The sequence below is a fragment of the Talpa occidentalis genome, unplaced genomic scaffold (genome assembly GCF_014898055.3).
Source record: "Talpa occidentalis isolate TD23 unplaced genomic scaffold, MPIMG_talOcc4v2.1 talOcc4.13, whole genome shotgun sequence".
Taxonomy (NCBI): domain Eukaryota; kingdom Metazoa; phylum Chordata; class Mammalia; order Eulipotyphla; family Talpidae; genus Talpa; species Talpa occidentalis.
Genome location: NW_023601322.1, coordinates 86744966 through 87033323, shown reverse-complemented (window position 1 = coordinate 87033323; position 288358 = coordinate 86744966). Strand labels below are relative to the sequence as shown.

The 288358-nt window shown below is 45.7% G+C and overlaps 1 protein-coding gene and 1 long non-coding RNA gene across 5 annotated transcripts in view; both read right to left on the bottom strand.

Annotated features, from left to right (window-relative positions):
- Window positions 1–4422, bottom strand: part of LOC119243568 (uncharacterized) — a 12556-nt gene extending 8134 nt beyond the window's left edge. Inside the window, exons 1-2 of the long non-coding RNA XR_005124759.2 lie at window positions 3576–4422; window positions 3284–3354 (exon numbers count right to left, since the gene is read on the bottom strand). This is a non-coding gene — a long non-coding RNA (uncharacterized LOC119243568). The remainder of the gene's footprint in view (window positions 1–3283; window positions 3355–3575) is intronic.
- Window positions 4423–88112: 83690 nt separating this feature from the next.
- On the bottom strand, window positions 88113–215002 carry SEMA6A (semaphorin 6A). Of its 4 annotated transcripts, XM_037509480.2 has the most exons (21): window positions 214577–215002; window positions 206448–206532; window positions 152373–152510; window positions 149806–149923; window positions 145102–145162; window positions 144002–144064; window positions 143193–143294; window positions 137380–137470; window positions 134140–134259; window positions 133363–133451; window positions 132314–132531; window positions 128182–128313; window positions 125857–126012; window positions 124296–124472; window positions 123507–123647; window positions 123340–123420; window positions 121060–121118; window positions 117867–117887; window positions 117678–117728; window positions 112317–112481; window positions 88113–92383 (listed from the first exon to the last, which is right to left on the bottom strand). In XM_037509480.2, the coding sequence occupies exons 3-21, from the start codon at window positions 152470–152472 to the stop codon at window positions 91185–91187; spliced, it is 3144 nt and encodes a 1047-aa protein (XP_037365377.1). In that variant the 5' UTR covers window positions 152473–152510; window positions 206448–206532; window positions 214577–215002; the 3' UTR covers window positions 88113–91184. The 4 variants fall into 4 exon arrangements, with proteins under 4 accessions (XP_037365377.1, XP_037365376.1, XP_037365378.1 ...); XM_037509479.2 differs by lacking the exon at window positions 206448–206532; XM_037509481.2 differs by lacking the exons at window positions 117678–117728; window positions 206448–206532.
- Between the last annotated feature and the right edge of the window lie 73356 nt (window positions 215003–288358).

Genomic DNA, 288358 nt, shown 5'->3' with positions numbered 1-288358 from the left:
AATTAAATTTAAATTTCATAAAAGCATCAAAGTGTTGTGACAACAGTTCTGTATGCATTACTGATGACACTGTGAGTTGGGATGATCTTTCTCAAAAGCAGTTTGGTAATACCTGCTCTTTAAGATGGCATTTACACATTTTAGTATCTATGCTGAGAAAATAAGCAGAGATGAAAACAAAGAGTTACATGAAAGTTGTTCGTTGTGGTGGTATTTATAACAGTGAAAAATTAGAAACAGCCTAGATCTCCAGTGAGATGGAAATAGTTGAATAAACTTGGTTCATACATGCAATAGATTAATTAGATACCCACTGACAATAAAATTTTGAAAAAAATTTAGCATGCTGAAAATACTGTAAATGGAGGAGGTGCAAAGTTTTACATGCTAAGTATGACCATAATTCTGCTACAAAGTTTTATTCACACTCACATACTTACATACACACACAGGAACATGCATGTAATTGTGTAGCACATGAGTGCATGAGTGTGTAACCTCAGTGACACATAGTCTGAGGACTGTCCCAACACCCTCTTCCCCAAGGCAAGAAATCCCTTCTGACCCCTTCCTTCTTGACCACCCCACCCCCCAACAGCAGGGACACCTTCCTCCTGGCCATAGGCATATCAGAAGGGGAGGTACAGAAAGTACTTGCACTCAGCAAACACCTTGCATTTGTGTTTCTGGTGGGGCAAATCTATCGGAGTGTGATGTTTCCATTTTCCACTATTTCCATGTCCTTTAGAAGAGGGACCTGGTGTTTTCTGTTTCCTCTGCTCAGGGCTTTCCTCTCCTTCCTCCTCCAAGGAAGTCTGCCATTTTTAGAGATGTTCTTTGAGCTTTCGAGACGCAGATTTAAAAGAAGGGAAAGGCAAGATGTAGGGGGGAATTTTGGAAGAGAAATAGTAGAAGGGGTGGGATATATAATAAAAGACTTAGAAGGAGAGAAGCGGGATTTTTAGAACAGTTCTTGTAGAATGTGTATCACCTTCATGGTATTTAAGATTGTGAGGGAGGCAGCAAAGAAGAAAGCGAGAAAGTTAATGTTACCTTGGAAATTCTGTTTTGGCTGCTAGTCTGAATTTCTTCAACCATAACATAGCTCTTAGATGGGCCATCTGAGTCCACTTCATTAATGAAACTGGTTTAAAAGCTCACACACCATAAGTAGATTGTGTGGGCTTGGAAAAAACTCTTGGGAGCCTGCCAATCATGCAGTTTCTTTGATTAGAAAGGAGAGAGGAAGTGAGCAGATTCTGGAACATAGAGGGAAAAGAATAGCAGCGCTGAAATTAGTGTCTTAGTCACTCAGGTAACTGCATCCCAATCAGAAAAGCAGAGTTAGGAAGACTGAATGGTCCTGCATCCTGAAGGAAGTTTTCTGGGTTGTGTTTTTTTTGTTTTTTGTTTTGCATATAAAAACTGGGGTTTAGGCTATGGTGCTGGGCTGGGGGCAGGGAGAGGATGCACCAGAGACAGAGTGGGGGAGCAGAACAGGCGGATCTAGTGAAATACACTGCTGAGGGGAGCAGCGGGCGAGACAGGAGAGGTCTGCTGTGCCATATGTGGGTTAGCTCCCTGGCCTGGGATTGAACTCAGGCCTTAGTGGTGTTAGCACTGAGACTTAACCACTACGCCACCAGGAAGGCTCCCAGATTTCTGTTCTGAAAAAAAAAAAAAACGTAATCCAAAAGCCAAACTTCCCACAGGACAAACTGATGAAGAGAAGGAAGAATCAAGGCAGAAGCTGAAAAGAGCAATTACACCACCTGCAGCCCAGGTAGCTCATTGGATAGTAACAGTGCAATAAACGCAGTTTGAAAAGAAATGCAAATAATTCTGAGACAGTATTTGTCAAGGCTCAGAGCATGCAAGGAAAATATTGACAAAACTCAGTGCTAGAAACTCAGTGCTAGAAAGGATGCCAGTGGATGGGCACTTTGGTAGACTGGTGAAAGGCTGGGGACTTGATAAATCTCTCTGGACAAGAGTTTGGCAATATAGTACAAAACCTCCTCTTAAATGCATATAACTGATGTGGCAATTCTCTTTGTAGGAATTTTCTCTGAGGATATAAATAACCAAGTACATAAAGATGGCAAAGATTTATAAAAGTTACTTTATATAATAGCAAAAAACAAAGCCCTTGTGAATAATTGATTTACGCATCAGTGTGAGTCTTGGTTTAATAAATTAAGAACATCCATACAGTGGAAAACGATGCACTGAAGCTTTGAAGCCAGACTGAGTTTGGAGTCACACTATATAATTGTGAGAACATTGTTTACTGTCTCTTTGCCTAAATTTCCAATCTATAAAATAGCATTATAATCTATAAAATTTATCTCATAAAGTTGTTACAAAGATTAAATTGAGTTAACCCATTGAAAGTCCATATACATAGTAAGTATTCAATAAGCGTTAGATATTATTATTATGAAAACATTATAAATTATATCTAATTGTAATAATAAGAAGAATGATACCATTGAATGAAAGTTACAGACTAGCTAGTAATATAGGTTTATACTTACTTAGAATAATTTATGTGTGAGTGTATGTATAAAAAAATTCTGAAAAGACATTACTATGATTTTCACACTAGACCTCTGATAATGGTATTTCAGATTATTATTGTTTTCTGTTTTCTTCTTTCCTGGCTGGTTATTTTTAATTAACATATAATAAGTTCTAAATGGTAAGCATACATTTAGATTTGCTTTCCTACTGAGGAAAGCCAAATTATCTAAACTATTGCAGAGGAAGACCCAAAAATAAATCAGTTTGTTAAAGAAAATACAGAGAAGATGAGAGACACAAATGGTTATTATTATTTGTAGCAAAAAGACCACAAATACTTTGAGTCTCAGAAGAACAGGGAGAGAATGAGACAGAGGCAAATATAGGAAATAATTGTTTATAATTTTCCAGAACTAAATGCAGAGTTTCAAGGAACCCATCAGGTGCCAAACAGCATAAATAAAAAGAAATCCATCCCATCACAATGAAATGACAGAAAAACAAACCAAAGAGAAAATCTTACAAGGGGAGGAAAGCTAACCATCAAAGGAACAATGACTAGACTGACAACAAACTTCTCAGTGGCCATGTGGAGGCTGGTGAGCTGCGGCTGATGAAGAGGTCAATGTTTTCAAAGAGCAGTAATCTACCCACCAGGAATTCGTACCAAAGGTAATTTTTAAGAATAAAGAAGAAATGCGAGCATCATAATATCTAGATCTCAAAATGATGGGGCAATTTTGCCACCTAGTAGACTCACCCATAGAACATTGCAAAGGATGTACTTGCTTTAGGCAGGAAGACAGCGATTCCAGATGGAAAATCTAAGACCTGAGAAGGAATAAAAAACAAAGTGGAAAATACTTGGGTAAACCCTAAAAGATCTCTGATTGTATCCACCATGATAGTTTCTTGTAGGTGTTTTATAACACAGGATTAAAATGCAACTCTGTGTGTGTGTGTGCACGCGCACAACAGACACATGAACAACTGGAAATTTAAAAACATCCCTTTCTTGAGTTCTAGGGCAATGTGGTGAGAATGCCACCTACCAGTCCAGGGAGTGGAGCAGGTGAGGTTAGGTTGATGAGGAGGGCTCTGAGCCCCAGGCAGTGGCTGATTTCAGTTGGCTGGCAGCCGGCTTCAGTCTCCTGGTGGGCTTTGTTTTGCCACCTAACTTTTCATGGGTGCAGAAAAAATAACTTCTTGGAACCTTTGGATATTACACAGAACCCTCCACAGTCAAACCACAAATTATCTGTGGATAGTTATGCAGAAGCAAGACCTGGATTTTAAAATACACGGATTCCTGAAGGATCACCGGGAAAACATAAGGACAGTTTTGTTGGTCACAGATTTATTTGTACCTGGGAATTACGAATTGCTAAAGAAGAGATGCTGGATATCCACGTTCATCACTTCGTAGAGGCTAAGATTAGCACTCACTTGTGCTATGGAGTTAGGTATATTTAGAAAATGTTGCAGGACTTGGGAGTAAGGGTGAGAAAAATCTCATTTTAGCCCATGTTCCTGGGCAGCAACTCACAGGCATATGGCCCTTGTCTGGGATTTGGTAGAGACTTTTCTTGCATGTGATTGCTGAGGCATCGTATGCATGTCTTCGCTTTGCAACATAAGTCTTGATCCCCTCGTCCTTGGTCGCTGCCCTCTGCCTCCTCCTGCCAAGTTAGAGCGGCATTATTTCTTAATTTTCAGGAACAAAGACATTCCACCTCCCCCAGTCCGGGAGAATGTCCTTGGAACATGCTGCTCAAATACATCTTGTCAAACACGTGTCCTACCTCAGGAAGGGGCAGGAACCCCAGATCGTGCGCGTTCAACAGAGAACAGAAGCAGCCAGGGTGCAGGGCCAGCTGGGGAAGTGGCTGTACACCTGCAATCAGGAAGGGGGCCGTGGCTTCTGGCCGGGGCTCAGCTTTTCCTGGCTCAGGCGCAGTGACCCAGAGCCCACTCTCTCTCCAGGTGGGCTGGGAGGTCCAGGGGGTTGCCACCAGGGGAGCTTTGAAGCAGCAGGTGGCTGTGCTTTGTTGTTAGCAGCTGGGAAGGATCTGAAATAGGCGGGCTGATAACTAATTCTGCTGGAAATTCCAAATTTGGGGGTCATCCCTTCCTTTTTTTTCTTTATGCTTGAAAAGAATCTAAAACACATTGTCTGAGAGCATGGCTATTTATTTTTGTTTTTCTAAAACCATCAAGTGTTTCTCCTTTCATGTAGGGCTTTCAAGTACTTGTCCTTATCTGAGGAAGTGAACACTGGTAGTCCTGCTTTCCTCTCCCCGCCCGCCTTGCTGCTTACCAGCACCATCACTCCCTCCTGCACGCAGCTCTGCCCTGGGTTTGAAGCCCCCGGTTGAGAGCGTCCACCACTGACAGCTCTTCTGTCAGAACCACCTGATGTGCAAACCTACGCGTTAAATCTCACACCAGGGCTGAGCACCTACTAAGTGCACGACACAGGGGCAGATACTGGACACATTCTGGATGACGCCCCACCATCAGGGAAATTGTCTGCATCAGCTGTTGTTCTGAAACAGGCCTGGCTTCATGAGAGGTGGGGCCAGTTCTGCTTTGACTCCCAGAGTAACTTAAAGATTTTGCAAGAAACGTACCAGTCCCGAGCACAAGGGTGACTGCTGTGTCCAGTCACTTCGGGTGAGTGACCAGTGTCACAGTCCAGAAGGGTCTCTGACCTGAAAGCCCAGGACACCTTTCTCCTCTGGAGGTGGGGCTGCCCTACAGCCTTGGAAAAGACTTGCAAAATAGAAAACTAGTCAGATGGAGCCTCTGGGTTATTCATCAGAGAAGCCAATTACATTTCCTTACAAATTTCTCCTCTTGGTGTTTCTTTCCCATTGACCCCAGCTCACTCTGCTAGCTGTGAAGTCCAGGGTGGGTCCCAGAGCAGTTTGGTGCTCTAGGTCTCCTGAAAAAATGCACACCCTGTTCCTTTATTCTACCCTGTCCAGTTTGCTCTGCCCGGAGGGTGTCTATTTTTTTATTATTGGGGAACATTGGCTTTCAGCACTGTATATGACTTTGAGGTATAAGATTACCCCTTCCAAGGGCCTCCCTGGTAGCGCAACGGGATGTCTCAGTACTATGAAGCTGTCTGCAGCCACTGCAGCACAAATTCAATCCCCGGCCAGGGAGGTGATCCACGTGGTGCAGCAGACCTCTCCTGACTCACCCATTGCTCCCCCAGCAGTGTATTTCAGTCACTCTGTCTGTTCTGCTCCCCACTCTGTCCCTGATGAGTCCTCTCACCCCCTGCACTTTGGCCTGCACCCCAGCTCTCATATGCATAAAAAAATCTTTTAAAAAAAAATAAGATCACCCCCTCCAGGTGTATGTTACCACAGCCACCACCCCGACTCCCACAGCCTTGCATAGTCCCGCCCCCTGCCCTAGTAACCTCAGTTCCACAGTCAGGTTTCGAGGGTTTGTCGTTGGTTTGGTTTTATCTGACCCTTTGTTTGGTTTCTCCATCTACATAGAAGTGACACCATCCAGTGTTTGTCTTTCTTGCTGGTCTCTGGCCGCTGGTTTGTATGAGCCCACGTCCTGCTGTCCTGGGACAGCACGCGTGTCCTGAGCGGTCATTCCCTCGCCTGGGCATCCTGTCGGGCCGCATGGATGCATCGGTGACTGGCGACGTACATGTCCGGGTACATGTCCTAAGGGCACAAAGCCACACCTCAGAAGACTTGACTGTGAGTGGGAAACAGATTTCAGAAAGAGGGGAGAACCAGAAATTAAAGGGGGGAGTAGGGGCACTTTGAATTTGATTTGCAATATCAATCCGGGCACAAATACTCAGAGATGGGATGAAGGGAGGAGGAGCAAGGCTGAGCTCTCGCCGCCTTTGCTCACACAGCTCAGCTCTACTCTCACCCTTGGGATCAAAAGCTCCACCAGAGCCTCCGGCCCCGCCTAGGTGCAGCGTCCTCACAGAAGGGACTGGGAGAATTATGAGCCAATTTAGAACCAGGTGGATTGGCCTGGCCTGGCCTCCTGAGAGATGGTGACATATCAGTCATGTCACTGCTGAGGCCTGCGAACCTCCACCTTCCAGTGTTGTTCCTCAAGCCCGTGAGGGCCCAGGGCCTCCATGCTGTGAGCTGGGTCTCCCCGACCCCATTCACCACAGCCCTTTGTCCCAAGTAAAGGTTCCAGACAGGTTTGGAGACAGGGTAATTTATTGAGCATTTACTTTGCCTATGTTCTCCTTCATTTAACTCCCCCACCCCCTTGTTAGTAGGGATTAGGGCCTTAAGATTCTGTGTCTCAGAGGCTTTTGCAGGCGGAAAGCAAAAGCACAGATTTAAAAACACTGCCCTTCCCCAGTTTGATGTCATAGAGGAAAGCCTACTAAGGGCTTTAGTAACAAAATACTATCAACTGGTTGACTTAAGATACCAGGAAAGTGTTTTCTCACGCTTCTGTCTTACCCAAGTCCCGCTCAAGCGGTGGGCAAAGTTGCTTCCTCCCAGAGGCTCCATGCCTGCTCGTAGCTCCGGGGCCGGGGCAGGCCTGGCCTTGCTGGGCTTTGGCGTGACGCGGCCTCTGTGCTGTCTGTCTCCTCTGAGGACACTGGGCATGGAATTCAGGGCCTTCTCTTACTCGGGGTGATCTCCACTCCCAATCACAGCAGCAAAGACCCTTATTCCAAATAAGGCCACTTTCTCGGACCCTAAGAAGACATATCTTTTGTGGCGGGCAGCAATTAACACACACTAGGACCCATGTGGGCAGTGAGTGAGGAGAAGGGAAGATTTTTCTCTTGACCTAAAGATGTTGGTGCTCTGGGGAAAGAGAGCGTGGCCCTCACTCCCCGTTGCAGCCACTTCTCTAGAAAGAGTGAAATCCAGAGGGGAGTGAAATCCATCCCAGGCAGTTGGAGGCGCTTCCTAAAATAAGCCTCCCTGTTTCCAGTCCAGCCTGGAAGGAGGGCCTGACAGTGGCTGGATGGACTCTGACTAGTGGCAACTCAGAGTTGGATTTTAAGTTTAAGAAAACACAGCTAGAATCCCCAGAGGTGCTTCTTACTACACTGTTGAGTTAAATCCGCAGGTACAGGCTCCATGGAGGGGTTCCCTGGGTCTGGTTTACCTGGGTGTCAGCCACGTGACTCCCCCTCCAGTGACCCTGCGAGGCCTGGGGCCACAGCTCTGCGGTCCTCGGATGCTGACCACAGTCAGGGGCACGGGGTATCACAATTACACAGAGGCTGTGACCTCTGGCCCCACCTCAGAGGTCAGCCCGCTCCTGGGACTGAGTCCTGAAACCCAGCTTGAGCCTCCAGTGGGGCCTTGGGGCACTTTCCTTTCCGAATGGAATCCTGCTTCCCTCTGGCATCATTTCCTTATGGAGAAGGAGTCTAGAATGAGGAAGGCCTCCCTCTGGGGGACAGGTAGGGAAAGGCGCAGGGAGCCGGCTTAGGAGAAGCAAGAGAAGTCTGGGGCTGTCATTTCGGGCGTAGAAGCTGCGCGGGGCATGTGGGCTGGAGCCGGTTTGGTGTCTACATTAGAACATTTCCCCTGCAACAAGCCAGCAGCACTCCCTTCCTCTTCTCACTAGAGGGTGCGGATGGGAGCTCTTGCCACACTTTGCTGTGTTTTTCCCAACTGAAGCTCTTTCATCTCCTCACACCTCTCAGCTGCAGATTTTTCCTCTGTAGTCACTCCTCTGTCCCACCTCCTTTTTTCTCTGAGTGTGCTGGTCCTTCTAATAAGCTCAGCGCAGATCTGCCATTTCTTGAGCGCCACCGGTGTGCCAGGTATGTGTTCAGTCCCGTACACCCCCTGGCTTACTGCTTTAGGTGTGCTAGCGCCACATGACACAAGAAAAAGCAAGCCCAGAGAGGTTCAGTAACTTGCCCAAGGTTGCACAGCTTGTAAGTGGTGGAACTGGGATTTGAGGTTGTGTCAGTCTGATCCTAGGGACGGTGCTTCCCGGCCTGAACTGCCCTGTGAGGGAAGAGGCAGCCCTTCCACGTCACTTTAGTATCCGTGATGCTGGTGGAGGCTGAAAGAATCTTGCCTCTCAGCTGCTATTCCCAGGGACTGGCAGGGGTGCACCAGGTGTTTGCCCTTGGCCAGAGCTCCTCCAGGCCTGCCTGATGCTCCCAGCAGGCGTCAGGGACTGCCCCCCCACTCCTCCACCATGACCACCACCCACACCCAGGGAGGCAGCTGTTCTTTGCAGCTCATTGATGTGAGCAGGCCTCCCAGAGAAAGAGTTACTGCAGACCTGGCCCTTACTCCTGCCTTTCCCTGTGTTTGCAACTCCTGGCTCTGGCTGGAGGTCGAGCCTGCAAGATAAGGAAGGAGCTGTGCCAACTTTCTGGTCGCTTCTTGGCACTGAGCTCTCGTGTTTTGACAGCAGCCACAGGTCCTGCATCCTTCCTGGAGACCCTAGGGTGGAACACAAGCAAACTTAGCTCCCTCTTCCCCAGCCCCTGCGTGCGGCTGTCTTGATTTGCTGTGCCTGCGCCTGCCTTTGCTGGGGGAGGCGGGGAGTGGGGGGCTCCCATCTGGCCCCTGTGAGAAGGGGATAGTTTTCCGAGGGGCTCCTGGAAATGTGTTGCAGGTGGGCTCCTGGACACCGGCCGGCCTACTGCCTCTCCAGCTCTGTTTGCTTTGCCTAATTGTGTTTTCTCTACTGATTTGTCTGAGTAGTTTTTCTTCCCCCCTTTGTCCAAGGTCTGTGCTGTGCATCTGGTACCCATTTGGCTGGAAAGGGCCAGTAGCAGGGTGGGTAATTGAGTGCTTGGCACAGGGCTGTAAGAAGCGAATTGGGGAGAAAGCAGGGACTAGGAGTGCTAGAGAGGGGGGCGGGGCCTTTGCACAGCACCCAGACACCACCACCTCCGTCCTGCACTGCCTTTCTGTATAGAAGCAGGGCCTCGAGAAGGTCACCGAAGGGCTTTGATGTGATTCTGAAACCAGATTGCAACCCCTGCTTCCGTGAAGCCCTGCGGTGCCCTGTCTTCCTTTCACAGGGCCAGGGCTTCCTGACAGGTGGACCTGGAGCCAGGAGGCCCTGACTGTGGACAGGGGAGAAAGGAAGGCCTGGGGAGGATCGCGTGTCTCTAGTCTTGTGTTCGTCTGGTTTGGACTCGGGCCTCTCATTCTGCAGCAGGAATTTTGGCTCCAGACCCTGGTCTGCTTCCAGAATGCCGAGAACAAGTAAAAGTGAAGCAGCACTAGTTGGAATCCCCACATCTGACCGGGCCCCAGGGCCGGACCCTCCTCATCTGGGATGCCCTCTGCCTGTTTAACCGTCTGTCTGTCCATCTGCTTTCTGTGCCTCTGACTTTGCAGACCAAAAAGAGCACAAAAAGGGTCATAAGGTTTGGGTTTCACATCTCAGTTCCTGCTACCTGCTTGTTATCTGGTCAGTGCTGCGGACTCTGGAGCTGGAGGCCCCTTCTGTAAAATGTCCCAGTGTGCCGAAGAGTAAGTGAAATAACTCAGAACACACAGCAGGGCTGCACCTCTCCAAGGACGCCACACACCTGCCACTCCATTCATTGCACACAGCCCTAGGAGGAGGGCACGCGCAGTGGCAGGCTATAGGCAACACCTGGTTTATGGAGGAGGAAACTGAGGCAGAGAAATGCTCAGTGTTGTGTCCACAGTCTGACAGCCCAGAAGTGGCAGAGCCGAGTCACCAGGCTGGGGACTGGCTGGACCCTGCACATGAAGGCCCTGCTCTCCTGCAGTGGAAGTTCCTGGCACCCATGGTGCTGGCGGAGAGGGGGTGCGATGACCACTGAGCAGCCTAGCCCGGGGGTTATTGTGGCTGCCATCTAGAAAGACAACCGCACAAGGACCCGCCAACAGCACAAAAATGAGATGTGAGGAGAGAAGGCTTTGGTCACATAGGCAAGGTCCGCAGGCACCCCCAGGTAGAGGAGGGGACACCCCCAAACAGGAATCCCTGGCCCGTCTGCCCCAGGCTTGCTCCTGCTCAGACTTCCCTCCATGGAACCCTTGAAATCCACATGGTCTTTTCCACCCCCGCTCCGAGGACCTCACGGCAGACCTGATAGCTCGCCCAGCAGTGTGCTGCTATCTTCCATAAATATATCTCCAGATTTAGGGTTCCTCCCTCCCCCATTGTACTTCTTTTAGCTGCCTGGTCCTTTTAAGTGGGACAGACATGCTCCCAGGACTTGGTGGCCAGCCTCTGCCTCTCCTTGATGGGAGTTGGTTTCTAATTTGCCTTCTGCCGCTTCCCTGCCCGCTCCCCGTGCTGGCCTTACTGTGGTGTTGCAGCAGCCAGCCCAGGCCCAGGTCTCCTCCCAGGAGGGGGGATAGAGCTGCTGGTCAGCCCCACGGGCTACATTGAACCCTGCCAGGCTTGACCCACTGGGTGTTGCCAACGGGAGCTTGTGGGAAAAGAGTGAAGAGGGAGAAAAGTGCACTTACCAGATTGACTTGAGGAAATCCCACTGTTGTTCTGTCCAAGGGACCTCACTCCCAAAAGAACAGTGAGGAAAGAAGCAAAGAGCCACAGGGGAGCAGGCATGGAAGGCAAGAGGCCTCAGGGAGCATGCTGTCTGGCTGATGGTCGCAGTGCACGTTTTTATATATTTTACACAAATGTCAACCAGGCTGAGTCAGAAGGAGTGTCCTCACACATCACCCCCTATACGTTACGGCCCCAGAGTACAGTCCTGGGACTGACAGCAGGAGCCCGGACCCAGTCCTGAGGGTGAGCTCAAACTCTTGAGTTAGTTTCCTGCTCTCAACTTCAGCTTACAAAATTCGGATGACCATGTCATTCTCCCTCGAAACAAGTCACCTGAACACTTGGCACATAGTAGGTAGTCAGGAAAATATAGGCCCTACTTTGTGAAGTTAATGAAGAAGGCCTTGCATCCCCTCCCACTCCTTTGTAAAACATGGAACTTCAAGGTTCTTACTTTCACCCAGGTTTAGTGCATGTTCCTCTCTCACTCACTCCTCATCCCTGTGAGGGCAGGCCTGCTGCCAGCTAGCCAGGGAGGGCTGTTGGAACTCTGGGCATCCAGTACTTTCTTGTCCGGTAACTCTGGTGAATTCAGCCGCCATGACCTGAGGATGCCCCGCCACCCGCAAGACGTCAACTCTCAGTCTCTGGGGGTAAAGACCCAGAATGTGCATTTGGAAAAAATCCTCTTCCAAGCCATTTAATATACACACCCCTCACCACCGCCTCCAACCCTGTTTTCTTTCTACAGGGAATTGCTTTACCAAGAAGCTAGTCTTTCCTCTCCCAAATGCCACTGCTCAGATAATGATAGTGAGCAAGATGTAGTTTGTCAGTCAAAGCTGGGCCAGAGCATTTATCAGAGGGACCAGATGCCCTGAGCCCTAACCTTGTGGGCCGATGGCCAAAGAGTAGGCAGCACTATTTTTACAGCCCCATTCTTTGGGCATTTCTCCATTCAAATGCATAAGAATGAGACCTGAATCAGCACAGCTCAGTTTTGTTGCTGTTGTTTCTGAGTTTTGGTTTAAGGTCAGACCATGCCTAGCAGTTGACAACCTAGGCACTGGCTCCCCTGGAGGAGGGTGGCTCTGGGACAGTTGCCGGGGGAAGAAGAGAAGGCATGGGGTCGTGGTGGGGGTTAACCCAGTATACTGAGCTCAGGCCTGAGTCTGGGGGCCCCTACATCCCCGCCACCTAGATATGTGCTAGTAGGGAATCTACAAAAACTTGTTAAACTGAAATTTAAGAAAAGCAGCAGTAAGTCAAAAAGATAGCAGTTTAGGAGAATTCATTGGTTTCCACCTGCAGGAAAGAAAGTGGTTGCAGAGAACCACAGGTTTTTGCTGAGCAAACTAGGATTAAAATTGAAGAGCAAAATAAAATTACTGATATGCAAGGATTCTAAGATTGCTACCTACAGACCAACTCTGAGCAGAAACTCAAGTTTGTTGCAAGAAAAATGAGCCTGATCAACAAGTAATAAGAAATTGATAAACCGGGCCTCCCCGGTGGTGCAGCGGTTGAGCGCTGGGTTGTGAAGCTGCCCACAGCCTCTGCAGTGCCGGTTCGATCCCCGGCTGCTCCCCGGCCACCAGAGGAGGGTCCCGCATGGCGCGCAGACCTCTCCTGCCGCCCGCTGCTCCCCTCAGCAGTGTACTTCGTCAGTCTGCCTGTTCTGCTCCCCACTCTGGCTCTGGTGAATTCTCTCACCCTCCCGCGCTTCTGACTGTACCCAGTGCATGTATAAATAAATAAATAAAAATCTTAAAAAAAAAATTTTAAAAAAGAAATTGATAAACCTATAAACTTGTAGAATTAACAGCGAAGTCTGAAAAGGTGTTAAAAATATAACAAATAATTAACAGAGTTAAGCTAGAATTAAAATCCCAAATGGTATCAATATGGTGGATTTGATACAAGGAAGAAAGTAAAAGCAGACTGGTACTAGAAGTGTATCAGGTCAATAGAAAACTTTTCAGGGAAAGTAGAGAGATATTCAATAATGCCAGAGATTTATAGAAAAAAAATGATTACATGTGTTTAAATGTGAACATAATCGCCGGAAAAAATAGCAGTAAGATATATAACATCCAAAATACCACAGGAAAATAATTCAAAGAATTGAAAATCCACTAAACAAATGATCAAAAGGGGAAAACCAAGAAGATTTTTTAAAGTAGGATGCATGGAAATGATAAAATAAGAGTCTATGAATATACCCAGTCATATTAGTGATCACAATATATGTAAATTGGTAAAATTCCCCCATTAAAAGACAGATATTCTCAAATTAAATCATGTAGTTGGTGAAATTAAATCATGTAGTCAGGATGTGAAAGGTTGGAAAGCACTAGAACTAGGGCATATATCTAGGAGTAAACCTTTTGAATCAAAGAGTTTGTGCTTGTTTGGTTTTACTAGATAATGCCTCGTTGCTTTCCAATAATTGTATTCATTCACCTTTGTGTGTTAGAACTTATGTTGTCAAATCTTGATATTGTTAGACAAAGATTTTGCTCATATATCAGGTTTTGAGTTTTATCTCATTTTTATTAAAAATTTATATGTATTTATTTCATTTATTTTTTAAATATTTTCCAGAATAACTGGGGTATAGGCCAGAGGATTCACCAGAGACAGAGGGGGGAGCAGAACAGACTTATTGCCTGAAATACACTGCTGAGGGGAGCAGTGGGTGAGACAGGAGAGGTCTGCTGCCCCATACATGGGTTAGCTCCCTGGCCGGGAATCGAACTCAGGCTATAGAGGTGATAGCGCTCAGACTTAACCCCAGGCCACCAGGGAAGCCGTTATTATATTTTGTTCCTTTATTACTAATGAGGTTGAGCACCTTTGCGTGTGTGTATTGATTATTCCATTTATTATGTGAATGGCCTGTGTCTGTCATCTGTCTACCCAGTTTACATATACTGTGTTTTTATTGGTTGTAGAATTTCTTTTTTTAAAAAACAATTTATTTATTCATGCATACAAGAACCGGGGTACAGGCCAGATGCGTGGGAGGGTGAGAGGACTAACCAGAGACAGAGTGGGGAACAGAACAGGCAGACTGACTGAAATATACTGCTGAGGGAAGTAGCGGGCAAGACAGGAGAGGTCTGCTGCGCCATGTGGGATTCTCACCAATCATCCGGGATTGAACCCACGCTGCAGAGGCTGCGGACTGCTTCACAGGGCTGCGCTCAATCGCCTGTGCTACCAGGGGAGGCTCAGTTGTAGAATTTCTTTAGAAGTTTATATTACAACTTTTTGTCAGCCATATGCAGTACAATACCTTCTTTGATTTGTCTTTTCAGTTGGTTTACAATTTTTTTTGACCTATGGACATTTTAAGTTTAATGCATTCGAATTTTAAGGATTATATTTATTGTGATTTCCTTAAGCCATATTATTCTTTATTTTTTAATTTTTTTTAAGATTTATTTATTAATACATACGAGAGCTGGGCTACAGGCCAGAGATGCAGGGGGTGAGAGGATTCACCAGAGACAGTGGGGAACAGAACAGGCAGACTGACTGAAATACACTGCTGAGGGGAGCAGCAGGCAAGTCAGGAGAGGTCTGCAGCGCCATGTGGGTTGCTCCCTGGCTGGCCGGAGATCGAAATCATGCTGCAGAGGCTGCAGATTGCTTCATAGTGCAGTGCTTAACCCCTTGCACCCCCAGGGAGGCCCAGGCCACAATATTCTTTACATCAAAACCAGATTCTCCTCAGCAGCAAATAGCCCAAACATCTCTTCCTTGAGAAAACCTTATCCTCAAAATCATGTCTTGTTATGGGCTCTTGTGGTCTCTCCCTTACTGTATTTATCCTCCTGTAATTATACATTTATTTGTGTGATTATTTGACCAAAAGTCTAGTTCCTGTGATGAAATGAAAGCTCGCTGAGGCCTCAGATCATGTGTTACATCCCTCTTTCATCACTACATGTACGTACCTACTAATAGAATCTCTGGTTTGTAGGGTAGGAGTATGTTTAATTTTGTTAGAAAGTGCCAAAAACGATCACTGTTTTTCAAAGTGATTGTGCCATTTTATACTAACGTAAGCAATGTGCAGGGGATTTTGCCCCACTTTCTCACCAACATTTGTTATTTACCTCTTTAAAACCGCACCCCTTTGGTAGACAGCCAGTGCTCTCTGCATTTCACTGATGACACTAATATTGAATACCTTTTCACATGTTTGTCCTTCAGATACCTTCTTTTATCAATTACCCATTCAAACTTTTGCCCTTTTTTCAGTGGGTTGTTTTTTCATTATTGAGTGATAGGAGTTCTTCTAGACACATCTACCAAGATATTTTTACACATCCTTTTACATAACTGTTTATTCATACGTGGAATATAGAGAAACAAAACAAAGGAACTTGCAAAACTAAACCAAAACAAACCCTAGAAATCTGGCTGCAGGATTGAGGCTGCTGTAGGGAGAGGGAGGGGTGCAGGTGGTAACAGAGCAAGGACAGTGGTCTAGGGGGAAGGACTCTGGGTGCTTTGGTGATGGGTGTGGTGTGGTGTCATTCATCTGAGGAGGAATGAACTTATTCCCCTAAATCATGTACAGTTTTATAAACCAATATTTCCTCAATTAAAAAAAATTAAAAATTACTCCTGAGTTCAAAAGCTCTTACTGAAGTTACAAACAAGTTGGGAATACATAAAAGTACGATCTTAATATTAGAACAAAAAGCTTGTGGAATGCATGCAAAATGGCACTAAGAGGACATTTTATAACCTTATTATTTTTTTTTTAAGATTTATTTATTTTTGCATACAAGTACGGGGGTGCAGGCCAGAGGTGGGGGGGTGAGAGGATTCACCAAAGACAGAGTGGGGAGCAGAACAGGCAGATCGACTGAAATATACTGCTGAGGGGAGCAGTGGGCAAGGCAGGAGAGGTCTGCCACACCATGTGGGTAGCTTCCTGGCCAGGGATTGAACTTGTGCTGTGGTCAGCTTCATAGGTTGTGTCCCAACCAGAGAGGCCCCATTTTATAACTTTAAATGACACAATGAGAGAGTTTTGTAAAAATGAACTATACTTATGAGTCAAGAACTTGTACAATGAATTATTAGGTAAACCCCTAAAAATGTAGAAGAATTAATAAACATGTAAAAATACTGGGAGTTATGGAATAAAAGCATGATAATAATCATCATCATCATCAAGTATTTGCAAGTTCAACTATGAACAAGGAGGAAATTAATAAAACAATAGAAATAAGAAAAGATAGATATTGTTAGGACATCTAAAACAAAAGAAAACATGCTCAACTTCATTAAATAAATTTTTAAAATCTGTATTAAAAAATGGGTGATTTACGGGTACATATAGTTTATAAACTTGCCTGAAGACATAAACAGTTACAGAAACATGTAAGTTCATCAAAGTCATAAAGCTCTGATCACCAAGGGACAGATAATGTTGAGGTTATATCACTTCTTTCAGAACTTGGAAGCTTTTCAACTCATCTTTGAGGCTTGTATAACCATGTACTGAGACTAAACAAAGAGACACCGTGGGAAAAGAAAACTATAGATTAGTCATATCTATGAACAAAGATACAGAAATCCCAAGGAAAACATTAGCAAATTAAATCCATTTGTATACTGATATTGTAATACATCTTAACTAAGTAGAGAGCTTATTCCTGGAACACCAGGGTATTTCAGCAATAGGAGATCCACTCATGGAATTCATTTCATCAAAAATTAAGAGGGGGGAAATCATAACATCACCTTGATAGATTTAGAATAAATATTTACTGAATTCAACAAAGACCTATTTATGATTTAAAAAAAAAACACATAGAAAGAAAGAAAAAAAGCCTCATTTTAAGAAAGGGCAGAAACCTTAGATAAACATCTTCGGCAATGGTGAGTCACTGGCTTGAGATCAGAAAGGCAGGCAAGACACCAATACTATTATTATTCCAACAGTTATTACAATAAAGTGATCAGAGGAAATAAAACTTAAACGTCTTTGCTTGCAGATAATATAATTGCTCATGTAGCAAATGCATGCCAATCGACTAAAAAGTGATTTGAACGGCTCAGAGAATTTAGGAAGTTAGTCAGATTATTATACACCCCACTAATAAAGAATTGAAAACATGTCATGAGAAAAAAAAAAGATGACATTTATAAAACTCTCAGCTATTCAGGAATAAACTAAATAAAAAAATGTGTGAGATCTACACGGGAAAAAAATGTGAAACAATTTCCTAAAGTGTTAAGGAAACTGGATTTACTAGGTATCAGCCTCGAGGAGCCATGAGGGATGTGTCTGGGTGAGATGGGTTAATATTTCATCAAGATCATGGATTTTCTTTTTTTCATTAAAGTTTTCTGAAATTTTAAGTAACACTCCCCCCCTGTAGTCCGTATGGGGGCTTTGGTGGTGGGTGTCATGTGGCCACATATACCTAAGGAGGTGTGAAGCTGTGCCCCTGAATCACATACAGTGTTGTAAACCAATGTGATCCCAATTTAAAAAGTACCTAAAAATTGGGCCTCCCCGGTGGTGCAGCGGTTGAGCGCTGGGTTGCGAGACTGCCCGCAGCCTCTGCAGCACCGGTTCAATCCCCGGCCACTGGGCAAGGTTCCCACATGGCATGACAGACCTCCTGCCACCCGCTGCTCCCCTCAGCAGTGTACTTCGTCGGTCTGCCTGTTCTGTTCTCCGCTCTGGCTCTGGTGAATTCTCTCACCCTCCCGCGCTTCTGACTGTACCCAGTGCTTGTATAAATAAATAAATAAATAAATCTTTTTTTTAAAAAAAAAAACTTTATTTAAAAAAATAAATAAAAATAAAAAGTACCTAAAAATAAAGTAACTATTCCATCCACCTGTCAAAATTAGATCTTTATTTTTTTAGCCTCTTACCTCGATGACTCCAAACTATATATATAAAATCAAGGCAGCTGAGTAATTCATTTATACCAAATTATTTAGTTATGCTGAGGCATTTTCTCAGCCTCCTGAGGGCTGAGCTCAGGTGGGTTTTTCCTCAATGCAGAGGCAGCTTGGTGACAGAATGGATGGTTCTCGTGGGTCTCTATGTGAGTGCCTCCCTTTTTTTAAAAAAAAATTTATTTATTTATGCATACAAGAACTGGGGTACTGACCAGAGATATGGGGGGGTGAGAGAATTCGCCAGAGACAGAGTGGGGAACAGAACAGGCAGACTGACTGAAATACACTGCTGAGAGGAGCAGCAGGCGAGTCAGGAGAGGTCTGCTGCGCCATGTGGGTATCTCCCGGGCTGGGGATCAAACTCGTGCTGCAGTGGTTGTGGAGAGCTTCATAGGCTGGATCTTAACCTCTTGCACCACCAAGGAGGCCCGAGTGCCTCCCTTTGACACTAGCCTGGTAGCCGCATCAAGGCCTAACCTTCATGCACAAGCTGGGAACCCTGAGACATGAGGACCTGCCCTGGGAATCAGTTTTCAAGAGGGCTTTGAAGTTTCGGGAGAGAATGAGAGAGAATTTGATGGGGAAGTTTCTGGGGACACTAAGGATCAAGCAGCCTGAAGACAGAGAAGAGATGAATGCCAGCCCCAGCTTGGAGTTATAGGTATTAGGAAAGAGCCCTTCCCAGGAAGTCAGTAGCTTGTCTTGAGGTTAGAGGGAGTCATAAAAATGATACCTTTCCAGGGCTGGAGTTGACCTAAAAAAATTCCACTACATAAAGTGTTTTAACAATTGAATTACAGATTCTGGGAGAGCCACAGGCATGTTCTTGCATGAACCCTCTTGGATGCTCGTTGCAGCATTGTTGGTTTGTCCAGTGGATGTTAACATCAGGCCTCTCAGCTTCCCGTGCCAGGAGTACCTATCAGTGTAGAAATCAGGTACCTCTTTAGGTTTTGCCTCTTTATGCTAAGCACCTTTCTGGACATGAACCATGGACACTGTAGCTAACGTGATTTCCAGATAGTAGCTGGAGCTAGAAGAGCACAGCTAGTCTCTCAACTCTACTTCTGCTTCTGAGGGCAAAATAGGAAATAACCTGTCCATTTGCGCCCAGTTTGGACACCTGGCAGATGACACCGACAACAGTGACAGCAGCAACAGTGACAGCAGCAACAGCGTAGGTAGTTTTCTGGTTTGAGAGCAAAGTAAAGCAGAATATCCTGTGTGACTAAGCTTGAGTGTGGTGACAGCTCTGGATCCAGTAGGCTGCTCATTTATCTCCTGGACATGCAGGGTCTGAGTTTTGTGTCCTGCAAATCCCACATCTCCTGGCTGCTCAGGTGTCACCCGCAACCCTGTCTGACACCCAGGCCGGGTTGTCTGGGGACACCAGCAGCCAGGCAGGATTTCTGCTCCACATCAGGTTTTGCATCTATCTCGAGTTCTTTGCTCACCTTTTTCTTCAGTCAAATTAGAATAATGACTTGCATTGTCTTTGCTTAAAGGTACCTTGTATCCTGTGGCTGAATTAGTTTCGAAATGTGAGCCCAGCAACAGGAGGATGAGCTTCTCAGTCAACTGTCCAGATTCCTTTAGGTGAAAGGGACAGATACAGATACAGCTGCTCCAGTGGAGAATTTAAAGCAAGTAATTCAGGCAGGGTTTTGAAAGCCCCCATTTGAAATTATAATTGTATTTTTAAACCAACAGGTTTGGCAGTAATGAGACTTCCCCCCAGAAATCTTGTTTTGCATATGACCCTTAAAGTGCCTGCTTCACCTTCTCCTTGGAATTTCAATTGATTGTCACAGTGTCTTAGGGGGTTGCCCTAAAGTTCTTTTGACTGCAGCCACTCTGGAAAAGGAAGTTTGTTTCTTTACCTGTTGAAGTTCTACATTTTCTCTGGGGCATTTGGAAAGAGAGCTTGAGTAGAATTCAGTATATTTAGAAGTCTTTTAAAAAATCAAATATCATAGGATGAAAAGAAGGCCACAAAAAGGAAATATTGTTTGCATAAAACTGGCGTTCCCTGACTTTGCCAGATTTTGTTCCAGAGGTTAGTAACCTTCTGTTTCAAAACAGGAAAGAAGCTGAATCACAGGGAGTCACCTACACATGAGCTTTGCTGGAGAATTATTGAGCTGACAGTTCAGAGAACTTAACCAACCCTGCGCCGTGGTCTCTGAAGACTGAATTCATTATGTGTTGAACAAGAGAAAAAAATCCCATTGGGATTTTCAGATCTTAGTGCTTTCTTTAAATATGTGTTTACCTGTTTAAGGACTTGGCAAAGAAGGAAAAAATACCTTTCTCAACAGTTACATCTCAGGCTTTAATTATTCCTATTTTTGATCTCCTAGCTGTAGATCTAGAATTAAACCGTTTCCTTTAATGTGGGTAGCTGCCTTTAAAAAACAAGCCTTTTTCAACTTGTAGACTTTAAAATATCTTCCTCAGTATGAACAGCTTGGGGTGGAGAGAGAAAAGAAAGTTCCAGTAATGGCTTTTTGTATTGCTGGGAAGGTGATGAGCAAGTGTTTGGAAATGTCTGGAGAATCTTGGGTCTTGCCCACCAAAAGAAGCCCGGAGGATGAAGCTGGATTTCTTCACCCAGGTCTTTCTCTGGCTCTTTGCTTGAGGAGGAAGTGATCTCATGGGCTGGGGGGTCTGGGGGGGGGGGTCTAGATAGGGTTAGGGTGTTGGAGGTCTTAGGAACATTATTTCTTTTGTGTTTGCCTAAGTGGCAAAGAAAGATTTACCTTAAAGACTTCTTTTTAAATTCTATTCCTCTGTTGTCATATTTTTAAAAAAGAGATAATTGTTGGGGGGGGGAGGCATATATTAGGAAAAATCAAAGCGTTGTCTGATATCTCCCACGTTAGGGAGAGTGAGGGGCATAGCTTAATTGCCCCCTTTTCTCCCATCTGTAGCCATGGCATGGGGTGAGCAAGGTGGTGGTGGTGATGAGGTTGACTCTTTGGGTTTTTTGAATATTTTTTTTAACTGAGTGTATATCTGTGTGTGAAATATAGCTCTATAGATCTCTCTGTGTAAGTGGGGAAGCGTGGACGTACAGAAATACAAGTAAACAGGTTGTTCCGGAAACAGAGGAACTGTCCCAAGAACAGGAAGGACAGAGCTGACTGGGATCACAGTAAACAGGCAGAGATAGTCCAGCTTTGTGTTGCAAGATGATGGATGATCAACACAGTGTCCTGCGGGAGAGCTGACTGGGCAGTCCCAGGCCCTCTCTCAGGAGAGGAGACACCTGTGAAGATCCCTGCTCATTATGGGGTGTCACTGAGGCCTGAGGAAGCAATAGCACAGCCCCCAGCAGTAATATGGTGTGCACTATCTTCCCGCCACGAATCTGAGAGCTTGACATGGGTGAACCCATTTAATCCTCACATCAACCTTGCGAAGGAGGAACTGTTACTGTCCCCTGCTTTACAGTTACAGGAATGGACACACAGACATTAAGTAACTAAAATTATTTATTTTTAAAATTTATTTATTTATACAAGCACAGGGTACAGTCAGAAGCATGGGAGGGTGAGAGAATTCACCAGAGCCAGAGCAGGGAGCAGAACAGGCAGACTGATGAAATACTCTGCTGAGGGGAGAAGCGGCCGCAGCAGGAGAGGTCTGCGTGCCATGTAGGCCCCTCGAACGGCGGCTGGGGATCGAACCGGCGCTGCAGAGACTGCGATCAGCTTCACAGCCCAGCGCTCAGCCGCTGCGCCACCTGGGAGGCCCAACATTAAGTAACTTGACTAAAATCATAGGAAGTTTAAGCAGCACTTAAACTCAGGTACTCCGGGACCAGAGTCCCTGCTATTAGTGACTAAGAGTTGATAGTAAGAAATAATAGTATAATAAGAAATAATAAAATAATACTGACAGCGAGGCAAGGTGGGCAACCTGTCACCCAGACTTGAAGGAGCTGAGTTGGGGCTGGAAGTCCCACTGGAGGAACTGGAGGTGCTCCTGGGAAGGAAAGAAGAGGAGGGTTTCCTGTGTACCCCATGGGAGCCATGACCCCCCAGAATCACCAAGTCCCCACCACCTTCCACCACGATGTGGATGCTCTGGGGGCAGGAGATTGCTAGAGGGAATCAGTGCCCGTGGCCCTGTTCTGTTCCCTCCTGCGTGTTCCCAGGATGAGTACCCATGTGTGACTGGACCTTGCTCTCGGCTGGTTGAGCTTGGAGTCTCCCGGGCCCTTCCTGTCTGTGGTCTCAGGGGAGGAGCTGCCTGCTATGCTATTGCTGGGGAGACACCAGATGGTTAACAGAACTGCCTACTCGCCCCTGGTGGATCTTAAACTCCGTGGACTTGGCAGCAGCAAACGTTTAACTCAGAGCACGGTCTCCAGCATGACCCTGGAAGGGTTATTAGTCAGCTTTGGCCTTCCCCTCAGAAAGGAGGAAGCATGGCTTCGGAAAATTTCGGCAACTTGCCCACAGCTGTGCAGCTGGCAAACTGCAGGGTCGGAACGAGTGGCGGTGTCCTTGACCCCACTGCTTCAGCCGCACGTGCCACATGAAGCCCCCCGCCCCCCGCCATTCCTCTTGTGTGCAATTAGACAAGCTCTTCTCTGATGAAGCTTGGGTCACCTGAATGCCCAAACCGTGACCGAAAGTTCCCTTCTGTTTCACGTGGAACACTAATGAGCATAGGTGTGATCGGAGTTCTCGGGCTTGGGAGGAGGGCGGCAAGAATGACTCATTCCTCACCTCTGTCTGCGAACGGCAGAGGTGCTGCTTTGGACCTGGGCGCTATGAAGTCACAAGCACCAAAATCAGAGCTGCTGGCTCGTGGCCAGTGATTGCTTCACGCCTACCCCAAACCCGAAGGTTCTGCAGTCCCTGCCCCTTCACCCAGGAGAGGCATGCATAGCAGATCAAACGTAGGGCCTGTGATGCCCTGTCCTTGCGGGAGACTTCTGGGGAACACAGAGGGAGTTTGGGCATCCTGGGCACTTGGTGTGAATGGTCTCACTGAATCAGCACGTCAACCTTACGAGGTGGGGACTGTTTCTAAACCCACCTTACAGGTGAGGTTTAGGTGACTAAGGCTGAAGCAGATGGAGTCACTTCTGTTCTCCAGGAAGCAGGGAATGGGAGCCCGAGAGGGTGGCCGCTCGGAGCAGTGTCTCGCCGCTGTGATTACGCGCATTGTGCACATCGGTTGCAGTGGATGGAGTTTGGAATCTGATCTGCTGTCTGAGGCCTAAAGAGAAACCGATTCTGCCTATTTCTCAGTGCCCTGACCCTCTGAGGCCGTGGGAGTCCCGAAAAGGGAGGTCACCCACCTCCCAGAGGAAGGAAGTGCCTCATCATTCCCCCAGATGAAGCCTCCCATTTCCTCACCTGCCAGGGATTTGGAAGGAGTCCTGGGTTTCATCTGGGATTAAGGATCTAGGATTCAGAAAGCTACGAAATTTCAGATCTGGTCCGGGGTCCTCAGTAGGGGAAGAAAATATCTTTAACTGCCAAATCTGAATGTGATTGGCTGGAACCTTCAAGATCTTTCTGAACCGAGAAAATGAGTTTGTGAGCTGGAACCAGTTAGATGAGCAGGATTATAGTCCAAGGTGGAGTTTCCCTGCAAGAGTAAAACTGTAGTACAAAGCATGGGCTCAGTCAAAGTGTCTGCCTCTATAACTTGCCTGGAGTTCAGGGCTGGGGGTGATGTTTTCTCTGCAAGTTGTGGTATATAGATTTTGGCAGTGAGATGGTCTTTGGAGATAGATCATTTTTTACATTAATAAAATCTCTTCCTTTTGCTGCTGAGGGAAATGAGACCCAGACTTTCCCCAGGTCATTCCTGACAGGGAGGCCTAAGTCTTGGATCTCTGTTGCTTGACCTCTGGCCCACATCCCAAGACTTGCTCATGTCCATTCTCAGGCTTCGAATGCTCAACTCCTGGCCTAACTCAGGGGCATTTGGATAGATCTTTCCTCTTCTCCAAAGAGAACGCACTATTCTGGCTAATACAGGATAGTTTTCAAGAATGATGTCTAGGATCTCATGAGCGTGCATTTAGAAACCCAGTTCCCTGCTTCCTTGAGAACAAAGTGGAAAGCTCTCCTGTTGCACACCTCTTCAAAATACTTCTGCTTTACTCAGGAAAGTTTAATGAGTGTAATAAACATTTTCACATGATTCCAAATGCTGCAGTGTCTTAAGGTCATCACCCTCGAGAGCTCTCTGTGGGTAGTTCCTACGACACAATCCAGTTTGACATTTTCTGGAGGGTTTTTTTTTTTTTTTGGTCATTTGACCTTTTATGTTTATCAAAATAGAAGTGTGACAGCTGATTAACTAAGATGGCTCAGTGAGATGGATTCTGGGTAGACGAGGTCTTGGTTAATGCTCCATGACCTGCTCAACCTATGTCCTCCTAACTTCCTCAAACAAATCTTTAAGAGTCTTTAATGGCATAGAAATTTCTTGATAGCTATAAAAATACTGTGTTCCCTAGCCAACAGCATGTTCATTGTAAATCCAACAGAAAAAAAGATAAAAGATCTAAGTGATTGACACCCAGCCTAGAACACCAATCTACCCAACCCACCCGCGGCCTCTCAGCTGTAGTTATGTTCTCAGAGGCCGAAGCAGGCAGAGCAGGGTTTTGACCTCTCCTCAGGCCAAGCCTGCTGCGGTCCTGCCTAGAGGAAGGTCTGCAGGCGCCTGGCATCACTTCAATCTCTCAAGTCTCCACAGGGACAACCTCCCAGAGGGAGGATCAGACATCCTCTCTCTTCCTCCGAGGCCATCAGGTTACCCAGTCTGTACAGAAGGCACTGCCTTGACTGCCCACATCATCCTCTCTAGCCTGCGGATTGCCTCATAAGTCAGGGCCTTTGTCTTCCTTCCTTTAATCAGTTGAATAATAACAACTAATTGTATTCTTAATTGAATCACCCTTTTCTTGTGGGGCCCTGGGAAACAAGTGTCCCCAAGATGTTTGTTGTTTTTAAGGGAGGCATAGAGACTTCTGGAAACTAGTCCAAGTAAAGGGGATTAGTGTGAAGGTATCTGTGGAACAGTGAGGAGGGCCAGAAACCAAAGTGTCTCGGGGTTACCTGACGATGGAGGATCAATCCAGGTGGGCCTCTTTCTCACTCCAAGCTGGAGCTCACCCATGGCCCCAGGTAACCCTAAAATATGACCTTATAGTTCAAAGATTGTCTTCAGAAGTAAATTCTCCTGCCAATAGGAAACCCTTCTGTGACTCACAGAGAGAGAGATTTACTAATTGGTTCATTCTTCCTCCTCTTTGTGTTTTAAACATTGGAAAGGTAGCAGTTGGTTCTGGTTGTGGGTTAGGTCTCCAATGCCCGGTCCAGTAAACTACATGGGAAAGGGGTGGGTGGTGAGGAATGGTCCAAGAGTAGGCCTCTAAGCTGCCAGGGTTTTACATGGGCCAGTTTCCCTCTAACTTGTGGGTCATTGGTCATTGGTTGGAGCAGACATGGAGTACCCCCAATATAGCCAGCGTATCTGTGTGTTTGAGTATGTTTTCATTGGGCTCTTAAACTGTCCATACGCAATCACCTCTCTGGAGGCCTTGGTTCCAGAGGAGACTAGATAAAGCTGAGAGTAGGTGAGATGTGTGTCTTAAGCTTAATAGTCCAACACACTTTTTTCAATTTATGGAATCAAACACTAAGACATGTGTGCATACGTGTGTATGTGTGGTGTGTGTGTGTGTGTGTGTGTGTGTGTGTGTGTGTGGCACACTCAGGGGCAGGAATACAGGGACTGCTGGGGAGGATGTGAAACTGCCCTGCAGCCTCAATGGGAAGTCTCTGATGCCCCTCTCTGCTTAGCTTGAATTGAGAAGCCTGCGACAGCGCCTGCCCTTTCCAAAAGAAATGCCTACAGAGCTGCTATTGTTTCCCTCAGGTAACAAATGCCACCGGCCTGGGCTGGCCAAGGCATCCTGGAGCCCAGCTGCTTCCGCGCCATCAAATGAGAAGGGCGCTTTGTTTTAATTGTCATATTTGTTGTTTGGAAGGATGCTCTTTGACCGCAGCGTTTTCTGGGTGACCTTTTCATAAGAATTGCATGCAAATGTTCCAGCGAAAGTTGGGATTGGTCTGGAAAGGTTATCTTCATTCATCTAGACTGTTGTCTTCACAAAAGGAACAAGTTCAGGCCAGAGTCTCAGGGATGGAAACAACTGTGGAGAAAGGTCATCTGGTCTACCTACTCTGCTCACTGGGCCCCACCTGCAGGGGGCGCTTTACTCGCGTCTCAGCTTGGCCTGGAATAACCCTGCTGGCTGACAAGTGTCCAGAGTGTCCATCCGTGGCCTGTTTTCTCAGAACAGTCTCTCTGAGCATATCTAATACGTCCCCTCATTGCCCTGAGATAAGCCGGGCAGAGGAACCACCCATCTGAATAACCAAGGCTCTGTTAATATGTCGACATATTAATGGTTCACCCTCCTAACAACTCTATTTGAATAACTGGCCTTTCTGAACAACAGTTAAAAAAAAAAAAAATGAATCTCTCTGGAAACTCAGCTCAGATTAATGTGTTCCTTATTACCACGGAGCAGGCTGATAACCCTTTTTCCCCAGTCTCAGCCTGGCAGTGGGTGAGAGATGGATTTTAAATGAGACATACTCAGATTTAAGGTGCTGAAGCCAAAGGCCTGCACTATGATTTATGTTGGGGGTAGGGATGGATTTCTCACCCCCTGCCTAGTCCTTTTCAGAGAAATCAGACTATTTATTTTCCTTCTGGGTGGAAGCCTGGAGGTGGCCTAATTAACCTTGGAGGTCGCTGGGAGTGAGGCTGAGGGGAAGCAAGGCCGGGGCCCTGGGGCAGGAACACAGGGCCTGGGGCTGTAGGGCTGTGGGTGGGGGTCTGCAGAGGAGGGGCAGGAGGCCTGAGGGGACCGCATGGGAGGAGTGTGAAGACCTAATGAATCCTGTCAGCTGTTGACCCGGGATTCACAACAAACAGCTGCATGTGCAAGTCGCAGCCCAGTCCTCGGGGAAGCAGGTGGCGGTGACGCAGCGGCAGCCTGCCCCAACCTGCCTCCATTAGCTGTAATTATGCTTCTGACTTCTGCTGGAGGGAGGGGAGATGGGCAGCAAGGACCCACCAAGCCTGGGCGGACTACCAGAGGCCCGCACTTTTAGCTGGTGGTCAGTCAGCTGTAAAATGGGTCACAGTTGGCACCATCAGGAGCCTGAGGTCTGAAGCAATTTTTCTTTGAAATCAGCTTCTAAATGGCAGGGAGTGCAAATAAATGGACACATTTCCTAGCTGGAGTCCCTTTGCCATTCCTGCTCTGTGGCCTCAGCTGGGCCTCTCCGTGCTGAAGCGGTGCTGGGGGTGGGGCGCGGGAGGGGCTCTCTGCAGCACAGGAAGGGGTGCTCAGCTGTTTGCAGGGCAGTCACAGGAGGATGCTCAGGGGAGGGTTTGTCTGAGCCGCATGTCATTACCGGCGTGACTGAGTGCATTGCAGCCTCACAAACTGAAAACATTTTTCACAAAAGAAACCTATAATTTACAGGGAAACCCCCATAAAATGAAAAACCAAGGGGCACCTAGTGCTCATTCCAAGATAAATACACCTTGCACCCCAAGTCGTAGGCTTGCTCCCCAGCCCACCCTCCTGGGCAGAGGAAGCCACCTTCCAAGGTAACAGGATTCCCTGATGATTTCGCTGGTTTAGATTCTGGAGTGACTTCTTCCCTAATCAGAACTGAAATAAATGACTGAAGAGACCCCCATGAGGCCTTTAACATTTGACTGGTTGCTTAGCACTTACAGGCGGCAGTGACTCTTCACCTGGATTGTGCAGTTGAGCTGGGGGCTGTCCTCAGGGGACTTAGGGGGGACAGTGTCCTTAGGGGGACTTAGGGGGCACAGGGGACTTAGTGGCAGTAGACAAGTCTCTGCGCAGGTGGCGAGTTCAGGGACAGAGCCGCAGGCCAGCCATGATCGCGGTGGGGCCACTGACTGGCTGGGTGACCTTGAGCAAAGAACTTCATCTTTCCATGGAGCTCAATCTCCCTCCATAAGTGGGTGTGCAATTACCGCACACTATTGGGGTGTCAGAAAAGTCATGACATATTTTTTCTGTTTTCTATGCAAAAAATCGTCATGACTTTTCCAAAAACCCAGTGGCTTCTGTGGGGTGACGTGCTCTGAGCATCCTATTCTAAGTCTCCCACGGTGGCTCTGCTCCCATGTTCAAACCCGCCTGCCCCAGTGTGTCCAGCACATGGCATTTGTGGAGACTCACTATGTGCAGGTAATGTGTTCACACCTTATCAAATGGCTTCACATGCAAAAAATAAGGTGGCGACCTTTCAAGTCACATTTCTTCACAAGGGGCAGAGGTGCCCACCAGTCCCTGTCTGGCCTGGGTTGTTCAGGTTGGAGTCGGGGTCGATGTGGCAGTGGTAGGATTTTGCCCCTGACCACGACTACAGGGACCACTGGTTCTTCGCGAAATCTACCCAGTGGAGATGCCCACACCGCGTCAGCTTGCCTGGCTGGAAGTGAGCGTTGCAGTGGCTTGTTCTCAGACCAGCTGATACTCCCCGCCTGGCTTCTGTGAGCTGGCAATGGGAGGAGACACAAGGGAGCCCCATTTTCCAGATTCAAGGGAATGCATTTGCCATTAAAGGGCAGCCTCAGCTGCTCTGTGACTTTCGAGACCCAGGGACTGGCGGTACAATGGTTTCCATGGGAGTGGAAGATGTGGCTAGACACTTACATCCCTCAGATGCCTGCTCACTGTACCGAGCAGTGTGTCTGCGTGGGTCCCGGGCAGATGAGATGAGAGAAAAACATCCAAAACTGAAGCAAAATATGCAACAATGTATGTATTCATGGGAGGAAAACATGGAGATGAGGAGAAAGACAAGGAAGGTAGACGGGCCTCCCGAGGCGGCCTTTTATAGAAAGAGGGAATGAAACCTCAGTGTCTATCTCCAGAGTGCCATATTTTGTCATCCTTCCCACGCAGTGCTGTGCTATTTTGGGTTCTGCTATTTTTTCCCCTTCTCTCACCTCACTAGGCCCAAGATGTCTGACAAATGAACGTGTAAGAAAATGCTTTCTTTTCCCAGCTCGGAGGGAGAATTTATTACGGAAAGTGCATCTCCAAGCGTGCTCTCTGCCTCCTCCGTGTCGTCATGCTCAAGATTTTGGCTGAGAGCAGAAGCCCAATTAATTCGTCAGATAAGGTCTTGTGTGCCCCGGAACTGACACCCTAGTGCTGTCCCCTGGTACAATCCCGTTCCTCGGCCGCAGAGCCAAGCAGAATGCCAGCTGCCCCGCGGAAAAGACAGCCCACCCCCCCTCACCCTGAACGCAGGCTGTGCCAGAGAGTTCTGTGTTCTGCTTTGTCTCATTTCCCTTGTTAAGAAACAAAACAACACAAAACCAAAAAAAAAAAAAAACCCCACAAAACTTGGAACTCTTTTGAGGACAAGGAAGGAGAAGCCAGAGGAAGTGGAGGCATTTGATGTTATCTCATTGCCATCTGTTACTTAAGTTAGCCTGAATCAAATGAACAATCTGGAGCCTGCATAGACCAGGAGACTGACAGCCCCGCATGCTCCCCACTCCTTCCTGGCTGCCCTTTTGTCAGGCCTGCTCGAGGCCAGGCTACACCTTCCTGCTTTGTGTGCATTTCCCTCTGAGGACCCGACCAGAGCGGCCCCTGGCTCTTCCTCCCCTCTCCAAGGGGCTGTCCCTGAGGCTGTGTGTCTATACCTAGGAGGCTGGGACTGCCCTTAACAGAGTATAGGAGTCCACTTCTTTTTTTTTTTTTTTAAGATTGATTTATTTATACAAGAACTGGGTGTAGGCCAGATGTGCAGGAAGGTGAGAAGATTCACCAGAGCCAGAGCAGGGTGCAGAACAGGCAGACTGACGAAATACACTGCTGAGGGGAGCAGCGGGCAACACAGGAGAGGTCTGCCGCGCCATGTGGGTATCTCACTGGCCGGCCGGGATCAAATTCATGCTGCAGAGGCTGAGGACAGCTTCACAGCTAGGAGGCTACCTCTTTCTGACAGTGGTGATTCCAGCTAGGGGAGCAGTCCATAAACTTAAGAAGCTTTGCATTTTTTTCCAGCAGGGGAGGAGGAGGGAGAGGGATCAGAGGGAGGGAGGGAGGAGCACAGGGGACTGAGGTGATGGTGCACGGGTGCCTTGGGGAAGGAAACTCTATGGGGACTAAAGGAGGGGGGAGCGAACATTGTTTAAAAACGAACAATGTAAAATAATTAATTAATTATTTTAAAAAGGAAGCTGCCCTCCAAGGGGCTCATGTTCCCTGAGCCCCGGAGCCTGGACCACACTGTGGGCTGGTCCCCACCCAGCTAGAACAGCCATCTGCTAAGATCAAGTCATTTCTCTGGAACTTAATGACACGTCGCCCTAGAAAGAGAACTGAGCTGGTGGGAGGCATCTGCTTGGGTCTGTTCTGACTCCGAGTCATGTGATGTTTCCCGAGGAGAGTTTGCAACGCAAGTGGAGGGCCAGAAGGGCGGCTGCCTAGGTTTCATTCTTCATGGTCAGGGGCCCTTCCTAGTCTTCCCAGACAAACGGTCCTCCATCTTGCTGTTTTTCTGCTTCTCCTGGAGGGAATCAGACCTGAACAAGCCCTGTGCTGCTTGGGAGGTTTATGTTATGATATAAAATGCATGACCTCCTCTCCCCAAGCCATTTTCACCCTTTCCTCCCGTGATTTCCCTGTAAGTTTGTAGCTGCAAGATTTGCTGTTTCCCTGCAAGCTGTGTGTTTCTCCTGTGCTTCTACAGTCATGTCATTTCTACCTGGAAAGCTTCTCCCATGGGTCTGGTTATCCAAATCCATCTGTCCTTAAGGTTTCACACCCATGCCGCACCCTCCGTGAAAACTTGGCTGAGCTCCTGGCATTCCTGTGTTCCCCACCCAGAGATGATCGCCTTTTCCTTTGGAGGCACATTTATTGTAGCCACTTTTAGGGACCCCATTCATGCCTGCATCACTTGATGGTTATCTTGCTTCATCGTAGTGGTTGAGTCTGTGGCATCTGGAGGTAGAGTTTGGGGGGAAAAAACCCAACCTTAGGCATTTATTGTGTGAACTTGGGCAAATTATTTAGCTCTCTGTGTCTCACTTTTCTCATCTGTAAGATGGGGATAAGAGCTAATTACTACACAGGACTCTTCTGCATATCAAATGAGCAAATGTCCCAAGATGCTGGGAATGCTCGGCCATCTTTATCGTGTTACTACTAATAACATTATCATTATTATATCTTATCTTTAAACTTCCTGATAGTAGAAGTCCTTTTTTTTCCTGCTCCACCACCTGATGCTCTGCCTATCGACACGTTTATTTACTTTGCAGACTGATGCGTGCTTATAAAATAAATGAGTAGATGCCAAAGAAAAAATAAGACTTCGATTGCCTACAAATGGTTCCAATTTTCATCCATTAGTTTTGAGCTACAGGGGACTTGATAAACCGATATAGACTTTAGATGACACTATTAACACATTTTCCTAAATATAATACATCAGATGATCTCAGCGTGGCCTCCAATGCTGTCCTTGCCTGGAGGCAATATCAGGGCTCACTGGGTGGCATTGTGTGTGGAGAGGGCAGAAAGCCAGTCCTGGCCCTCAAAGATCCACAGCCCAAACCAAGCCTTCTAGCAAGAGGCCAATAATGAACACTTCAGTGCTGGGCTTAGACCTGTCTAGTCGTGCCTGGCACCTGGCAGAGATTTTCACTCCTGCCTGGAGAGGTTAGCCCCATAAGACTAGAGGAGTCCTAAGTTGCTTACAGGACTAGGCAGGAAAGACCTGGCAACCTTGGGGATTGGGGTTGTCTTGGCTAACTGGGAGGGGATGGCGTCACGTGATTCAGACCCCCCCTGAGATCTGGGAAGCACTTTACAGGAGTCATGGAATTTTGTCATAGACATAGCGTGACCCCTTTATATTGTGGGCTCTGTCCCCACACAGGTGCCGCTGCTGCTGTCCTGAGGATCATTTCCTATAAGGACCTGGTTGTTTTTCTGAACCTGGGCCCTCCTGGACCCACCTGCTGGTTCCTGTCCTACATGTCTTTGTAATTTTAGACAAGAGAGAGGGGGAAGAATTGGGGGTAGGGAGATGGGGGATGGGGGAGGGAGAGAGAGGGGTATCGGACATGAATAACCACAGTGAAAATTAAGGGAGAAAAAGGAGAGGTTTCAGTCTTGACATCTTTTTTCCATTGTTGTTAACATGAGCGAAACAATCGGACCTGTCTGAAATATTGATCAGCTGAAGGCTGAGCAGCGGTCTTGCGGGTGCGGGCCTGGGCAGGCCAGCCCCAGGGTGCAGAAAAGGTGCCCTGAGTTATAATGAAGCACTCAGAAATCTTCTTTTCTCTCTTGATGACAAATTTGCAATTTTTACACTGTGACAGTAAATGTAACTGTGACTTATGATTCCCAATTTATGTCGTTTGACACTGGGTCCTGCTTCTGATCTGCGCGGGGCTTTATTGTTCTCACCTCCATACCGAGAAGCTTCAGAGTTGAGGGGGGCACCGGGCCCACTCCACGCTCAAGGCATGTTCATGGCAGAGGTTGGTTTATTTGTTTAAATCCATTCGCTCGACCAACTGGGCAGGAGTCCTGAGTTGCTTACAGGACGAGACAGGAAAGACCCGGCACACTTGGGGTTGGGGTTATCTTGGCTAACTTAGAGGTGATGGCGTCATAGTGTATAGTTTCTGTACTTTGTGACGTCTTCAACCTCAGTCACAAGCACTAGAAAATGGGGTGCTGCCCCCCTCCCCAGCTGAGATGACTACCTCCAGAAGGGGATCCAGAGGGAGCCCATAGCAGCAACGAGTCACCCGGGGGGGGGGCTTCATTGAGTCCCCTTTCAAGCTCGTGATTTCTGTTGAAAGCAAAGGTGATTACATTGATTTCAGCAATTTAAGGACCAAATGAAACCTTAGCAGAGCAGGCCAAGGTGTTAAGAAGAAATCTCACATGCTTAATGCTGGCAATTGATTTTGACCCACCTTGAAGTGAGGGGACGGACTGCCCAGAAGTGGTGCGTGTGAGGCAGAGACAGCTTCTCTCGGTTTCTGGGGAAGGTGAGGCCACTGCAGCTTGCGCTTGACTTCCCTTCCTGAAGGATGAGGTGAGGGAATTGTGTCAGGAGCTGAACTGTGTGCAGCGTGAATACTTGAAGAAATAACAGCCCTGGCCAGGTCCTTTACTCCCAGGCTAGAACATCAAGGTCAGGTTGTATGCACTTTGTACCAGTAGCTGCCCTCAGACTAGTTGGAGGCTCCAGATTTTGGGGGATGGTCTCCCTTCCTCTACCATGGCCTGAGTTCATCCCCAGTTCTGTTCCCTCTCATGGTCTACAGTCCTTCACCCAAGATGCAGTGTCCCCATCTTGCCTGAGGTGCCATCACAAAGGACCCTCGCTCTGCTCGGCCAGGACACCCACCCTTTGCCAGGGCTGGAGACACCCTGGTCATGGCAGAACCCAGCAAAGACCTCAGGCCCCCGATGATGTCCTTGCCCCCAGCTCAGTCACAAGTAACATGACCCTTGGGGGTATCAGACCAAGCCATCTAAAGAGTAGCTGAACTGGGCCTCCCCGGTGGCGCAGCGGTTGAGCTCTGGGTTGTGAAGCTGCCCGCAGCCTCTGCAGCGCTGGTTCGATCCCCGGCTGCTCCCCGGCCACCGGAGGAGGGTCCCACAAGGCACCGCAGACCTCTCCTGCCATGCCCGCTGCTCCCCTCAGCAGTGTACTTCATTAGTCTGCCTGTTCTGTTCCCTGCTCTGGCTCTGGTGAATTCTCTCACCCTCCCACACTTCTGACTGTACCCAGTGCTTGTATAAATAAATAAATAAAAATCTTAAAAATAAAAAAGAGTAGCTGAACTGCTGCTTAGGAGATAACAAACTCATTTGGGAGAACAAAATGGAGCAGTAGCTGGCAATGTCTGTGTGTACTTCAAAGGAATTTACCCCTGAACCTGGGATCTCCACTTTGGGTCATCTGTATTCAAGGTAGGCAAATACTCCCTGTCAGGTGATGAGAGTCAAAGATTAGACTCAACTCAAGTAATTATTAATAGGGAACAAATACATATATACATCTACAAAGTGGAATACTACTACCTGATAAAAAATGAGATAGATCTGTAAGAATTGATTTGGAAAGCTGTCTTCGAGGAGGTGGAAAAAATGCAGAGAGCAGAATATGTATTTTGTAGACTGTTTTCTGTAATATTGTTTCTCAACTTTTTCATTAGCATACCCCTAAGAAACCTTTTAAAGATATTTTTCCCTAATTGCCACCCACCATGAAATTTTAATCCCATGTATAGCTTGTTTAAGTGCTTTATGTATAATGTATGTCTGTGGCTCATACATAAGACGAGGGAGAATTTTTCACATCTGTCCATAAAGCAATTTTCACCCTGTTGGGGGTGATATCACACTTGCTGAGAATGCCTGTTCCATAAGAAAGAGAGAAAATAAGTATATCACGTAATAGACTGGAAGGATACCTAAGAAACTGCTAAAACTGGTTACCTATCAGGAAGGGAAGTGAGAGCAAATAGGAGCAAGATTTCCACACAGATTGCTCTTGATATTATTTTTGTTTCTGGATTATGCAAATGCCTGTTGAAAAAATTAATTGAAAGGTTTATAAATACACTTTTTCTGACATCAAATAGTCAGACAGAGGACATCTGAGAAACTGCCAGACAAAACAAATAAGCAACAAAACCTGCAGCTCTGTTATCGCCCACCTCAGAACCTGGCAGGCCCTGTCCTGGCAGGAGGTACCCCACGTTGTTCCCTGGCCCCTCTGCTCCTCAGCAACTGTATTTTGTCCTCCCAGGCTTATGTTTCAGCACAAAGGAGACAGAGTATGTGCTGCACCCCTAGAAGGGTCTTTTGGGCATCAGTTAGTTTGAGGCACTGTTTGTGTGTTTGGGGTTTTTTGTTTTTTTTTTTGGTATCATTTTTTATTGAGCTAATGTTGGTTTACAACACTATATCTGATTTAGGGGTACAGGTTCACACCTCTTCAGATGTGTGTGACCACACTGAGTCCACCACCAAGGCATCAGGATCTACCATCACAGTTCAGTGGACCCACTTCCTCTCTAGAAGCTTCAATTGTACTGTCAGATTTCTAGGCTTTCTCTTGCCTGTCCCTTTTATTCCACATATGAGACCCTCAGGTATTTTCTTTTTCCTTCTGACATTTTTTTTAAGATTTATTTATGTATGCATACCAGATCTGGGGTATAGGCCAGACATGTGTGGGGATGAGAGGATTCACCAGAGACAGAGTTGGGAGCAGAACAGGCAGATCTACTGAAATACACTGCTGAGGGGAGCAGCGGGTGAGACAGGAGAGGTCTGCTGCACCATGTGGGTAGCTCCCTGGCTGGCAATTGAACTTGTGCTGCAGAGGTTACAGATAGCTTCACAGTGCTGTGCTTAACGCCTTGCGCCACCAGGGAGACCCCACTTCTGACTTATTTAGCTTAGCATCACCCCTCTAGCTCCATCCATGTAGCTGCAGATGGCTGAGTTGCATTCCATCATGTGTGTGCACCACGTCTTCTCCATCCACTCATCTGTCTTTGGGCACTTAGCTGCAGCCGTAGTTTGGCTGTTGTTTATAGTGCTGCAGTGAACTTGTAGCTCCTGTTTTCAAAACCTCCATGGATTGGAATGCCAGAGAAGGCTGTGAGGAGGCTCAGCCAGCCTTTCTTTCTGAGAGACTGTGACACGGAGGAAATTACTCTTACCCTCTCTTCCTCCCAAGGTACACACAGGCCCTGTCAGGAAGGGACCAGGATGGGGCACTATAGCCCAGCTTGTGAGAGGTCAAGGGCTGGAGAGCTGGGTCTGCTTAGCTTTCTGGTCTGTGGGGCAACCAGGTCGGCTTCCCCCAACAAACTGTTTCCTCCTTCCAGAGAGTGGGCTCCGGAGGAAAGGCCTTGCTAAAGGTTGATTAGTAGACCAGAAATTCCACAGTGGGATTAACAAAAGAAAAAATTGGGCTTATATTCATTGTCTCAGCAACTTTAATTTGATTGTGTAATGAGGCAAGATGATAAATAAGATTTGCATGATTATGCCCTTTGCTTGATAGCAAACATTGCGATGCATATTTGGAATAAATGGCTGCCTTTGAATGAGTTTTGTTTTCTAAACGCTCCAGTGAGTTACCTAGGAAAGAGAGAGTCAGCACATTGAAGTCAAGTCTTGCCTGTTCCCCTAAGCCTCGGTTTTCCCCTCTGTGGAACTGGTCTATCTACATGATAAAGCTGTTGTGATGAGTGAATGATTCGTACAGGGAAATGTTTCATAAGAGTAAGATATTGTCATTGTTGACATTGTTATTACTAGAAGAGGGAGCGGGTCTTGCTTTTGTATTTTAAATTTGGGGGATGTCTTGCTTTTAGAATTCAGTAGATCACTCTCAACAAACATGTTAAACTGAATTATGGCATTGAATTGAAATGTCTCCTCCACTGAGGACAAGGTAGACAAACATCGCCCTTCTGTAATATGGGTTCATTTGTCAACCCTTTCAGAAACATGGAAGCCACTTATGAGTGGGTGATTTAGAGATCCAGGTGGAGGGAGGGTGCAAAATGGAGCTCTGTTGCTGGGTAGATGCCTTCTTGCTACTATCATCCTGTAGGACCTCAGTGGTGTCACTTAATTTTCTGTCTTTTCATCTATTTGCATCTATCAGTGCTGTTCTTTGAAGTACACATTGGGGAATGTTTTAGGAAGCAGGAGTTTTAGGAAGCAGGAGTAAATGAGCAACATGTACTCCTGCTCATTCACCCAGTGCTGAGTTCCAGACTGAACATTAGCTCGCTCTCTGAATTGCTGTCCTCAGCATCATTTTATAGCACAACAAATTGCTATTATTGTCCACCCTACTAACATAGGTTCCTGGTAAAATAATCAGAGCTTTTTTGCTTTAGATTAAAGGAAAAGGGCCTCCCTGGTGGTGCAAGGGGTTAAGATGCAACTTATGAAACTATCTGCAGCCGCTGCAGCACGAGTTTGATCCCCAGCCAGGGAGCTACCCACATGGCGCAGCAGACCTCTTCTGACTCACCCGCTGCCCCCCTCAGCAGTGTGTTTCAGTCACTCTGCTGTTCTGTTCCCCACTCTGTCTCTGGTGAATCCTCTCACCCCCCACACCTTGTCCTGTACCTCAGTTCTTATATGCATAAATAAATAAATTAAAAAAAAAAAAAAGGAGGGCCTCCCCTGGTGGCACAGCGGTTGAGTGCTGGGTTGCGCAGTCTCTGCAGCGCCGGTTTGATCCCCGGCCACCGGCAAGGGTCCCACATGGCACAACAGACCTCTCCTGCTGTGCCCGCTGCTCCCCTCAGCAGTGTACTTCATCACTCTGCCTGTTCTGTTCCCTGCTCTGGCTCTGGTGAATCCTCTCACCCTCCCGTGTTTCTGACTGTGCCCAGTGCATGTATAAATAAATAAATAAATATTTAAAAAAAAAAAAAAAAAGGAAAAAAGATAGAGATGCTTATTGTAGAAAAATTTATAAAATAAACATAAAATGTATGCAGAAAAAGGAAATAGACATTAATCATAATTCCAATATTTAAGAAATATGGAAGATCGACGCCTGTGTGTAGACAGACATCTATATGATTATTTATTAATGCCCAGTATGTGTTTACATATTCACTTATATGTCCACATATTAACATTTATATAGTTTTATTTGTTCATTTTACTTTTTATACTCAAGTGGGATCTGTTCTATATCCTTGTAAAAATTTGACAATATATAAAATGACCTAATAACCTTCAGTAATACCTTACAAACAACCGTCTATATTTCAGTTTTTAGCATGATAAGTTTGCATAAGTTCTTTGCTCAGAATCTCATTTATTTCTTTAAGATAAGTTTTAAAATCTGCACTTCCTTGCACGTGTTACAAATACGGAGGGTGGATGGATCTGTATTTGCACCAGCCGTACTTGACAGAGCCCTTCGCTAATTAGCATTGACTTTTAGCTTTTTATTTAATCTTGCCAGTTGTTCTTTCTAGTTCAGAGTGTCTTTCCCCCTATACCTGTCATGTCATGAATTCAGAGGGAGTGGGGCCCCAGCTGCTCAGCTCCTTCCCCTGGGTTCTCACCATGTCCTTCTGTGTATCCAAGTACTTTTCTCTTTGGCTTCCCTTTTTTTAATGATAGTTTTCTTTCATGTTTCAGGATGCTCTCTCAGCTCTTGAGTGTGCTGATATGTTCAAAATAAATATTAATTCTCTTGGCCAGAATCTGGCCCTTTACTGGTTTGTTTACAGCAATGTCAACTGCAGACTGGGGAACATTGTAGATGCTGGGGGCCTCCCTTGTGGCACAAGGGGTTAAGCATCAGCACTAGTGAAGCTATCTGCAGCCATTGCAGCATGAATTTGATCCCGGCCAGGGAGCTACCCACATGGCACAGCAGACCTCTCCTGACTCACCCGCTCAGCAGTGTATTTCAGTAGATCTGCCTGTTCTGTTCTCCACTTTGTCTCTGGTGAATCCTCTTACCCCCCCCCCCCACACCTCTGGCCTGTACCCCAGTTCTTGTATGCATAAATAAATAAATCTTAAAAAAAAAAACAACATTGTAGGTGCTTCTGGTTTTGCCATGGTAGCTTGTGTGGGGCGTTCCTTTTCAAAGAATATCCGTCCCTTTCATGTCTCTTTTCTTGTAATTTCGCATGGTTGTGGCCAGAGGGACAACTCTATGTTTTCTACAGGCCTAGACAACATACATAGCAGGGACCTCCCCTCTTCCCTTTGGATGGTCGTGTTGGCAACTTATTGGAAGGTGGGGGGTTCCAGCTGAAAGGCGCCAATTATATTTTGAAATATTTTCCTTGTGAAGTTGTATGTTTTCTCATGTCTTTCTTCTTTTGCAACATTCTTCTTCTTGTCTTTTGCCCATTTTTTTCAAAGAAAGTATTTATTACCTTCTAATTTAGAATATTTGCTTATTCTTATTAAACAGTCACTCAACCTAATAGGTAGCATTGGCTGCCCCAGCCCAGCCTACATTCAGTCTAAGTAGCACCTCCAGACCAACCTTCCTAAGCTCTATTCAAAAAGAAGCTGAACTAAAAGCCAATTATTTCCCCAGCACATATTCCAAAGTTTTGTCCATGTTGTTTATTGCTTCCCTATCCCAACAAAATGAGAAACTTCAGTTCCCCCACCATCTAAAGAAAGGTCATTCCTCATCCCAAAGCCTCCAACTAGGTGATTCCTATTTCTCAAGTTCTGGTTCAAATATGACCTATTCCAGTGAATCTCCTTGATTTCTCCAAATTCTCCAGCTTTTCTTCACCCTTTCTCTCAATCTTGGAGAACTTGGTGTCTGTATCACAGATTTTACCACTTTTTTTTTAAGATTTATTTATGCATACAATAACTGGGGTACAGGTCAGAGATGCAGGGGGTGAGAGGAGTTACTAGAGGCAGAATGGGGAACAAAACAGGCAGACTGAGCGAAGTACACCGCTGAGGGGAGCAGCAGGCAAAGCAGGAGAGGTCTGCTGTGCCATGTGGGTTGCTCCCTGGCCGGCCAGGGATCGAACTGCTGCTGCAGAGGCTTCAGACCACTTATAGTGTGGTTCTTACCCCTTGTGCCACCAGGGAGGCCCTGATTTTAGCACTTTTATATAGTCTTTCATATTCCATTGGTCCTTGAAGGACTCAGGGATTTCTAGTACTCCTTCAAAATGTCCTTTAGACACTAGGTCAGAAGTGGTCAGTTGTTCATTGATTGGCTACCTGACTACTTAAGAAAGAAAGTGTTTCTGTGCTCTCAAGCAAAGCTGGAATAATAAGACTACAGAAGGTAACGACCAGTGATAGATCCCCCTCTGTATGTTCTCTCTGAACCAAATATAATACCCACCCCAGTCAACTAGTGAGCAGTAAGCTTACAGGGGAGGTTGAATGGACTTTCCAGTAGCTCTCTGCTTTGGCTCTGCAGCATGCATGCTTCTCAGGAAATCAGGTGAAAATGGGTGACTCTGTTTTTTTCTTTAATACTTGAGAGTAGACATGGGCGCCGTCCATTGCCAAAAATAAAGTCTGTCTCTTCACCAATGACAAGTACTCATGGGGCCCTAAGAGTTGTAGAGGGTGTGGGGGCAAACATCCACGTGCCCCTTCAGGCCTGAGTGTGTCGGAACGGGATTTGGGCTGAGCTTATTCAGAGTAACTAAGCTGCAGTACCCCAACCCTCTCTCTGACTGGGTTGAAGGATGATGGGGTCTGGTTTCCAAGGTCAGAAATGCCCCCTGAGAAGTGCAGCTGGCAGCAGAGTGCATTGTTGGAAAGAGGCTGGGAACTGGCAGGAGATTGTCTTCACACTTCCCTGGCCCCGCTCCTCGGAAGAGGCAGAGCGCGGTGAGGACGAGCTGAACTGGGAAGAGGAGAGGACCCGGGAGAAATAGGCTTTCCCATGACATGCGAGCACCTTGGGGGTGACCTGGGCGCTCCGTCCTTGCAGCTTTAATTGAGGTGACGTTACTTTAGCATGCTGTGTAAATGCCAAGCTTACATTCTCTCGTCATGCCCACCCCTCTGCCCCTGCTAGCCATTCTGCACCCTCCTCCTCCCCTCCGGTAACCATTCTGTGGTCCAAGCCTCAGAGTTTGTTTTTGTCTTCTTTGATTCCCAGAAATGAGCGCTCTCATCCTGTGTTTGTCGCTTGGGACTTCCCTTAACGGTTGAGCCTCCCCAGGCCTGTGTTCTCCAGTGGAGCCACTCACAGCGGATGCTGCAGGCTGCTGGCCTCTGGCTTTCCTTGCAGTGAGGAGCCTGGTCCTCCTGCTGGATGTCAGAGCCCCTCAGCAAGGCTCATCCCAAGACCGGAGGTGGAAGGGGCTCTCCAGGGCCTTTGGGTTCCCATTGTCTGCATCCCCCTGAAATCCGCTTGTTGGGGTGTTCACTGGAAACGCTGCCTGTGAGCACACCCAGTTGCCACCAGCTCTGTGCCCCTGTGCCTCAGCTGGGCTGCAGCTTCTGATCATGCTTGTCCACCTCTAGGGGGATCTTTCTGTGAAGACAGGGTTTTATAGCACACTCAACTGTGTGCAAGCTGTGACGGCCTTGTCTCGGGGCTGGCCAGAGGCAGATGCAGAGGGCATGCGAGGTGCCCAGCAGCCGTGGGGTGGCACCGACACCAGGAGGTCTGGGTGTTTCCGTTTCTTAGAATTCTGCTCTACAAGGGAGAAGCACCAAGAAGGAACATCCCCATAAATACCTGGGAGAAAATGCTGCCAGTCTCTGAAAGCCGAAGTCCAACCTCCAGCCTGTGTGCAGCTTAGGCTCCAGGCAGGCAGAAACGGCTCATGGAAATCTGGGAGCAAAGGGCCCTGCCTCAGTTACAGAGGGAGGACATGGAAGTTTAGCTCCTGCAGCAACCCTTCTTAACTGTTTTTGGATCCTAGACACCACCCCCCCAAGAATTAAGAAAACTCCAGAGCCTGTAGATACCGATAGGGGACCATTAAGGACCCTCATGACTGGGAAAGATTCAGACAAGTTGAGGCGGTTCACCCACTGTCACTCAGTCAAAGGCAGACACGAGGCAGAGGCCGTTTCCTGGACCAGTTCTGTAGAATTGCTCCCTCCCCTCCTGCTACATTTCTTTACACTTGGAATTCAGCCCAAAAGTTGGTGGATGGCTAGGAAAGCGCTCCCTTCTCTGCTGGCCCCACACTCTTGGTCTGCAGATAGAGGCAAAGACTGAGGCCCGGCACTGCTCTGCTCGAGAGGGCTCAGCAAATTGGAGAGGACAGGCTCCCCTCAACAGGATTTATGAACTTGAAAGTAAATCCTGCAGCTCTGACTCTGAGTTTGGCCTGTGCTAACAGGGCCCCCTTTTATGGCCTCGAAGCTGGTGTCTTTGAACTGATTTATCGAGCAGACTGTGGGGGAGCTGGAGACACCCCTCTCAGAGCTGGCAGGGAAAGGAGGGCTTTCTGGCATTGTTTTGGATTCATCTCTCTCTGTCTCTGGTGCTAGGACAACTTCATGGACCCTAAGTGGACCCCTCAGCTGTGTTTCTTGTGACCCTGGGACTCAGCTGTCTGTCAGTACAGCACCTGGGCGGAGGCCTGAGACAGGGCAGAGAGAGGGACACTGGACAGGCTGTGAGGGGAAGCACCAGTGAGGGAGCGGGTGCTGCAGACCTTGGCCTTAATTTCTAGTTACACTCAATGCCTGAGGACTGAGCAAAGGCCAGCTCAGGGGAGCTTCCGATCCTATGGCCCAGAGGAGGCCTGGGGCGAGACTGAGAGCCTGAGGAGTTGGTCCTTAACTGCTCCAGTGCCCTTCAGGGGCGGCCCCTTATATGCATCCTTCCCTGAAAGGCCCAGCTGTGCCAGTTCCACTGTTTTATTCATTGCTGGTGCTCCCCCACCCCATCATCAAAGCACACCCATTACTGAAGCCCTCACTTCAGAGTTGCCAAGGTCCTTCTGCATTGGCCCTGCAGAGTGAGCAGACGTGCTAGGACGGGCTGGCCTGACCTCCTCTTGTCTCCCTGATTTACCGACAAGGGGCCCAGGTCTGGGGAGCTGGGGAGCTGACCTCTGTTAGGCAAAGGTGTGACTTCCTCAGAGCCCTGGAATTGAAGTCAAAAAGATCACGATTCAAATTGAGGCCCTGCCATCGTCTTGCCAGGTTGCCTCTTTTAGGTTTTTTTTTTTTTTTTTGACTGTTCTGAGCTTTTATTTCCTTACATATAAAATGGAAATAAATAAAACGCATGTGGTTGATAGGAAAATTGAGTGAGAATTGAGGCAGATGTTGGATCTTGGTGCAGATACAGGCCACTCCTGTGCCCGGGTATCTCATTGGTCCCTCGTGTGCCACACACATGGTGACACCTCTTCAAGGCCTTCACCGCCCCCCAGGTCTGGTCTATGTGATGTTGCCAGGATGGTTCCCAGTGTGCTTGCACTGAAATGCCCCGCCTCCTGCATGTTGTTTCTACACTACTTTAAATGCCAGCAACCCAAAGGGCACTTGCCCTCCTCATTCACTGGGCAGCATACGGGTTATTCCTTTTAACTCAGAACTCTCAGTGGAAGCTCTTAAACCCCACACCCGTGTTCCAGTTCTGTGGGTTTGCCCTAGTTGCCATGCTGCGTCTCACCTGCTGGCTACTGAGCCTCATCCTCTTCCTCTGGTCTCGGCTTGCTGGCTCCTCGTCACTCACAGCATCCAGGCTCACGGCACGCCTAGTGGGCTGTGCGTAGCTGCCTGGATGTCTGGCCACACCCTTGGGCCAACAGCGCGGCTCCCCAGACGGAATTCCCTGCACAGAACCGCTCTCTTCCCGCAGTGGGAAACCAGTGCCCTGCCTCAGAGGGCCCCAGTGCTTGTGTGTCCTCATAGAAGGCGTATCACTTTGTGCTTTGGGGGAGAGTCTTCGAGCTGACCCACGTGGCTTCGCACCTGTTCTCATAGAAGCCTCCATGAAGGCAAATCCCCTGTCCGCTTCAGAGCAACCTCAGTATATTCCATAGATTTTTTTAAGCCGCCTAGTGAATTAAATGGATAGTTTAAAATCTCTTAGGTACAGAATGAAATGCTAGAACTAGTGTGAATTATTAAAATGTTAGAAAATACATGGAGCAACGTAGTCAGACGACTTTCCAGTATTTATCTTCAGTTGGACGAACTGGCCTTCCTTCATTCCATAGCTTTAGGGAACCTAACCTAATAAATAATTAAATTATTAACATGATGTCAATTATTTATATGGACTCGGCGCTTCTGAAACACTTCTCAAGTCTTTGGAAATAGTATTTTTTTTTTCCTCTTGAATATTTACTGCTTCTACCTTGAAATCTAGTTCACATTATTGATAATTTCATGTTTCTAGATCATGCAAAGATACATTTCAGCCCGACTCCTGTCGAATGACCAAAATCCTTTCTGGGAAACACCAGTCCTAGGGCATGCTTCTTGCAAACAACATATTTTGTGGGCCACTCATTTTAGGAAGGACAGCCTCCTATATCTTCCTCTTTGGCATTCCCATTTGCTGCTTCCCTGTGGGCATGCTCTGTTGTGCAGTGGGCTTTGGCTTCAAATCTGTGACCACTAGAGCCTTTTCTGGGAGCCAGGCGTCAGGTGCAGTGCTGGGAGTACCCAGGAGACAAGACACCATCCTGCCTTGAAAACAAACTTTATTTTTTCATGCATACAAGAACTGGGGTACAGGCCAGAGGTGGGGAGGTGAGAGGATTCACCAGAGACAGAGCGGGGAGCAGAACAGGCAGATTGACCAAAATACACTGCTGAGGGGAGCAGCAGGTGAGCCAGGAGAGGTCTGCTGTGCCATGTGGGTCACCTCCCTGGCCGGGGATCAAACTTGTGCTGCAGTGGCTGTGGATTGCTTCATAGTGCTGACACTTAACCCCTTGTGCCACCAGGGAGGCCCCATTAAAAACAAACTTTAGAGGCAGGGTGACGAGGGCAACCCTGATGTGGCTCCATCCTCCCTGCAGCTCAGCTTCCCCACCCTCCAATGCCTCCTGCCACAGGCAGATTTCAGAGGATCCCACACTCCCCCTCCTGTGTTTTTTTACTAGCTAATTTTGGGTGAAACCATATGAAATAGTCCACTGCCAACAATTTCATTCCTAAAAATGGCCATTTCATATGGCTCAACTAAACATTTCTCCCTGGGCCTCATGACCTTCCATTTGGGGTTGGGGCCAAGAAGGAGTTTGCACAGGAGTTGCGCCCTATCACCTCACCTCACTAGTGTTCAGCTCCCCTCCTCTCAGTCCTCAGTGAAAATGTAGCCTGGACTTCCGAGCCAGGTCTGTTGGAGGGGAAGACGGGATGGCTGTGTCCCACCTATGAGGACCCCTGACCCCATAGCATGATGGGATGCAGGAGGATGATGGCCTGCACACCTTGCTCCTGCTGGAGACCCTCTGGGCCTGCCTCTCCTCCCTCCTGAAGGGCACTGCCCTTCCTCCAACTTCCTTCAGGTAGTTGCTGAATTGTCTCTGCAAAGATGGGAAATGGAGGGGCCTCCCCAGTGGCTCTATGGGTTGAGAGCCGTGCTGTGAAGCTGTCCGCAGCCTCTGTAGCGCTGGTTCGATTCCTGGCCGGCTGAGGAGATACCCACTTGGCGTGGTAGACCTTTCCTGTCGCTGCTCCCCTCAGCAGTGTCTCCGATCCGTCTGCCTGTTCTGCTCCCCACTCTGTCTCTGGTGAATTCTGTCACCCTCCCATGCCTCTGGCTTGTATCCCAGTTCTTGTATAAATAAATAAAATCTTGAAAAAAAGGAAAAAAAAAGATGGGAAATGGAAGCCAGCAGAAGAAAAGCAGGATGGGCTCCCCTCCCCCAAACCAGAACTCAAGAAATAGTATCAGTCTAGATGAAAAAATAAAAACAGAAAAAATGTAGAACCAGCTCTCTTATTAGTAATGGCGTAGTTACCATGTTAATGGGGTGTGGACTACATGCAATGCCATATGTGGGGTTCCCCGGGACAGGCCGTGGGGCCTCACCCACTGGAGGAGAGGAGTTCCACAACCGAGGAGAAGTCACGCTGGGCACGTCAGGGTTACGTGCTGCTACTTTCAGTGGCCAGAGACATAAACTCTTCTTATATAATGTCATGGTCACATTTCATACCATGGATGTGTATTTGAAGACCTTGCATAATTCAAGGCAAATTTTCCCATAGCAATAAATGTAAAGTCAGGGGCTTTGCGCCAGGGGAGCATAAATCTCTAATTACTGTCTTGTCTTTTTGCTCTAAAGCTGCGTTGTATTTTCCTAGCATTATCTTTAATATTTTCAGAGTCTTTTCCCACGCTAATTGCACCCACAAAGGTATGTGGCTGAGTTTCCTCATGACATTACACCCCACCTCACTGCCCAAGCAGAGATTTTACTATGGGGTTGCTTTTTTTATCGGCCCAGCATATTTTTCAGATGTGACTGCTATAAAATATTTTTAGAAGATAACCAACTATCTCAGTGACAACTAATATTAGCACAATAGTCCCCAGGACATTGGCACAAATGCACATTATCGGTGGCAGCTGTGAGGCCTGAGATCCGTGACCGCAGAGCTGCAAAAGGCTCGGTGGGTATTTCTGTGGCTTCACATGTGGGAAAAATGGAAATTATTTCTAAAGATCTCGCCTGTCTTCAAAATTTGCAACTTTCGGATGGATTTTTCAAAAACATTGGAGGATTCACAGCACCAATTTTGTGGCTAACATGAAAGCTAAGTCAATACGATTTCCTTATTGTGTGGTTCTGAGGGGTGCAGGGACAGCTGAGTGGGTCACATGTGTCTGGCAGCTTGCACTGGGGGTCCTGCAGAGGGGTTGCCCTGCGCAGATGTGAGGGCAGGTAGAGGGCCAGGCCTGGGAGACGTGACCAGGAAGCTTTAGTTCCTCCTTGCAGACTGTGGCCCTGCTGACTGGTCTCCAGGAAATGAAAGCTCCTTAGCTGCCTCCTTGGCCATCCCCCCACCCCCCTCCGCCTCTGCCTACCCCCTGCCCCAGGAAAATGCCCCAGGGGAGACTCCAGGTGTGTGGATTCCCAGACCAGTTAGGGCAGGAGTTCTCAAAGTGTGGTCCCTGAGCAATTGCAGCACCCCCAGGAGGTTTTGCTGCCATGCATTGGTAACAAGCTCCCAAGGCTGCAGATGCTGCTGGTCCAGGACCACACACTGAATAGCAAGGCTTCCAGGTGCTTTTAAGACACCCTCCCCCATCACCATACCTCTTCACCCACTAGCAAATGCCTAAACCCCACCTTTATCGCACAACCAAGAGTGAGTGTAACAAGAGTGATGGTAGCAATGACTAGTCCTTCCACAAGGTGAAATGGCTGATGAATTGCAAAGAACTCTCCCTTTTGATGGTGGAGAGAGCATGGGGGCCCCGACTTTGACCTTGAAGAGAGGATGGAGAAAGGATTGCGGGGCAGCCAGAGTCACTTTGAAGACCTGTCTGGTCTGCGCAGAGCAGGCCAAGGAGTCCTAGCCACTTCGTAGAGAGGCTCAGGTTTCAAGCAGCTTTTGTTATTTAATATGTCTGACTTCATAGAAAGGAGCTTTGTTTAGGGGTGAGCTAACGGAGGCATCAGGGTCTGAGATATAGACCTTGGCCACCAGGAATGTAAGGCAATTTTTAACTGTTTCCAGAACAAGGCGGAAGGCAACCCAACTCGGCTCCGAAACCTCAGCGATTTGTTTTCACTTTTAAGTACTTTTGCATTCCGAACAGAGAAGCTGAAAATCACGAGGGAGCACGCTGTCTTCCCCAGAAGCCACGGGTCCATTACATGTCAGGAATATTCCGTCTCTTGAGGAAATGATATGACGATGAATTTTCACATAAAACTCCCCTTGGTCTGTAACAAAGACCTCCAGGCAATAAGCAAGAGCTGTGCGTGGGATTTCTGAGATTTGTCTTTCTTCTTTAAACATTCCTTTTACTGTGGTTTTAATGATGTTTGTACAATAGAAACATTCATTTTAGAAGGCCAAATAGTCTCTCAACTGTTTCTATTGTGCATTGTATCGGTAGGCACAGAATAAGCTCATTATTCCCAGACAGTCAGGAGAGCGGAAAGTGATTAAACCTTTTGATAAGAAGATAAATGATAGGAAATCCATCTGAAAGCCTGCTCAGCCCCAGCAGAGTTTCCACACTGAGCTAGCACAAAGCTGTCCTTCTGCGCTGGGCCCCCTGGGCAGCTTCCTCCTTCCAGCTGTGGGCCCAAGCTGGCTCTGGTATTCTTAGAGACCCACACCTGGGGCAGTGGTGTTCCTAAGAGCTGGTCGGACTCTGGGCTCTGCAAAACTCACTACTCTTGGAACCGTGTGTCCAATAGCTGCTTCCCTCATGCTTTCTGCTTTCAGACTGACTGGTTGGATGGATGGATGGATGGATGGATGGATGGATAGATGGATGGATGGATGGATGGATGGATAGATGGATGGATGGAGGAAGGAAGGATGGATGGATGGATGGACAGATGGACAGACGGATGGATGTATATTTATCAAGATTTGCAGTGGCCTTCATGGAGTGTTTGTTCCTAGACCAGACCTTTGTGCAGACTGGTGACTGATGGGCTTAGCTCTAGTTCTGGGCCTGGGCTAGACTATGGATCCTGCATTAATAACTGAGCTCTAGAAGGTACATGCTCCTCCTTGGGGAAGCCCACTTTTCTCAGCAATTCTGTGTGGGCACAATAATTTATTGAGAAATGCCTTGAAAGTGATAGGCACTGACCCCTACACTCAAACTAAGCAAAACAACCTTGGTGTGTCTGCTCAGGCACCTTCACTCACATCCAGACCCTCGGAGGCCCTGGGCATAAGGCCCTCCAGCTCTTCCTACCTCTCACTCCCTTTTGGGTCCCAGCGCAGAAACATCTGGGCTTCCAATCCCAAGATTAACATCAGCAGGGAGTCAGTCAGAGCCAATGGAAATACTGTTGCCTGGATTCAGAACCACCTTCCTCTTCTCTCTACACCCTGCACCCCAGCAGAGCATGTGGTTAGCAGCAGAGCCTGCCAACCACCAGCCTGAACCCACTCATTTCATTAAAGTTTCTGAAATTTTGAGTAATAGGAATATAGATCTAAAAAATATTTAGTTGTCATTTCCCTGAGGAAAAAAGCTTTCTTTTTGTGTGTGTGCAACTAAATAAACAAAACAAAACAGAAACCCCACATGTCACATTAGACATCCTATCTGTGCTCTTGATTTTTGTCTGACAAATGAGCAACATCCTTGCCTCCACCGGCCACATGAAGCTCTCTTTAAATTAGGAATTAATCGTGATAGGTTGACAGAAGTCCACAGAGCGTTGAAGAATACATTCGACTTTTTTGCCAGCTTACTCTCAATTTTGTCTCACTCACATGAAAGCACCGACGCTTTGTAATCCTGAATCAGGAGTTTATCAAATTAGAGCTTTCTGTAGTGCCAGAGCAAATTACAGCACACACAATTTTCTTGAACAATACTAATAAAATGAGGCCAATGTTTCCATCTGCTGTCTTGTATATGAAATGATCTTGTTTACATGGGCTTATTTTTAGCAGGTCCTTGACCTAGGAGGGCAGAAGAGACTGAGGTTTAGGACTCTGAGTTTATTATAGTAATGCTGGCTGATAACATTTTTTTTTTAAAGATTTATTTATACAAGCACTGGGTACAGTCAGAAGCACGGGAGGGTGAGAGAATTCACCAGAGCCAGAGTGGGGAACAGAACAGGCAGACTGACGAAGGACACTGCTGAGGGGAGCAGCGGGTGGCAGGAGAGGTCTGCGCGCCATGTGGGACACTTGCCCGGCAGCCGGGGATTGAACTGGCACTGCAGAGGCTGCGGGCAGCTTTGCAACCCAGCACTCAACCGCTGTGCTGATAACTTTTTTTTTCAAAGATTTATTTATTTATGCATACAAGAACTGGGGTACAGGCCAGAGGTGCAGGAGGTGAGAGGATTCACCAGAGACAGATTGGGAACCAGAACAGGCAGACCGACCGAAGTACACCCCTGAGGGGAGCAGCGGGTGAGACAGGAGAGGTTTGCTGCGGCATGTAGGTTGCTCCCTGGCCGTCCGGGGATTGAACTCCTGCTGTAGTGGCTGCAGATAGCTTCATAGGTTGCCTCTTAACCCCTTGCACCAATAACATTTATATATTTTTTTTAATTTTATTTTTTATATTCCCCATACAATTAAAACCCCCTTATTTTAACCCCAAGCCCTCCTTTTCCCGCCACCCACCCCCCATAGAGTGTCTCTGGTTCATAGTTGTTCGTTGATTTTGATTTTTTCTTTCTTGTAGTTATTCTTTTTCCTGGTCCCTTATTTAAGTTTTCTAGATTCCTGCTATGAGTGAGACCATCCGGTATTTTTCTTTTTCTTTCTGGCTTATTTTGCTGAGCATGATCCCTTCCAGCTCCATCCATGTTGCTGCAAATGGCATGTGTTTATCTTTTTTGAATGCTGAGTAATATTCCATGGTGTATATGTACCATATCTTCTTGATCCAGTCATCTATTTTTGGGCCTTTGGGTTTTTTCCAAAGCTTAGCTATTGTAAACAGTGCTGCCATAAACATAGGGGTGCAGGTGCTCTTTGGAATTGATGTTTCTGTGTCCTTTGGGTAAATACCTAGGAGTGGAATTGCTGGATCCTATGGAAGCTCTATGTTTAGTAGGTCCAGAAATCTCCACACAGCTCTCCATAGTGGTTGGACCAGTTTGCACTCCCACCAGCAGTGCAGGAGAGTTCCTTTTTCTCCACACCCTCGCCAACATTTGTTGTTGCTAGTTTTTTTAATATGTGCCATTCTCACTGGTGTAAGATGGTATCTCATGGTAGTTTTGATTTGCATTTCCCTGATGACAAGTGATGTTGAACATTTTTTCATATGCCTGTTGGCCATTTGCATTTCCTCTTCAGAGAAGATTCTTTTTAGCTCTTCTGCCCATTTTTTGACTGGATTATTTTCTTTGTTTTTGTTGAGTCTCATCAGCTCTTTATAGATCTTTGTGATCAGTCCTTTATCATTATCAAAAATGTTCTCCCAGTCGGTGGGGTTTCTCTTTGTTTTGGTTATTGTCTCTTTTGCTGTGCAGAAGCTCTTTAATTTGATGTAATCCCAGCTGTTTATCTTTGCCTTCACTATCACTGCTTTGGGTGATGTGTCTGTAAAGATGTCTTTGAGGTGCATATCACGTAGTGTTTTGCCTATATTTCCTTCTATGTATTTTATGGTTTCAGGTCTTATGTCTAGTTCTTTAATCCATTTTGAGATGGTTTTTGTGCATGGTGTTAGGTAGTAGTCAAGCTTCATTCCTTTGCATATAGTGACCCAGTTTTCCCAGCACCATTTATTGAACAAACTTTCTTTGCTCCAATGCACAGTCTTTGCTCCTTTGTCAAAGATTAGTTGACCATAAATCTGTGGGTTTATTTCTGGATTTTCTATTCGATTCCATTGGTCTGTATGTCTGTTCTTGTTCCAATACCATGCAGTTTTGATGATTATGGCTTTGTAGTATAGTTTGAAGTCTGGGAGTGTGATGCCTCCATTCCCTTTCTTTTTCAGGAGAGCTTTGGCTATTCGGGGTTTTTTGTGATTCCATATGAATTTCATCAATAATTGTTCTATTTCTTTGAAGAATGACATTGAAATTTTGATTGGAATAGCATTGAATCTGTATATTGCTTTTGGTAGGATGGCCATTTTAATAATGTTTATTCTTCCAATCCATGAGCAGGGGATGTCTTTCCATTTCTTTGTGTCTTCTTCTATTTCTTTTAACAGTGTTTTATAGTTTTCTTTGTATAGGTCCTTTACCTCTTTTGTTAGATTTATTCCCAAGTATTTGATTTTTTTGTTTCGATAATAAAAGGGATTTTTTTTTGATTTCTTCTTCTTCAGATTTATTGTTTGTGTATAGGAAGGCTACTGACTTTTGCATGTTGATTTTGTATCCTGCCACTTTACTGAACTGATTGATGAGTTGAATTAGTTTTTCTGTGGAGTTTTTGAGGTTCTCTATGTATATTATCATATCATCTGCAAATAGTGATAGTTTGACTTCTTCTTTTCCTATTTGGATTCCTTGGATGTCTTTCTCTTGTCTTATTGCTCTGGCTAGGACTTCCAGTATTATATTGAAAAGCAGTGGTGAGAGTGGACATCCTTGTCTTGTTCCAGATCTTAATGGAATTGCTTTCAGCTTTTCACCATTGAGAATGATACTGGCTGTTGGCTTGTCATAGATGGCCTTTATGATGTTGAGGTATGTTCCTTGTATCCCAAGAATTTCAAAAGTTTTTATCATGAATGGGTGTTGTACTTTGTTGAAAGCTTTCTTGGCATCTATTGATATTTTTTTTTTAATTTTTTTTTGTTTTTTATATTTCTTTCTTTCTTTTTTTTTTTTGTTGATGTGCTGGATAATGTTGATTGATTTTTGGATGTTGAACCATCCTTGTGTCCCTGGAATGAATCCTACTTGGTCGTGGTGAATTATCTTATGGATATATTGTTGGATTCTGATAGCTAAAATTTTATTGAGGATTTTTGCATCAGTGTTCATTAGCGAGATTGGCCTATAGTTTTCTTTTTTTTGTTGTTGTCCTTATTCGGTTTTGGTATTAGTGTAATGTTGCGCCAATAACATTTAAAGAGACATCAGTGAAATTAGTTTGGGCCTGCAATAGTCGTTGGTTTAGGAGTCGAAATATGGACGTTCTAATCCTGGCTTTACATTTTCTTGCTGACGTTCTAGGCCCAGAGTAGACAGCTGTGGTTTCTGCCTGCCCAGTATCCATGCCCCGGTCTTCAAGTGCCAGCAGTTCTTCCAGCTTCTTGTTTTTCCTGCAGTTGCTCCCCTTCCCCCATGCCAGACCTAGGGAATGCACGTGCCAGGCCAGTACATTCAGAGCCATGGCGTTTAGGTCAGCACTGGACCTACAATTAAACCAGGTCAATGAAACTCAGTCTGTGATTTCCTGGAGCTACTGAGAAGAGTCTCTTCTCATTTTTGCTAGTGTGCCCACTTGATGGCTACAAGGCTAGAACATCTGGTTGCCATTTTTTGCTCCATCATAGAAAAACAAAAGTACTGCCAAGAAATGAAGAAGATACACTTGAGACATTGAGCACCCTGATCCAGCCATACCTGCAGTAATAATGCCAGGCTTTTCAGAAGTGTGTGCTAGTGTAAGTTCCTCTTCTTTGCCTTCCTTTCACCCATCTTTCTTCTTCCTTCCTGTTCCTGACTTGGGATTAACATTTGCAAACCAAGGAACGGTGATATAGCCAGAACCTTAACCTCTGTGAGCTTGGTTTATAGTTGATAAATGAAATGAGATTCCTTTTATCTAACGAGTATGACTCAAATATACACCCTAGAGGCGGTGAAGTCCTAATTGAACTGTATTTATTCTGGGACACCGACCAAACACTCAGGACAAGGAAGAGGCAGCACATCTCCAAACTTGGCAAAGCTTTGAACCCAGGGGGTGGCACTTCCCCGTGTCGCCGGCACTGTCGTGCGTCTGGCTAGGCTGGCACATGGACTCAGTGCTCTCTGCACATCCGACCTGACCCAGAGAGGGGTGCCTTACGCCTGGCTGTAGCATGCAGCAGTCCCCGAAGTGTGTGTAACTAGCACCCTGAATGCCGTGAACTCCAAGGGGTGTGGGAGAAAACATTTTACCCCTCCTTACTGCTGATCCTCCACATACATTCTGCAGACTGCTTTTCTTTCTTTCTTTCTTTTTTTTTTTTTAAGATTTATTTATTTATTTATTTATACAAGCACTGGGTACAGTCAGAATCGTGTGACGGTGAGAGGATTCACCAGGGCAAAAGCCGGGAGAAGAACAGGCAGACTGACAAAGCACACTGCTGAGGGGAGCAACGGGCACAGCAGGAGAGGTCTGTGCGTCATGTGGGACCCTCACCAGTGGCCAGGGATTGAACAGGTGCTGCAGAGGCTGCGGGCAGCTTCGCAGACCAGCGCTCAACCGCTGCGCCACCAGCGAGGCCCTGTGGACCACTTTTCACCCACGCACAGGATCTATTGAAAGCTCAGACAAATCCTGTGGCTTTTCAGTTGTTTTTAAACAATACAAAGTCCTCCAGGCATTTACAGTTGTAAGAATAGTTTTATTCCAATAATCAGAATATCCAGTGTGCCATAATCATTAAAACCTCCAACTTAATTAAAAAATGAAGTGTTGTCCTTCCTCCCAGCTTGCGCTGAGCAGTAGGGGAGGGGGCCTGCTTCTTGCCTGGCGCTGCTGCTCTTTCACCAGATTGTTCTGGCCGCTCCAGGGCCTGGATGGGGTGGAGGGGGTGGGGGGCAGCTAGGAAAGTCCATTTGACCAGGAGGCTTGCATGGGTGCCTCCTGGTTTGAGAGGCTCCCAGTGTGGAACATTTCTGTTAGTAATTGTGGGGGATGGTCTTTTCCTGGGGATCTTCTACTGCAGCGGGTGTGACCATTCCCCCCTTACACAGCAGCCTCCTGGCCCTGTCAGTCCCGTATTTGCGGCGGGTGGCCCATGGGGAGCAACTGCAGATGTAGGACGCTCTGTTCCTCCCCAGAGGGAGTGAGGCAACTTCCTTAAAGGCGACCCTTCTGTCTCCTCCAGGCAGATTATGGCTAAGGGACAAATCTCCACAATGCCCTGCCTAGGTGGTCTAGCACCCCACTTTGGGCTGGGGGTTTCTTGGCTTCTAGCATTTGCTCATACTTCTTTGCCTCTGTGGCTTTTGTCAAAATGAGACATAACGAAAGCCATGTGCACATCCCAGTTCATGCCTTGGGGTCAGAATTTTCTGCTTCTACTTCTAGCTGTAATGCAAACACTGCAGTGGTGGGCTCCCCCACCTCACCGGTAGGCCTGTAAGTCTGTCCAGGAACCAACAAGGTCTGGGCCCCAATAGCCCCCACCCTGCTCCCCTTCCCGCAGAAGGGGGCACACTTGCTCTGGTGCTCTTTTGAGAGAATTTTAGTCACATGTGATGGCGCTTCCAGCCACTCTCACCAGTCACCTGCATCATGATTTACACTGTAACATACACGATTGGGCTAAACACCTTTGTGAGTCACACTCTCCAGTGGAGGCCCAAGTAGCTCACCAAGGCCCCACAGCAGAACTGTGGCAAGAACTCTGGGGTGTGACCACGCATCAAGGCTTCGACCTTTAGACCTCTCTGGCCCCATCCTGAGCTCATTATCATCAGCCGACATCCCTTCTCCCATTTTGCACACAGCTGCTGAGATTTCTTCCTAGTCCTACCAGCAGAATATAAACATTTCCAGAATTCATTTCCATTGCTGTTTCCAGCACAGAGGAGGTATTTGCTTCAGAGTACTTTGCTGATTGTTTTTCCTCTAGCATTAATAATTGTTTTGAAGAACTTGCCACACATTTCACTGGGGCTCAGTGCTGCTGAGCGGGCGAGGCGCTGAATGCCAACACCCAGATTTGCATTGCACGGTGCCCAGAGAGCGCGCCGAGCACCCTGCTTCTGCTAACAATAATGATAGGTGTGTGCTAAGTGCTTCCTGGTTGCCAGAAATATATTCCATTCTTTGGGGATCTGCTCTGATCCTCGGCCCTTCTGTACTCCTAGCCTCCACAGCCTTTGCTCTGTAATTTACAAAAGATGTGTGTGGCACCTGGGTGCCTCAGAAAATTTAAAATAATTTAAAAGCATTCAACACCAGCCTTAAATTAAAGCTCCCCAAATCCCTTGCCTGATGAGTATAATTAAACTCAGAACCACACAGGTGAGACTTTTAGTACATCCCGGGGATCCTGAGGCCTGGGCTGGGTCAGAGGCAGGAGCAATTTCAAGGGGGTGGTGGGGGGGATGGATCACCCTGCAGGTGGCCTGGCAGGCTGAGGGCGGAGCACCGCTCTGCTGAGATGCTCTGTATGCTTAACCAGCATCATCTCAGTCATTTTACTCCACCTGCAAGGAGGACAGGCTCTTCCCACCCAAATCCTTGGCCAGCAAGGTCTGTCCTGGCCTGACCCCAGACTTCTCTGATGGAAGGCAAAGGGACCAGGTTTCTCCCAGGACTGGCTGTTTTTTTAAAGATTTACTTATTTATGCATATAAGAACTGGGGTGTAAGCCAGAGGTATGGGGTGGGGGGTAGTGGGCGGGGGGGTGGGGGGGCAGGTGAGAGGATTCACCAGAGACAAAGCAGGGAGCAGAACAGGCAGACTGACTGAAATCCACTGCTGAGGGGAGCAGCGGGCGAGACCAGAGAGGTCTGCTGCACCATGTGGGTTGCCCCCTGGCCGGCTGGGAATCGAACTCATGTTCTGGTGGCTGGCGATAGCTTCATAGCGCTGTCTTTATCTCCTGCACCACCAGGGAGGCCCTAAAATAAATCTTAAAAGTAAATAAATAAATGGCAGTCCTAGCAAACTAATGCAGTCCCCAACATAAATTTGCCCTGGGCCCAATTTTTCTGCCCGTACAGCCTGTCTGGGCCACAAACTTGTGTCTGATAGAGGCAGCCAACAGGACTTCAGGACAGGAAGCCACACAGTCCAGGTGTTCACTTCTCCCTGAAACCCAGACCAGAGGCACAGGCCGAGGAGGAGCCCTCCTCCGCCCCTGCTGGGGTGGCACTTGGCCCAACTGCTCCTTTCTGCTCTGTTAGCTCCTGGAGGATGAAGCCCACTTTCCACACCTGCTGTTTACTGTCTTTCCCTCCTGAGTTGGCAGCAGGAGTGCAAGGACTTGCCTTGATTCCTCAGCAGCTGAGAGGCAGCTGGTTTTTGCTTTGAAAGACACAAACCTGGGAGTGGCCGGGATGAGTATATGTTTGGTGGAACAGACCCCAAAAGTGTAGGTGGCAAGGGTGTCAGGTGCCAAGGGGAACCTTTGTCATCATCTGGGGCCTTGAAACTTTTTAAGTGACTCAGCAAAACCGTGTACACAAAACTTTATCAATTAAGCATCATAAATAAGTCATTTAAATGCACAATATACTAATTGAATATTACTTTAATTTGTCACACTATGGAGTAATTACAAACCCCACCTCATCACCTTCAAAATGCGGAGGCAAGCAGAATGGACTGCCCTTGGGAGGCCTTGCCATTGGGGGAGATGCCTGGAGTGTGTAGGGATGGGGGGCCAAGGGGGAACATGGAACACTGGGACTCTTTAGTGCATCTCTGTCCACAGCTCTTCCTGCCCTCCCATGAGCAAAGAAATCTCTGTTCAGCAGCCCCTGTCCTGCCTTTCTACTGAGGTTTTGAGCCCAAGAAAGGTCAGCTGTTTGGCTCCCAGCATCTGGCGATGCCCCTCACCAGCCCTGGCCTGGGAAGGGCATTGGACCTGTAGATGTGTCTAGCACCACTCTCCGGAGAGGCCCCACCTTCACCTCCAAACCTCCAGCTCATCCAGAACTAATAGCTTTGGATCATCTTAGAATGTTCTTTTTGGAAACCTTGCCAGGTGTCTCATTATATGGAAAGAAAACTGCTTAAAAGAGGTAAGAGCAATGAGTTATTTTGTTTTAAACAAGGGAGAATTGCCATGCTTCCAAATAGGGTTCATTCATGCTGGTCTTCGCCAAGGGGTGGGATCCTGCATCACTTTTTGTGTTCAGCTCCATTTTGGGGATCTGTATTTATTCACATACTAATCGTAATACAAACAAAAGAGACAGAGCATATACACGCCTCCTGTCTACGCTGGAGTCAGATGCTCTACACCGTGGCTGGCACACACTTTCCCTCCACTCTTAGTGGAGTCTGGTCAGCAGCCAGGCATGTGACTGACCCACCCACAGGCAGCCCCCTCATTTGGAGTCTGGTTACCAGACAGACCTGCGGGCTGGAGGGGGAGAAGAGCATGTGGAGGAAGGAAATCCAAAATGCATCCTCTGGCAAGGCAGAGGGCCTGCAGAGAGGGCTGGCTGCAGTCTCAACCCAGCTTGCTTCCCCTCACCAGGTCTTCCTCCCTGGGGCCTGCACCCTCAGGCGGGTTGGTGGGGAGGAGCCTACTGCCCTGGGGTGTGAGAAGTGTCCCCATATGTAAGGCCTGGAGGGCCAGAGGCAGGAGGGATAGAACTGCTCTTCTGTGCTGGCAAAACCACAGCTGAGATCCAGCCATGCCAGCCCCTTCCTGGCAACCACCGCCAGCTCTCCTGCCTGGCAACTTGTGCCTTTGGAGGAGGAAAGAGGAGGCACTAGGATATGAACAGTCCCTATTTGTCAGCTGTGAGCCAAGTACCCTGCATCCAATAACCTGCCTGCATCGTGACAAGAACTCAGAGAGGTCGGTGTGCTCCTGTCTCCGACTCTCAGGCTCCAAAGTGAAGACTTCAGAACTCGGTCCACTAATGTCAGGCAGCCAGGAAGTGAGAGTCAAAATCGGAATCCAGGTTTTCTGACTTTGAGATGCAGACTGGTGGCCAAATTCAGGTTTCTGGTGCCTTGTTCAGGGTTACAGCACGGCTCCAAGTCCACTATTTTCCCGAAAATTTACTACGATGGCTTGAGGGGCTCTTCTGCCTGGCTCTGTGATCAGTACAGGATCCAGAGACATCAGGGTACAGCCTCTAGAGTGTCATCCTGCCAGAGTAACTGAAAAGCTAGAGAATCGTAGCTTTTTATCCGATGGGTGGCGTGCCTTTGAAATCCCTCCCGCACCCACGGTCTGGGCCTCTGCTGTCCACCAGGCCCCTGCCCTGCTCTCCCTCCTCGGCACCCAACACTGCCATTCTGTAAATAAAAAGGTAAATAAAAAGTATCAGGCTTTTCTGCCCTCCGGCCAATAGGATAGATGACAAAACCCTGCGGTCCTGAATGCAGGCCTGATGGCGGGCACTGGGAGCAGGGTGTGGGCATAGGTAGATGGGATTCACCTGGGCTGAGACTGGGCTTTTAAGGGCGGCGTCACGGGGATGCCAGGAGAAACAGAGAAGCTGAGAGAGAAGCAGAACCACGAGAGAAGCAGAGACCAGAGCATGCCAGAGAGCCCAGAGAGTGAAGACTTGCTGGGGGCTGGGAAGCCCAGCACCCCTGCCTGCTGTGTACCGGGTAAATCCCAATAAAAGCCTGCAAAAGCCACCAAGGGCTCCAGGACACTCTCTCCTCCTTTAGTCCGTCTGCATAGAATCATAGAAAACCTGCACTGTGCCTATTCCTGCCTCTACACATTCCCTTCAGCAGAAGTGAAAAAAGTGTTGAAGTTCAGGTACATGAACTTCATATGAACCTCATTCATATGAGGTTGTGGACAGACGAGCCTTTCACCACACTCCCTACTGGGTGTCCACGTGTGAGGTGAGCGCTGGGATCGCGTCAGGCTCAGTCACCACAGCGGCCTAGTCAACAATGTGACTCGTGGCTCTTTCAGCGTAGTTTTGGGAGTTACTGTCAGTCCAGCTGCTTCACCGAATGTGGCGTTTCTGGAGTCAGCTGGGGCTGGTGAGAAGGGAAGGCAAGCTGGAGACTGAAGAAATGTGGTCCCGGGAAGCAGACCCTTTGAAGACAACTAGAGCAAGGCCCAGGGGCAGAGCTGACCATTTCTTTCCTTTCTCTGCCATCTTTATGACTTTCATCATGACCCCAGAGCACCGAGCGCTCGTTTATTTAAAATCTGAATTTAACTTGACTCACTTTTTAAGGACTTGGCCTCATCTCAAGTAATAATATCCATGAAATTGCTTACTTATGTCTTTTTTTTTTTTTTTAAGATTTATTTATTTGTTTGTTTGTTGTTTATACATGCACTGGGCACAGTCAGAAGCGCGGGAGGGTGAGAGGATTCACCAGAGCCAGAGCGGGGAGCAGAACAGGCAGAAGGACCGAAGTACACTGCTGAGGGGAGCAGCGGGCGGCAGGAGAGGTCTGCGCGCCATGTGGGACCCTCCTCCGGTGGCCGGGGAGCAGCCGGGGATCGAACCGGCGCCGCAGAGGCCGCGGGCAGCTTCGCAACCCAGCGCTCAACTGCTGCGCCACCAGGGAGGCCCGCTTACTTATGTCTTTTTCTCGAGCGCCTTTTGATTAGGACTTCGCAGCAGAAGTAAAAGGCCTTGGTGAAGCACAGATAAACCTCCCTAAGGGCAGCGTTTTGGAAATCAGGGTTCGCGGGGACCGAGAACTCTTTCGGTGTCTGTGCTTAGGGCTGTGGCTCCCACCTGCCCCGTGGGTGTCAGACAGGACAGCGCCTGCCCCTGCCCGGAGCCACGGCTCTGAGAACACAAACGCGCGTGGGTGCTGCCTTTCCATAGGCAGCTGCGCCTTCAGAATCCCAGGTCAGGATGCGCCGTCTCGGGACAGGATGTTTAGAAATGAGCCCGTCTCAGAGAATATGGGGAGGAGGTCCTCATCATGAAAGAATGTCTGAGGAGCAATTCTCCCACCCCTCTGGGCCTGCTGCTCAGAGATGAACTAGACCCACCCCAGACAGCGCCTGACTTTGGCTGCCTCCTCACTGGGGTTTTTGGGGCTGCCTTGCAGTAGCTGTACAAGAGCCAAAACTCCAGTTCTTCGTTTCCTATGACTTGACATCCTGAGACTTCCAGAAGCATGTATTGTGGTCAAAACGAACTGGGTGGGGGGTGTGGTGGAAACTCAGGAATCCCCCATCAACCTACTTTTCTCACAGAAGTCGACTAGGGGGTCTTGACAGTGTTTCCGTAGCATGAGCCAGTCACGGCGTGCTATTCTAGCCTCAGTGGCCCCAGGGAATTTTCTTTGTGTTTGTCAGTGAGGACTCCTGATTGCATGTGACAGCAGAGCCCCTCAGTTTTCTTCAGGGAAAACAGAATTGATGATTTCTGGAGGCGGCCCTGCTTGGGGCTACCGGGGGGTCTCATGCATGTCTAGACACGGACCTCTGACAATATCTTCAGGACTTATTTTCTCTTCATTCTTCAGCTCGATTTTATTTTAAGTTGGCTTCTGTCTTGATTTTACGTGATTCTCTTACAGTGGCCTGCGTTGGCTTTGTTTTCCAGGACATGCTCAGCAGTCACTCACTCCCTCGGCTTCTTGGCACATCCAGTCAGGCTGTTTCCACCTCTGAACTGCAAAGGAGGAAAACCGAAGGGCCAGGAACAGACATTGAGCTCCGCTGGATGGATCCCCGGGTGGTGTTTGCGTCTTGATGTGCTAAGTCATTTATAGATTTCCATCATTAAATTGGCACCTCAATGGCCAAATTTCTACTCAGTTTATAAAATATGCATTCAAAAGATGGGGAACTATTTTTAAAAGACCACGTACAACAGCCCTTTGCAGGAACTGGGACTTCTGGAGACATCCTCTGGGCCAGACTTCCTGCAGCGTGGGGGGCAGCTGCTGGTTCACAGGAGCAGCCTGGAGGGTTCTGCCCCGGGCTCCAGGCTGTCCCTTTCTTTGGCTCCCCTCCAGTCAACTCACCTCAATCGTTTAGCCTTTAGACTTTCTACTTTGGTCCCCTAATATATCTGACAACAGAACCCACAGATACAGGGCAAAGAGGAAACCAGAGGGACTTGGCTTCGAATTTCCTGACAGAGAATACAGAATAACTCAAACTTACTGTTAGACGCTGACATTTGTTTCCCCGTAGACCCTTTAAAATACAATCGATATTCTTCATGGATCTGTCTGGATGGGGCGTCTCAGACAGCCACCCCGGCTCACCTTAGCCTGGAGACTTGCTAAACTGCAGCATTCCGTCTCTGGCTGCTATTGCTTCATGCCAGCCGCCTTGGTCACAGACATTAACAACCAATCTCCTCTCCCTGAACAGTGGCCAGCTGCTGGCGTGGCTTGGAGAACCTTGATTTGCTGCCTGTTTACCTTGGAATAATACAAGATAAAGCTGATTTGATGGTCCTCGGGCTTACAGATAACTCACTTTTTATACCCTCTGTCTCATTAGATGGCCTGAAGATTCTCATGAGGAAGGCTGGTCTCTGAGCGTTCCTGGGCATGACAGCCAGACAGCCCACTGCAGGCACAGTCTGGAAACACCTGCTGACATTCACCTGGAGGGCAAATGGGCGCCAGCCATCTCTGGGTTACCTGGGCTTCCTCACAGAATGGTGGCTGGGACCCAGGACACAGAAAGTAAAAATCTGTAGTCTTTCAAGAACTGGATTTGCACCCCAGCATGGCAGAGTTTGTGTAAATTCCACTGGTCAAGCTGTCACAAAGCCCACACCCAAGGACAAGTCACAAAACCCATTTATGTTCATGGAAGGAGAGGGAAAGCGTTTGGGGGCTATGATTTAAAATTGCCAAGCTGACCTGAGGGAACTGAAGCTTCAAGAAATTTAGTGGCGTGCTGGAGATCACTTCAGTCGACAGCCTTTGGAGGTGCCTGTCCAATTAGGGGACACCTCCTGTGAGATTTGCTATTTTTCCCTGGGGTGCCCCTGCAGCCTTGCTCATCCTACAGAACTAGTGTGAACATAGCACTTCCAGGCTCTGTGAATGGGGCCACCTGGGGTATTGAATGCTGCCATCCAAGAGCTCCACTATCACTTGGTTCGATAAATTTGAGATTGGGGTGCAGACAGCCTGGGGTTGTACTCAGCAGGGATTTACATTCCCAGGATCCTGAGCAGGGTACACTGATGGTACTTGTCTGTTGTAGGGGAAGTTATTTCTCTCCCCGGGCCTCAGCTCCCTATTAAAACTAGAAGGTCAATGATATTAATCTACACTGTTGTGAGAGTGAGGGTGTGCACACTTGTCCCCCGAAAGCACTTTGGGCATCTTGTTCCCTGGTGTTGTGATTCCTACCTGAGCCCCACCAGGCAGGGGTCGAAGGTGGCTCATATTGTGATTGATTCAACAATGTGAAATCACAGATTCTTTGCTTCAGGGTGGAGAGAAAGGCAAAGGCAGAGACCCCAAAAGTGCCAATATGCCTGGGAGTGGGCAGTGGAGAGCCCCAGCAGGCCTGCCAGAGGTCTGCCCTGTGGACCAGAGAAGATCATGGCTGCAGAGCAACTTATCAACCACCAGACACTACATGGGCTATTTGGGGGACATTGCTACATCCCATTTCTCAACTGGGGTGAATTAGCCTCCAGAGAAAAATGGCGGTATCTGGAGATGTTTTGGTGGCCACAAGTGCAATGGGGGTGTCCTCCAGCTCCCTGGGGTACAAGCTGGAGATACTGCTAAACATCCCACAACAGACCCTTCATCCAACTCTGTGTATCACTAGTACCGAGGTTGAGACATTCTGGTGTACTCTATTATCCAAAGGAAGATTTGCATCAAGGATAATGGTCGGAGTGGCTTTTTCTTAATTAAGTAACATTGAATTATAACAGTATATAAGTTTCAGGTGTGGCTTGTTGAGAATCTGTGTGTTTAGAAGTAACAGCAGAGTCTCCACAAAGAGGAGGTTCCAGATTCCCTGCCCCACCTAATGAGGGGCAGGACTGCGCAGCCAGGTGAAGACATGGAAGACTTGGAGAGACTGGGTAGAAAGGAAACGTGGATAAGGAGACATGTGAAGAGAGGCCTGCCTGCTCCTCAGCCTTCAACATGCACCAGGGATTTGGTGGCTTTGCTGAGACATATGGAGTCAGACATGTAGAGGCTCGTGGGGAAGAGACCAGTGGGGCGGCTGACAACGGCAGCCCTTAACTTGACTTTGATGTTGCTCCTTTCCTTCCAGACTTGCCTGGCTCCTTCTGCCCCTTTTCTGTGGGTGCCGGCGTGAAGGTGCCTAAACTTGTGGCAAATATTTGGGCCTCAGTGGTCCTGCTTTGGGCCTCTGCCTTTTGGCTGGGCTCTCAGCTACGAGGGGATGGGTAACGGTGCTTCATGGGGAACCCGATGTTTCTCCCCCGTCTTTGCACAGTCATTTTATTAAAGATCTTACACACTCAGAGTCTGCTTTGTCTTTATGGGGCGGGTGGCAGGGTTCCTTTAGAGTATGCACTTTGGGGGCCCTGGGGTGCCCCAGAGTCTGCCCCCCCCAGAGTCCATTGAGTTCACCACTAAAAGTCCAGATCCCCTGGGACCCCCTGCTTATTTCAAACTGCATTACAACACTTGGCTGTTACGACAGGCTGCGGAGCGCAGCCTCCCGGCGAGCGCGTGCACCTGCGTGCACCTGCGTGCACCTGCTTTGCGGCAGCGGCTCCGCCCACAGCCCGCGCACTCCACGTGCCTCCCCAGGCTTCTGCGGCCTCTGCCAGCGCCCTATGGCTGAGGGTGATGTGGAGGAGGTGGCAGCAGCACCCCAGCACCCCATGAGCAGCGCTGCCCGTGAGGCGAATACAAGCTGCAGCCGAGCGCCAGCGTGCGAGAGCCTCGCGTGGCCGGGGGCGCCTCGAACACTGTGGCCAAGTGGGAACGAGACTGAAAGGACAGAATGGCGCGGGGCGGGCTTGCAGCTTGTCTGGGCGCCTCACAGAGGCGGGGAGGCCCGAGCGGGCAGCCCTGTCCACGCCAGGCCTGGTGTCAGCGCCGCCCCCCAGACCCTGGACCTCCTGCAGCCGCGCCCGCCGGAGGTGGCCCCGCTGGTGAGCTCCTGCCCTCGGCCTCGCCGCCCTCATCTGGTCTCCTGGCCCTCCAGGGTGCAGCCAACACCACCTCCAGCGACCCCCCTTCGGTGAGTGAAACTGCATTGATCACATGCACGCGCGCAGTAGACCCCCGGTGGGTAGCAGCTCGTGCGCTCTCACCCCGTTGGCCTTATTTTAGGTTTTATGTGTTTCTTGCTATGGTTTGGTACCTGTTTTTTTTTTTTTTTTTTTTAAACTCTGAAATGTTTAAACTTTTTCCATGGTTGCATCCTCGTTTTAAGCTGTGTTGGTGGATGAGGGGTTTCACAGCGATGCTGTGCTTTTGGCTAGCTGGGGAAGTTGTAATGGCATTTCTTTCTGATTCTAACTTGGTAATTCAGATGACAGCCGAAATCTGTATGTTGAGCTAACTTCATGAGATGAATTCAAATTCCCACATCTATTCCTCGGTACCCAAGGTTTCTGCAGACTCTGGTGTGCTGGGGGTCTTGCTCTGTTGCAGGTAGCAGCTCTGATGTGAAACTTGCCTTCAGTTTCAATTTCTGTTCAAGTGAGAGTTTGCACACCTGTTTGTGTGTGTGTGTGTGTGTGTGAGAGAGAGAGAGAGAGAGAGAGAGAGAGAGAGAGAGAGAGAGAGAGAGAGAGGTGGATTGAGTTGGAGGGGATTTATAATGTATCTCTAGTCTTAAGTTGTCCACCTGCCAGGGCTAATAGGCCACATGGAACAAAAAGAACTGCAATAGCGGGTGTGCAGAGGGCAGAGAGTGAGCAGATGCAGTAATTGGTGACGGGGTATGAGAGAACGATATTTTAAAATGGAGCATTCTCTGAATGAAAAAGTCAAGGGCAGTGTTTTTCAAACTTTCATTGACTGTGACTCTCTGGGAAAAGAAAATCGGACTTTCCAGCTCTGTACATCCATTAATACATGTAATTCAAGCAAAATGTTTGTGCAAAAAAAAAAGGTCATACCTCGGGCATTTTCTGTTTTGCTTAGTAAAAATGCGGTAGCTCGTTAAATTAACTTCATTGCTCACCGGTGATGGCTGATCTGCAGTTTAAAACCACTGCCGAAAGTGGCGCCATGGGGTAAAAGCTCTGCCCTGGAGTGGCTGGAGGTGGGGAAAATCTGGGCTGCTGGAGTTGATTGAGAGTTGGGGACTGACTCCATGACATAGATAACCAGCACTGACTTGAATAAAGTAACTTAAAAGAAAATTCCTATGTACTATACAATGCATGAACTCTTTTATCATTCATTAATATATTAGGTATTACATATTTTATTTTCTCCTCTAAACTATCTTAAATATTATTTTTGCTTGTACAATTTAATAAAACCTACATATGGAAGCAAAAAAAAAAAAAGAGTTGGGGAGTGCAAGGCATGAAAGCAATTAAAAAATATAAAAGCCTGAATTTGTTACCTTGCCTGCTGATCTCACTCAGTGGTATTCAAGTTCCTCAGAATGGGTGGGACTGGTGGATCCAGGGTGGTTGGGGGATCATCAGGGAGATGATGTTGTCTGTAAGGGGAAGGGAGACAAGGGCAGGTTGGAAAAACCTTCAGTGTTTGTGTTTTTCTCTGAATGGCAGGGGCTGGGGGTGTGTCTTTGATGAGTTAGAGGAATCCTCATCATCTATCAGGTCCACAAACCCACGACCCAATTCATACTCCAAGCCCAGGTGGAAAATCCTTATTGATGAATTCATTCTTTTAACAAATATTTATTCAGCACAGGCTATCTTCATGCTGGATCCATGCACATCTCTGTCCTGTTTTGTTCTTCCTAAGGGCAACCTGGTCAGTCTAAAACGGGATGCTCAGGGATTCGCAGCTACAGCGGGGCATTATCTGATGACATTGTCTTCTTTTGTCTGTCCTTCGTGCATTCGCACATAATAAGCCACATGCACGAAAGCGATTAAAAAATATAAAAGCCTGAATTTGTTACCTTGGATGTCAAAGTGGCTACTTTCACATGTCTTTATAATGCAGATTTTAGGGCAAGATTGTGTGATTCCTACAGTCCAAGATGAGCTGACATGGCTGCAAGAGCGCTGCGAATAAGCAAGCAGTGGATCTGCAGCCTAATGATGAGGACTCCTTATGACTTCAAGTAGAACACGCCTGCTTTGGGCTCTTTGGCAGAAGCCTGTGTTTGAAAGATCACAATTTATTTCCCTCTTTCCTGGCTCAATATCCTCCTGAAGCTCTGAAAGAGCAGGTCACAGCTCCAGAGGTTGCTCTCTCTGTCTCTGCATCCGTTGGCAGTCTGGGGTCTGTTGGACCCACGAGTGCGTCCTGGCCCAGCTGCTCGCAAGCCTTCCCATCTAGATGTCGGTTTCCCAGCTGTAACATCGGGTTCTTGTGCAGATGAAATCACATTTTGAATGTGAGGCACATAATGGAGTATGTGGTGCAAAGCAGGTCCCTAGGAATATCGTTTCTTTTGCTTCCTTACCTTCCCCCTCCCTCCTGCCGTAGATGGCATTATTGGTCTCAGTTCTTCACCCCTTTTGCCTTATAATTCTGACGTTCCTTCCACTAAAGTCAGAATATATTTTTGTGTCCCCCTAATGTTGGACTTGGCTATGAAGTTTGCTTTGGTCATTAGATATTAGCGGGTATGATATAAGGGGAAGCTTGAAATGGGCTTTTATGATTGAGCATATTCACACACACCCCAACGTCTGACCATGAGCGCAACATGCCTCAAAAACTGCTGGGCTGTGGGTCTGCTAGACTTAAGCGGCCTGTTCAGCCACCATTATGGTTACGTGCAGATCTGTATTCCTATACAAAGGTCAGAACTGCCGGGTCAAGCAATCATATGAGCCAAACCTTACAAGGTGCCCTTCGAATCAATCAAGAGCAGAGAGCTTGATCACCCAGTGAAAGATGTGCATCATGAAGCATGACCGGGAATGCCCAGGGCGCTGAGGGCAGATGCATAAACTCATTCCCGACTCATACATATGAGGTATCACTGGGAACGCCCAGGGGGTCAAGGACCAGTGTATGACAAGGGACCCCAGAAGCTGATCAGTGGCATGCCTTGTTGATAAGATTAGGACCATGGCTGGGGGCGCGGGGTCTGTCTTGGTCATCAAGCTGATACCATGGCCAGCAGACTCATGTCCCCCCAAACCCTGGATGACATTCCTGAGTTTCACCAGGAACGCACGCAGCTGATGCTCCATGATTATTCTAGCAATAAAAATGGCCGGGATCTTGCTCTCGAGCAGCATCCTGCATTATGCAGCCTGCTCCACGACTCCCATTTCTTTATCAGTGCGGTGTTGCCGACACAACACTGGGCCACTGATGAAAGTCAAGTGAAGGCTCCCTGGCCCCAGCCAGCAGCTGGCAGTCAAGTTCAGCTGTGCCCAGCTGGGATCAGCTGAGCCCCAACTGATGTTCAGATGCACAAGGGAAAAATAACTGCTTATGGTTGTATGGCTCTGAATTTATGTAGCATTATTGTAGCAGTAGCTGTCTGGTGACTCTAGTTTTCACACTCCATAATAAATGCGGCATATATTAAATAGCAGAGAAAGTAACTTACAGGCAATCAGTAGAACAAAGTGAAACACTGTTGCATAGAAGGGGCTAGAAATTTATTCTTCCAAGTCCTAAGATTATTTTGTGTTACGTACTGAAACTTGTTTCATTTTTTGGAGGGGGAATTTCATATCAAAATGAAACTATTTGGAGATGGCAGGATTTCATGACTTCCTTTAAGATAACAACATCAGGATTATTGTTTCTCTGAGAGTAGGACCAAAGTATTGTTATTAGAAACAAAAAAGTACGTTTTGTGCAAAGCCAGATGGTATTGATTTAAGTGGAAAACAAATTCTTAGTGGATAAGGTCGTTTGCTCTTAGGTCATCAAGGGTAACCTGCGCTATTAATGATGGAGAAACTAAAGTGATTTGCATGGGACAGACATGGCTCCCCCAGCCCCCACTTTGCAACCAACCAAGCGAATCAGAGAAAAAGGGGCCCCTCCTTGAGGGTCCAGCTCCAGGAGACATGATTCATGTTGGCCCTGCAGGCTTGTCTCCTGTGCAGGCGGGTTGTATCCAAGCAGAAGGGGCAGGAGACTGGAAGAAGCAGAGCATGGAGAAGTGTCCAGAAATAGAATGATGAGACCTTAGCGACCCCAGGGTAGTTTGGGCGTCAGTGAGTTGATGGGGTGAATGACAAGAACCCCGATGTTCTCCACTCACCAAACCAGAGGTCAGGCATGAGGCTGTATTGGCCTCAAGCACCACGGAGATGGGGCGGGAGGAGCTTTATTTTTTTAGTTCTCACAGGAGCACAGCATAAACTGGAAGCTTCTCTGGGCCAAAACAAGGCACTGTCTGTGGGCGTGTCCATGTGGGCATCCCCTGAAGAGCTAAACTTTGAGGTCTTGTTCTCCCACACCCAACCTTGCATGGGCCAAGGAACAATGTTAGTTAAACAAAGCCACACCTTCCGGCTCATCCACTGGCTCTGTCAGTGGTGCCTTCTTAAAGCTTTAGTTAAATGTCCTGCTGAGTTCAGAGCGGGCTCCTTCTGGAGCAGACGGGTGTGGTGCTTCTCCCAAAGAGGAAACACCTGTTTCCTGATCACCTGGCAGCCCACAGCCCTTCCCCTATGTGCTGCTGATTACAGGCCACGGACAATTCCCCAAGCTCCGGGGACATTAGGCTCATTCTCTGCTCGTCCAGCCCCCATCAGGTAGCGCAGGATGCCCCTCCCTGGGACAGAAAGGAGGGAGGGTCCTGACGCAGCATGGCTACAAATCTACTTCAAAAGTAAAACTCATGTTCAGCTTTTAATATTGTCCAGAGAACTCCCACCTCTGAGTTCCATCGTATTATTTCTCTTTCCTCTGTTTGTATTATACTTGGGGTGGATCCAAGTTTTGTGGGGACACAGGCTCTCACAATTTGGAGGGTCTGCTTTTTGAAAACCAACTATATGGACTTCAGCGAGGGATGATATTTAGCAGGAGACTGGCAGTGGCTGTGAAAGGACTGGGTTGTAAAGCTGGAATTTTATTAGCTTCATAGTATTTCTACCTCTGACCACAGTAGATTTAATTTCTCCCCTTTTTGTCGAGGAGGGTGATAACTGGGAGGCAGAGGCTTCCTAACAGAGGTGGGGGGAAAAGCCATCAGTCTGTCCTCCACTCTACTGCCAGCGTGGCCGCCCCGCCAGCATGATTGCTCCATCACTGTGGCGGCAGTGTTACCCTCGGGCTGGTGCGGTCAAGGCACGGCCTTCATGAAATGAGAGGGATCCTCTTGCAGAGATTTTGGCATGTGTCAAATGTTACCCTTGGCACTTGGATCATCCCTCAATGGAGCCTGTTGGTAGAGTAACAGGGAGATGCTGTGATGTGCTGGAAGCAGGTACTGGTATTTCCTATTTTCTCAAGGAGCACACTCAATCCTCCCCAAAGGCCAGTTGCTCTAAAATAACCTCTTCCAAGGCTTTTGTTTTTAATATCCATAGTTCATCATTCTCCTGGGTTCAGTGTCCTGAAGCCATCCCAGGCGGGCTAGGTTCATCATTGGTTCAGGCAGCTTGAAAGACAAGCTTGGAGCCTTTGGCATCATCCCCACATGTAGGGGAACAAGCCGGTAGAGAGACAACAACTTGTGCCCTGCAAATTCCTCTACACTCTTTGCTCTTAGCCGTTTTTTGCGCTCTCCACTGCGCCCCGCCACATGATCCTTTGCCTCCCCTGCTCCACTGCTGCCCTCTGTTCTCTGCTGCCACCACCCTTACATCTCCAGGCTCAGGTGCGCCCACTACGCATGCCCACACCGTGCTCCAGGTGCCACCGTCAGGCACGCGTGTAAGCCCACAGGTGTCATTGATGCTCGTGGCAGGAGGGTGGAAAAAACCCGATCACTTCCATTTACCCTACAGTTTAGAAACAGTGTGAAAACACACGTTTGTCAAGGTTTAAACCTATAACCCTCAGAGCAGATGCAATGATGTAAACCACCTTTACCTCAATTAACTAATTAATAAAAATGGTTTTAGGATTGGGGGGGCTCATTAAGGAGAGGAGAATAAAATGGAGGTGAGGCACTTTACTGGAGAGTTGTTCAGACTTTGAAAGGACTCGGTGTGCACATCTAGATTCTAATTCTATAGCCAGAATTAATGTGCAGCTTTTTCTGAAGCCTGACTTGGGGTCAGTTGGTTTCAGCTGTTGATTTCCCTCTTGTCACTTCTCTCAAGAAGAGTGATTGGCCTGGTGAGGGTCGTGTGTCTCCCCCTTACTCATGACAGACCAGGTCACCCTGAGTGATAGTCCTGTCAAGACAGCCTAAACGAGGAGGGAGGCGCTGGGGAGGGAACACGAGCACTGCCACAAAGAATGTGGACGAGGTGCAGGGTCACACACACACACTAAATGTGTTGTCTGGGAGCAAAGCATCTTCTTCAGCATCTGCCACGGAGGTGGTGGTGGGGGACGTCATAGCTGGGCCATTTCACCGTGAGATTAATTAACAGAGCGCAGGGCGTGAGGAGATGGGAAACAGGCCGCTTTGATGGAAAGTTGGACTTCGGAAAAGTCTGGAACATGGAAAGTGATAAGAGGCAAACCTGGGTGGAGGATCCAAGAGGAAGAGACGCTTCGAGCCCCACAGAGGACTAGAGTGAGCAGGAAGGTAGTGCCACACAAACGGGGCCGCTCAGAGGCAGACGATGGGCCCTCAGCAGTCAGGACGTCAAGTCACACTTGTCCCGGGAGAACTTGGACTCTGAGGCCAGAGTTTTCCCAGAAGTCAGCGCTGCTCGCATGGTAGCGGCTGTCAAAGCGCTGTCTGGGTGTCCCAGCCCACGCAGGCTCAGAGGGTAGAGGAGGCGACCTCCAGGGAAGGTTCGTCTTGACTGGCTGGGTTTGAAGCTGGAGGAAGGTCTCTTGAGGAATCCCGGGAGAGGGGAGGTGTTGGGAGATCACAGGCAACGCCGGCCCCAGAGTTTTTTGCGGGGAAGTCATAAAAGCTGTGGGAGGCTGTGAAAGATTGGTTCCCAGAGAGTGCAGAGGGAATAGCAGTCACTTCGGGGTTTTGGGGAGGCAGACACAGCGTGACGTCACGCAGCCCCAGGGACAGGCCCACGGTGTCACGCGCGGGTCACCGCCTGTGCTCAGGGGGTGATGCCGTGAGGCGGGCGGGTGCTGGCTGAGCCGCAGCCCCCTCTCCCGGTGTCATAAATCGCTTGTATGTTCAGACCCTGGAAATGGGCCTTTTGCTACCGGACAGCAAACCTTCGGCGCCGTGTTGCTGGCAAAAGACCGCGACTGCGAGAGGCAGCTGCTGAGGCTCGTTGGCGCGGAGGGCATTTGGGTATTGATGGAAGCCAGCAGGGGTGAGTGGCCCCATCTTCCTACCTGCAGGAAAAGCAGTGCTCTGGGACTTCTTACCCCTCCCAGCCTTCCCGTGCCCCCGCGCCCCCTCCGTCTAGAGCCGGTGTCTTTCCTAGCCACAACCCCCGCAGACACCGGGTCGTGCCTGGCACCACCGTGCTGGGTTCCTGTTCCATCTGGCTCCTGCCCTTCATTCAGCAGAGCCGCCCCTGCCTTTTCATCCCGCTGCAAACCTGCTGCACTAATGGGAACAGGCCCTTTTTTTTTTGTTCTTTTAGCTACACAGAGAAGCAGGCAGTACCTTGGTGTCCTTCACCAAGGAATGTATTTTTAGATGGCTCCCAAATGCGTCCTTTCTTTTTTCCTTGCCTGACCCCGAGATTTATTCTTGGAAGCAGCCCCCTGCGGCTGACTCCACTCCTCTCCCTGGTTGTGCCCAAGCGGCATTGCCCAGCCGGAGTCCCTGGTCACCTGCTCTGTGATGAGGAGGGACACACAGTGCCACTTTGGAAAAGGACACGGACCCTGTCTGGTGCGCCGTGGTTTCAGCGCTCACTTGCTCCACGGGAGGATGTGTTGACCCGTTTTAGACTCTCCACAAGCATTCTGGGAATGGCTTGGAGAATCTGCAGCAATGACACAAAACCCAGGGCCCGAGTTCCTTACTCGCTGCTTACAAGCCTCGTATGGGTCTCACGCCAAAGCCTGGTTCTTTAGCCTTACATAAAAGGCCCTCACGGTTTCACCGCAGCCAACTTTTCAAGCCTCTGCTTGTTCTGCCATGACCATGCCCTCTGCGCCCCATGCACACCACCTCACTCTTTGGCCCCCAGCCGGGCTACCCAGTTCCGCTCTTTGTTTATCACTCGTGTCCCCAGCCTGCTCCCCCACCCCCTGGCCTCCCTCCCAAGAAAGACGGGGGGGGGCTCCCTCCTGCACATTTACCGAAGTTCACTTGAATTATTTGCTCAGTTCTACCTCCTGTGACTGTGAGTTCCCTGGAGGAAGCTTCCAGGTTCTTATTCTCACTTAAAATCTTTGGTGCCTAGTCCTGCCGGATTGTGCCCAGGAAATATTTGATGAGCACGGTGATCAGTTTTGCAGGGGACATTTTGCAGTTTCCCTTGGACACTGGAAAACCACCACTTTCAAATGGACAACGGTCCCTGCGGGCGCCAGCTGTTTGGGAGGGGACCCCTATCTGTTGCCCTCCCCTCGTCTGACTCTCTGCTGGCCAGGGGGGCCTGCATTTCCCCGGGGGCTGCTAATTCCCCTCCAAATGATCTGCACCCCCTCGCTAGCCGGAGCGAGCTATGCACCCTTAAGCCCCGACCTCCCCACTTCTTACTTTCCTTTCGTCTCTCTGTCTCTGTTTTTCTCTCTTTGAATACAGACAGGCTGTTGGGAGCTGTGCCAGCACTTTCTGGTACAACTGTTCTACACACCACCCCCTCCTCCTGTTGTCTCTTCTCCTTCTTAGCTCTGCCTTCTGAGCTAAGTTTAGTTGTGGAGTGGTGTGGCTCTTTCATAGCTGTGCTTTTCATTGAAAGTTGTGTCACATCCTTTGGAAGCCGGTGTGGTATAAATAATGCATGAGAGATGAACATAGGATGTGTGCTCTTGGGGTGGTGCTTCCCAGCCCACGAGCCAAGAGGTTCCCCCGCCGTGTGTGGGATGGCTCCTGGCCCCCTCCCGATTCACGGTCACGCTAGCACGGCGATGAGGCTGCTGTCACCATTTGTACCGTCCCAGCTGGCCCCAAGGAGAGTGTCCTCTGGTTGTGTCCACCTCCAGGGCATCTCTGACAGATTTTTGAGAGGGGGCGCTGTGCATGCCATGAATTCATCCTTACCTTGGGGGTTGTGCGTTGCACCTGAGTTGCCTGCCTGGTGTTTTGAGACCCTTAGGTAAGACATTCTGCAAAGGCAGCGCAATCAGAGCAGCGTCACACCTCGGAGTGACCACCTTTCAGGCCGTCGCTGGACACACACGCTTTTTTCCATGCGCAATCAAGGGAGTCCAGTCTGAAGCCCTCTGCAGGATGCTGTTATGTGGAGGAATCCACAGGCAATAGATCCGAAAGCAGTGCGGACGCAGAAGATAGTTTTACTGTGCCTGTTTTGAAACTACTACCATCCTTGGTTCATCTCCACACTTACTCACTTTTCCAGTCCCTGGACAGCAGCACTGGATATGAGGAGCCATAAATATTTGCTGAGTGAATGAATCAGTTTCAGGTTTGCTGACAGACATTTTGGGAAAGTCATCTTTGTTTTCTGGGGCCACTAGAATTGTGCCACAATTCTTCCCAGCCTGACGCTGAGTGAGGCCCAGCCAAGGGGAGAGGCTTTATGTTATTAAAGCTCCATTACTACCCTCTGCATTCAGGCACCCCACCCCCAGCCCACTCCCATTCCTGAATATGGTGCACAAACTGAGATTTATTTCCTCCTGGTCTGACAGCTGATGCTTTGGTATAGGGGGGAATTTTTTAAATTTTAACACTACAGAATAAAAACACCAGGCACCCGTTGAGTCACCTCAGCCACATGGGATGTCATGTTTGCATAAATACCTTCAGGGCCCAGAGATTGCGCTCAGCACTGACTCAGCCTAGCACTCTGACACGCTGGCGACCAAGGCCTGCTGCCCAGCAAGCTCCGGGAATTTGCATTCATTCTGGACTGGAGCTCCTGATAAGCTAAGAAAAATCTGGTACTGCCCACATGCATGGGAAACTTCAACCACGCGACTGTTACAGGAAAGGGTCTCTGTCCTGTGACACCCCTGTCCCCACAGCTGGTGGATGCCAGCACTTTTCTTAAGTTATCTCATTTAATCCTTCTCCTCTCCGCCCCCCCCCCCAACAATAAAACAAATTTAGTGTTTCTCTTCATGCAAAAGTTGGGGCTCAGGGAGGTCAAGTAATTTTCCCTCAGCCACCCCGCTTAAAATTAGTAATGATTAAGGGCCTCCCTGGTGGCGCAAGGGGTTAAGCACCACCTGTGAAGCTGTTTGCAGCATCTGCAGCACCAGTTCGATCCCCAGCCAGGGAGCTACCCACATGGCACAGCAGACCTCTCCTGACTCGCCCGCTGCTCCCCTCAGCAGTGCTTTTGGTCCGTCTGCCTGTTCTGCTCCCCACTCTGTCTCTGGTGAATCCTCTCACCCCCCACATCTCTGGCCTGTGCCCCAGCTCTTATATGCATAAATAAATAAATCTTTATTTTTAAAAAAGTAGTAATGATTACACTCCCACAGCAGCCTCTCCTCCCCCTCCAGTCGGCAGTTGTTGCTGGAGACATTCTGGGGGGCACAGGGAGTGGAGGCAGGTGAGACCTGCTGTGCAGAGGCACCATGGAGCACAGGTGTGCTTGATTGGGGTGGGCAGGATGACTGCCAGGCCTCCATGGACATCGGCCACCCCTGTAAATAGACTCTAAATGCTGGACCCCGGTCCCCATGCCGAGGCACTCGGAATCTCCTAGAGTCTGATTAGGGATGTGGTGCTCTTTGGAAGCTGGGGTTGCCATTCTGGAGGGGCTGCTTTAAATCTGTGTGCCATAGTCAGAGAGCAGCAGTCTTGGGCTAAGATCAGAGGCCACACAGTGCACCCTGCTCCTTGCCTTTCTAGTTAGGGGTTTGGACCGTCATGAGGCCAAGTGAACTCTTACATCAGGTTCTTTGAGACACCCACATAACTCCAGCGGCCATCTCCCGTCTCACTTAATGACATTGATCTGCGTGAATGACCCTGTTTGTTAACCAGTGAGTCTTGACTATATGTTCTGTTAGTTTGGTCCCCAAGTTCTACCCTTTTCCCAGAAAACTAGGGACCCTTGACCCCTGATTTGTCAACATTGGATGTCATTAATCATCATGCCTTCCAGAAGGTCTTCCGGGTGTCTTAGCTGGGGATAGAGCCTGTGGCCGGCCTGCTCCTCCGGGAAGTCTCCTACAGTGGCTCGCACTGCCCATCTCACCTTCTGTTGGCCAACGCGTGCCTTTGCCCTCCACCTGCAGTTGCCCGCGCTGGGTGTGGTATTTTCCTGTTACATGACAGCAGCGTCCAGCTGTGCAGCCTGGGCTGTCGAGGGCACGCCCAGGGAGCGACCCTCTGTTCAGGCCCGGAAAGCCTTCTCCTTAGATCCCGGGAGGCTGCTGCGTGGGTTTCCTGCGCCCTCTTGTTTCGGCGAGGCCACGCCATCCTACGTGACCATTCTTCAGGACCCTAAGCGCCAGGGCGTGGACGCTCCACAAGGAAGCTGGCCCGCTAGTATCAAAAAAGACAGGAAGATCTCGGTCACTTCCTGAGGTTTCCTGTGCGGCCTCTGCCCCTTCTCCCTGGCTGCCTGGCTGCAGGAAGGCTCGTGAGAAGGGCTGCTTTGTACCCTCCCCGCGCAGCCCTCCGACGGCTTGTCAAAGTGGATTTCCCTCCTTCAAAGGAGGTCCCTTATAGGCATTTTAATAAACTTCAACCTGAATTAAAAATGTGGAGGATGGGTTGTAGGGTCCCTGGGGGGCTCACCCTGTCCTTGCGCTTCCCTTTGGCTTCAGGCTGACCGTGTGCCTGCAGTGAGGCCTGCTGGTCTGGCAGCTTGCAGGCCCTCACCTTAGTTTTCAGAATCTTCCTGGGGGACTCCTCCTAGTGTCCACCTGAAAGAGCAGGTTCCTTATGTTATTGTTTTTTTTTTTTTTTTAATTTATTTTATTTTATCTATTTTTTACATCATTTTTCATTTTTGCACAATGTATGCATTTTCTTCTTGGTTATAGTCCCCATACAATTCCCACCCACCTTGTTTTGATCCTACTCCCTCCCCCCCAAAACTCTCCCATAGTGTGTCTCTGGTTTATAATGGCTTGTTAATTTTGATTTTTACTTTATTATAAGTAGTCTTTTTCTTGGTACCTTAGTTAAGTTTTCTAGATTCCTGCTATAAGTGAGACCATCCAGTATTTTTCTTTTTCTTTCTGGCTTATTTTGCTGAGCATGATCCCTTCCAGCGCCATCCATGTTGCTGCAAACTGCATGAGTTTATCTTTTTTAATTGCTGAGTAATATTCCATGGTGCAGCTCCACTGCCTTCCCTGGGCTCCCCCTGGTCCTTTGCAGGGAACCGGGGAAGGGTCCCCATGGAAGCATCACATTGGAAACATCACAGGCGGCAGCAGCCCCCTCCCACCCTTGCCCCTCCCATAAACATCGCAAACTTCTTGAAACCAACTTTGTAATTTCATCTCCAATTTTTGAAGGAGTGACACTTGAAGCTTTGATGCCTTATTTATTTTAAAATCAAACTGAACTCCTTCCCACACAGTCCAGATGTTCCTTCGCGTCTCCTAGTTTGATTTTCTCTTGATGTGAGTGACAAACGATGGCAGTGAGGCCAGTGGACCCATCACGGCAGACCCCTCGTGGTCCTCGAAAGATTCCTCCTTTCTTTGTCCCCCAACTCTTCCCCAAGAGCTCCTGTGCCCGCTCCAGACCCTGGAGGATCTGCCATCTGAACTTGGGAAATGAGCGGGCCTGCATATTCGGCACCCTCTGTCAGCATGCATATGTGGCTCATCACAGACTGATGAGGAGCCAGAGTAAAAATAAACTTAAATAAGTGGTATTTGAGTACCTCGAAAAGATTAATTTAAACATGATTTGAGAAAGAGTGGGTGAACTCCCCCCCCCTTAATTTCTTAGCTGGGACTTAGGGGTATTTTTTAATGGTTGAGCAAAAAGTCCAAGTTCTGTTCCTTTAATTTCTTTTTTTTTTAATTTTTTTTTAAAGATTTATTTATTTATACAAGCTCTGGGTACAGTCAGAAGTGTGGGAGGGTGAGAGAATCCACCAGAGCCAGAGTGGAGAGCAGAACAGGCAGACTGACGAAATACACTGCTGAGGGGAGCAGCGGGCACAGCAGGAGAGGTCTGTGCACCATGTGGGACTCTTGCCCAGAGACCGGGGCTCGAACCAGCGCTGCAGAGGCTACAGGCAGCTTCGCAACCTAGTGCTCAACCACTGCGCCACCGGGGAGGCCCTCCTTTAATTTCTTACTCCAAATTGCTACAGAGAGTAATGAAGACTAAAACTTGGCTCAAATACTTTTCCTTTGTGTAGAGCAGGCACTCAGTTAATGAGAGGACACTGGGCTGCTGGGTACAAGAGAGCTTGTTCAACCATCCCAGCTCCCACTGCAGGGAGAGGGAGAGGCAGATATTAAACACCGTTAAAAAAAATTAAATCAGTAAAGAGGAGCCCTGGTCCTTGAACTAAGTCTAAGAGATATCGTATTACATTTTTTTCAGGGTTTCCTAGGAAACCAGCTCAGTGTAAAAAACGTATTCTTTGTCTTTCACTCTTGCAAATTGTTTGAACCATCATATCTCATAAAAGGTTGCTTCACAGGCAATTTGAACAGCATTTTTTAAAAAAAAGCTTAATCTGCAGTTTGCTGCACCAAGGAAGGCCATACACCTTTATCGGAGGCTTGAATGCTTCAGATTGTATTTGTTGAAAACGGATAAGATTATGCCATTATTTCTGAACGTCTGTGAAATCAAATCTTGTCTTTTTCCTCTCCAAATCATGAGTCTTTTTTTTTTTTTTTCCCTTGACACACCCAAGTTGCATTAGAAAAAAAATCTCCTAAAATAGTTTTAGGAGCTTCTAATCGGCACTTAACACAGCAGAGCATCAACAAAGAGAAATATCCTCATCCCCCACCTCTGTCTTATTCAACATGCACGAACGCTTGGTCTGCAGAGCTGATGTGCTGTGCCACCCCCATCACCAGGTCAGAATCCCACGGTGCCCACTCTGCTGGCTTGGGGCACCTCTGATTTACCTTCCACCAGCATCGCCTATGCAGTTACTATTGCAGTTTTGCAATATTGAGATATTTGAATGTGCCCTTGAGTGGATCTCATGGGACCCAGGGTTTAGGGTATTGGAACGTTGGTTTGTTTTTATCACTTGCAGTTTCAGCTACTAAGTTTTATCTCGTACATACGTGAAAGCGCTTCAGAAAGCAGGCCTAGCTGCCCCACGTGTTGATGTGGGCGCCCATGTAGGGGCTTTCTGGTGGGTGGGCTGCACATTGGGCTGTGCATTGCTGGAAGAGGGTCACTGAAGAATTATTCCGACTCCCATCCCTATGTCATTAATCACTCTGCTTCCTATGGTGGTGGCTGTCTCTCGGCTTCTCTTTATCTTGCTCAAAAAGCATTTCTTACCCCACCTCACTTAATAAGACAAAGGATATACACTGTGGATCCAGCAACTCCTGGTTCAGTGAGTATGGGAAAGTTCTTTCATGCCTCTGTGCTTCGCTTGCCTTATCTGTCCAATGGAAATAACAAAGGCTGGGATTTTTTGTGAGGATGAAATAAGCGAATTCTGGGAAACACAGCCCAGGGCCTGGTACCGGTGAGGTGTGGTCCCTGCTGCAGCTGTTATGACAGCTCTGGCGACAGCTCACAGTGACTGTTCTGCGTGGGTGTGTGCACACACCCTTACTGTGTTGTGTCTGATGACTCTGTGTAGAAAATGGCTTACCATGCTCCTGCAATTTACAGGCCCACTGTAGACAGTGGACTAAAACAAGTGAAAAGGATACAATTCCTGCCCTTGCTAGGCTTACAGACTTGTGGGCAAATCCATTTTCCAATGTGTAGCGATAGGTATTAGAAACTTTTGTGCATGGGGTGCTTTGCAGGAGGAGAGAACGTAGAAGCCCCTGGGAGTTCAGAGGTGTTGAGGCAGGGTGCCCAAGCCAGGTGTTGCTGTCGTCTGTGCAGTGGCTGATTGCATTTTATTTTTGTATATGTATGTGTATATATGTGTATACGTAGAGACAGTTCATGCACGTAATGCTATATAAAATTTACATATGTGTATGCATAGACAATTACATGTGTATCTATATATTTTCTCTCTATAGTGTGTATATGTTTGTATGCATGATGCGGTAAGATTTACATGCTCTTTGTGCACAGACTATGGCCGACTCCAGTTTCCTGCCATATCAGTCTTTCCTTCAAGTACTTCTGCCCTCCTGAGTTTGCGCCAAGCGCAGGGTCCTGCTGTCTGCATCCGCAGCCTCCCTTGCTGCGTGCCACACTCTCTCCTTTGTCCTTTCTGTTAACCTTGAAATTGGCACAATTAGAAAAGCTTCTTGGATCCGATGATGGCAATCACACAGTGAAGATTGCAGGGCTGCCTGTGGATCTTGGATACATGCTTTTGGTCTGTGACATGAGAGTGGAATAAATTTCTTTTTTCCCAACCACTGTGTTCGGTGTTACTTTATTATTATTATTATTATTTATTTTTGAGGTAACATTGGTTTACATCGCTGTATATGAGTCAGAGGATGAGGTCCAAACCTCCTTAGTTGTACATCACTACACCCCACCCACACTGGGCCCCCCACCTTCCTTTATCTGAAGTTAAGTCTGTGTTTACCGGGTGCAATGAATCAGGGATTGGGCCCCCTGCTTCTTGTCCCCAGCTTTGCCATGAACAGGTGGTACGTTATTGAGTTATTGAGCAAACTCTCCTGTCTTGATTTATTCTTCTCCACACGGAGGTATTGAGTAAGATTTTTCAGCACCGTGAGATCCATAATAATGACCATCACTTATGTTTTTGGCATAATGTTTCCTAGTAGTAATGGTGTTTCTCGTGAGAGAAATGTCAAGAACTCTTGGGATGGCACTGGTGGGTAGTGCTTCCATCCAGGCCCTCTGAGCCTGAGGCTGAGACTGGGAACCTTTGGAAACTCATGGGCCAGGGTGGCAGGTGTGCGCGGGAAAATGGCTGTGCGTATATCAGCTCAAAGAGCAAATCATCCAGGCTGACAGGCAGCCAAGGCCACCTGCAAGTTCTAAGTGAACTTAGAGTTGTCTTCCTCGCGGTGCTTTCTGGGTCTATTCTGGAGTCCAGGAAGTTCTGTCCAAAGACACCAGCTGGAGCCAGCAGGCGGGAAGAGCCCCAGGCAGCAGGGGAGGCAGAGCGAGTGGGGGTAGACCAGTTGTCCGCAGACCAGCCCCTGAGAATGGAGGGTAACAGCTGGAGAGTGATCAGAGCCTCCGGGCAGCCAGTGTCTGAGGTGGCCGCAGCAGTGAAAAAGAGCCAGGACTCGTCGGGCCAGGCAGAGCTTTTGTTTAACCAGGTCTGGCTGGTTGCTTTTGTTGGCAGATAAGGAGTATTTAGGAGAAAGGAGAAAAAAGAGACATTTTCATTATCGGCAGGATGGGGACTCAGTCATTAATTTGAAGATTTCGGGAACTGGGATCTCAATTTGAATGCCAGGTTGGAGAAGAAAGACACAGCGGGGTTTGGAGTTTTGCAAGCGCAGGTAAACGTTCACCCCGTCTGACTTGTACATGCTCCGAGGAGGCGGGCAGGGCCGCCGTCACCAAGTCTGTTTTGCAGATGGGAGAACGAGGTGCCAGGAGTTTTATGACAACCCCACAAATGACAAAGCCAGCTCACTCTCGAGCCCAGGCCCACAGACTCCCAGTGCCAGGTGCTGCCTTCTTAGTGACTTTGCCTTGTAAGAAAGGAAAACGCCACACTGCCATATTAGGAATGGCTAATCCCGAGAGCCCGGAGGTGCTGGCCTTAGTGGGGTGGTCCTCGAGCACCCTGGCCTCCTGACACCACCCCACTGTGCCCTGCTTCTCGGGCCCAGGCCCGTGGCTGCGCTAGCCAGGTAATTAGCGAGGATCTTTTTGGGTCACGCTTTCCTGAGGACAAAACAGGTCCTTTGGTTTCTCGATTAGAAAGCCCAACAGATTGAGTGACAAGGAAAAGTTTTTGATCTTGCTATTATAGTCACCTAATTAAAATGAGATGCAGATGCTCTGACACCTAGTAATTTTCACCTCACTTACTTTGGCTCCAATTACAGCCCTTCCCTACTGACTTACACTGTTTAAATTACAAAGTCAGAAGGAAATATGACTCTTTACCTGTTTCTATTCATACATATACGTCTAACACATTATCTTCTCTCCCCAAGTAAGAAATGTGATCACAGGCTTCCTCTTTACCCTGGAGACAGAAGAGAATAAATCATTAGTTCTTAAGTAAAATTAAATACCAATAAGGATTCAAATCAGCCAACACCTATGTCAACTTTTAACAGGCAGTTTTCTTTCATACACACACATTCACACACATACAAACAAACACAGCCTTCTGCCTCCTTGGAAGAGACAGATCTTGTGAACAGCTACCACACTTGGAATTGTCCTGGAATGCAGAGTTTGGCATAAAAAACTCCTTTTCAAAGTTAATCAGTTATTGACTCTGACCCTTCAAATCAGAGAAAGTAATTGGCTCAAAGGCTGTTCCCCTCATTGAGTCAGAGATAAGCAAGTCAGTGGTACCTTGCGGCAGTTGGAGTCACCAAAGTCAGTGGCAGCCAAACCTTTCACCTTCACTCAATTTGTGTACAGAGAAAAGGTTTTGTGGAGTGGAAACAGAGTTTCAAGAAACAAGCAAACAGAACAGTTCTAAGAGAAAGCCATCAGCCAGCCAAAGAGAACGCGAACTTGGGTTTCTGAGGAGAGGGGTCATGTTCCCTCTTCTCGGGGTGGAACCCGAGCTGGTCTGGCTAGGCACTGAGTGGAAGATGCTGGCTTCTCTGGGGTGCTGTGGAGCAGCTGGTTGGCGGGCACCCACTCCCAGATGGTCCTGCCTCTTCCGCCCTCACCCCGAGCAACTCATTAGTTCCCAGAGGGAGTCTGGCAGTAGCAGCATGGACCATGGCGGCGACATGCAGGAGCGAGACAGGGACCTAGGCGGAGGCCTCTACCTTTTGTCTCCTACTGGGAGTTTTTTTTTTAAGATTTATTTATTTATGCATACAAGAGCTGGGGCACAGGCCAGAGATGCGGGAGGGTAAGAGGATTCACCAGAGAGAGCGGGGAACAGAACAGGCAGACTGACTGAAATACACTGCTGAGGGGAGCAGCGGGCGAGACAGGAGAGGTCTGTTGTGCCATGTGGGTAGCTCCCTGTCTGGCCGGTGGTCAAATTCATGCTGCAGAGGCTACAGATTGCTTCATAGTGAGGTGCTTAGCCCCTTGCGCCACCAGGGAGGCTCCTACTGGGAGATTTTTTAGGCAGTCAGCCAGATCATCCAGCCACTGAATGGGAGGTGGAGTGAAATTGGTTGGTGGCCAGTGGGGGCTAACATGACAAGTGTGGCTATTGCTGACTTTCTCTTTCTTTCACACTGACTTTACCTGAGTCTTTTATGAAGACAAGGGTGGGCAAGTTTCTCTAGCCTTTGAGGCATAGGGCATCCCTTCTTCTGTGTTGCCAGTTAACCCTGGGATCTCTTTTATTTATTTATTTGTTTGTTTGTTTGTTTGTTTGTTTAAGATTTATTTATTTATTTATACATGCACTGGGTACAGTCAGAAGCGCGGGAGGGTGAGAGAATTCACCAGAGCGGGGAGCAGAGCAGGCAGAAGGACCGAAGTACACTGCTGAGGGGAGCAGCGGGCAGCAGGAGGGGTCTGCGGGCCATGTGGGACCCTCCTCCGGTGGCCGGGGAGCAGCTGGGGATCGAGACGGCCAGCTTCGCAACCCAGTGCTCAACCACTGCGCCACCGGGGAGGCCCAACCCTGGGATCTCTTAAGTCTCTTAAATTTCTCTTGTGATGATGTGGCTTGAGCAGGACGGAGGAGCTCTAAAAGCCAGGCCTTTCTTCTTTTTCTTCCACGGGGCCATCCGTGCCGCTGCCCTGAAGTGGCAGGGTGCAGCTCAAGAAGGGAGGTCACCGCTCTTGGCTTCAGCAACCTCTTTTCCTGCTTTGTTGACAGTTCCTAATAACACTACTGGCATCAGGAATTCACAGACACAGGAAGGAAGAGATGTATCTTTAATGATGGAAAAATATGAGCGCACAATGCCCTTAAAATAGAACAAGTGTGCCTCGCCTTTATTCTGGGGACTTTATTGTTGCAACCGCTTCTCCTGGGACACACCATGGGAGGCTTTTTCCCCTTTGGTGAAGCAGAGTAATTGTGTAACCTGAGGTGTCCCGCGAGAGAGCCAAGGGGATGATCTCAACATGCAGGTTTCTGAAACATTGCTGCATTTTGATGGGGATTAGGGCGCCATTAGAACCCTCCTCTCCAAACCCCCATTTCTGTAAAGTGAGCATAACCCCACCTGTGCTGCTCACCGCGTGAGGCTGTGTAAGGATCCAGGGAGAGGATGCACAAGATTATGTCTACAGATGTGCAAACACAGCAGATGAAAACGGCCATTGTTGGTGAACAGAACCTGACTGAGAGTGGAGAGCTCAGTGAAGTAGCTACCCATGTTGATTTTGAAGGGTGCTCCCGAGACCTCTATGATCTTATCATGCAGTGTTACTTCATAAATAAGAATAATGGGCCTCCCCGGTGGCGCAGCAGGTTGAGCGCAGTGCTGTGAAACTGTCGGCAGCCTCTGCAGTGCAGTTTTGATTCCTGGCCGGCCAGGGAGATACCCACATGGCGCAGCAGACCTCTCCTGTCGCGCCCACTGCTCCCCTCAGCAGTGTCTTCAGTCGTCTGCCTGTTCTGTTCCCCGCTCTGTCTCTGGTGAATTCTCTCACCCTCCCATGCCTCTGGCCTGTATCCAAGTTCTTGTATAAATAAAAATAAAATCTTTAAAAAATAAGAAGAATAAGTAAATCATCGTCGTCACTGACAACTGCAAGTTCTGGGATACCATTCCACACTTCATCTTGCATGATGTAAGCTTTTGCCCGTGTTGAGATTCATATCTCGTGGCACATCTAGACAGGGCCTAGATCTGCTCAACGTTCAGTATGCACTTTTGAGAACAGATACCAAGGTTGCTGAGATGAACCCACTTCCTCATCTCCCCCGCCTCCCACTATGGCAAAGGCAATGGTCATGATGAATAGGGGAAAGAGGAGCTTTTGGCTCTCAGATTGATTTTTTATCATCTTTCTCATTTTAGGAGCCTCCCTGCCCCCGGAGGTCCTGCTTGAGTTCCTTCTGCATTGGTTTCCTGGCGTTTGGCACTGTGTCCAGTGTCGCCTTCATTTCTTTATTTTTTTTCCTTTCTGAAAACCACCAATAAAAAAAGTACTTCTGGTTTAATGGTCACCTACTTTCCCCTTCATTACGTCCCCCTATTTGGACAGTTATTGAGCCTGGGAGCGGACCAAGACTTGCTCTGGGGATGATGATAATGATTCTCACGGGAGTCTTCTGTCTGAAGGTGATTAGGGAGAACAAAAAAGTTGCTCACCAGTCACTGTCAACAGGCTGTGAGGGACCAGTGTCCAGGCTTCTCTGCACAAGTCTTGGTTTTCATTTCTGAGACTAGTTAATGAGAGTTCACTTTTGACCAGAAAGTGCGGAGGTGCCACCCATATGTCATCAGGATCAGGGGTGAATGACTTCCCAAAGGATCAGCTTTCAGCAAACATTTGGGACATTTTGGGTGTTAGACTCGAGAGGAGCCAGCCTGGTAATAGATTTTCGTGCACATGTGTGCACCCATGTATTTGCACAGGGGGGGGGTGGGGAACCCCTCGCCACTCAGCTGCCTCCCTTGATTTGCTCAAATTTCATTCCATTTGCTAGAGGGACATCTGCACATTTTTTGCCCAGCCACATTTAATGCACATCAGTTCAGCCCTAAGCCTCTATTGAGGTCAACCGCCCCCCACCTCCAGGCATCCCAGGGGGTTAGAGCTAAGGACACACAATACTCTAAATGGAATACTGAAGATCCCCATCTGTCTGGCAGTCCCGATCAATAAATGTGAGCTGCCTTTCCTTCCCAATTCTGTACAAGAGAGACATCACCACCTGGTTTAAAGACAAGCAGGCGTGTGATGTGGGTTTCTAAGGGTTACCAAGTCCAAGCACCCAGCTGTCACAGTGCTCAGCCAGGAAGAAGATTATGCTCTTAATCATGTTATTTTGTTACTAAAGGGTTCTTTTAAATCGCCCTCACCCCTTTCCCTGAAGCAAAATCTTCCAGTGTCTGAAATTGCAGGTGCCTTTCTAATGCTATTATTTCACTGGCTGAATGACTCTTTTGGAAAGAGCTTTGTTCAGGCTCTGTGGTTCTGGGGCATCTTGCTTGGCTTCTGCCAACTTACAAGGTTGGACAGCAAGACCTGTTTATGTGTATGTGACAGAGCACTGAAGGAGGACAGGCATGCCCAAGGTGCTGCCTCTGGCCCTGGGAACCACGTAGCCTGTTGACTGATTTGGGACAGTCCATCTTCAAGACCAACAGCCTAAACATGCCCTGCAGAAGCCTCCAACCCTGTAACAAACAAGCAAACACAGCAATTAAAAAGCTGGGTTGTCTAAGCAGGGGTGTCCTTGAGGCCACAGCTAAAATACAGACTGTCGCCTCTTCCCAGACCGGAACTAAGCTGACTCAGCAAAGGCGCCTCCCTGTAGTATCAGGTATCAGGTGGCACCGAGTGACTGTCTACTTCACACCGCTGAGATTTGAGCTCCTGCCCACCCCCTCATCTTGGCACAGATGAAGGACTAGGGTGCCCACTTGTACCTTTGCACACAATAATAGCCCTTCTGCCTGGGATGGCTGTCCAGAACTCACTCTATACAAATCTCCTCAAACCTCTGGCCCCAAATCTTGGGGGTACTTGTTCCCACCTCTGAATGACGATTACGGAGACCATGTCCACCTCCCCTGATAAATAAGGAGGCGTGTGAGAAAGGAGGGCTGGGTGAGTTGGAGATGCCTCTGGGCAAAGGGGCTGTGGGGCCTCCTAGCTCCTGTTGCTCTCAGGATATGAAGGAATGGAGTAAGAGACCACGAATTTGTGGGCTGTGGACAAATCCCTTCCCTCAGTGGATCTCAGCCTCTCTACTTTTTAAAAATGATAGGGTCAGCATTTCCCTGATTACAAGTGATGTTGAACATTTTTTTCATATGCCTGTTGGCCATTTGCACTTCCTCTTTGGAGAAGTTTCTTTTTAGCTCTTCTGCCCAATTTTTGACTGGGTTATTTACTTTGTTTTGTTGAGTCTCGTCAGCTCTTTGTAGATTTTTGTGATCAGTCCCTGTGGTAGGAATTTTACGGGGACTGTAACCAAGATGAAAATGCATACGTCGTACAAAGATGAAAAATGATGTAAAAAATATTTTTTTAAAAAATGATCGGGTTGGAGTAGCTACTGTGCATTTTCTCAGTTACGCGTTTAGATAAAAGTAAGGCAAACCCTATCAGTCACATAAGAAGGATGCTCTTAAGGCTGGCCAAAGGGATGACTGCAGGGCTAATTCAGTTATTTCTTCCAGAATCTGAAGTGGAATGGAGTGTTGTTTCCTGGTGTTACTTCCCCCTCCTTGGCCTGTGACTGGTCTCATTGCCTGGCAGCCCAAGGCCTTTACAGAAGCAACCCAGTTTCTAAGTCACTGCCAGGCAGCTCTCTAAAGCACACACATACATCCTTACTGCTGCGCCGCTGCTTATCAGTTAGGCCCTGAGCCCATGGTAACCAGGTGAAGCCTGAAGCCCCTCTCCTAGCCTTGCCTTGCCAGGCTCTCTGAGATCCTGGGCACACAAAACTCTAGATCCTCTGTTTCCTGAACCCAGCACACTTGCACCTTTGCACACAATAATAGCCCTTCTGCCTGGGATGGCTGTCCAGAACACACTCTACACAAATCCCCTCAAACCTCTGGCCCCAAATCTTGGGGGCACTTGTTCCCATCTCTGAATGATGATTAGAGAGACCATGTCCACCTCCCCTTATAAATAAGGAGACGGGAATTACTCTAGTCGAATTTGTGCGTGACAATGCCTAGCCCTTTGGGTGGAATTCAAGAAATACCACTAGAGATGACTTGTCAAAACATGACCGAGCCACTGTAGGTGTGAGGTGGGGCCCGACCCTCATCTTCCCATGTCCTAACAGACCTAGGAAACATTGAAAACTGAAAACTATTTCATAAGGCCCAAAGTAAAATACTGTCACGGAGGGCTTTTTTAAGTAACTGTTTGAAAAATGTCCCAGAAGGAAGAACCTGGTCGTGGCATTTCACAGAGCTGTTTTGCAAAATAAAAATCAAGTGCTGAATCCCGATACACCTCCAACCAAGTCTTCTGGGTTACAAGATAAATGCTAACAAGGAGTAAAATCCAGCACCCTCCACCTTATTAATATGCAAAAAGGCTGAAGTCACATCTGTGCAAGCACCTATTTTTAGTGGACCCTACATACTAAAATCCTAGCCTTGATCTCTTAAACTATCAAGCCTACCATAAATGTTTGATGATGAACAACCCATAAAAAGAAAATGCATAAAATGAATAGACGGAGTCAGTGCGTGCTCTGCCTTTTAATTATTGCTTCAGTCCTGCTCCAGGCTGGGTGCAGGCAGAAAACACACATCAAAGGTGTGTGTGTTGTGTGTGTGTGTGTGTGTGTGTGTTGGGGGGGGGGTTGGGGGAGCAACAGGGTGTATTGCAAACAAATAGGCCTAGCTGCTTTGTTGTTGATACTTGAAGCCAGTTAGAGATGGAGTAAAAAGGAGGGTCTTGCTCAAAGAGGGCATGGGGTTCAAAAAAGGGAAACACTAAGTGATAAATAAAAGCATTCAGGACACAGACAATAATGTAGAACAGTCTTGTTTTATTACTTTTAAGTAATAAAGAGCCTTTTCCTTGGTGCTTTTTTTTTTTCTTTTCTTTTTTTTTTTTTCTTTTTTACAACATACATTAAGTTGTGAATCAGATGTTAGGGGATGTGGAGATGAAGGAAAATCGGTGACATCACAATATTTTTACAACTTTACAACAAATATAAATCTGAGTTTGTTGCATCTACCAATGTCTAGCAAGGGTGGAAAGCAAAGGCACACTCAGGTTTATGGACCCCCCCATACACAGGGGAAAAAAGAAGAGGAGAAAAATACTTAAATGCAGAAGCCCAGCTCAATACATGGGTTAACACCGCAAGTGATGGGTGGTGGAAAGTAGGGGCCCGGGATGGAAGTTTTGACACGGGTCTCAACATGGCCAAGGCGAGGCTGCCCACAGGGGCACAAAGCGCATGGGCACATGCTGTGACTGTTCTAGGAGTCATCCTTGGGGGGGGGGGACAAAGGGGGTGGTATCTCCACCCCTTCCTCTGTTTGCATTTAAAAAGAAAAGGGAGATAAAACTGGTATCTCGGTTTCTAGAACAGACTTCATGGTTTCAGGGCACAGAGTTCACAGGATGTGAACGCTGATTTCACCAACCAAACAAAGCAAAACAAAACAAAAACACGACACAAAAACAACAAGGCCTACCCCAAATGACAGCAAAACTGCAAGAGATGCTGGAACATCAGCAGAAGCCCTGCGCCCTGGCCACACACCCCGGCCCCACCCGTCGGTGAGGTATCCCTTTGATTAGCCAGCTCAAAATTGTCTTTTTTGGAAGGCTTTTTTTCCCCCCCTCTAACAAAACAAAACTAAACTAAGCCCACAAGAGCAAACTGGAAATAGAAAGAGACAAAGAGGCACCCAATATACTGTTTAACCGTTTAAAAAATACAATAACAACCAACAACAATGCTCATAGATTACAGTATGTTGACAATTCTTTTGTTCAGGATAGAGTAAACAAAAATCCCTCTGTGCGCTTGAGCTAATGAAAACCGAGGGGAAGAGAAACACACACACCCCAGCCCTCCCCCCAACAAACAAAAACAAGAAAAGGATAAAGAAATTAAAAAAAAAAAAATGAAGATCTCTTGCCCCCCAGTTTTTACCACGCCCACTGTGGCTGGCCTTGGACTTGGAGTTACTCGTTAATCTCAGCAGGGACCAGCCTGCCTGCATCTATTTCCATGTCATTTCTTTGTGTGCAGGGCACGTGTGTGCCGAGCACATGGCTTGGAGACCCCGCCCAGCGCCTGCCCGGCCGCACGGTGTATCCTCCAGCAGAGGGACACAGCAGAAACGAAGACTGGACTAGTAGTCCTGTCCTCCTTCCGCTGGTTAACATGAGAATATCACCATGTTGAAATGATCTGAGACTATAAAGGGAGAAAAGGGGATTTGCCACCCACAACACTGGGGTCCATGCTTGGTGGCACGGTCAGAGGGTGGTTCGAATTGGCACGACTAGAAGGGAGTGTGACCTGGAGGGTGTGGTCTGGAGGGTGTGGTGCGGCCCTGCTTTCCCAGGCTGTGGGAATTAACCATCACCATCGCCCGCCTTCTTCCATCTGTTGGACACTGATCTTCCAGCGGGCTGGAGCAGGGGTGGAGGGCGGGAGCGTTAAATAAATATCTGCATTTATTTCAAAAGGGCAAAGAAGTTGATCATAACGACAGTTTACAAGCATACACAACTCAGGGTGTAAGGCACAAATTTACATGTGGAAAACAGGCTATTCACAGATGTAACCCCACGAAAAACCCGTGTGATCAAACCATTAATTTATGCAAGGTAGCAGCCAGCATATTAATTAGTTCACACCGTTTGTGGATTTTGTTTGCTGTCTCACATGCAAGGTGAAATGAGATGGTGTATCACAAGCTGGTGCCTTCACAGAAAGTAGGAACCACTGACAAAGCCACACTGGCAGCAATGGACACGGATGTGCCACCCTAAAAGTTCCTCTCCTGGTTGCTTTAGAAATTCGGCTCTGGAAGGACTTATAACCTATTATTATTATTTATTCATTTATTTTTCGTGTTGTCGGCCAGAAATCTGGCCATCAAATTAACTGGTAGATTGAAATAAATATTCCCCTCTTAACTTTTTCCGTTAGCTAGAGATCAGAGAGTCCCAACACAAAGCTCAGAATTCCAGCTCCAACTTATTTACTAAGTGAATTTATTGTAAAAATAAAGAAACTCAATTATTCCAGTTAATGGATTTCACGTTAAATAGTTGAACTTTTTCAGTGGCCTTTCTGAAGAGCTGTTCATAAAGATAGCATGTGGAAGAGTCCTTTCGGGAAAAACAAGAGTGAACAATAAATAAAGAGTTACTTGCGTTAACGGTCACGTTATTTCATTAAAAGAAGGAGCAGAAACCTATGACATCGTGGCCCAACTGGCATCATCTGCTAGAACAGAAAGCTGTAACACTGGCGGGCATTTCACAGTATCTGCGCATAGTAAACTTCTGCCATTGTTAAAAGTCTGAGTTAGAATTATCAATGAATTCTTTATTTTTTTGTCTTTTTAATTTTCATCATTTTAAAAAATGTATCTGTTCTGAGGGTTGGAAGGCTGGCCCTGTTTGGCAGCGCCCCGTGCAGTCATGGACAAAATGTTGCATTTACTGTTCACCTCTGTGTGTGTGTGTGTGTGTATGTGTGTGTGTGTGTGTGTGTGTGTGTGCGCACGCATGCGCACACATGTGCACACGCTCGTGTGTGTGTGGGGGGGGGTGGGTATGTGCTTTTGGCTCATGTTTGTGATAAGTCTTTTGTGAGTCCAACCTGTTGCAAGGTGTAGGGGGGGAGAGAAGGTAGAGTATGGAGGTGAGTCCGTTGCAAACTTTCACCAAACCACTTGGCCCGATTTTCACGAGCACCCCTGTGTCCGGGAGGGGAGGACCCGGAGGCCTCGGCGCAGTCTGGCCGTCTTGGTCTGGTGGGTACTCAGGCGCCAAGCTGAGCGGGCAACTCGCCTTTCCTGCTGGTTCGACCCCTGGCCCCTCCCCCTGGGATTATGTACACGCATCATTAGGCTTCAGGGATGTGGTAAGGGGAGCAAAGGAGGGTTTGGGGGGGACGTCCGGCTTTAACGAGGGTGTGCGCTTCAGCCCCGACCTGCTGAGTGAGTTGTAGGCGTTGAGGCTGGGCTGCCTCGACACAGTCACCGCCTGGCCCGACGGCTGCGAGCTGTGCACCTGGATAGAGTCCACCCTCTGCGGGGCGGGGGGCGGGTTGTCTCCCCGGCCAAAGCTTGGGTTTCTGGAGAGGTGGGAGGAATTGGAGGAGTTAGTATTATTTCTTTTGAGCGTGGTGGCCGGGTGGCTTCTCGTGAGCGAGTTCGTGGGGTAGCTGCGTTTGTAGTCCAGCCCGTAGGAGGAGGAGTGGTGCATCTCCAGCCGCTTGCTCAGGCCGTTCTGAGACAGGGAGGCTCCCGGAGGGCCCAGGGAGGCCTCCCGCTGGGGGACTTTGGGGGGCAGGCTGTCCAGGTTCTCCACCAGGTTGACCCCGTGGTTAGGACTCTTGCTGCTGAGGTGCTCCTTGATGGTCTTGTACTCCAGGGTGGCGGCCTGGTCCTCCAGCACCATCTGGGCCACCTCGCTCATTTTGGGCTGGTCCACATACTCATGCTGGTAGCCCTGCTGCGTGATGGGCAGCACCACCACGCTGGGGATGTGGCTGGGGGAGGCCCGGAGGGGCAAGTCCGTGGGGATGACAGGGGAGCCCATGGGGGGCATGTCCTTGGTGCAGGCATTGATGAGGTTCTGGTTCCTCTCCCACTCGCGGCTGCCACGGCTGGGCTTGCGCTTCTGCTGCAGCGTCGGGGTGGACTCGGGGGTGGGCAGGGCTGCCAGGTCGAGGTGGTGCTGGTCGGCCTTGATGAGCATCTTGGCCGTGTTGCTGGGCGTGGCCAGCTTGCCATTGTGCATGAGAGGCGTGAGGATGGCCTCCGGCTTGGGGTCCTTGGATTGGGCGTCCCCAAACAGGCCGCTGAGCTTGGTGACGCTGCTCATGGAGCCCCGGCGCGAGTGTGTCAGCTCCTTCTCCTTGCGCTGCACCGCCGACACGTCCTTGCGCCGGTGATCACAGACGCAGTAGACAATGATGCCGGAGAAGACAGCTCCCATGACGAAAGCCAGGATGACCGCGATGGCCAAGAGCGTGACGGGAACAAGCTGGTCGTGGCCTTTGAGGTAACTCTCCCGAATCACTCCTGCAACAGACATCGCATATGGCGTTAAGAAATGAAAGCACACCACCAGCCGTATTTTTGTTTGGCCTTCACCCTGTTAATTAATAACAGTAATAAGTGACAATAGCACCTCTTCGAGGCGCAGCTTGCCAAACATGAACTAATTAATCCTCGCAGCCCCCCAAGTATGTAAATGGACTTGTTTGCTGCCTGCTTTGTGTTCTGAGAAAGCACTTTTCCTCTGGCAGTTACATGCGCTTTCTGCTTTGCTTTGCTGTGTGCGTGAGGGCAGCCAAAAATGCCTCCCTCTTCATCTTTTGGTTTTGCAACGTTCCCTTCGCAGAGTCGGGATAACAGATATTTTGAGTCAGAGGGAAGAGGCAACAGTTTTCTGCCTGTTAAATGAACAAATCACACAACTCTCCTGGACCCCCAAGGTCTTTTTTTGATGACTTCCTTGTGGGCACCATCGCCTCTAGCTGGAGAGAAACTCTGTTTGCATTTCAAGCAATTAGAGGAAAGAAAGCGAGTTTCTTACAATGAAAGAAAACAGCTCAAGTTCACAGATTGCATCACCCCTCCAAAGAAAAAAGAACCACCTCTGCTCAACCGGAGGTAAATATGCTGAATGTTTGAATGAAGCTCTCTTCGTAATTGAATAGAGAATATTTGGGGGGGGGGGGGAGGCGGGTTTGGTGAGGGAAGACCATTTGGAGTCCTGTCTTGGATTTGACAAGTGTCAGGTCTCATTATTACGACGAGAGTTTGCTGTCAGGGTGAGATTCTTCAGCTGAGCTAATTTCTTCAATTTAATAAAAATTATGTGACTATACCCATCAATAATCTTACACTACATTAACCAAGAGGCTGCCGAAGAAAGTCGCTTTCCCTGTTCCTACTTAATCAGCCACCAAGCTGAGAGACTCTAATCAAACGCAAACATGGAGCTCTTATTTTTTAATACCAAGTGAGAATACACATCACAACTGTCAGATCTTAAGTGCTGGATGCGGTAGCTGAACAATAAAATCTCAAATACCTCAATTCCTGCCTCTGGAGAGTGAAGGAACATGAATACATTACAGGCCCAGCATGGGTTGAGGAATGTAAACATTGCTCCTATTATGGAAAGGCGAGTAAGACAGAAAATGTACCCTCTCTGGTCTCTGGAGACACATTTTTCATCTACTAAATCAACTCTTTCTGGAATATTTAATGTATTTTACTGGCAGATATCAGTGGTGCAGACTTACAATGAAATCGGAATAAAAATCTCCACCCCCTTCCCAAACCGACAACAGACGACCCTTAAACTTCAGCTGAAATGCTTTCTATGTGACAGCCCAGGCCTTGCAGAAATGCAGCGTTGTCTCGGAGTGTTCTGGAAAATATTCTGATTAGCGAAAGCGTGGTTTTAAAACTCAGAGGCCCTTGGCCGGAGATGACATGCTCTTTTCTCTCTAAGCTGTCCTCCAACCCCCATTGTGATGTCACAGTCGGTTGCTGTGGCAATGGTTGTCCTGTGACAAAGGATGTGACTTCAGGTGGGGACAAGCAGAAGCAGCAAGTAGCAGGAGGCACAGAGATACTGTGATGAGACAAACGCCCTCAGTAACGAAGGGCAGGCAGGCTAATCACCCCAGGGAAAAGAGCGTGTAAGGCAGAAAGACACTGAGTGACTTCCAGTGATACTTTTCAACTATTTCCAGATTTACCTTCATGAACTTTTAAGGGATAGAAACTGAGAAGCCAAAAAAAAAAAAACCCAGCAGGAAATTGAGCTATAACTCACACCTTTTATGTTTTGGAGCTCCCCAAACAGTGGGGTGTCTGCATTCAAATATGTTGTAATACCCAGTCACCCAGAACGGTGCTAATGAAAATTTCTTCCTGAAATTTGCATTTGCTTGTTGTCATGCTAAAATAGCAACTGATTTTCTTTCAATTTTGATTGTGTATGGAGTTCTATTGAACATCATTCTGAACCACCTACATATAATGGCACAAAAATGTACACCTGTGAATAAAATGGGTTTGATTTCCTTCATTGGCTTGGTGATTTTACTGAGGTCTAACACAGGCTAGACCCCCACCCATGGGAGGGATGGGTAAATGTTTTCATAGAAATGGGCATTCCATGGCTCCCTTCCAGCTCACTGTATTTTTGGGGGGGAGGTGTCCCCCTCCACCCCATCAGTGCATACTTGTAACCTCAGCAGAACAGGCACATGGGAAGGTCAGTGGTAATCAAAGGATTTGTTTCATTCACTGTTTGAGAAAGCGGCAACGTTTTCAGATTTATCGATTGCTATTTTACTTTTTGCTCCCAAACATTCTTCTTTCATGGCTGAAAGTTCTTGACGTTTTACATAGCTGGAAACCACTTGCTGTCTCACTAGGAAAAACTTTTTAGTGAATGACACTGCCCTTCAGATGTTTGGTTGTTGACAAATCAAGTGGGGTGTCACTTTGGAGGAAAATGATGTCGTAGGCAGTGTCCCCCTTTTTGCTTAGTAAATAGTGCCTTCCACATCTTTCTGCACGAGTTCAGCCTTGAGTGGTTGGCCACGGGGCAGGCAGCTTCCCTCGCCTGCCGGAGCACATCCGGAACCCATGTCCAAAGTCAGAAACAGTTCAGAAATGAAGTTGAAAGCAGTGTCAAGGAGATAGGAAGTAACAGGGATATTTTGGAAACTGCCTTCTTGGTGTAAAGCTTCCCCCTTCTATCATGAAAAGGGGCAGAGCAGCAGCCACAGCAATGGGGGAGCCAGCGCTGAGCCTTCACTGCTCTGCTGCCTGGACACGCCAGCCTTGTCAGGGCCTGGGGCAGCTCGGCCTGAGGCACCCACTGCCTGGCAGGGTGGCCCTTTGGCAAGTGCCTTAACATCTTTGGGCCTCAGTTTTGCATCTGTAATGTGGGGTCAGCCACACTCAATTTTACTGCCTTCCTGGTTTGCTATGGGCCTCCCCGGTGGCACAGCAGTTGAGTGCTGGGTTGCGAAGCTGCCTGCAGCCTTTGCAGTGCTGGTTCGATCCCGGCTGCTCCCCGGCCACTGGAGGAGGGTCCCACATGGCCATGGCACAGCAGACCTCTCCTGCCGCCCGCTGCTCCCCTCAGCAGTGTACTTCGTCAGTCTGCTTGTTCTGCTCCCCGCTCTGGCTCTGGTGAATTCTCTCACCCTCCCGTGCTTCTGACTGTACCCTGTGCTTGTATAAATAAATAAATAAATAAATAAATCTTAAAAAAAAAAAAAAAAGAAAGAATCAAATGGAAGGAAAGCACGTCAGTGCTATAGTTTGTTGGACAACTCTAAAGGTCAAAGAAACCACAGAGAGAAGCGGTGGGTTGACCCAGAGCTTAGGAGTGACAGTCACAGCTGCTCCACGGGATTTGCTGAGGGTCTTGAGGGAGGGGGACAGACCTGTCCCCCCTGTGCAGACCAAGTGTTGCAATGGGATGGCTGGGTGGGTGGTGGTGGTGGTGTAAGGGAACAGTCCCTGTGCTTCAGGACTGCCTGTAGGTCCTGAGTTTTGAAATAAGTAAAGGCAGGCAATATTGAGCACAATAGCTAAAATCAGAGTCAAATTCCTACTGGAGTAATAATGCTGCCGTCAGCTCCGTGAGGGCAGGGTCTGTGCGTTATCTGTATTTATGCCCCTCGCCATCCCCAGGGCTCTTAGGTACCTAAAAAAATGAATGGAAGTAAATATAAATAATGTGATTCCACCGAACAAGAAACTAGGAATTTAGAGTAAAAAATATTGATGTTCAAGAAAGAAATTGCAATAATGTCCCAACAATTGTTCGAGGCAGTTTTCTATGTTTTGTCACTACAAGAGAAGTGGAAATTTTGTCATTCATGATGTGTATTAAATTAATCCAAGTAGCGGAAAAAAAAAAAAAAAGTTAAACAAACGGGCTTGCCCCTGAGGCTCTGACATCAGAATGGTGGTTAGCAGAAGGGCTGGGAGGCTGAAATAGGGAGAGGGGCCGACTAGTGGGTGGTGACTGGACATTTGGGGTGGCCGTGCTGAGACTGTGACCCTTAAACCTGTACAGTGTTGTAAAATGATGTTACTTCAATTAAAACAAATGAGTTCATCGTGGAGACATTTCTAAACCAGCTCCTGAATGGGTGGGTCCTCTTGGGAGAGGCTACCGCCATGCTTCTGAAGTCACAGAAACAAAATCCTGTCCTGGAACAGAAATTGAATCCTAGCATCCACCCGAGGAAAGACATCTATAAAGGTATTCAGGACTTGTGCAAAACAATAATAAGAGAAACGATTTAAAGATAAAAAGAAATTCATTCAGGATAATTCTGAAAGAGACAACGAGGGTAACTCTGGGTTGATTCTAACGCTCAGTGCTCTGGTGGAATTAAACAATTTGAAACAAAGGCATCTCTGCCAAGTATGGGCAGGATGAGCGTCCACTGCTGCACATGGCGAATGGAAACCCTGGGGAAGTGGAAGGTGTTTGGGGTTTGCATCCCCCCCAAGTATCCCCCGCTGTCCTGGGCACAATCAGAGTGGCCTCTTCACCCAGGGGTGTTGGAATGCCTTCCTCTCAAAAGCCCTGGGCCTTTGCTCTGACCAGCTGAAAATGGGGCATTCATAATGAAAACAGTATCTGAAAAATCCTCTGCATTGATTCATTAACCGCCAGCTATTTCTCAGTAGTCATGAGGTGCTAAATGGTTATTTCTTTCCACCTTCCTATTGCAGGAAGCAAAGCACACAATGGCTTGGAGATTTCTCTGAAATCATGCCTTAAATTGGCAGAACTGAGAAAGAATAGAATCACCACTGGCTTTTTGGTGTTTTCAGAGGGACCATTTGAAACTATCTAGAGGCTGAAGCAATGAAAAGATTATGAACAGCCCCGTCCTCCAGGCCCTGCAAGATGTAATTCAAAAATAAGGACAACTGTAAAGTATAAAACCAGGGGAAGTTCGACACAGTTCTGATTATCCCAGTGAGGAACATGCCAATGCATTTAGAAATACCAGACATCAAATTCTTCATTTAAAACATGGTTTCTTGTCTCCTCACTCAGTGATTCTCTGCATGGCCTGGTCTGCATGGGGAGCCCAGCACCAGAAAAGATGCTCTCCTATCTAGGGCTAGATTGTGAATATTGAATATCTTGGTGCCTTTATTTTCACAATATTTGAGTTCCACGCAACTCTGTATCTGCCTTCTGGAAACATTAACAAGCACTGTGCTGTGTGTTGGAGGTGTCACAGGTGATGGAGGCATGGAACCTGCTACTCACTGGGGGAGAAGCAGGTGCTTGCACATGAACGGCGTCCAAAGAGTGAAGCAGCAAGATATACAAAGAGATAAGTCACTTCTACTCCAATAGCGGGCAAAGCATTAGCAGAGACGGAGTGTAGCTGAGCCTGACCGCTGTGTGGATTTCAGTTGGGGTAGAGACAGCAGCAAGAACCTAGGACTGGCAGAACAGTGATGGCTGTTTTCAGGAGTGGCCGACGATCCACCTTCCTTCTAATTTCTTCTGCTCTAGGCAAAACCACTTGGCTGCCCTCTTGCTGGCTTCTGGACTTGCACACAGGCTGCTCACTCTGCATGGGGTATCCCTGCTCACCCCCGTTCTTCTGACCCTCACCCATGAAGTGCATCCAAAGTGTGGAAGCATCATGAGATGTGAGACTCCACTGGGTCTCAACCCATAGGGGAGGCTTGTCTAGCTCACTCAGACCAGGCTGGCTCGCCCTTCTGGGAGTGTCCTGGGCCTCTGCACTTCTCTATCCTACGTTACTTGCTTTATGTCTGTCTGTGTCCCGTAGACACCTCTAGACTGTTCTAGGAGGGCGGGATTTACTGCTGAATCCCCAGGCATTAAGATACCCAGTAAATATCTGTAAAACCTATAGTAAGTGAATGCACGAATGAGTGGGTACCTGTGGAGGGCAGGTAAGAGTGAGCACTAACTATCATTTGGAAGCAGGTACTGCAAAACCTTGAATGACTGAAAGAGATATTTAAAAGACCTGTCAATTTTGGAAGGAAAGCTCTTGGATCTTGGCCTTTTAAGGGTCTTGCTGCTTGAGAAATCTGACTTTCAGCTTGTTCTGACCTGGGCTGAATCCATGCTTGAAAAACTACTGGCTTCCAAGAGTCAATACCTCAGCTTTAAAGTTCAGCCATCTACCTGAATTTATTGCTACGAGATCTATACCTATCCCTGTGTCGTATAGAGAGCAGGGAGATGTTATTGTTCCGAGCAAAAAAGGAGGCAAAACAAACACATCAACTCCCTGAAATCAATTATACCTGCGAAGCTGAATGCAAGGAAGAACCCTAGAACCTTAACCCGTTCTCCCCCGTTGACCTGCTAGTGTGAGATCTAAGCCGCTGACACTGGAAATGGTTAACTGTGCGCTCTCCTCTCTCACCCCTGCTCACTGGACTGCCTGTTTCGGAGTTGCTGTGATATGATGGAAGTGTCTGTCTCCATAGTGAAGTGATTAATAGGCATCTGTGTGAAGCAGACCCGCTGACCACAAAGACAACAAAGCCTCTCTGTGTCCTTTAGAGAAATACGCAGAGGCAGAGAGGAAGATGGACATTTCCTCCACTGCCGAGCCGGAGCGGGTTCGTGTTAGGTCTGAGAGCTCAGAAAGATGGCAGAGCACCAAGAAAAGCCCCGGAGTAGGAGCCCCTAAAAATAGACTGTTGATTCTGCTTTATAGTAAAACAAGCCTGCAATTTCCTTGAAATCCTCATAACAACTTGGGTGAATGGAATCTAACAACCCAATTTTTCTTGTTTGAAAATCTTAGTGCAACAAAATGCCAGGCTCCCAGCCCTGCCAGGCGGCAGGAATGGAGGAAGGAAGCACCGGCCAGGGCCAGACCTTACCGCCGAGAACCACAGAGGGCCCGCTGGAGTCTCCCCAGAGACAGAAGCAAGCAAATGGGAGAAACCCTCACTGGGGACGATTTATCCTTAAAGCCACACCCCGGCCCCTGGGGATGACCACGGGCACAGCGCAGTGGGGCTGTCTGTGCTTATCTGGCAGGAAGCTGGCTTCTCGTCTTATGGGGTAACGTGGACCAGATGGCCCCAAATAACCTGGAAGGCCAGCAACCATGGAAATGGGCGCAGTTTGTCACTCAAACTTTCCTCTGCCTTTTATGCAATAATTCTTTATTCCCAGCAGGCTGAAGATTAGGAACTGGGAGTAGCCGTGGTCTTCAAGATGCATAAAGGTGATGACTGTCCACGCCAAAGCAGAGGCAGACTCTTGGCGGATAACAGCCTCCATTCAGAAGCTATTATACAAATCACACACTGAAGTCATGCTCACTGTGGTTGTCGGCGGCTGAATTCCACTTCCAGCTCTGTCATCTTTGAAACGGATGCATTTGGGGGGTTGCTAGGACTCCATCACAGGATGGGGGAAACGCATTCGGTGTCATGTTTTTTAGGGGAGTAGCTACTTCACCTCAGTCTTCTGTGCCAACGGGCATGTCCATGGCACTGTTCTAACCCAAAGTCCCAAACTTGGCTCTGCCGCCAGGGTCCTGCACCAGGCATAGCCTGATGTCCAGCTTGGCAGTCTCTATGAGATCATTTTTAAAGCCATGTCCTGGAACGTCAGTCTGTTTCCATGTGTTAGAACTGTCACTCTCCCTGAGAAGATAGTGATTATTTCAGAGGCGTGCTTTTGCATGGTTTATTTCCCTTTCCTTTGAGGTTTGCTTTCTAATAAGACTAGACGCCTGATATCTGAGTGATTTCCGAAACCAGACAAAGCATTTCTATTTTCCAACTTCCTGGTCCCATCATGTTCCTGTGCTTTCTCTCAAGGCATCAAAGCCACAAGTGTGGAAATGGACCTTCTTAGAAAATTGTAAAATTCAGGTGATTCTCTGGCTTATTTTCAATGCTTTTTCTCTCTGAAGAAGATGAGGAAACGGTCTTGTTTGAATACTCCTAGAACTGCCCACTTAAATGTGTGAGAGTTCTTGGGGTCTGGATTATATCAATAGAGGAGCCTGGGTTGTGATTGGTTAGGAGCATGAACATTGCGGTCTTACGACCGCGGTTTTTGTCTTGGCTCTCTCATCGGTTAGCTCTGTGACCTTGAGCAAATCACTCAATTTCTCTGAGCCCCAATAGCAGTGGCTGTGAATTGAGAGTTGTTAGAAGCATTAAATAGATAGAAAAAATGAATGCTTGTAAAGTACTTGGCATCGTGCAAGGTACATGTTAATGTCCAATTAATAATGTAAGGGAAGTGATTCTAGAATTTCTGAACAGTTACCTGCCTCGTACAAGGTCCAAGATAGACGGTTTGAATGTAACACTTTGGGAGGGATCGATTTTAATAGCCAAGAGTGGAAAAATAAGGATTTAAAAATACAACAAATCTTGGGGAATGACCTTAAATAAGACAGCTTGGTAATGACTTGGAATGCATCCCGTGTTACTGCTCCTCGGCATTACCATCACCAAGAACTTGTTAGAAGTACAACTATTTGAGCCCTACCCAGACTTTCTGCATCAGAATCTCTTGGATTGGGGTCCAGAAATTTGTGCCTTAACAAGGCCTCTAGATGATTCTTATGCTCCAGAAGTTTGAGAAACACTGCTCTAAATGAGGTGCATTATATTCCAAAAAACACAACTAGGTGTTTAGCTTTAAAACATCACCTCAGAAACCACCGAACCAGGGTATAACCAGACTTTCAAAATATTTGTAAAATAAATAGCACATAAATATAATCTTCTTGGTGATTCTGGTGGATCTTGACGACTTATCTTGACTGTAGCTACAGTTTTTTGACAAAGAATTGATGTGATTTTATTGGAAAGACAAGGCCCTCACACTTTCCCTTGGTACCTGACCATAGCTTGACACGTGGCCAAAAGCACTACATTCTCACTCCTGTAACAGAATCAACCCAATGTGCTAGAGTCAAGAACTATTGGAAAAATGCCGTGGTCTCTCCATTTGCCCCAGCAGGAAGACACAGAGGGGCGTTTCTGATGTTTCTCTCTTCTCTGTCCCAGTGGCCATCTGGGCAGTGGTTGGTACTACAAGAATCCAGATATGTCCTAGTTGGCTCAGCCCAGCCAGGACTAGGCCCCAGGGACAGATGACTCCCTCGAAGAGCACTCACTGTTGAACAGTGCAGCCTCCTTTAAAGACCCGCATCTCATGTCATCTCAAATCAGCTCCACTTAAACCAAATCAGAGCTAGCAGGCAACACAAGAGGAAAGAAAGGTTCAGGGGACCTTTCAGGAAGATTCTTTTCCTTAATGTGCCTGAATTGAAGGAGGGAGCTGAGCTCATATTTCATTCCTCAAATTAAGGGTCTGCTTTATGATAATAAAAGTGCCGAGCACAATACTGTACACAATGGAGCTCGGTGCTTACCGATCTGCTGAGTTGAACTGAATCTGCAAATCCATAGAATTATATAAGGCATTCCAGTTACAGTACATTCCTGCTGTGTGCTTTTAAATCGTGGAGCCAAGACCCATCAGCACTTAGGGTATATTTATTACCTTAACAAATGTCAGATGATTATGTCCAGTCTTATCTTTATTTATGAATAATAAGAAGCTATGAGGCTGGAAATGACACACTTTAATATGTCCAAAAGGCTAGCAAAATGCAGCTTGCTGCCCTATAAATTTCTTGACACCATTTTCCCCTCAATAAAGCATCTTCATTGTTGACTATGCTGAACTCCGATGACCTCTGTCCAGTTCATTATTATGACCACCCCTGCTTCTGTGAAGATATGCAATTGCAGATCCATATTTGAGGGAAAAAGGCATCCTTCAGAAAATATGAAACTTAAAAATAATTGGAGTGGGACATTCCTATTATCCCACTAAAAACGAATCTCTTTATGAAGATAGTTCCCAGGCTGTGGACCTTACAAGAGCTCATGAAATATTAATTAAGGATGACAAACCTTCACACTGCCCGTAATTAGCTTTCTGACACCGATTAAGATTCCATCTACCCAATATATTTGAATATATCCAACTACATTCCACTACTTCGCTTCAGGCCCTTTCTAGGGACCTGGGTGCTGGGGATCACACAGGGTGCAGATCCCGGGTCTGCAGGCCTTCAGCGCAGGCCTTCAGCACAGGCCACCCAGCCAATCTCCCCAGCCTGTCAGCCGGGCACACAGCTTTCTTTTATGGCCATTGCGCGAATTATGTATTCTGACCAACTTGTGCAGCTTTTGAGCCCATTCTCATGTTATAATATCAAAAAAGAGAAGCCTGTCCTCAGAAAATTTCCCAATTTCCACTGTTTTGCCCTTGGTAATCTACTCTGTCTATGGCACAGCGAGGTTTTCAAAGTGAAACTTATAACCACAGTTTGAAACTCTGAAATGAGGTTAGCAGAAAGAGTTTTGAGACCAAGCTATTATTTTTCCATTATTACACATGATCCCAAATACAAATAGACTCGTCACAGTTTTAATGTTAGGCCAAAACAAATTTTAGGTGAGCATGGTGCAGTTGAACCAATTAAAGAGCAAACTGTTAACTACTCCAGATGTTCAGTTAATAAGATCATGTCTAATCTAGTCCCTGTAGTCCTTGAAAGTTCCATTAAGCTGTCAGAAGACTTTGTCATTATGTGTGTTTTGTGCAAAAGATGAGAAAGAATGAGGGGAAAAAAAGCGACTGAAGGAAAAGGGTGGGGGGTAAAATGAATGCGTGTCAAGGATGATGTGGCCCTAAAAAGTGGTTTTGCATTAGGTAACGTAAGAAGCACCTCCAGAAGGTGAATTAATGTCTTAAATACCCTCAGGTTTAAGCTGCGGACTTGAAAAGAATAAAGTTCAAGTCTCCGTGATAATAATTTCAGTCCATTTTTTTAAGAAAAAAAAATTTAGGTAAAAAGGTTTAGTTGGTATTTCTAGAAAAGTAAATTCAAACACTGGTGGGCAAATTTAGGCAGGCAGGGAAATGAAACAGCTTTCTACATGGCTGACATTTACCTTTTTTTTTCCCCCTTCTACCCTTTTCACAATAATCTCATCAAGACCTTAGATAAATTCAGCAAGTTGTCAAGAGGATACAAAATTAATTAGATCAAATCTACATCTCTGCTCTCACTTGTGAGAAAACACTTACGGCCATGCACATGGGTTCCAGACCCTGCCCCCCTCCCAGCACGTCCTCCCGGGACACGTCCTGCACCCTGCCTCTGAGAGTCCAGCGCCTGTGCTGCCCACATTACCATCTCCCTGGCTTCACCAAGACAACACTGAGGCTACCAGGAGATTTGTTTTCTGGCAGGTGGCAAAAAAATACGAATATAGTAAAGAGAAGTGGTAGAATCCTGGATTTCAAAATCTTGTTATGAACAAAAAGTCTGCCAGGTGTCACATACCCCAGTGTTTTAACTAAAGCGACAGAGAAGCTTGGGGCTTTACCTAGGATTACCTCAGCCAAGCAAGGATAATTTCCAGGAAAATGCCAGCGATATGTATTAATAGTAAAAGGCACTTTAGATCGAACATTGATGCAAAGTTCTTTCCCCCAAATTTATTGGGTGTAACTAGTATCATGACGGACTTATCAGTTTCTTATCTCTTTCGTCTGTCCATCTCGTCATATCCATCTTTCTCTCCTACAAACCTATCTGCCTTCTTTCCTCTCGCTGCCTGCAGCTGAAGCCAAGACTTAGCATGCCAGGTCAGACTCCAGAACACCTGCACAAGCTCAGTTCCGACCCTGCCCTCCACGCACTTCATCACGCCTTGCCTCTTCATCACCCCACTCTGTTCCTCCTTAGCTCTGAGTCTTAGTCATGCCACTTACTTAGAGCCCCCCTCACCCCTCTCTTCCTTCACAACTTTGCAAAGCTCTTTTCCTAGGTCCTCCACTGCCCCCTCTGAGGCCCTCCCCCCAGGGCTGTAAGCTCCTTGTGTGCAGGTTTAATTTATGTTAAATTCACGTTGTATCTACTATAGCGCTCAGCGATAAGGTTTATATACAGTACCTATTTATATTAAACTATTATTGTCTAGTGCTTTTTTGGATTCCAGTTCATCTCTTCCCAAGCCATAGAAATAAGAAATGGGGAGTCAAGGGAAGGCAGTCATTGAAGTCATTAAAGAAAAAAAAAAACCACGCATATGGCTAATACAACAGTTGATTAAAAGACAACAACAACCTCTCCTGAGGTTAAGCAGAAGTAAAAATAGCCAGTAATTTTAACCATGTACCTGTTTAGGATGAGCTTCATTTCTGAGCCTTCCTCACTGACAAGTGGCATCTGAAAGCTGCTTTTAGTGATACTTTATTAAATTACTCTGCCACCTCCCACACATATGTAAGTCCAAGTGATCATTCTCTGATGTTAAAGATGATTATGATTTTTCACAGAATGAAATTTTCACTTTAACTCCTCTTGTATGGGTTAGTCTAGATCTTCATCTTAATTTTTTTTATTGAAGTAGCACTGGTTTTAACATTATATGGGTATATATCATTATCAGTCAACATCCATCCATTCTATGTTAATCTAGATTTTCTCAGAGTAAAAGGGCAAATGTAACCTAGAGACTGGATCTTCATATTTCATCATAAAATGATCAGTGACCTCTTCAACAGCAAGAGAATATACAGAATGCCTGGTTATGTTTCAACTTCAAGTTAATAGTGTGGTTTTAGTATCCCATATATTGTGTGGGATATACTTATACTAAAACAATTTATGGTTTATCTGAAAATCAATTTTAACTGGGAATTCTGTATTTTATCTAATAACCATATTCAAATTATATATTTCTGATGATTCCCACAAATATTCTTTAAACCTGCTCTAAACTTTTGGTGATGATAATAGTTTAAGAGAGTAGGAAAGATGACATTAAACCTTCAGGGAGCAAATATGTCACAATTTACAAATTAAAAAATACTAATGGGCTAAATTTCAAGAACTGTATTTTTAGTTGTCAGCAACAACAGCTGCTCATACACCAATTTTCTAATGAACACCGAAGGTATCTTTCTTCCAACTTTCAAAAACAGAAGCAGGGCCTCCCTGGTGGCACAAGGGGTTAAGACGCAACCTATGAAGCTGTTTGCAGCCTCTGCAGCATGAGCTCAATTCCTCCCCCACCGGCCAGGGCGCTACCCACCTGGCGCAGCAGACCTCTCCTGTCTTGCCCACTGCTGCCCTCAGCAGTGTATTTCAGTCAGTCTGCCTGTTCTGCTCCCCACTCTGTCTCTGGTGAATCCTCTCACACCCTCCCACCTCTGGCCTATACCCCAGTTCTTGTATGCATAAATAAATAAATCTTAAAAAACAAAAACAAAAACAGAAGTAAATGGACACTGATACAAAAGGTTTGTTGGGACAGCAGCAATTCACTCCTATGCTGTAGTGACCTTACCCCTGACCTTGTACATCCTACCTGGATAGGGAGTTGGGGCACTGCTCTCCCCATCAAACAGAACCCCTTTCCTGAATTCTCCTCCAAAACTGTCCTGTTGTGCCATCACAATGAAAAATGGTTGTGGGGCTTCCCCGGTGGCGCAGCGGTTGAGCGCTGGGTTGAGAAGCTGCCCGCAGCCTCTGCAGCGCCGGTTCAATCCCCGGCTGCTCCCCGGCCACCGGAGGAGGGTCCCACATGGTGCGCAGACCTCTCCTGCTGCCTGCTGCTCCCCTCAGCAGTGTGCTTCGGTCCTTCTGCCTGCTCTGCTCCCCGCTCGGGCTCTGGTGAATTCTCTCACCCTCCCGCGATTCTGACTGTACCCAGTGCTTGTATAAATAAATAAAAATAAATCTTTAAAAAAAAAAAAAAAAAAAAAAAGAAAAATGGTTGTGACCACTGATTTTACTAATGGAAGCTACCCAAATTACCATTGACTTAGTATTTCTGAAATAATTCTTGAGCTGTTCAAAGAAAACCTGAATTTGCCAGCATTTCCACACATTTTAAATAAGAATCCTATGTGAAACAGCCTGACCTCCCTCCCCCTCCCTGCCATGTGATGCCTGACTGCTAGAACACAGGGCCGAAGGGAAGAGACCTGTGTCCTTGGAGCTGGCTCCAGTTGCCTATCTTCCTCTGAAGCCTGTGGCGCCTGGTTTTGCCTTGTTGACCAAGACATCGGTGGTCATTAAGGCATTCTAGTACATTCTGTGGCTACATGTGTTTCAGAGCTACGTGGGCAGGATCTCCGTCTACCTGTTGGAGACCCCTAAGGCATGCAGTGCTGAGACAAGAAAAACATCAAGGTCGTGGCGATAAAACTGATTAGCCCGGGTCGGAGGACTGGCCCATGTACCAATCAGAATGTTCTTTCTTGTGTCTGCAAAACTATGTCTGGGGGACAAACTCGATTAGAAAAAGAAACAGAACCTTGGCGGGGAATGTATGCCCGGGACAAGGCCAAATGCTAAGAGAATACTTCATTGTCTAGTAACTAACCTGAGGTGGAGGGGGGCTGCTTGTATCAATAAAAATGAGTTGTACCGGGCACTCGGGATGCTTGAGCAGGAATGAGAGGCCTTGTGTCCCCTGGCTCCCGCTTAAACTCTATTCTGTGTCTGTCATTTCTTGGTAATTTCTATGGCTCAATTGGATTCCGCTCTCAACCCTGTTCACTGGAGCTGGACTCTGGCATCTACCTCTAGTACAGCCTCTACCTCCTTATTGGCATCCGCTCCTGCGCTGTGGAGTCAATAATAAACTGCTTGAAAAGCTCCAGAAAACACTTCTGTTATGGTGAGGTTACTAGGAAACGACAGAGAAAATATGGCCCACGTTTAGGAGTCAGGAAAAGAATATAATCTTCTATTTCTTTTGACTGTCACCAGCCACAATTTCCACTCTCTGTAAGGTCACCTACATAGATCTTGGTAGGCACCAAGAAACCATTTTTCCCACTGGGTTAAAGGGGAGGCTCTTTAAAATCCCCTATTTGTGAGATTTGAAGCAATGGAGGTGTTAAAATGCACGAGCAAGTTTCTGTCATCAGCTAGGCTCACCCAAATGAATCTCTCAGCCTATAAGTGGAGAACACCTGGTTCTGAGGGCCTGGGAATGAGGACAGGTGACCTTCGAAGGCACGGGAAGGGAAGCAGGGTCCGGGGTAGGCTATTCCCAGGCCAGGGGAACAGTGCAGCTGGGAGTCCTTACAGGGCCGGGGAGAGTGCAGGCAAGACACAAGTGCTGAAAGTAAACTTTCCCCAGACCACAGTTTGGGGAGTCACCAGCTGCTGTCTCCCCTGCGCGCTGCTGGCATGCAGAATACGCCTGCCAGATGCTTAACAAGGCTAGAATGGGTCATTTCAGTCTACATGCATTTCCCTCTAAGCTCCTACTTGATCGAACTTCTCATCCCCAATCCCAATGCTCAGCATTTGGAAAAGAAATCAGGAGAGAACTAGACGTAAGTGCAGCCCTCAAGAGGGATCCATGTATTCACTTGGTTTGCAGGCTCAGCCAACAGAGGGCATGGCGGCTCTTGGACCGCATCTCCCAAAGGCCAGAAGCAAAGCTCTGCTGGTAGTTTCACCCTTCCAAGGTCTCCTTTATTTGCTCCAGGTCAGAGTCACCCTAATTCAGTCCCTTAACTGCCAATATTAGGATTCGAGTGATTCCAGAGAATCACACCTACCCTATTACTTCCTTCAGCTTTGTATACCCCTGTACCTGAATTACTATTACTATTTCATTTCAATCACCTTTAAATTGTTTTTCCAATGCAAACTTCTATCATTATCATAAATGGAAAAAGGATCACCTCTCAGAGATAGAAGGTAACCACAGAAGTAAAATTAATCCAACAAAACAATGTGAATCAGAGAGAGTGGCAGCTGCCAGGCAAAGTCCCCAATCTAAAGCTTGTTCTTTCTTGTCAAAGAGAGGCAGTAGCAAGTTTAGGGAGTTGTTAATGATAAAGCAGCAAACGGAGACTTTTCTTTAGACATCAGCAAGAAGGCTGAAAGAGAAGTGAAAAGGGTGTAACTCTGCATCGAGAGGCAGCATTCTTGAAGACGTGATGTCCCTTAGCCCCCTAGGCCATCTTTGTACGGTGCGTGTCACTTGGTGGCAAGACTGCCGTAGGTTACAGTGCATTTCAGGAAGAAATAATTGACTATTGAAAGGATTATTGATTAACTGTGATTTATAAAGTTCCATTCAGGATCATTATGAAGTGTGGACAATAGATACACACTCATCATCCGTCATAGATCCTAAAAATACTATTTCCCAAACTGAAAATTGCCTTATTGAACAGCTTGTTCATTGATTAAATATAGTCAACATTTACTATGCATTTTAGTTTAAATTATTCATCTGATCTGTAATTGAGATTCTGTTTCTACATCTTTTCCTTGTCTGTAATGAGCCTATCTCCTTGACTAAATGTAATAATGTGATAATATCTCATTTTAAAGATTTCCCAAACATTTAAGCATATCACCACAATTTCAGCATTTCTCATCAAACGAGAACATCTTTCTATCTGTTGACTATTTCATCTGTTTTCTGAGCGCTCACAGCAACTCTATGAAGTCCAAAGTAGGAGATTTGCTTCTGATTAATTCTTACTGGCAGTGGTTGGCATTTACATCTGATATTTATGCTGTGCAGCGCTCTACATGGTTACTTTCCTTACATATCTGGCGGTCTTCTTGGAAATCAGGTTTTACCATTTTGTTACTTCTGGTCAGAAACAAGAGGCCCAGGAGTGGCTGTTAGTTCTCAGTATTGCTTAACCTAAAACAGCAAGATCTTATGTCTTTTGCTGTGGAATGGGGAGTGGGTGGGTGGGTGGGGGGAGACGAGCCAGCTTTGAAAATAAACTGGATTTTCTTTCTTATTCATATGTAATTAGAGTCCCTTTGTAACTGCTCATTACCACCTCAATAGTTATAGGATGAATAAATAATATATATTTTTAAATGTGGCAAAACCAAGAAAGAAGTAGCCAGCGCTGCATCTAATTTATCAACTTGGTGATTAAAGGGCTGGCTTGGGAGGCTCCAGACATCGAGGGACCCACAGATAAAATGGAGCAGTTGGCTGTGTTTTTTACTAATGAATCTCAGGCTTGAAAGATATCAAGCAATTTTAAAGAAAAGCAGCAAGGACAAGAGACATTAAGAGAGGGCCAATAGGGTAATGAAGGGCAAAGCCAGTTACTGAGAGAGAAAATTACTTCATTTTCTGTGATAATGCCCCTGCGTGCCGTGGAGGCTCTTCTCACGCTCTGTCAGGACGCCCCCTGTACCCGCAGCATCAACACGCTACTTACAGTTTAGAAGGGAAGCGCCTTGGAACCTTCCGCAGAGGGGCGGGGGGGGGGGGTGCTATTGTTTGCAAAGGGGGAGGCCAAGAACAATGGTAGCAGAAGGGGGTGAGGTTGCAAGGTGAGGAACGCCTGCTTGGACAGGATGTGAGGGACGCACAGGATTCAATCAAGACATAAGACATAGCAAGGAAAGAAAGAAAAAGGCAGGCAAACATACTCTGGAAATGCGGCATGGCTTGGAGGTTGAGGCGGGACCGACTCTGGGGCTGGCCCAGCAGGGTCCCCCTGGGGACGCCTGCACTCCGGGACTTTTAGTGGCGCCCCAGAGAACCAGGTCACCCACACTGGACGTGGCCTCCGCTAGCGGGGCTGCGGACACATCTTCTGCTTTGTGGGGAAATGCAGGGTCTTTTAGGAACAATTCCAGAGTATATTTAGCTCCCAAAGCCGGGGCACACACATGTCACATTCCCATGAGACAATAGACCCAGTGACAAGAGCACCCGCCAGAGGCCCCGTAAAACCCACAGGATTCTCACATCCTGGGAGATGCTGCACACGGATGTGACATCGTTCCGGCACCCGCGTCAGGGGCTGAGAAGAAGCGAGGGCATCGCAGATTGGCCCAAGTGAAGGGGTGTCAGAACAGAATCGAGATTTTTCCAGCGGGATCACGCCACCACCAAGTCATACCACACAGCACGCGGCCAAACAAAACGAACGTTGAAAATAAATCATGAACATCAAACAGAAAAACAATTCCGAGCGAAATGGAAATTAAAATCATAAAAATCATGGTAAAAGGAACATTAAGCTTCATCTGTTTGGTTTTGTTTTCCTTCTGATTTTCTACACGACGACTCATTGGCATTGCCCGGTCAGACACACCATCAGTTGTCAAACAAAGCAAAGTCGGATGTGACAGGGCAAGGCAAGGAGTGGAGAGCCACGAGCACAGTGATCATGTTATACACCCATGCAGTCACCTCTGCCACCATTGTTTGACGCTCTGTACACCGCTTCCAGCTTTGTCAGTATTCGGAATAAGACCCGAGAGAGTGAGCAATGCCGAATTTTCAAATCATCTGTCAAAGTGTTCATTGGACTCTTTGATCACCTCCGTCCCTCGGGGGTGTCAGCGACTGGAGAAGATCCATGCCACCCGCCTCGGTGACGGGGAGAGTGGGAAAAAATGATTGCCACCAACCGCTGGGTATTGGGTTGACATATTTCATGCTCTCCTGGAAAGACTGGGTTTCCAGAAAGTCACAATGGGCAAATGCAAAGTGATTTTACTGAGTCGTTTCTCCTTGAGAACTCAGCCGAGACTAACACAGCTGCAGTCGGAACCACACAGAACAAATACTGGCAAATGCGGGCACGGGGCCCATGAGGTGGTTCTGTCCCGTCACCCACCGGCCTGGTGCATTCTCAGGATGGACTGACCAGTGATGGACTGACCGGCGACCCCTCATACTACCAGAGGCTACTGAGGCCAGGCCTTTTTTTTTTTTTTTAAAGATTTGGGGCCAGGTATACTGATGAGAGGAAGACAGAAGGGAATAAAATCGATGGAAGGGTCAGCTCTCCACATTTTGGCTTGGCCAGTGAAGCAGCAGTGTGTGGGCCCTCTGGGGAGATGAGCATCACATGAGGATCAAAATTTAGCAGGAGAGTCTGCCTAAAAACCCTTCCCTACAAGTGAAGATGGAAATATGTCGGCAGACAGCTCTGGGCGAGGACACCTCAGAGACGGTCTTCCAAGGGTCACTCTGGCCGGGCTGCCTGGAGACGCAAAGGCCCGCTTGGATGAAACTCTTGAAAACATATAGAAGTAAACAATTCTGAATGGAGGGAAACAGCTCGCAACATAACCGGGCTTTTCAGCCTCTGATTTACAAGACTGTTTGTTGGACAAGTAAAGGCCTCTTTGGTCGCAGCTGCAACTAAAGTGGGATGTGTTACCAGAAGCAGCAAATGGCGAGAAAAGACATGACATTTCCTGTCTCCAGTTGAGCAAAGAAAGCGAGGGAGTATTGGGGACAGTTCACAGTGGAATCCCTTTCATTTGGTGCCGCTTCCTTTCCGTTTTAAATGCATAGCAATTCTGCTCGATTCAATAACATATTTTTGTTTTAGCTGTGGTCCTCCCAGGGCCTTCGGCGTCTGCCTCAGGACCTGGCTCTATTCAAATTCAGCACCAGGCGAGGGTGTGGGGTGACCAGCCAGAAAAGCCTCTGTCCTGCTATTTCTCCATTCATGGATTCAACGGGCCTTTACTGCAAGAACATTCACTGGCCTGAGCCCGCACAGCCTTCCAGGCCATCGTGGTGGGCACAGGGGATCCCAAAATCACAGAATCCGCTCAGAGCAGTGGAAGGGATCTCAGAAGCAACATCTGCTTGGGGCCAAGCCATACCCCTTTTGGGTGGAGGAAGCTTAGAGGATGTGTTATTTGTTTTGTGTGGTTTCTCCTTGGTCGGGGGGTAATTTAGGATCAAGCCCAGCACAGAGGATGGGCTCGCAGGCTTTTGTGAGACGTTTTCAATGCCAGCGCCTTGGAGGTTCCTTAAAGGCGGCTACGAGAGTCAGCTGGAAGCAGTTACACAGACCTCCCCACTTTTCCTCCCTCTCCCCCCAGAGGAAGAGGCATTTCCAAGGCCTTACCCTTCTTGTCTTGGTGATTATGGGAAGACACTGCCCCCAAAGTGTCTGTGCTGTCCGGTGAATGGAGCAGATCCTTCCAATCCAGCATGCCTCCCCTAGACTCAAACCCCTCGTGAGCCGCCGAGTCTGACGTGGTGGTGCTGTGCAAGAGGGAACTGGAGTGCCCTGTTTGCATCACAAATACAGTTAGGGAAGACATCACTGGAGGGACCCACATTCCCTTTTCTCAGAGGCCAGAAGGTGGGACACCCAAGCTGGCTGCTAAGACTGGAAGGAGATGGTCCTAGAAATAACGAGGCTGGGGCTGGAGTTCAGGGAAGCCCCCCTGAGCTTATAGTTAAGGCAAGATGGGCGAGGTCTTATCTCTGCTACCTGCTGGGTGGGTCTCTGGGAACCTTGTGACCTCCCTCGACCTGGGTTTTCCTTGTGTGCAGAGTGTGGCTGATGTCATTTAGATGAGGAGAGTATCTCATTGTGTCTGACACAGGGAAGGTGCTTGGAAATACTAGCGTGCACCTCTGGTATCCCATCGTAGCACTGAAGGCAGAGTGTGTCCACTCTGGAGACACCACACGTATCTGATGGGGCAGGTTCCCAGCAGGGGATGAGCCTTTTCCTGCCACAAGCAACTGAGTATTAGAGCCTTTGCATGGGGCTATGTCTAGCTTCAACTCTTTCTGGGAGGAGGCTCTCTAAGGAGATGGCTCTCCTCTTTTTCACTGGCATGGAGGCCTCGCCTGCCCCATGCTGTTATGGCTGTGCCTTTGTGTCAGGGTTCTAACAGTTATTTTCCTGACTCACTTACAAGGGGCCATTTTTGAGGCCACACCGGCTGGCATGACTCAGGGTAGAAAGGGCTAGCTTCTGGAGATCCGCAGGAGCCTGCCGCAGGCTAATGTAAGAAGAATGACTAGGTTGGAATTTAGAATGGAAATTCTGGGCATTTCCCGTGATCCATCCCTAAACTTCCCCTCCATCACGCCACAAGGTTAAGTGCAGATTATATCAGGTGCTTTGATCTAAACTGTCACAGTGATTTAAAGAGGCCCCTCTACCTGTTCTCCCTGACAGAAATAAAATATAACCTTTCTGTGGTTTTCAAGTTAAGTCTTTGACTTATTAAACCCTCTTACCTATAGCCACCTCTTGAACAATTTTTAAAAAGACATCAGGGCAGCTATTGTGAATGTCTAATAGGTGCCTTTGGTACAAAGTAGGACAGATTCCCAAGTGGCTCCGGCCTCAGGCTGTGATCATCACATAGGCAATGAAATACTGGCCATCAGAAAGAAAGATTTTAACCATCGATGCACTGCATTTATCGTTTTAATAATTAATCTCGGAAGCTGGATTCCCAGGAGACTTCAGTGTTGCAAATTGCAGACAAATTTGCAATATTGCAAATTAGAGACAACATTTATAGTAATGAGATAATATATGATATACATAGACAATATAGATGAACATACATATGTGTGTGGTGTGTGTGTATATATATATAATATATATGTGTGTGGTGTGTATATATATATACACACACACACACGAAGATAACTTTTAATCTTAAAATTTTGCTTAGCAGGGAAAAGCCAGCCAGCCATGTGGTTCATCTAAGCTATATAAGAGTTGCACGGAACCACAACACTTAAATAACCACAAAGCTTTGGTAATATTTCAGAGGCCTCTTTCCATATAGAATTTGTCTCACTTCCACACAGCTTCAAACATCCACTTTGTTGCAAATAGTCTGGTTCTAATCCAACTCTGAAAAACATGTTCACTTAAAACTCAAGAATGCTTGCAGCTAGACTTTTTTGTTTTTCCATTTCTGGGCTTCATATTCTCATAATACTGATAAGAGAACAGGGGTAGGAAAATTAGCCTGAGAATTAGAAATACGGAATTTCCTTTATTTCCTTTCTGCCCCTCCTTCCCACTCTTGAACTCAACACTGCTCTCATGAAATATATGGCCCATCTAGGAGAAAATTCAGCACCCAGCATAAGCGAACAATTAGAAATAGCTTTGTAGGGAGTTAAAAAGCAGGGAAGGAAAAAAAAAAAAAAAAAAACACCTCTCCCTCAAGTAGCAAGAAGTTCTTTTACCTGAATTGATATGCATTTTGAGCACTTTCAATTTAACTGTGTTCAAGGGGCAATTTTATGGTAATGCCATAAGTATGGTTTAGGGAGAACATTTCTTAATACGGTAATCTAGGGGAAATATATGCCTAGGGGACACATTCTCTGTAGAAAGATTTCCTGGACCATATGCTGCAAATACATGGAAAAGTCATTGGTAGTGGAAAGCTAGGGCTATGAGAGGAAATTAATGTGGACCAGATGGTAGTTAGGTAGGAAAATGTTTTACACAAATGTGAGAAATCAGCTACTTCCTATTGCTGAAGTGTTAGTGTACTACCCACCATCTCTCTATTTTCTATATGTAAATCTAGAGAAACCATGCATCTGATGTCCTTGGGAAAAAAAAAAAACCCAACAATAACAAAATAGTGTGAGGTTTGTAATCTTTTAAATTTATGCTTGATGATAGGCAGCTCGTGCCATTAGTGAATCAGTCGAAGAATGCAATCAGTCGAGAATCCCTGATTCTCAAAATTTTGGGGACCCCTATGCAAAGCACCACTAAGTAGTGGTCCTTCCTTTGAAATTCGTCAATAATGTGTTATTGCCAAACTTAAAAATTGGCACAAGGAAATCACTTACATTGCTTCCTATAATCTGATTGGACAAGCTGTATTATTTTGGTGCATCCCCTAGAGACTTTGTAACCAAAATAAGGCTACAAAAATAGGCAGACATTTGTGGATATGGTATCATATACCAGTAGAATCCGAACCTATCATTTTGCCTTGTTATTCCAATAAGAAAAAGCATGTTTCAATCAGTGGAGCTTAATGCTGTACTATTCATAGGAAATGCAAAGCAATAGATTTTAAAAGGTAGTTTTACTATGCATCTTGTTGTTTCTCTATATCTACAAGTCATGATGATTCCAGAATTAGAGACCCTTCAAACGACCTCAAGTTATTAACAATGACTGTAGCCAATTAGCACAAAAAGACACACCAAATCAGTACAGAGAGAAAGAGAGCAGGAAAGCAATCAGGGTCCAATTCACTAAAAAGGGGCAAATGGTCTGGCCTCCACAATCTCGGGGAGGATGTGGAGATATACTCAAAGAGATTGCAGGGTTTCTTGAAGTGGTTCCTTTTTTTCTGAGTTGGGCAGTTCTGGTTTTATGATTCATCTCATAGTCTCTGAAAATGGGCCTGCACTCAGCCACTGAACTCCGTGGGGACTTGCAAGGGGAACAGCTAGAAACTGTGGACTTGTGGGTCAGCTTCCTGTTCTGCATGTTGGGTTTTCCTTTGACACACTAACTCTTCCAGCGCCTGGAACATAGTAGGCATTTAACAAATATTTGCCGAATGAATGAATTAAATCTAGTCTAGGTTTATTCTCAAAAATACGTATCTCTTAGAATAGCTTATGAAAAGGAATTCTTCTGTATCTTTGTAAGTACTGTCTTAGACTAGCCTTCATTTTGATGGTTAATTAATCATCTGAGCACTTCACACGGGATAGATTTTAGCCTGAAATGGACAGGATTTTTAGTTGAAAGGAAAGTTCCAACTCTTTAGTTTTATAACAGAAATCACTGATCAAAAGCTGTGGGCAAATGGGCATTATCCTTTAAAGTGTGAATATGGAGGGATTAATCCGTCGCTTTCCCTTTGCAAAGGAAATAATAGAGATTTATAGATTGGAGGGTGGTTTTGTTCAAAAAGAACATCCCTTGGAGAAACTATTCTTTCTGTATGAGAAATTACCTGAGAATTAAGATTGGTCTGAATGTGATTGATTAATGCTGGGGAGTTTGCTAGTTCAATTAGATTCAAGACCTGCGCTTCTCAATATCTGTAACGATTATTCAGTTGTAGGAAATGATTGCCAAGTATGATATTGGAGAAGAGCAGATGCTAAGTGCTTTCTGTTTTTGAAGGGCAAGCTAAGCTAGATGACATTTGCCTCCTGAGAAATTTTACTTGCAGTTGTTGGTATTTAATATTCTGGCTTGACTTATAGATCGGAGAATGTTAAAGGTGGAATGTTAATTCTGTGGGCTCGCTCACCCACTCCACACTGCCTTCATTACACACTGAGGCCATCGGGAGAAAGCAGGCATCGTTTTCTGTATTCGCACAGTGCCAGTTTATAAGATGGCCATGCCAGCTCTCGAGGGGTTTTCTCTATGCTAATTAGATACAGCGAGGGAAAGTTTACACAGAGCTATAAAATACATTTGTAGCCATTTTGAACTATTTCATTGGCTCCTAAATCCACCTTGCTTTCTCTTCCCCCTGTTCTTTTGTTTCCTTTTCCTTTTTTTTTTTTCCCTTCCTTTATCACCTACTTCTTCATCTAAAGACTGTCCTGGAAGACAGTTCTGTTCCCTATCTTAAACACACAAGCCAGAAATGTCAGTGAATCAATGAAGCTTATAGTCCTCACTGCAATGTGAAAGCTTAAATTTGCCATCACTCCTATGTTTTCCACAATATTTTTTCCAAAAAGAATAGTTCACCCTAATAAATATCTGGGGGAACTCTGAGAAATGTAGCCGACCCATTTCAACTTGGCTGAAAGAGCTCAGAATACTCTGTTTATGGACTTCATGGTTTGTTTAGTGTCGTGCCTGTGTACGCCGGAGCGGGAACAATGGGATAAATCCTGTTTGCACATGGTTCCCACCACGTCACCCTTCCTGGTATACAGTGGGAAGAAATCACACTGAAAATATGTCTAAATATTCATACTCTTTGAGCGCTTTCATTTCAAAGGCTGACTTCATGTGAATTTCAGGAAAGGTTTTCCTGTTAAGAACTGGGTATCCACAGCCCGTATGGATTGTCCCCCGCAGAGGGTATGTTCGGAAGGCAGGGTTTGGGGGAACGCGGTGCTCAGTATCTGTCAAGGAGCTGCAGCCCGTAAGGTGTGAGCACCGTTCTTTTTATCTTGGATATACTTATGTCCAAAAGCAATTTCTTCTCCCTCAAGAGCTCATTAAGTAGATTCACCAAATTCCCAAAGGCTGGCAGGTTTTATGTTACCTGAATTAAAAATGTAGGACTCAAATCTCACTTGCCAATTGTGTCATGGAGGCAGAATGGTTTTTGAAGCACTGTGAAATCTATAAATAATTTTAGTGAATTGGAACCCTGAAGTCACAAAGAATCTGGTCCATGGTGTTTAGGAATGAAACTATAAACTACCACAGGGTGAGTGGATTGAAGAATTAAAAAAAAAAAAAAAAAAAAAAAGAAATCTATAAACTGACCAGGTACTGTGTTGTAAGACATTTCATAATCTGGTAGAGGAGTAGAAATGTCTATAAAAAAATAATGATGATAAAAAATTTATTAAAATAGAAAAACCTAGGGCTTGAAAATAATCAAGAGAATTAGTGAAATAAGATTGCCCAAATAGATTGCCACCAATATTAAATTATCAGTAATATCTTCCTTACCATTCAGCGCCACGAAGGAATCTGGAAGACAAAAGAGAGAAGGTGACTTAATGTTTCACATTTTGCTTAGTGTGACTTACATAATAAGTGGGAATGAGCTAATGCAGAACTAGGTTACCATATGATCCCCAATACCAAATAAGCATTTTTTAATTCCTGATTCTAATGTAAGATGCTCAGACCCCCAGGATCCCCCCCACCCCAAGCAGGTTACATCAAAGTCATGGCCTTTGGTGCCAGGAGGTAGAGGAAAAAGCCCCAGCTGATAGAAGGAAAGGCTTTTTGTGATTACATGCGAGTCTGAGAATTTCAGCCCTACTCTATAGCGAGGGACAGGTATGTAGACAAAGTAAGTGCTATCTGGATCACACTCAAAAAGCACTTTCTTTTTTTAAAATGAAATCCTTGAGGCCGATTTGAATCTAATAAATTCGACAAATAAGCCTGTGTAAACTTAAGGTGCGCACCATGTTACTTTGATACTTATTTTATGTGTTGGTGGTTGTAGCCTTATTTAGCACAACACATAATCATAGGACAGCATTACTATTTATATTCAGACCTTCTATTCCTTTAAAAAAATGTATCTTTTTTAAATAGAGGTAACATTGGTTTACAACACGATATGATTTAGGGGTGTAGGTTCTCACTTCCTCTGATGTATGTCACCGTCCTGCACCCACCACCAAGGTCCCCACACTGCTCCGCCACAGAGCGGTGAACCCCTCCATACTGCTCCCCACCTCCAGCCCCCTCTAGCAGCCTCAATTCCCCATTCAGAAATCTAGCAGTTTTTCTTTTGTTGGCCTGTTCCTTTGTTTTGTTTCTTTATATTCCCTGTATGTGTGAAATCATCTGGCATTTGTATTTCTCCTTTGACTTATTTCACTTAGCAAAGCACTTTTCTTCCTGTTCTGTCGTTTAATCCTCACAGCCATGCTGTGAAGAACCGTCCAGTACCACAGTGTTCTGAACTCCACAGAACTAGTTGGGGAATTACAAACAAAAATAAAGTCACACACGTGCGTGCGTGCGTGCATGCATGTGCATGTATGTGTGCGTGCATGTGTGTGTGCACACGCAGGGGGCCAGATCATTGCTCACTCAGCTTCCTCCTCAGCCTCTCACACAGACTCTGTGATTTCCTCTTTTCCCTTAAAATCCCGCTAGGGGATTTTTAAAGACATTGTGCACCAACCTCTCTGCATGCCTGTGTGGCAAGATCAGTTGTGCTCACAGGGAGAAGGGGGTGCAGAGAAGCCATGAGAATGGGCAGCAGGGAGTCAGCCAGCCCTGTAAGAGCCCCAGCAGCAGTGAGGTTCAAGGTTAAGGGGCACATGAAAACATGAGCTTGACCACTGAGCCTGAAGTGGGCATCACTAGTTTTTGATCTAGGGTGCACTCTGTGCTGGATAAGAGGCTTCCTTGGGGTCTTCTGCCAGAGGACAGATGGGGTGCAAGGCAACTGCTGTAGTGATGCTTTACAGAGACAGCAATAAGAATCTGCTCACTGTTGGTATGTGAACCTGCTCAATCCAAAACTACTCGCCTGTTTTTCTGTAGATGCCCATACCGCCAGATCATTGTGATGTGATGAAAATGTTTCCTTAAAGTCAGCTAATAAGTATACTCGGGTAGATACACACACAGACCAAAACCCATTCCCCTGAAAATGTTGCTGCCAGGCACCAACATGAGTAAGATCCACTGATGAACCCCAAGATTGTTCACTGTAAACAAGGAGCCTGTCCTCTGGTGATGACACTGTCTCTTATGCTACTGTCTTAACTTGTAAATTTTGAGCGCGAAGCCATAGTGCCAATATATAATATTTGCAAACCAAAAGATATATCTATGACAAAGATTTGGGGATGAGGCTGCCTATAGCTCTTGGGTTATATCCGAAAGCTAGAAAAGATAAGGTAATAAGCTGAATGGCACCTAGTCTGAATTTGTAGTGTTCATGGCTCTAAGCTTAGTTACATCCCTGATTTTTACTATAGAGTCACATATCAGAAGTCATATCATTTCTTTCCCTTAGGAGCTAATATTTTTGTGCCATAGCGAATGTAAGCTTCTTGAAATTCATCATGTACAACATTTAAAACATCACAAAATAAGTATTTTCCAGGACTATGGCATTGTCCTCTTCATTAGCATTAATAAGGATTTTTCAGGCGTTTACTGATGTTAATCAGTCCACAGGTCCACTGGCTAGAATTTTGGCCAGGATTCTTGATATAAGTTTTTAACTAAAATGTTACCATTTCATAATTTTTTTTTTCCATTTCATAATTTTTGAAATGAACTCTGAGATTAGCATGGTAGGTTAATGCCTAAAAAAGGTATTTTTTGAGTCATTTTGTACCTAGTGGGCTCTCTCTGAAAATTTCTTCTACTGGCAATGGTAACAGATATAAATTTAATGAAAGAAATTACTTTTGTTAGTTGCTGTGTTCAAAAAAAACAAAAGGTCCATTCAATTTAAAGGCTAGAGTACAGTGACTAACCCATCTTATTATATGGCTAAAAACTATTTTGTAATAACATATTAAAAAAAAAGATGGCATTTTCTTTTTTTTTCTTTTTTTTTTTAAAGATTTATTTATTTATTTATTTATACAAGCACTGGGTACAGTCAGAAGCGCGGGAGGGTGAGAGAATTCACCAGAGCCAGAGTGGGGAGTAGAGCAGGCAGAAGGACTGAAGTACACTGCTGAGGGGAGCAGAGGGCGGCAGGAGAGGTCTGTGCGCCATGTGGGACCCTCTTCTGGTGGCCGGGGAGCAGCCGGGGATCGAACCGGCGCCGCAGAGGTCGCGGGCAGCTTCGCAACCCAGCGCTCAACCGCTGCGCCACCGGGGAGGCCCAAAACGATGGCATTTTAAATTGTAATGCTGATGTAACTTACTCTTCTCTTAAAACTAATATCCTCGAGAGAGAATTTATTCCACAGTATTACAATAATGAAACAGGTGCCAGCATTTCATTGCCACAACTTTGACAACACTGTCTTGATTTAAAACAATTTCTTTTCTTACAACATGGACCTTCTCCTATTTATTTGGTCTTGAGAACATGATTTCTGCTGTTTATGCCATAGTACCAGATGCACTCAGATCCACATGTCGGTCTAGGCCATGCAATAAAAGCATGTTTGCCCAAAGCTAAACGTGACTAAGAAGCTCTACTTACTGTGACAGTCTCCCAGGCCATCTGTGTTGCCACGCTCTATGTCCTGTTCAAAAGTCAGTCTTAGAAAAACGGGGTGGCGGGGAGAGAAAGGCAGAAACAAATTCAATAATATGAATGGTTATTCCGGAACGAGTCTTAAGTCACACTAAAGAAAGTAACACAGTTTGATAAATTGAGTGGCAGGTGCAAAAAATGAAGTAAATAACAGCTTGCAAATTTATCTCTGAAGTTTACAGAAATGAGTCTTATGCGAATCTCCAAAGAGGAGCCATCGTTTAAGCAGTTAATTCAAATACTGTGTAGGGAGTTAATTAGTTTATGGATTATTTATAGCCTTCTTTACTCTGATTCTCTGAGCATCAAACACTTGAAAAGTTTAGATGTTAAAATATGGCCCTTATATAAGCAATAATTAAAAAATAATTAAAAATGTCTTTCTCCTCTCTACTTTTTCTTTCACTTCTAAAACCTCTTGACTTCTAAGACCTTTTATCTTTGCTTAGCAACAACTTGCATAGAACAGAGTATCCAAAGGTCCAGAGAGATGTGTGGGGTCCCCAAGGGGACAGTAACTGGAGGTGTGTTTTGCTGAGGCCACTCAAGTATGTTGTTCAATGTCAGCCCCACATCCAGTTCTTGGGCGTACTGTCTCCATGCTTCTCCAGATGCTCACTTTTCTTCCAAGCCACCAGGTCACCATTGCAGGGGACACGCTATCAGTATGCAGTATGTAGCATGAACGAGAGCAATCTGAATATCTGTTTTGAGTTTTAAAATAAGAGCCCGGGTATCCAAAAGACAACTTCTTTGGGGGAATTTGGGCTTCTGACCACAATGCAATTAAAGCTTCTACCTGCCTTTGAAGTTTAAGAGCCATAGAGCAAAACCACTCTGAAAAGCACACCTTGAGCTAATAATCTACTACATTTGTTTTCCCCTGAGTTTTGCTGTATTAAAAGTCAAACTCATCCTCAACAGATAAAGATTTCTAATGGCAGTGAAGCCAATATTCATTAGGCCCTGAAGGCCGCCTTCCCAGGGATGTTCCATATGTTTGAGCCACACTGGCAGCATTGAAATGTGTGCATAGACCCTTAGGGAACTGTGTTGGAGTTTCTGCGTTGACTTAAAAAAAAAATTAATATCAATAGTAAAAAACCCTTATTATCTTTGGGTGTACTGGAATATAGGAAGGAGAGAAGAGTCACTTCTTAGCTTCCTTCACTGCTCTGCAATCCTTTTTTCCTTCACCTCAAGGCTGTCCATGGAAAGCTATAAAGCTCTAACATCATAGTACATCAACATTGCTACTTGCAACACTTATCTTATAATACAGTGAGCCGACCCTTTGCTTAGTGAGATTTCCAGGGCAGACTTATCACTAGCTCTCTTTATGGGAATAATTCTCCTTAATCTGTGCAGGGGTGGCCGGCAGATATAACCTCCTGCCTATTTTCCTAGTTACTGTAAATTGGGATTGGAGGCTCAGAGTGATATGAGGGTGACTGTTTCCTGTTGGGCTCTGGGCAGACTGAAGGGATAGCTAAGTAGAAAGTGTCCTAAGGTACATTCCTTGAGGTGCCATAACCAGTTAAGAACATGCACTGAATGTTTTTCCAAATGCAATTTTGGATTCCACGTCCACTCAAGTAAGAGTATAAGAGAAACCCTTCACCGGGCCATCTACGCATTTAAAGACAGTAACGATTTGAGCACCAGAATCACAGGCTCAGTGGACTGGCTGCATCTAGTTGAGCTGCAGGAGAACTGCCAAGAATTGATCGGCTCCCTAATGATTAATAGGGCCAACTGCTCATCAGTGCAGGAAAAAGGTTTATTGGTTGTATACACCATGCTTGCCGTGCAAATGCATCACTTAACAAATGCGCTGCAATTTCTTCTCAGCCTTGCATGGCCAAACCACGTCCCTAATCGAATTGACAGCCTCTTGCTCCTTCTCTCTGCTGTGCTCGCACTGTGACGTTCAGGCGAGCACCTTTTTGTCCCTCTCCCCAGGGAATACTTAGAAGCCCACTCTTTCCTTTCTCGGTGATTTTAATCAGTCTGAGGATGGATGTTTAGGCAGTTGGAAATGTGCCACATGCGATGTTGGGGTGCTCTATGAAATGGGAGAAGGAAGGATATTGTCTGGCAGCTGCACTGGAGAGGTTTGTGAGCAGGAGGCCTAGTGGTGTGTGTGAGCCCAACTAACTGCATGTTTTGAATGCAAGGCAGCCAAAGGCCACTGACCAGCCCACTTCAGTTCCTCGGACTCCTTACCTGCTGTTGGGTGACAGATGGGCACAGGCACCTGCTTCCTTGACCCACCCGCAGTATGGGTCTCTGGAGGCAATACAGGTTCTGCGGGAAGAAGAGGCCATGAGCGACCTAGGACTCCTGTCTAAGCACCGTGGGCTTTCTAAACGCGAAGGAGGCAAAACACATACTTTTTACATGTCCCATGTCGTTCACACCGGCCAAGGGGAACCTTTATCACACAGGTAGAGAACGCCACGTACAGAGAGCTGCTCGCTTTGTCCAGCTGCATGCCCATAATCCTCTTGTCTTCTACTCCATCATAGCTGCACCTGATTTTATAAGGTGGGATGATATCATTAATAGACTCTCTAGGGTCAAGTTCCTTTTGCCTGCCACCACTCTTGTACCCCACCTCCCGGCCCGATGATCCCCGCATCTGATCTCATCGGAGGTGAAACAGATCCTCGAACACAGAACCTCTGAGTGTCTATATAAACACATCATGGGCAAGAAGAAGATGACCCTTTTATTATGTACTAAAAGCTTTTTACACGTAATACAAAAATTCACTTAAAAATGCACACAGCCGGGGGCCTCCCCGGTGGCGTAGGGGTTGAGCGCTGGGTTGCGAAGCTGCCCGCGGCCTCTGAAGTGCCGGTTCAATCCCCGGCTGCTCTCCGGCCACCGGAGGAGGGTCCCACATGGCGCGCAGACCTCTCCTGCTGCCCACTGCTCCCCTCAGCAGTGCACTTCGGTCCTTCTGCCTGCTCTGCTCCCCGCTCTGGCTCTGGTGAATTCTCTCACCCTCCCGCGCTTCTGACTGTACCCAGTGCTTGTATACATAAATAAATAAATAAATCTTTAAAAAAAAAAAAAAAAAATGGGCACAGCCGGAGTCTGCTGTGATTTTTCTCTCCATGAAAACGGGCCATAGTCGCGTAACAAATGACTAAGAAGGAACCAAACATTCTACTCACTTTTCGGGGTTGTAAACGCTTATCTCCTCCAGGAAAAGGCTGTCATTTAGAAAACCACTGTTTCCTATCCTGGCCAAGAACTTCAAGATGATTCCCTTCTCGGAGCCCAGGAAAACCACCGTGTGATTGAGGTACGGCCCCGCAGCGGGGTCCACCGCGATCTTGGTCAGGCGGTATCTGAAATGACAGGAGTCACTTTTTCAAAATGTCTTTGTGGCTCTGTCATTAAAGTGTCCCCTTCTCCACTTCAAACAACTGTGACAGCGCTTTCTAGCAATAACCTCAAGAAAAATATATGCATATAAATAATACTCTCAAGCTGTTCTGGCCCTTTATTTCCATATGCGGAGCATTAGCCTGGCTCCGAGGGGAGGAAGGAGGTATGTGTGTGCGGAGGCCAAGTTCCATAATAAATAGATGTGCACAGCCATCTGAAACCACTCAGCAATGATCCCTTCCATGAGCAGCAAGGAAAAGCTGATGTCTCCACTGAGGAGAGAAAGAAAGAATACGTGAACCCAGTTAACACTGAACAGAAAGGCTATGGCTACCATTCCCGGCCTTCCTCGGAGCTGCGAAGCCTTGTCAGAAGAGTGTCGGGTTGGAAAGCTTTCTGAGTACATGGAAGCGGGCCGAGAGGGTTATGCAGGCTGGGGAGGTGGAGTACTGATAAAAATAGCGGCGTGTGCAGACAAGCACCCCTTACATCCCCGAGTGAAGGCCATCCGTCCTGCCAAACGCCTCTGCTAAGACCCGCAGGAATCTCCCCTGAAATCCCTCAGCTGTGCAATACTCCCGAGATTCCTATTTGTCTTCAGCACCGGCAGGAACCAGGTGATGTCGACCCTCCTGCAAGTTATATGCCACGCTTTCCACCTAATGCCACGGGCCATTATGGTATTTTTATACCTTTCAATAAAGTCACAGAATAAAAATGGTGCTAAGGTCAATTAGCCTTTTGCTTGATGGCCGTTCAACTGGATGATACTGGGGAAAGCTGCTGTATGGTGTGGAAATCGGCTTGACACAGAGCAGGAGGTGCCTGAAATGCCTTCACAGCTCTAAACAGCTCTCCCTCGCTGTTGGCCACCTCTCCACATCACCAGTGCTAACGCATGAACCCCCCCTGGCCAGCACCCTGCCCTGGTGCAGTGCTCCGTCTGACAGCTCACACCCAGGGATAAGGCTTGGCTGGAATCTGAGCACATTTTGTGACCATGCCCCACCCAACAGGTACCCTCATCCACTGACTGCATCTTCCTCACTGCTCATTGACCTCTGCATAGACCGGGGGAGGAGCCGCCTGGAAATACATATTTGTGCTTGCTCTAATTGTTGGCCTGAGTCCAACTAGCCTGAAACTATCAGACCTCTTCTCGCTGGGAGCCTGGGAATGGGGTTGAGGGCCTGCACCCAACCCATTGGCATTTTGTAGCTGAATTGACACCCAGCATAACAGAAGATGTTTGTGGCACTTCAAAGCACAACCCACTGATGGCTTCTCTGAGCATGAGAGGGCCTCAGGGAAATCCACTTAGGACCTGGTTGGCTTCACACTCACCTGACCATCGTCCGCAGGAACCATGGCTTGTTGATGATGGAAGGCACAGCCTCATCCATGAGCGGGTGTGTCTTGATGAAGTTCAGGGTGTCATCGGGAAACTCATTGGAGGTGGCATATTTTTCTAAGGAGGATGAGCCAGCGCAGCAACCTGGCCTAAAACAGAGGCAAAGGATGGCAGGGCGGGGGCTTATTTCATGACTTACGGCAAAGTCTTTGAATGAACTGCCCCTGGCATGAAGGAGGATGCACCCTGGGCTGAGAAGAGGAAGGTGAACAGTGCAGAATGCTGGCGAATAAAATGGGCTAAGGTTTCCTCCGGCACGCCGCCTTCTTCCACAGAGGAACCTCAGCCAGGGCAGGTTAGCCATAGCTGGGGGTGGCATGGCTTCCCCGCAGAAGCATGAACAGACCCCAGGAAGTAGCCATGGAGGTTGGCCACCAGTGAGGAGGGTGTGTGTGGTTCGTGTGCTTCAGGATCAGCTCTACCTGTCCCCAAACCCTGCTGGAAGTCCCCGGCATGTGCTTTATGACAGGGGAGAACTAGGCTAACTTTGTCCCAAATGTCGATGAGACACAGGCATTGAAAAAGCAGCAGCCAGCATCCCTACAGTGCAGCTTAACACGAGCCCTCTCTAGTCAGCTGGAGGTCAGAGGACATTTGGGTTTGTTTTTTAAATGTTTTTTTTTTTGGTTTCTGTTTGATCTGGGGATGATATGAGAAGATAACTAAACTGAAGTTTCTCTCCTGAAAGGTCAGTTCTTTATTATTAAGCAATGACACTAAAAATCCACTTCTTTAAGAAATTCGTGGCTTTCTGGTCTCAAGGGACAGCCTGTCAAAGTGAGAACAGGGGGACCCCAAAGCCAATGCTGCTACGGGCATGTGCTATGCCCGCTCAGGCGGGCATGTCTGAGACCCCTGCAGAAGCCCTTTCCTGGCACTAACCCAGTCAGCTCTGTGCAGGCAGCCCCACGTCTGGAAGAGGGGTGAAGGAGCAGGTGGAAGGATAAGGAAATGCACATCATTTCCTCACCAGCAGGAAATCATTTCACACATGTCCCGGTGATGTCGAGGGCCACCATGTTTATATGCCAAAGACAGCCTGTTACATAAGTTCTCCCTAAAACCTGAGCCCTCAAGCTTAGCTCTTTTGCCCGCTGGCCCGGAAGGAAGCTAATCATCTCAGCAGGCGCGCAGCGATCCGAGGTTGCGAGGGAGTGCTTTTTACACCTCGTCTGCTCTCTCTACAAGAAACAGAGCATGCACTTGGTTCTGGGGGTGAAGAAGGATGAGCCTTTCTCTCCTGGGTCCACATGATCTAAGCAAGGACAGTTACCTGAACTGGGGCTAGGTATTGTGTGTGCGCCTGCGTGCATGCATGCATGCGGGTGTGTGTGTGTGTGTGTGTGTGTGTGTGTGTGTGTAGGTGTAGGGGGTGAGGGTTGGAGGAGAGAACTGGAAACCAAAACAAGTAATAAGACATTGCGCTTTCTTCCAGAGGTGCACAAATTCACTGGGGAAGCTGGGCACACAGGGATGCTTCTGTACAACTGAGCCTGCCGTGTGTCTTGAGGGATGCTGTGTACCTCACGGAGGTACAGGGAGATTTTAATTCTACCCCAGCAAGAAAGAATGAATTAGCTGGTTCTGTGTGATGATTTGAAGACAAGTACCTAGGACCAGTGGTCTCTGGGCAATAGGTTCCCCATGAAAGCAATTCTGGGGTACATTTTGGGAAGGGGAGACTCTGCATTGCATCTGGACCCTAAAAAGACAGATTCTGGCAGATCAGAGCTATCCTAGTATCACTGCATCTGTTGGTGTCTTCCTGCTCTTGGCCTGGAGTTCTGGGCTCAGTTCTGATCCAACCTGGTCTCAAAATCCAGCGAACGCCATTCATAGTCTACATTTTATTAGGCTTTAAAAAGACAGGTCTCCGCAGACTGAAGAGAAGCAGGAAGGTGCAGTGGAAACCACATCTCCAGTTGCATGCGTGAGCATCGTACACTTCACACCACTGTGGGCCTCAGTTCCCTGAACTGTGGACCATCAGGGTGGGAGGTCAGATGGCTCCTTTCATCCTTAGATTTATGTTGCATTAACCACAGATATAGATGTTAACCATAAGACTAGGGAATCGCCATTTTGACCATAAATATAAGTAATTCTGGGTTTTGGTTAAGGCGATGAAGTCAGATGGCCTCGCAGGCCTCTTGGTGCTGGCTTGTCGCTGCGGGAAAGCACTGAAGGCAAGGGTGTGAGCCCCGAGGACACTCACCATCAGGGGAGTAGCAAAGGGCCATTCCTGTGTCTGCACCTACCTGGGCTTAGGCACACGTTCATCAGGGACTGGCGTCCAGGTGGAATCTGGAGACTTCTGTTCCTTGAATCTCCCGGTGAAAACGGTGGCGATGTCATGCATGTCGTAGGCACAGACCGCAGAGCCAGGGATGCTGCAGTGGCACATTTCACACAAGGAGTCATTCATGCAACTGTCAAGCCCGCCGTTTGGAAAACATAACCCAAAGGACCTTTCCTATTCTGCACCGCTGAAATTTCAAGTTCATACCCTGAATACTATAAATGTGAGATCTTTCTGTGAATCAGACTTGCATTCATGGCCTTAAATAAAGGGCTAGTTGCAGCAAACTCTTGGAGAGGAAGTGAGGTCTCCGTGACTTATTTCTGGAACTGCTTTTATTTATAAAGGCTGAAGAATGGCTGAACGAGTGATCGAAAAGTTTCCTGAATTTCCTGATATCTTCCACCACTAGCCCAAGGATAAAATCTTTGGAAAACATTCTACACTGCTAATACTGGTGAAAATATGAAATTAAAGTGCCCCCACTGGCCACATACTGCTTCTTTGAATTGGTTTCCTCAAGTGAGACTCCCAGGAGTGAGAATATGTACGTGGGGAGCCCCTGTACATTTTACGTTTGAACATTTCGATTTTTATTTCCTACTTATTTGCATATGGCTAAACAATGTAAATCTCCAAAGCACCAGTAGTTCAGAAATAAAGTGCTCTATTAAACACTAAATAATAATAATGAGGGTAATCTCTACCCATAATTACATCCTTGCCTAGCCCTCCTGGAAGGACTTGGGGAGTTGGTTGCCTTTGGTTTTTTTTTTTTTCCCTTCAGTTGTGAGAAGCATTGAATTATTCATTCATCTGGGTGCACTGTTTGAATCCATGTTTGTTTTTGACTATGATCATTCCTTGATTTTGATCGAATAAATTGCAGGCACCAGCTGGCCAAGAGTTTTAATCAGCCTTTGAGGTGGTGGACCTTTGCACAGAAGGAGCATTTAGGGTAAGACTGGGGGTTTGGTCACGTGGGAATACCATGCAGGGCAGAGAAACTGACTGAGACCTGATGTAAATGTGCAAAGGCTATGCCAGTCACTAAATAATGATTAGGAGAATTTTACATCATTTTTAATTTCTTAATATAATTATTGCATATTACAATAAGATAAATAGACTAGAAAGTTAATTTTTTAAAAAAATAATTTCTTTTTTTTTTTAAGATTTATTTATTTATGCATACAAGAGTTGGGGTACAGACCAGAGGTATGGGGGGTAAGAGGATTCACCAGAGACAGAGTGGGGAACAGAACAGGCAGACTGACTGAAATACACTGCTGAGGGGAGCAGTGGGCGAGACAGGAGAGGTCTGCTGTGCCATGTGGTTAGCTCCCTGGCCAGCTGGGGATCGATCTTGTGCTGCAGAGGTTGCAGACAGCTTCATAGGTTGCGTCTTAACCCCTTGCGCCATCAGAGAGGCCCAAAAGTTAATTTAAAGCAAGGTGGCAGGATGAATTTTAAGCTATGTCATATAAATTTCACAGAATTGCATCTATAAGACAGTGATGCACCATTTGTTTTGGGAATTTCAGAACCCTAGCATTATATATTTAATTTGGGCAGACTCTTTTCACACCTCCCTTTCCTAAAAGTAATAGGTATACATATTTATATATAAAGAAAAATAAGATAAATGTTGGTTGAAATATTTTATGAGGCACCTCGTAATACCTAAAGACACCCTTGAGTTTTATAACCTTCCCACGGGCTAGAATCACTTGTGAAATCCTTTCTTCTTCCCTCCCTTCTTTACCACCTCTTCTTCCCTTTCATCTTCCCACCTGTTCATTCAGCATATAGTTGTGGAATCTGTAATCTCCAGGAGAAAACATTCAATAACAAGAGTCCTGCTCTTAGTTAACTCAGGTTCAGTGTGGAGACAAATAACATCACCAATAACAACAGCCATGCTGATAACAACAACAACTACTGCTACCACTAATAATAATCCAGAACAATCTGTAAGAGCAGTATGCCCAAGGTTCCATGGGCAGGAACTCCAGCTGAGACTTGGAGCAGCCCCAGAGGTCCAGGGGCGAACAGACATGGACAGCTGTACAGACAGCTGTACACGAGGGAGCATGGCATATTCTAGAAGCACACTTAGCTCCAGTGAGCCGGGGGAGCATGAGGAGACTGGCCCAATCATGAGGGGTGCGTGCCCTGCCTAGGAACTTGTGCTTTGCCCTCAAAGAGAAACATGTAAAATATCTGCAGCAGTTGGGTATGACCTGGTTAGTTCGCATGAGGGACTATGATTTACAGATGAAAATGGGCACATATATATTTAATCTTTTATGTTACTGAACAAAAACCTAGATACAGATGTTTGCTAGGGCCCTTTTAAGAAAAAACTTTAAAGAAGTAACTATAGTACAAAGAAACCCACTCCTGTATTGCAACCGCAAAGTAACACATCCTCTCCAAAACAAAGAAATTGGAAATTCCACCAGCCCCTGTATTTCCATGTATGGACATAGTGTTCTTTCTTCAACAATCCTACATAGATTGGTTCTGAAGTATGAATAGGCAGGACCTGACTTTTTATATCTTTCCTATTCTCAAGTCTAAAAATCCCTGCATATGGGTAAAGCTTACTTAAATCTAACTTCATACTTCTTGCTGTAGTATGAGCTCATATTTTCATATATTTTCAGTAGGGAACTCTTGACTCCTGCCCTCCATATAGCTGAGGAATGTAATTTAATTTTTTCAGCTTGCACTGTTCTGGGCTTTCCCCAATTCTCAAGCATTTTTTTTTTTTTTTTTTGAGATATCACCTTCCAATCTCATCATCTATATGCCTGCCATGTAGACTCGTCAAGTTCTTACAAGTCTTTGTGAAACACATTGTCTAAAGCGAAGCAGTGGAGGCATACAGGAGGTAGTATAGAACATTCCAAGTTCTACATAGAAATGAGACTAGAGTATATGCACTTAGAGTTGAGGACCATGTCCACAGTTATGGCGAGGAGTCTTCTAAGGTCTGGGAGAGAGAACCAGGATACTCGTGTGGAGCTTCCATTCTTTAATTTCCATGCTGTCCACCACTCCAGGACCAACTATTAGTGTGTTAATTGCTTAATGTCTTAGCTTAAGTAAATGCACCAAGTGGACTGAACAGTGATACTCAGCATTACATAGTACAGCGTTTGACGCCTTAGAATCCTTACTAGAGTCTGCAGAATTAGAGTGATGCTGTGGTTGGGATTTGGGTCCCTGATAAGAGTGGTAACCAGGGTCCCTTAAGTGGGGCTTATCTGAGTCCCAAATCTCACTCTGTTGCATTTTAGGAAGTTTCCAGTTTGTTTTTTTTTTTTTTTTTAAGATTTATTTATTTATACAAGCACTGGGTACAGTCAGAAGCGCGGGAGGGTGAGAGAATTCACCAGAGCCAGAGCTGGGAACAGAACAGGCAGACTGACGAAATACACTGCTGAGGGGAGCAGCGGGCGGCAGGAGAGGTCTGCGCGCCATGTGGGACCCTCGCCCGGCGGCCAGGAATGGACCGGCGCTGCAGAGGCTGTGGGCAGCCTCGCAACCAACCCAGCACTCAACCGCTGAGCCACCGGGGAGGCCCAAGTTTCCAGTTTTTTAATGTCAAAAGTTAACTGATCCCGACATAGAAATATGAAAAGTCAAATGGAAGATGAGCTGACCTAGAAGAGAATAGGGATCATTCTTGAGTTGCAAGGCTGCCTTTTTCATCTATTGACTGCCTGGACCAGGTGGTTCAGCTGTGCTCAGTTTCCTCTAGTGTAAAGAGAAGGCCACAGTATTTTGTTTCCAGAATTACTGGAGAGATTTAGAAACAACACATGAATAGTGTTTATATGCCAGGAATATAAATAGAGGATATTGTCATCATTTTTCAAATTACTTTCCTTAATATTCTAATCTAATAGTACTTATAAATGACTGTTAATTTGTTGATGAAAACAGTGTTAAGTGCTTCTTAGCTACAATGAGCAAGCAGCAATTTTTCTGTCAGTTGAGAATTTTGTGTGTGAGAAGGGAACCCCTGGGGAAAAGAATGCCGAGAAAAGCCGATTAGGTCAACAAGGCCAAGCCATGGTTACCTGTTATAAGGTGTGGAAAAGGTTGCCAGGACAACATCACGGCCATTAATACGAATCACATCGGTCACGGCCTGCAGGATGTTGAAGTAGAAATGCGAGTCTCCCGGCACGGAGCAGTTGAGGCGCGCCTTGAGGAAGGATGTCCACTGCTTCTCCAGGACTCTCTGAGACCCACCCATGTCGTTCTTACAAACCTGAGCCACTCTCGGGAAAACTACCTGCAGAGGAGCAACACCCAGGGAAAAGGAAATGCATTCGGTTTTCCAGGACCTCTTAGCAGAATTCGCCTTTCTTTGAAAATAGAACCAGAACAACAAGGTGCTTAATTTAATCCCGTGTTTCTAAAATCAGTAGCAAAAAAGAAGGTAGGGGGGAGAGGAACTCAGCCTTGCAACAGCATGTTTTAAAAGATAAGGCTGTGGCATTTAATCCAGAGCTATAAATCCTTCAGGGGATCCGCTCCCAGCCACATCAACTCATTTCCATACAGACTGCTTAGCTTTTTATTTCCTCAAACAAAAGCACATTTTGTATGCGCCTCGCTGCCATCCTCGAGAACTGCCTCCGGGCCCCGAATCTCATATTCTGAATTCTTCTAACTGTGTGAGCCACCCCGGCACTGAATCTGTGCCCTCAACTTTGTGACCTTGATGCACTCACTGGTGAAAATAACGAAATGGACTAAATCCACTAAGTGTTCGATGGCTTCTTGGAATAAAGAGAAAAATTAAGAATCTCTGTTTGCTCAGAGATACAGGGTATTTATTACCTCTCTGGTGGGGGACCAAATTAAAAAGAGAAAAAAGACTCTTGAAGGTATCTGGGAACCATACCTCAAGAGAACACAAAACTCGCTATGAAATCAACCACACATCTGTCAGTTAAATTCTCAATAGAAATGCTTAAGAGGGAGCTAAGAAGAATGCATACAGGATTCTGAGGGCCACCAATACGTGGCTGAATTTTCTCACAGTCATGACCTTGATCCGGTACCCATTTCAAGACCATGCACAGTAACTGGAGGCAAAAGCGAGCCTGGCCCCTCTTACCTTCCCCATGGTGTTGTACTCCACTGCTATTTCCCTGAAGAAGAAGTAGATGTAGTTTCCATAGTCCACTGCTTGTACAAAATACGGTTCTGTGGACAAACGGGTGCTTTAATTGGAGACATGTCACACAGAGTTAAAGGAACTTCAATCAATTGCGACCCAAGACATGTTATTAATTAAAAATGTAGGGCCATTAGACATTTGCTTAACACCAACCATTTCTAATGACTTCACACAGGCAAGTACTGGTGATTTCAGAGAGCATTCAAGCCTACAAATTATATCTTTCAGAAGCAGTTGCAATTAACAATGAAGAATAAATGAGCTTTGCATATCTCTGTAATTTTATTTTCCACAACGGAATGCACATATTACAGAAAGGATTTTGTACACATCTCCTCGTCTACCCTGACTCATAGAAGGTCGTGAATAGCTTTTTTTTTTTTTTTTCCCTTGCTATTCCCCACCACCTCCACTCCCCCGATTGCTTCCATGAATGAAATGTTCAATTCTCTTTATGTGGGATTCTGAAGCCACAGTTTAAGGCAGAGAAAGATGAATATAGTGTTTCCTGTTGTACTGGCAGTGGTGATCGTTTTGTTAATACTGCAGAAACTCACAGGAAGTTGAAAAGGGAGGTAAATAAATCAGTGGAGGCAAAAGATGCAATTTCCACCTTCCTGCTTGCCAGAGGCCATTACTAAAAAATTCACCTATAGTCGGGTCCACCTAAATCTCCCCACTTCCCCTCTTTCTCTCTTTTAATTGTTTGTTCACCTTTCAACCATTTTGAATCGTGCTTGACGGTCCGTAGGGTTGGGCTGTCTCCAAGACTCCGGTAAATGACTGCATCGATAGCAAGGAAGTCAGTCACTGTGGCCGAGTAGAGTTTTCCATCTTAGAAGTAAAAAGAAAAGGGGTGAATGGGGAGGGAGCAAGATGGTGGGTGTGAGGGAATAATAAAGACATCCCCCAGATTGCTTTCCTGCGCCAGGCAAATGAGATAGGACAATTGGGGAAAATCCAAGAGTCACTGGGAAAATACTTGGCCCACATTTCTAACCATTTTAAATTGGGATCATGAGAGATGAAACATTTTTCATTTTTAAATTGCATGGCAATTTCTAAGCAGCAGCAGCAGCTCGGGGAACAGGGTAAATGAAAAATGGTGTGTGCTTCACTTGATTAGATGGACCTTGACTGAGAGCTCAAGGCCAACGTCCCTTGGACACTGCTACTGCCCACCACACCATGGTAAAGTGGATTAGGTGGGAGCCCAGGGAGAGATGGCAGCTGATTTGTATCACCAGAAATTTTAAGTATAAGCAGAAGGAATGGAGTCTTCAGCCAGAGCAAGGTGAGCGGAGGGGTTGGGAGAGAGGATCATTAGCAAAAAAAGAGCAGGTGATATTGCTACTGATACCCAAGAATCAGTCACTCATGAGAGCCACTAAGCCATGCCAATCTAGCTTGAATCAGACACATTTGCTCCAGTGTTTCCAAAGTCATGAACTGAAAGCATTCTGATAAACGAGATGCCGAGACAGAGAAATAAGGGGAAGGAGAATGCTGAGTGGAAACTGGGTGTGCTTTAGGGGAGATATGCTTGAGGGGACAGTAATATCCCCTTGGGACTGCCAAGGCAAAAGAGAGCAAAGGGAATTAAGGATTCAAGGGTCCTTTCCTGCAGTAGCAAAATTCTGTGCACAAAAAAAAAAAAAAAAAAAAAAAAAAATGTTCTAGAATAGTGAAATCTATTTAGATGACACCAAAACAAGAATTATGTTCGAAGTAAAAAATGACTTCCTTAGGTCATTTTTATTTATTTTTTTAATTTTTTTTGAAGATTTATTTATACAAGCACAGGGTACAGTCAGAAGCGTGGGAGGGTGAGAGGATTCACCAGAGCCAGAGTAGGGAGCAGAACAGGCAGACTGACGAAATACACTGCTGAGGGGAGCAGTGGGCGAGGCAGGAGAGGTCTGTCATGCCATGTGGGACCCTCATCGGTGGCCGGGGATCGAACCGGCGCTACAGAGGCTGTGGGCAGCTTCGCAGCTCAGCGCTAATGCTACGCCACCAGGGGAGGCCCCTTAGGTCATTTTTAATGGTTGCATAGCTTCATTATTTGTGTGTCAAAGTGACTTATATATACCATTTAAGCTCTTCCCCTTGTGTGTGGCATAAGCATGTTGTTTTTTTTCAAGGAGCTCGTCCAGATATACGTAAGCAAAGTTCTTGATGTCTACTTCTGGTATTAGGGTCACTGGAATTTACTCAGGCTCAAGTTAGAACTGGTTGATAGCCATATATTAGTAGGTGTTGATTGTGTTGATTAGATGGAAACTGCAGGCAGTAAACCTTTCTGTGTGTGTGTGAGTGTGTTTTTGTGTTCCCACTTACTCCTCTGCAGTATTTTTTGTTTTATATCCTGCATTTGTTACCTCACCAGAACTTCTATTTGTAAAATAGAGCACCATTTTGCCACTTTTGCTAATGATGACAACTATTCAGTTGCAGCAAGTATCTTCTATAAATAAGGACTGAGCTTTTATGAGATTTCAACCATGCCAAAGAAAAACTACTGAAATATACCATGGGCAGGGAGGGGCAGGCACAGCATTGTCTCTGGCTTGTTCTGTATAGCTTCTGGAAGGCTGGTGTCCTTAGGAAGTACTTCTCCCTGTTCTACCTCAGGCTACAAGTCCTCTTTTGAGTTTGCAGTTCAATTTAAATTCTCCACTGCAGCCCGCATCCTCCAGGGTACCAACTAATGCAGGTTCAAGTGTCAGAACAGTGCAATGGTGGAAGTTATGCACTTGAGAATATATTCAAGTACTCTTCCTACTGGCCTAGCTCCTGCCCTTGCTGACAAAGAGGTTTACGAGACTCTATTTCTTACAATGCTGCTTCCCAGTAATTCTGTGCTCTCAATTCCAGGGAGGACCCAAGCAGCCTTTTCCTTTTAACTGGCTACAAGCCATGTCGACAATCTGTGGCCACAGATTCAGGTTCACAGATGGATGACACATGTTGAGTGCAAAGCAGTTTGAGGAGCTAATCTTGTTTCATCATCAAAGCCCTAGAGTTCCTCATCCAGCGAGGATGTACCAGTTTTTAGCTGTTGTGATGGAATTTTAGCTAACTGCTTTATTATATGCTATAGCAATCACTATTATACCAGCACTTCTCTCTCCACCCACCTCCACATACACAGCTGGCAATGAATTCCTAAATAACTTCCTAATTAAAACACACACACACTTGAAAATGATGGCTTACTTGCTGCTGTGTTTTTATCCTTTGCAGTGGAAGGCGGGTGGGAAGGGGGTGTGTGGGTAAAATTAGTTGATCAGTATCATCCCCTAGGTCACTACAGTCCATCTATCAGAGACAGGCGTGTCACCTCATCAGGTCAATAACACTGATGAAGATGTTTGTTGCAAATCTGTGGGTATGTGGCCTCGCTACTCTCAGAGCTTCTAGAAGCTTCCTTTTGTGTCTTTCCTTCTGCCTTCTGTGTGTGGGCAAGTAATCAGAGCTGTGCTTGGGGTTGGCAGCCATCCTATGACTGTAGAGCAGCAAATCCCACTGAGAGAAAGGAGTGAAAGAGCAGAGACGTGAAAAGGAACTCATCCTGGATATTATCACTGAGTTGTTGAACCAAAACCACCTGAAAGTCTACCCCACCTTAAGTAATAAATCCACATTGTGGGTTTGAGGTGGAATTCCTGTTATTTGAGCCCAGACATGGCCTCACTGATAGATCACACATTCAGCACAAAGCTGTTATCCTTTCTGAAGCCACAGATGCATGGGTAAGGGTGGCAAAGACTCCTTTTTAAGAAGCAAAAGTACAATTTCCATACTAACTTCAAATGGAAAAGACATTCTTAATTACAGTATTCACCAGAGACTCAAAGTACAACTGTGACTCTGCGAATTCTCCAGAGCAGATTCGCAGTGACAGGCTAAGCACGCAAAGCAAAAGCAACCAGGAGAAATCAGGTCATTTACCTGCAAACAGTGCAACGTTGGCATGTTTGGCATCATAAGGGCATCTGGCCATTCCACTAAATTCATCCCCAAAAGGTTCCAAAGTATCCATCTAAATGAAATAATAGCACTTAATTAGGAACAACCACCAACATTAGTAACAGCAGCAACTAATATTTATAAAGCACTTTATGTGCTAAGCAATTCCAATGCAAGTAATCCTCAAATACTCTTGAGATAAACATCTTGGTTTCAAATGAGGAAAATGATGTCTAGAGAGACTGAGTCACTTGACTGAGGTTCTACAGCTCAGGTCTGAATTCAGTCATGTCTGATTGATTCTGCGCCATTCTAACAAGTAAGATCCCCGTAGCCTTTGGAATGATCTAGAATTAAGTGTCTTCTTGGGAAAGGAATTTCTGAGGCAATCATGGGGAAAACTTACTCCTCTTCCTCTGTTGCTCCCTCCTGAATTATCTGTTGAGTCATAAGCCCTATAGAGAATGACTTCAGTTTTGGTTTTGTTTTGCTGAGGAGTCCTGTCTTTGTGGGGTAAATCCCAGAAGAAGGCACTGGAATTTTGCCTTGGGTTAGCTGGCAAAACAGTATGGCATCAACTGCCAGATCTCAGGTGGCCTTCTGCACTTCAGAAATGTGTTGGCGTCTCACATGGTATGGATGAGAAAGAGGAGCTCAGAAGCTGAGGCCTTTGCACAGGTCAAAGGTAACGAGGCGTCAAAGGTATCTGACGTCTACCTATTGGTGCTTACCCCAGACCTCGTTCCTATATGTTAGAGGTTGTAATTCAGTTTTATTTGGCCATCATAGTGCATTAAAACAATAAAAAAAAAAAAGAAGAAAGAAACTGATGCTGATTTCATCAGGGGAGATTGTACATGAAAACTTGGATTTCTTGCTTCTTCTGAACAAGTGGGAAAGTCATCTCAGCCCTGTCTTACCTAAGGGGCGTGACGAGCTGTAGTGAAGGCAACAAGTGTGGTCTCCAGCACCAGGGCCCTTTCACCCACTGACTATATCTATGCCCTGCTTGCTTTGCTCCTGCAGGTTACCTGCCTGGTCCCAGAGGCATTACAGGTGGGGCAAGGCCTTGCTAGATGTTCACAAACTTCCACTTCCTTTTACTGCAGATCACACTAAGCTACATCATCCATCTTCCCTGGCAGTCAGGTGTGATCCCATCACTAGCTGGGTCAATGGAATGTAAGGCTAAGGCCAGGCACCTCAACATCATGCAAGCATCCTACCAGAGTTTTCTCTCTTCCCACATTCCCTTCCTAGATACAGAAGTTCCAGTGGAGATTTCCTAGACTAGTCATAGAGAGGGTATAGGCATGAGCAGGATGGAACTGTCATCAGAGGACACAGCTCTCACTGACCCACATTCACTGTTGTGGGTCTATTCTATTGGCAAATGACCCACAGTAGGCGGAGGTCGACTGATCTGTGGGGTACGGCAGGCTCCCCACTAATGTTGTTTTGTCGGACGCTGTTTCATTACAACGTGGATGTGAAAAGCAAAATCTCAGGCAATGGTGAATGAAACGTCATCATTCTAGCACCGGCTTCCTAAGACTTTTCGCTTCAAGTTGTAGTTCAGGAAGCTGCTGTCCATGCTGACTGAGGACTCCCTGCCCCCCTGCCTTCTTTCCTTCCTTACACCATGGGACCCCCACAGAATATAAAATCACAGCTCCTCGGGTCCGTAAACTGATCTCTCCATCACTCATGGTTCTACAACCTTCTGTGATTCGATCTTCTTTACAGTTTTTGGGTATTTTGTTTGCCACCTGGCAGCTACGCAGTTTGACTGGAGATCTGAGAACTGGTACTGAGGCTGGTCCATGGAAAGGCCTTTAGCACTAAAGTCAAGGTGCTTTGGGCTATCACCCAAGAGGAAGGAGCAAGTTTCTATCTGGGCAGTCGTGTTGTCTAGTCAATGGTACCTGTTGTTCTAAATTCCCAGACACCATTTTTTCAGGGATGAGATGGTCCCTTTTCTGGTGATCAGTTTGATGTGGTCCCCACTGAAGCCACTCCATTTGTTTAAACTGTTATCGAGACTCATATAAAGTTGTTAACATTAAAAAACATTTTAGGCGAAGATGTTCAAGTCATATATCCTTAAAGCAAATTTACTCTTCTCCCAGCACATTTTTATGAAAAGTCTTTTTCTGATATTTTATCCCAACAAGAGCTTCTTGTTGAAATGTGACTGATTTTGTGGTCTGCGGATCAGGCAAAGATTCAGAAGGGATCTTAGGATGCAGCAAAGCAAAGTAAATGCCCTTATCTCCACCAGTGTATTCTGTGGTCCTGGCAGTGGGGAGACAGTATACAAGGGGGATCTGTAGTTTTAAATGTACCTGCTTCTAAAAAGTGGCCACAGCAGTGGCTAGTCCGAGGCAGGAAGAAGCGAAGAATTAAAACATTGGTTTGTGAGTTTGGAGAGGTCCGGGGACAAAGCAATGCCCAGGTGAACCCTGTCTTCCATGAAATTAGAACTAATCCTTGTCATAGTCGTCAAATCTCAGATGTAACAGCAGCCCCCAGGGCATTAACTCAGCACAAAGTACAGGTAATTGTAGGAAGGGCCAGTCTGACTTTTGCAGAAGTTCAAGAGGTAGCAGGAGGGAAGAGGTAAGAAATGTAGCTTGAGATGTACAGTGGGTCGCCTACAGAATTGTTCCCCAGATAATCTTATTTAGGGCACTCCTCTCTAGCACATTCGCCTACTTCCATTAGAAAAGTTGTATCAATCAGGGTTTGATGGGGAGGCAGAGACTGAAAATTTGTCCCCCTCCTGCTCAGGCTGGTCTAATCAATTTAATGCTTCTTGGAGTGTGAGACTTGAGCTTTTCTTTTTTCTTTTTTGATTTATTTATTTATTTATTTTTAAGATTTATTCATACAAGAACTGGGGTACAGGCCAGAGATGCAGGGGGTGAGAGGATTCACCAGAGACAGAATGGGGAGCAGAACAGGCAGACTGACTGAAATACACTGCTGAGGGGAGCAGCGGGTGAGACAGGAGAGGTCTGCCGCACCATGTGGGTTTCTCACCGGCCGGCCAGGATTGAATTTGTGCTGCAGAGGATACAGACAGCTTCGCAGCGCTGCGCTCAACCACCTGTGCCACCAGGGGAGGCCCAGACTTAAGTTTTGTTTTTTTTTTTTTTTAATATTTATTTATCAAGCACTGGGTACAGTCAGAAGCGCGGGAGGGTGAGAGAATTCACCAGAGCTAGAGTGGGGAGCAGAACAGGCAGACTGACAAAATAGACTGCTGAGGGGAGCAGTGGGCACGGAAAGAGAGGTCTGTGCACCCAGACTTGAGCTTTTTGATGGAAGATGGATGTTGGGTTTTGCTTGGAACCTTTGGTCCTAATCCATGATACAGAGTACTTAAGAGAGAGGCTGTCCGTTCTCCCTGCAGTCAAGTAAAATGCACCATGTCTGGAATCATGCACAGTCCCTCTGTGCCTGTGTCAAAAGAACTTTCCTAGTGGCATCAAGGGTTTTTTCTATCATTCACAGTGCTGGGCATACAGATGGGGACTGCATGGGGAGAACATCCTGTCTGTGGTTTCTCAGGGGCCCAGGCTCCTGGCACATGGCTCAGCAGGTGTGGCTAGAACAAGCAAGAGGTGAAGGAGTCACTACAGGTGAGGCGTCTGGGGGATGGAACCCCAGGCAGGAAGCAGGGGCTGGATCACAGGCTGCCTGTGTATTGCTGTGCCAGGCAAACCTGCAATTTGTCATAAAAGATAGCTTTCCAGCTAGGGATTCTTGCGATGTGTTGGAAGCATTAATCTTAATGAGTCCTAAACAGTGACAAACAAGGATGGAATGTTAAGTGGGAGAACTGAAGTTGGGACCTCAACAAATGCTGTTCCCGGTGAATGTGACTAGTGGATTAGACCGGCTGCTTAGGTTGGAAATGGTTAGAAATGGAAGGTTCCTATCTTGAGTCATCACTTCAGTATTTTATGACAGGATTTTCGACATGAACTTTGATTTTTAAAACAAAAACATTTATCTGGATTACTGAAATTGGGGGGTGGCCCCTCACAGTAGGAGCCTGAGGCAACTGCCCCACGTGTCCCAGCCTAATCCTGGCCCTGCCGCTGCTAGTTCCCAGATGAACTACTGCTACTCTGAGGAAAGGCAGAGTCTTTTAAAACTGTCACACCCAAGACTGATTCTGATATCAGCCCATCTTTACTTTTCTCCGTCTTGATACTTCACGCAGAGGTGAAGGATGCTTCAGTTTATGCCAATGAAACCCACATCTATATTTCTACCCGTGTCTCCCCTGCCTCAAGAGGCCTGCTCATCCGTCTTCCTGTGGACATCTCCATGCGTGTCCCAGACATCTCCACTGGCGTCTGCACGCTGGGCACACAGTGTGCAGCCTGGGCCCTTTTCCCCACACCCCCAGCCCCCCTGCATTCCATTTCTTTCCTGCTAAATTGGTGGCAGCCCCATCCATCCACTCACCCCAGAGATAGCCCGCCTGTCATTCTAACGCCTCTTCTCCTGCGCTGCTCATCAACCATGATTCGTACTGTTTTTGTCACTTAAGGATGTCCTGACTCTACTCTCTTCCCTTCGCCCCTGGGGCCATAGTTCTCTCCAGTCTCATTTTTGTTATCATGTTGTCACTCTACAGTCCAGCACTTGAGCACCAAATGGCGTTTCTCCAGCTCTACGGGGTATGTCTGACTCACTGCCTTCGCTCATGCTGTTCCCCCTACCTGGAAGGCCCTTCTCCCTCCATTTGGCTAACTTCTTCTTCATGACCAAGATAAGGCATTATCTCATCAGAAATACAATGGCGCACCTCTCTGGGAGGGGCCTGTCAGGTTCTAGATGATCTGGGACTCTGGGCTGGGGGTGATTATGCTCCCTATGGAGGAGTGGCTGGGAATGTCAGTGAGGTGTGCTGTCTCCCCACTCAGGAAGCCTTTCCTGATGCCTCCTCTCAGGCTAAGTCCTTCTCTGTTGCGCTTTCATAATCCTCTGCATACATCGGCATGGCAGCGATGCCATAGAGTTTCTTCTCCCTCTCGGACGCCCCCAAAGGTGGAGGCCTCCTGTTTGTCTTTATAACCCCAAGCCTGGTGTTGGGAGAAATGCAATATGCATTTCCTGAATCAAAGACTGTGGCTGACAGGGATGAGGAAAGCTAACACATGTGGAGCCAGGAGCTTGCATCGCAGCCACCCCTCCTCTGCAGCAATGCTCTATTGCTGCATCGCAACTAACCAGCTGCATCAACTCTTTAGCTGTTACCTTTTCACCCCCTGCATCAAGACCAAGGCAAGTAAGGCCATGGGCAAATTAGCTGAGTGCTAGATGGAATGAAATTTCTTTGTTTGTAAAAAACCTCACCTCGATAGTTTAGTATAGTTTCCAATGGCATGTTTTTGAGATGCCTTTTAAAATAGGAATCATGCAGGATATAAGTGTGCTTTTGTACTCAGAGAGGAGATGGTGGGGTAGGAGAGAGGGAGAAAGCGAGGGAATCCACATGGCATATGGGGTAGGCATGTTGGAATTCTGAACAATAAAGAATAGGGTCTTGTAGAAATGGCCTTTATTGGGCAGGCTCTTCAAAGATCTGTCAATCAATCCTGGACAATCAGGAAGCTCAGTAGCCTGCTCAGAATGGCTCATGTGGACCAACACGTTCAGGGGGACAAGCGAGAGGAACCCAGGGGTGTTTGATCACCCCTCTTAGGTTGCTGCAGGCACAATCACAGCCATTCATGAAATACCTCCTGGCCGGGTGGTTCCAACAGAACAGTATTTACCTTATAGTTTCTGCAGGAGGGGTTGAAGGCATTAGTCCCACAGACAAACAAGGTATCATCATTTTTCTTTAGAAGAACTTTAATAAAGTTGTGACATTCATCCTGAAAAATAAGTCAAACTTTTTTGTATCCAGTCCATTCAGTGCAGAAGCCCCTTCTAGCCCATCTACCATGGTCAGCTGACAGCAAGGTTTGGGGGAATGTGGCTGAGTGTCTGCCTATTCAAAGCTCAGGCTCCTGCTGATATTAACCAGAAGATGATGTTGACAAGAACAATTGCTTTTGGAACAATAAATGGGAGCATGGCATAGAAAGGAAGCCTGTGTGTTTATGCACAAAAGGAAGGCAAGCCTGGGAGAGCCAACCTCCCATCATATTAATTTTAATGCCAGATGCTCCAGGGTCCCCTGAAGTAAAAGGCTCCTGGCTGAAGTGTGTGTTTGTGTTGCGGTATGACCGAAGGCTCAGCCCCCTGTGTGTCTACTGCAGGCTTTCCCGAGCACTCCCACAGACGCCCCCCCACCCACGAGTGCACTCAAAAGATTGGGGGGCAGCCAGCTTGGTGTCCATAATCCCCAGTGTCCCTAAGGAGTTCACCACAACGCAGCCCTCGCAGCTGTCGTCATGTTTCATCACATTAAAAGCAAACTATTTTTGCAAATTAAAGCCCTCAATAAGTTGATGGAAAAAGCAATTACTGGGGAAAAAGGAACAAGCATGAACCATTCCACATCACGGTCCACAGCTAGAGATAAGAGCCCAGAACTTAACCCAAAGTGGCAGCTGCAGGAGAAATGGAAATTGCCTACCTTATGTTTTCCCTTCATTCTGCATGTGTCTACATCAGCCTGTCTAGATTTCCACGTCAGTTTCTGCAGGGATCAAGAAAGAAATCAATGAGAGTCCAGAGGTGGTTGCGTTTGATTTGAGAAATAAGAGTTCCCTTGGGGAGAGCAGAGGCTGAACATATATTTATTGAAAGCTTTCTGCACCCTTTCTCCATGATTAAGTCACCCTAACAACAGAAGAGAAGAGAAGGGAATGTTCATTTAATTTTGAACTCCTCTCTATTCATTAAACTCCAAAATGATCTTTTTCTCTTTGAGATAAAGATGAAGGAGGAAGGAAAGAAGAATAAACAACAGCGTGGAAATTTCACATGAGGTATCCAAATTGGCTGGCGACATATTTTGCTCATTTTGATAAAAAGCATGTCTTTGGCCTTGCCTTTCATTTGATGAATCAACTTTCATAAAGCGGTCTTTTTCCTTAAAATATGGAAGTCATTTTCTTAAACATAAAGGGGACATTCACTTTAGGTGGACAAAGATTTAATTCAGGTTGGGTTCCTTCGCGTAAATTCATGGACCGAAGGAATCGTCTACTTCTGTGGCAGATTTTAGTAACTAAACTACCTCCACGTGGTGTTAGAAGGGAAGCTTAGGTTATACTTTATGTGTGCCTGAAAAAGATAATGATCAAATTCCTGAATCACAGCAGTCAAATCAAACTTAATACAGCAAGACGTGGAAACATAACAATGAAACATTTCTGGGACAAACTTTAAACATAGGAAAATTGGAATTTTCCTGGACAAGTATATTTTATATTTTAATTATTTAATTATATCATCTATTATAATGCATATTATATTTTAATATTTTATTAAAGGAATTTAAAGAATGATTTAAAATTCTAACGTGTGTATGCACACATGTTCAATGAATAAAATATGAAGTGCCTGACTGTGAACATGAATTAAGCCCCAACTTATTCCCAAATTAGGATTTCACAAAATCTCCGTAATTATTATGAACCATGTCATCTCAACCAATGCATTTAAAATATGTATCATCTTCAACAACTATTCAGTCTTTAATTTCAGAGGGATGGTTTTAAAGCTACTTACTTTGCTACAATAAATTTCTTCTGTATGTGATGTGTCTATATCAACAGTATAAATATGGTCCCTGTAAACAAAGAAAAATTAATACAGTGTCAAACACAAGCGTCAAGATAGTTCATTTTCTCCTGAATGGGCATGTCTGTTTCATGGCAGATAAATCCATATCACACTACTAAAAAATAGGACATCCACATGCAAAACAAAGGGACCATTTCAGTTGTGAGACATGCTTTTAGATCACATTGAGCACCTTCTAATATGGTGGCATTTGCTTTAATTTTTTTCCGGGGGGCAGAGGGGTGGTTAACAGATACTTTTAGTGACCACAGTCCCATAATCTCTCTCCTGCCAGATTTCTAACATCTGTATATTTGTAGCTCAGGGGCGAGGACTCTGGAAGTTCAACTGGCCCCCAAACCAGGACGCATATGGGTTCACCTGCCATTTCAGCGTCTTCTTATCCAACCCAAACACTTGGGATTCAACACGCCACATTTGTTCATGAAGGGGGCCCAGAAGAAAGCAAATCTATCTCCATCTCTCTTTGGAAAATATATTTTCAGCCTCAGCTTTGATGGTTTGATTGACAAGATGGGAGATGATAAAGGTAAAATTATTTCCAGAAGCCACTCTTTTCCTCACACGATGATGGTCCATTACGGTCTAAAATGTACTTGAGCTAAAGTTTACATTTCTTGCTTCTGTTCACCTTCCTGTTTTGCTGAGAATTCGGTTGCCTTTACAATTTGCTGCCAATCTCCCCCTGGAAGGGGAGAAACAGAATCAGCAGCTCAGGTGTGGGGCTATATTTAAACATCCCCTTCTGTGTGAGCTGAGTACAAGGGCGTTTTTGTCTGGAATTCAGAAGAAAGAAAAGAAAAAAGTACACTCAACTGGGGAGATGAGGGGCTAGAAAGGGAAAGCAAAACAGCTCATTTTCCCTTGAAATAACATTGACTTTTTCTAAAATGCAGGAAGTCCTGGGGCTGGAAATTACCCACAGCTTTAAACCAGGATCTCAAGGCTCCTGTGCAGACTTTCAAGCCCCCTCATGGCTTAAAAGGAAGTGTGGGGGTGGGGAGAGAGAAGAAAAGAAAAAAGAGAAGGAAGAGAGGCATTATCTGCTGTCAGGATTCCCTTCAATTTTTCTCTCCAGTTCTTTGGAAATCTGTTTGCTCTTGCTTTTAGGGAACGTACAACAGGGGGAAACAAAACAAAACAAGCTGTTTCGGGAAAATACAAAGAAGGGACAAGGCAGTTGACGTACATGACTCCCTTGCCTGCTACTGAACTGTGAGTGTGTGTGCACTCAGGCATGCGCGCTGTGTGTGTCGGTGTGCGTGTATGTGCACACACACGTGTGTGCATGTGTGTCAGGGTGGCGAGGGGGAGAAAGTGGAACTCACTCAATTGAGAAGTTCCTCCCCCTCTGCAGGATGCCAGAACCCTGCCCTTTCATTTCAAGGCAATTTTATTGCATTCATTTATTACTTGTTTGACTTTACTGGCCGTGTGTGGGTCAGGCTCGTTATTGGAATGGAATTGCCTATTACTTTGGTATCGGGTTTGAGAAGACTCCAAGTTGTCTCTTGCCCTGCTTCCCCTTAAAATTTTAAGTAGGAGCTGAATGTATGAATTGTAAATTAACAAGTGATTAATATGCATTGGCAGTTCCTCAGGAACTCTTGGATTGCCCCCTTCTGGCATGACCTGTTTATGTTAATTAGCAGTTTAGAGATTAAACAAGAAAAAGAGAGAGAGAGAAGAATTTATAAAATGGATAATAAAACTGAATTGACAGGGGTTCTTGACATCACACTTGACTCGATCCCCCAGTTTTAGATGGGATTTGGCTTCCAGTTGCTGACACAGACATAGAAAGAACTGGAAACCTTTTAAAAATCGAATTCCGTGACCAAAATCTCTTTTTGGACAATGGTAATCTTTTTTCACTTGTCCAAGAGCTCATTCTACCCAGTAAAGAGAAACAGTGCTCCCCACTAAACCACAGACCAGGGCCGGGGGTGATTCCCAGCCCCCCGTAGTGCACCCCAGGATCCATGCGCTGCTCTTACTGAATGAAGTTATTTGAGCACAAACTGACTTAATCCTAGGACTTCCTCTCCCCGCCTCAGTGAGTGCCACTTAATTGTGTTACCATGGCTTGAGCCTGGGGGAAAGGTTTAACTTTACATCGTGTTACTTGCTGCCCGGGAAGCTGGATCTCGCAGAGAATGTTGGGAAGTGTGGAATGAGAAGGGCAGGAGAGACCTTGAGTGTGGTGGCCATGGCACTCCAGTAGGAAGTTTTCCAAGCGTGTGTATGGGAGGGAAGTAGCTGACTATGGTGTTATAAACTAGATTTTTAAGGAAAGACAAGTCTGGTTTTTTTTTAATTTTTTTTTAAGATTTATTTATTTATACAAGCACTGTGTACAGTCAGAAGCATGGGAGGGTGAGAGAATTCACCACAGCTAGAGCGGTGGGGCAGAGCAGGCAGACTGATGAAGTACACTGCTAAGGGGAGCAGCGGGCATGGCAGGAAAGGTCTGCACGCCATGTGGGACCCTCGCCGGTGGCCGGGGATCAAACCGGTACTGCAGAGGCTGATGGGCAGCTTCGCAGCCCAGCGCTCAACCGCTGCACCACCGGGGAGCCCCAAGACAAATCTGTTTTATAGTTTTAAACAACTGAATGCCTTTCTCCTTTCCTTCCCTCCTATTATTTTTCTTTCTTTCTTTTTTTTTTTTTTTTTTTTTTTTAGGGTAGGGAGTGAGGATAAAACTGTCTTGGCTTATTATCATCTCGGCATAATCATCACTTTTAAATTTGCCCAGCACCTGCATTCCATGCTCTCGCTAACTTATCGGGAACAAGGGCAGTCAGATACACCATTTTATTTTCCCTTCCAGAAAACCAACTGCAAAGTGAACAATTCATAGACGATTCTCAAGTCAACCGATTTCTCAACAAACCCAGTGTTTAATCATTTGTTTTGATCCGCCTTTAGATAATTGGAGACCGATGTAATCTTCCAGCTCTGCTACATTTTGGAAACTAAAAATAGTATTTAAGAAGGAGCTCATATTCTACCAGGATGCTCACTGGGATGCTTTTTAGTGAATACCCACAATGACTAACTATACTCTTGGGCAACTGCTGTTACCAGGACAAACACTACCCACCTTGGCTACTCAGGAGGCTGCAGACTAGAAGGAATAATGACAGGCTGCAGAGCAAGGCCTAGTTCATACCTGGCCTCTGCCATTTTGACCCTATCATCTTACTTCTCTGTACCTTGCTTTCTTCTTATAAAATGTGAGGATAATAACAGTTTCTTCTCATAGGTTTTTCTCCCCATGATTAAATGAATGGACATTTATAAAGCACTTAGAACCATAGTTACAATTTATATAGTACCTGTTACCAGTGTGTGCTGTATAGTATTTGTGAAGTAGAATTTTTAAAGTGTTCTGGCATAGCTTTCTGTGACGAAGAGGGGGAACTGGCACCATATTGGGAGCCAGTTAATGGTCTTACTTTCTGATGCATTCCAGAACATCAGAGTGCGTTGAAAGATTTAAGTGCTGGTGGTGTTCACCTGTGCTTTACCTACGCTCACAGCCACAATGGTATCACAAACATAATCTCAATTTCTTATTCTGAGTATGATCAGGTAGGACCACCGTGGAAACCCACAAAAATAGTGTTCTTTGTCTCTGTTCATTTAGAATCATTTTGAATGAGCCCACCCCACCACCACCAGTGGGGGTTCATATATCATTAGAACCCCAAAGAACTTCACCAGGTCATCTAACCTTTCATTTGACTTATGGTCTGAGAATTTACGGTCCAGGTAAATTAAATGTAGAATTAAAACAAAAGCCTAAATGTATGTGTGACCCCCTTTGGGAGCAGTATTCTTAACATGCTTTTCAGCCTTAAGTCATGACCCATCTAACTGACATTTTTGCAATAGCTGGAGCTTTGTTTGTCTTTTTACTAGAATCAAGTAAAAACCTTTTAAAATATTTTAAAATGATGTGTTGGGAGACAACATTGGTTCACAACACTGTGTAGCATTTAGAAGACTAGGTTCACACCTCTTCCCATGTATGTAACCACACCACACCCATCACTGGGACACCAGAATCCTCAGCCCCAGTGTCCTGGCCCCTTCTGGCCCTTCCTATTCAGCTCCCCCCGCCCCCACTCTCCTCTCTGGTCACCTCAGTTTGCTGACAGCTTTCAAGGGTTGGTTGTGCCCATCCCTTTGCTTTGTTTTCAGAATTCCACTAATGAGTGAATTCATCCACAAAAACCCCTCTAAAATGGGGGCTTACTGTCATCCTGTTACAGTAGCGACACTCTCTATCAACAGCGAAAATACAAACAGGTCTAATATATATACACACCTACACACACTATATAATACATGGTTACACATTCAACTTAATTTAAGAAAAGTACCCAGGAGAGAAGCACTCGGCTGGGTGCTTGAGTAAATATTTGCATATACGTTCAAGATAAACAGTGGGTTGAGTCTCAGCTCCAAAATAGGCAATTATTTCTACCTACATCCACATTGTTAGACACACACACACACATGCACACACAATCGTGCAAGAATGACAGCCTCTCACACTCAAGTAGCCCTCACATTAAGTAGCATTGAGGTTCTGGGGCACTCGCCGGGGGGGCCACTCACCTAGCAGCAATGTAGAGGGTCCTGTTCATGATCATGATCATCTGGATGTCCAGTCTGTGCCTCTGTGTGGTGTTCCGTCCTGGCTTGTGGCCCACAAACACCGGATACTGTTTTGTATCTGTGAAAAGAGGATATGGGGGCGAGAGGGACAAGAAAATGAAGCCAAGAATTCACAGCAGGGGGAGGACCCCCAGGGGCGGGCTGCAGAACAAAACGCCACTGAGGCCGGACCCTGCCACCACCTTCCGCTTCCACAAGAGTCTGTTATTTCAGAAAACATGGGGATAGAAGAGGGCTCCTTCAGGACCATCGGGTTACAGCTTCATTTCCAGATGACAATAAGCCTGGACTTGCCTGGCGAAGGGTCACTGTTATTGACTTGTCCCTCTTTCTGGGGGTTAAACTTGCGAATGAACCCTTTCCATGAAGGTGTCTTTTCTTCCCGTTTTCTTTTCATCTTTGTAGAGTGCTAAGCCTGAGGGGCAGTCTGCCAAAGATCTTGTCTCGGGACAAAACTATTTCAAAGCAGCCTTCCCATCAATCACCACAAAGGCAATGTGGTCTGGAGGCAAAAGCCCTAGCCCAGGAGCCAGGAGAAAAATACAGTCTCCACAGGCGTCCAGTTGGAATAATCTACTATTGAAGGCAGGCCCCGCTAGGTTGGTTGGCATTCGAGGAACTGTGGGAAGTTCACTCTTGAGTTAAGCAATTGGCTAATCTCACAGAAATGGGGGTTTTGACAGGCCAGGGTCAAACGGAGTGTAGCCAGTTGGGCTATCTGGAATTTTCCCCGTCTTGGAGAGTCAGCGAGCATATTTCTGCTTTCCTGTAGTTCTCCTTGGCTGAGAATGGGCAGTGTGGAATAACATCTGACCTTTAGAAATACCTACATCTCAAAAAGCTCTCTGCCTTTCAACCTACAATCTCCAGAGCACTGGCAATCTTCCAGAGAAACTAAGTAGGCAAGAAAGATGAGTCTTTTTTTTTTAATATTTATTTATACAAAAGCTGGGGTACAGACCAGAGGTGCAGGAGGGTGAGAGGATTCACCAGAGACAGAGTGGGAAGCAGAACAGGCAGATGGACCGAAGACACTGCTGAAGGGAGCAGCGGGCGAGGCAGGAGAGGTCTGCCCCACCATGTGGGTATCTCCCTGGCAGGCCAGGAATCAAACCCGTGCTGCAGAGGCTGCAGACAGCATCACAGGGCGGCTCTCAACCTGTTGTGCCACCGGGGAGGTCCAAGATGAGTCATTTTTTAAAGGCAAGTGTTTGGGGGTAAGGAAGGACTTGAAAACCATTCACACATCGATGCTCAGATCCTGTGCTGTAAACCCTGAGAAGCTGAGCATCATTCCTGGTGAGGATCTTTCTCGAGAGCTCAGTTTGTTGAACAGTCAACCTTGGTGTGGGATTGTCTTGTGGTTTCTCCTTCACTGCGCTGAAATTTCACTTACCCATGATTGAGGAGCTGGCTAAAACAAGTCATGTTTCTCTGCTGTCAGGGGTTTGAGTGTCTACTGAAGTTTAACTTTTCAGAAGCACATTTGGGCTGGGATCTCTTCTGTACTGGAGCACCAAAGCCAGAATATCTCTCTCAAATAGAGAAAAAGAAATGCTCCTTAAGGTGTGGTACTTTGGGTTTGGTAGACACTGTCGTTTTAAGAATGATGCAGTTGCCACCAGCATTTGGTCTGCAGTCACATCCTCTGGTGGTTTTATGTCGACCACCTCATCGTCAAGCCACATAATCTCCTTATCCAACCCAGAACATTCAGCAGAAAGTTGAGAGTTGATGGATCTTGCTAGTGCCAGTTATTTGTGTAAAATACCTCCACTATGTAGCTTGTTCAGAGCTTGTTTTGGGATAGCTACTAGGAAAATCGCTCTTTGGGGAAAAGGTTCTCTTTCACCTTTACTGTGATATTTTGGCTTTTGAAGGGAAAAAGTAGTAAATCAGTTGTTTCATCCTACTCGCGGGTAGGGCTTCCTCTTTTGAAGAGCAAACTGAATTCTTAACATGTTGCTTCCTACTCCAGAATGAAGCAGAGACTTGTTATACAGTTAAAATAGGATCTCTGTGAATTTAAAAAATCAGTCTATCCAAGTCTAGCAGTGATACAACTTGTAAGTTTTCTAAAAAGTTAATCTTTATCTCTCATCCTCCAAAAGAGACTTCATTATTCTCTGTTTGCAGCTTGTAACATCGCCCAGATAGTAATTATGTGTGAAAATGTGCAATACTGGCAAAACCCAAATGCTAGAGATTTTCTCCCAAGCTGGTTTTCAGGCATGATCTTGGCCTCTGTGGAATGAACGAAACTTTATGGGAGGTACTGAGAAACCTCTCACATGCTCACACATATGTGTCCCCACGGCAACACAGAACAGAAGCATGAACCCACATCCCTTCAGTTTGAAAAGACTTAAACTACCACCTTTGCCTTGGACAAGGCAAGAGACTAGATGTCCTATTTTATTAAAATGTTAGTTTTTATGCTTTGCTGGTTCATGCAGGCTAATGTGTCCACAAAGGGCGAGAAGAAGGGCGAGGTGGTGGATACTCACAGTTGCCATGCGAAATACTGATTGGCTCAGAATCTTCTGGGAAACCAGCCCCAGCAAAGTGTAGCAGTGTGAAATATAGCAGCAAGGCTTCTGACCTCATAGTAGTTCAGCGGGGAGACTTTATTTCTCTACTTCACCCTGCCAAAGAGCAAAGAAGGAATTTTTTTTTTTTCCAATTCAGCTATATTTAATTCCATAAAGTGAAATGGCCTTGGAGATCAATTTAAGAGAAAGGGGCCTCCCCTCCCTATCGCTTCCACTGTGAATTCACTGATTATTGTGTTCGATATAAGGAACCTGTGCACCTGAGCCCTTTTGCAAAGCTTCTCCCAAACACGTGACATAGAGAGAGAGGCTTGGTTTTTTGTCCCGAGCCATATTGAGGCCATTGTCAGTGGCTTCTTTATCATAATTATGAAACTCTGAATTCCAAAGAATGTGGACAACTGACATTTTTTAAGGTAAATACTTTTCTTCTTCATAGCAGGTTTATACCAGCATCACGCTTTGCCCCTCCCTGCAAGCCCCAAATGTTTCATGCAGCCAGCCCAGGATCCTCCAAAAATTTTGAAGAGGTTGCCAATATTGAAAAATGGGGTGGTTTGTAATTAAAAAAAAAAAAAATCAGAGTATCTATCTCATACTGACCTAAACAGTGTTTCCTCTCAGGTATCTCCCCCCACCTCTAAAATACACACACACACACACACACACACACAGAGTCTTGAGTCTCACCCCTGGTTTATGTAATTCTACAGTGATCTTTGAATCAAATAAAATCACACAATCTGGGTTTAAAAATAACCATACGCTTTCAGATACTATGAAGAATACTATAGGGGGAATCTGAATTCACATCCTGAAGTGATATTGTTGATTTTTTTAAAAGCAGATCTCTGTATATTTTAGTCTCAAATGTCACCTCGCAATGAAACAGTAGTGAATAGACGCGCCAGATACACAGTTCTACCCATCTGTGCTTTTTTAAAGATGCTCTTTATGTGTAGAAAAATTCTCCTAAATCTTAGAAGTAAAAGCAGCCCCACGCGGGGCTTCTGGATACAGTGAAAAAAGACCTGTAATATAGTAAACACCTCATCACTCTCAGCCATATTTCAAATAAGTGTTGATCTTTCGGGGAAATTAATGTAAAATGGGGGTATCTTTTCATCTTTCCACTGTAAGTAAGGCCTTTGAAGTAGCCTGCCAAAGAGTATCTTTTTTGAACAAAGCTATTTTCCAGCAGTCTATCAATCATTTAAGATCTGTGCGTAGAAAAGTCAAACTTAGTAACTTAGATGTCTTTGAAAGTTAATTTGGCAAACAAACTGCTAACTTACACTTTTTAGAACACCACTTAATATTAGATACCTATGTCTCTCTTCTCCATGCCAAAAAAAGCATTAACAAGTCCCAAGCGTTGCATCACAACTTATAATTTCACAGACACAGCTGGGTCTTAATCATTTCTTCATTTGGAAAGTGCACATTAATTAATTTGCTTTATCTTGAAAATCAAAGAGGGAGAGAGGTTGAGAGAAAAGCCCCAGCAATCCCCTATCTCCATCTCTGATGTGTAGATTAAAATTAAACTTTAAATGACTGCATGTTCACAAGGGCGAGCCATTACCAAGAGACATAAACAAGGTATTTACAGACAGGTTAGAAGCCACGGTCTATTCATTCATTTGCCAGTTCTTTCTATGCTGGAGGATCTGAATCCAAAGGCAAGAAGCTCGGAGGTACCCCTGTGGGCTTCTCAATGGCTCCTGTTCAGTATAACATTAAAGAGGAGAAATCAATAGCACGAGTAAGTAAACCAAAAACCAGACACCCGTCTGCTGTTACATTTTAGATGAGAGAATGTGTGGGGAACGGGAAGTGGCAGCATTTAGGGAGGATTTGTGAGCAGGACTACAGTCTAATCCAGATGCAAATGGCCTCAGAGAGTTGGCCACGTGCATTGGGCGAATAAGGGAGACTCATAAGGCTCATTTTCTTTGCTTTCGTAACCTTTGGGACTATATGTCTAGTTTTAGAGAGAATTTTTTCCTGACATGACAAATGCATTTCTGTCCTTCCACCACTGCACTCATCTTGTACAAACGTCATACGTGGCTATGAGACAATGTTCTGTTCTATTATTATAGCTCCCGATTTTAATTTTTTGGTTTTAAGATTGCATGGGTTCCGTACAACATTCTCAACCCCAGAAGTTGGCAGAGCGAGCAAAGCATGGCAGCATCTATTATGTAATTCAGTGGCTTGTGTTGGCCCTTGCACAGCCAAGGGCATGGCTGAGTTGGGTTATTTAAATATCTCCTGGTTCACAGGAGGGCTCTGTGCCAGGAAAAGTAGCTGCTTTATGCATGCTCCCACCATCATATCATCAGGTTGGTGACATGTGGTACATCCTGTGGGTGCAGGTGTCCCGGCTCCTCTAGTGCACCATGCCCAGCCCAGGTGAGCCCGTGAAAGTTTTCTTCAGCTGCAGTTGTGATCGCCTCAGCTGAGGACGTGTTACTCCCATCCACTGCCCTCTGAGCGGTAACCCTTGCAGACACATAGACGAGACATTTTCTAATTGAAGTTATACTTTGTAGAGCGATCCCCATTCAATCCCATTGTCCTTCCCTATCCCACAGAAAAAGGACTGTGTCTTCTGCTGGGGCCATTGCTGTGTTGTAGCTTTGCCTCAGCCCAGGAGAACAAAACCAAACACGACCTTCCCACTGAGTTTATGAAATCTTGAGCTAGCTGAGCTGCTGCAATTAAAGAGGTGGCTTAAATAATTTCCAAAACTCTGAAAAGCGCTGCCACATGTGTCATGTTTATAGGGATCTGGAGACATTTGTCCATTTCTCTCCCAGGGATTGTGTTGCTACAGGCTCTGGATGACTTAAGGCTGACCCAGAGGCCCCGAGAATTAGATAATGGGAAGATCGTCAACATGGGGTTTGCAAACAAAAACATTCACTTCAAAAATCAGCTTAATATGCCAGAATTTTCCATCTAAAGGTCTCATTCTTTCACTCGTCTTACTTAGCCTGAAAAAAAAACCTGGCCTTTTTAAAATATGCTACCGCTGTTGTTATAATCCTCTTCTTCCCCCAGCCCACAAAGTTCATGAAAAACCTTAAGAAAACGTTCTTAATTTTTAAGACGTATCTGTTTGGTGAGTTTACTAGACCTACTGAATTCCCCGTGAAGTTAATTACACAACTTTAGATTAAGTCAGATGGGCAAGATTTGTGTTGCCTTTCTACCCAATCTGAGCCCGGACTAAAATTCTTTCATCGTAATTCCCTCTAGCGTTCATAGACTAGCTTGCTCCCAGAAGGGTGATGCATAAGTGGGCTGTGACTGTTGGCTGCCATGAGCTAAATGGACCATGCAGAATGCTACCTGGCCAGGAAACTAGCCTTTTAGATGTTTCAGATCGAGGGCCAAACAAAAGGGCCTCCCAGGAGGTTTGTGTGGAAATCCTGCGACTGTACTCATGCTGGTAATTGTTTTTGAAAATAAGCAAATCTTCAGTAAGTGGGGCTTCCATCCATGCCCCCTGCCCCCCATATCCTGATCACACAGCAAGTCATTTTGTCAGGAAAACATGAAGTAAAGTGGATGTCAGTGGAGACGGAAATGATGATGCAGTCAGAGAGAGGTCACAAATTGCTACATCTTTTGATGAGTCGGGTTAATTATTTTTAAAAATTTATTTTTATTTATTTATGCATACAAGAACTGGGGTGTAGGCGGGCAGTGAGAGGATTCACCAGAGTGGGGAGCAGAACAGGCAGATCTACTGAAATACACTGCTGAGGGGAGCAGTGGGTGAGACAGGAGAGGTCTGCTGCTCCACGTGGGTTGCTCCCTGGCCGGGGATCGAACTTGTGCTGCAGAGGCTGCCAATAGCTTGCTAGCACTGTCTTTAACCCCTGCGCCACCACGGAGGCCCCACACTGTAACTTTTTAATGTGAATCGTGACTCTGACATGAGGGCAAAATAACAGAAGGCCTTGGAAGATGGAGCCAGGCAGTGTGGAGGCTCTTAGAGTTCCGTGAGTGTGCAAGGCACAGGCACACATTACTCAATTTAGACGTGTCAACCTGGGGAAAGGGACCTCCCAATCTCCATTGTGAGCACAAGGAAACGGGCTCAGGGAGGCTGAGTACAGCACGCGGGCAGCACAGTCAGTAGCTGCAGCACATCAGTGAGAAGGGAAGGCAGAGCCCCAACGCACCAGCGCACAGGCCTGGTTCTGCGTGATGCCAATGTGGGCGACCTCCCCAGCACATCACAGCAAGGGGCCCTGAAGGAAGGTCGGGCGGAAAGAGACGCTGGCATAAATGGAAACTGCACTTAAGGTAATAGTTGAATGTAAGTTGATGCATTTATGCTTATGAGGGCAGAGCGACCGAATGTCCCTAATGGCTCCGGTAATAAAAATCTGTCTGAGGAGTACACAGGAGCTTCCAAACACGCACAAAATAAAAGGCTCTTTCCACTTTATGACCCTGTGACTAGAAGCTGAGGTGAAAGAAAGATGCAAATGCTTCTCAACTAGACATTTAGGAGGAATTGGACCACATGACACCACTGTGTTCACTGGACCCACATGCCTACTTATAGCCTCCTGGGTAGCAACGCTAGAAGTCACAGATCATCAGGACCAGGGCCTGAACAAGAATGAGGCTGTCTGCTTCGGGTGCAGACACCACAAAAGTATCTGGACGCCCCTCAAGTCAGAATGAGGGACCTCTGGCCAAAGAGAGGTGAGAGCAAGTGCTGGCGCAGAAGCTGCAGTGGGCTGGGTGCTGGGGACCTGGCTCACAGAGGTGTGCGGTGCCGGTGGCCCTCGGGCTGGCCCACCTCACGAATCGAGAGTGTCCAGCAGCTGGTGTCCTTCACTCCTGGGCAGCCCCAGTGACAAGGGCTGCAGAGGATGGGGCCATCTGCAGGCTGCATGGGCCGGGCCAAGAGGAAGACTTCCCCGTGAAGTGGACGCAGCTTGGGACAGGGATCCTGGTTGAAACCATGACTGTGCCCGGTCACCACGAGGCCACCTGTCCCGGGACACTTGCAGATACAGGATCCATGCAAATGAGGAGCGTGGCGCTAGCCTCTTCAGAGAGCATGTGGTCTTTCTTTTCTCATCTCAGCCGTAAGCAGAGACATAAAAGCCCCCATTTCAGAAGGAGGAGATATGCCACCGGCCTAAACGCAACACATTTTGGAGGAAGCTGATGGCATTCGATGGCGTATCATAATAAATATCGACTGTGCATAATAGATGTTCCATTTTAGATAGGAAACCGCTGTCACAAAGGAGCAGAAGTGCAGCTGTGTGTTCAGGAGTCCTTTTAGGGAAAAAGTTTCTTGGAATAATGAAGGCTGGTTGTAAATCTATTATCTTATGAGGGAGAAGAGCAGTGTTGTCTGTCAGGCGATTCTGTATTATAACATTTTTTTTTCTCTCTACTAATACGAGCCCACTCCCTCCCCCAAAACACACACACACACACACACACACACACACACCCACAACCCTGAGCCAGTGCATTTAACACACTTGGCTTGGGGTTTTCAGACACTGTGTTCTGACTCACGCGGACTCTGCAGCTATAGGCAGGATGTTAGCAGAGCTGAAAATACTCTGGCAAACTATCATCTCGAAATGCTGCCACAGTTCCGACCATGTTTATCCACGTCACACCCCCACTTTTTGTCATCTCTGTCTTTTTGGCTAATCTTTTTAATTAAAAAAAAATTCAATTGAAGTAACACTATATTTTAACTTGAAAGTTTTTCAGGTGTGTATTATTTAAAATCAACAGAAGCATATACTGTCATTCATTTGCCGGTCAGTGTCCAATTCTGTCCACATCTGCCCCAGAGGCAGAAACAAACATCCCCTTAATTTTACTGTTCAGGAGGCTGAGGCCATGGGAAGTGAGGTACTTGCCAAAGATGGCACAGCTCAAAAGGGGCAGAGCTGAGCAGCAGTTGGGGACTCCTGATTCCTTCTCTGAGTTCTTTCCCTACATCATGCTGCGTTCAGAAAGGAAGCCAAAAGCCATTCATCTGCCCTTGGCTGGCTGATGCTCGTAACTTCATTGCCTGCTTTCCATCTTATCCGTTTCCCTGTGCTCTGCTGGGAGTCAGGCTCGGTGCTAGATGCTGATGTAGGCAGAGATGGAAGAAAAATCATCCCTTCACCCTCCCAGGGCCTCCCTGTTCAGTAAGCAAATGGGCCTGACTCTTCCAGCCTGCTGTCCCCAAATAGAACACATCGCCAATACTTTCTCAAAACAATTAAAATTCAGTTGCACTAATACTGTGCACAGGATGATAGTGTTGTGGAGACACACGGGTGGATAGGTCAGCTGTTGCTCTGGCTGGAGAAAGCCTTGGCAGGAGGCTTCACTGTGGACCGTGGGAGGCGGAGGAGGGCCAGGTGGAAAAACCCCTGAGGTAGAAGGACCAGGACATGAGAACAGGGTGTTCAAATAGGTCACTGCTCTCTCCATGACGTCTGGACTTGGGGGCCATTTCACACTTTTTTTTTTTTTAAGATTTATTTATTTATTTATTTATTTATTTATTTATACAAGCACTGGGTATAGTCAGAAGCACGGGAGGGTGAGAGAATTCACCAGAGCCAGAGCAGGGAGCAGAACAGGCAGACTGACGAAGTACACTGCTGAGGGGAGCAGCGGGCGGCAGGAGAGGTCTGCGCGCCATGTGGGACCCTCCTCCAGTGGCCGGGGAGCAGCTGGGGATCGAACCGGTGCTGCAGAGGCTGCGGGCAGCTTCACAACCCAGCGCTCAGCCGCTGCGCCACCGGGGAGGCCCATTTCACACTTTCTTAATAGAACTTCGAGCATCGGTCTAAGGAGTGCATGGAGTTTTCCCCCACTTCCCTCAAAGTTTGGCTTAAAGAATTCTAACTGAGCATAAAGATCATGTCTGATGACTTGTTCCTTCCAAGAATATGGCAGAAGAACAGGCGGCGGTGGGTGAGGAGACCTCTGCAGTAACAGCTCAGAATATTGGCATTTATTCATTCCAGGTGCTGAACGCGTGAGTTATTTTCACATTACTCTCCCCGGTTTTCTGTACATTTGTAATTTCATTCAAAATGAAACAGAGGGCAGAAATAACATGCCCAAATTGAAGGCACTTTTTCTCCAGCTCTTAGGTATTTGCAGAGTGATTTAAAAGAGAGCCAACCAGAGATATTAGTGACTGTATTCTCCCATGCACCATTGTCAAAATCCTGAGCTGATTTAAAGTAAAATAGAGCAAGTGCTGCCCTTTGACAGGACAACTCTCCCTAATAATTTCTTCTCTGTTTGCTCTCAGTGTTGCTGAGATAGAAATCAGAATCTCTGTGCTACCATTCTCACCTTCCTGCTCCTCCCTCAGCCTGAGATGGTTCAGGCACAGACACCTGCAGGGGGTATTCTCTTCCCGCTCTGGAGTGCAGATCAACTTCAAACACGGCTCACTGAGAAATTAAAGACCTGCAAGTCTCTCTCTGAACTCTGAAGAACAGCCCCAGATAACAAGATCACCCACCACAGATGATTAAAACTTTGACCAAGCTCTAAAATTCTTCTGCTTTTTAGGGGTAAAATTGTCTCAAGATCAGCATGAAAGTGAAAAAAACTTTCCTTGAACTAAACTTTTTAAGTCAGGTTCTTGGTGTTCACTGCATTGTGTTCTTATCTCTTTCCATGAGGGCAGGTGCTTTGTCCTCACCCCAAAATTTAAAAATAGAGTTTGCATTCAACTCCAAGCTTGTAACTGTATGGAGAGACATAGTGTCATTTCAGGATCTGCACCACATTGCTGACTGGTGCTGGGCAGTGAACTCCATGTATACCCAGTGGACTATCCGAGTCTCCCTCCAGCTGTCCATCCATGCATCCATCCATCCTACCTATCCATCCATCTAGACGCATCAAGAAATGAGATGGAAACATTATCTTTTGAATTTCCACAATGTTCTTATATTCTTCAGGAAAGCCATTTCATTTATTAAAGAGGAAAAAGTCTGCATTATAGCCCAGTGAGCTGGATGAAAATTGCAAACCCATACATGTCAGTGTGTGCACATTTAATATAGAACTTGCTAGATATCGCTACGTTTTCCTAAAACTTAGCCTGTCTTTAAAGGCTTTGTTCATGTTCTTTACACATTAAAAAAAGGGACTCTTGAGCCTGCCTCCATTTATACTGAGGGCAGCTATCAACTTGAACTGGAGTGGAGAGAACAGTGCACACTAGTTAGTTGGCTCTTCCCACATGAGTCAAATTCAGTAATAACACTCCCTGAGATGGTCGTTTGTTTTCCATGTGAAATCCTACCCTCAAAATTAAAAACCATTTCCAAACATCCTGAAAATGTGCTTCCTTAAGGTGAATGAGAGTAAGTTCCAGGAAATTATGGGTTTGTTTAAATGTCTTTAGCACTTAATGACTTGAATCCTTACGCAGGTGACTTAAAGGTCACTGTGCAGAAACAGATTTAAGGCCCCTTTATTGCAATGAATGTGGCCGGCATCTGGGTGAAATATTTTGATGAGAATAGTTTTAAAATCTGCCTCACTTCTCCTTAAGTTTAAAGAAAAACAAGGTTCAGTTTTCCCTGTTCCTCTAGGTCTGGATGAAGCAAGTGGGTTTTGGAAATTCAGGTACATAATCCATTTATTGCAAGTTAAAAAAAAAAAAAAAAGCAAAACAAAACCCTGAACACCCAATGCTTTTTCCTAGTCATTTGGTGACAAAACTTGACCTGGCGTGAGAACATTTATCATTTTTATTTATCTCTTAGAATGAATATTGGTACATTTCACTGCAGAAATACTGGGTCGATTACTGGATGTCGACCCTTCTAGGGAATGTGTCCCATATTTGTTTTCTAAAAACTGAAATATTTAAAATTCTGAAACACATCTGTGCCAAAGGGCTCAAAAAAGAAACCTGAAGGCTTAGAAACGGGGCAAAAGAAGGAAGAAAAGGAAACGCTTCATCGTGGAATTTCCAACAGTATCTTGGTTAAACCAGGATCTGTCCATCTGATGGAGTATTGTGAAATTTTCACAGAATTAAAAAAATGCATTGTACCCATTTATCTTTTAAAATATAGAGCAGGGCCTCCCTGGTGGCGCAAGGGGTTAAGCACTGCACTATGAAGCAATGCACAGCCTCTGCAATACGAGTTTGATCCCTGGCTGGCCAGGGAGCAACTGACATGGCGCAGCAGACCTCTCCTGTCTCTCTCTCTGCTCCCCTCAACAGTATATTTCAGTCAGTCTGCCTGTTCTTTTCCCCAGTCTGTCTCTGGTGAATCCTCTCACCCCGCCCCCAACCCCCCACACCTCTGGCCTGCACCCCAGCTCTTGTATGCATAAATAAATCTTTAAAAAAAATAAAATAAAATATAGATCATATTGTACTCTGCTTGCAATAATATTTGAGAGATTGGGAATTGCTGACTCGGTCAACCCTTCTTAATTTCCTCTGTTCTGTGTGTTCATGAAGTTAGGGTTCCAGGATCCTATCTGTTCAAGGCACCAGCAAGGACAGAGTTCCACAAAATGAGGGGTGATCACAAATCAGGAGTGTCTTGTTAGAGGGTCATTTAAGCGGTGACATTAAGCAGCCACAGAAGAGGCCATGCACATGCATGCCTGGGTGAGTGTCATTTTTAACTCCTGACAGCCAACCACAGGCGGGTCCGCACCCCTCCATCTCTCCATAAATGGGCAGACTTCACAGGCTTCTCTGTACGGTAAGGGCTGGGCTCTCCAAAGGCTTGTCCATCATGTCTGCAGCCTGTAATCTTCTCTGGTGATGACTTTTTCCAACCCTTGTCAGCAGAGGGGCTGGTTGGCTGGGCCTGTCCCTTCTGCTTTTTTAAAAAAAAATTTTAAATATTTTACATCATTGTTCACTTTTGCCCTGTGCTTTGTTGCACCTTCCTTTAATTGCCAAATGCCTGCAACTTTCCTTCCATAGATAACCCCGGTGAGTTGAAGGATTAATTGATTAAAGGAAGAATGTCAATTTGAAGAATATTTGGGGAGGACAAGTTTTTTTAGGCAGAAGGTGGGAGGTAGTTGAGAAGGAACACAGACTCTCTTCCTTCCTCCCTGAAGGGCCCCCCTCAAGTGGCCCCCCTACTTTCTCTCAAAATGGACATTGGGCGGCGGGTACCATAGTGATTGATTATAACACTGAGATAAAAATGGAGGCAAATGGTTAATAGCAGATAACCTGGACTCAAGGTTAATCACTGCAGTCCACATTCTCTGGAGGGAAAACAGCCCATGATGTCACCAATTAACCTCAACATCTAAAAATAAAAAAATAAATCACAATTTCCCTAATTAATAGCCCAGCAGCCAGCCACTATAATTATAATCTCTATGAGAGACCAGAATCAGGAGGGTAAATAAAAGTAGCCAATCAATGTGCGTGTGACCAGCAGAAAGCAAATTAGAGGGCTGGGGGGCAGACGAAAGAGAGATGGTCAATCAGGGAGGAAGCCAGCGTGAGACCCAGGCCCAGCTCAGTGCGGGTGGCCCCAGAAAGCCGGGGCTCCCTCCATGCACACGTGCCTGCTGCCTGCCTTTGGGAGGAAAATTAGGCTCAGGCCATGCCTAAATGGCTCTGACAGCCGCTCATCCCTGGCTACTGGAAAGCACACATGTCTGCCAGGGTCATCCTGCTTTCGCTGCAAAGGATTGGACCTTCTGAGCAGCGAGGTGGAAAACACGCCTCGGTGGAGCGCAGCAACTGGGAATAATGCACAAACTTCTTTTCCAAAGAGAGATCCCCCAGGTTTAACGAAAAGAGGAAGATGGAATAATTTTCCACTCAGATAGCGATATCCTTTCTGTTCAGTTAACAGAGTCTTCATCTTTCCAAAGAGTAAAAAAAAAGAAAAATCACTCTGAAGTGTCACCAAAGAACAGGCAGATGTGTTCCCCTATCTTTATTTAGTCAGCCCTTTCCTGCAGTAGGAAGACATGAAAGGACACCAAGTCACCCCCAGAATCTTCAATGAGGAGGCAGCCGGCGCTGTGTGGTGCTGGGCCAGGTGATTCAAGCCTGGGGAACCCCGTCTCCACCGGAAAATCAGGTCATAAGGCCACCTGCCCTTCCTCAAAAGATGAATTTGAAGGTTCAGAGTCATCACTAGTAAATTTTCTGTTCCTTACAAGTAATTTCATTCCAAAGAGCACCACTCGTGGACAGCATGGATTACTTTCATGTGTTGGGAGTTACTGTTAGGAGGATGAGACATGAGAAAATATTGTACCATGGAGAAGCCATGAAAAGAGGACTGTGTTACCTTTGTTAGCTGTTGGCCTTCACATATTCCCTTGACTGTTCATCCACTCAAGAAACGGTTGGGTCTAATACGGGCATGTCAGACCCTGTGCTAGAGCCACAGGGGAAATAGAGGTCATGGGCTGGGTCGTGGATTCTTACCTTAGGTGCCCCAGAGCACTCTGGGAAACAGCACACGAGCAACTATAACAAGTAGAAAGCAAAGCAAACATGCAAGGCAATAAATACCATGAGATTTCAGGGACTGAGAGGGCGCAGGTATTGATTCTAGAACCCCAAACATGCCAAATCTGTCCACAGTTGCCACACTCCCTGCCAGCATCTACCCACCACCAGCTCCAACCTAGGCATGAGTTCTTCTCCCTCTGTCCACTTGGCCATCTTTCCGTTTCATCTCTATGAAGAGACTGATGGTCTTTTTATTTTAATTTAATTTAATTTTTATTTTTAAAGATTTATTCACTTATGCATACAAGAGCTGGGGTCTAGGCCAGAGGTGTGGGGGGTGAGAGGATACACCAGAGACAGAGCGGGGAGCAGAACAGGCAGATTGACGAAATACACTGCTGAGAGGAGCAGCGGGAGAGTCAGGAGAGGTCTGCTGTGCCATGTGGGCAACTGCTCCCTGGCCGGCTGAGGGATCGAACTCATTCTGCAGAAGCCTCATCCTGCAGACAGCTTCATAGGTTGCATCTTAATCCCTTGCGACACCAGGGAGGCCCCTGACAGTCTTTTTAAAACACAAATCCTCCATCATGTCTTTCATTGCATAAAACTCTCCTGTGGCATTTACAACAAAGTTGAACCTACCCAACCTCCCCACCCAACAAAGCTGCACCCTTCTGGGTGCCAAAAGCGCCCCCCTCTCTCTGACCCTAGCTTGTTCCTTTCCGCTGTTCTCTATTCCGTTCCAAGCTCTGCCTGGCTCTCCTCAAACACACTCAGTTCTCTTTCCTGCCTTAAGGACTAGCTGCTTCCTTGTCTTGGAATAATGCCCTCCACCCTAGTCTTCTTAGAGCTGGCTCACTTCTGTCATCAAAACTCAGCTAAAAAGGCTTTCTCTGACCCTCCATTCCTTTTTTACATCACTTTATTCTAAATTTTAAGAAAGGATTTGTCCCTAGTTGAATTATCATAATTCCTATTTGCCTTTGTCTGTCCAGCCCTCCGTCAGAATGTAAGCTTTGGCTGGGCAAGTTTATCTCTCTTAATGCTGTATCGCCATGTTAAACCAAGAAAGACCATCAGGACAATTTCTGACCAATGGGAGTTACAATAAGAAAAGTGCAGGTGTGAGGGGCAAGGATAGGCATTCAGGTATCTGAAGAGAAACCTGCAAGATCGTTATGAGGGTAGAATTGAGATTAGTGGGCAGAATCTATAAGGAGATGACTTCTGCCCAAACTAAGGAGAATCTCTGCCACAGCCACTGCTGGTAACATGAACAGGGACTGGCCCATCAAGGGGAGGGGAGCGTGAGGGTGGAAGAAAGATTGTCCAGGGGATCCCGCCATCGGACGTGGAACCAGACTATGCCACGTTTAAGGCCTCAGTGGAGAGCCTGACCACCTGTGATTCTTGGATGCTGTGGCTAGGCCTACCTCCCACGTACTTGGAGCAGGAAGCCACAGATGGCCCGGCACAGTCCTGCTGTGGGCTCGAGCTCTACCTGGAAGCTGCCCATACATGGAATGAAGCTCCGTAGATGGAGTGAAGTGCTTGGAACCGAAGAGAACGTCTGTGGCCCAAAGAGAAAGTCTATGGACTTGACCTCAATCACTCATGCTCCTTGTCTGATCAGCTTTTACCGGCGATAGGCCCATAGCCAAAAAGAGTGAGAGCCAGACTGAGTGTCATGGGCATTATCAGGGCCCACTGGGGTGGGAACACACAGCCTTCAATCGGCACCACTTCCTCCCAGCTCCACAAGCTCAGAGAAGGTCTCAAAGTGTGGGATACAGTGAAGCCCTGGTGTGTGGCCTTCCTGGGGATGTATGTCATCCACTGGCTTGTTGCTAAGGCTCAATTGCCAATGACATCCAGACCCCAAGAGATGATTTAACTCCACTCTTGTCTCGAATCCCTTCCCAGTGACTCATAACTTTTCCCTGACACCAGAGCAGCTGGGCCAGCCAGCTGGAGAGACAGCATACAGATGTTGCTGGCTGGCTTCGGAGGCTCTGGGGTGGGGATGGGGGGTCTGTTGTGTGTAGCTATCCCAGGTTGCCTTGGTGGGCCCCACAGTGGCTGACTCCCCTGTGTAAGCAAGATGTGGGTGAGGATGCCCACCCCATCAGGGGCATCTCGCATCCTGCAACACGTATCATGTGTGTCTCAGAGCAGACTGCACGGGGGCTCTTAATGCTGCATTTCCTTGGGGAAATTGAGATCCTTGAGCCAGTCCATCTGGAGAAGGTATGAGAGATAGTACTCTGGCCAGAACGTACCACCCACCCCGAGGTCTGGGCTTAAGGTGAATCTCCAATCAGAGAACACGAGAAAGGCCGAGAAGGTAAAGGAGGGCTTGGTGAGAGCAATAAAGGGTGGTCTCTATGTCAGAGAAGAAGATTTCGAACAGACATGCATTTAGAGTCATGGATTAAACACCAGGAAAAGTATGGAAAAGACACGTGTAAAATCCTCATTAGAAGTCACTTGCTGAGCTACATCCTATACCTCGAGGGTGCTTGTTAAAATATTTGTTGATCTGGATTCAACTTTGAGCATTTGACAAATGTCAACACATTGAGTTCTGCAGCGATTGTCAAAGGGGTATTTTCTTATGTGAAAATTGAAATATACGCCAAGATTGATTTTTTTAAGTGTCGTGACTATCCCGGTTCTGTAACACAAGCAAGTAGAAACAGTGGTTGTCTCTGAGGGAGGCGGACTGGGGTCAGATGTGGGACAGAATCTCACATTTTATGTTCTGCCATCCCTTTCATGCCGCTTTGAACTTTTTTCCTTATGCATGTGTTTCATTTTTGCAAGCAAACAAAACTGGATTTTTTTTCTTTTTGAATCTGTATCTCGAGAGGCAAACCTGGAACTCAGACCTACTGAGAGCTGCCAATTCCCACACTGTTCCCCAGGATCCTGACCTCTGACAGTATATTCAGCCAGTAGTGATGTTCTGAACACAGGGCGGGGGTGAGGGACGTTTACAGGCATGATAGTGCCAACAGTGGTAACTTGAGTACGTCTGTGATAAAGACGGATGTCTATGGTGGCCGACGGCTCCCACCCCACCATAAACCCGCCTGCAGGCTGTATGAATGGCTGCCTAATTTATTAGCTTTCAAATAAGAATGTAATAGACTCAGAAAGGCAGGATGCAGTAGAGTCAAACGCAGAGTCAGATGAGCTCAGAGCAAATACCCTTCATATTTTTGTTTTACGTCCCATAAGCAAAAGCCCATGCTGTGGAGGGGAACCTTTTTTCTCTCCATTTGTATGTTCATTTCTGGTGAGGCTCCGGCCCCCTGGTTCTCGCTCATCACATCCCATTCTCTGCCTCCACCTATCACGGCAAAGGGGCCCAGGGCTGCTTTTGGACACGTGGCCCAGAGCATGCCCGACTTTTTTTAGAAGCTGAAGGACTGTTCTGCTCTGGGGTGGTCACTGTAGATTACCCCAGAGTGGTGCTCCCAGATTAGAGGTGATGCTGACCTGGCAGAGGAGAGAGGGACCCCGCATGGGAAGATGATAAAGACGGTCCCAGGGCCCCTTCCTGGGAGCTGCCACTGTGTATTCAGCAAACACCGAACTGGGTGCTGGGACAGGGGCGAAAGCTATTTCTTACATCTCCTTGCCTCTCCTCTGCCATCCCGTGGAAGCTGCCACTCTGTTGGGTGGGTCCATGATGCTGCTCTTGCTGGGCTGGGAGGCAGCAGTTTCTTTTTTTTTTAAAGATTTATTTACTCATGCCTACAAGAACTGGGGTACAGGCCAGAGGTGTTGGGGGTGAGAGGTTTCACCAGAGACAGAGTGGGGAGCAGAACAGGCAGATTGACTGAAATACACTGCTGAGGGGAGCAGCAGGGGAGACAGGAGAGGTCTGCTGAGCCATGTGGGTAGCTCCCTGGCTGGGGGTGGAACTCATATTGCAGAGGCTGTGGATGGCTCCATAGGTTGCGTCTTAACCCCTTGTGCCACCAGGGAGGCCCAGCAGTTTCTGATTCCAGTTTCAACTCCAAGTGCGGCCCTCAGGACAGGAATGCTGTCGCCTCCTCTCTTCACCCCACTGGTATCCGCTGCTCTGTCCACAGCTAACTGCAAAAAAAAAATCACTTGGGAGTAGGCCAGCGGTTTTCAAATTGGTCCCAGGTTGGAATCTCCTGGAGAGCTTCAAAAAGCAAGGGTGCCAGCACCCCACATCCAGAGATTGCAACTTAATTGGCCTGGGGTATGTGCAGTGCTCTAGAAATGTTACTGCACCCCCAGGTGACTCTATGTGGGGGAGCACTGTTACACACACACACACACACACACACACACACACACAGTCACCAAATCACAACCCTAATCCCTTCCATTTCAATACCTCAGTCACAGCCAAGGATAATTAATCATGATTCCAAAAACTTGTACTTGTGCCAGCTACATGGAGCGACTTTTAAAATAGTTACGTCTATCCCGTGCCCACCTACCCTTCTGCGAAACCACCATCAACATAGAATTTAGTCCATTAAAAACGATGGGGAGCCGAGCAGAAACTTCTCTTCCAGCACGGGGCTGGCCAAGTGTATCTAATGTAAACACAGACAATAGGTATGTTCTCTGCTACGACAGAGTTGAAATAAAGCAGACCTCATTAACCCCCCCAGATGCTGCAGCGCAGAAGCCATGTGAACACTATCTCGCAGCTTTATCAACAAGGCCTTTCTCTTCCACTGTGCCCTGGTAACCGGGGAAATATAAATTTTGATTACTGATTGCTGCATTGTTAGTCGCTGACTATCTATCATCAGGAGCTGGTCACCAGTGTCAGTCCGGACTTAATTATCTCAGCTGAAGAGAAAGTAACCCCATGAAAGAAGTGTTTTCCAATTAAAGCAGCATAGAATATGTGATTTGTCTCTCTGGCGACATCCAATTCATACCCCTTTTCATGTTATTTGTATTGTCTTCTTTTGCTCATTACAAGCTCCGAGTTGTGAATCTTGGGCTCCCTAACAAGAAACACGAAGCCGTCAAGAGGGCAGCTGTCAGACCTTAAAAAAATATGAACAGTCACCACCAAAAACACAACAGTAATTACAGTTTCCTCTCGCAAATGCTACAGTTAAGGTTAAAGACATCTTTCAATACAACCGTTTATTTTCACAGGTTCCTGACCTCCCATGGAAAGTGTGTATGATTACATGTGTGAGTGCCTGCACACGCGCCAAACACACACTTCATTTGTAGAAGATTGCTTTGGGGTCCGGAGTGCTCTGCTTTGTCTTAGCTATTATTTCAATGACAAGGAAAAGCATTTTTCTACCAGAACAAATTTTTTGGGTGGTCTATTTGATCTCGGCAATTGCATATCTTAATTGTTCATCTTCCCCCTCTTGGTCGTTCCGGCTGCTGTTAGTTGGTTCTTTTTTTTTTTAAGGATTTATTTATTTATGCATACAAGAGCTGGGGCATAAGCCAGAGATGTGGGGAGGTGAGAGGATTCACCAGAGACAGAGTGGGGAGCAGAACAGGCAGACTGACTGAAATACACTGCTGGGGGGAGCAGCGGGCGAGACAGGAGAGGTCTGCTGTGCCATGTGGGTTGCGCCATGTGGGTTGCGCCCTGGCGGGCTGGGGATTGAACTCATGTTGCAGAAGCTTTAGTTTGCTTCATAGTGCAGTGCTTAACTCATTGCGCCACCAGGAAGGCCCCTAGTTGGTTCTTTATTCCAGCTGAGTAAGATTGGTGTGCTCACTTGCCTACCTGGACAATTCTTTATCCAAGAAACAACTCCCCAAGTTTACCTTCTCTGTGACTTCACTGGACTCTGGCGACTTCATAAGCTCAGGCTGGGTGGTTGCAACAAATACTTAAGAGTCACCTACTATGTGCCAGGTACGTGGTAGGCACTGAGGAGTCCTCAAAAGAAGTCTCTGTTTTATTGACTCATTTTTGAAGATTGATTTATTCATGCATACAAGAGCTAGGGTGTAGGCCAGAGGTGCGGGGGAAGAGAGGAGTCACCAGAGACAAAGTGGGGAACAGAACAGGCAGACTGACTGAAATACACTGCTGAGGGGAGCAGTGGGTGAGGCAGGAGAGGTCTGCTGCACCATGTGGGTAGCTCCCTGGCCGGGGATTGAACTTGCACTGTAGTAGCTGTGGACAGCTTCACAGTACTGATGCTCAACCACTTGCACCACCAGGGAGGCCCCAGAAGTCTCTGTTTTAACAGAACTGACATTCTAGTGGGATTCCATCCCATTGCTTCCATTAGCGGTGTAGTAGCTTTGGGTTAGATATTTAACCTGTGACATGGGCTAAAGCTGTTTCTCTCCATATGGTTGCTGCTTGTAGTTAAAGCCCCTGTCCATAAAGACCTCTTTAATAAATGTCTGCCTCCCTTTTCTTCTCAGTCCCTTTTTGTGCTTGGGGCTGCCATTTGGAAACTCCAAACAGCCTCCTGTTTCAGCTCTGAGAGTTTTGTATCCTGAGGTCTCGCTTGTTTCCTAAAAACACTTCCTCGTGGCAGCTTCAGTTTCCCCCCAAAACCTCCCAGCTACAATCTTCTGCACGATGGAGGTGCCCATGCTTTATGTCACGTGTGCACAGCTGCCATTCCCAGAGGATGGTGACTGCAGTTGGGCTTGACCGACATTCCATGGGCATTTATGTTCTGCTTCGGGGGAGGGAGGGTTGCCCGCTGATGCTGTGTTTTGGGGGGCCACGTCAATGCGAGAGCTGCTGGTGTCAGTCATTGTCTGCTTTGCTGCCTCTCTCTTCCCAACGGCACTGCAGTCACCTCACAGGGAGGGACCCTTCTACTGCTATTTATTTTCAGCAGCTAAAATCGATATTGTCTACATTCATGAGCCAGGCACTGTCTCAGGCACTGTGGTCATCAGTACAAAGATAACCTCATTGCCATCTCCCCCCCTCCTCCAACTTCTCTGTCCCATTCTGTTTTTACTGCCCTGGGAATTCCTACTCTTCCCTTAAGACTCTCTTCAAATATCAGCTCCTCTGCGAAACCTTCCTGCTCCCCACTGACAGTCCATCGCTAACATCTCACTCCTTCCTTCCACATGAAGGAGCTTTATTGTCTTATTCAGACTGATATTATTTGTTAACTAACTTGCCCACGCCACAAGGCACTGAACCTGGCGGGGGCTGACAAATGTTTGATGGATAAATAAATAGATCAGTGATAAATAATGAAGCACACAGTCTCTGTCCTCAAATGATTTACAATTTATGGGCAGGCAGTGATGGGGATGCCAATTAGTAGCAACTTTCAGTTAAAAAGTCATCTCTGAGGGCCTCCCCGGTGGCGCAGCGGTTGAGCGCTGGGTTGCGAAGCTGCCTGTGGCCTCTGCGGCGCCGGATCGATCCCCGGTTGCTCCCCAGCCACCGGAGGAGGGTCCCACATGGCGCGCAGACCTCTCCTGCCGTCCGCTGCTCCCCTCAGCAGTGTACTTCGGTCCTTCTGCCTGCTCTGCTCCCCGCTCTGGCTCTGGTGAATTCTCTCACCCTCCCGTGCTTCTGACTGTACCCAATGCATGTATAAACAAAAAACAGACAAGCAAACAAACAAATGAATAGGACATGCCTCTATAAAAAAAAAAAAAAAGTCAACTCTGAGGCCACAGAATCTAGATAACAAATTGCAAAAGCAAGTACAATTATGTATATGTACTGTAAGAAGGAGACTAACATTTTCAGTTTTAATTTCTCCATAAAGACTTACTTAGCTCACTTCAGATTGGATTGGAGCCTTGAAGCACCAGACTTTCTTTTTTAAAGGTCCTCGTGCTAGCTGGTGTCAGAAACCCTAATGTGTACACACCCCGGTACACACATCACACTGACAGCATTTGTCTTTCTACTTGCAAATACAGGCTCTTGAAAGATACATGGAATGTAAGAAGCTGATATTGGTCCAGGAACACAAACACTCCCATTTTCTATGAAATCCCTGACCTAGTTACATCACTGAAAGCACAGCTTATACCCAGCACGGGAAGAAATTGTTATCACGAGAAAAGTAAATTTTGCATTCCTCCAACTTCTGTTTTATTAAATCTGTGACCTTAATATTGCATTAGAGTAGATATTTTATTCAATTATATGGACAATAAAATAAGAACTGAGAAAGATGTAGCTGGCCCAGACTCCCCTGGGTGTAAAAAGATAATGGTATTTATTTTATCTACTCCTGACAATAAAGTTTAAATTGTTATTTAAAGCTCCAACCAGCCAAATATCAATTCAAACAGAGGTTAATTCTTCACAGTCATACTTGGTTTTAAACATTTTGTCATCAGAGCTAAGCCATTTTTAATATTTCTGCTTTTAAAAATGGGTGGAGTTGGAACCTTCAAAATGCTGGATATAGTAAATTAAACATGGCCAAAATAAGCAAATGGATTTGGAGTAGTTGCCGCTAAATAAATTGTTCCTAAGGCTTCAAAACACAGAAATAAATGGGTTATTTTCTCCATACAAGGAAGTATTCTAACCTAACTACTTGTTCATGTAACTTGTTACACCAATAAGTCGTGAAAAGGTAAAAGTATAGATGAGGGTAAAGAAAGAATTCTTTTTTTTTTTTTAAAGATTTTATTTTTATTTATGCATGCAAGAACTGGGGTGTAAGCCAGAGGTGCTGGGAGGGTGAGAGGATTCACCAGAGAGAGTGGGGAGCAGAACAGGCAGATCTACTGAAATATACCGCTGAGGGGAGCAGTGGGCAAGTCAGGAGAGGTCTGCTGTGCCATGTGGGTAGCTCCCTGGCTGTCTAGGGATCGAACTCATGCTGCAGCACTGTCCTTAGCCCCTGCGCCACCAGGGAGGCCCCAGAATTCTTTTCCATCTTCCTCCTAAGAGCTGATGTTCCCTGTGTGCTAGGAGAAGGGTGTGGGGAATATATACTGCTTTGTCTCTGTCAAACAGTTGCTAGTGACAACGTCTCATTACTTATTAGTTTCAGGCAGGCAGAGTTAACAAGTTAGTAACAACTTTCAGTTAAAAAATCAACCCTGAGACTACAGAACTCTAGATAAGATTAAACTTTATCATCCAAACAGCTCTCCACTAATCCATCTAGCCGGCCAAAGTCCAACTCAAGTATTATTAATGTAAAACACTCAGCTCTAAATACCACAAAACTAAAGCTTATTAAAAAAGGAAAAGAGTTGTAATTTAGAGAATCCCCCAAAAGGCGGGTGGGTGGTGGAAAATACAGACTCTTCTGTAATTAACGATTTCTTACAGGATATAAGTTGCAGACACAATTTCCTTTAGGCCACATTGCTGGAGCAATGATCTAGTTGTAAAGCAATTGACACCCTCCAGGATCGCCAGAGGTTAAAAGCCCAATCAACAAATGGGTAGCCCTTTCTTCGGCTTCCTCTCCTTTCATTTCCTTTTTTAACAACTGGATTCTATTCTTAAGTCACCGACAAGCACAGGACCTCTTTTTTCCTTTTCCAACTTCATCCTTTGAGACCCTAAGTGAATAACAAGGCTTCATAAACTTCCTGCCAGGTTTTGCACTAGGATATAATGTGGATTTCCCAATAAAACGGAAATTCCACCACACAGACCCCTGGCCCCCGCTGACCAAGGCCTCTCACGCCGCCCCACCCTACCCCTAACCCTCACTCCCATCCTTATTGGCCTTTGCAGCATCCGGCTGGTTCTGCAGAAGCAGTGGATTATGAGGGAAGCCAGCTCAGGTAAATTAGCTTATGAAACAGATGACTTGGTATATAAGTATACCCTGAAACCCACAAGGCTCAAATATCCACTCAGCTAATGAGCTTGCCATAGGACCCTGCTAGAGCGGGCATCATTCTGCGACTAAAAGCCCCCCTTTCACACACCACCCCGCCCCCCAGCCCCGCGTCCTATCTCTCTGTCCAAAAACTAGGCAGAAGCTTAACAGCTGTCAAGCTTCCAAAGGCAAACAGCAGCAGTTGCCTGTCAAAGTTGTGACTGATGGCACATGAAAATACATGGCTACTCCATAGATATTCTGACCCACAACAAATTAAGGCTCTAAACCTTTGTGCTAGGCAGATAGCCAGCGCGTTGCTGGGGGAGGGTGGTGGATCTGTAATTACATCCCGCCTGATAATCATCCATTGCACGGCAGCGAATGGCAGGTACCCAGGGACTTTAATTTCGCTGTCCCCCGCTTCCAGATAATTCCTGACCTGTATCATTTTGATTGTGAAACACACTGAAGGAGACTAATGACTTCTTCTCCCACTATGTTAAATTAACTAATGGATTCTAGTGGCGAAACTGGCATCACAGGAAACCAGGACTCTGCTGGCACTGGGTGGAGGGTGTGTAGACGGTCCTTAGGGTGTTGTTCCAGGCAGGCATTAAGACACAACAACAAAGAATCTGGCCAGTGTGAATAATGAATCGGTGTAGTATGAACAGTGATGAACTGGAGACTTTCTCAACCTGGTCACTCTGGCATCTTATGGCCCAGCTAGAAGCGAGCTGTTGAGAGAGCCAAAACTAGGAACTAAGTGAGCAGTTTTAGCCAATGTTACCCCCTCTTCTGTGATTACCATTTTATTTTCCTAATCAGAAGATGCGTCCGATTCAGTGTGGCTACACACGTCCGTTTGAACTAAGTGTTGTAAAGCTTAAGTGTCTTAGAATGAAAATAAGTATACTGTTTACAGACTTTAATTCCCACAGAAAAGGCACCATTGCTTCTAATAATTGGTAAAGAACTTTATAATCCGTATAATAGGGTAACTGTAGACGTTCCAAGGTTGTGGCTCTACGGACACATGCTATTATCACACATGGTCTTAATTTTTAATATGTATTTTTCTTTTAATATGAAATTATTATGGGTTCATTTTCATGCAGCTGAAAAGATAAATGTCTTTTCCCATGTTCCCACTAGAAGTGTGTGTTATGGGAGGTTAAAAAATTATAACTCAGCTGTTGTATACTGCAGTAAGACTGAAATTTGGCATCCCAGATGTGAATTCGGTTCCAAAAGGAAACAAAATCTGTTTTTTTTTTTTTTAAAGGCAAAATATTTTAGTATCTTAATAATTTTTGAAGACTCATGCTATTATTTATTTTTTAAACTTTTTCTTTTTAAAAAGATTTTCATTTTTCTTTATGCATACAAGGACTAGGGTGTAGGCCAGACGTCCTACGGAGTGAGAGGACGCACTAGAGACATAGTGGGGAGCAGAACAGGCAGACTGATGAAATATACTGCTGAGGGGAGCCGCAGGCGAGACAGGAGAGGTGGGTCAGCTCCCTGGCTGGGGATTGAATGAGGCCTTAGCAGTGACAGTGCTGAGACTTAACCCCTAGGCCACCAGGGAGGCCCCTCATACTATTATTTTAAATAAAATTGTACAAAATTTTATTCAAGACCCTTTGGACTTAAGAAGAGTAGAAACCCTATTATTATTCTACATTTTCTTACCTTTACAAGCAAGCTACTACAAATGCAGAAGTTGCAACACATTCTTAATGAGGGAACCAAAATACCTGCTTGCTTTTATTTTTGGTGGTTTATTTTCAGAAAGCCTTCCTCTCCTAAGAGGAATTTATTTTTGCAAAACAATAATACATGTTATTGTATGTTTACCATGCATCAGGCTTAGATCTAACTCTTTATGTATCGTGACTCATTTTATCTCACAACACCTTGAGAGACATTATTACCCCCATTTTATAGATGAGGAGACTTCCCAAGGTCACCCCCTAGTAAGTGGGGAGCACGGATTTGAACCCTGGCTCCAAAGCCCACATCCTTAACTACTATGTACACTGGCCTCTAATCATAGTCATTTCCCAAATCTCAAATTTACTAAGCATTTAATAAGCACCCATTAGTCTACATGCAGAACATTGGTGGGGGGGGCATTTGGGGGACATGGGGAGAGCTGGAGCACAGAAAAGCTACACTAGAAACCTATTCCCACCACCGTTTTGTGAGCTGGGGGGGCATGTCAGATGACTGTGATGTTGGTCCTTCCAGTTTAGGGACTGTGGGATGCAGGTTAGTGTCTCTAGAAGGCTGGGTGGGGGCGGGGTGTCAAGTCTCTTATTCTGCTGAAGCCATTTTTGTGGGGTCCCCCTCCAAAAATACCCAAGCCAGGTGGTATAAGCCCTCACCCTCATCCTGGTGCCTTGTCTGTCCCTCTCAGACACAAGTGCACAGCATTAACAATGCCTTTGCATGTGGTCACTTTGAAACCACAGGCTCTTAGCACTCAGCCACACAGAAGCCATTGCTACAGTGTCATTAGCAGAGGCCCAGACAGAGGTGACAGGTGTAAACACTCTATAATTTACCAAGTGCAGGGGCAGGTTTCTCCATGCCCTCTGCCAACAGCTCACCTCAGTTTGGCTCCGTGTATGCAAGCTCTGCGTTTTCACAGGGCTGTTTGAGAATAGCCCACGTCAGAAGTGCACCTACTTAGTAAACGTGTGGCTACCCTGGTCATTTCACCGTTCATTCAAACTATGCAAAGCTATTGGTTAATGTCTAAGCTAACGTTTCAAAATACCTGTACTACTAAATAAACACATGTGCCCTGGACCTCTGCATGGGCCCGCTTTCTACCCTGCACTATAGATTTTTCTTTAACGTGAGCTGCTTCTGTGCATCCGAGAAGGCCTGTTTGAAATGGCCAGACTCTCGAGACCTGCTGCTCTGGCCTGCGTGCAGAGGCGGGGTGTCTGGCTCATTTGAGATGGTCCTTCTTAGCTGCCTTCCGCATTTTTCACTGCTGACTTGTTTCAGTAAAACTTTGATTAACTGGGAGACTTGGGGGCTGGGGTTCTGGTTGAATGATTTCCTAGTTAAACTGAAAGTTATTTAGAAAGCCCTTGTTATTGAAAATCTTTCCAAAGAACATCAGCACACTTTCCTCTGGGGTGAGGCAGCACTGCTGGAGAAAAAATTATTCAGGCCTATATGGAGCAGCTTCGGAGTAAATTTACCAAAGCTGCTAACTGCTCTCAGCTCCTTGATGTTGCTGGAAAGCATTCCCTCTCTGGATGGGCGATGCAGCTAGGACTCTAAACCCTTTACTAGGCCTTCAGCCTGCTCAACCTCTTCACCCTCTCTCCGATTCCTATCAGGGCGATAACCCAGGGGTCAAGAGGCCATCAGCCCACGCCCCTCTTTTTCCCTTTGCATCCGGGGTTTAGCTCTGCTTCCCCTGGGTTAAGGATTCATTCTCTTCAGCCTCATAAACATGTTGACATCCCCATAAACATGCCTGACCCTCCCTGTCTACCCCCCTCCACTTCCCATTCAGGGTAAGTGCCCTCCTTTACCTCCACTTTGCAAAGTTGAGTATAGCCACACCTCCGTTTACTCCCTGAATTTACTCCCTAACCTCCACCTGCGCCATGACTATCTGATCCCCTTTACTTATCCCGCCAACAAAAGTGCCCCCTGAAGGCCAGCAGAGACTAGCTCCTGCCCCAGCGGCTTTATCACCCAGCAAGCCTGGTGGATGCCTCCTAAATACAGCTCCAGCTCCTTCCTCCCTCCATCTCTGCTGCTACCGTTGTTTTGTTGAACTTCACTCTTCACTCCCCTTCCCTTTGCCCAGGGCATGGAACAAACAGACCAGATCCCCAAGGGACCGCAGCCCTGCCCCCTCCACCTTCCAGCCAGCCTGGCTGTGGGCCCTCCAGCGCCTGGAGGGCCTCTCCTCAGAGAGTGCTCTCCCACTCGCTGCCTCCAACTCCCCTTGCAGGTCTGCATTCACATGTTACCTCTCCAGAGAGACTTCTGGTGACCGAGCCCACTAACTAGGTTCCTGACACCCCTCCTAATGCTCTTTTTCATGGCACCCCATCCTTTCCCTTCGTGCTGAGGAGCACAGATATCACGGGAAATGCACTCGCGGGCCTTCTGGCTGAGCTGCCTTTGCCTGCCCTGGGCCTGGCGCCCCAACAGTCTTCGGTTTGTGGCCCTTGTGTTCACCACTAGACACCCAGCACTGAGCTCCACGCCTGGCAAGTAGCTGTTGAGTAAATGAGTGAACAGATAAGGCACACTACTTTTACTACAGAAGGCCATTCTAGAAGGACTGCAGAAACCTGGCCAGTGACTTGAGTCAATGAAGACATTCTCATTATAGCTTTCTAGCACATGACCTGCCTTAGTGGCACTTACAAATTCAACTGTACGTCCTTTTATCAGGGAATGCGATTCTACAACAAAGCACACACACTCTGCAGGGAAGGCGGGCCACCAGGTGATGCTGCGGGGGAGAGAGTACTGAATGCAGCAACCTGGACACTGAGGTGGACCGTGGGGGTGTAACTTCACCAAGTTGGGGAGACTAAGGTTAGCCCAGGTGATAAAGTCACTGACCTGGCTGGAGACGGGGAATGAGGTAACGAGCAGGATGTGGAACTGCAAGTTGGCACAAAGGCAAAGGGAGCTTTGCAGTGGTGATGGGGACAAGACCGGAAGGGTTGGGGGGAGGTGAACAGAAACTGCGCGAGCACAAGGTGAGCAGCATAAGGAGACTATTGTGTCACCTGTGAGTAAGCAGTGGGGGTTCTTCAGAGGCACGTGACCTCTGGAATCTGAACACTAGAAACTGTGATAGAGGTGGCAGGTGGTTGGGGCCTGAGGTTTCGAGTATCAGACAGGAATGTCAACTGCAGGAAAGAAGGGTGATCTCAACCTCAGGGACAGAATAGGGAACAGCCCATCATCTGAGTTGCAGCTGGAACCATATAGCACCCCCAATGTTACTGGGGTCCTACTCTTTCCAACATTAGCCACATCCTGAAAAATGGGGCTGGTGCTGAGCTGAGGGAGAAGTAACCGTTTAGCTTTTATTTTTATTTATTTATTAAAGATTTATTTATTTTTATTTTTAAATTTATTTATGCAAGCACTGGGTACAGTCAGAAGCGCGGGAGGGTGGAGGATTCACCAGAGCCAGAGCAGGGAGCAGAGCAGGCAGAAGGACCGAAGTACACTGCTGAGGGGAGCAGCGGGCAGCAGGAGAGGTCTGCGAGCCATGTGGGACCCTCCTCCGGTGGCCGGGGAATAGCCGGGGATCGAACTGGCGCTGCAGAGGCTGTGGGCAGCTTCGCAACCCAGCGCTCAACCACTGCGCCACCAGGGAGGCCCAGCCGTTTAGCTTTTAAATAGGTCATGTTATAACTACAGGAGAGAACTCCCCTTATATATTAATGACTTGGTGAAACAAATCACACCTACGATTTTCCTATACTGAGGATGTTTAAAGCAGAAGTCTTCTATGTCATTCTAAAGCAAGAATCTATGCTAGTCATTTTGCATAAACTTTTTGGTTTTCAGGCATTAAAAAATACTAAAAAAATTAAATGCTAACCCCCAAGTAACTTGATCAACTCAATCCTCTATGCAAGGACTGAAGTGGAAATGGTTTCATCTAAAGATGCCCACCTGGCTTTAGATTCACCCAGCGCTTTCTGCCTACAAAGCACGTCATAATTTCCTTTGCCAGGGAAAGTTCTCTAGAATCATCAGTTAGAAAACAGACAGGAGGCACACTGGTGAGCAACAGCCAGCACTAGTAAAATCTGCCTTCGTCTCCCTCCACACACACCCCCCCTTGCAATTAGATTAGTTCTTTGGTATTATTTTAAGAGTGATTGAAATTTAATTTTAGTTCAGAAGAGCCTGGCCCATTGTTTACTTGCAAACAAAAGAATCCTCTCCCCAGCACTAGGATTCCTGCTTGGCTGGTTCTAAATAGATGAGGCTGACCAGATATTTACCATCCAAGTCGGGGGAAGAAAAAAGACTTTGTGCTAGGGAGCAGGAGTCCTGGGAACCCAATGCAGCAGGGAGGCATTGCTAGCTGGGACATGACCAATCAGAGCCTCATGGAAGCTTCCCGGAGGTGGCACCAAAACAGGAAAAGAAAAAGTCCCTAAGAGCCAGCACCGGTGGGGAGACATCCCTGCAATAAAATGGTGAAACAAATGCTGGCAGGCAAACAGCAAAACACACACTTCAATATGCTTATCAGGGCTTGCCCAAGAAAAAGGCCCAATCTTTCTGAGGGCGCTGGCAACCATCCCAGGTCCTGTGACTCCCGAATAGCCCTGCGCACAGTGTAGCCTTCAGGTACTGCTTTGTCAGCCAGGAGATGTTCTCAGCAGTCAAGAAACAGCTGTAGGGCCTCCCTGGTGGTGCAAGGGATTAAGACACAACCTATGAAGCTATCTGCAGCCTCTGCAGCATGAGTTTGATCCCCGGCCAGGGAGCTACCCACACGGTACAGCAGACCTCTCCTGTCTCCCCTCTGCTTCCCTCAGCAGTGTATTTCAGTGGATCTGCCTGTTCTGTTCCCCACTCTGTCTCTGGTGAATCCTCACCCCCTGGATTTCTGGCCTGTACCCCAGTTCTTGTATGCATAAATAAGTCTTTTTTTAAAAAAAAGAAAGAAACAGCTGTACCAGGCAAGTGGCCCCTGAATGGTCCAAGTGCTTTTTATTCAAGCCTCGTGCAATTAAAGGGGAAAAAAATACCCCCCCCCAAAAAAAAACCCTAAACCTAAAAAAAACAGGTGTTCTTTTGTGCTTGACAAAAGCATTACTTTTCTGGCTCCCAGTTCAAGACTCATGGGCTATTAGGAAAATCAAGATGAACAGCATATTAGCATGAGAGGGGGGTAAAAAGAATAGGTATTCCTTAAAATCAAGGCTGTAGTAAGAGCAGACCAGTACGAGGAATGCCAACCTAGCCAGAAGCGCAAAGATAGTGGTTAGAAGGTGTTTAGAAAAAGCTTTTACAACAATCACACACACACACCCCTTCCACCCCTTGCAGGGATTTCTCAATATGAAACTACAGCCTGTACTCACAATACATACATTTTGTGAGAGTAGGGTTGTCAGAAAATAAAATCACAGGAAACTTGGAGCCAGGGGAACATGTGACCCAGCTTCTCCACTGCAGAGAAGCAGCCTGAACTTCTATAGAAGTTTCAGTGACTTGTTCAGAGTCACACAGGGGCTTAACAAGCAAAAGAGCCCTTAACACTGAACACCCCTGCCCCCACTGGGGAAGGATTCGGGGTGCTTTCCTATGGCCCTGTGTGTGAGATGGGGCTCAGGGACCATGGAGGGAGCAGGTCACAGCTTCTGCCCACTGTCCAGTCTGGTTTGCATCTCTAACTGTGCTATTTCCCAGCTTTGTAACTTAGGGAGAACTTCCTTTTCCTTTCAGAATCTCAACTGATTTCATGCAAAATTGAGGATAATTGTCACACGTGCCTCTGGGGTCACCACAAAGATGAAGGCAACAAATAGCCAGCACTAAATATATGTTGGTTACTCTGATTGCTGCTGCTACTATTAACAGTCATATTTTCACCTTCTTAGGAATTTTAATAGTCAGGAAAAGAGGATGAAAATAACAGAAAGACAGAAAAAAAAATAACCACAAAGTTTTATGAGTAAGGTTATGGGGAACACACGCAGGCAGGTCACACAGGCAAAATCTGGAATTAATTGCTTTATCTGTATTTAAAAACTTAGGCCAAATGCTTTGTGAGAACAACCTGCTGCCTTCACACATGCATATTAAACCTCTAATCCAGGAGACGCGCTTGTGGGCTTGAGTATCTTTTCTCCAGTGTTAGTAATAGGCTTATGTCGGTTCTTTCAAAGTATTTTCTCTTCCTTGAGCTCACTGCAGTGCATCTTCATTATTTTTGCGGATGAGAGATGCGTGTCTGGAAGTACTTACCTGGATGGTCAACATGCAGAGCCACTTCTTATTCTGAGACGTGAACTGCCTCCAGGCCCTGGGATGTCCAGATTTCCAGCTCTCAGCTCTGCAGCCTCTCAAGTGAGTTCTCAGGACAGTGAGCAGAAGCTCAGTTAGTGTTCTTCGAGGGGCTTCTGCTTTCAACTACAGTTTGAAATAATTTTGCCTCCTATCTTATTTAACCTGTTAATTATTTGTTAGAATATAACAAATGGCTGTTTTTATGTGTTTATATTAATTGTGCAAACAATACATGATGACCTCATGGCAAAGAGAGACACTAGAGGCAAATAATGTCACCACAATCTCAAACCATCACCACAGTCTCAAACCCTACCCTATAGCAGACGCCCCCAGCCTATCCCACATGAGAAGCACCCGATTATCATGCTGGTTCTTATGCATTTTCTAGAATCTTCTTTTTCTTCTTTGTCTTGGCATTATTTAACTAATATCTTTTTGGGGGGGGAAGAAACTATATTCTTAGAGTTGGCAGTATCTTTTGATGGAAGTCATTCATAGCAGCTAAAGACATTTTATTTTCAATTACAAGCAAGCAATTTTTTCTTCATTCTACAGAAGGTATAGTTTTAAATATCTACAACTTTTCCTCTGTATCACCTCCCAGCGCCGCCTCCTCTGAAAGTTAGAACAAACAGTATTTCTTTATTCAGCACTAGGCAACTTTTGACAATGGCTTTTTTTTTTTTTCTGTGATGGGACAAAGTCACATGGGAATGCTGCTTCCTCAGCTGGAGGTGAGATTGGGTTGCTTTATAGTTTGTTGGTCTGTTGGATAGTTTTCCTCTAGAGTATATGTCATAGAATCCTGAATATAAGGCTGTTAAGAGACCTGTAGTGTATTGAGTATGCACAAAATCTGACATGCTACAAAAACATTCTTGTTGTTTTGCAGTCTGAGAACTTGGGAACATCCAGCCAAAGCGTGGATCCTGGTCCCTTGTAAGAATCACCTTATTCCTGCTACTGTGTGGGGCAGCTGTGTGTCCTGAGAGTAGACCCCCCAAAATAATTTGCATTATTTTAATCTGGCAAACTTGTACCTTTCATCGCAAGATAATAACTCCTCTGACCCCAACATGTATGACCTTTCTTTAATTTGTGCTACATTGAACACATATAAAGTAACCAACGTGTTTCCTTTAATAACTTGATTTTCTCTCCTACAACTATTGACACCACAAGAATTGTTGGCAGATGCTCAAATTATATGAGTTATGGGGTCTTTGAAGTCCAGATACTTTATATATCTCAGAACCTCTTCATCTCTTGATTTTTGTATAAGATTTGAATTGTTTGGCTCATCAGACACATCAGTTGTTCATCCCAATGTATCTTAAACTAACCCAGATAGAGGATGTGTTGTGCTGCTGCGCCTGGTAATTTTTGGTGTGTCTAGTAAGTGTTCTGAGATTTTTCTCCTCCCATTGTTTGTACTGCTAGTTTTTTCTTTCCTTTGCAAGTTCATTTCATCTTACTCATTTTTTTTAGTGCTAACCTGTGTATCTTTCATAAAACTCCTATTTTCTTTCACTTAATGCTTTTCAGATGCTCAGTCTGATAGTTTTTTCAGATGAGAGAAGATTACTCATTTGTTTTCAGAGCATGTAGTTATTGTAACAGTTATATTATAATATATATATATATACATACAAAAAATCATTTGATTCACATTTATTTCAAATATCACCATTAAAATTGGTGAGTAAAAAAAAAATTATTATAAATTGGTAAATCCAGGCCAAACAAAACTCAAACTGTTGTTTCCTGCCTCTGTTGTCCCCACTAAGTTGGAGGCCTCTGTCCCAGGATCAACCCCTGTTTCAGGCACTCACAAAGGTCCCTGATTATTTCTGGCTGTAGTTTCTGTTTCAAGACTTCTTCCTACCAGGACCTACCAGGTCCTGGCCCTTATTCATACTCTGAAAACTTAAATACTTCCCCTTCCCATTATTCCCACGTATCTCTTTCGTCTGCCACCGTCAGAACCATCAAATGGCAGGATGAGCAGGGCAGGAGGGAGGCTAGCGTTCTGCCCCATGATCCTGTTTGCGTGAGCAGGAATTCCTCGTATTTCATCGAGACTGATGCTGTGTGTTTGCATGTGTTAGATACCTAATTTCAAGAGCAAAAGAGAGGGGGAAAAAACAACAACAAAAAACCTTGGCCCAAACTATCATTTTTTCACTTGTGTCTTCCTTGGCAGTTTATTCTCATTTGACTGGCACCACCACCAGCCAACAACCTTGCCTGCAGCTCAACAACTTCTGGCACTTACATGCTGTACATTTCTGCATGGCTGAATGCACACAGGAAAAAGTCTCGTGTAAATAGTCTTTTCCATTAGTAACACTGAAATGATGTCAACACACTCAACCTATCCCAAGACAATAACATTCACAATCATGAGAATATTAAGATGACTACGTAAGTGACTCCAGTGGAGGTTGTTCTGCCCTACTTCATAGCAATTGGGGCAAAAGGGTCAGATGTGGATCAAGTCTTTCTCCAGCTGCAAATGACTGATGACATTCATGTGGATCTGCACTGATGGGGGCGGCGGGGTACCCCAACATAGTTGAGTGGCATGCCGGCCAGGCTAGCAAAATGCTATAGTGATGATCCCTGTGTCCGGCACATTCTAAAGTGAAAATTGAAACAAACACCCACATGACTTTTATCTAAACCTGTTGTTTTTTTTGTTTTCAGATGCCCTATTTATGTCTGTTGTGGTGGTGGGGAGGTGGAGTCACCAATACTATTATAGTAAATCCTCGCTTAACTTCACCGATAGGCTCTTGGGAACTACAACTTTAAGCTTGACTATGTATCAAGAAATCCCATCCTCAAATAATATTGTTTTATTAAATGTCAGCCAAGGTTGTGTTATATCTGTGTTATAACGAAATGGTGTTCTTTGCTTTTTAAATGATAACCAACATTCATGGCATTGGAAGGCAGCATTCTTAAAAAGCAACAATCCCACCCTAACATGGCTGAGTTATGGGTTAACTGCCACCCCACAAGTTCATTCTGTCAGTACCAAGCTCCTGCGATTTTCATTACAGGTCCAAACACTAACAAATACTGAGAGTGAACCTGGGAACATCTTACACGTGAGTGAGTCTCTGGGGCAGAAGGAAACCTGAAGTTCCTTAGATGCTTTCTTTATCCAGTTAAGAGTCTCCTGTGCAGAAAGAAACACATGCACCTTCTTGGCAAATACTTGGCTGGTGCTCATTCATTTTCTTCTCGTTATTTGAGGATTCTGTTCCTGCTGCTGGGAGAGGTCGCCAGGAGCCATCCACAATTACGAATCTCTCAATAGTCCATCTTCATCTAAGATATAGGAATTGGTGTAGGTGGGCTTTTTTTTTTGGATGAGTTTGGAATTTGAGATCCTCTTTTGTTTTGGGGGTGGGTGGGTTGGGTTTATTTTATTAATTTTTTGAGCTTATAATTTTTCTATTGAAGTACCATTGCACTATACCATTATTAAAGTTTCAGGTGTGCATTATCATTATAAGTCAACATCTGTATAGATTACATCAAGCTCTCCATCAAAGATCCAGTTTTATTCTATGCAGTTATTTTTTGCTAATCAAATCATGTTAAGAGTCTAGGACCATGCCTGAAACCTGCTGTCCCGGGCCAATTGTCTGGTGTTTATGTAAGTCAGAAATCTGGACATTCTTTGACATAAAACATCTTCTAAAGGACTTTGAGCCTTTACCTTTCTTCTCTTTATTGCTCTAGAGTGTTCTATTTCTTCCAGTAAGAGCCCTCTCCAACTTCTTTACATACAGATCACTTTGAATAGTCTTTCTTAAAGGACTGTGACTGTCCCTGTAGCTTCCATGAACAGGATCAGACCACATGTATTTTTTCCCTTCTCCTTTACCCTAGAGTGTAGGGTACATCTACTGCATCAAAGAAACTTCTAAAAAAGTCAAACCTCGCACTCTACTAGCTTTCCAAAAGAACTTGGATTTCTTTGAAGGTGATATTTCACCATTTGCAGATTCTAGAAGATCAAGGCAAAAGATACGGGGTTATCATCATTCTGAGCCCTGAGTAAAGCAAAGCTGGCTGCTATGTCGTGCTTAGAGAAACGGGGCGTGACAGGCTGGGTGGTGCACAAGCCAGGGTGGGCAGGGGTGCGTTTCCCACTCAGGACAACTTTGATCACATCTTCACCTCTTCAATTCCCAGTTGGCACCACTTCCTTTACTTCCGACAGCTGCTGCTCCCACCACTTGAACCCTGTTTTCATCATTTTGGAGATAGCATTTTTTTCTAGTCACAGGAACATTCTGTGAACGGAGGTCCTTTTCACTGTTCACCAGGCCCCAACAGTATATCATAAAGTTCAAGGTTTTTTCTCCCTTAGCTCAGAAAACAGTAGCTTTCCTCTTTCAAGATGATGCGAATTTCATCTTTCAATCACTATTGTTATGGCTGTTACAGAATTCCTTTTAGTCATAGAGACATGCTGCCTTTCTATTTCATAATTAACTGTTACTTGATGTTTTTGGAAAACACAAGGCCCCTTGGTTCAGTAAAACCCCCTCTTTCTGCTCCCTGACATGTAATATATGAGCAAAAGGACTCAGTTCAAGAAGTTCTCAACACTTGAGACCCTTTCACGCTCATCTTTTCTGAGATATTCCTCAAAGCTGCAGAATGGTCTCAACTTTTTGTTCTTCTCTTGTTCTTGCTTCTGCTGAAAGTATTTTTTCTTCTTGGAGTTAATCTCCATACTCTTTAACCCCAATAGGCTGCCTAGAAAAACACCTGCTCATCTAGAAACAAACTGTATCCTTCACAACTTCATTTGTTACCTTTTTTAACAAGGCCGACAATCTTATTTTCCAATTCAGAGTGGTCAAGACTGATCTACACGTGAGAACTTAGATCTTTTCCAAAGGTTTATATTCTGACTAGTTTCCTGAACTGACAGGGCTGTTGAACTCAGATTAGGTAGGAGACGTACCACTCCCACATACTGATAGGCCCTTGTGCTGGCAGAAGAAAAAGGCTGCCAGGGGCAATGTGATAAAGCAGGCGGATGTGTTTAGATAACGTAGTTAAGCCTCAGTACTCCTGATTGTCACTGATCAGGTGAATGTCATGCCCAAAACAGCCCTCGCCACACCTACGGTAGATTTCATAGGTGCCCACTTCTCCTTGACTTCCCCCATCAAGTTCTTTAATCTTTAGGGCAGCTCTTAAAATACTTCCATAAGGTCTTTGACAAGGTATTCAGTGTTCTCAGATGCACTTCTCGTGCAGATGGAAAGTACCTTAGCAGAGATGGAGGGAAAAGTATTTTCTTTGGCCCCTCATGCTGTCCTGAAATAACTTGCATTCTGCAGTCGGCTCTAGTTTGTTTTAATGACAAATGTGTACCCTTCTGGTCTCTGATTGTTGAAGGCCTTTCCTTATGAGTGCTGGCTTCTGGGATCCCTGCGGAGTCTCCCACCCAATCCTCCTTCCCAAACCCAGGGTCATTTATAATCCAGGGAAGGGGGCAGTTTGCATGGTCCTTGTGTTGTTCTCGGGGCAGCTCCAGGGGCACTCAGAAGGGATGATGCCCACCAAATGGCTTGTGATCAAAGTCACAGAGTGATCAGGACAAAGCCAGGTTTGCAATGGCTGTGATAACTGCATGTCCAGTCACTGCTTCTCTGGTTCGGTATTTATTGCTTTTAGACTTTGGCATAAAAGATGAGGTGGCAGATGGTTTATCTACTGCCTCAGTCTCCATTGTTGTGTTGTAGGACACCGTGTAAGAGGAGAGCGGTTTATCCACATCCCACACATCCTCTTGAACTTGGTTGCTCTGGAAAATGGCAGCCCAGAATGGGAAAGTGGACACAAGAGCTGCCCAGTGTATCCCCACACCCTGAGAGACGCCCTTTGGGAAGCTGCCATCCTCTTGCCCCATCCAGGCTGCCATCCATCAAAAAAACTGGGGTGGGGGAGTGTAGTGACAGATATTGTCATTTGCCTTTTAGAATCAAGGAAACGGAGCTGTCTTGTGAGGCGCTGTTTTGATGACTAAGATGGCTTTTAAAGGGTGACAAAGCATTTTGGAAGCAGGAAGCTTTAATAAAATGATAAATCATTTCAATAATAAGTATGTGCTCTGCCCTTGGTTTACTCAGCCCAAGTGCTGAAACCTGGTAATAGTCATAATCTGAAAGGCCTTGGAGACCAGTGCAGCTCTTAGCTTAGCTGCCCCCATGGCCTTGAGGCTAGTAGGCAAATACCAAGTTCCACAGACACAAGCCTATCTTGGTCCAAGGTGCAAGTGACTACTTCCCTGAGGCCCTCTGATTGCTTTATAGCTTGAAAGATAAAGGTCCAACAAATACCTTCACCTCCAGACAATATAATCAGCTAGCTCTCTGTTCCTCCTTGTTCTCAGACAACCCCATTTTTGCACCCCATGCTCATTTCCATGTGACCTTTCAACCAGTGCCTCTCAAACATTAATGCAAACACCCAGCCCCTTGTTAATATGCAGGCTCACATCTGGCCTGGGGCCTGCGGCCCTAAGCTCTCTATCAATATTCTGTGAAGCTCGAGGGTGATGCAGCTGCTGCTGGTGGGTGGGCCAGGAGTAAGGCTTTCCATCTTGCCAACCAGACCCCAGGGCTGGAACCAAGTAATGACTGGGAGCACTTCCCTGGAGCCTCCCCACTTTCCAGATTGCCTGGAAAGCCCCCATTCTTATTACCCTGATCCTTATCCTAACCCTCCTCCAATTAACCTAACAGCACCAGGGGGAATTACAGAGCTTTCAAAACTCAGACACTGAAAACTATCCAGAGCCCACCCACTTTCCCCCAGTCCATCACCTCCACTTTGGTCATTCCCACCCTTTTCATTGCCCATTATCACTAGTCTGAGCAAACACAAGCTTCAGCCTGATAAGCAATCAACTGCCTTTTCCGTAAATATAGATTCTCTTGAAAAACAAAAAGAAAAGGGAACAGAATGGAAAGGTGTTATATATTCAATTTATTTTCAGTTCCAAACCTATTTTTTTCTTTAGGCCTGTTGCCTGATTTCCATGAAGTCATCCTATTTGTTCTTTGCATCAGTTTTTCCTGCTACTCTAGCACAACTTTAAAGGGATTAAAAAAAAAATCTATCAGGCTAAAAAAAACTCTCTCCTTTTTACACGAATGCAATTCAAGAAATGGCAGGGAATACTTGGGGGGGCGTGTAGTGTCCAAGGTGGTACAGTGGTGATGTTGCCAAAACACCTCCCAGTCAATTGTATGGAAATATTTTGCTTTGATCCTTTCTTCTTCTTTTTTTTTTAAAGATTTATTTATTTATCCATACAAGAACAGGGTGTGTATGGGGGGTATGAGAGGATTCACCAGAGACAGAGTGGGAAACAGAACAGGCAGATAGACTGAATATACTGCTGAGGGGAGCAGCGGGCGAGACAGGAGAGGTCTGCTGCGCCATTTGGGTAGCTCCCTGGCTGTCCAGGAATTCAATCAGTGCTGCAGAGGCTGCAGATTGCTTCATAGGTTGTGTCTTAGCCCCTTGCGCCACCAGGGAGGGCCTGATCCTTTCTTCTATGGCATTCTCACTGGACTCCCAGCCAAGACCTGTGCTAAGCTTTCCCTTAATGTAATGACACTTCATTTGCATCTGTTTATTTTTCATATTCAAACATATGAAATGAACTCCTGAGATTTTGAAATGCCTGCAGATATGGAGAGTGTTATCAGAAATAAGTGGTAGTGATAGCTTCTTTGAAAAAATAGGGCTATGTTTTAAAAGCATTTATCATTTCTCCTCATTACTTAACCATTTGGTTAATATTCTCTTAAGGCATGTATGATTCAGGAAAGGTCTTTGCTTTATCTGTTAAAGAAGCTTCTACAGTGGGAGCTTTTATTTCATAACACTATTCCTAAGAAGCAAGCATTAAGACCGGCTAATAATGTCTTTGGATCTAAACCAGAGGAGGAAATCCAATGATGTAAACTGCTATACATCTGATACTTAATAAAAGAAGCTGAGTGATCCCTTGAGTCAACACCCGTGAATGTAAAGCTTTCTGCAAATAAGGAGGGAACCTGATCAGCACTATTAATTAAGGTGTATTATTCTCAGAACCTTGCAAGATGTAAAGTACTCTTTGAGAGGAGCTACAGTGCTTTTAGGAGCGGCAAATGAAGGCCGTCTCTATAAGACTGAGCCTTACCCCTGGACACACCTTTTTATCGTGAGTGACTGACCCCGTGGCCATCACGATTACTGAGTGAGACCATCTACCCTATCGCTTGCGTTCACACCTGTACAGGGCTTCTGGCAGTCCTGGATCTTCATTGTCTCATTTGGGGCTGATCAGTCTTGAACTGGTTCCAAAGCTCTGTGGGCATGAACACAGTTGGGCACTCCAGAACCGCTCCGGCCAGTTATAACACCCTCCCTCTCCTTGACAGTTTTTTTGTTTGTTTGTTTCTTTTCCATTCTTGAGATTTGATTTATGGACCTCAATTCCTGCTGCCTAGGAGGACTGGCACACCTCCGATGCCATCCAGCTAACAGCCATGTCCAGGGAAGCTTGACAGTGGTTCTCAAGGCTCATGGTGTGTCCAGTGAACATCACATTTCTTGTCAGACTGGAGCAGGAGACTCACTTTGGACGGCTGAGGGACGGGTGTAGGGAGCTTTTTATATCCTGCTGGAAACTCTGTGTGTCAGTCTGCAGACAACTTTGAAGATGGGTTCTGGAAGGGCGCCATGAGTTTATGATGGGCAGGAATTACAAAGCAAGCCTCCCAGTATGTGTGTTATATTCAAAACTCTTTTAAACGTATAGGCTAAAACTATGATGTATACCATAGAAAAGCTACTGCTATGCTTGAATAACATGTCTTTTCCCGGATAAAGCTCCTTCAGCTGAAAAATTTTAAGATATATCCTTCAAATTCCAAATTCCACTAAGAGAAATTCAAGACCAGAACACAGATGGGCCTGTCCACAGGTTATATCAAGCCAGCGGAGGATAAAAGAAGAAAAGCTCATTCTCAATGCCTGTGTCGACTTCAGTTCACCTTAAAACAGTCCTGGCCTGCCCAGTCCTATCCTGCAAATCATGATGGATAACCAAAAAATCTTTCAGTACTATCCAAAGATTTTCAACTCTATTTTTACATGAATGCTGCCTTGGAAACACAAGGCGTAATGGGACAAGCCCAGCCTACTCTGTCTGCAATTTTTGCTTCTAGAAAGAAGTGCATAGTAACTGAAGCACGAGCTTTAGAGACAGTCTCCTCACACTGGCTTAAGGGTTCTTGGTGCTAGCTGGTGGGAAGACCAAATAAGCACCTTCCAGGCTCTCCATGAATCACCTGCATATAAAAATTAGTGTAAGCCAACAATAAAATGCACCTGATAAATCATCTCTTAGATGTCTCTGAAAATTAGGGGATTAAAAATCATCTACTGAATTCCCTTAATCTAGCCAAGGATGTACTTTGGAAGCCCGTGTGAACCTCTACCAGTTGAGGACTGAATGAAGCAATAGAAGTGACTCTGGATTCACAGAGGTTGGCCTTAAGAGGGGGATGGATCCTCCTGTCTTGTTCCATCCCACAGCACATGGTGGGTTCAGATACCAGAACACAATGCAGGCTGAAGCCGAAGAAAGATAAGATGTAGAAGACCCCTGATGATTATGCTTATGTTTCTCTTCCGAGGAGGACCAGACTACCATCAAGCCTGCCTGGCATTGAGAATAGGGGGTCAGGCGTGGGGAGCTCCCTGGGGAGAGCTCCAGGGAAACGCCCAGGCTCCACTGCTGCCCATCCCCTGACTTGTGGCTAGGGAGGTGGCTAATTTCCTTTTCACTCTGCCAACTCTGACCAGAGAAACAATGTAAACAGAGATGGAAACCGGAGATATGAAATAAAAATGATTTTGTTTATAATAAGTGGCAGTGACACTCTCCTCTTTAATGAGGCATGAATATCCAATTACTGTTAACCAAACAGGTCATATGAATAGTTTTCTAGTGGCTACGGGAACTCTTATGCAAAATTCACAGGAGTTTGCCCTCCTGTTGTTCTGCACATAAATTAGAAACACTCTTCAGAACATTTAACAGTATGCAAACAATACTCAGGCACAATCACAAACAGCTTTTTGGCAAAAGCTAAGGTAAGGCTCCCCTTACCTTTGGGGCTGATGGGAACACACCTTAGATTCAGCTGGCCATGCTCACATGCCTTTGAACTGGGAATCTTACAATTTTATTTTATTTTTTAATTTTTGCGTAGAAGAACTGGGGTACAGGACAGAGGTACAGGGTATGAGAGGATTCACCAGAGACAGAGTGGGGAGCAGAACAAGTGGATCTACTGAAATACACTGCTGAGGGGAGCAGCAGGTGAGACAAGAGAGGTCTGTGCCCTATCGGCCACCTAGATGGCCAGGGGATCGAACTCAGGCCATAACAGTGATAGTGCTGAGACTTAACCCCTGGGCCACCAGGGAGGCCCAAAGGCATCCTAAAATTTAAGTGTAAGTCAGTGATGGATTCTGACTTGCACAAATGGAATATAAGAAATTTCAACCCTCTAGGGATGGAATGGAAAGGGCTTGGTAGTTAAAGTCTTCATTTGTTTAGAGGCATTGAAGGCACTCTCTTGTGATTTTTAAAATAAAATGTTATACACATCCCTGAATAATTTCAGACCAGTAGTTGTTACGGTATATTTCTTCTGATGACTACTTCTCAGCCTCCCTGTTTTATGTTTTTCAAAAGCAAAATAATCCTACCTACTGAAGGATTGTCACACATTTCACACTGTCAGCAAAGTCTGGGTTATTTTAGGAAAGGAGAGACTAACCTCTGAGGTGATCGGATACCACGGCTCCCTTAGTGGTTCTTGAACTTGAAACCAGGTCTGTGAAATAATACTCTGAAAGTGCTAATGTTAACGATATCTAATGTTAATGATATCTAAGCCTGTCTCAGTTGGCTTCCTAGAATCACTGCAAAAAACAAAGGCAATATAGACAGAGAGAGCTTCTCCCGTGACCAGCTTCTGAGGGACCGATCAGCACATGCCCAGGGTGTCCCTGTGCCCTGTGGTCCGAGAACCTTCCCCAGCTCAGAGCTCAGCACACAACAGGCAGAACCCCTGAGGTTTGCCTGGGGCTTTACATGGTGTGAGGAAACAATGACATCACTTGGTCTGTGCCAAAACCTGGGGAGGAAAGCTTGGCTCTCTAATCATCTCACACACGAGGAACTTTATTCTCAGAACGATTAATTAAATAAGAGCCTCCCCAAATTGACTGATCATCACAGTCACCCCCGAGGGATGTCTGACTCCTAGACATTCCCGACCTCAGCCCTGGGGGGTTGTCATCTGCTGCAGCCCAGTTCCCCAAGTAGCCTCATGCCTGACATTTTCACCCTTCAGGATATGAACCCAACATCATCACATGAGGTCTTGGGGTGACACCATTTTAAAATAATAGCCTCTATTAGCATGGGTGACAGGGGAACAGAAAACACAAAGGATCCAGGTGAACTCTCTGTTCTTGAGGACCTCAAAGTGGTTATGCAATTTGGAAAGCACCATTAGGCTGCTTAGATGAGACACAGGCCATGACCAAAGAGAATGTGGGTGGAAGAATCTGAAGCAGGGGTGGAGGGGGTAGTGACAGGACAGGGGCTTTGGGCAGAAGGAAGGTGTCAAATAAATGAGGCAGCTGACAGCTTTACCTTGTTCCAGTGTAGAATCGATTTTTTGTGGTATTGTCTGCTGTGCACACACACATTCTCTGTGCTGTTTATGCCTCATCAGCATGCTTACATGCCCAAATTTGGGGGAAGAAAATAAAAACAGGAAACAGTTATCTAGTTGCTTAGTGGGTAACAGGCCTTGAAAGCAATTTACACACTCATTTAACTCTCCCAGCAGCCCTGGGAGGCAGGTGCTCTTACAATTCCATTTGACAGAGAAGAAAACCAAGGCACAGGGAGGTAACTCCTGTGCCCAAGCTCACCTCACTGGTGAGCGGTGACTTGGGCTCCGACCAGTGTCCAGCCTCTCTGCCACCCCATGAGCAAGCCACCTGCCCACCCCGAAGTTTTGACCTGATTATTGAATTCAAATATAATAGGTGTCTCAGAGGAGGTAATCACAAGTTTGCTTTGTCAGCTTCCTGCTTGCAATTGAAAGGAGACCTGCTACAGTAAATTCAGTCATCTCACGAAGGGAAGACGGTGTCTTCGCTGGCAGCGCGGGGTGTTGGGAGCCGTCAGCTTTCTGACAGCAGAGGAGGCTTTAAAAAAATCTGTGTGATATTTGCCACAAGAGCTCCTGAGAGTCTGTTACAGGATCCTGGCTACGGCTCCTGACCCGGGGGTCTACTCAGACCCAAAGGAATGGTGGCAACAAGAAGCATCCGCGTGACCACTGCTACCCAGAAGTGACCCCTACGGGGCAGAGCGGTGTGGACCGAGCTGGAAGAGACTGCAGGGTGAGCCGTGGCCTGTGTCCCCAATCCTTGAAAGGCCCCACCTTATGTCGGATAACTGTATCGATGGCCCAAGGCTTCTGCTGCTCAACAGTTCTTTTTAAAGGACCATCGAGCCAAGCACCCTTCCAGCCATGTTCACTGTGCCAAGCTGAAACTCACAAAGTGCAATCATTGAGTGCAGACTCTTACAAGACTCTCTTATTCAAGCAGAGAATGTTTCTTCTCTTTTTCCAAACCAGGGAAAGACAGGCCTCATATTGCAACAGGAGAATGAAGAGGGATGGACACACAGGAAGTTGGCCTGGACACCCTGCAGTAATTACCCGGTCAGCCTGCAGGCCAGGCAATGATCGAAATGAAATCCTCCAAGTACGTGCCCATTCAAGGATGCCTTTCCCCATCTCTCAGCACAGCTGGGGAGGCCAGAGGGGCCTCCAGGGGACACAGAGGGAGGCCACAGGTGAGCTTGTGGCCACATCTGGTCAGCTGGAGAGCAGTTCTCAGCCCCCAGACTTACAAGTGTGGATGGGATTCTCTCAAAACTTTTTAAATGGTTTGGGGCGGTACAACACGTACACTTGCACTCATTTACAAAGTGTTACCTAGGAGGGGACTTTGCAAATCTGATAGGAGGCGAGTCCGAGAGCGGTGCCACATGTTGTCAGAAATAACAAAGAAGAAACACTGTCCTTCAGCCACTGCCAAAACATACTAGAACATTTTCAAAAGTGAAATTTTATGTGGGTTGGATGTTGGGCTAAATGAACAGGGGTAGAAAGTCTCTCTGGGAGAGACACCCTGCTTGCCCAGACAGTTCAGGAGGGGCCGGCTGTGGTCTAAAGAACACCCCACTATTCCAAAGTCCTTGCATGTCACCAAAGGACTCTGCCCCGTTTGGAAAATGAGGACAGCGTTACTCCTTTGCGAACTGCTTTGAAAACTATAGAAAAAAGCATTAGTACATTTGCGATAACACATTATATAACTGTCTCTGGCCCATTTTTTTGTGCCTGTGCTGGGAAACTTTTATTAACATGAAACACAAATAGGACGCTCGTTTCCCTTTAAGCTCTTGAAAATCCACCAAGTTCAAATTCAGCCGGATTCCTGATAAAGCTCAGTGTAACCACGGCAGAGGGACCCCCCTCCTGGCTCCAAGTTCCATCCCTCAAAGGGATTAAATCTTAAACACATCACCCCGCGGACTGCTTTGGCGGATCACGCCTGCTGTCATTAGCGTCTGTTTAATATGGCAGCTGAAGTCTTGCAGTCCCCTTGCAAATGGGGCCGCGCAGAGCCTTGGAGAGAAGTGCATGATAATTGCTTGCCGCAGGACTGTGTGGCGCTGCCCCGACAGCGGTCAGTGGGGAAAAGGGGAGAGCATTAGAGAAGGCCTGTTGTACTGATGAAGAGGAATTCCTAGAACACACTGTGCTATAAAACGCGAGCGGCTCCACCGGGCTGGGGTGCACAATGGGCTCGGGACTGCTTAGCATTGGTTGCTGGGCATATTCCTTTCAGCTGAGCTGCCTTCCATTCAAGGGAGCAAGAGCTATGCTAGAGAATAGGGAGGAAGAGCCGGGGCACACTGGTCCAGTGAAATCCTGGGTGTAAAGATGTGAGGGGGAAAAAACAAAAGACTTTCAGCCCAGAGGGAGACCAGACTGATGTACCTTCTCACACTCAACAGCTCCAACCAAGTCTGTGATTTATTTAAAAAAATTTTTTTTGCATAAATAGCCTTAGAAATGACTAGCAAAGGGGCCTCCCTGGTGGCACAAGGGGTTAAGCACCACATTATGAAGCAATCCACAGCCTCTGGGATACGAGTTCGATCCCCGGCCAGCCAGGGAGCAACCCACAGGGTGCGGCAGACCTCTCCTGTCTGGCCCGCTGCTCCCCTCAGCAATGTATTTCAGTCAGTCAGCCTGTTCTGTTCCCCGCTCTGTCTCTGGTGAGTCCTCTCACCCCCTGCATCTCTGGCCTGTACCCCAGCTCTTGTATGCATAAATAAATAAATCTTAAAAAAAAAGAAATGAAATGACTAGCAAAATGTGTCTAGTCTGTTAGCAGTTTTACAAAGATCTGGGTGGAAGATGGGTCTTTGGTAGATTTGTATTACTAAAGTGGGGCGAGGAATAATGGGTGGGGGCTGCAGAGAGCCTGTCGTGTTAGGGAAGGTCTATTCTATGTCCTAACTGTATGTGCTCTGAATTCATAAAAAGAATTAAAATAATGAACAGTAATAGCATCAAAAATATTTGAAATCATCTATTATACAACCACCTCCTACCTCAGAAAAAGTTAGTGTGAGTCTGTAGATGGGTAACAGAATCGGTTAGTAGTAAGCCGGGAGTGAAGAATTTGTTCCCAGCTTGCAAAATTGAGAGAAAAAGAGAGGGAAGAATTCCTCCTCAAAAAGTGCCCCAGGAACTAAAAAGACAGTTTAACTGTTAAAATCAAAGACAGTTAATTGGAGCCTGTACAGGTAGGAGCAAATCCACCTAATTATTAATGGGGCATTGTCAAACCAGTTTACCCCTGAAATACTCATTTTAAACAATCTTAGGTTTTTTTTTTTTTTTTAAGTAAATCCATTTTAACCAAAATATAATTAAACCAAATTACACTGCAGCTCTACCTAATCAATAACAGTCAAAAGCATGGAACCGAGCACACACATTCTGTTGGAGGGTTTCCTTGCGGGCAATATGTAAAACTGTTTATAAAGTATTTGCTCCAGAAATACTGCAAAGAAGCCAAATTCATGGAGACAGTTCTGGACTTGAAGTCTTGCCATGGTGGAAGGTGGGAGGTCAGGCCCAAAGGACCCCCGATTTGCTGCCTTCTTGAAAGGCTTCATTGCTAAGCACACAACCACAAGCATATGTACAAAACAAACTAAATATCCCTCTGGGAGGTTTTGTGTCAAGGAGCCCAGGAACCCCAAATCCACGCACATTTGGAGAATCCTTTGTTTTCCAACAAGGCTTCCTCCCTGGGCTTGGAGAGGTGGGCATGTCGTTCAGATCCCTGGAAAGGTAGCAAGTAGCCCCTCAGCTGCGGGTTCCTGTGTGTAACATCTGTTCACTTGTGTCTGGCCAGGGCTCAAGTCCATTTCATAAGAAACACCAAACAGCTGTCAGAGGGTTCTGAGTTTGGGTGAGTACCAAATGGACTCAGTTCTTGCCATGGGGGAGGAGAAGCCCCAGTTCCTATTACCCATCTCTGGAGAGGCCCCCTCTCTAAGTGTTCTTACTTGTTAGTATCTTCCCTAACTTCTGACCAGCCATTTCCTTGATTTTGTGAACCAGGCTTTGCCCAAAAGAGTCAATAGCGGAGGTGGGAAAAGCTCAAATTAACTTGTGTTTGCTAGGGAGCTAATGATCACTTTGGCCTTGCTTTTCTTCTTAAATCACCCAACTTCTTTCCTGTCTTTTCTTTCCACCTCTGGGAAGGAGAGGTGAAGGCTGGGTCAGAAGAGGGATTTACTCTCCAATCTATCCACTTTGCTGTTCACTGGTTCAACTTCAAGGTTTTGTGGAAAACAAGTGTTTAAAGTCAATGAATCACTTTGACATGTTCAGTTTATCAGGATAAGTAGCTAATGCCACATATAACCAAGTTTTATTGTAGAAAAGGAACTGTATGGGGCCTCCCCTGGTGGCGCAGTGGCTGAGCGCTGGGCTGCAAAGCTGGCCATAGCCTCTGCAGCGCCAGTTCGATCCCCGGCCACTGGTGAGGGTCCCACATGGCGCGCAGACCTCTCCTGCCACGCCCACTGCTCCCCTCAGCAGTGTATTTCGTCAGTCTGCCTGTTCTGTTCCCTGCTCTGGCTCTGGTGAATTCTCTCACCCTCCCGCGCTTCTGACTATACCCAGCGCTTGTATAAATAAATAAATAAATCTTTTTTTTAAAAAAAGAAAAAAACTGTATGTATTTACACATTGATTTATGTGAGACATTAAATGAACAGAGGTTTCTGGTTCCTCTTTGCTAAGGAAAATTCCTGAATATCTTGATTCCACAGATAACATTAAGTGTAACTAAAACACTGCATAGAGAAAACCCACCCAGTAAAAACCCTCTGTGTTCTTCCCTCAAAGCTTCTATAGCTATTATTTCCAGAGAACAGGGAGGTACATAAGCCAGACAAACACAGACACCTGATGGAGCACTAGCTCCCACAAACGCAAATAAAAACCCAAGCCAAGGCCAGGCTCACCTACCATCTCATTCCATATCAATATTTTGCAGTTATTCAAAGGACCCAATCTAGCCCAGATTGGGCACAAAGTAGGTATGTAGTCAGCATTCCCTTAGTAAAATATAATGACGAACAATCACTCCATCAGCTATTTTAAATCATGCCCTGACACAGGCTCTGGGACAGAGGCAGAGACAGACAGAAGCCAGCAGAACCACTCATCTGGACACCATCATCTTGTCATCATCTTGTCTTTTCATTTTTCACTGACATGCCCTGCTGGGGATATAGAACACTGAATCTAGCCAATTCTGTGGGGAGGACTTTGTGGCAAATTTTAACTGATTTTTATAGTGTGCAGACATCATTCTGGTACAAATGGCCTCATTTAGTCATCAGAATCCCTTCATGAGGTAGCACTATTAGATCCCCATTTTAGAGATGAGGAAAACGAGGCACTTAGAGGGCAAATAACTGTCCCGAGATCTCACATTCAACGGAATAGGAAACTCCAGAGTGCACTTTCTTCATGCTTTCAACTACGCCTTCATGTCACCCCATTAGAAAAAAAAGGAGTTGACTTCGAAGTATGTTGTCCTCCCTCAACTCCAGCCACATGCAATCTTAGCTGTTCTTCCCAAGCCTGGTCTCAAACCTTCAGAGAAATCAGCATCGTCATCAGCAACTATCTGTATTGAATTCGTGTCAGTCACTGCTGCCTTGAGCTGGATCTACCTGGCTTTCTGTCATGTTACCTTGGTCGTCCACTGAGAATGGCACCAGTATGCATGCAAAAAATAGCTACCAAGTCTGAGATGTGGTCTCCACTGATTGCAGACGCTGGAGTGTGCTTATTTCTCATCCAAGAAAAAGCAGAGTTGGCACTACTGTCAGAAAGTACTTAATGCCACAGTTTAGCCTGCAGTGCGTGCTTCCCTTCTTAATATCTTCAGAGAATAATCCATAAAGTGCTGGAATTTACTCTTTGAAGGTCTGGAATAGGAACATGGATTAAAGTTTGAGAACTCTTCTCCGAGGGCTAATTATGTCATAAACCCTGAGACTGTTTGACCAAACATCTCTGACACAATGACGGCTGGAATTATTTTGACATTTGCAATTTTTATTTAAACGGATTTAGGAAGGTGTTTCAGACTTATTTAGAAAGGGCTTATTTGGCCACTTATCACTCTTTTGCACACACACAAAAGTAAGTGAAATTATTGGCTAGTATACTCCCATCACTTCTTGCTCAGTGTTTGATTTGGTGTTCGGAGTTCAATTTCAATTCACAGTCATTTGTGTGTGTGTTTTCCCATAAATATGTTCTCTGTGCCCTAGGAACTTTGGTGGTTGGGGATACATTTACAGTTATTCACCTCCTTTCAAACCATGTTTCAGAAAGTCCTCAAAGTATTTAGAGTCAGGGGCCTGGGTGGGTTGGGGTACTACTGACTAAATGTTAAGATTCTCTGTTTTTTTCTCCTTTTGTGGGACCTGCAGTGACATCAAGTGGCACTAGAGGGCAGCCTACAAGTTATAATAGAAAAGCAACAAAGACAGTCCTCTGTGACAACCTGACATAATAGATAAATAACCTATATAGTTCAGTTTCTCACCATCAGAACACCAACTCAAATATGGTGTTCCACGTAGCAAAATAACCGTGTTCTTTAATGCTTGATCTGCAAGTGCCTTAAAAATCAGACATCAAAGCAAACAGTTTCAGGACGGTCCTCTCGCTTCTAGACACTCAATTTGTCACACCTCTCTGAAAACATTTGATGTTTCTGGTCCTGTTTTATATCATTTCCGTTATTCAACGTCTTTTAAAAATATAAAACAAAACTTTATCTTATGTTAGGATAAGATTTCCTGTTGCAAGTTTTATTTAGAAACCACAAGAAAAATGCACTGTGAAGGGAAAAAAATACAGATGATCCATCATTCAGATTCTTTTATATAGTATAAAGATGAATTATATTCAACTCTTACAGGCACGGGAGGATTTCTCAGGACACCTTCACTATATATCAACACTTATCTAAAGGTCAAAACCATAAAATGGTACCCCAAGTCACCCATGTAGTGAAGATTTATTTCTTCCTGAATAAACAAAACAATAAAATAATATTAAACACATTTTTTCTCCCCCCTTATAAGCAGTGTTCAATTTTAGCAGAATGCAGCAAAAAAGGCCTAGCTGTCTTATTAAATAAACAACACAGTTGAGGTGTTATTTGTGTTTTGTGAATGACATCATCTGTAACATTTCAGTTACATGACTTAGATAAACACTCATATAAATATGCCCAACGCAGGGGGAGAGGTGTGTGTATATAAGGTGGGGGTGGGGCTGAAGATGCATATGTAATTTTAGAATTCAAAAACTTTTATTATGTCTAATTGTTCAAATGAAAACAATAAGAAGTAGGTGGTTGGCGTGAAACCCTGAGTCTCACCTGAGAGGCTCCTTAGCGTTCCCTCCAGCTCTTTGTCACCAGTATTCAGAGATGCATGGACCATGCGTCCTCCTGGTATCCAGGACACAGGATGGCATTGACCTCCCTGATGCTGGAGCAAGCGCACCCAGCTGCTCTATTTAGAGGTAGATGTCAGTGCAACAGGCCCTGAGGCCCAGGCTCCGGTGTTCAACCTGTTACGTGTGGTTTCAATATGGTTTACCATAGCTGGTAAATATCCAATATTTTATTCTGTAAAGCCGGATTCCATTCTTGGCTGATGCCACCACTATCCACGCAGCTTCCCAGATGTGAGATCCTGGAGCCATTTTTGACTCCTTCCACTTCCTTACCCCACACATCCAACTGGTTTCTAAATCCTGAGGACAGGCCCACCCACCCACCCAAAATCTGTTCCTTTCAGGCCGTTCACGGCACTAGCAGATTTTTATTTCTGAAACACCTATCTGATGCATCTCTTTGCTGAAAAGCCCCAAGTTCCTGCAGCCTGGAATCCTTCCTCCCTAGGCAGAGCCTTCCAAGTCTGCGCTCAGTCCTGCTTTCCAGCCTCAGGTCTTCTTGTCACCAGGAGGCTTTGGCCGGGTGGCCCCCCAATTCCCCTGAGCCCCTCTGCTCTTCCATCCCTCACCTCCCCTCTACTGAAACCTCACTTGTTCATTAGACTCAACTCACGTGCCTGGCCTGACCTCCCAGGAGGACAGGGGTGCTGCTTCCTGTGACCATTCTGCTGTGGGGTGATTCCTTCGGGCCCTCGCACTGTTGTGAGCTGGCACTAGAAGCTGGGCCTGGTGATTGACCCACCACAGGCGCACCATGAGCCAGTCAATCCTAAACTCATTCATCGCTGCATCTGTAACCTCTAGAAGTTTTCCTTACTGAGAGTAAGTGCTAACCACCTACCTGTTGAATTAAACTAACCTGCTGCTCTCTCTAGCCTGAGCAGCAGCAGGGAGCAGAGAGTAAAATGAGCTGTGTTAGAAGGAGGAATCTCTTACCCACTATTTCTTGCTAGAAAACGACTTCTGTTTTAGAGGTACAAGTTGTAGGACGCAGGGGGATATTCCTACCAGAATATCTGGTTCTACATCTGTCTCTCCAATTCCACCCTGAATCAGGGTCAAAGTTTCTACTCTCCTGTTTAGTTTTATCCCTACTATAAAACAGGACGAGAATCCCAAATAAAAACACCCTCCCTCTTTCAAATGCTCTCCTTTCAGATGAAAGATTCAAGACTCTAAGTGCCTCTGAATTTAATGTCAAGAAATGGCACTTCACAGAGAAATTTGGGTCCTAATTGTACAAAGGCCTCAGATGGAGACCTTGGAAAGCTGCTCTGAAACTGACGTGATGCGTACAACTGAGAACATCTTTGGTTGACAGACTGCGATCGGTTTTTATAAAGTAATGAGTAAACACTACAATGCCATGAAAAAGCATCAAAGTCAGATCCGGAAGCTTGGGGAGCTTCTCTCACCAACGATGTGCTCTCAGGAAAATTATTTGACCTCTCTGAACCTCAGTTATCTCATCTTTCAGTGGGCATAATCATACCTGCCCTGCCTAGCCCACAAGGTTTTAATGATATTAAATGAGGCGATGTTTACAAATGCACTTTAAAATATAAAAGTGCTCTATAAATGAGGGCTTTATTATTAGTAATGATGTTGATCATCATCAGTAATTTCTAAATGCCAGGTGGGACTCTGCAGGACTCCTTCCTGAGCAAGCAGCCTGAGTTTACACCTCTGCTGGAAGCCAACCCATCTTCACCCCAACAAGGTGCCATCACTGGGAAGGTGTGTCTGCACTTCAAACATGGGCATGAGAAAAACAATGCAATGCAAATGCATCATGATTACTTGTCAGGGAGCAGAGCCCTCCAGTTAAGGCCTAGGTGGGATTGAGAGGAGTGAGAAAATCCATTGTCCTAGCCCTCCACAGCAAACCCTTTCAAGTTCTGCTCAGAAGAATTATTTGCATTTCAATAACAATGTGCTAATGTCAAGCTATTCACAACGTTTCAAAGCCTTCTCCTGCACACCTGGCATGTTCAAGGATCTGCTGGGGAACTGGATGTGGCTGTTTTCTAACAGCAGAGGCAATTATGTTGTCCTTTTCATACTTGGGAATGGATGTGTTTGGGCAATATTAACAGGTCTTGTGTTCTGGAGGTGACAAAATATGAAAGCGAAAGCTCCACCCTCTGAAATATCCCAGGAGAATGAATTCATCAGCATATTCAACATGTTCGACTTCCCCTCACCACAAATGAGAGGAAACACCTTGTAGATAAAGTTGACTTTTTAATAGAAAACTTCTCACTGAACTCTGAGCGTCCCTTTAAAAGAGACAAGTGTCCAAAAGATGTTTCCTACCTCTTCTCTCTTGGCTACATATGAGCCTACACTATATTTCCTACTTTTGAAACCAACATCTTCTCTTGGCCAGGCTAACATGGGATTATGCTTCTGTATTGACTTAATTTCTATTGAAAGTAAAAATCAGATTGCACAATGTGGACAGGCATCCTGAAAATTGTGTCAGACAATTGCTACCTGAGAACACGGGGCAGCAGTTACTACAAATTTATTCAATGGAGGTAATTTCTCCACGAAGGTGCTCACAGGTTGGTAAACTGAAATTGCAAAAGCAGTTGGGGTTGATCATTCATACACACAAAATATGCTAAGCAAGATGGGCTACATACTATGAGGGTTTCGTATCAGTTCCAAAATGATGATTCACGCAGAAATTTAATTCATATGTTGCATTGGACTTTATTAGACCTTCTAGTTGAATATGAATAGAGCATCGACATGAAAAATCAGCTTCTGGATAGCTGTTCTAAAACTCGGGACAGAGGAAAAGTACCTTTAACCAAAAGTAAGCCTTCATTCTCTCCAGCGCCTACAGTGTTCCCCAATCATTGTGTGTACACTTGATAAGAGTGCTCTTGGGTAAAGGAAATATCACTAGTCCACTGCCCTACCTCATATAAAGCAGCTTTAATTTTAAAGAACTGGGGTACCACTCAAAAGACCCAGTCGATCTTTGGAAGGAATCACCTCAAATTCTGCTAGGAGCCATGACTCTCAGCAATCTTGATAAGGAAATGCCCTTAGAATTAAAAATGGCTCCCCTAAAGATCCAAAATCTTCCACATCACTTGTACATTTCAGCTGGCCCCCAAGTGATGTTTTGTTCTTTACATGGCCATCTTGAAGATGATCCAGAATCACCTTGTATCATAAGAACTCAGTGTGGTTCGCATGACAAGCTACTGGAAGCATGTGCAAGCCAGTGCTGTCCGAAATTGTTCCACCAAATTCCAGCCTAGCGCATTGATGCTTTTGGAAAAAGAAAATCTTCAATCAGCAATCATTCATTAAGGTTAATTAAAGTCCACATTGTATTTGACTGACTTCCCCACAAAAGTACTGCTGACTTAAGGCTACGTGCCCAATATCGTGTTGGAAGACACCCAAGAATCATCACCATCTTGTCATTGTCAAGAGGACACCGATCTGAAGTCACACACTTTTTCCAACAGTAAAAGCTCTGGATGTGAGTATGAGTCCCACTGTACCCCCGCTACTCCATGTTTAAAAGCAGAAGCTCATGACCTATTTTCTTAGGCTGTCAAATAATCCAGGTCCATATACTGACTTTACAAATGCAAGTTTTCCTAGCTTCACGGAGATCTTTGAGGGGGAGTTGGAGAGTGGCTGGGGGATAATTGCAGACTGTGGATAAGCCAGACCACATGATCAAAAACTGCAGTGACACTTAAAAGTGTTTCTCCACAAGGAATTCCGGTGCCCAGAAGCCTGGTGAAGCCAGTGGCAATTAAGGCCATGTTATCCTTTTAATTTACTTCAAATTATTGGCCTTGAAAATCAATCATTTAGTGTGGTTGGCTAAGGGAGGGGTCAATATAATAGGCACGTGCATTCAAAATGCTCGTTGATCTTCCACAAAAATTTGGGCAGGCTGGATCCAGGGAAATTTAAAATGGCTGCTTTTGAAGTTCATCCTGAAATAAAAACTAGTCATTTTCTAGTTTAAAAAAAAGGTGGTTAATTTTCTAGATTAGACCCATTTGTAATGAATTCAAGGTTTTCTTCAGAATCTGCCTGGATTTTCATTGGATGCTTTGTATACCCCGGCATTCAAGCTGTTTGCTTCAAATGTGAGATTATTTTATGTTTTAATCTACAAAGGAATCCAGTGGCTTGGCTTAGACTGGTGAAAGTCCTTGAAAGTACAGTTGAGAAGTGGGAAGAAAAACATTAAGAAGCAACCAGTATCTGGTATCTGTTCACAAGGCCAAATTTACCTAACAAAGGAAAGCTGTGTTCTGCAGGGCACACGGAGCTCAGCAACCACTGAGTGTGCATCTCTCTGTCCTGTAGCAAATTACTCCTCCAAGTCTTGTCTAGGTCACACAAATAAATATATACACACCAGGAGCGCTTTCCTAATCACCCCTGAGGTCACAAACCTAAGACAACTAAAATATGCTCCCATACTTGTAGACCTAGGGGTCCACGTTGCCCAAGACAGTCAAATGGTCTCCAGCTCCTCAGTCACGTGTCAAACCGAAAAAAAAAATGAAGGTTAAGCTTGAAAGAAAGTGCACATGTTTACAAGGCCAAAAGAAAACCTAACATACAACTTGCATGAAGTCATTTTATTTATTTAGCAATCTGCAGAGCCAGGACCGAATGATGAACCTGGAATTTTGAGCAAAGTCATGATCGCCCTGGTTTTACCTACACGTCTATAAATATAGCCTTAATGAAGAGTTCGCACCCTTTTGCTTTCTTGTCGAAAGATGAAAGTGACATCAGTCCCTGGACCGTAATTCTTTACCAGCAAGACTGAGCAAGAGGCCAATCCTGGAGTAAAATCAGCTGGATGCACACATAACAAGGTCCAGGGAGACATTCTCAGGAGTTGACTTTTTTTAATACAGCACTGAGTGATAGAAGAGGTTTCAGTTCTTTCATTGCACCTCAACTGCCAACATACCTGCAAGGCTTGCAAGCCCTAGTAACTCTGAGGCCTTTCCCCAGACACCCCAACACTATCTGAGGCACTGAAACTATGGCAACCGAATAAGAAAGCAGCCTCCATGATTAATAGATGAAGATCCCAGCGACAGTGTCGAGCTAGGGCCATCATTCATGAGGCGAGAAGAATTAGCAGGGAATCCATCTGGAGAACCATTAGCAAGTATTCTTACAAAAAATCCACCCATTTGCCATTCTGCTACATACCAGTTGAAGATGCTGTAAATAATTTGGTTTCTATTTATCGCTCACTATTGCAGGATGAGCTTGTTCTGAGTATCTCAGATGCTCACATTTTTTTAGAATCATGAAACATTTAACTAGATGGGTTTTCCACCTGGGTGCCTGAACCCTAAGAAAAATTTCACACTGACACCAAAATAGGTGAACGAAGCCATGTGGCTCTCCCAGGTAAAAAGCAGAAGGGGCAGTAGCTTACCTCCTTCAAGGACGGTGGGAGTCTGGGAGGGGGGTGAGGAAATGCTGGAGTCTCAGCAATATTCATGAAAAGGTTGAATAGGCCCCTTAAAAAAAAAATCAGGAATAGGGGGTGGTGAGAGAGAGCTGGCCTCTAAGACTCATGTAACATTAAGCCATTGTTAATCTATTCTTTATTTCTTCCCAGTCCCTAAAATGTTTTCTTTTCCAAGGGTGTGTTTTCATTGTGTAATGCCAGATCCTGTTCTGTTTCTAAATGCTTCTAGTTAAATCTTGGCCAAAGGCTTGGTCTTAAACATGCAGGAGGGTAGAAGCGATCCGAGAGGGGTAAATAGCATCGATTTTAGAGATTCGTCTACTTTTTCTAATGGGCAGGGATTCTTTGAATGACATTCTCCACAGATGGCAATTGTAGGTTAGTTGGAAACCACCAGAAAGCGCTGACTCATATTCAATGAAAGCCTCGGGACTGAGCGTGGATGTGGGATATCTGCTACTAATAATACATTCAAAGCCACTGTCCTCACACTCCCTGCTCCAGGCCCTGGCCTTCTGTCTTTGGGGCATGTCAATTGCTGATTTATTTTGCTCTCTCCAGACCCTCCATCCACTTACAGAATTGAAGAGAAAAAATGTTTTTCTAGATGAAAATAGCTACCATTCTAAGCCAGCAAGGATTCCTAGAAGACAGTGGCAGGAAGAATTGCGGTGATAGTATCAATTTATTGTCCCCTCTGCTGGGCCTTTAAGGAGCCAGATTTTTCTCACTGATAAGAGCCTGCTGGATGACTTCATTTGAATCAAATTCCAGGTTTTAGAGTGATGTGCTCATCAGGGGATAAATGCGCTGTTGGGGTCAGCCATCTATTTCCTGCCTTTGGTGGCAAAGGTAGTGCTTCTTTGTGGAAACTCACCCTCTCCCAATTCACTTCAGGCTTGCCCGGGGAAGAGCGGTTGCTGGGCCACCATAAAGCCTCGCGTGCAGAAGGCTTAGCAGCGGCCTCCTGGCGGGGACCATCTGGAGCCAAGCTGCTGTCCCAGGACAGGTACGCTCAATCATGCCTCGGGGAGAGTTCGTATGAGCTGCTCTCACATTTTAAGGGGGGCTCTCAGATCCTCATAAGGGTGCATGATGTGCATTTTATTTTTAAAATCTAAGTGAATGCTATCATTTGGAAAAAGTATGGTTGGGCTCCTTATTTGATGGACTACCCTGTGTTCTTGCTACTGTTGTGTGTGTATGATGTTTTTTTCCTTCCATGTTTTGGGTGTGTTATTTCCACTTCCAAAGTAGGAAAGCACTGTGACCCCTCTTTCCTTGCAAGTGACACTTCCACGCCGTTCTCACCTTAAAACCTCTGACACTGTGGTTCTCTACAGTGTGAATGTCCATTTCTCATCCCTGTTCCAGGCCCTCTGCATCATCTCTTTGTTGCACATTTGTGGCCACTTCCTTTTTGTACTCTTCCCACGGGGCACTTTCTGTGACCACTGTCACCCAAATAAAAAGGACACATCCTGTTTAATGGGGTTCCGGGAACTGCTACAAATTTACAGAGATGTTATCACATTTACTCAACACCATAACATCATCATCACATTGGCCTTTACCAATGGAAACTGGAGTGGCGAAGTTAAGCAACTGTTCAAAGTTATACTATTTGTAAATGGCAAAAATTGGGATGCGGTGTCTACTCTGACCTCTGCATTGCTTCCCAGGCTGACCACTGCCTTCCTTCCCTTGAACAGTCCCTCTGTATTTATAAGCCTCTTGCCACAAAGTCAAATGAATTGGCCCTTGTTACAGCTAAGATCAAAACGTCTCTCCCGCTGTTCCTACTTCACCCTGACATGTCCACTCTACATTAATGCTTCCTTTGATGTGAAGTATTATATAACTTATCTGAACAAAAACAATGCCCTAACTTTTCAAATAATACCTGGCACAGTGCCATGCCCATGACCTTTGCCCCATTAAGTCACATTGAGATTGAGCTTTACATGACATGGGTGGTGTGGTGTTCTGATCATCAATCAAGTTGCTATCCATGTTCTGCAGACACGACACATTTTGCGTGAATTTGAGGATCTTATTTAGTTCTGTTATGTGATCGACACTAAAATGATATCAAAAGAGTCAGATCTTTTCTTTCATGATTTAGCAGATGATGAAGGTGCAGGGTCTGGGAGGAGGGTATTAGCATCCAATGTTTCAAATTTCCAGAATGCATGTTACATTTTACCAAATACATTCACATTCATATTTTTATATTATTATCATCCAAGCAGCCCTACAAGCTAAGAAGCACAGGTGTACCATTTACAATTTTAATTCAAACGGATGTAGCTTCCCATAGGCTTGCCCAAAAGTAGTAAGGACCTAGAGCCCAGGTCTCTAACTCCAAGTGCAGGATCTTCAACCCATTTTCATCATGCTGGAACAGGGCATTGCACATGTGGGCTGGCCTGCACACTAGTTTCTCCCGGTAAAAAGTTAAACTTCAAAAACTACTATTAGCAAACTCCAGCAAAAGCAGAACTCTGTGGCCAGTGCTTACAGTGCAGAACAAATGAGGCCAAGGTCAAAAGCTCAATCCCCATAAGTGCTGGCTGTCTCCTCGGCTCTGTTTTTTGGCAAGTTGACTTTACCTAAGTCAGATTCCCCCCAGCTCCAGCCAGGTGTCTGGCAGATGTGTGCTCCCGGCCACGGAAGGGCACTGGGTGAAAGTGTGGGAACTAGTAGGCTACAGTCCATCGCCAGGACTGAGAAAACAACCCCCAGTGAATACTCTGCTAATGGCGCATGAGACACAGCACGCACTCATGTGGAAGACAGTACTCTACACACACACACACACACAGAGGCATGCACACATTCACTCAAGCAGTCAGAGAACTATCTGATCGAAACACCTTCTAGAAAAATCAGAGCAGACAACAGAGATAAAATAAAAGCCAGTTGTTTATAAGAAGATTCACTCTTCCTTCATTCAACATATACTTATAAAGAGTCTAGTATGTGCCAGGCAGAGGACTAGGTGCTGGAGATACAGCTTAAACCATGAAAAATGTCTATCCCGTGGCACCATGTTCTAGTGGAAGAGAAAACAGGAGGGCAACCTAAAGTTGGTCAGGTGGTGAGAGGGCTAAGGAGAAAAATGAGCAGACCAGGGGGTAGGGGGTTTTGTGGGGAAAGGGTGGTGTAAATAAGGCGATTGGCAAAGATTTCCCTGAGAAAATGATGTCAGAGCAGAGACCTGAGGGTGAGCAGCCACTCATGTGTCTGCCTGGGGTGAAGACCACCCACGCCACCAAAGAGCGACTGGGAAGACCCAGCCAACAGCCACAGTGTGCCTGGGGCAGACTCAGATAACTCACAGGTGCGGCATTCAGAGACTCGGGAGGCCACCAGAGCCATGGGACAGGCTTAGTCTTTGATGGGAATCAGATGGGAAAGCATCTGAGCAGATGGGGTCTGATCTGGCGAGGTTTTTAAAAATCACTGTGTTGGGAAAAAACTGTAGGGGGGCCCAGAGCAAAGCAAGGGCACTGGGGGGAGGCTGGCTCCATCCCCCAGCAGGAGAGGAAGTGGTTTGGCCAATGTGTGGGCCACAGAGGGTGAAGACCTGGAGGGTTCTGCAGGTGGGCCCACAGCAGCAGAGCCGGCCTCCGTGGGGAAGCCAAGGGTCAAGGATAACTGGAGTTCTCAGGCCTCAGCAACTCTAAGGATGGCATGGCCATTTACCAAGATGGTGATTATAAGAAAAGTAGTTTTGGGTGAGAAGGATCCAGGATTCTGGGTCTGCACACATGAAGATGTCATCTATTAGACCCAAGAGGAGCTACCTACCATGTCTGGGCTGAGGGGTCATTTTAGGTTTCCACGGTATTGCTGGCTTGACATGACACTCTCCATTAGTGCAATTAGAACCAAGTTCATAAAAAAAAAGTCTTGCAAGAATGCTTTGGCTTCACCAAGCAAGACACCCTGTGTCTACAGTCTACTATAAATAAGCCCAAGTTAAGAAGCGTCCAGAACTCCCTTCTCCCCTTGAGGTTTGTGTGGTATGACATCTTATTTGCCCATTTCAAAGGGATTAAATGCCTCCCTGCCTTCCCTACCTTACCATATCCCCAGGAGGGAAGCATGTGGTTGCCAGCAGAGAATAGCTCAGTTACTCCTGCAGCACATTTTAAGGCAGATGAGAAAAGCTTTCACTCCGGAATAGAGATATCTCAGAGACAACTTGGCTCTGACACACCCCAAGAGAGTGGGGGACACTGGTGTGGGAGGGCACAGCAGCATGCTTCCAAGCTGCATCTTCCCCTGGAAGCAGGAACACCGCTCTGGGGCTCTGGGAGTGCCACAAGAAAAGGTCGACATCTAAAGTGGGGAGCAGAGGGTGGAGTGCAGAGACAGGCAGGCTTTCTGAGGCTTTACACTGCTGCAAATGGCAGATGCCTAATTAAAGCATTTGCAATTAGTTTGGCTTGTTCTGTGATTCCTTTCTGCAAACAAATAAGATGGGAGAATACATTAGCTCTTGGCAATCTAGTTCTAAAAAAACTTTTTCTCCCTTCATCTCTCTTTTGTCCTGCTGGGAAAAAGGCTGAACCACTATGTACACAGAGTAAAGTATCTGACTTACCTCCTTGTTCAAAACAGTATTTTCCCTTCTATTTCATAAGGGAGAGCAATTACCCATTTGCTTTTAAAGCATGAGTATTTATTTTGAATTTAATACAAGTTCTTAATTTGGGGGTCTTATTTTCATTCAGTGAAGATCAGAGTCTTCCTAATCCCTGCTCTCCTTCTGATTCAACACACTCCACTACAGCCACCTCCTCAACATGCAAATGCTATAATTTTTAATGATGACAAAAGCATCCACTAGTCTTTGAAAGAACTGCAAGAGTGTGTGTTTGTGTCAATAAGACTTGCACTATTGCCACTTCATAATAGCCACTGCCTTGAAGGCATATTTTTTTTCATTGTAGAAGAAAAAAACAACAACAGGTCCCTTTTAAAGTGGAGAAATGTTAATCACATGCAACTGTTTCATTCATTTATTCAACATTTACTTGTGTTTCTACCCTGACTCTTATGAATTTTTAACCTTAGATGCTATACCCACTAAGTATGTTCTGCAGATGGCTCTTGAGATAATGATTTTGGGTGCCTGCTGAACATTTACATATGTGGATTATAAGCATTAGTGAGAATGTGGCACATCTCTAAGGGGTGATAACTGCAAAACATAACACTTTAGAAAGATTGTCACCCACAAACATTGTAAATGAGAAACAGGAACTACAAGGCTTCTTTATATCAAATGGAAAAAAAGATACAACACAAAAATAAGCTTTGAAGTCTGGAGGTTCATTCTTTTCTGTTTTCAGATTGGCTCACAGAGTGTCTCATTCAAGAATGTGCTAAAGCCAAAGGAATAGAAGAGACTGGGGGTTACTCCAGATTCACATAAAAGTAACCATCAGATTCAAATAGTTAACGTAATTATTTTTTAACAGATAGTTTAGGTTAATAGGTGGAGACACAGTTCTGCCACTGTATTTAAGGTTAAGTTAATAATTAACTTTGGTGCCTGGAGTAGTTTAATCAAAGCTTACTGTAAATCATAAAACTGGTCCATGCAGACTAAACAGGCTAATAAAAAAAAAAAAAAAACAAAACGCCATAAAAAATGCTTCCGAGCTTGACCTCTGGTAGCCATTTGGGTAAGTTGTCTACGAGGAAGATATTTTCATTCAGAATTGAGCACAAGCATGTTTACTTTGGGGGGACAACCTCAATGCCAGGATTCCTGTATCCCAAACCAGTTTTCCCCTGATATCAGCGGCAGGCTGCCTGCTTGCTGTATGATGCATGTCACCAGGAAAAGGAAGGTGGACGATTACCAGGATTAAAGAAAGGCAAGATTCAGCTCAGTTCCACCAGGGAGAGTCTTAAAAACCAGCACTGGGGGGCATTAAATCACTTTCCTGAGACCTGCTGCTCTAACATAATTGGGCTTAAATCTTTTCCGATTTGAGGCAAAGAAAGTTGTGCTTACAAGTGTGAGATTGTGTGTGTGTGTGTGTGTGTGTGTGTGTGTCCGTGCTTGCTCCCGCGTCTGTGTTTTAAACCTTTCATGGATCCCATTCAGTAGCAACCAGCTTTCCATTCAGCTTAAGCAAAGAGCTGTTCTCCAAGGCAGTGGCTGGCCACCGCATCCCCCAAGCAGCCCCCTTTCTCCCCAAGACCAGTGCGGAATGCTTGGAGGGGTTGCTCGCTGCATGACAGGCCGGAGGCCGCCGTGGCCGTGTCGGCAGCGGTTGCTGTCCCAGCTCCGCACACACCAGGCTCCCTGCTCCACTCCGCCCCGGACACCCTGTGGCTGGAATGGGGCGCGTGGGCGCAGGAGGCTGCTGATGCTGCACTTGGCGCTGGGTACCTGCAAGCCGGGGAACCCCCGCTGGTATCCACACGCATCCGCGCGCCAGCCGCTACCCACAGCGGCCGCGCAAACATCCCGAGCCGCGTCCCTCCCTTAACTACCCCTTCCAGCCCTTCGCCCACGCCTCAGCCATTCTTTCTTCCAGTGCCGAGAGCTGGTCCAGCAAGTGCCGCGCCGCGATCCCTGCCCAGCTCACCTCGGGTCTGGGGGCGCCACTGTCAGACCCGAGCTCCTAGCCTCATGCGGGCGGTCTACGGGTCCCCTTCCTGCAGGTGCAGATGCTGAGCCTATAAGCCTGACAAGCTCGCTGCACCTCCTTTTGCCCCCCAGGCTTTCAGAGAAACTTTCCTACAGCGACTGGCCGAGGGGTCCGGCGCTGGAAAAGCTGGAGGCGGCGCCGGGCGGAGGGGCGGGGAGGGAGCGGGAAAGACGGCCAAGTCCGGCTTCCTTCCCGACACCCACAAGCTCCCGGGCTCCCCCTATGACGCTCGGGTTCTGGGAGGAGGTCGGGACCTCAAGAGCCAGCTTCGCACTGCCCGACAGTGGGCAGTTGAGAAAAAAGCGGAAAATCTGGAGAGAAGTCACTTCCCACCCAGAGGGGTCGTGGAGGGTGGGTGGGCGCCGTCGGGTTTGCTCCCGAGGATCCCGCCGCTGGAGAGGCGCAGCGGTGCGTCGCCGCCAGGAGTTGGGACAGCCAGAACCTGGAGGCCAGGCAGAGACGAGGTCCAGAGCGCAAGCCCTGGGCCATCTCTTGCCAGGTTTCCACACCCTTCCGCCTCCCCGGGACACCTTTCCCGAGCGGAATCGCGCAGAATCTGGCGGGGGGACGGCGTGCGCCAGCCGGGGCGAGCCGGACTCAGCTAGTGGGGCGCGCGGTCCAGATGGATGCTCCCCTCGCCGCCCGGGAGGGAGCTGCGGCCGGGGATAGGACCCAGGGCGGGGGCGCCGCGCCACACCAGGAGAAGGCCGCTCCTGGCCACTCATTCGCGCAAACAAAGCCCGGAACCTCCGGTGCCAGCGGCCGCGGGAGCCGTGATGTCCCCAAGTGGCAGGGCGCGCGGGTGCCAGGGCCATTACAAGTTTCCCGCACTCCACAGAGCCCAGCTCAGACCTGGCGCGGACAACAAAAGATTCTCCTCGCTCCCCTGCCGTCTCTGCGGAACCCCTTCTCCTGCCCTAGAACCCAAACCTGGTACTGGGCGAAAAGAGCGCTCCGCGGAGCTCCAGCCCTCGGGGACAGAAACCCTTCCCTCGCCTCCGCCCCGGAGCGGGGAGCTTCCGAGAAGCCCACCCTCCTGGGACCTCTCCGCTGGCTCCCCGCTGGCCCGAAAGTGAGGACGCGCCCCGGGTCCTGTGCCCACACCCCAGGGCTGGGCAGCCATCCGCGCGGTCGCGGTCGCGGTCCCGGGCGGCGCCCGGCGTGTGCGCGGTGCGGGTGGGGAAGCTCGCACCACAGAGCCGGGCGGTCTCTGGGGCGCAGGGCAGAAAGAAGCGTTAGGCAGGGCTCACGACTTCTCCCCCAGGGCCGGGCAACGCTCGGGAGACAGACACGAGACAAAATAAAACGCAGGCACCACAAAGCCGGCAGCGCGCGCGCTGCCCGCGGCCGGGTACCCGCGGGCTGGAGCCCCTCGGCGCCCGGGAGGTGGGGCGCGCCGGGAACCCCGGGCCGTACCTTTTCGGTGCATCGACGGACAGAAGGCCGGGGCTCGGAGCGGGCTGGTACGGCTTGAATCCCATTTAGTAATCCATTATCAAGGGGCTATCTCCGGGCGGCGAGCTGCGCTCTCTTCTTCGCCAGCCTTTGTCATTCCTACATGTGTGCCTGTCTCTTTGGGGGGGGGACAGTCAAGGCGACTACTTTCTGGGGTGCAAACGCGTTGTGCGCATCTCCGATGACAGGCGAGTAGGGGAGAAGAAAAAAGAAAGAGCCAACGGGGAAGGAAGAAATGTTCAAGAAACTCTTCTGCAAATCCAATTTCCACTTGGATTCCACTCCGCCGAGTCCCTTCGGTGGTGTCTGCGCCGATTAACAAGTCATTTCAGGGTGGGGGGCGGGGTGGGGGCTGGAGCTGGGGTGCACGGCTCTCGCCCCGCTCAGCCGCGGGGAGGCTGTGCCGCGGGGAGGGCGATGCTGGCCGCTGCCGCGCGCTCCTAAGCCGGCATCGCTGGCGGTCGGCCCCGCGGAGAAGCGCTGCTGCTGGGTCCCGAGCGCCCGGGCAGGCGAGTGCGCGGGGAGCGGAGTTGGCTGCAGCCTCACCCCTTGCGAGCTCACTACTCTGTCACCGGAGAGGCCGCCGCTCCCGGGCGGAGCCAAGTCCCGGACTGGATTGCGCAGAGCGGACTCGCCTCCTGCAACCCCGCCTCCTTCAGCGTCTGTGCCGACCCGAAGGAGAACTGTGCTGTGCGTGTGTGAATGAGAGAGCGCGAGGCGGAGAGAGGCCAGAACAACGCTGTGTGGCTGCAGGTGGAGCTTTGGGTCCACCGGCCGCGCAGCTCGCGCCTACCAGGATGCTGCGCCCCGACGCGCGCTCGGCGGAGGTCCCCCTGGGGGGGAGACTCTAGCAGAGAGCCCAGCTCTCGTCCCTCGCCTCTAACCCCCGCATCTGCTCTAGCAGGCAAGCGAGCAAGCAAAAATAAATAAATAAATAAAAAATAAAATCCCGGACAGCCCTGCTGAGCCCTGCCAAATCAGAAAAATAAATAAAAATAGACGTAGCGCAGGAACGAGTTACAAGAAAGGGTTTGCTCATCGATTTTCTTAAATGGAAAAGTTTTAAAGGATGAGGGTAAGTGAACGGCGAGCCTGGCTAATTCTGATTGCTGTATCAAGAGGTGGATTCCAGAAGGGATGGACGCGCCAGGCACCCAGATGAGTTGGGAAAAAAGCCGGAGTCGTGCAAACACGCTTTGGAGATTGGAGCACAGCTGTTAGTTAACGCGCACACACTTGTTAATAAAGCACGTTGGAGCAAATGCACGCAGCACAAAGAACGGTGCCTTTCACAACAACGATCTGTTTTAAGGCTGAGTGTGGGGACCCAGCTTAGAAATAAGTAAACTTGAGAAATAAGACGCAGAGTATTCCAAGGAGAGCCCGACAGTTTCGTGGCAGCAAATCCCAGCTACCTCCAAGGCGCTATTGTTAGCACACGAAGAAAGGCGGGCACAGCCCTTCTTCACCACCCAAACTTACAATGGCCCCAAACGCCCTGCAATCACAGGCTTGTGCCAACCCCTCCGGCCCCCCGTCTCCTTCCCCCAAGCTCCGCGCGCTCCCGGGCGCGCACGCTCGGCCAGCAAACAACTGTGAGCTGCGGTCGCTGCTCCCCAAGTGGGCTGCTCAGACGGTGCTGGCCTCGGCCCAGCTTTTAAAAGAAAGTGTGGAGCGGCCCAGCACTTCTCGGAGCAATAATTCCTAGTCCTGGGGCTGACCGAGAAAAGCGCAGGGGGAGAGACCCAGGTCTCCACCGCCCTGAGGTCAGGTACCCAAGTGCCTTGGAAACTGTTTCCTTTAGGGGGGCAGGGCCACTAAAAAGTCGCATTCCTTTTTTATTTATTTTTATTTTTTTGCCTTTACTGTTGGGAACGCAAGTTGCGCGCAGACACCTGCTCTCGAAGGCTCGTGCAGAATAAATTCACACGCGACAACACCCTAATTTCCCCCCACCCCAAAACCACCTGGAAAAGGTGGGGCGAATGAATGAGGGAGAAAAGTCAGTCTCCTGCTGTTAGCCGGAGCTGTCAGCAGGGGCCGCTATCTCCACCTCTCCCAGCCACACGCCACCGCAGAACCGGGGTGCCGGGGGCGCGGCTCTAGGTGCGCGCGCAGCCCCCGCGGCCCGGGGAGCCAGCTCAGGGAGGGGGTTGGGGCGTTGGGGGGGCGGCGGGCTGGGCTGCGCGCTCCCGAGGCCTGGGGCGGGGCGGTGTCGGGGATCTGGTGGGGTTCGGGGTGCTGGCGCTGGCTGGATCCTTGGCTGCGCCGAGTGGGCGCCAGGTGACCGCAGAGTCCGAGCGAGCCGGGTCCCGGAGCTCGTCCGTGACGCCCCAAGCTTGGGCCCAAGCGCACCCCGGGATTCTGCGTCCCGCACCTCCTCTCCGCGGGGTCTGCGAGACCCTCTCTCCGCCGCTGATTTGCATGCTAATTGTGTCTGGAAAAGTTCTTTAATTGGCAGAATTAGGCAGAGCAAACGAATTGTTTCACCGGCTGAACCAAATTAATTCCGGGCTTAGCGTCCTCCCTTGGAGAAACAAACAATTAAGCTGTCTTGTTGGCTTTATGGATATATTGGAAATGCCCCCTTCGAGTTTCAGGATCTGTTTTGAAAGGAGCGATTTTTTTCCAATACTAATAACTTGCATGTTGAATTTGCAGAAATGCTGCACCAAGAAGCAAGAGGTTAAACTTACCTAACTTAAAAAGATGGAATACTAGGAGGGGAAAAAAAAAATTGAGATACTTTTGTGCAGCTAAGAAATACCACCCAGAAGCTTCTGGGCAATGATTAGATCCGTAAGGCTCTCACCAGCCAAGTAGGTGTCCGGACCTGGGGAGATGAGGTTTCCTCATCAGGAGAGAGGTGCTCCTGAGACTCATAGAAAGCCAGGTATTGTGTCCCTGGGAAGCCCTCAGGGGAGCACCTGTGGGGAGGCCTGCCCAGCGAAACCCCATGATGTCATTTCCCCCTCGTGCACCTCAGATTCGCTCCCAGGAGCCTGCTTTACCTTTTCAGTGAAAGCACTGGCCCTCTGACACCTCTGAAATCGGCCTTGCAGCCCCTCCCTTTGGGGATAGAAAGCCAGGGGTAGTGGAAGAATCTCTGAGTGTTGCAGCCTGAAGGAAACAGTTCTGCAGCTACCTGGCGTGAAGTACAGTGAGGAAGGCTTGGGTCTCTGGAGGCTGCTAAGGTTATGGAACTTACTAGTTGGTGACCTCGGGCAAGTCAAGTCTCTCTCTGGAGCTCTGGTGAACTCACCTGCAGTGGGGATTTAGGTACTACTCTTCTCAAGGGAGGGTGTAGACTAAAAGAGATGGTGCTTGTAAATCATCCAGGGCCTGGGGCCCTGAGTAAGGTCAACTGGTATCTCTGTCATCCTTGTTATCTCTACATCATTCCTATACCATCCTATTTCAGTGGAGTCAGACTGAGCCACAGAGCAAGGGGTGGCTTTCTGTCATTGGTTCTGTGCTGAAAGCTACCCACACAACCTCTTCAATTAATGTGCATGAGACAACCCCTCCTGTTCTCCACATCCCCAGCAAAAAGTGTAAAGGAAGATTAAACAAAAAGGAAAACTCACCCGGGATCCTTGCAAAGATCAGAATCTCTATTGATCAGAATCTCTGTTGATCAGAATCTCTGTTAAGATGCAACCCATGAAGCTGACCACAGCCACTGAGGCACGATTTCGATCCCTGGCCAGGGAGCTACCCACATGGCACAGCAGACCTCTCCTGTCTCACCCACTGCTCCCCTCAGCAGTGTATTTCAGTCAATCCACCTGTCTTATTCCCCACTCTGTCTCTGGTGAATCCTCTCCTACCCTGTACCTCTGCCCTGAGTCAGAGTAGCCCTATTCTTGTGTGCATAAATAAATAAATCTTTTAAAAAAAAAAAACCAAAAAACTGAAGGGTCTGGCAGACCTGGGAGAGCATTTCCTGGTGCTTATGCTCCACTCCTGTGAGCATGGATTCTTGGGGGACTTTGGGGAAATGTGTGGTTTATACATTCAGGAAAGCTCTCTTATTTATAGTCCTTCTCCAAAGTTCCCTCCACATCTTTGCCTTAAATCAGTGTCTTAAAAACTCATTTACACATAAAAATTACTAGCATGGGGAGGGGGCTTTTAAATGTTACAAGGTCCTTGGTTCCAGAGATTCTGATTTATCAGGCTGAGGTGGGACCTGGGCTTGGGTATTTTTTTAAAGCTCTCTGGATGATTCCAGTGTGTAATTGGGGCTGAGAACCACCGTCACAAGGAATCCCGGCTCTGTCTAGTAAACTGTTCTTCCCCAGCCTTTCCTGGTGGGGCTGTTTAGCTTCCCTCTGCCTCTTTATACCAGTTCAGGAAAGTGGGGTACTCCTTCTTGCTTCTAAGACCGTTGCTCCTCCACTCAATAACTCCCAGACCTTAGGAGGCTGCAGTCTTCAAATACGTTTTACCCCATTTATCTAAGATGTAGCACCAGACTTACTATCCTCCTGTCTGTCCACCATCTGTCACCACTCGAGGAAGTGTTAGCATCCACCTAACCACGAACCCTCTGCTTTCTCAGTTTCTTGCTTCCTCGTCTCTACTGTGTTTCATCCCCCTACTCTCCCCTACCACCCACTCCAGGGCTTCCTGCTGAGATGCCATAGCAGAAAAGACTCCATCTTCCACACCACTGGTTCTGACAGCCCACTTTCCAATCCCAGAGTCCTCTCCTTCTGGCTTGCTTGCTTATGCACCCCTCTGCACTCCCAATTCATGGGGGCCTCTAGGCCCTAGGTCCTGCCACACTCTCTCCCTCCACGCCCACCTTGTGTTTCCCTCCCTACCCAGCATAGCTTCACAAAAACAATCTCCCTCTGGCAAACACCTTCAGTTCCCTTGCTCACCAATCTTTTGGTCACACCCACCTGGCTGTAAGCCAGTTCTGAATTATATAAACATCAGTCTTCTCTGTGCTTACGTTGGACAGATGACACCTGCTAGAAAAATATCAGAGACACGCCCGAAGTCAGGTCGTACTGTTATAGAGCAACCCCGATATTAAACGGGTTCCTGGCTGTGGGTCCTCACCCGCGCGCTTTAAAGGGACTTATGAATACTCCACTACAGACACACACAAAAGGGTTAATAAAAGGTTTATTTACAAGAGAAAAGGAAATAAGGAAAATGTACAACTCAGGGAGAAAATAGGGAAATAAAGTCTTTAATGCGTCCTACCCGATCCGCTGACCTGGAAACCCAAAGTCACTCTCCGAGCTGGCGGGACGCTGCAGCTGGTGGAGAGTCAAAATGGGGGGTCCCCAAAGCCCACCTGTCTGCCTTTTGTATCCACCTGGCTGCTTAACCCCACCCTCAGGTCCCAGCCACCTTCCCTTTGGTGGTGATGGGATTTGGAGTTCCCAGTGTCTTTGGCTTTGACCTGGGGTGGGGGTGGAGTCCACAAAGCCTATATGGAATTTGCTTTGGGACATCCTTTTCCCCCTAACAATTCCCCCCTTTCACTTTTTGCCATCATTTCCATGGTGATGAAGATCGAATATATGGAGGTTGGGATGCAGTCTCAGATGAACATTTTGTCAGGTTCCAGTGTGAAAGAAAACCAGTCTCTCCAGGTATTTGTCCATTGTGGAAAGCAAAAGTTCTCTACTCAAGGAAAAATAGTTCATCAGTTTGTAACAGGGTGGTCCCCAGGAAAGGGGGTGGTTCCCTGCCCCACCCAAGGTAGGGTGGAGCTGAGCAGGAAGAGGAGAAGCTGCAGAAGAGACTGAGGAAGGAAGCAGGATGGAGCCAGGAGACCTGGAGGAGGCGCATGGAGCCTAGAGACACGTGAAGAAACTGCGCTTGTCTTTTGGTCGTGGACTGGGCGACACAGATGTGGGTGAGACCCGTGGAAAGGTGACCATGGCAGCTTTTATCTTGATGTTGATTTTGCTCTTTTCCTTCCGGGCTTGTCTGGTTGTTTGTGACCCTTTTCTGTGGGTCCCCACTGGAAGATGCTTTAGACTTGTGGCAGGCTTTGGGGCCTTGCTCTGGGCCAGTCCCATCTGGATGGACTTTTACCCGCGAGGGGACGGGTCACTTTGGGTGCTTCATTTAGAAACTAGACTTTGCCTTACCTGTATTGTTTCCTAGTTTTATTAAAGATCCTTCCCATTAAAGTCTCCTATGTTTTGTGTTGATGCGGCGGATGGCAGAACCCATTTAGAATGGGCAGGTTTGTGGGGCTTGAGCTGCCCCTCTCCCTGTCCTATAACAAATTCAAGCCAAAAAAAAAAAAAAAAAAAAATCTGGAGGCATTAGCCAAAACAAGACAGCAGATATGTAAAAATCACAGGAAAAAAAAATCTTAAAATGGTTCAACTGATGTAAAACACAAAGTTATCTCCAAGAATCCATCAAGGCTACCAGCAATTACCAGTTACTGCTTAAGGCTACTCTTTACTTAACACCCAGGCATACATTTGCTAATTTAAACACCACTGCTCCACAATTGGCTTGCAAAATCCATCAGGCAGAGAGCAGGAAGTAGCCAAAGACAAAGCAACATACCACTGAAGAACCATTATTGCCTTTAGAAATGCTAATGAGACAGCAGAGATTACAAAAAGAAAGAAAAAAAAAAGTTCCAAAGTCCTAGCAACAAGAACCTCTGAATTTTACAAAGAGCCCGCCAAGTGGCCTCAGACGCCATCTTTGATCTGGCCACATGGTCCAACGTACTGCCTAATCTTTTGAGTAAAACTGGCACAAAAGATTAGGACAATTTCCACAAAATCAAATGTCTTAGCAAGTCACTACAAACAAATTACATACAGACACACAGAATCTTCACAAAGCCCAAGCCAGTTTTTTTAACAGCAAATCGACATATGAAACAAACACACCGGAGAAACCAAAAATCACATTTGCGCTTATGGTAGCCAGTGCCATAGGGAAGCCCAATTTCCCCATGGAGCTGCCTAACCACGGATGGCTCTGTCCTAAATCACGTTGGACGCCAAATCTGTTATAGGACAGGGAGAGGGGCAGCCCAAACCCCGCAAACCTGCCTATTCTAAATGGGTTCTGCCATCCGCCGCATCAACACAAAACATATGAAACTTTAATGAGAAGGAACTTTAATAAAACTAGGAAACAATACAGGTAAGGCAAAGAGTCTAGTTTCTGAATCAAGAACCCAAAGTTACCCATCCCCTCGTGGGTAAAAGTCCATCCAGATGGGATTGGCCCAGAGCAAGGCCCCAAAGCCTGCCACAAGTCTAAAGCATCTTCCAGTGGGGACCCACAGAAAAGGGCCAGAAACAACCAGACAAGCCCGGAAGGAAAAGAGCAAAATCAACATCAAGATAAAAGCCGCCATTGTCACCTCCCCACAGGTCTCACCCACATCTGTGTCACCCAGTCCACGACCAAAAGACAAGCACAGTTTCTTCACGTGTCTCTAGGCTCCATGCGCCTCCTCCAGGTCTCCTGGTTCCATCCTGCTTCCTTCCTCAGTCTCTTCTGCAGCTTCTCTTCTTCCTGCTCAGCTCCACCCTCCCTTGGGTGGGGTACGGAACCTCCCCCTTTCCTGGGGACCGCCCTGTTACAGTACCATCACTCAGGCACCTCCATGGACCCTCAGCACTGCCTGGTGGTGGTGTGCCTTTCCTCTCTGTCCCCAACGTCTCCCCTTTACCCACCATGCTGCCTCCTTCCTTGAAAAATCATTCAGGAATTCTTTGCTTCTGCCCTTGTGATTTCCTGTGTATCTCCTCCAATCGGAGCTTAAATCCTCCACCTGTCCTCGGATCATTTAAACGTTCTCAGAAATTCTGTCTAGCCGCCCCGTCAGCCTAGAAGCAGGTTTTACTGTCTCTCACCTTTACTCGCTGTCACCCGAGAAACAAGCACCCCTTGGGTCCTCTATTCCTCTCAAGCTACCCCTTTTCCCCTTGCTTGCAAAGCTGAATGTCACCAGACCCTTGAATGTCCCCATTGCCACACCCTACTCTCCCACTTAGCCAATGCTCACTGTGGCTTCTGTCTCCTGCTCCCCTGCACAAGGGTTTTGCTAAACTTCACTGACATCGACAGCAGGGCATCTGGTGGATAGGTCAAAGTTTCACTTTTTTTTTTTAAAGATTTATTTATTTATTTATTTATAGAAGCACTGGGTACAGTCAGAAGCGCGGGACGGTGAGAGAATTCACCAGAGCCAGAGCGGGGAGCAGAACAGGCAGACTGACAAAGTACACTGCTGAGGGGAGCAGCGGGCGTGGCAGGAAAGGTCTGTCGCGCCATGTGGGACCCTCACCAGAGGCCAGGGATTGAACTGGTGCTGCAGAGGCTGCAGGCAGCTTCGCAGCCCAGCGTTCTACCATTGTGCTACCAGGGGAGGCCCTCAAAGTTTTCACTTTATTTGAATTCTTAGCAACCATGAACAAGCCCCCTCCCACTCCTCTATGAGACATTCTTTGCTTCTGACTTCTGCAAAGTGACTCCTTCCCCTGCTGCTCCTTCTATCTCTTTCCCTTTTAAAACTTGCTTTTCTTTTAAGGAAATTGAAAGATACAGGAATTTTCAAAGATAACATAATAAAGTTTCTAATTCTCACTGCCCAGAATTAATAGTGGTCAATATTTTATCATATTTGTTTCCTGTCTTTATTTCAAGAAACAAAAACTTGATGTATAAAACTTGCCTTTTAGGACCCACTTGCCTTTCTCTCCCGACATGGCAGTGTATTTTCTGTGCATCATTACAGTTCTTTTTCTGTACTTGTGCGAGTGACATGTACCCAGAATGGATACATAGCAAAGCTTTGGTGGTGAATAGAAATAATATCCTGCTTATTCTGTGCTCCAGGTCATTTTCCACAAGAGGTGTGTGTCTAATCACTTTACTCCTCTGCCTGTAACACTTCTCAACCTTCGAGGCTGTGCGTGACTTGCTTCTAGCATGCTTCTCTGGTCTCTCCCTGTGCCGGGCTTGGTCCCTCTCTTCCCTGCTGCATCATCAGTGGTGTGGAAAGTTCCATGCTCCTTTGTAGCCACAGGGCCACACCATGTGCTTCTGCCTAGAACACTGTCACCACCTCCTTTCATCTCTGTATTGGGTAACTCCTACTCATCTGGCAAGTTTCGGCATAAGTGACCCTCCCTCAAGCAGGATTTTCCCAAGACACCAGAATTGGTTCTACCCTGTCCATTTTGTGTTTTTAAAATAGCCTGCCCAATTAGTCCTAGATCACAGCTAGAGTTCATGGCTGGTGCAATCAGTTGTTGAATGTTTCCCTTCCCTGTTAGATCAGAAACTCATGAGTCCTGAGACCTCCTCTTTATGTTTCGCTTGTAGCTCTAGCAGAGAGTAAGGACTCGGCACATGCATGAGGCAATGAATGAATGAATCAAAGCAGTGAGATTTCTTTTTCAAGAGTTCGGGAGGAGGGCCTCCCCTGGTGGCACAGCAGTTGAGCACTGGGCTAAGAGCTGCCTGCAGCCTCTGCAGCGCTGGTTTGATCTCCAGCTGCCAGCGAGGGTCCCACATGGCGCGCAGACCTCTCCTGCGGCCCGCTGCTCCCCTCAGCAGTGTACTTCGTCAGTCTGCCTGCTCTGCTCCCCACTCTGGCTCTGGTGAATTCCCTCACCCTCCCATGATTCTGTACCCAATACTGTATAAATAAATAAATAAACCTTTAAAAAAAAGAGTTCAGGAAGACAAGAAATTGTTGGGTGACATAGGACCATTTTATTTTTTTAACTTTTATCTTTATCCTTTTATTATTATTTCTTTTTAATTGAAGTGCCTTTGTTTTCTTATATCATTGTTAATTTTGGACAGTATTTGATTTCTCCCTCAGGTGTAGTCCTCATAGTTCTCCCAACACCATAGCAGCCCTGATCCATCACCACTGTCCCTTGTGCTCTTCCCTCCTCTGTTTTGACCCTCCTCCCTCCTCATCCTTCCCTGCTGTGTGCCTCAGATCTATGGTCAGCTTGCAAGTTTGGTATTTTTCCCAAGCCTTTGTTCAGTTTCTCTATATTCTGTATATAAGTGAAACCTTTCAATATTTATCTTTTCCCTTCTGGCTTATTTCACTGAGCATGATCCCTTCCAGCTCCATCCATGTTGCTGCAAATGGCATGAGTTTATCTTTTTTGATCGCTGAATAGTATTCCATTGTGTATATGTACCACATCTTCTTGATCCAGTCATCTGTTTTTGGGCATTTGTGTTGTTTCCATATCTTGACTATTGTAACCTAGTGCTGCAATAAATAAGAGTGAAGGTTTCCTTTCAAATTAGTGTTTTTGTGTCCTTTGGGTAGATTCATAGGAGTGGAATCCCTGGGTCATATGGGAGCTCCATTTTTAATGTTTTGAGGAAGCTCCATACAGACTCCATAGAGGCTATACCAGTTAACGGTCCCACCAGCATTGTAAGATGGTTCTGTTTTCACAGAAAATCATATTCTCTCTAGCCCTTGTTGTTTTTGTTGTGTTTTATTTTTTAATTTAGGCTGTTCTTACCGGTATGAGCTGGCACCTCATTGTGGCTTTGATTTGCATTTCCCTGATAATAAGCGATGTGGACATTTTTTCATATGTCTGTGGGCCATTTGCATTTCTTCTTTAGAGAAGTGTCTACTTAGCTTTTCTGCCCATGTTTGGTTGGGGTTAGTCACTTTGTTTTTCTTTCATTGTAGCAGCTCTTTGTAGATCTTCACTATCAGTCCCCTGAGATAGGACCATTTTAAAAGGTCAAGAAAAAAAAAAAAACACTAGAAAATGATTATTCTTTCTTAATTTGAGATTCTGCTACTAAAGATGAACAAAATCTAGGCTCTTTCTCAACATCGAACTTCCGCTGTACAATGTACAATTTGCTTTTGAAATGAAGGTTGGAGGATTTACAGATGTGAGTTGTGAGTAAATGCCACAGTGACAAGCAAGATGCGTCAAAGTCAGAATCTATATACTGTCAGAGACCTGTGGAGGAAGATTAAACTGCAATTTGAATCTCCTGGGATCAAGACGGAGGCATCTCCTAGGACTGAGCTCCCAGCAAGCCGGGGTGCAGGAACAGTGATGCACTGTGTGGTACCCATGAATAGCTTCCAGGCTGGTGGCCTCTCCCGGGGTGAATATCACCACACTGTACCACAGTGAAACTTGGGCTCCATTCACTTCTGATATCCAATCATTGTTTGGGAAATTAAGAGAATGGTAGATTAGAAATAAGGTAATGAATGGACAATCAATGTTAAGTAACCAGAACTCTATGCTCCCCACCCCCAGCTCTTCACAGTTCACTGAAGTCCTTAGTTACAGAACACAGAGCAAAGACTGTCTTTGACCTTATTTTCATCTTTCTGTTCCAGCATAATTTCTTTTAATTGCTCTTCTGGAGAACAGTTAGGCTTAAAAGTATCTCCTTGGACATGAATTTGTTTAAAAACACAGTTACCTACATGTAATTTATACTTCTCATAACCAGATAAACCAGATGATTAAATACCACTTTGGAATTTGCTCTTGAGCCAAAAGAACGGTGAGAGGTAAAATATAGTTATTTTGGAGAACCGTTTTCAAGGCCTTTGCTTCCAGGTAGTGGAAGGTTTGCTGGAAGAGGGTGTTGGCCTGGCTTGTGCTTATATTTAAAATCAGGTTGTAATTTGTTTCCATTCTAGTTTTTAGATCATATGCGAAAACATGGCTGATATCAACTGAAGACTTTTTCGGAGCTCTGGATAATGAATGCATATGTGAGAGTAATTTTATAACCGGGGGATAAGACAACGAAGCGTGTTGTGTTTGCTCTGACATTGACACTTTAAAACAGAACAGAGCTGTTTTAAACATCTACACTTTGGCTGGGTAATCACCAACAATGAAAGTACTTTAAAAAAATGATATGTTTACATTTCAAGTGGCCTTAAAATGAAGTGTAGAAAATAACATCGCTGAATGTAATGTTCTCTGAAAACTCCCTCATAGCTATAATTATAAAATATAAGGATGGTTTCTCAGTTGAAAAACTAACTTTGGATTTTGGACTTGGGCATAATCCCCTGAGATTGAAGTAGTTTACTTTAAGAATGCTTTTAGAGATAACTTTTAGGTTGAAACAAGCTTCAAGATACATTTTAAAATAAATAATGTATACTTCTGTGCCTCTCAAAAGTTTCAGATGTTTCACTAGCTACCGGTCCTTAATTTCTACTTCACCAAAATCTAAGACAAGTGGAACAATGGATGCCAGTGTGTTCGTGAAACTTAAATACACCTTTATTCATAGCCACGTACTTATTAATATAAACTAGAATGCTATATTTTAACTTTTGAACTGAAAACCTGCACACCTGTTTTCTTAAGAAATGTTGCATCATGAACTGTATCATTAAAACTCTTGTAAAAACACGCACGTTGATTTCCTCATAGTGCCTCTCCTTTTCTTTCCATGCTTCAAAGCAATTGAATCATTTCCTTTCTCAAACAGCCTTTCAAGCCTTTTTCTTCTTTCAGAAAACGTTGGCAAGTCCCAGACCCTCGCCTCCTCACCACCATGATGCCCTTCCCTCTCCCCTCTGAATGAGATTTTGAGCATTTATTTTTGACTAATTTTGACTTACTTCAGTCCATATTAACATGGTTTTGTTTGCTGCCTTTGCTTTAGGGAGTTTTCCTTTTCCATTTTTTTTTTTTCTCTTTTTCCATTAAAAAAAAAATTCCTTAGAAAATATCTCAGCTTTTACTTAAAAATTTTTTTTTGGTAAATGCTTTAAGCTGTTTCTTTAAGATTTATTTATTTTTGAGTAGAAAAACTGGGGTACAGGCTAGATGTGCGGGAGGGTGAGAGGATTCACCAGAGACAGAGTGGGGAGCAGAATAGGCAGATGGACTGAAATACACTGCTGAGGGGAGCAGTGGGCGAGACAGGAGAGGTCTGCTGCGACATATGTGGGAGGCCCTCTTCAAGCTGTTTTTCTTACAGAACATGCCATATAGGGCCTCCCTGGTGGCCTAAGGATTAAGTCTCAGTGTTATCACTGCTCTGGCCTGAGTTTGATCCCCAGCCTGGGAGCTAACCCACAAGGTGCAGCAGGCCTCTCCTGTCTCACCTGCTGCTCCCTCAGCAGATCAGCCTGTTCTGCTCTCCACTCTGTCTCTGGTGAATCCTCTCACCCTCCACACCTCTGGCCCATACCCCAGTTCTTCTAGGCAAAGACAATTTTTAAAAATGCCACATAAACTATAATCACAACATTGTATGGCAATGTTATTTTGCCCATGCATAGTGGAGTGACAATTAGTCTTATGTGATTGGTGTAACATTGGATGGTGGTAACTCAGATGGGATGGGTTGTACTTTCCTTATCAACACGTATCTCTTGATCACACACCAATGTCATCCCTCCAGCTGATCAGGCCGAACAACTTCAAAGGATCCTTGACGCTTCTCTTTTTCCCACTTGTCATACCCAATTCATCAGCAAATCCTGTTGATCTACCTTCAAGATATATTCAAAATCTGACCAAAGGGCCTCCTCAGTGGCTCAGCAGGTTGAGTGCAGCACTGTGACTCTGTCCACAGCCTCTGCAGCACCGGTTCGATTCCTGGCCTGCCAGGGAGATACCCACATGGTGCAGAAGACCTCTCCTGCCTCGCCCACTGCTCCCCTCAGCAGTGTTTTCATCAGTTCGCCTGTTCTGCTCCCTGCTCTATCTCTGGTGAATTCTCTTACCCTCCCGCGCCTCTGGCCTATACCCCAGTTCTTGTATAAATAAATAAATCTTTAAAGAAAAATCTGACCATATCGACCATCGTCACAGCGGACCACATCAACTGTCTTTTGTCCTGAAGCTTTCTAATAGCCTCACATCTGGTCTACTTGCTTCTGAACTTGCTTCCCTGTAGTCTAGCTTCCAAAAGGCAGTTGGAATGATGCTTTGACAAACTCTTCATTAAAATTATGGCACTCCTCTGCTCATGCCCACTCAGTGGTTTTTCCCATCCTCCCTCACAGTACAAGCTGAGGTTGGCATTTCCCATCCACTCACCAGCCTCATCTCCTCTTGCCCTTCACTCACTCCACCTGAGATTCTTGTTTCTCCTCTTTCTGAACTGTCATTTCCTCAGATGTCCACAGGCCCCTTTCTCTACCCCCCGCAGACCATTGTCCTTGTGTCAGGCCTTCCCAACCACTCTACGTATAACAACGCCTCAGTTAATTGTATCTCTCCTGCTCCCTTTACTCTACTTCTTTTTTCCTTATTGCCTTTCTTTGCCATCTGACCTTGTACATATTTGCTTATTTCTTCAGCGTCTGTCCTGTAGCACCCAGTCATGAGCTTTATCAGGAACTGATTTTTTTTTTTTACCACTCTATCTCCCACGCTTTGAACAGTATCTTCTCACCCTGCCCATGCAATAAATAGCTGTTGAGTGTATAAATGAGTAACCACACCTTACTCTGTTAATGTCAACCACTGTACATTAATATGCACCAGGTAACAGTTGCATCAAAGTGAGTAGCTCTCTGTCAAGAAATGAACCTAGATAGAGTGTTGTCTCTAGCATAGTTTCCACCCCACCCCCCAATGTGACAGTAGGAAGCATTTGGCACATTAAAAAAAAAATCAGTTAGCTTTGGAACATGGCTGCTGTTGAGTGGTGAGGGCAGGAGTGGGTAGGCTGAGCAAGGCGGTTGTCCCTGAGAAATGCCTGAAATGGACGATGGCAGTTGCTGGTGATGGCAGCTGGTTAGTTCCAAAGACCAACAGGAAATGGGCATGTCACATCTGACCAGCTCACATCTGAGTCCCCAAGCTGGCCTCTAGATTAGCTTGAGTTGCCATAAAAAGATAGCACAGCCGAGGTTGCTTAAGCAATAGTCATATGTTTTCTCGAAGTTCTGGAGGCTAAAGTCCAAGGACAATGTTGGGGCTGATTCAGTTTTGGGGAGGACTTTTTTCTTTTTTCCAAGCATGGAGATGGGGACCTTCTCCCAGTATCTTTGCATGGACTTCCTCAGTACATGCAAGGACAGAGATGGGGAGGGAGAGGAAGAAAGGAGAGACACACTCTGGTGTCTGTTCTCATGAGACACGAATCCTGTTGAAGCAGGGCCCCGCTCTCATGACCTCTAACCTGAACTATTACCTGGCTCTCCCTGGAAGGTAGGCCTTCAGGATGTCAACTTTGGGGGGAAACAGTCATTCAGTCCCAAACAAGGTCCCTTCGAAGCCTAACTGAGCTCTGAAACCCCAACCCCTCCCCTCCAGTGAGGCTCCCATTCAGCAGGGCCTTTTGGTCTGGATCTCTACTGTCAGGAATGTTCTCAAGTGGTCTATTTGATAACTTTTTCTTCAAATAATGTCTGTACACAAACAAGCCACATACATTCAAATATTATATGAAACTTATATGGACTCTAACATGTAATATATGTGATCTGTATATAAGACCGTTCTGTTTTTATTTGACAAACTAAATATTTTTACAGTGCTCCTGAGTGTGTTTTAGCACTTATTACATTTTATTTTTTAAAAAAGATTTGTTTATTTATGCAAACAAGAACTGGGGTACAGGCCAGAGGTGTGGGGTGTGAGAGGATTCACCAGCAACAGAGTGGGGAGCAGAACAGGCAGACTGACTGAAATACACTGCTGAGGGGAGTGGCGGGCAAGTCAGGAGAGGTCTGCCATACCATGTGGGTCACCTCCCTGGCCAGGGATCGAACTCGTGCTGCAGTGGCTGCGGATAGCTTCACAGTGCTATGCTTAACCCCTTGTGCCACCAGGGAGGCCCTATAGTGTTTTCAATGTATTACCTTAATAATGATGGCCGGAATTTATTTCATACTTAGCATGTAGAATATACTTCCTAAACATCTTACATTCAATGCCTCATTTAAAACTTGCCCAACCCGATGAGGATATTGAAATAACCATTTGTAAATCACAGAATTTTCTAAATTTCATTAATTATAAAACTATGTACCAACAATGCAAGAAATTTAAAAGCATAATGACTTCCCATTTCCCTGAACTGCAACACACATGAGATTTCCATGTTCAGGTGTTCCTTTCTAGGCTTTGCCTATATGCTTACATATTTTTCTGTTGTTATTAAAGGGCTCATATAATTTCGTAGACACTTAGTAGACTTGTTATATACACTTCCTAATAGTCACTCAATATTTCATTCAGTTGTTATAATTTACTTATCTATGCCCCTGTGGTTGACAGCTAAGGCCATTTTCAACTTGTTATCATAGATAATGTTGAATAAACATCACACATATGAATTTTTGAATTTGAGTTAGCTCTCTAGGAAAAGTTCTCAGGAGTATTACTAGGATACAAACTACAAGTGGTTTTTATTCCCATTGAGCAAAATTGCTCAACAGCTTTCCAAAGCTTGTGCTAATTAACAATGGCCCCAGCAACACAGGAATGCCCTAGGGTCACCCCGTGTGGCCGGCATGGGCTAGTATCATTTCAAGGATCTGGCTGATGTAGACACTTTCTGGAAGGGTCGCTGAGCTCATCTAAGACTACTTGATGAGCTGATTGAAAATTACAGAGACACATAAAAGGAGAAGGATTGTTCCCCCCAGAGCAGCATCCCCTTCCTTTAGGGACACCCTGAGTTCCTCCTCTCTCCTAATTCATGTGGTTTGATGGCCCCCCCCACCTACCTTCAGATTCAGGAGGTCAGATTGTCACCCAGAAGGAACTGGCGTCTCCTCTCTCTTCTCCTCTTCTCATCACACACACACACACACACACACAGACACACACACACACACTCACACACACACACACAGAGATTCAACAGAAGGCTAGCGGAGAGAGAGTAAGTCCTGGTGACAGTGTTTGAACCCCTAGGTCCAGAGCTGGGCCTGATGCCCAGTCACCCCTGGATTCAGGCCCTCTCTATAGAGTCCAGCTATTTGTGAGCTGCAAGGGGTTTTAAATGGGAGGCTGAAATCCATTTGTGTGTCTGGGTGCAGGGCTGCATCCACTTAGAGGAAAGAATTCTTTTTCCACACAAAGATTCCCGTTGCTTGTCATGCTCCCTCAGGAGTCCCCTTCTCTTCTCAGGGGGGCTCAGTGGGTGCAAATAACTTGGCAGTCGTGCAAATCAATAAATCTTTTACTTACATCAATTTGAGGTCTGCTTCTGTTGCTTGGAATCAAGCTATCTTGATAAAGACGTCAGACCTAGGCATTTAAAAATTGGATTGGACCTTAAAAATATCTGAGTACCTAGAAGGTGCACTGCAGATGAAATGACTTGGGAAGTTTAGTAACTTGCCCCAAGTCATACCAGTATGCTACTGGCAGGCCAGTGCTGAATGCCAAGAGTCCTGACTTAGCATTCTTTGCAACATAATATATGTCTGGCTGTTTGTTGCCTGTGATGTGATGCCATTTTACAAGCTTGGCTTTAAACCCTAACCCGCAGAGGATCTGTCTCCCCTGCGCTTCTCTGCTACTGTGCATTTGCCCCCAAGTCAATATTGTCCTTTTGGATATGACTTCACAATCCAATCACCTACACTTCTCCATGGCAGAAAGAGCTGAGAAATAAAACATGGGATGCGGTTTGATAAATCTGTGACTATGCATAAGAAGTCAACTTAGTGCCAAAACACTATGAATGCTATGACTGGGAAGCGTAAACATTTAGATAAATTTGCACATGTGGTCATGCCTAGGTCTAGGCAGAAGCTTCCTTATTGGACCCTGCGGACTCACAGATAAAGTCTCAGAGGGAGATGAAGCACTGTGAGGGACCAGCAAGATGTGGAAAAGCAACAACATGTCTTTTCCTAACTCCCATTTTGATTAATTATTTCCCCCTACTGATAGTTTGGAGATATTCTTTCAGATGACTGTAGGTTGTTTTGAAGATCAGCATGCAGATGTTTCAGTTTATACCCAGTTCTTTACATACTGAACATCTAAAAGATCAAATAGTCATGATTCTTTTCTAAACAGCTCTTCCAGGGACTATCCAGCTTTAAAATTGGAGGCAAGTTTTCCTTAACTGGAAATCAAGTACCATTATCTTCAAAGGTCTGCGGGTTGTTGCATCATAAGGCCCACTGCTCCACAACTTACTATCAGATATGCTACAACTCAAATTGTCAGTGAGATGACAAGCAGAGAAGGGGTAGGATGGGTGAAGGCTCCCTTAACTCCCATCGGGGATCCTGGTCTTGGGTTACCCCCCTTCTGCCTCTCAGGAACTTTCCATTATTTGTCATCCTTACGCACCTAGATATGCTTTAATCCTGCTGAAGTCTCGCTCACCTAGAAAAATCCCTTTCTTAATCCAGATTTCCCTTCCAGACAGTGCCTTATTTCTTCTACCTGATCTCCAAATTCACTAAAGATTTGTCTGCATGTACATCTTTGCTTTCTACTTCCACTTCCTCTTTATTCCTGCACAGGCATCCTTACCCCTCTCTACAGAAAACAGCTTTGGCTAAAGGCATTAGTTTTGGGGGAAGGTATTAAAATCCAAGTGGCTCAAATACAGTAGACCCACCCTGAGTTTGTGCTTATGCTTTCCCTGCTGATTTTTCCTCCCCCATCCAGTCTCTTAAGTTTGAGATGCATTTCGGTGCTGTGATGGGTCGCCTTTGTGTCTCTCTCTGCAGTCATATTAATTGCTGTGATTTAAAGACCATCTATGTGTGGTGACTACTAAATAATCTTCAGTCTACAGCTCTTCTCTGAGAGTCAGATTCTATACTCAATCACCTGCTTGTCATCCCCATTTGGATGCCTCAAAAGCATCATGCCCTAAACAGGACTTTGATTTTCTCCCCACAAATTAGCCCAGGCTCAGTTTTTTTCTCCAGCTCAGTTTCCAGACTAGAAACCCAGGGATAATTCTTGATTCCTTCTCTCCTCTCCAGTTAATTCATCAGCAAGTCCTGTCTTTTCTGTTTCCAACATCTATCACATCACTCTCTCCTTTCTTCTCTGTTGCCCTTCAGCCATCTATCATGTCTCAACTGTTGCAGTAGCCTCCTAAGTGGTTTCCTTGAGTCCAGCCATACTTTTCTATAATCCATTATTCACACTGCATCTAGAATCATATACCACTTTGTTGACATCATACTGAATAATCACATTGAATGATCCTATTGACATCATCCTCTATCACTCTGTTCCATAAAACATTTGCTATTGACCTTAAATCCTGACCTTGGTCTACAAGGCTTGACGAATCCTCTGGAACGTAAGCTGAATGAGGGCAGTTATCTCTATCTGTTTTCTATTACATACCCAGTTCTTAACACCGTAGTTGGAACATGAAGGCATTCGACAAATACTTATTGAAAAAATGATGGCCAACGTTACCTTACTGTTTGAGGGTATTTGCTTAATGTTTGTTTTCCCAAATAGAATGTAAGAACTGTGGAAACAGGAGAAATGAATTTTCTTGTTCAACTTTTTATACCTAAAAGCCAGAAAAAAGACCCATCATTACTACACAGAAATCATGGACTGGTTGTTTGCTTGGCAATATAGTTGAATCTAACTACATAGGGCTGAAGGTGAAAGGTGTGAAAGAAAATAAGATATACACCATAATGCCATTGGAAAAACAAGACCAGCAGCATGCAGACCAGCTATATACATTTTGCAAGAATATACACAAAGTATGTGTTAAACATATCAAGTGGCTGCTTACAAGGATAGATGGGCATGGAAAATAAGACAGAAAGAGAAAGTAAGACAGAAAAATATTTGTTAAATGAATGATAAATGTAGTCTGCAATGGTATGGCGTTCCAAGGTGAATAAGCATGAATTTTTAAGGGCTAGCAAAACAGAAAACCTAAGGAGTTTATAAAAATACCTTTTTTGGGGATTCCAACCACAGTTTTAAGAATAATGTTGGAAGTGGAGCTGCAGTGTTCTGTTATTTTATGAAAGACAAAATTCCTTAACACAGGCAAAACAGAAAAATTCTGGTTCCTGCTAGCATCACATGTTCCAACAAGAGTGCAAAGTTGCCTTTTAATTCTTCAAGAAAAAAGCTCTGTTAGGGGGAATTCCAGTGTCCTTTCCTCTGGTGCACACTAGTTAGAATGATCAAGTTGCAGTATCTTAATAAAAAAGATTTCCAGGTCTGGTTATCAAACAGATTCATTTCAAACAACAAGGCTAAAGAAAAATGAACAATTCAAAATAAAGTAAAATAAAACATTTGAAATTTTAAACAGAGTAAAGAAGGAATTTGTAGCATATGTACAAAAGACTCAACTACAATTTAGAATATAATTTTTAAAATGTCCATAAATTAATTAAAAAAGAGCCTAAAGTGGAAAAATCAATAAAGGTCATAAAAGACAATAATCTAATAAGTCAGTTAAACTTATTAAATCAATTAAACTATCAAATAAATAAAATAAAAATCAATTATGAAACAGACAATTATCCAAGAAGTTCAAAAAGAATTAGCAAGCAGGTGAACAAAAGTTCAACTTCACCAATGATCAAAAGTACACAAACCGAAAACAAAAATGACAAGATTCCGTTTATGACCCATCAGAGTGACACCCATGGGTGTCAGTGGCGGGAGTCTGAATGGGTATAGCCATGTGGAAATAGCAAGTAAATTTGAACATTGCATGTGCTAAAACTCAACATTCCCACTCCTGGATCCACTGCCCTATGCCATTTCTCACACACAGTGCATCAAAGTGGCAAGACTGTTTTTAGCAGCATGTGGTAATGGCAAAACCAAAATGAAACAATTAAAACATTTAAATGTCTGCCAACAGGGAAAAGGTGAAATAAAATATGGCCTATTGAGATGCCAAACCACTGGTGACACTTAAAGTGAGTGCATTATAATGTATACACATGCGTTAGATATGAGTATAAATAAAACTATATATATATATATATATATATATATATCACTATACTATATATGTATACCTGCTTACGTTGGGTGGTCGTAAAGTCATCACATATTTTTTTCTATGTTTTTTTCAAGCAAAAAAGTGTCATGACTTTTCTGACAACCCAATAGATACATCTTTGGAGTCATATATATACAAACACAGGTAGATCTTAAAAGAGTACAGCACCATCCCCCATATCATTAAGTACAGAAAAGAATCAAAAGTATAGGTTTCAGAGGATTGTTGCATGTTCCCATCCGTTCCTTGCTCCCCAGGCACCCCTTGAAATCTCCCCACAGCACCACTCCTGCCCCCACATGCCTTCTCTCCCTGTTCCAGATAACTTCTGCTTCCTAATTCCTAGTAAAGGCCTTGCTCGCTTGCCACCCTCCCTTCCACCCCTGGACCTGTATATGGGCTTGATCTGAATCGTGTTGTATTATTATAGTGACTGTTTTATTGATGAGATCTTTAAAAGCGGGTCTGAACCTTTCACTTCTGAATCTCTGTGCTCAGAGCGTCGTCCGACACATGGAGTAATGAGTGAGTAAAACAGACTGATTACTTGATGGCATCAGGATTACTTCAAGGTGGCAAAAATAGTGACATATGCACACAGAACTTAAGGAAGTTACAGATTATCCTTTTATTTCTTTGAAGGATCTTTAATATCCTAAAGGAAATTGGTGTTTCTCAAGTGTAAAGGATGTCTGAAGGCAGTTAAATAAATATTCCATTACACTGAAAACAGAAATGTCAACTAAGATCTAATTTACTAATTGGTTTGATAATTCTTTCGAGGTCTCTTTATGATACCAATTAAAATCTCAACTTTTCCCTTTGTCTCTTTTCATATGGAAACCCTCTTTTAATTTATAAATTGAGGGTTGAAATACTGAGCTAAATTTTTCTTGGGGTTAAGTTTACAGTTTTGATCACAGCTAGATTGACTTCTTTAGACATGTAATTTGGGGAATTGCTTCAAAATATACAATTCATGTGTGTACATTGCATTATTATTAATTGCCCTTGGGAGCAGGGTCTTTTATTTGAGGATGGTTTATAAATAGCAGTAGTATCACATTCTAAAAAGACCCTCAATTTATATTTGGAGAATATTTTCATATAGAGTTTAATATTGATGTATTTAAACTATTTCCCATCGGGGCCTTTGTTCCATCATAGAATTAAGTGAAATTCCATGATTTCACCACTACACCTACTACTACAACTGGTACTATCACTACTACTATCTATTACTTCTATTCCACAGTGACATCTCTGCACATGCACACACACACACACACACACACACATGCTCCACGTGTATGTGCGCACATATACCCTCCACAAGCATCCAAATTATGTTTCAGTGGAATCTAATGTTAATAACAATAAACTTACTCCTTCGTTCATTCAGCAAAGATCCCTTGAAGGTCTGCTTTCTCTTAGTAAAGTTGTATGTTTATTCCATCCAGAGGTGGACAAAGCAAAGACTTTACCCTCATGAAGTTTACATTCTGGTGCAGGAGATGGCTAAGCAAACAAATGAAAGAGAAGGTATAATACAGTTTTAAATAGTGCTAAGTCAATGAAGAAAAGAAACCAGAATAAGGACTTTGAAAGTGACCCAGTGGGGGGAACAGGAGAGGAAGTTGTTTTAGATAAGGTATGTATATGTACCCTGTTGCTGCGGTAACAAATAACTATAAACTTAGTGGTTTAAAACAACACAGATGTACTAACTTACAGTTCTGGATGTCAGATGTCCAAAATGAATCTTTCTGGGCTAAAATCAAGGTGTCAGAAGGTTTCCATTCCTTTTGGATGTTCTAGGAGAGAATCTGTTTCTTTGCTTTTTCTGGCTGCTAGAAGTTGCTGCATTCCTTGGCATCCCTTATATTGGGCCCACCCAGAGAATACAGGAAGTCTTCCATTTCAAGATTCTTAGCTTCATCACCCTGCAATATCTCATTTGCCACGGAAGAGAGATAGTGCATTCATAGGTTTCAGGAAGTAGCACGTGCTCCTCTATTGGGACCATGTAGTGGTCAGAGAAGGTCATCTTTGGGGGGACTGACCTTGAATTAGAGACCTGAAGGGTCTCAGTGAGTCATGGGAGGGTCTGCTGAAGGCTTTCCCAGGAAAGAGAGATATAAAAACCTGTTGGCAGAATAAGTTTGGCACATGACTGGCACAGAGGAGCCCAGGGGCAGGAAATGGCAGAGTCAGGTCTCAGGGGAAGATTGGGGCTGGATATGTGGGCCTTATTGGTCTCCCTGGAAAATAATTTGGGTGGTTATGAACCAAACTTGGAGAACTCTAAGAAGGGGACAGGTATGATGTCATCTATTTCTAGAAATCAGCAAATTGTACAAGTTCCTTTCTTAGCCCAGGTTTTAGGAACAAACAGATCTGTTTCCCAGACTCTTAGGTGAATTGGTCAGTGAGGGGGTCAGAAAGGGAAAGGGATTCACTCTGGTGCTTCTCACTCTTCTGGTGGACTGAATCCTGTGTTATAGGTGTATCTTGTGGCAAGGAGAAGAAAGTGATGCCTTCCTAACAGATACCTTAGTGGAAAAGCTGAGATGCTTTTCCTTTAAGTGTTTTCCAAGCCAGGTAAAGGACAAAAAGATGTCTAAGGATTGGGGAATATAAACTTTATGCCAGAGACCTGAAAAAGTGTATAAGCATATAATAGTTTGTTACAGAGAATTGCTCTTATTTTTAAAAAAGATTTATTTATTTATGCATACAGGAACTGGGGTACAGGCCAGAAGTGTGGGGGGTAAAAGGATTCATCAGAGACAGAGTGGGGAGTAGAACAGGCAGATCAACTGAAATACACTGCTGAGGGGAGCAGTAGGCGAGTCAGGAGAGGTCTGCTGTACTGTGTGGGTAGCTCCCTGGCTGGGGATCAAACTTGTGCTGCATAGACTATGGATAGTTTCACAGGTTGTGTCTTAACCCCTTGCGCCACCCACCAGGGAGGCCCCTAGAGAATTACTTTTAATGTAATTAAAATCACTGCTACCCTGGTTTATCCCCCGAGACATAAGGCAACTTAAATGTTCCCAAATATTCTTGTAACGGTATACTTGGTAGTGTAATTTTAACCTGCAGGTTAAGTTGACACGACTAACGTGTCCTACCACCCTATTGGCTGCTAGTCTATCACCATTTCCATCCCTCTAGGATTTTTATATTCAGTATTCCTGTGATCTTGGTCGGTATTGAAATTAAGCTGATCACTCTAGTATTATAATTTTTTCCTCTTTAATTACAAAGGATTTCAGGAAAATGGTTATTTTTTTTGTAGAGCTCTCAAGCAAAAGGGAAACCAGATATTCGTATAAACATAACAGAGCTTACAACCTCATGCATAATTGTTTTAAAAATCAAGATACTTTCTCTTTTCCTTTTGAAGCTGTTTTTTTTTTTTCTTTTTTAAATATCATGTCAGTGGATTAGGACCAGGAAGAATAAAATTCACAGTTTTACTGCTGCTATTCCAGTTTATAGGATCTGGGGCAACAGCTAACCCCACAGTGTGATTTGGAGAAGAAAAAGCTCTCACTGGGAATGTGCACTAGACATCCTGATGGGAGCATCATGGACTCAACGCTGTTTGCAGCAAGACCTCATACAGCAGAGCCTCAATCAGGAATTTGGAGGAGCAGGGAGAAAGGGTTGTGTTTGTCTTGGCAAAGACCATGTTATTGCAAAAGAAGACTATGGACCAGTATAGACCATGACTGGGCCTCCCAAAATAGCTGAACTCAAGGAAAGGGCATAATTGCCATAATTGTGAGTAAGTGGCCCAGAGAAGTCTGTATTATATCAGGGGGCATTTGCATACACTTATAACAGTGAACAGGTTGTTCAAGACCGATGGAAAATAATAGAAAAAATATGAACGACTCCATCAAAAGCTGCTTCTGTGACCTTTCTCTTGAGTCCCACCTTGGACGAGGTCTGGCCAATTGCACACAAAGCCGCCTTCTGCCATTGGGAAACCACTTATGTCTTCAGAGGCTTGAACATTGATCTTAGCTGAAAATTTCCAGTTACTGTGGGGCCCATCATTTTTTCTTCTTGAGACAAAATGGGTTGGAAAGAACAGGCTATTCTTTAAAATTTTGCAGTAGAGATTACACTACATGGAATACCCAAGATAGACGAACAAGAAAAAGTAAAGAAAAGAAGTAAGAAACAGAGGGGGAAATAGAGGAAAACAGTGAATGAACTAAAAAGGAAGAAGTCAAAACAGGAAGCTTGCTGTGGAAAAACTTGAGAGAAGTGTTCCCTGCCCCCCCAGACTGTATTTGAACCCAGCCAATATTTTAACTGTTCCCCTTAGCTGACATAGGCTGAAGACCAAATCTGAACGAAAAGAGAAAATTACAATCAATTATCCAGATATTTCCAAGTATCTGGATCTGTGGTATCAAACAGATAAAACAGCCGAGTGATTGAGTGAATTCTTTGCTTGTGTGTGTGTTGACTTCATGTGACAGCCAAGGATTCCTTGGCACCTGCCCTTATAAAATGCATTTCCAAGTTGAATTTGATTGACGTGTAGTAACGCTTGGGGCAGCCTCTACAGGCATGTGTTTGCTCTGGCTCTGACACAAAGCGCTGCTACCACTATCTTTGTATATTAGAAGGAGAATTAACGTGAAGCACATTGTCATCACCCATGAAAGGAGGTGACAGTGTTTTGAAAGCTATTGCAAAATACTTGGAAGGAATAAGAATGCCTCTCTTTCAACAGCTTGGTGTTCACTGGTGCTCCAGAATTTCAGAAATCATTTCGATTTAATTTGAATTCTCGGGGAAGATGGGAGAGCGCCTCCTGGAGCTAGGGGAAAAAACCAGGTCCAGAACCCTCCTTCTGCAAAGGGTCAGAGGGAAAATATTTTGGACTTTCTGGGCCAGACTTTTCCGATGCTACTTCTCAGCTCTGCTAGGTGCTGTGAAAGCAGCCGTAGACTATGCATATGCGTATGAGCCTGGCTGTGTCCCAATAAACTCCACATAGACAATGCAGTTTGCATTTCTTGTTATTTTCATGTCACAAAATATTCTTTTGAATTTTTCCCCCAACCAATTAAAAATATGACAAACAATTCTTGCTCTTGGGTGGCGGACTGGATTTGGCCTGCAGACCAGAGTTTGCTAACCCCAGCCTTAAACTAGGACAGATTTAAATGGATGATAATCCAATGATAATAGTAAACCTAGAGCATGTTTGACATTTGCCAACCACTGTACTCAACACTTTACATGTTCTCTAACAATTTAATCCTCCAAACAGGCCCATGTGGGAGATACCTTCATTTCCTTCAGTATACAAAGGGGAAATGAAAACGTAGCGATTTCAGGAGACTAAGCCACTAGGTATTGGTGCATGGAGGTTTACCGCATGTGGGCATGCGGACACTCAGACTGGGATTCTCCGGCCGCCTAAGGACTTTATTTTCCCAAAGAGGCACCTGGTTACGATTTGCATGAACATCGTCAGAGCTAGTCTTTGTTATTAAATTCATTTCCTTACTTATGTTGTTCATTTTTGTGCACTAGCAGTAATTGATGTCTTCCCTCAGGTGTAGTCCCCATACATACCCCCCACCACATCACCCGTGATCCATCACCACAGTCCCTGGTGCTCTTCCTGCCCCTGCTCTGGCCCCTCCCGCCCCCCTCCATGCTGTCGGCCTCAGATCTGTGATCACCATGCAAGTTTTCTTTTTCCTGATCCTTTGTTCAGTTTCCCTATATTCCACCTATAAATGAAAACACCTGATATTTTCTTTTTCCTTCTGACTTATTTCACTTAAGAAGCTAGTCTTTTGAGGAATGTGTTGAAGGCTAGATAGTCACTAAGCAGTAGGAGCAGGATTTGAACTCAGGGCTCTCCCTCTAAGACCATGCTGTGCTGTTGAAGCGATTCCTTGCATGCCTTTTAAGTTTATTTTATGTTTTAGGGTAGTTTTTGCACAACTCTTGATGCTTCCCACCCCACCCCCCTTCCCGCTGATTCTTCCTTTTCCAGGACTAAGATTTAAGTACCCTGAGGTGGCCTTGTTCTTGCAATGAGAGAATTTGTCTTTGTAGTTGTCTCTCCCAACGGTGTGTCAACGCTTCAGAAGACATTAAGAGCAGCAGCCAATATTACTAGAATGAAAGCATGGGGAGGATGGAAACACTCGCTTTTTCTTCTTTTCTGTAATTCTTTCTCAAGCGAAAGGAAGACAACACATTTCCACAGGGGCTCAGGTGAACAGCAACCTAAATATTTCACGTGATTTGATCTGGCCAGTGACAGTGCTTAGATGGCCTAGGCTATGCCAGGTGTGATCAGTGGCTGGAGAGCGTTGCTGAATGGCCACGCTTCCAGCTGGCCGACACGAATCCCACTCCTCACAACACCGTTTCCACTAATACCAACTTGCATTTCCATCCTCTTCCCATTTAGGTTTTATTTCCTTTTCCCCTACGTCACTGAAATGGCATACCTTACTGGCTAGTAATTATTGATCTTACCAACTTGACGACAACCTCAGAATATAATTTTTTAACGCACTTGACAGTCCATTTTCAAATTCTCTTTTGGTGTCATGTTCATTATGGTGTCCAGTACAAACCTCTGAGCCTGGCACCCAGCATTCTACATTGATAGCCTGACACAATTGGGATTAACTCAAATTAGAAGTTTTTTTTTTTTTTAAAGATTTATTTATTTATTTATAGAAGCACTGGGTACAGTCAGAAGCACTGGAGGGTGAGAGAATTCACCAGAGCCCGAGCAGGGAGCAGAACAGGCAGACTGACAAAATACACTGCTGAGGGGAGCAGTGGGCATGGCAGGAGAGGTCTCCATGCCATGGGGGACCCTCGCTGGTGCCCGGGGATCGAACCGGCGCTGCAGAGGCTGTGGGCAGCTTCACAGCCCAGCGCTCAACCGCTGCGCCACCAGGGGAGGCCCTCAAATTAGAAGTTTTACCCAGCAAACATGTCTGGTCTCTCTCTTTGTCTGTCTATATCTGGTCATCTGAGAATTCCTCAATCTAGTCTGTCAATTGCAGCTGCTTTTGTTTCCCAACAAAATCTCTTTACCCCTTTAATTCTTTCTTTCCCCCTTTTTCGTCACCGCACAGAAATCCCTCATTATTATTATTGTCTGCTAGCTTTTACAAGTATTTTGCTTTGTCCAGTATTTGTCTTTTCCATTCTGAGTTGCTTTATTACATGCAATTCCCTCAAATTCCTCCCATCTTACTGTAAGTGGTAACATTTCTTCTTTGGTAGTGGCTGAATAGTATTCCATCATGTGGCTATGCCACATCCTCTTCACCCACTTCCTTTCAGTGAGCACTTAGTTTGCTTCCAAGTCATAGCTGTCGTAAACCACGCTGCAATAAAGACTGTCAAGGATATTATTTTTTTGAGACGATCGTTCCATGTTCTTTAGACAGATGCCCCAAAATGAGATTGTTGGGCCACATGGTAACTGCATCGTTAGCTTTTTAAGGTAAATTCAGATCACCTTCTAAAATGCCTGCACCATTTTACATTCCTTCCAACAGTGTAATAGTGTTCCTGTTTGTATTCTCTCCAGTAGTTGTTGTTGGGGGTCTTTTTAATACGTGCCATTCTCACAGGTGTGAGATGATATCTCATTGTGGGGTTTTGTTGTGGTGGTGGTGGTTTTGACCTGTGTGTCCTTTATTAAAAGCAGTGTTGAAATTTTTCCTTGTCTCTGTTCACCTTCTGTATAACCTCTTTGATGGATTGTCTTCTCAGATCTGCTTCCCATTTATTAATTGGGTTGTTTACTTTTTGTCATCATTGAATTGAGCAAGGTGTTTATAGATCTTGGATATATTAACTCCTTGTCAGTTGGGTAATATGTTTTTTTCCCAATCAGTAGGATGTCTTTTATTTTTTTTTTTTTTTTTTTTTTTTTTTTTTTTAGTAAACCGGTTTTTAGCTGTTGTTTTATTTTTTTTTTTTTTTTTTAAATATTAAATTTTATTTTTATATTCCCCCATACAATTGCAAACGCCCCATTCTGACCCCAATCCTTCCCCTCCCGCCCCCCACCCCCCAAAAAGTGTCTCTGGTTCATAGTTTTTTGTTGATTTTGATTTTCACTTTCTTATATTCATTTTCCTGGTCCCTTATTTAAGTTTTCTAGATTCCTGCTATGAGTGAGACCATCCGGTATTTTTCTTTTTCTTTTTGGCTTATTTCGCTGAGCATGATCCCTTCCAGTGCCATCCATGTTGCTGCAAAAGGATGTCTTTTAAATCTGCTTATATTTTCTATTGCTGTGTAGAACTTCTAATTTGAGTTAATCCCTATTGTTTCATTTTTCTTTTGTTTTCCTTGCCATAAGGTTCCAGTCTCCAAAGCCATCTTTAAGGTCATGAAATGTATCATCAATATCTTCTTTTATATATGTTATTGCTATGTATCTTATATCTAGGTCTCTAATCCATCTCAAATTTTTTTTTTTTTTTTTGTGCAGGGAGTTAGAGAGTGGTTCAGCTTCATTCTTTTACATGTTGCCTTCCAGTTTTCCCAGCACCATTTTTTAAAAAAAATATTTATTTATTTATTTATTTATAGAAGCACTGGGTACAGTCAGAAGCGTGGGAGGGTGAGAGAATTCACCAGAGCCAGAGCGGGGAACAGAACAGGCAGACTGATGAAATACAATGCTGAGGGGAGCAGCAGGTGCAGCAGGAGAGGTCTGCGTACCATGTGGGACCCTCGCTGGTGGCCGGGGATCGAACTGGTGCTGCAGAGGCTACAGACAGCTTTGCAGCCCAGTGCTCAACCGCTACGCCACCAGGGATGCCCTCCCAGCAACATTTGTTAAAGACACTGTCCTTTCACCATTTGGGGGCCATAGCTCCATTATCATAAATGTATGATTTTATTTCTGGACTTTTCACTCTCCTCCATGGACTTGTGTGTCTATTTTTTTTTTTCAGTAACATGTTGTTTTAATTATTATTGCTTTAGAGTTTATTTTAAAGTGAAGTAATATTATGCCTCCATTTCTCTTCTTGTCCCTTCCCCCCCCCCATCCCCCAGGATTTTGTTAACTATTAGAAGCCTTTTCTGGTTCCATGTAAGTTTTAATATTTTTTCTGAAGAATATCATTGGCATTTTAATGGTAATTGGGTTAAATCTATATGTCAGATTTGGTAGAATAGCCTTTTTATCACCTTGAATAAATATGCTCACTCTCATCGAGTCTTCCCTCCTGCTGTTCCACTGCCTGGAGATCTCTTTCTCTTCCCTTGTACATCCAATTTTTACATACTCCCTCCATCAGATTCTTCCTTCTCCAGTAGTTTCCATTTGGGTTCCTAGCTCACTATCTTATCTTTCTACTACATATTCTATCACGTGCTTTCTGCAATTGCTGTCACTCTGTCCTCTTGTCACTGTATTCCATATAGTAGATTATAAACTCTGTGACAGGCTTCATACCTTCTCCTCTACAGCCATGTATCCCACATCCCAAATTCTGGTATATATGCGGTGTTTTATCTTTTCCCTTCCTTTCTCTCTATCAAGATGTGACTATGATTTGCACATTCTTTTTGAAAAACAAGCTAATGCACAAAACACAACTGCATCTGACTTCTTGGGGTGCTCTCACCACTTCCCTGGGGTATACCACAGTTCTGGGATCTCCCACAGAGCCAAGTGTTGAGGAGGCAGGAGACACTGGACCCTCTGTTATTGTTCCAACAGGGTAGGCCTGAGAGCTTGTCATCTCTGTCCTCAGCCTTAATGGTCTCTGCCATTTCCATGTCCTGCTGGGCGCCCAGGAATCTCCATGAAGGCTGCTTATATTTCTGTCAATGTGCACAATGTGGCCATTCCTGTGAGGGCTGGCAGGCTTCCTAGTGGGCTGCTGAATGCGGGCACAGCTCTCAGCTCTTGGGACCGGTCCCAGACCTACGCCTCTCTCACACTGCCCAAGCCCAGGGAACTGGTGGAGTTTAGAGGAACTTCTCCATTCCTGTTTCTTCAGGATGTGAATAGAGAATCTCTTTCCCTGTGGGTTTGGGCTTTTGTAAAACAAAGACACAAAAGCTTGTGGTTTGCCCTGCTTCCCACTCTATTGTGTGCTCTCCTGAATGAGAGGGGAGCGGATCATGTGCTGGAATGGGATCGGGTGGGAGATGTTTCTTGGGAAAGTAGGAAAAAATAAAAGTACAAAGAAGAAGAAAAGGAAGTGAATAGTTTAAGATAGTGACCGATTACAGACAGGTTTTGTTCTTTCCCAGGATGCCTTATACACATTGGCAATAATGCCAAAGGAACTTAATAAAGACGATCTCATTTAACTCATTGAACGTGCTGTTTACTGGACAATAAGGATAGGCACATCCATTTCTATCAGAAACTGGGAAGCATTTAAATTTTTTTTTCATTTATGACTACAGCTAGATTAGGTTGAGCTAATAATGCTACAAATTCAACAAAAAAGTATCTTCTTTCAGATAGGTGTTTTTCCATCTAATATAACTTTCCGATCTGTAGGAGTGAGGAAGAAAGGTAAACTCTGTTTACGGAGAAGCAGCTCCGGCTTGCAATGACATCAGCAGGTCGTAGGTGGCTGTGAAGTCTTTGCAGGTAACTGGCAGGAACACCCCCTCCGCTTACCTAATTCTTTGGCAGGATTCGTTAGTAAACACTGTCCACTTAAGCGCTACCAGTTGCAGCCCTGTCTGCATATCTTGTTTCATGCAGACAAATACAGGTATGTCTGCTGCATTTCAAAGAAAGCTACAAATGGAGTTCTCAGGGAATGCCCAGTACAGGTAGGGAGATGTTTCTATGTCAGCTTTAAATTGAGGACCAAAAAGGTTAAAGCAGCAGAGGGTGAGAGTGCCAGGGGAGGAATCAGACACTGGGCTGGAGCTGCAGCTCTTGTCAGGGACATGGGGGGAGCACTGGGCTTGACTTTGAGTGCTTCTGTTTTCTTCTCTGAAAACCATGGGGACCAACATAATATTTATTGTAGGATTATTATGAAGCGTAAGTCAGTCAGTATGGCCAAAGACAAGGATGCGGCTGGGCATGTAGTAAAGTAAAATATAATGTTAGCTATCATCACCATCATCACCATCATCACCACCACCATCATCACCATCAACACCATGATTATGGTCAGATCTGTGGTTCTCCTTTTTGTCTGTGATTCTGTTCCTGATCATACCCTTTTACCCCCAAGGCAGCTAAAAAGACTGTATCAAAAATCCTTTACCATCTACTGTTTTGTTCTCCCAGACTGGAGTTGTGAGAATGACTAGGGAGCTGTCATGTTCGACTCAGACTTGTAAAGCTGCCGCGACTGCTTTCTGATGTTGTGTGCCATCTAGGTCTTTAGGCAACTGAGATTTCAATCAGTCTGAGTGTTTCTGCTGAAATGTGTCAAATGCAAGGAACCAAAACCAAAAACCGGCTTGGACTGAGCATGTCTATTGGTCTAGACAGTTGGCTGCCCATGGTCACATGTTCCTCTGGAGTGCCCTAACCCAGCGGCTTGGAAATGTCATCACGGTTTCTTCCCATGTCTCCTCTTTGCCTACCAACATGGCAGATCCACCCTGAGGCTCGTCCTACCTCCTGGTTGTAATTGGCTGCTAAATTCTTGAGCTGCTCGCTTTCACGTATGTATTTGGAGACAGTCAGTGGGATGGTCGTTTCTAGAAACTCTTGGAAAAGAGCAAGGAATTTCCTTCTTGCAATTTGCAGATGTGTCTCCTCCAGCCTTATTGGCTACATCTTGTCTGTCCTGACTTGAGCCTGTCACTGTACCGGGTAGAAGTAGAGTAGAGGACATGGGTCAGGGCAGGCCAGAGCTGCTCATTCCCTGCTTGATCAGAAATGGAAGCACTTGCTTCCTTCAAAGCACAGGGCCCATGAGAGGCATGGTTATCTGGGGAAAGGCAGGAGAGTTACCCAAAGAAGGTGGGGTGAATGCCAGTGGGACAGTTTCTATTTCAATATCAACTGTAATAACTATGCCCCCCAATTAGAAACTAGACTTTAACTTGACTAAAAGCAATTTTCTGCTTTTTGTAAACATCTCATTTCAGCTCTTACTCACCAGCTGTTTGTTTTTCTTCATACTAACACTAGGCAAGGTGATTCACACATGTCTTGGCCACATGGACTTGGGACTGACGTGCAGTGAGTCAGAAAGCCCACCCCTGGCCAACTCCTCTTGGATGTGACTCTAAAGGGTTAAATGCACATACAGTCTTATTCATATATTTTACAGTAATTCTTTATGCTGTCCTACTTTCAAAAGAGAATTTCAGTGGGATTAGACTATCACAGCTTGGATATGTGTTTAGACATATCCAATGCCATTTCTTAACTAACCCGACAGACTAGCAGCGGATAGTACGCCAATGTGGAGGGGGCAGGTGCTTCCACCATCTGGCTACCAGCCCACGGCATAACCAGCTGTGCTCAGCTTTTTCTCTGCCACGTCACACATGAAGGAGGATGTTTGCCTTGAGGCCTTTGTCCACGTGCACCTCCGTACAGCTGTGCTTTTTCCACCCATTCTCTTCCATTTAAAAAGGCACATCAGAATGCAGGTGAGTGAGACTTTTTTTTTATTTTTATTTACCCCAAGAGCTGGGGTATAGTCAGAGGCGCAGGAGGGTGAGAGAATTCGCCAGAGACAGAGGGGAAAATAGAATAGGCAGACTGACAAAGAAATACACTGCTGAGGGGAGCAGCAGGCGAGGCAGGAGAGGTCTGCCGTGCCAGGTGGGTATCTCGCTGGCCATACGGGAATTGACCCAGCACTGCAGAGGCTGCGGATAGCCTCACAGTGCAGTGCTCAAGCCGCTGTGCCACTGGGGAGGCTCTATTTTTATTTTTTAATGAAGAAACTTTTTATTACATCCTTGTTAGTTTTTGACAGTGTAGGATGTCTCCCCTCAGGTGTGATCATTATAGTTCTCTCACCACCAAAGTACTCATCATACTCCACCACAGTCTTTGACCCTTTGTTAGGCTTCTCTATAGTCCACATATTCGTGACCCCATCCCCCATCCAGTAATTGTCTTTCTCCTTCTGGCTTGTATCACTGAGCGTTACCCCTCCCAGCTCCATCCATGTTGCCATAAATGACATGAGTTTATCCTTTTTGAATTCTGGATAATATTCCAGTGTGTATATATACCAACTCTTCTTGACCCATTTATTTATTTGGGGGCATTTAGTTGTTTCCATATCTTGGCTATTGCAAATAGTGCTGCAATAAACATAGGCATGTGGGTTTGTTTTTGAATTAGTGCTTTTATGTTCTTTGGGTAGAGTCCTAGGAGTGGAATTCCTGGGATCCATTTGTAGTGTCTTGAGGAACCTCTACACAGCTTTTTGTAGTGGCTGGACCAGGAGAGACATTTTTTAAAAATATACTGGACTCTATTAGAACTTCCACATTTATCACATTTGAACTGTATGAGAGTTCATGAAATAGAAACCATTCAAGTTCATTGTTTTTTATATAATGCATATATACACATGCACACACATTTTATGGAGGTAATGTTGGTTTATTGTTGTCTGTATATTAAAAATATAGAAATGTAGCATCTCCCTAATCAGGTGTTGTTACCACACCACACCCACCACCAAAGTACCCATGGCCCTCCATTTTGCCCCCTCACCACTGTGTTTCTCACCCCCTCTCCTCACTCTGCCTCAGTTTTATGGTCAGCTTTAAAGGGTTAATTTTTAAGTTTGACTTTCTCTGACCCTTAGTTTTGTTTTTCTCTACCACATGTAAGTGACACCATGCAGTATTTCTCATTCTCCTGCGGACTTATTTCTCTTAGTATTTTTATAAGTCTGAGCTTGAATCCGATCTAACTTATAAAAAGAAAAGTTATTCTCAAATTCAGTTATTGCATAATTTAGGTTCAGCTAGAGAAGCTGTTGTAAGAAAGGACACTGGGTGGTAACCCAGGCTTTTGTTCTCACTCATGTGAGCTGACAATGGAGGGGTCACTCTCCTAGTTGTGCCCCACCAGGGACCCAGCTGATAGTTTCGTGCTGGAAGCATCACAGCCAGTCCCAGAACTGAAGACAACCAACAGCACCAATCACAACTCAAAGGGGGAAGACTGGCGGTATTACACTCCCAGACTTCAAACAATACTACAAAGCCATTATAATTAAAACAGCATGGTATTAGAACAAAAACAAACTCACAGACATGGAACTGAATTGAAAGCCCAGAAATAAAGCTGCACATATGTGGTGAACTAATCTATGACAAAGGAGCAAAGAACATATACTGGAACAAGGAAAGCCTCTTCAACAAACTCTTTCTTACTGTGTGATGAAATAGTAAGAGGCGACCTTGGTGTCAGTCATGGCCAAATCCTGTTCGGTAAAATTGGTTGACCTTATGCATGTAGGTATTCAAAAAATATTTTTTTTTTTATTGTGGTAAAATGTATGTAACACAAATGTTAGCGTTTAAATCATGTTAAGTATACAGTTCAGTGGCATTAAGTACACTGACATTTTGCTATCAGCGCCACCATCAAGAACTTTTCCATTATTCCAAACCTAAAGAAAGTGTTTTTATCATAGAGCTACCTGTTTTCTTTTTACCCTGTAAATAAGTGAAGAGGTAGTGCGGTGGTTACGGAGTCACCATTAATAGTGTGCGCTATAGGTGACAGGCTTATGTGTGGTCTGATCTGCTTCTAGTTTTTCGTGCAGTGAAAATTCTTGGAAGATGATCACTTGTTTCCCCCAATTTCATAAATCAGGATTTTAACAATCCCTTTCCAGTCCTACCTTTCATTATTTTTTAATTTTTTTTTGCTCGTATCACATTCTCCATTGTTACAAGGTATTTGTGATTCTCAGAATTTACCAAGACTGCCCCACCCATCTTTGCCTGACATCCTCCATTACTCATTCAGAGCATTTCATTGCGCTAGTGTACTGTGCCGGGGACTGAGATTCATTCATATGGGCAAGACCTCATCCTGCTTCACAGCTCTAGGGTCCTGGGGGGAGATCGATATTTGTCTTTTACATCATGTTCAGTTATCTGCTTCAGTGTGAACCCTTCTCCACTCTGCTCTGCTCTCCCCATCGCTATTGCTTGAGGCTATTTCAGCAATTTACATAGTTCACCTTGAACAACATATGGATCCCAGGTCCTGACCCCCCCAAGCTGTCAAAAATCCATGTATAATAACTTTTGACTCCCCTCAAAACTTAACTGCTGATCCTGGTGTTGACTAGAAACCTGATTGATAACACTAAACAGTCAATGACGACTTATTTTGTCAAAGTGTTCCATACGCTTCTTAAATGAAGTAAACAAGAGAAAAGAAAACGTTATTAAGAAAATCACGAGGATGAGGAAGTATATTGGCAGCACTGGGCTGCGTTGATCGATAGCATAAGTTTATGTCGTCTCTTTGTAAGAAAATTCTCAGCTAAATGGACATTCTCACTTTATACCCAGGTTGTTTGAAAGTCAGCTGTTCAAACTTCCCCTCCAGAAATTCCCTCCTGGTGTCACACTTGATTATAACCTTGTCTCCTATACTTAGTGGAAAATGGCTTGAAATTTGGACTTTTCCTTGTTCACCTCTGAGTTCCATGCACCTAGTATACAACCTGCCAGGGTTGGAACTTAATAATCACAGAAAGACCAAGTTGGTGTGCGGTAGATGCATTAACATTATAATCAAACTGCAAACACCAGCTGAGATCAGGGCAACTTACGCATCTGTAAGTTGCTGGGAAGTTTAGTTAATAGTTGTGACAGGTAGAGAAAATGAGGTGGGCACTTTTCAAGTCTGTTGCTTATGACAGATTTATTAATATAATATTAATTGAACAGAGGTGTATAGGAACCTGTGGACATTTGCTTCCCCCTCTAGAAATGGGCTCTCTTTCTTATTAATTAAGTTGGATATGGCACAGTGTAAATCTCCTAGTGCTTATTCCACTCACTTCATACATACTAATGAGGGCAGCATATGATGATGGTAGGGAAATCATTTATTCAGCTGTGGGGGAAAAAACCATCAGGACTGAGACCCCCTGCTGACTTCGCACGCAGTTTTTTAAAGATTTATATCGGCTTCCTAATTAAGCAGCTGAGTGCATTAAATAAAGAGCATGTCATTGCAAAGGTTATTAGTGACTACTTGTGTTTCTCTATTTAGTATCTTATCGGTGAGGGTGGAGAGCATGCCTTCTCCTACCATCACTTTCCTTCATACCTTGCATGCCATTTTCAAGTTTTCCCCTTCCATCAAAAATTAATCAAAGAGTTCAGAGAGTGTTCAGGATTCCCAGTTACTCGAGAAATACTTATTTTGATTCAAGATGCTATAGTGATTCCCCCCCCCTTTACAATGTGTGTATCTAACATTTTTTTTTAAAGATTTATTTATTTATTTATACAAGCACTGGGTACAGTCAGAAGTGCGGGAGGGTGAGAGGATTCACCAGAGCCAGAGCGGGGAACAGAACAGGCAGACTGACGAAGTACACTGCTGAGGGGAGCAGCAGGCGTGGCAGGAGAGGTCTGCACGCCATGTGGGACCCTCGCTGGTGGCTGGGGATCGAACCGGTGCTGCAGAGGCTGTGGGCAGCTTCGCGGCCTAGTGTTCAACCACTGCACCATCACGGGAGGCCCTATCTAACATTTTATTTATTTATTTATTTTTTTATCTAACATTTTAATACGCTGAGTGTATTAACATCTTAAAACATGGGTGATAGTCTCATTAGCAAAGAGAGAATGTATTCTGAAAGCAGTATCCTCAAATTTGATGATTGTGTCTGCATTATTTACTAACTTCTAGAAATGAAGAAAAAGGGAAGATAACTCCTCAAGTCATTATTTTATCTGCAGGAAATGGTTTGAAGTGAATATTTTATTGTGTGTAGTGTGCCAGGAACTGAGATTCATTCAGATAGGCAAGACTAGAAGTGAAATATTCATTCCATGTCCTCAATCAGCTCTGTTTGTATCCTGTCTGACTCTGTTACTGATGGCAAAACCAAAATATGGCAATATTAATTTCACAATATATTGTGATTGTATTTTTTGAATAGCAGTGTAAACAAAATTTTAAAATTCTAAGGGAAATTATTTGTATGTGTGGTGCGTGAGTGCATGCGTGTAGGTGTATATGTGCCTGTGTGAATATGTGAAGTTGCCTCTTATGAGCAAACTGTCAAGATTTGAATCCCGGCTCTTTCCCTGTCTACATGCAGACCAAATAGATCAAGTCTCCTTTGCTAATTCTGCTGCCCAGCGCTGGAAGTTCACAGCTGACTGCTTCCTAGTGGAGCAGAGCAGAGCTACCTGTGCAATAATGGCATCACCTACTGCCAAGTTGACTTTGTCTCCAGGTTCACTGAAAACTTCTTGGAAGATGACCACTTGCTTCCCCCAGTTTCATAAACCTGGATTTTAACAATCACTTTCCCATCCTACCTTTCATTATTTTTTAATTTTTTTGCTCATATCACATTCTCCATTGTTACAAGGTATTTGTGATTCTCAGAATTTGCCAAGACTGCCCCACCCTTCTTTGCCTGACATCCTCCATTACTCATTCAGAGCATTTCATTGCGCTAGTGTACTGTGCCAGGGACTGAGATTCATTCATATGGGCAAGACCTCACTCTGCTTCACAGCTCTAGGGTCCTGGGGGAGATCAACATTTGTCTTCTCCATCATTGTTCAGGGATCTGCTTCAGTGTGTCTTACGCATTCCCCATGTGTGTTCTTACACAGGTGCCCTCCCTTGTCATGCACACGTTGCCGTCTTGGGTGCTCTGTGTGGCCACTCTGCTTCTGCACATGCACTCCCAGATATTCTGGGCTCCTACAACTGAGCAATGGATTCACTATTTGATGTGCACAGAAGCCAATTACTAGGATGTCAGAGTTTGAGAAAAGAAACTTTATTGCAAATCAATTGGTGAGGAGGCAGGAGGAAAACTCAAATCTGCTTCCTTGGTTAAGAAAGGGAAGGAGCTTATATAGATTTTGGGGACCAGGGTTGAGGCAAAGGTACACTGGCCAAGAGCAAACTAATACGAATATGACCGAAGCTCGTTGGCCAGTTACCGAGCAATTCATATGTGAAGAATAATGAAGAGGCATATTGTTTCTCGGGTAGCTGGAGTTTTGAGCCTCTGTTTGTGGGTCCCTCACCAATGGGTAACCCCCATCCTCTGCATCGGCAGTCTTCTCACTCCAGCCAGGCTTGGGGCTCAGCTCAAGGTTATTTGCTTTTGCTTGCTCAGGATGGATCATTTGCAGATAAACTGTGAATACAAATCTCAATGAGAAAGTTAGATAAGCTTTTTTTTCCCTTTTGGGCTCCAGGGCCTGAGATTAATTTAATCATAAAATCTTGGCCAAAGAAGCACATGGAAGGTTTCCATGTCCCTAAACAGTGTCTTCCTTCATCCCTACATAAAAATGCTGGCATTTCCAAAGCCACTTCACTATGTGCAGTTTAAACATATCAACACTGGTCATTCTTCTGTGTAGCAGAAACCCCACCATGGTGTGGAGAAGGTCTGTGCTATTCTGCAGGAAGTCTGTGCCCAGATGCCCACCCCAGGCTTGGTCCCCAGTCTCTGTAGGTTTGTGGCTTTCCTGGCAAAAGCCACACAGGCCTTCAGAAGACTATGATACTTTTCTGGTCCAGCATCTTTCCGTGTGGACCATACTTTCGGGTTCCAATTGAGTCGGCTCCGGTTCTCCTGCTCCTCCCCCCGTGATGAGAGGGAGGATGAGGTGCGCTATTAATACAGTGTGAAATAGATAAGACGAAGCAGAATCAAGGGTAAAAATTCATTTTTCTTGTTGCCATATTTCTTTGCTTGTTATAATTTCCAGCACCCTGCAGCTCTTGTCAGCGACCCATTTTGTGAATGGAGACATTTCTGCTTTGAAGTCATAATTTATCCTGCAAGAGCTGCTAAAAGAAGCACTTTTAAACTCAGATCTGAGCGTAGGCTGGGAATTGTAAGTCACCTCCAAGCACTTGGGTAAATTGCAAAGAGTAGAGTCTTTTTACCTCAGGGATTCAATTTTAACTTATTGCTTTTTTCTCTGAAGATGGTTTTCTCAAACATTTTCTCCCCCTTGCTTTCATTGCAAATTCTGACTTAGGTTGTACAAATTAGCTGCTTGTGATTTATTTATGACACTTGGTTTGCGGTGAGTGAAGTTGTGACTACCTTATCATTAACTATCTAGCTAAACAAGAGTTTTAAAAATTAGCCCATGGAAAATCTGGGGAAGTACTATATTTTTCCAACCCAATCACGACAATTACTATTATTACCATAATAATAATTCCTTCCTAAGCTTTAGAGAGTAGGTATGGAAGAGAGGGGGCTGGAAGGTGGACCCTGGCTTCCACATGCATTCAAATCATATTTACGACTTCTCATCTCTGTGACCTAGGGTGACTTACTTAACCTCTCTGTGCCTCAGTTTCCTCATCTAGGAATGGAAGGAAAGCCTTTACTTTCCTTATAGGGTTGTCACAAGTAGTAAATGAGTTAACTTGTTCAAAGACATTGGAAGGGTGCCTGACGTATAGAAAGCAAAATGTAAGTACCTTTTCTTTTTACCAAATTGTTTCAAAAATGATATTTGAATTGGGCCTCCCTAGTGGCACATTGGTTGAGCGCTGGGTTGCGAAGCTGCCTGCAGCCTCTTCAGCACCAGTTTGATCCCTGGCCACCAGGCGAGGGTCCCATGTGGCGCGCGGACCTCTCCTGCCGCCCGCTGCTTCCCTCAGCAGTGTACTTCGTCAGTCTGCCTGCTCTGCTCTCCCCTCTGGCTCTGGTGAATTCTCTCATCCTCCCATGCTTCTGACTTACCCAGTGCTTGTATAAATATATAAATAAATCTTTAAAAAAAACAAAAAAAACTAAAAATGATATTTGAGTGCTTGGAGAAGAGATATATGGAGATGGACCAGGAAGACATATATTTGTAAAGACAGGTATCTTTTGTATTTTTTTAAAAGATTTCTTTATTTTTTTTTTCATAGATGAACTGGGGTGTAGGCCAGAGGTGCTGGGAATGAGAGGATTCACCAGAGACAGAGTGGGAGCAGAACAGGCAGACTGACTGAAATACACTGCTGAGGGGAGCAGCGGGCGAGAAGGAGAGGTCTGCTGCGCCATGTGGGTCACCTCCCTGACTCAGACAATAAGATGATAACTCTGAGACTAACCCCTAGGCCACCAAGGAGGCCATATCTTTTGTCTTTAAGGTTTGATTTGATTGTTCCTCTGGCTGTTAGAAGCAGATCAGGTTTAATACAAAGCTATCCATATTTTCGATCACTGAAAGTGTTTCGGTTTTTCTAAAGACAGTTGGATGCATTATCTGTTTAAATATTCTGACTGTTGTGACAATGCTATTTTGAATCTCATGTTTTAAAGTTTGAAGAGAAATGAGTGTGTGAGTCTGTGAGTCTGCACAATATAGCCCATCGACTGAACAGGGCTGTATTAAGTGACTAGCTTGCCTCTCCGGTGGCTACACTCCTTCCCACCCTGCCTGCCACTCCACCTTCCTATGCTCAGGATTGCCATGTGGGGCACTTTCTGAAGGCTCTCCAGAAAAGAAAAATAATACAAACACATCTCCATCTCCTTACATCACTGCTTTTCTCTACGCTGTTTTCAGGGCAACTATCTTGTTGTTGAGTTTGTCTATTGCTGACAAAGCTACTCAGGGGTAAACAATACTCTTGTCATTTGATAGGCAGCCAAATTTCCCTAAAAGGATTCTTTGGAACCCCTTAAGATGTCCCGTGGTTGTCTTCACTGAAAATTACAAGACAGCAGCCGAACCGTATAAATGAGTTTTATTTATTACATGTCCACGTATAAACACACACACACACACACACACACACTAACACACAATATATATATCCTCATCCCTCATTCCTTCACATTTTTTCCTGGCATTTATGAACAAAGACATTTGGGGCCAATTACTGTTGGATTGGGGCCCCTATTGATTTACAACATTCCTAATCTCCATTCTTATGTCCACTCTGTTGCTAGGAAGTCCAGGGAGAATTCCCGAAATTTAGCCAGTCTTGGGATAAAATAGATGAATCACCTGGCAGTCTTAATTCAGCGATGTGGACTCAAGCAGATCCCCAAAGGGAAGGTCACGTAATTGGGATTTCTAGGGTAGTTGAGAATAGGGTAGCAGGTCTGTGCAACCTTGATCCGGAGACTCAGAGCTCTATTTCCAGCTGAGTTGTCTTCCTTCTGATCCCACAGCAAAGGGTTCGGTCTTCCTATATCTTGCTTTCAGCCCACATATACATGCGCTTCTAAAATGCATCATGTTGGGATCTTATATTGATTTTTGCAATCACCTAGCTGCACCAAGAGGGGCCTCCACAGGAGGTTGTTGTCTCTGCCACTGCATTCTTAGTACCTGTCCCAGTACCTGACATAAAATTTGTGCCTAATAAGTAATGACTGGTTGAATGCTGTCCTCTTTCAGTGTGTTTCCTGTGCCAGCTCTCACTGTCTCTGCAGTGCCACAGGTGCCATCAGTAATGCTGACTTGGGCCAAATACGACAGTGGTGTCTGAAATGACAACATAACAGCTCGGGCAGGGAGGTGCTCCATCAATTAAGGATTCAACAAGAACTTACTAGATTTGTACCATATGCTAAACTTGTCCTCAGTGCTAAAAGTGAGCATTGAAGAGAACTGAAAAGTCTTAACAGTCTTGCCTAGAGAACTTCAGAATCTAGCTGGTGGGATGGATCTGGCTTGCATGTCATGATTAAACACAAATCAAAGGAACTGAGACTGATTGTAAGGGAAGTCAAGTTGCAGACAATGGAGGGATAGAAGCCTTCCAGAATGGACAGAAAGGGCTCCTAGGGGAGTTAGGATTTCAGCAGGAAAGAGTTGCAGGATTGGGAAGTATCAGTAGGCGGAGGTGAGACTTTTTTTTTAAATATTTATTTATTTATAAACAGGAACCGGGGTACAGGCCAGATGTGTGGGAGGGTGAGAGGATTCACCAGAGACAGAGTGGGAAACAGAACAGGCAGACTGACTGAAATACACTGCTGAGGGGAGCAGCGGGCGAGAGAGGAGAGGTCTGCCGCACCATGTGGGTATCTCCCTGGCCGGCTGGGAATCGAACCCGTGCTGCAGAGGCCACGGACAGCTTCACAGCACTGAGCTCACCCGCCTGCACCACCGAGGAGGCCCAGGAAGTGAGACTTTCTGTTTGGGAGATGCCCATATAGAGACTGGTGTGCACATGACTTAACTGAAAGGCTAGGCCACCAACTTGGCTGGGGGGGGTGGTGTTTCAGAGAGAGAGCAGAGGGTGGTGTGTTTCTTCAGAAAGAAAAGGGAAGAGGCAGAAATGGAAGAGGAAGAGGAGTAGAACATGGAGTAGGAGGTAACCCTGATTCTGCATTCTGATTTCTAGGGTTTAGTTTTGTCTGTTACTTTGCTTGTGTCTCTATATTCCACACCGGAGTAAAAAAAACACTTTTTTCTTTTCTTTTTTGCTTGGAACTCTCATGGATGAGCCAGCCTAATCTCTCAAAAAAGTAGTGATTCTCAAACTTGAGTGTGCAGCAGATTCCTCAAGGATCTTATTTTACATGCCTGTTCCTAACACCTGCCCCTACCCTGCAGCTGAGTTTCAACTCAGTAGAATAAGGTCAGGGCTTCAGGGGCTCTGTGTTTTTGGAATGATCTTGGGAGACCTGTGGACCATACTTTGCAAGTATGACCCAAAGGAGCAAGTTGCAAGAAACTCTTGAGTAAAAATCTCAGAAGATGGGCAGCCAGAGAGAGTCGTGTGTGTGTATGTGTGTGTGTGTAATAGAAGCAAAGTGCACAATTCGCTTCCATGATGCTGTTCTTTCTTTTTTTTTTTTAAAGATTTATTTATGCATACAAGAGCTGGGGTACAGGCCAGAGGTTGGGGCGTGAGAGGATTCACCAGAGACAGAGTGGGGAGCAGAACAGGCAGATCCACTGAAATACACTGCTGAGGGGAGCAGTGGGTGAGACAGGAGAGGACTGCTGCGCCATATGGATAGCTCCCTGACCTGCTGGCAATAGCCTGACAGGGCCGTCTTTAACCCCTGCGCTACCAGGGAGGCCCTGCGATGCTGTTCTTTGATGAAATTTAAACACTGTCCAAACAGTTGTTATCTTTCCCATCCATTGGGGGTTTACGTTAATTGGATGAGTAGCTGGTAGGCATGCTGGGCATAGAAATGATGCAATTTCCAGAAACCCAAGTATTCTAGTTATGCTCGCCTAATCCAAGGACATCCTAAGAACAGCCACTTGTATTTATGCTTTGTTATCAGCTGGGCCCAGAGTTGCTCATTTTAAACTACAATTAGCAGCAAATTACAGTCAGGCTGACTTTCAAAAGAGCTGGTTACATTCTGCTAGGAAACCATTTAAGGGATCAGATCAGTGCTGCTGCTAAGTCAAACCAACTCATCTGGCTTCTGAGACGCCGGCCTCGCAACCCTGCAGTGTCTCCATGAGCAAAAAAGTCTAGCTCTTGTGTTAGGCTTCCACTTGGTGCTCATGTAATAAGGCTGGATCTGCCTTGGGAGAGTGCAGAGAACTCACTGGAAAAACTCAAAATGCTAGGGACTTCTGCAACCTGATCTGGCTTCTTCCATTGTGCAATGGATGCTCCCTATAAGCCTCACCAGGAAGTAGAGACTCAGACTGAGGGTAAGAAGGGAACTCTGCTATTGACTGTCCTTTTCCTCAATGCATGTGAAGGACAGTTGTGCCCCCGGCTCCATGTTATTCCCTGGAGCGTGCCATCAGCTGATGGGGTCTGCTGGAGTTGTTACGTGGGGCGTGCAGGGGACAGTTTTGAACTGCTGGAGTGGAGTTAGCATTGGAGGAAATTGAAAATGTACTTCATTCTTCCATCACAGCTACAGGGTGGGGGAGAGCCTTCACAGTGCTTATTTCTCCAGAAATTGTTGTGTTTTCCACTCGCTTACAGCTTTATAAAAGAGCACAGCCATGTCAACCGAGACAAATGTGAGGGGAGGAATCTAATAGCAAAGGAAACACATTTTATTTTATTTATTTATTTATAAGATTTTTATTTATTTATATTTTGCATAGAAGAACTGGGGTGCAGGCCAGAGTTGCGGGGGGTAAGAGGAATCACCAGAGACAGAGTGGGGAACAGAACAGGCAGATTGACAGAAGTACACTACTGAGGGGAGCAGTGGGCAAGACAGGAGAGGTCTGCTGTGCCATGTTTGTTGCTTCCTGGCTGGGGGTCGAACTCAGGCTGTGGAGGTGACAGCACTGGCTACCAGCGAGTCCTGGAAACACAACCCCAGGCTACCAGCGAGTCCTGGAAACACATATTAGATCTCATCTGCTCTTTCCTTTCTTTTAACCTGCCACTGACAAATGTTGGGTGTCATTGAATGTGGGACTGGCTGCAGAGTTAGGCATTTATGAGAGAAGCAGAGTCTGTCTTCAGTTGAGGGGGTACAGCACAGCTGCCCAGGTGCAAACACCCAGAGATTCTGGAGTTAGGGTAACACGATCTCCCGCTGCCCCAAATCCCAACTGAAGGTCCCAAAGGAAACCCTCAGCTCACTCAAGGCCACCTTCACTCAAGGCTCACTTCAGCCTCCCCAGGACAAGACGGGGGGAAAATGTTGAACTGAACTGAATGTGAAGCAAAAGCCAACACCCTTTGAAACAACGTCAAAAATGTTGCTTGCTTGGAGTGTCTACTTCGCATCAAATGGGTGGGTCGCTGGCGGTTCTCCAGACCACCCAGCATCTGACTACCACCCAGGTATCTTCCAGTCTCCAGCTCAAGATCAAGGAGACACCCATCCTGAAAGATAGCTTCATGATGTCTTATATTCTTTTTTTTAAAGATTTATTTATTTATGCATACAAGAACTGGGGTCTAGGCCAAAGGTGCGAGGAATGAGAGGATTCACCAGAGACAGAGTGGGGAACAGAACAGGCAGACTGACTGAAATACACTGCTGAGGGGAGCAGCGGACGAGACAGGAGATTGCAGACAGCCTCACATTGCTGTGCTCAACCACCTGCGCCACCAGGGGAGGCCTGATCAGTTCAATTTTTCCTGGATTCTTCACAATGGAGCAAGCCAGCACCTGATTTCATAGATGAGGATGGTGCAGCCAGGAAGCTGAGTGCATTCTGGACCCAACCACCTGCATCCCCTCTTCACTACTCCTTCCTGTTTTCTTGTCTGTTCTCAAGTATGGATGTGCATGCGTGGGTGGGAAGGTGCATGTGTGTCTGTGTGTGTGAGTGTGCATGGAGAGAGAGAGAGAGAGAGAGAGAGAGAGAGAGAGAGACCATGCATGCAGGCAGGCATGGGCATTTATTGAGCTCCAGTCCATGCTAGAGTAGAAGCTTTTTATATATTATCTTGTTGGAGCCTCACAGCACTGGAGTGAGCTGGATGTTATTATCCACATGTCCCACACGAGGACACAGAGGCCAGGGAGGTTAAGAAATTTGCTGAACATTGCTGGGATCAGGATCCACTCTTGGCTTAGCCCATTATTGTTCCATTAGAGCAGCTCTCCGGGGCTCCGCGTGGGACACACCGAGGTCTCTAGAGATAAGAAGCTTCCCTTGGAGGATGCGGGTCTGGCAGTGCCAACCCATGACCTCAGAGCACTGTCACCTGAGCCCTGACCCCGAGCCAGGGAGGAGCTGTATGCAGAGTGGTTCTCGGTTCTCCAAGGGCTCGACTCTCCCCCGGGGCTGGGGACCCGCCGCTGCTCCCCGAGCCACAGCTCCTCAGCCACTGCCCTGCTTCTCCCCTTTCCACAGTGAAGCTCTCTTTCCCTCCGCCGGGACAGCGGGAGGATGACAGGCTCCCGCAGAGGGGTTAGGAAGGATGACACCAGCATAGGGAGGCGTGTGCTGTCTGCCTGCAGATGCTACAGGCGCCGCCGGGAAGGCGTCGGCTCTTCAGGAGGATGAAGCTCTCAAGACCCTGCGCACTGCACTGGACAAACACGAAGCAGAGGATATGGGTTCCCACGCCTGTGGCAGAGAAGGTGATCTTGGGAAGCCCTCATTCATTTTTTCCATGTTTATTTTAAACGTCTGAGGACTTCCCGGGCATTCACCTCCCGTGAATGCAGGTGGGAAGCAGAGACACACCAGGGAACAGATGCCGGTTGACCCGGGGCAGCACGTCGGCTACAAAGCTGCATGCTTTGTAAAATAAAGCATGAAGAGGTTTGTATCGCTCTTTCCTTGCCTGGAGGAGCTGACTCGTGTGCTCTCCCTCGGTCTGTTTAGAGAATTTCTGCGACATGACAGTCTTCCAATGCGGGACACCGCTTGGAGACACATCTCTAAACAGGAAAACCCACATTCCTGTTAGGACACAATTCTTTCCTTTTCCTTTGCGCTCTGCCTTCATTCATTCCATTTGTCTTTTAAGACTTGGGGGCTGTAATGGATCCCCCTTTTTCTTTATCACTAGGGAGTTGACTGGAGCTCATTAAGATGGCAAGTTGCCCAAACCTGTTTTTTCTTCTTTCCAAAGAAGGTTTGCAAACTGGTAGAGCTATGTAAGTGCAGGGAATCTGAAGCAATGTCTTGGTGGCATAGGTTATCGAGACACATTTTTTTTTTCTTTCCAGAAGAGTACAAAGTAATTTTTAAGAATTTGGATGAAGTAACTAAAACTAAAGTCATTTTATTATTTTTTTTCACAGCAAAGCAAAACCCCCATAGAGCAGAAAATGTTGCAAAAAGAACATCAGGCTGGGCATAGAAGTACCTTTAGGTTCCCAATACTTTTAATTATCTTGAATACGCACGACCCATTTCCTCGCGAGCCTCCTTAGCAAAACTGATCGCTGTTCTGTGACATGGTAGAAAAGTCAGTTCACTGGTGTGTGTTTGATTTGCAGGATTATCACTAAAAGAAAACCTATAAAAGTGTGCTCTTTCAGTGTGCACAACAGGCTTTTTAATTTCTTTGATAATTCCTTCGCTGTGTTCTGTTTTGGTACAGCTGGGACTGACCTACTTTGTTCCTTCATTAGAGGATTTTGCATAGGTAATAATAACAAGACCAGGAGGCTCCCATGCTAAAACTCATTCCTGAATCTCAATCTCAGCACGGCTTCTAGCTTCAAATCCCCGGGCCAGTTTCATGAATTTTATTTATGTATTCATTTATTTATACGATGCCTGCTGATGAGACACGGCTTCAAAAATTAAAACATGAATTCATGAGAAGGACCCAACGTGGCCCTAGATTAAAATTTGAACCTCTGAACTTCCCGACACCTCCTGCCACAGAAATAACAAGATCATTACTGAGCTCCACAAACAAAGGAAGTCCTCTCTTCCCCCCAACGAAGGGTAAAAAGGCAGACCTGAGAATGCTAGCACAGCTCAAAACATCACTCACAACATCCCAAACCAAAACAAAAGCAACGTGCCAAACAGCCAAACAAACAGAGGCAAAATCAGCCTCCAGCAAACCCTGGTGAGATGCCAAATTTGGTTTCTGGCTGCTTGCCCTGCGGGAATTACGTAATTCCCAGACAAGTGCCCTCCACTAGGGATTTCAAGCTCTCATATTCTCCAGAGAACTGATAGAAAAATAGGTGAAATTTCACTTCCACTGAGGCTGCTGATTTTTATTTGGTCATTTTTGTTGTTAGTGTAGTTGGGCTGGTGTGTTAGGAAATGCCATGTTAGTGAGATAATAAAATAGTAGGAACTATTTTATTATAAAAATCTATAGGGGATTTATAATAAAATAGATCCCCTAAAAGTAACTCAATTGCCCTCCATTTTATATTTTAAGTAATCCGTGCCCCAATCTCTGAGGCCAATAAATGTGGATACCCAAAGCAGGAAAACTTGCTTACTTTAGTCTTTCACAATAGGATAGCAAACTCAGAGTAAGAATTGCTTTGATACACTGAGGATCAGCTAAAGAAGAGCAGAAGTAGGAGGGATTGAGTGTGGTGCCTAATATGGAAGATGCCTTCATGAGGTGACCGCTGTGAACCAAGTACCTTACAGATGGCCTCTCATTTCATATCCACAATGTTCCTAATAAGTATTATTCTCATTCCCCAGGAGAGGAAATTGGGTCTCAGAGAGTAAAGTGGCTTCCTGAAATCACATAGTAGTGCCCTTGACCTGTGTGAGGCCAATGCCTATTCCATACACCCAAGCCAAGAGTATTGCTCTGTCAAGGTGAAGAGCCTTAGGTGAAAGCAAGCGGTATCATCACTAACTCCATGGAAGCTTGTGTGACTGAGCTTGTGAGGTCTGTCTCTCCCAAAAGTTCAGATAGGCTTTTCTCAATATGCCAGGTGTAGGCCTGTGGTCATCTTGGTTGGACAGGAGAGATCAGTTGAGGCCCTTGTGAGCCTTACAAGTCTGTTACCATTACTCTCTACTCTGTCTTGCCCATTGTAGGAGCTACTAGCCACTGTGGTTATTTAAATTTAAATTAAACAACTCAGTTCTGTTATTGACTAGCTCGTTGTATTGCTGGCACTCAGAAGGCCAGACTCTGAACCATGAGGTTGTTTTCACAAAGGAAACGTGTGTGGAAATGTAATGTGTGGTGCCACCACAAGAAAACAGCAGTTGTACTTTAAAGAAACCATCTCCTCTAGTGGTAAGTGAAGAAGGAAGGTTCTAGGAAAGAAAGGAAGTGAGTGAGTGATATGGGGAGAGTTTCATCATTCTCAGGTATGGGAAGACACCAGCAGCCTAGAGACAGTCAGACACTGGACTATGGATAACCTTCCTGGAATTGTTGTGTTCTTCGTTATCAATTTAAAATGGCTCATCGCTGATGTTATCAGCATCATCAGAGGGAGTAGAAATATTTTATTAAAAATCAAGCAACTTATTACAATGGCCCGGAGGAATGTAGTATGGTGGCTTCTATCAGGGGTCAGGTAATTATTCTTGGTGCGGTCCCAATCACAGTCCCTTGTCACATGAACCATATATCAGTGCTCAGTAATGACTGGTGGCCAATGAGTATCTTTATGGGTGGCATAGTCTTTTAGAACAATTTTTTTTCAACATTTTCATCTTCAAAGAAAGTTTTGGTGTACAGCACTGGAAATGGAACATTCTGGTTGTTAATAGGGTCTCCCCCTTTTTAACTAAAATTAGTCCTTCTGTAGACTCCAGCTCATCCTGCTTATTACAATAGAAGAGTTCTACTCTGGATTTACATTGGGAGGAATTTTCGCTAAGCAAAATGCAAGGTTCTAATCTCTGCCTGCCCTTTATTCTGCTTCTGGGAGGTGGAGATACTTTACTGGTTGGTTAACTTGAGAAGAATAATTGTGAATGAACTACTTACTGGGAACACAAATGGACAAAGGTAGTATCCATGGCCTAAGAGTCTCAACCAGGGATTTATCCTATTGATGAAGGTCAGGGTGACCCAGCAGGTGAACACCTTAGACCAACAGAGGTGGGAGCCACAGGTAAGAAGGAGTTGGGTGGTATATTGGTTGCCTTGAGACCAGCAGGGGCAAGGGACCCTGTAATTCATGTCACTAACCTTCCTCTTGTAAGTTACCCAGGAAAATAGATAACCAGAATCCTAGAGAAGCTGTTCTTAGGTTTTACAAATGAAGAAAATGAATCAGAGTGGCCGGGGACTGAATCTTAGTGAGTGTTATGGGGGCTGCCCAGATCTTCTTTAGGACAGAGTGATCATTCTTCTAGCTATTGAGAAAGTTAGTGCCTTGTGTTTCTGGGAATTGCTGTCCACTAAAGAGAACCTTAAGTAACACTCCCCAGCAGTAGGCCATCCAATGGATGGTCACCACGGAGGTATAAATGTCCCCTTCCTTGTATCAAGTAGGTCATCTGAGAAAGCTCATCCCAGTCTCTTTGTACAACTTCCTGGCAGTTGAATACCTCTTCCCCTCTCTCGCTGTTCAGTTCTGCTACCTTTACCCCCGACCCTTCCAGGTGTGATCTTGAGGTTATCTCCCATAAACATCCAGCATGCTAATCTCTAGCTCAGAGCCTTATTCCTGGGGTATTTTTTTTTAAAGATGTATTTATTTATTTATACAAACACTGGGTACAGTCAGAAGCATGGGAGGGTGAGAGAATTCACCAGAGCCAGAGCGGGGAGCACAACAGGCAGACTAATGAAATACACTGCTGAGGGGAGCAGTGGGTGCAGCACAAGAGGTCTGCGCACCATGTGGGACCCTCACCCTGAGGCCAGGGATTGAACTGGTGCTGCAGAGGCTGCAGGCAGCTTCGCAACCCAGTACTCAACCGCTGCGCCACCGGGGAGGTCCCTATTCCTGGGGTATTAACTCGAGAGTGCTGTTCTTCATCTCAGTATGCTTTTTCTGCTAATACTTGTGATGGCAGCTCCTTGAATTTTATCCTATTTTGAATGAGACCTCTGCATCTGGCAAGCCTGCTCTGGGTCCCTGATCCCATGACTAAGGGGATCCATCTCTCCAATTCTGAGGTTCAATATTGGTAGGACCATCATAGATAGAAGCCACATCCTCAAACATCTTAAAGTCAGCTTAATAAAGATATTTTAGCCTCTGTGTTAATTCTGTGTTTAAATTTTTCATGACACAAATGGAAAAGCTACTCATTGGTGATTCCCTCAAAACCCCAACCCCAGTGAGTGCAACTTAGACCCTTTTTGGATGGAAAAGTCAAGAATATTATCTATTTAATAGTACTTTTTAGATGGTCTCTCTGTGTGTGTGTGTGTGTGTGTGTGTGTGTGTTGTGAGAGAGAGAGAGAGAGAGAGAGAGAGAGAGAGAGAGAGAGAGAGAGAGAGAAATGTTTGTATGGGAATCTACCTGGGACAACTATTTTCCCCAGAATAAGTGCTGTGATAGTATAGTAGAGAAGGTAGGTTGATAGGATCTCTTTAATTATCAAGCTTATATAAGTCACTGATATATTCTGTCTAAAATCATTTTTTTAAATTAGTTTTTCATTATATGATTAATAAGTGAATTCAGTCTCTTTGCCTGAAAAATAATTAAAACATTACAGATAAAGCTGAAATCCCTTTTGGCTGCTAATACCAGTCCCCTCCCCGAAGACAAACTATTACCTTCCAGACCTTTTCTAAATTGACAGTATCTATTTAAATTAAAGTTCTGCATTTTCTTTGACCTGAAAGTCCTGGTTTTTAGAGTTACACTTTAGAAAACCTTTTGAATGTGCATGAGAATGAATGAGCAAGGTTATGTATAGCATCATTGTTTATAATGGAAATGAAGATAAACAGCTTTATAGGGGTCTAAATAAATTGTGGTGTATTTTTACAATAACACTGTATGCAGTGGTAAGAACAATGAAGTGAAACTATAATTAGTAAAGTGAAAAAAAATATTAGGAGATGTTGTTGAGTGAAAAAGGAGGTTTCAAAATGATCAGTGTGTATGCTTCTGTTTTATCAGGGCTATTTAGGAAAATGAAGCCTAATTGAAGTGACCGGGTGGGGAATGGTCAGCAGGAGTCTGGAGTGACTAATTCTTTCTCTTCTCAGCCTCTCAGCCATTTCTTCCAGGTTTCTTTTATCATTTCTGCTTCCCTTTCATGCCACATTCTTCCCTTTCTCAATCAAGTCTTTTCACGGTTAAATTTGGGAACCAAATCTACATACTATGAAAGGTTTTTGTTTACTCTCATTAACAACCACTTAACTCATTGATTAGCAACGTGGCCAATCCAAACTGGTAGTTAAAATGTCACAATAAATGGTTTCATTGCTGGTGCCCTGGCTCACATGATCAAGTTGATGAATAATTAATTGGACAGCAATATGATCGGTTATATGGAAACCTGCTTGCTTTGCTTACTATAGAAGTTTCAAAGATAGACCGACAATTTGACAGTGTTACAAAAAAATACATATAGGTAGAATAAGAAAAGTCTAGTGTCTGCATGAAAGAATGTGTAAGTCATGTTGTATTTTATGCTACTAGAGCATGTACATGATCTGAATTGAAGGTTCCTAGCCCCATAGCTTCCTTTTGTGTTGGAGAGAGTTGCAAGCGAGTGGGTGGCTCAAGAAGGGAGCTTGCAGAGCAGAACTTGGGCTTTAGTTGTTTTCTGATGGCATTTTATCAATATTAGAGAGGTTCATTCTCCTTTACTTTGGGAATGGCCTCTTCCCTTTCTGGTCCAGTATGTGTAATTTTACTCAGAAGTGTGTGTTTAGGGGATGGATAAATAAAGCTACCACAGTGATGAATGGGATTATGGTTGGAAGGAGCAGTTCTGGGCACCTCTGGACCTCTCTCTGTGTCATGGTTTAAAAATGACTCAGTGCTAGAAGGTCTGGGAATAAAATTATATGAGGAGGGGGCTCACAGAAATTGTGAAGTCCATGAGTAGGGTTACCCAGTTAACAGGACACCCGGTTACATGTGCATTGAAGATAAACAATGAATACTCTTTTAAGTATAATAATGCCCTAGAGATTGATGGGACAGACTCATACTGAAAAAATGATTCATTACTGATCTGAAATTCAAATTTGATTGGGTCCCTGTATTTTCATTGGTAAAAATTTTAAATCTACCTGGGAGGCATGTTGAGATTCTTACCTGACAATGCCTTGTAAACTTGAGAGAATATTATCCTACATGTCTCTTTGTCTCAACTAACCCTAAAATTATAACTTACGAGCTATGTGCTTTGAGTGCAAAGAATTTTGGATAGCAAATCAAGTCAAGTACACATTTTCTAATACAAGTATCCCCTGGGTTTCGAAAGTTCCAGTCACACCACTCTGCTTTTACAAAAGACCTACATTAGTGCAGGTCTTGCTGACCAAGAGACATCTGAAAAGGATTTTTCACTTTTATAACGAAAGTGACAAAATCGCATTCCGAATTTGCTTTATGGCAGACAGTGAGAGATATGTGGGTACCAGTAGTGTTATAGGACAGGGAGAGGGGCAGCCCAAGCCCCGCAAACCTGCCTATTCTAAATGGGTTCTGCCATCCGCCACATCAACACAAAACATATGAAACTTTAATGAGAAGGAACTTTAATAAAACTAGGAAACAATACAGGAAAGGCAAAGAGTCTAGTTTCTAAATCAAGAACCCAAAGTTACCCGTCCCCTCGTGGGTAAAACTCCATCCAAATGGGACTGGCCCAGAGCAAGGCCCCAAAGCCTGCCACAAGTCTAAAGCATCTTCCAGTGGGGACCCACAGAAAAGAGTCAGAAACAACCGGAGAAGCCCGGAAGGAAAAGAGCAAAATCAACATCAAGATAAAAGCTGCCATTGTCACCTCCCCATGGGTCTCACCCCAGTCCACAACGAAAAGACAAGCGCAGTTTCTTCATGTGTCTCTAGGCTCCATGCGCCTCCTCCAGGTCTCCTGGTTCCATCCTGCTTCCTTCCTCAGTCTCTTCTGCAGCTTCTCCTCTTTCTGCTCAGCTCCACCCTTCCTTGGGTGGCGCAGGGAACCTCCCCCTTTCCTGGGGACCACCCTGTTACAATCCCCCCTTTTGATTTTTATTCCACCATGTCTATGGTGGCACAGATGTCATGGTGTAATCTTAGGAGACAGTCTTTTTTTCAGGGTTACAATGTGTGTAAGAGAAGCAACAATTAGTCAGCAGCATTGTCCATGAATGTCCAGTATGACAGTTTCATTACTTAAAAATAGTCCATTATCCAAGCCAAAAGAAAAATTTTGGAGCATTGGCTAAAACAAGATAGCAAATATATCAAAATCACAGGGAAAAAATGTTAAAATGGTTCAACTTATGCAAAAACGAATTCTCTCAACCTTGATCCCAAACTTTAACAGCATAGCAAAAGTTTGCAAATTAAATCTACTTTTAAACCATTTTTCCTATTTTTGCATAAAATCACAGGGCAGAAAATAACTAACAGCAATTTTTAGCTGGCTTTGTTGGAATACTCCACACAGGATCAGAGCGAACCGGTGGCATCCAGTCGATGTATGCTTCAGGTATAAAGTTGGTCTCATCGGAGTCCACCTGGGCTTTCCTCTTCTCGAGGGTACCAGGGCATTTTCGTTGGCCGGGTTGTCCAGTCCTGCCAATGGAGGCAAGCTTCCTCACCTTCTTTGGAGGTCTCTGGAACCCTACAAACAAGGCAAACAGGTTCTCCTCTTCTTGGTTCATCTCTTTTTCAACTTTTTGGAAGAACTCCACACAAAGCCACACAATTAAACTCAGGTCCAATTTTCTTGTTTAAGCAGACAAAATCCCTATGGAAGTTATGAAAAACAGACTCTGAGATAAGTAGCAAAAATTACTACCACTATTTGTATGCTGTGATGGTATCAAGGGGAGAGAAAATGTGACAAGTTAGCTTTGCTGGAAAAAAAATTGCAACCTTTCTGCAGATCCTGGTTACTCAAAACAAAACAAAACAAAACAAAACAAAACAAAACAAAAACTTCGTGGATTCAGGACAGAATGCATAAAAAAAATTTCCAGTATTATGTCAAAGAAACCTTAGTAAATGTCAGGTGTATTTCCAGGTCTATTCAGTCCTTTGTAGGAAAGTTTTTTACTCTCAACAGTTCCATCAATAGGAATCTGTTGAGACCTTTTCTCCCTATATTTCCAGAAACAATTTCTGTAGATGTGAAACAATTGAATTATACAATATTACAAGGTGACAATCACCATTGACAATTTACATACATACCAGATACTGAGAGGTTTTTTCATACACATTTTAGAAAACTACTGTTAACATTTTGTACATACCAAAGTTTTACCATTTTCCCAAGTGACAATGCTTCCCTTCCAGTTTTACTTCATTAGGTAAAAGCCAAATAGAACAAATTCATCAAATGCCTTTCCCAGGAGGAAAGGGAGAAACTTTGTGGAGTGTCTCAGGAGCTCTACTGAGGTTCCACAAAATTTCCTTGCATCAGCCAAATGACAGGCTACCAAATTTATACTTGAATTTAGATTTCTGGGAAGGTTTGCCATAAATACCAGAAAATTAACAGAAACAACAATATTCAATGTCTGTGAAGGCACTGGCTTCGTTCAGTAGCACAATGTTGACAATCAAACCATAACTTTTTGTTTTTCTCATAACTGGAGACTTTTTTTTTTTTTTCCAACGTCTATGGGCACCATGTATACCAATTTTTTTCAACCTCTCTAGGCCAAGACAGACACAAGGACATACAGACATACAACATAAAGACAAAGACAGTTTTTTTTAGTTATGCCACGTAGAATATGTTATGTAACTGCAGTTTTACTCCATAGGCTCAGGAAAAAAATGTCAAAGTCCAAAAAAAATGTGGAGCGTTGCTGGCAGAAAAATTTCCAGTTGTCATCCTACAAACCTAAGACTTTGGAAATAGGAAGGAAAAGTTTTATTAATCACAAGAGTTACATGACCTTGTTTATCACCTTAGGGTTTTCAGTGTTGAAGACTTTTTATTAGAAGTCAATCCTGGGGTATTCTGTACAGCAACTGAAAGAATAAAAGTTAACTTTTAAGCAAAAGGAGTCATCTCTTGTTAGCCACCAAGCAGGCACTCCTTGGGTTTCCTGGAATAGAACCTGAAAAAGCAAAATCAAAATATCAGTAATTAACTTTCAATTAAAAGGAGTCATCTCCTTACTTCTGTTAGCCACTCTGGGACAGAAGCTGAAAGAGCAGATTCAACATCTAAGCACAGATTACACCTCCCCCACACTAGGGAGGGACAACAACAACACAGGTATGAAAACCTGGTACAGTTACATGATGCACCCTAAAGAGTGCTTTCCATAACAGACCTTCCTCAGTAGGAAGCAGAAACTTAGAATCTTGTCTTACACCAGCAATTGAACAAATCCAGTATTCAAAATGGCAAACATGCCCAAAACAAATTGTGTAGACAAAATTCACAGCAGCAAATCCTTTCAGACGCAGACAAAATCTTGTTAATTTTTCTGATCCAGACTTTGCAAAAATTCAAGTTATCTCCAAGAATCCATCAAGGCTACCAGCAATTACCAGTTACTGCTTAAGGCTACTCTTTCCTTAACACCCAGGCATACATTTGCTAATTTAAACACCACTGCTCCACAATTGGCTTGCAAAATCCATCAGGCAGAGAGCAGGAAGTAGCCAAAGACAAAGCAACATACCACTGAAGAACCATTATTGCCTTTAGAAATGCTAATGAGACAGCAGAGATTACAAAAAGAAAGAAAAAAGAGTTCCAAAGTCCTAGCAACAAGAACTTCTGAATTTTACAAGAGCACACCAAGTGGCCTCAGACGCCATCTTTGATCTGGCCACATGGTCCAATGTACTGCCTAATCTTTTGAGTAAAACTGGCACAGAACAATTTCCACAAATTAAAATCTCTTAGCAAGTCACTACAAACAAATTACACACAAACACACAGAATCTTCACAAAGCCCAAGCCAGTTTTTCAACAGCAAATGGACATATGAAACAAACACACTGGAGAAACCAAAAATCACATTTGCGCTTAAGGTAGCCAGTGCCATAGGGAAGCCCAATTTCCCCATGGGGCTGACTAACCACGGATGGCTCTGTCCTAAATCACGTTGGACGCCAAATCTGTTATAGGACAGGGAGAGGGGCAGCCCAAGCCCCGCAAACCTGCCTATTCTAAATGGGTTCTGCCATCCGCCGCATCAACACAAAACATAGGAGACTTTAATGGGAAGGAACTTTAATTGGGAAACAATACAGGTAAGGCAAAGAGTCTAGTTTCTAAATGAAGCACCCAAAGTTACCCGTCCCCTCGTGGGTAAAAGTCCATCCAAATGGGATTGGCCCAGAGCAAGGCCCCAAAGCCTGCCACAAGTCTAAAGCATCTTCCAGTGGGGACCCACAGAAAAGGGTCAGAAACAACCAGACAAGCCTGGAAGGAAAAGAGCAAAATCAACATCAAGATAAAAGCTGCCATTGTCACCTCCCCATGGGTCTCACCCCAGTCCATAACAAAAAGACAAGCGCAGTTTCTTCATGTGTCTCTAGGCTCCATGCGCCTCCTCCAGGTCTCCTGGTTCCATCCTGCTTCCTTCCTCAGTCTCTTCTGCAGCTTCTCCTCTTTCTGCTCAGCTCCACCCTTCCTTGGGTGGGGCAGGGAACCTCCCCCTTTCCAGGGGACCACCCTGTTACAGTCGCACATGGAGAGTTGCCCCCCATCTTCCCAGGATTCTCCCCTGGGAACTCTCTCCAAGTATGTATGTGTCATGTCATTGCACTTGTAGTCTGTGTTAGCATTGTTTTAGGTCTTATATGGTATTTGGTGTAATTTATTTGGTTGTTTTGGGGGCCTGGGAATGTTTAGACATTTTCTATTATAAATTAATGGTAATTGCATCTTTGCTTTATGCCATTTTAGCTTAGGAGTTGTATCAGGGGAACCTCTAGTAGTATCATGGGAACCTCTAGTTTTGTCGGAAAATGAGCATCCCTGAACTGAGGTATTACTCTATCAACATTTTAAATAGGGAAACAAAAATAAAAACTGGGAGGAACAAGAAAAGTCATGAAGAAGAAATTACCTAATATATTTTCAATTAGAATTTTCCTCCAGCCTCTGTGCATCTAGCCATTTCTATGGTAGGATTGTCACTCTACGCCTAACACAACCAGTCATTTCCCCAACAGATACCCTGGTCTTTCTGACTCCTCAGGGTGCTCCCTGCACTCCAGTATGGTTTCCTCTGCCCATGTGATGGCAAGATTTCCAAGTAACTCTTTAAGTAAAAAAAAAAAAACAAAACACAAAAACCAAGGGCAGCATGTGTGGTGAATTCCCATTGGTGTCAGTTTTAAAGAATGTACATAGATGGAGCTGGAAGGGTTGATGCTAAGCCAAATAAGTCAGAAGGAAAAAGATAAATATTGAATGGTGGCATTGTTACAGGGCAGGGAGAGGGGCAGCCCAAACCCCGCAAACCTGCCTATTTTATATAGGGTTCTGCCATCTGCCCCATTAACACAAAACATGAGACTTTAATGGGAAGGAACTTTAATACAGTTAGGAAACAATACAGGAAAGGCAAAGAATCTAGTTTCTAAATCAAGCACCCAAAGTGACCCATCCCCTCGTGGGTAAAACTCCATCCAAATGGAATTGGCCCAGAGCAAGGCCCCAAAGCCTGCCACAAGTCTAAAGCATCTTCCAGTGGGGACCCACAGACAAAGGTCAGAAACAACCAGACAAGCCTAGAAGGAAAAGAACAAAATCAAAATCAAGACAAAAGCCGCCATGGTCACCTCCCCTCGGGTCTCACCCACATCTCTGTCACCCAGTCCACGACCAAAGACAAGCGCAGTTTCTCCACGTGTCTCATGGCCCCATGTGCCTCCTCCTGGTCTCCTTCTGGCTCCATCCTGCTCCTTCCTTCTTCAGTCTCCTCTGCAGCTTCTTCTCTCCCTGCTCAGCTCCACCCTCCCTTGGGTGGGGCAGGAAACCTGGAACCTCCCCCTTTCCTGGGGACAGCATCTCTATGTGTAATATAGAGAAACCAAACAAAGGGTCAGACAAGTCAAACCTTGAAAGCGGACCCCAGATCTGAGGCATCCAGAAGGGGAGGCGGAGGGAGGACAGAGAGGTGCACACAGGCCTATGGCGATGGGCTGTGGGAGCTGTGGCTGCAGGGGAACTACGGTAACCATGTGAGGGGAGAAATCATATATTGTCCAAAAATGAACACGGATGCACAAAAACAGCTCTGCTTAACTTCTGCTTAAATACCTAAGAAAAGTGTTTATTTTAGGGAAGGGAACCAGTTATGGAGGAAATGAGGACGAGTTAGTATTTATACCTTTATGAATGGGCTTAAAAGAATTACTTTGCCACAGACACAGACCAGGTAGTGGCGCTCCCAGGAACCAGATAGATTGTGTTAGAAGGAGGCCGTTTCCGGCTTCTTTCAGTTTGAAGGCTCTATAGACTTAAATATGCCAAGAAAAGGCTGCCAGCTAGCTTGGGCAACACCAAAGATGCTTTTGGGTGATATTGGCCTCCCTGCCCACCTGAAGCTCAGGTGAGAGGGAAGTGTCTCCAGGGCACCTGGGTCTACTGCATGTGTGTGTGTGTGTGTGTGTACGTGTGTGTGTGCACCCACAGAGATGGGGGTGAAGCTTGCTACTGGTTAGCCAGGGTCCTGGCCTTAGGTTGAATGGCAATTCAACAACTAGAAAAAAAAATCCTTTTTAATTTCCTTCTTAATAATAGCTTGAATGAGATGAAATTGCTGTTATATAAGCCAAAGGAAAAAATAGGCTACAAATCAGCAATTTCATATGGTCAGCTAATACTGCCTCTGGCTATCTTTTTGTCACTTCCTTCATCAGCTAGAAAAACAATTCAGAACAACCCCAGTCTGTGTGTTTTCAGGCCCCCAAATCTGCCTTGCCTTTATGATTATGTTACTATGTGTGATACTTACATGGAGGACACATGTAACATCTTATGGATACCACATCTTAAACCCATGTGCTCACTTAAACTTTATGACCTGGGAGACAGTCTTGTTTACCCCATGGTTTCCACGAGGAGCTTGAGAGACATCAGTTCCCAGGCCCTGCAGGGACGGCTGTGTCTGTGGCTGTGGGTGTGGAGCAGCACCGGGCGGCAGGCGGCCATGCCCATTACCTCATGCTTCTCCTTTGTTCTGCCCCTGCCATCCTGTCAGGACAGGCCTGTCACTAACCTCCTACCACCTCATGAACCAACTCTCCTTAGCAAACATGTTGGTCTTTCTGGGTCCCGCAGGGTACCCTAGTGCAGGCAGGGCTGCCCCTGAAAGCAGTGAGGCCTGTGTCTTGCACCCAGCTGCTTGGAATGCAGGCCCTCAGGCTGGCCACCTCACCTAACCACTTCTAGGCCTGTCTCTACAGGAAACAGCACTGGGTAGTCAGCCTCAGTTTCCTCTCTAGCCAGTGCTCCTGAGGGCTGCCTGGAGTCGTCCTGACTGACCAACTCCACAAACATCTACTCTCCACCCCACACCGGGCTGGGCTTACTTTGGGCCTCTGCCTCATTTCCTCAGTCCAGAGCATAGGTGCTTAGGCAGCAGTGAGGCAGGTGAGCAGTGTGCCCCCCCAGACAAGACAGGACCCTGCGCAAGGCACCCATGGGTCAATTATTGAATGTTTCTGCCAATCCCTTCTCTTGTAGAATGAGAATGATGATATGAACATTTTGGGTTGTATGTGTACCTCAGCCAGTCATGAATGTGAAGCCCAGTATCACAGGGCCCTCATGGTGTGCTGGCACCCCCGTCTCTGTGGGGCTGGCCTATGATGTGGGCTGACATAGCTTTCTCTGGTCTAGAAAGTGTCCCTTTAGCAATAGCCACCTCATAGAAAAGCACCTTTGAAATATTAATGGACTCTTGGTGTCTCTCAGTGAGGTCGTGTGGACCCTGCTTCCGGCGTTTTCCTCTGTGAGGAAGTACTGGCCTAGTTTTCACATCTAGACTCCTGCTCTTTCCTCTCTCCTGGGAAGAGAGGCAGGCAGGGCATGACCTATTTGTTGAGCTTCGCCTAGTCTTTCTTCTTTCTCTTGGGGCCTGTCACTGACATGAAACACATGATTTTTTCTCCTACACAGAACCAGCTCCTTATACACCCTAGTTCAGAATCTGGGGGTGGGGTGGGAAGGGGAAGACAGGTTCTAGATCTCAAGTTATGTTGAATATTGTAGCAGGAGATTTTTCTGAGCTAGATCTCTCGTACCATCTATTAGAATTCAATTTCTCCTTTGCTCTCCGACCAGGCATTAACCTTGCCAGAAGTTTCAAATGCTAATTAAATGCATGCATTGCATTTATTTAGAATCTTAGTAGGCAATAGTCATCGTGTTAGTGTGAACCTTTGGGATTTGCTATTTGAGATAGCTGAATAATTTGATACTAATATATTATAGACTTTCATGCTGATTTAAAAATATGTGGTGGTATCATAAATTTTTCATTTATTTCTGTGCCTAGCATTTTTTTCTCTAGGCCATATTCAATTTTGCATTGGAGCTAACATAATACTCATTTTAGTGTGACTGGACTTTTGACTTACTGATGAAATGAAGGGATCTGTTCCCTCAAAAGCAACTGATGGTTTATTTTTCAAGTGAAGTAACACAAATACACAGAAAATTATGTTATAAGTATAGCCAGCAGCCATGAAGAGAGAACATTCTTGGCAAGCCAGAGCTCTCACCTTTTTTTTTTTTTTAAATATTTTTTAGATCATTGTTCATTTTTAAACAATATGTCTTCCCCACACCCCCTTAGGTGTAGTCCCCATACAGTTTCCTTCCCCAAGGCACCTGTGCACCATCACCTCAGTCCCCTGTGCTCCTCCCTCCCTCCCTCTGATCCCTCTCCCTCCTCCTCCTCCCCTGCAGGATGTCTCTTGTTTATAATTGTCCGTTTTTGCTTAATTTCTGTACTGTTGTTATTTTTTTACACTGATGTCTTATTTGGTTCCCCTATATTCCTGCTATAAGTGAAACCATCTGATATTTTCTTTCTCCTTCTGGCTTACTTCATTGAGCATCATTCCTTCTAGCTCCATCCATGTTGCTGTGAATGGCATGAGTTTATCTTTTTTGATTGCTGAGTAATATTCCATTTTGTATGGAATATGTATATATATACACATATATATACAATATATAATATACATATATATACACAATATATATAATATGTATATACTACATCTTCTCAATCCAGTCATCAATTTGTGGGCATTTGGGTTGTTTCCAGGTTTTGCCTATTGTAAATAGTGCTGCAATAAACATAGGGGTACAGGTGTTCTTTTGAATCAACGTTTTTGTGTCCTTTGGGTAGATCCCTGGGAGTGGAATTGCCGGGTTGTATGGTAGACTGAGGAGCTTCCACACAACTTTCCATAGTGGTTGGACCAGTTTGCACTCCCACCAGCAATGTAGGAGAGTTCCTTTTTCACCACATCCTCACCAACATTTGTTGTTGCTAGTATCTTTGATATGCGCCATTCTCACTGGTATAAGTTGGTATCTCACCTTGACCTCTCACAGTATCCATCAGCTTTGCTGGTTGTGAACCTCACCTAAATGCAGCCATACGGTATGGACTCTGGTGTCTGGCTTTTTTCAATGAGCACCACCGTCGTTTCCTGATTCTGCAGATAATCTGATAGTTTCCAAATCCATTAGATTAGCAGGGAAGGAAAGGAGAGTTCAAGGAAAGGAAGAAGGGTGAGTGGGGAGCAGAGTGCAGGGGAGAGTGTGGTTGTGGGTACCATTTTTCTGCACTTCTGTGAAAGAGAAGTGCCTAGGCACGATTATGGGAGACCTTACACAGCTGTACTAGCCAATCTGTGGCTACCTCAGGCCTCATTTACTTGAGAAAATGAATTCGATCCAATCACACCTCATTGAGATGAGTCGCCTGGCTGTGTAGTGGGTATGTGGACCCGTGGGTGTGATGCTGGTAAGCCTAACGATGACCCCATGGCCTCGCTGGGTGTCACTGGCACTGCCTCTGAGTCTCCTTTGCCTTAAAGCTGTAGTCTAGATTCTAGCTGTCTGCCTAGGGTCTGAAACAAATCTCTGTTGGGATGTATTTTCTTCTTGTCTTTCCTCATAGTTGCTTATAATAAACAGAGGTGAAGGTAACAGTGTCTTAGCTCCTTCGGAACACTACACTATCTCAAAGACAAGGGAGTTGGTCCTAGCCACACTGGCACAACAGACACAGGCTTCCTGGTGCCCCCTCAAATCTGTCACTGCTCTTTCCCAAGCATTCCCTTGCAGAGTCTGGGCCCTCTTGCTGTTCACCCAAGGTGGAGGTGAGTTTGGTAGTGTTCTCAACCCATTGCAGGAGAAAGCTGGCATTTGAATCCAGCTGTCTAAATTCTACTGCAGCGACTATTCCTTCTACTTTGCTGCGTGGATGAAATGTGCTGATGAGAATCCATTCTTCACCGTTCCACATGGAAGTGGAGGTTATGCAACTGTCCCAAGACCCCATGCCCTTTCTACTTTGCTATACTTTCTCTTGCTCCCTTCATTTCTTCATCAGTCCCAACCCCACAGTTTTCCGCTGAATCCCTGCTAACATTTTTTGCAGAGTAATGTGGTTTTTTTTAATTGACATTACTATTCTGGATGGATAATGTTGGAGTCTCAAGGTGGCCAGAGAGGAACTTGACTTCGCTCTTCTGCACTAGTGGTGGGGCTTGTAGACCAGAGAGGAGAGGAGAGCAGTGTCCTTGTACTGTGGTGGGAAAGTCACTTTGGGACAAGAGAACCCCTTGATGTCCCTAAGGTCACACGCTGTAAGTTCTCTTCTCAATTTCTGCATAGTCCTTGTCTTCACACTATTTGTTCATTCACAAATGATTATAGGGACTTAGGACACATCCATGATCCAATCAGGCAAATGTCTGATGTTGTGAAGCTTACATTTGAGGGAATGATAGACAACAAACAGTAAACATTAGACATGATAAATGGGTAAATTAAATTAAGTAGCCTACTAGATATTGATAAGTGATATGAAAAACATCAACAGCTCAGGGTGGGAAGAAGTAGAAAGGCTGGGTGCAGGCTCTGCAGAAATAGAATGTTCGAGCTGATCTCCCTGGGAAGCTAGTATTTGAGTAAAGACTTGTGGGCAATAAGAGAAGAGGTCAGTGGGATATTTGGGAGAAGAGTAATCCACAAAGAGGGATGAAGAAAGTCAAAGGCCTCAGTAGGGAGAAGGCCTGGAATGTTTCAAGTTCAAGGCCAGTGACGGAGAGCAATAAAAGGTGAAGACATAGCAGTAATCAGAAGTCTAGCCATGGAATGACTCTTGGTGGTTATTAGCGCTCTAGATTTCCCTCTGACTGAGGGCGTTTAGCAGAGGAGAGCTACCATGTGATTGATATTTGAACGAATCGTTTGGATTGCACTATTGAGAATGGGCAGCATGGGGGAGACCAGTTAGGAAGCAATATCAATAACCAAGGCCAGAGAGGGTGGTGGCTTGGAACCTTGGGGAGAAGCAGTCAGGGTTTGGACATATAGCGTGGAGATGGGGTGTAAGAAAAAGAGGGAGCAAGGCTTTTGGTGTAAGCCACTTGGAGATTGGAATGGGCTTACCTCAGTGCATGTAACTAAAATCAGGGTGGCCATCCACTGAGATGGGGGAGGGCACAGGGGCTATAGACTGGGAGGTGAAGAAACTCAGTACCAGCATGAGCCTGCTGCCAGCTGAGCTGGGGTGCCCCGCCCGGACCTGGGGAGAGTTCTATGAAGAGCAATGTTGTGGCAGTTGTTTCCCACACGTTGCTGGTATTTGAAGTTACGAGACTGGAAACTGGAAAGTCAAGGGGTAGATAAGAAAAAATCTCAAGGTCTCAGCCTGGGGTACTTGACATGAGCAGGCAAAGAAGAAGAGGGGACAGGCCCAAGAAAGGAGACCCAGAGGCAATGCCAGAGGGGGAGTTGCCGGGGGAAGTGGGGTGTTTGGGAAGCTACGTGGAGCAAGTGTATGAAGGGGAGGGGACTGTCACCCGCATTGGTGCTGCAGATGGGGGTGCAGGGAGAGGGCTGAGAACTAGAAGTTGCCTTTGGCACTGAAATGGCCTCAGATGACCTTGACAACAGCCGTTCTGGCGGAGTAGTTGAAGGTGAGACCTTTTTGGGATGTGTTTGAGAGTGTGAAGAGACATTGATGAAACAGTGAGTATAAATAACTCATTCAGCTACTTTTTCACCATGCTGATGAAATTGATGGTGGAGAGGACAGCGATGGGCTGCTGGGGGCCTTTTATGATGATGCTTTGGTAGAACCTCGGTCATAAAGTGTCACTTTCATACAAGAAAGTCGCTAACTTCATTGACAGAGTTACTAAGACATTTCTTACAAAATTGTCAGTATTAAACAGTGCTGTTTACATAGTTGCATAACAGGCTTTGTAGGTACACACACATGTGGATATATGTGGTTATAAATATGAATATATATGGATATATATGTGTCTACATGTGTGTGTATGTGTATCATGGTATACATCTTAAACTAATTTTTGTTCTTCCAGCACTAATGTTTTTATTTTTGTTTTTTTTATTATTTAAATATTTTATTTTATATAATTCTTACATCTTTTTTCATCTTTGCACAATGTATGCATTTTCGTTTTGGTTATATTCTCCATACAATTGCACCCCACCTTATTTTGACTCTAGTCCTTCCTCTCCCCCCACCCCCCGTAGTGTGTCTCTGGTTTATAGTTGCTTGTTGATTGACTGGATCAAGAAGATGTGGTACATATACACCATGGAATATTACTCAGCATTCAAAAAAGATAAACACATGCAGTTTGCAGCAACATGGATGGAGCTGGAAGGGATCATGCTCAGCGAAATAAGCCAGAAAGAAAAAGAAAAAAACCGGATGGTCTCACTCACAGCAGGAATCTAGAAAACCTAAATAAGAGACCAGGAAAAAGTCTAATCAATTTATTTTTGTTTTGATCTTTAAACTTTTATTGACTTATAAAAAGAAGAAAGAGCAGACACCCTTCTACGTACGATGACTGTAGACTTCTTTTGGGCCTCCCTGACTTTTCTTGTGTAGTATATTAACAGGGAGTCCAATGAGTTGATGTTCTTACTTTCCTCTCTTCTCTCCCCTTCCTCTGGCCGCATAGGTCTGCCATTGTCACTGCTTCCTGCCTGAGGGTGTTTTTTGTGTGTTTGTTTGTTTGTTGTTGTTGTTGTTTTTGGGTGTTTTGTGTGCCAGTGGCAGGGACCAGCAGTAAGTAGCAAATCAAGGAACAGTAATAACAAGAAGGCCATGATGAACTCTACTGCAAGGATGTGGAAGTTTCCAGAGTCAAAAGAGAAACTGGAGAACCAGACAGGGCAGGTGGAACAGTGGGGAGAAAGGGTCCTCAGGAACTCGGAGGCAGGAAGGCCTCTGTTCAGCCTTGTATTCGAGGCAGCTGAGCTCCATCTGTTCTCGGGGGTTTGTCCTGCTCCAGCACCTATTCACCTCAAGTGTTACTGGGCTTAGGACAGGCAGGGGTCTGGATGAGGGGCCCTTCAGGTGATACCTGCATTCAGAGAAGCTGTTGTCTTTTAAAACAACTTGATGTTCACTAGCTCCTTCTACTCCAAGACTAAATGAGGTGGATAGAACAATCTAGAATTAACATACCTTCTTGTGAGGCGCAAACCGGAGGTACTGGGTGTTTAAGGTACTTGGACCCAGTCACCCTGATGTCCTAAAGGCATGACCTATGCTCCAGCTGCATTTGATTTCACACCCAACAGCTACGCTCCCTCTGTTTCTATGAAGCGGGTTTCTTAAATACAATCATTACACTGCTACCCCCATCTAGTCGCAATATTTATTAAGAAGCCACATGACAGCAAGAAAAGTGCTTTGGAAAGCAGATTCAAGTCTTGACTTTACCAAAATTCTCCTTCTATGAGTAGGCCTGCAGTTCTATCAGCAAGGGCAATGCTGGCTTTGTTCCCTACCCTTTATCAGTGTGGATGGAATCAGTAGATGCACATTTTTTTGCAATTTGCTCCCCCTGCTACCTGTTAAGCACACAGTAGTGAAGGTGTTCGATTTCCAAAGAATAATTAAACCAAGGACACTGTGTCCCGTCTTTGATGAAATGCAGATTTCACATTAAAATCAGATCCTTCATTTTTAAAGGTTGAATAGAATAGCATCTAAAAAAAGAATTCCCACTGGTTAAAATTAGGCTGCTGAAAAAAGTTTAATGGAAGATTATTCTTGGTACAGAAACATTTTCACTTGGCTGTGAATTAGATACATTTAAAAATCATTTCAAAGCTCTTGCCTTGGGAATGGTGTGTAATCAGGGGATGTTTGAGCAAATGTCAATATGTGTGTTGGCTTCAGGAGCCCTGCTTCCCTGTTCTGACCAACTTGCATGTCAGTGCCAGGTGATGGGCGTCTCCGCTGGCGGGCACCAGGCAGTGATTGATTGGCCCAGTGGCTGCTGGCCATCTTATATGCGCCGACCTCTCTACTCCAGCTTGGCTATGCCAGCTGCTGGGCAGACAGGGGGCTGGTCTTGCTTATTTAAAATGATTAGCCTTATCAATACAAGCCAAGGTGCTTCAGTACCGATGTAACTATTTCAAGAGACAAACCAGTTTCTACTCTCTGTTGTAGAACTATGCATATAATGATAATAGCCGTGACAGTTAATGAACTTGCACGATGTACCAAGTAATCGACTGGTAACTTTACATATTGTTTTAAACCTCCTGCCATGAACTTAGAAATTACTGGGGACGAGAAGCTGACTTCTCTGGCCAAGAAGCAGTCCAGCTATTTAGGACTTAGAAAGTTGACACTCTCTGGCTGGGAACATTAGGCATCTTTCCTTGAAACGAAGATATTTTTGCTTTCTTGCTGCTTTACCCAAGAAATTCTAAGAGGGAGAGAGGAAGCTCAAAAAAAAAAACACACAACAAAAAACCCACCCTAAATCAAAACACTAAACCTCAACCCTGTTGCATTATCATCTCCTAGATTGAATGAAGAGAGTAAAAGCCTATGCAAGCCCTTCTAATGCTCACAGTCAATGTCCCCTGATATAAAAGTGTCATCCCTCTTCTGTCCACCCCAGCCAGTGGGAGCTGTTGGCACAGACCCAGGTGGGCAGACAGCCCTTTTTCTTTTGGGATTTGTCCTTCAGTCATTTGCTATGGCTGGCCAAATGGTCAACCTTGGAGGACCTTCGTGGGAAGGTCTTGGGGTGCTTAGGTTGCTGTCGCTGCCGTGGGCCCTGGGACCTCAGTCACGAGCCAGGGCGTTGATGGGAGCGTGCTGCTGGGCTGTAATTAAACCTGTCCCAGTCCGCAGGCGGCGTCTGTTGGAGATGACATAATGGATGTAAAAGTCCTTTGAAAAGTATAAAAACACAAGTCAAAATAATAAAAGAACAAAGGGCATTATGACTGTGATGATCTCAGTGCACCCCAGGACAGTCAGAGCTCTCAATGCCAGACTGAGATTTCTTTCTAGGCCCAAGGGGTCTCACCCCAGTTCTTTGGCAGATCTGTTTAATCACTTTCCTAGCCAAGGAAAGAGAAGGGCAGAAAAGAGCAGTGAGCTCCTTTTGGTCAAATACTACCCTCAGTTTTCCTTCACGTGCAGGCACAGTTCCTTGTACCTACATACACTCGAGACATCCCATAAGAAATGAGTGAATGAGTAAATGTTAAGGTGTGGAAAGAGTACAATCCAGGTCACACTGGGACATCTCTGCTCTTAGAGACCTGGACTGGATCACCTTCATCTCCACTTCCATAGTGGGGGTGCACCAAGTATCCCAAATTTCATTTCCAGAAGTTCCCTAGATTTCTTATGGTTATGCAAGTTCTGATGGTTTCTGGGCATAGCCTTCTATTTTTCACAGGCAGACACTGTTGCATAACACAGCATAGAGTAGATAACCTCCCTTTTTGAATTCAACAACAGCACAGCCCTTCCAGCATACCATAGAAGGTGCTGGAATGGGTGGGGGGCGCAGTGGATGTGCAGGTGGGACTGAGTTTACTTGCAACAGGTGGGAAATGGATCAGTGAACTTGGAAAGTCCACAGTGGCCTTTCTGGGGAAGATGGAGAAGCTATTTCTGAAGGTCTGTTCTTCTCCTTACTTCTGTCTGCCTCCACATCCCTAACCCCTTGGGGAGCCAAGGACCTAGTTTCCTTTCCCTGTCTCTAATGGAGCAAGCTCCGGGATGGGTGGGGTCCTTCCTCTTGCACAAGGTGCTTTTTTTTTATCTATTCCAAAAGGAATGCATTTTCCCAAACAAATCAAGGTAATAAATCGTCTTTACTCTCCTGAAAGTGTGACGTGTTTACATAGTACCTAAATCCTGGGGCTCACTGGGGCTGAAGGTTGATAACAGAATCGTGTTCCATGCATTTTAACTATAGTTCTAAATAGGTCACTTAGTGAAATCTTTAGTTTAGACCCGATTGTCTTTGAAGATGCAACTCAGCTCTAATATTCCGTGTTGTTCTGTCATTCCATTGAGAGAGTAGAGAGAAAAATAAGGCTTTATTTTTGTCAGTAAAAAATGGTGAGCTGTCCAAAATGAATGTAAAGAGAACCTACTAGAACTGTCGTTCTCAAATGTCACATCCCATTGATCTTGGACAGTCAGGAAGTCTCTTAGAGCATCTTTTAAAAAGTCGAGCTGACCAGGAAAAGATGGACACCCCCTTTCAGGTCCCATCAACTAACCCATCACTCTTTTCCTCCCTTTTTGAGTTTGTGGAGTAACTTAAAAAGCTTGAGTCATGGTCTGAAAAATGAAAATGCACGGGGGCCGAGCCTATAAAACGGAGAGAGCAGGCCTGAGAGACAGAATGTGACCCTGATGAGACATGTCCGCCTGCCCGGAGACCAAGGTTTCTGGCTGTTGCTGAACTAAGGGGAGTAATGACAGGGTTCAGAATGTGCTAGAGAATGTCCTCACAGAGAAGTTTTAAGAAAAGTGCAACGTGCCTTTAATCAAGCCCTAGAGGAGCTGGCTAATGGCCCCGATTTGCTGTTGTTTATCTGTGGGTGGGCTGACATCAGAGTGTTGCCTTTTTTTGTTATGAAAATTTGGAGAGTGTTTATCTCATTTCTTTCTTCTCCACGGAGACATTTGCAGTGATGTTAATTACAGAGCTTCTAGCTTTACCTTTTCTGAAAGACAAACTCTGGTTCTTCCTCAGGTCATCTCTGCTAACTGGGCATTTGAGTTCAGTGGCCAAGTGAGAGGCTCCCTGTGGGGATGTTGTGTCTCCCAAGGGATCCCCAGAGACCTCCCACTGGTTTGGGGGGCAGTGTTTTTTAGGTTGTGATTCTGGCTGCTGGGTGGCACCTTCAGCATCCCTAGGACACACAAATGGAGGAATTTCTACTTGTGAAGCCTTCCAGTTTGCTACGGTGGTTATTTCCTTTCTTCCATGGTGAGGGATGTGTGTTCAACTGTGTGTTATGGCTGAGTCTTTTATGTATTTTTATTATTTATTTATGCATAGAAGAACTGGGTTGCAGATCAGAGGTGAGGGCGGTTGAGAGGATTCACCAGAGAGAAAGTGGGGAGCAGAACAGGCAGATCTACTTAAATACACTGCTGAGGGGAGCAGCGGGCAAGACGGGAGGTCTGCTGTGCCATATGTGGGTCAGCTCCCTGGCTGGGGATGGAGCTCAGGCCATAGAGGTGGTAGCACTGAGACTTACCCCCTAGGCCACCAGCGAGGCCCATGGTTGAGTCTTTGATCTCATCTCCCATAGTTGATTGTAAAACTTTGGTCTGATCCCTTGTTTTCCTGCATTACAAAAACAGCACATCAGGCAGTTCTTACTGTCACAGATAATTGCCACAGTGAGGGGAAACAGGATGGAGGGCTAGAATAAAGAATGAAAGTAAACACTTTCAGGGCGCATTATGCTTTAGAAGAAGGCATTGCAATATAATAACATAATGATTCCAATCTCAGACTCATAGTGACTTAATGAAATAAGCAGCATCCATTGGCTCTAAACATATGTTGACAAGGCAGATTGAATGTCAGATATTTTTATTGTAAAGTAGTGATTTTTGTGTCTAAAATGTCATTATCTTCAAAAGATAGATAGTCCTTTGAGGTCTGAAAATACCGAGACTTTTCTTTCTATGCTCCTTGAGCTCAGCGCTCATTGTTTTATCTTGGAAGACATTTGCTATTTCCAAGTACAGGCATTGTAATAGGATTTACGTTTCAGCAGTCTGCAGCCCCAAGTCTGTTTGATAGAAAGGCCAGGGGAGAATGAGAAGACTTCAGTTCTGGCTGTCGTAGATGATGATTAGGTTTACAAAGGACTTCAGATGTAATGACAGGGGGAATTCATAACCCCCTACTTTCAAGTCAACCTCACATTCTGCTTCCAATTAGAACCACCCCCTTCTCTCTTTGACATTTGCCAAGTAACATACCTTTCCTTAATTTCTAAGGGGAGAAAGCGCTGCCAAAAATGGGATGAAAAACTCTTGATTTGGAGTCATGTCATAAAGTAGAATTGAAGGAAAAGGGAGCACTAGTGGCTGCAGCAGACTGAGACAACTCTCCAGAGTTGGGCCCCATGGATTGTGCTGTTGACACAGAAAGACAAAGCAAACACAAGATGTTGTTAATGTGGCAGCTAGTGCAATCCTCACCATAAATATCTGCCAAAGCCAGCATGCAGGATTTCGCTTAATCCACCTGATATTTCATCCCACAGACACAAATTGAATTTTTCATCTAGGACTAGGAACCTCTCTTTGATTTGGTTTTCGATATAATGATCACCTCATACATCGATCTACAGCTTTCTTCCAATCTCATCTTTGTTCCTAGCCCTCCCCCATAGGACTGTGGCTTGTATGCAGTAGGTATTCAGTGTTTTGAATTCTACCTGTATGTCTCACATTTCTCTGAGCGCAGTCCTGGAAAATTCCTATGGAGGGAAGCGATTCAAAAGCCCTGACTTAACACTTTCCTGCCCGTTGTTTGCATTATTCTGCTTACTCCTGACTTCTTTCCCCCCAATGAAGGTATGAGACTTCAGAGGCCACTTCATCCTCTGAAATTCTCCCTGGTTTTTGACTTAGTAAAGGAGTCATCTAAATTTAAAGAAGGGGATTAGAAATTTTAGAGGCCATGCTAAGTGGATATTAAAAAAAAAAAAGATCAAGAGATGGCTGGATCTAGAAGATGTGGTACATATACACAATGGAATATTACTCAGCAATCAAAAAAGATAAACTCATGTCATTTGCAACAATGTGGATGAAACTAGAAGGAATGATGCTCAGTGAAATAAGCCAGAAGGAAAAGGAAAAATATTGGATGCTTTCACTTATAGCAGGAATATAGGGGAACCAAATGAGATCAGTGTGAAAAAAAATAACAATACAAAACACTGTAGGGGAAGAGGAGGGAGAGGGATCAGAGGGAGGGAGAGAGGAACACAGGGGACTGAGGTGATGGTGCACGGGTGCCTTGGGGAAGGAAACTCTATGGGGACTACACCTGAGGGGGTGGGGGATGCAAATATTGTTTAAAAATGAACAATGATGTAGAAAATTAACAAAAAATTTAAAAAAAGGTCAAATGATCAGGAATGAAGGTAATAGAAAACCAAATAGAAAAAAAATTGCTTCCAATTGAAGCAACAAAATTCATTAGAGTTTTTTCCTTGGACATCAGTCTTTTCAAGATTGTGAGCGCCTACTCATTGAAAAACTTTGCTCGTTTTCATTCACGGTAACAGACATAGATATTGTGATAGTTAATTACATTTATTCACCATAGACAATGCCACGCTCCACCAAGACAACAAAGAGTGTTTCTTTTTTCGAATTTCTTAGTTTGTGTGCAAAGTTGCCATGCCAGATGGGCCCATTATGTGATATTGTATTTCAAAGTGAAACATTCCTTAAAGTTGCTGAAAAATTGTCTAGTAAGGAAATATGGGCTGCTGAAGGAAAGGCACGCGTTATCTATTTCTTCAATTAGTGGCAAAAACCTGGTCATCTTCTGAAGAACAGTGGGGGTTCCAGTGGAAATAGTCTAATCCTCTCTCCTCCCTAACCCATTATTGTCAAAATGGAGAAAGAATCATGTACT

Coding starts and splice junctions, on each gene's coding strand:
- SEMA6A (XM_037509480.2), bottom strand. CDS start 152,472: ATGAGGTCAGAAGCCTTGCTGCTATATTTCACACTGCTACACTTTGCT. Junction 145,163..149,805: donor ACCCTCTACATTGCTGCTAG/GTGAGTGGCCCC, acceptor CTTTGTTTACAG/GGACCATATTTATACTGTTG. Junction 117,888..121,059: donor TGGCCTGGGAGACTGTCACA/GTAAGTAGAGCT, acceptor TTTGTCTTCCAG/ATTCCTTCGTGGCGCTGAAT.